At 38.4% G+C, this 288,358-nt stretch overlaps 5 protein-coding genes across 10 annotated transcripts; 4 read left to right on the top strand and 1 right to left on the bottom strand.

The window, feature by feature from the left end:
* Positions 1 to 203: 203 nt before the first annotated feature.
* COX7B (cytochrome c oxidase subunit 7B) lies at positions 204 to 4,820 on the top strand. The gene is made up of 3 exons (XM_019716371.3): positions 204 to 355; positions 3,229 to 3,353; positions 4,619 to 4,820. The coding sequence occupies exons 1-3, from the start codon at positions 316 to 318 to the stop codon at positions 4,694 to 4,696; spliced, it is 243 nt and encodes an 80-aa protein (XP_019571930.1). The 5' UTR covers positions 204 to 315; the 3' UTR covers positions 4,697 to 4,820.
* Positions 4,821 to 8,141: 3,321 nt separating this feature from the next.
* ATP7A (ATPase copper transporting alpha) lies at positions 8,142 to 130,905 on the top strand. 3 transcript variants are annotated; one of them, XM_088795214.1, is made up of 24 exons: positions 8,142 to 8,333; positions 41,097 to 41,175; positions 53,311 to 53,451; positions 68,293 to 68,782; positions 69,315 to 70,040; positions 74,343 to 74,549; positions 78,905 to 79,068; positions 83,951 to 84,112; positions 86,673 to 86,749; positions 86,943 to 87,168; positions 88,589 to 88,822; positions 96,941 to 97,032; positions 98,414 to 98,541; positions 99,540 to 99,694; positions 99,910 to 100,044; positions 101,718 to 101,912; positions 103,468 to 103,650; positions 105,355 to 105,571; positions 116,602 to 116,748; positions 121,233 to 121,375; positions 122,597 to 122,800; positions 123,320 to 123,437; positions 125,130 to 125,232; positions 125,611 to 130,905. In XM_088795214.1, the coding sequence occupies exons 3-24, from the start codon at positions 53,332 to 53,334 to the stop codon at positions 125,885 to 125,887; spliced, it is 4,503 nt and encodes a 1,500-aa protein (XP_088651340.1). In that variant the 5' UTR covers positions 8,142 to 8,333; positions 41,097 to 41,175; positions 53,311 to 53,331; the 3' UTR covers positions 125,888 to 130,905. The 3 variants fall into 3 exon arrangements, with proteins under 3 accessions (XP_088651340.1, XP_019571926.1, XP_088651341.1); XM_019716367.3 differs by lacking the exon at positions 41,097 to 41,175; XM_088795215.1 differs by lacking the exons at positions 41,097 to 41,175; positions 53,311 to 53,451.
* A 29,769-nt stretch (positions 130,906 to 160,674) lies between these two features.
* Positions 160,675 to 189,856, top strand: LOC109435619 (toll-like receptor 13). Of its 3 annotated transcripts, XM_074324186.2 has the most exons (3): positions 160,716 to 160,829; positions 183,414 to 183,523; positions 184,609 to 189,856. In XM_074324186.2, exon 3 carries the CDS (start codon positions 184,706 to 184,708, stop codon positions 187,571 to 187,573), a length of 2,868 nt encoding a protein of 955 aa, XP_074180287.1. In that variant the 5' UTR covers positions 160,716 to 160,829; positions 183,414 to 183,523; positions 184,609 to 184,705; the 3' UTR covers positions 187,574 to 189,856. The 3 variants fall into 3 exon arrangements, with proteins under 3 accessions (XP_074180286.1, XP_074180288.1, XP_074180287.1); XM_074324185.2 differs by lacking the exon at positions 183,414 to 183,523 and having other exon boundaries at positions 160,675 to 160,829; XM_074324187.2 differs by lacking the exon at positions 183,414 to 183,523 and having other exon boundaries at positions 160,702 to 160,829; positions 184,612 to 189,856.
* Positions 189,857 to 230,340: 40,484 nt separating this feature from the next.
* Positions 230,341 to 256,451, top strand: PGK1 (phosphoglycerate kinase 1). Its single transcript, XM_019713594.3, has 11 exons — positions 230,341 to 230,516; positions 241,510 to 241,560; positions 244,739 to 244,894; positions 245,008 to 245,152; positions 249,213 to 249,316; positions 249,988 to 250,107; positions 252,942 to 253,056; positions 253,305 to 253,484; positions 255,048 to 255,225; positions 255,498 to 255,596; positions 255,953 to 256,451. The coding sequence occupies exons 1-11, from the start codon at positions 230,452 to 230,454 to the stop codon at positions 255,991 to 255,993; spliced, it is 1,254 nt and encodes a 417-aa protein (XP_019569153.1). The 5' UTR covers positions 230,341 to 230,451; the 3' UTR covers positions 255,994 to 256,451.
* Positions 256,452 to 259,952: 3,501 nt separating this feature from the next.
* Positions 259,953 to 268,331, bottom strand: TAF9B (TATA-box binding protein associated factor 9b). 2 transcript variants are annotated; one of them, XM_019713597.3, is made up of 7 exons: positions 268,184 to 268,331; positions 267,499 to 267,580; positions 267,038 to 267,174; positions 266,818 to 266,898; positions 265,866 to 265,941; positions 262,884 to 262,994; positions 259,953 to 262,015 (listed from the first exon to the last, which is right to left on the bottom strand). In XM_019713597.3, the coding sequence occupies exons 1-7, from the start codon at positions 268,232 to 268,234 to the stop codon at positions 261,852 to 261,854; spliced, it is 702 nt and encodes a 233-aa protein (XP_019569156.1). In that variant the 5' UTR covers positions 268,235 to 268,331; the 3' UTR covers positions 259,953 to 261,851. The 2 variants fall into 2 exon arrangements, with proteins under 2 accessions (XP_019569156.1, XP_019569154.1); XM_019713595.3 differs by having other exon boundaries at positions 266,818 to 266,952; positions 268,184 to 268,330.
* Between the last annotated feature and the right edge of the window lie 20,027 nt (positions 268,332 to 288,358).

The following is a 288,358-nucleotide window of genomic DNA, read 5'->3' on the forward strand; positions in this document are numbered from 1 at the left end:
GCTTCAAAGTGTGTGTGTGTGTGTGTGTGTGTGTGTGTGTGTGTGTGTGTGTATGATTCTTCAGTAAAATATCATGATACATCATGTATAAAGCTTGAAACTACATTTCCCAAAAAGCCTTATCCTTCCGTGCTGTAAAGAAGGTTACGATTTCTATTGGTTGTTCAGGACTCGCGAGATTTCATTAATCTCATTAAAGAGCCCTGCCCAAAGCCATTTTGTTTTTCAAGGCTGTTTGCAAGGGTATTTGACGCGAAGTTGAACAAACCAGAAGCTGCATCTGCCGCAGTTCTATCTTCAGACTTCGGCTTCGCGATGTTTCCCTTGGCCAAAAATGCATTAAGTCGTCTCCCAGGTGAGCAAAAATTGTGCGCAAATAATTTCCAACTGCCTTTTATACATTTGTCCTCGTGGTCGCTCGTGTCCCTTCTCTCCACTTGCATCCCGACCTTCTAATTCTAAATGCTTAGTCTCCCACCTTGCCCCAAGCAATTGGGAAAATGTCCTTAGCATTAGCTTAATTATCCAGTGTTTCTGTTGCGGCTCACAGCTCTCCGTTACCGGAGTCATAGGCTACTCCTGCTTTTTAAATTCATTAACCTAACGATTTCAGGGAAGAACACGCTTGGTGGACACCTCTTATTAAGTAATTTCGTTAATTTCAGCTTTGGGGATGCATTTACCCAAAATAGAAGAGTCTTCTCTCCAATTCCTGTAATCGTAACGGAAGGAAACTAAATCTAGCTCTTCATCTGGTTTCATCGCTGGGAGACAACCTAAATGGTAGCCCTGCAGCTTTTATGCTATTTGTTGGTTATTAGTTGCCCCGAAAGCAACTGTGGTCACTTTTTTTCTTATCTAAGTTAGGCAGGTACAGGAACATTTTGAGACCAGCATTGAGAATGCACTAGATTGGAAAGAGAAAAATCGTTTCCATGCTTGATTTGCACTCTAGGTGACCTTGAGTAAAGTGAACAGTATTTTTTTTTTTTTTGACAATGAAAGTGACCATAAGCAATTATCATTTAGTTTCTTTAGCTATCTTATTTTTAGTTTACAGAGTAATTGGTGGTATTACTAGATTGTATTCTGAACACTCAAAGCAGCTTTGACAAAAACAAAAAAATACTTGCGTGACTGTTTTTTGACTGTTTTCTTGTAATCCCAAAGCCTCCTCTTTTAACTCTTTAACATAGGAGGAAATTATTTAACCTCTTTGAACCTCATTTTCCTCCTTTTTAAAATAGGAGGTTAGTAAATAAAACCTACCTCATAGATATCTTGAGGATTATATGAGATTACCAATAGGTAGTAACTAAACCATTTCTTGTCACAGAGGAGAGATCTGAAGAAATCTACTTGAGTGACCTGAGTGTTGAGATGTTTCAGAATTGTTTGGTAATCTTAATTTCTTTGTCCTTTGAGCAGGTAGGGCCTTGTTGTAACTCAGAAAAGGTTTTGTTTTTTTCCTGTTTTTGTTTTGTTTTTCAATGGGGAATTCACAAACTCTTTAACTGCTCTAGAGCAGAATATATTATGAAATGTTTGTAAATCTGTTCATCCCAAAGGTGAAAAAAACTTAAGGACTGCCTTAAGAGAAGAAACCATTAATGGGCAAATAACTGTCCTGAAATAGCACATTGTGTCATATAGCACGTTGTATCATAGAGCAATCTCGCCCATTCACTGGCACTTAAGAATGTAATTATATTCTTAAATGCCAGTGAATGGGTGAGATAGCTGTTTCATTAATATGCTTTCCATTAGTACATACTTCAGTACCTTTTTGAGGCCCTAAAACAATAAGGATCTGTTACCTAGATTGGAGGGAAATTAAAAAAACAGCTGGAACGAACAAACGAAACAGAAATAGACTCAGATACGGAGAACAAACTGATAGTTGCCAGATGGGGTGAGTGTTGGGGGGATAGGTGAAGGGATTAAGAAATACAAATTGGCAGTTACAGAATAGTCATGGGGATGTAAAGTGTTGCATAGGGAATATAGTCAATAATATAATAACTATGTATGGTGTCAGGTGGGTTCTAGACTTCTGGAGGAGAATACTTTGTAAATTATATAAATGTCTAACCACTATGCTTTATACCTGAAAATAATATAATATTGAATGTCAACTGTAATTGAAAAATAAAAGATAAAAATAATAAAAATGGAAAATATAAAAGAAAAAACAACAGCTGGAAATACGCATTTTCCAGTCTTTGCTCTTTCCCAAGCCCTCCTAAGTGCCTCCAGAGGCAGTTTGAAAACTCTACTAAAATAATAGTAAAAGCAGTTTTAATGTCATTCTGCTCAAAAACCTTTACCTCTACCAAAAAAAGTGGCCCTTCATGATCCTTTCTAGTTTTACCCCCTATTATCTATACACCCTGTCCTTGAACCAAATGAAATTCGTTTTCTAGTACACTGGGATTTTTCTCTCTGCATTTTTTCAGATTCCCCTTTCTCACATCTACAAAACCAAATCCTACCTGCTATTCAAAGTGCTTAGCTAGCATTCTACTTCCTTGTAGTATAGTGATTTGCCTACATGTCTGATATCCTCTAGACTGGAAGGTACCTGACGACAGGGTCTGTGTCTTACACCTTTTCACATACCCCATTTCTTTTAGCGTTGTGATTAGTAATTTTTTTAAAAGTCAAGATTAGTATTTGGAGGGTTTCTGTTTTGTAATTTTAAGGTCATAAACATTTACTGTGCTTTAATTTGAAGTTTATTTTGAGTTTATTTACCCTTTATGTTGTAAGTTGTTGATCACTGCTAAGTAAATAGTGAAAATTTAGGTCATAAATACTGAAATTAATGAATAGGAGGTTATACAAATACCAATTTGTAGTGAATGTTACTGACATCACCTGTTCTTTACCTCCCCCCAACATTTTATTACGAAAACTTTCAGACATACAGAAAAGTTGGAATAATTGTATGAAAATCTACGTATCCACCACATAGATTCTACAATTAACATTTTGCTATATTTGTTTTATTATGGATCTAACCATCTGTCAATTCATCTAATTTTTGTTGCCTTTCAAAGTATGATACTTTTAGCTACAATATGGTTTTTTTTTTTAACATTTTATTGAACTGCATAGTACTGTAAAAGTTAACTTCGTTGGCTTTCAGGATTGGCAATATCAATTACATATGTTATTTTTTCTGATAATTCTTGAATATGCTTCCATATATATATTTTTTTCTTTAAGCTCGAAGTATTCAGCAAACAATGGCAAGGCAGATTCACCAGAAACGGACACCTGATTTCCATGACAAATATGGTAATGCTGTTTTAGCTAGTGGAGTCACTTTCTGTGTTGCTACATGGACATATGTAAGTACTATTGATTGATAATTTCTGGTTTAGATTTTTTTATTCCCATTTAGCTCATGTATTTAAAATGTTTTTACATGGTGGTGTACATTTCTAGTTAGGAGGGACTTGAGAGATTTTGTAATATAATCACCCACTCAGTGCAGGAATTTCTTTCAGCATTTAGCATTCATCCATCATCTGTTCGTAACATTTCCAATAACAAGTTGTGTACTAGATCACAAGGTAGCCCTTTCCATGTTGTATAGCTGTTTAAAAGGATCATATGTTGTGTTAAAATCTGCCTCTATATTCTACCCATCATTCCATTGCAACACAGAAATTCTGATCCCATTTCCATGTATCAACCATTAGATGTTAGAAAATTGCTATGTATCCTGGATCTTCTCTTTCAGATTAAATAAGCATCCTTAGTTCTGTCAATCATTTGTGTTACATCGTTTCCAGGGTTTTCTCCATTTTGGGTCACTTTCCTTCATTTGATTAGTTTTTCTTCTAAATTCTGTTCTCAGAGCTGAGTACAACAATTCTGAAGGATGAGCTACTTTGTAGCTTCCTTTCAATAATTTAGTGGGTTTTTCTTTGCATCTTGCATTTAATAATCTACTTGTCACTACTTGCTGGTTAAAAGTAGGAGTCTTGATGTTATAATAAATACATAAATTGATTTTAAAAGATATGAATTAACCCTTGCCTTAATAAACAAAGACACTTTATTTTTGGTTCCTGAAATCAGATATACTATTAAAATAAGTGTGTGACTTAATCAGAAGAGTAAACAGATGTTGAACAAATGTATAATCTGGGCACTTTTGGAGGTGAAGTGCTCATTCATGAAGGGGTATTACAAAAGTACTCTTTGGCAGTATTTAGGTAGTTGTGGTTGAGTGAAGCAACATTTTGAGGAGATAGTATAAAAATGTGAAATGTAAACTTGAGTTAATTAAATAAAATGAGAAATTCAGTTCTTCAGTTGTACTAGCTACATTTCTGTTGCCCAATAACCATATGTGGCTAGTGGCTACTGTATTGCCCAGTGCCGGTAGAACATTTCCTTCATCTTGGGAAATTATATTGAACAGCATTGCTCTGAGAATTAGGATAGTAATTAGGTTTGCTGACATGGAGGGCTCTATATCCCAGGTGAGTTTGTGTGTTTTTAACCTATAGAGCAGAATACCTTTGTCGCTTTTAAGAAATAGTCTTTAAGGGAGATCGGACTCTGGTTTAAACATACATAACTGACAGCATTTTAATTCTTACAGACAGCAACACAAATTGGAATAGAATGGAACCTGTCCCCTGTTGGCAGAGTCACCCCAAAGGAATGGCGAGATCAGTAATCATCCCAATTGGCATAATACTGAATTGTTTCAAAACCAACTCATAATTGATGCCAAGTGAAAGCACTATGTAGCCATTAAAATATGGCATGATTGAAGAAATAAAGTGCATTTGAAACCTTCATTGTAGGTTTGTTTCTTTTGTGAATGAAACCAAGCTTGATCACTTTTCATTTATTTAACCTTTGTGTTAATCTTAAAATCTACACACCATAAAACTTTTTAAATAGCTTTTTTTAAAAAAAAAAATTGGGGAATATTGGGGAACAGTGTGTTTTTCCAGGACCCATCAGCTCCAAGTCAAGTCGTCATTTTCAATCTAGTTGTGGAGGGCGCAGCTCACTGGCTCATGTGGGAATTGAACCAGCAACTCTGTTAAGAGCTCACACCCTAACCAACTGAGTCATCCGGCTGCCCCAAATAGCTTTTCAGTATGAGGTAGTGTGAAAAGAGAATTTGGCTCACACCTGGAAGTCGACTTTTTAGTAGGCTGAAATTATAGTTCATGAATAACTGATCACAGTTATTTTAGGTCATCTTTGAGCTAAAATTCAGATCTTGGTTATGCCTACTACTTTCTACCTCCCATTTATTTTTGTATTTGGAATTGACATTATTAAGTCATTTTTACCCCTGCCAAGAGAATTTAGGGTGCCATCAGACCTAAGGTAAGAGTGGTCCTATCAAATATATTCATAGGATGTCTGAAGACTAGCTAGCCCCTTGGTTCCCTTGGCACATTTATCTTAATTAGACCTTTAGATTTTTCAGCATATTTATTTGTGATGTTTATGATGATATTAATGAAAGGACCTGTCAAATACAGTTTTTCACGTATCTATAATCAGTGACCTCTGCTAGTGACTTTCTGTAATTATACCAACTTCCCTTTGGATTTGTGGATTATTCTGATTTCAGTATGACTGACATTGTATTTTATATGTAAGACATTAACTGAAGAAAACGTGATATCTACGCCATATGCTTTATTACTTCCTTGGTCAAAGGCTATAAAGTAAGCCTCATGTAGTAGTTTGTTGATGGAGCTCAAGGAAGCAGAAAATGGAATTTTAGTCGAGTATTTTTTTTTTTTACTCAGCAAATGTTTTTATTTTATTTTATTGCTTACACCGGCAATTTTGTGACCACAACCACAGCATACAGCAGAATTAAAGTAGCTCAGAAATGAAAGAAACTAGAAGCTCATAATCCAATCATCTGTCCAATATAGCTGTCCCCACTTATCAGCACTTTCAGTTACCCAATGGTCCAAAAATATTAAATGGAAAATTCCAGAAATAAACAATGCCGATGTTTTAATGCCATTCTGACTAACAAGATTAAATCGCGTGTTGTCCAGCTCTGTCCAGCCTCAGACATAAATCATCTCTTTGTCCCTGCTGTACCTGCCCGCTTTTCCACTAGTAGCCGTTTTGATTGTAAGATCCCCTGACTTAGTCGAGTATTCTATCTATATTAGCTAAATTAGAGATTTCTAAAATTCATTTATGTGATACTATTAGCAGTTAAGTGGCTCATAGGGATCTCCAAATTTACCTGATGTAGATAAGGATTTATACTTAAAACGTTTGAAATTTTTTTACTTATTACATGAAATACAGGCATACCTTGGAGGTATTGAGTTCCACACCACAATAAAGCTAATATCACAACAAAGATCTCAAGAAACCCCTTTCTTTGCTCATCTGTAAGAAGCAACTCCTCATCCATTAAAATGTTACGAGATTGCAGCAATTCAGGCATATCTTCAGGCTCCACTTTTAATTCTAGTTCTCTTGCTATTTCCACCAAATGTGCACGTACTTCCTCCACTGAAGTCTTGAATCTTCTCAAAATCATCCATGAGGGATGGAATAAACTTTTTCCAAACTCCTGTTATGCTGATATTTTTACCTCTTCTATGAATCACGAATGTTCTTAATGGCATCTAGAATGGTGAATCCTTCCCAGAAGGTTTTCAATTGGCTGCCCAGAACCATCAGAGGAATCACTATCTATGGCAGACAGAGCCTTACAAAATTTGTTTCTTAAATAAGACTTCAAAGTCGAAATTACTCCTTCATCCATGGGCTACAGCAGGCATGAAAACTATTAACCTTGTACATCTCCATTACTAAGCAGTAATATTTTGAAAATCTTTTTGATCTGAGCAACGACATGGGCTTAAGATATTCAGTAAGCCATGTTGTAAACAGGTATGCTGTCCAGGCTTTGTCCCATTCAGAGAGCGCACAGGCCTAGTGGATTTTGTATAATTCTTAAAGGTCCTAAGATTTTCAAATGGTAAATGAGCATTGGTTTCAAGTTAAAGTCACCAGCTGCATTAGCATCTAACAAGAGAGTCATCCTCTCCTTTAAAGGCAAGCATTGACCTCTAGCTATGAAAGTCCTAGATGGCATCTTCCAATATAATGTGTTTTCCTGAAAATAAGGCTCGGTCTTATATTAAGTTTTGCTCCAAAAGACGCATTAGGGCTTATGTTCAGGGGATGTCAGCCTGAAAAATCATGCCAGGGCTTATTTTCCGGTTAGGTCTTATTTTCGGGGAAACACGGTGTATTACAAATGATCACCACTAAAGTTAACATCAAACTATTGCTAGTATTAAAAGCAAAATTTATTAGCTTCAGGTGTACAAAGCAACATAATAGACATTTACACCCCTCACAGTGATAACCTCCCTCTCCCAAGCTACTACCCCTCTGACATCTTATACAGTTGTTACAATTGACTATCTTCCTTATGCTATACTCCACCTTCCGTGAATAAATCTGAATATATATATACACACATATGCCCTAACTCCAACACACTCACATAAAGATTATGAATTTAAAAGCATTAATTAAATACATGTATCATTTATGAATTAAATTTTTTTGGAGATCATTTTTCAGTGGAGGGATGAAGGCAAGCTCGCAGTTCTGGCATTTACATCTGGAGTTAAACGCTATAGTCTAACAGAATTACATTAATTTCACGCTGGGAAAGACAACTATGGCGAAGATGATTTACAAGGAGCTCTGTGGTACTTCTTGGCTGGAGATTAGGAATCTACAGATGACACAGGTTTGGGTGGGGTTTTTGTTTTGTTTCGGTTTTGGTGAGCTAGGGGAAGGCGGCTCTGCAGCACCAAGGGATTTGGTTTTGTTTCGGTTTTGTCGAGTTGAGGGAAGGCGGCTCTGCAGCACCAAAAAGAAAGACTTCCTCCCAAGGCTACGCGTCAGCCAGGGGACACCAAGGGGTGGGAGAAGCTTGACTGCAGTTCTCGCGTTCTCATTCACGTGACTCGTCCCTCTCTCCGCCTCGCCAGCCCTACTTCCGGTCTGGCATCACCCGGAAGTGGAGGGAGGGAGGGAGGGAGGGAGGGAGGGAGGGGTAAAAGCGGCCCGCCCAGGGGCGGTGGGGGGGGGTTGAAGGAAGAGAAGCAGCGGAGGGAGGAGTTGCCGCCGCCGCCGCCTCCGCCACCGCCACCATCACCACCACCCGCGCAGCTACAGCCACCGCCACTTCTATGACCTCTTTCGGTTTGTAAGATTGGAGCCCGCGCGGGTGGATTTGTCGCTGCCACGGGCTGCGTAGCTCCAAAGGTTTAACCGTAGGACAGAAAAACCAGGTAAGTCCTGTATAGGCTTCCCGTCGTCCCCTTCTACTGGAGAGGTGTTCTGTACTGTCAGTCTATACTACCGAGTGTGGCGAGAAGGTCATTCTAATCTGGGGCAGTCTCCAAACTCACTTCTTCACAACTCCAGTATTTACAACACTCATGTTTTACCTCCCTTTACAGAGGTTAGAGATGGGGAGATTAGGTCTGGACCTGTGTCACTTTCTTGTACCCTCCTGGGGAAGTGTCTTGATCATCCATGGCCTATGTTATTGCCTAATTAATTGAAGGTACAGGTCTGTGCCCGGTATTGGAAGTCACGTAGACTGATCACCATTATTAATGAAATAATACAACAAATTATTTTGCTGCTTCTCTCGGTCTGGGAGCATAAGCTAAACCGAGAGAAAGCTCTTGTTTCTATTTCGTTTTGTTTATTCTGCCCCTTTCCTAGTAAAGTTACTCGCCATCCTTGTTGCACCCTGTGGCATCTTTATCTTTGTCACTTTTTGTTGTAGACGGTGAGGTTATATTAAGCACTGACAACTCTTACCGTTTCACAGGTCAATATTTTTCAGCATCTCATCTTTGTTTTAATTACAGCCTCTTCACCTACAGTACTATGGTTTTGTATTGAGACTTAAAATGTGTGCAGAACATTGAATTAGGGGATACTGAGGTATGGGAAGTGGTAGAGGGCACCCACAAGGAATAGGCTAGAGTCCTTGGCATCAAAAGAGTGTGTATTCCAGTTAGTTGAGTTCAGTTATGAATACAGTGGGTTCTAGCAGCCCCACTGATCAAATAACTAGGCTGCTTATCTCATCCTTTTTAAAGGATATTTTGAACTGAGATACTATTTTTTTATCGTTCAAACTTTCTTGTGTCTACAGTCATGAGATGAGAGGGTTTTCTTGTAGAGGAGGGTCTCAATGTATTAGGAAAGACTGATGCACCCTTTTAATCTCACTAATATTGTGTATTAGAAACAGAAAGTGTTATGACTTGCAGGGAAGAGAGCATATGAACTGGGCATTGAAAAATGGATAGGATTTAGCTTTGTAGAGTAGGGCAGTCCAGGTAGAAGAAATAATGTGAGCAAAGGCCTGGGGACTAGAAAGATGCAGGATATCCAACAACACATTGTACGTCACATTCTAACACAGCCACATCTTCCAAGATTTTACTGGTTAAAAGAAAAAATATATATAGAATACAAAACTGATAAGCTTACAACAATATCCAACTACCCTCCAGCCAATAAAAAAACTTATATAGAGAAAAAGTCATGAAATGACAAAAACTACAATTAATGTACGATATTGAATTCTAATGTAAGCTCCTATCTAGAAGAGAAAGATGTAAAGCTTGCTGTATATACTTTAATGCTTATTGAGTGGTGTGTCAAAATATAATTTGGAATCATTATTTAAATTGCTGGGAATGAAGAACAACATTGTCTAAAGCCAGAAGCTTTTCCAGGTTTTCCCCAAGGAATTTTTGCATTTCTTTTTCTCCTTCAAATTGATTTTTCTGCTGGTCTGCTTAACCTGGTAGAAACTATTATTTTCCCATCATAGTCTTAGAAAGCTCTTGATTTGTGGCCTCTAGGTAGTGTTAGATTAAACACTAATCCCTCCAGAAAATAGGTGAACATCTCTTGTCTCTAATGCAGAAGGTTGTTTTTCTTTGAAAAATGCATACAGAAGCAGTAAAATTTGTTTGAAAACGAGAGAGACAGAGAGACGCAAAAATAACCCCCAACTACCACACTACAATCTTTATTTCTGTGAGGGTTCTGAGGCAATACATTCCTTTTTTATAAATCCTTGTTATAAATGATTTTATGTGTATGTATTTAAAAATACTTGGCAAACTTTAATCAAGAGTTTTGACATCCCAATGGGTGAAAATAACTTCATTTGATGGTAAAATAAATTGTGAGGAGGGAGTAGTCTGTGGTGATACAGGCAGTGGCATAGATGAGAAAAATATCTGTGAGTTTTGTCTCAAAATTTTCTCTATTCGTCTTTGTTAAAGGGCAGTACAGCATTTAAATGTTTCACAGAGTTTTGTTTTTAAACAGTGATTTTCTTAGGACATAAATCGAGATGGGGGCAGGGAGCAGGGAGCGGGGAGGCAGACAGGAGAGACAGGCAACAGTCAGACCTATTCAGTTCAATTTACCATCCCAGCAATCATGTTTTTTCACTTACCAATCTGTCTTCAGGTTGATTTAATGTGATATAACATGTTTACTTGCTGAGCTAGAATGACAGGAAAAGTTATCACAAAACTTTTAGAATGTTTTTCGTTAAAGTTAAAGGGTAGGATATTTCTGGTTTCATAAATGTTTCTAGTTTCTCCATCACTGTTAGAAAATTTAAGTGATTTACTCATCTTTGTGGGCTCAAATGTGTGCTATATTGGTAGATTACATCAGTTTTCACAGATACTTTTCTTGAAGGAAACGACTATAAAATATCCCCATATTGAACCAATTGGTTTCATTTTGTCCCATGTTTTCTGTCCACATTTATAATTATACAGCTCAAGTATTTAATTTTTTAACCTGTTTTCACTTTATAATTCTCTAGTGTAGAAGTCCATCTTTCCAGACCTATAATCAGAAGTGCATGTTAACAATTTACTAATTGAAACACGTGGGTTATTTAACATCTTAGGGAAATTGTTTTAACCTGGCCATTTACCTGAGTTGATCTGTGAAAATTAAAGTTTTGTTTTATGCTGTTCTAACTGATGCTGGTCTGGGTTGTGCATTTGATGTCCCAACCAAAGTAGATAGGGAGGCAATAATACTGGGATTACTTCCCTCCCCTACTCCCACCTGAGAGTTTGCAGAGCACTGTATAGTTTTTGGAATAATGAAGAAAATGGTTTCTGCTTCATGAGTGTTCACCTGAAGCACACTACCTGCCACTCTGGATAGGAGAACATTAAGAGTGCTTCTGTTAAGACCTGAAAAACTGTCAACAGAGATATAAGAATAGACAGAAAGAATTCCACAGTGGAGGACCCTCTAAAAAAATTCTCAGGACTATTTAGAATAAATTTGTATCTGACCTCTACTGTCGTGAGGATACTTAAGAGCTGATCCTTGAGCTAACAGAAAAGCTTACAGAGACCTTAGTTATATAGTTCCAAGTATAATCTCCTTTGTTGACTTACACTTACAATGGTAGGAAAAAAGAAGTTTTCTAATTTTCTTGGTGATGATAAAATTATTTGCTCTAAGAATTTAATTGAATTATTAAATTAATTATGATTAACTTAATAGTATTGCATTAATAATATAAAGTATCAAACATTGATTACTAATGTATTAATTATATTATTAAAACACTAATATTAATATTAAATTATTTGTATGCAACTAGTTTCATTTTGTCCAATAAATGCTTTCTCTTATTTTACTGTACCATTTTCACTGTTAATTCTAAATATCACTTTTCAGTTCAGATTTATAGCCACAATATCTTGGTGTTAATTTCTAATCATAACTGTAAGTGCATTTTTTTAATTAGCAATCAGATTGGTGTTATATGTCTTCAGGTATTGTCCATCTAAAGCGGTGTTTTATCTTGCTCATCTTTTTCTAGCTAGGTGATAATAGGATTAATTTTAGTCATGTAAACCTTTGTAGTCTTCAGATAGTTTTAAAGCCTTAAATTCATTGTATGATGTTGGATAAAGGAATAATTTATTTAGTACAGTATATTATTTGACTTTAAGTGTCAGGGTATGATTAGGATTGCCTAAGAGTTTGTCTACTGTATTCTTACAGAAATAACCCACAAATTCCTGTTTCTTAACTTTAGGGCAAGTGGTAAGTCATGGGATCCTGAATCTTTTACTTTTTTTGTTGTCATTGTTGTATAGAAGTGAAAGAAATCAGTACCATTCCTCTGTCTGGCATGAAAAAATAAATCTGGTAATTTGTCTATTATTTGCAATTGGGTAAGAGTTGACATATTCTTTCATAGGGCCAAATTTTATTCCTAGACCTGACAAATGGCTAAACTGAGATTTAAAGAGAGTCAGTCTGGCTTCAGAACCTATGTTCTTACCTAACAAAAAGTAACTATATTTGAAGAACATAGACATTTGAGCAAAATTAGATCTATTGGAATTAAGTTCCTTGTTTGTCCTAAAATGAGAAATGCTCATTTCTCTGCTTTGAAAGTACGAATGAGCAAATTGATTTGATGATTAAAAATTAAAGTTTTGGTAGCTCAAAATTTCCTTGGTAGTTTCAAACTAAATTCAAAAGTAAGAACACATTGTTTTGTTTTTAGTTAATTACATTATTTTAAATATATGCTAAAAGACCTAATGTTTAAAATGGTGTTAGACTTATTTGTAGTCTCAGAATCTCCTGGGAAGAGAAAGGAAATGGTTCATGTGTTTTATCATCTTTACAGTAAGCACATCTTTGAACTTGGCAGATTTTGATATTTATAATCATATGTTTAGAATTTAAATTGTACAAAAAGAATATGCAGTAAAAGTTGATAAGCATAAATTGGAACATTGCTAGTTACATTTTCTGTACTAATGGATATTATTCTCTTGATAATTTTAAGGCATCTTAATTAACTTCACCATTGTATTGTGATGTGCTGTTTTGGGTAGGCAATACTATAACACAGGATTAAGAGTGGGGTCTGTGGCACCAGACTGCCTGGGTTGTAATCCCACCCAGCTCCTTTGTTTACTACTTGCATGACTCTAGGCAGATTTCTTACCTTTTGTGCCTCAGTTCCTTCCTGTTTCTAAAATGGTAGCAATAACAGTACCTACCTCCTAGGATTGTCAGTGAGTTAATACATGTGAAGCCCTAAGAGCAGTGCCTGGTAGGTAGTAAACACACTAAGTGTAGTTACTATTATTATTTTAATCCTTATTGTAAACGTAGTTTTAACAACTTGTATAATAAAAATTTTAATTATAGTTTTGCTGTACTATAGATTTAGTAGACTACAGGAGCAATATACTAATCAATCAGTACCTGCAAGCAATATTTAATTTTTACATTACACCACAGAAAATGGAAAACTAAGACTGGGAGGGTACATTAGCCTATAGTACACCTACAGTATGCTGACATGGCATCTCAAAACTCATTATGACAGCTAGCAACTCATATCACTCTGATGTACTCATTCTACTTCTCTATCAATCTGCTTGTATAATTAGTAAGCTACAGATTCTGGGCCATTGAGATTTTCTAGATTATTTCACTAATTGCCAAATGCTGAACCATACTTGTACTGAATGATTTCTGAAATATAAAATGTAGGCAATGGAAAAGGCTTTATTCATGTCTAACCTACTCTGTAAAATAGTTACATTCTTACAAAGTTATGTAAATTGAATTTTTATAATAAATTACATCAGCACTCCAATTAATAAATGTTTATTGCGTGCTTGTTGTATATCTAGTGTTTATGTAGGCCCTGTGTGATATGCAAAGAAGCATAAGACATATGCTCCAATGTCTAGCCAGAGAAAGATGTCTAATACCAAACAACTACAGAGAAATTAGGTACTAAACTATGATGTATATTCTAAGAGTATTCAAAATTAAAAGAGAAAGTGAGTACGAGTATTTGACATGTTTCATGGAGGAGTGGGAATTGGGTTAATTTACTCACGCAGCAGTTATTTGAGAGTAGCTACCATGTGCAAGGCTCTTTGGATATCATTGTGAACACAACAGATATATGGTCCTGCTTTTTTGGAGTTTACAGATAAGAGTGATATGATAAGATTTAAATATGTGGAAGAAAACATTCTAGGTGAGGGGTCCAGTCTAAATAAAGTCATACAAAGAAATGGCAAGCATGGATTGTATGGCAGTGAGGGCACTTGCCTGATTGTAGTAGAGATTGTTTTGTTGGGGAGGAGTATTGAAAGTAATAGTTGTGGGCCATCTTTGGAGTGCTTTGAACAGCTATTTAAGTCTATGAGAAGTGGGGTGGAACAGTCTTGTGGGACTGAGCCCTTAACCCATGAGATGTGACCTGGAGAGGTAGATAGTGCCAGAATTAAGTTGTAGGACACTCAGCTGGTGTCACAGAGAATTGCTTGGTGGGGGAAAACCCCCATGCATCTGGTGTCAGAAGGGTTGTAAGTGTAGTAGTATGAGAGTAAAGGGGAAGTACGGGAGGGACAATAGGGTTTTTCCAATACTGTCATCTTTTGAATGCTTTGAACAGCTATTAGGTTGATACAAAAGAAATTGTAGTTTAAAAGGTTAAAAGTACTTGCAAAACTGCAATTACTTTTGCACCAGCCTATATTTAATCTGTGTGGAATTCTTTTGGATACCCTTTTTTGGAGAGGGCTAGGAGCATGGACTTTGGAGTGATATTTTGGAGTCATACTGCCTCAGTTTCATTCCATCTCCATTTTAATTTGTTTCCTGAGTTTAGTATTAAGTTTTCTTAGTGACACAACTCTGTAGGCAATAAAATGACATTTATATAGAGCAGCTGGGGTCAGTAACCCTAGTAGCACTAGGTAACATTGGAGAGCAATGTACACATGAAGTGCTAGTGGCAAGTCCAAGGAGAGAAGTCAGGCGAAGTAGGAGGTGTTAGGCAAGGAAAGAAATACATTCTGTAATGGTTGGTAGAATGCCGTCAGAAATGTCTTCAAGCAAAATAATATATTTGCCCTTGTTTCCAGTTGTGTTTCTGTAAGAATAATGTTGTTCTTTTGTCCAAAGATGAGGAAGACAAACTTAACTGCAGTTATTTGACTTGGCCATTTGAGGACTACCAGTGGTCGTTAGTTTAGATTCTGTTCTGTGTTTGAAGCATCTGGTCAGTTTTAGATTATCTTCTATATTTGAAGCATCTGGCTAGACCATTTGTGTCCTAGTTTTATGTAGTACCTAAACACAACTTGGTCAGAAGCTTATGTAGTACCGTGTTTCCCCGAAAATAAGACCTAGCCAGACCATCAGCTCTAATGCATCTTTTGGAGCAAAAAACTGTAGTAAAATAAGACTGGGTCTTATATAAGACTGGGTCTTACATACTATAAGACCAGGTATACTATAATATAATTAAATATAAAATATAATACCAGGTATAATATATAATGTAAGATCAGGTCTTATATTAATTTTTGCTTCAAAAGATGCATTAGAGCTGATGGTCTGGCTAGGTCTTATTTTTAGGGAAACATGGTAAGTTTTGTTTGTAATATGTGTTAGTAGTCTCTCAATTTGGCTTAAGGCATGAGTGGATTGCCAAATGAATGCCTGTTATGACCTGTCTTATTCTCTCTTGTTACATTTGGATTTAATATAAGTACATGTTCTAAGAAGGTTTACCAGTATTATCCCGGCACTTTCTAGATTTTTTTTCCCACCAGACAAGTTAAAATGATCACACAAAACCATTTTTGTCTCCTCCCAATCCTTTATTGTGGTGATCTCCAATCTTATATGGAGGAGCTTTTTTTAATCTGAGTCTTGAGATTAGGGCAGATACAGACATTTTAGTCGCTGAGTAGTTGCTTGCAGTGCTGTTCTCTCCTTTACCCTGGAATGTTAGTGGGGACTCTTGGCAGAAAGGGGCTGTAGCAGAGAGGGGAAGACATCATTGGGAACCAGCTTCAAGCTCCATGAGGTGAGATTTCTAGATCTACCAGTACATCCTGATTTGCAGGTTGGAGACTCCCACTTTATTTCATCCAGGGCTGTTGTCTTACACAACTCCAGGGGGCAATAGTAACATTTTTAGTCTGTAAAAATTATGACATGGAGTTATGCAGTATGGCAACCTGAAATCTACCCAAACCACTTCTGTTTTTAGCTCCAATTTTCCCCTCAATACCTACATGTACTAGCATGGTAGTCCCAAATTCATCACTTGGATTTCACTTCCCACCTTAAGGCTCTCCTGTAATCTAACACAAGAAATTTAGATCTTTGAGGATTTTGAAGAGTTGCATCTATTTTCTTTAAGTGTACTTGCTGGTAAAATGATGATAACTGCTCTAACTCATAGATTGTGGTGAGTATGAAGTGAAATAATGTATGTAAAAGCATTTTGTAAATTATAAAGTGCTATGTAAATATAAGATAATATTCTTTCTTGATGTGTTGTAATAGAAAGAGGACTGAATTTCAATCATGAGTCTGGTGTTTAAGTACCAATTCTCCTGTTAACAAACTGTGATTTTGGACAAATTACTCTGTGTTTTTGAGCCTTTGTTTCTTTATCTATAAAAGGAAACTAATAACGCCACTCCTCTCTACCCAGAAACCTGAGTTATTTTTTTCTCACCTCACATTCAATTAATCACCAAATCTGTTTAGTTTTTGATATTTCTCAGGCGTCCCCCCTCCTTATATGCACACATATGTAAGATAACCTCCTAAACTTATACACACACACACACACACACACATATATATATACATATATATACATATATATACATATACATATATACATATATATATATATATATATATATATATATATATATATATATATATATTCCCCTACCTCAAGATTTTAACTTTAGTTATCTCTCAGTGGTGGACTGATTTGTTGTTTATTTTTTTATTTGCTTATCAGTATATTTTTTTCCAGTTGACATTTTTTCTTACATTTTAAAGGGAAAAAAAGACACAAAGCATCTCTTCTGTGACTTCTTTGCTGAATTTCCTTCATCCTTTAGGTCACTGTAGCATACCATGCATCCCTGAGCTCCTTGAAGGCAGAGCCTTTGTCGTATTCATTCACCTTTGTATCCCCAGCAGGGCCAAGCACAGAACTTAAAAGATACTAGGCACTTAACAATATTAGTAAGGTGAAAAGGAGATGGAATTATGTGCCAAGTACTTTACATATGTTATCTGATATATTCCTCTCAGCAGTCCCATGAGTAAGAGTTACCTGTATTTTTCAGATGACGAAACTGAGCATCGAAGAAATCAAACAATTTGCTGAAAGTCACACAGCTAATAAGTGGCAGAATTTAGATTCAAGTTTAAGTTTGCCTGATGCCAAAAATGTTCTCTTTAATGTTATCGAATTAATGAATTACCTAATGAATATACCTGTTGTCTCCAATGAAATAATTTATGAAATACTCCTTTGTAAACATAAATGTGCTCTATGAATATAAGGATGTGTTTTTGTTATTTCTTTCCTGCTATGTTCCCACCCACACCCTTGATTCTGACTAAGCACACCTGCTTTCCTGCTCCCATGCACAATATTTCCACTTTCTATTCAACTGGCAATTTAGTTTTTCATATGTCTTTTTATATTGCCCAGGTTCTACCCACTCTTTAGGAACTTTGCTCATAATTATGATAATGAAGCTTTTCAGACTAAGCTAGCCATTTCCATCAAATTCACTATTGTGTGTGCATGTTGAGGAGACTGATTTGCAATTATGTGGCCAGATATAATTTGTTTCATGCGAAAGTATGGCATCATCATCTTTGAACATAGATACACTTTCCTAATTTGATCTGGTTATCTATCTCTGTGCTATGTCCTACTTTAATTTCCTACATTTATAGTCATACCTGTCTCAAAATGAGGTGCTGTCAGAATTAGTTTTTAGCTAGAAGATGTTAGTAAGTTCAGTCTTATTTGTGTGTGTGTTTGTGTGTGTGTGTGTGTGTGTGTGTTCGTATGTTCGTGTGCATGAACCCTTCATCAAAAATAGAGGGGAAAAAGGCAGATAATGCAAGAGAAGAGGCACTTAATTTATTTCAGAGAATATACTATATTTAGTATATTTTGTATATTCTCTGAAATAAATTATTTAAAATAATTTATTTTAGAATATACTAAACCAAAATTAAGAATTTAGTTATGGCTTGACTCCCCACAGGTTTTCAGAATTATTAATAGAAAGGCAAACCCCCTTTAAAACAAACTAACTGAAGGGAAGCATCCACTTTGTGAAAACTGCATGTCTAAAATGGGGGGAAAATAGCTCCCTTGTAGGTAAAGCATATTTTTTTTTACTCTACCAGAACCAACTTTCAAAGATTTCAGGCTGTTTTAGAGTCTTAGTTTTGTGAGATGACAAAGTTCATCTTACTGCTTTCTAAGATGATTTTTAAGATTACATGGCCATAGAACTGAGGAATTAATTCTGGGGAAAACAACAACAACAACGAAAAACTCCTTCCTGCAAATTATAATGATTTTGGATTTTGAATTCCAAATATAGTAAATAATGATGGCTCTTTGTCTTGGTTTTTGTTCAACAAATGTGCACTGATTTAAATTCATATTTTTTCCCAGTAATTCAGTGGATTTGATATAACCGTTAGTATTCGGGCTTCTGCTTGTTTGTGATAACAAAGCACTTGAAACTTGCCAGTTTAAAAACCCTTACAGGAACGGAATGATGTAGGCCTTCTCTTAATTCATTCTCATTTACGTGTGTAAAAATACCAGGCTAAACAGTTGTCCTTCACAATTTTGAATTGCTAGTTCCTTTTTTAAAAATTGAGCTCCCACACCTTTCCAGTATGCAATTATTCATCCTTATCTGTTCTGATAGTGATTCAGCTTTGAACAGGACAGAATGTTAATCAGATTTTCACCTTTATTAGCCAGTCTATAAAACAGGACATCAAAGGAACTGAGGGGTTGGATGTAAGTGGGAGTATAGATCTGGACTATATTTATGGAATGTGCTTCATGCTGAAAATTGCTCTTTGGACCTTGGTTTAATAAAAAGAGAAAATTTATGAGCAATACGAGTGTTGGGAAAAGTCAAAGTATTCTGAAAAAACAGATAGGTATATTAAGTTAACTTGAAGATTTCAGTCATACCACATGAATATTTCAACTTTAAAAATTAAGACAAAATAGTTTGTCTACCAATATGTTAACTGCTTTTTTAAAGTACTGGCAAGATTGGTTGTATTCTTACCTGATAGGGGAGAAACCTTTGCATAATCAGCAAGATGGGTCACCAAAGCATACTATGTATGCTCAGTATTATCCAAAACAAGTCAAATGCTAGTGTGTATCGGGTTGGTGGTATAAATCTACCTTGTACCTTTTGGTTTGGCTGATTATAAATAGTGTCATTGAAGCCATAGTCACAGGCTTTATCTCTGTGGAAGGCACTTGTCCTTTGGAGTCATTCGCTACTATACTTGTAACTGCTGCACGATTTTCAGAATTCAATTTGTTAATTAAGAAAGAGGCTAGTCCAGAAAAGATAGCTCAGTGAACCTTCATCAATACCCGTACCTTTGTCTTCATGATTGGGAGGGTATGTAATACCCAGGCTTTCAAACACATATATATTTCCATTATATCACTCATCAGTGGAGGCTGCACTTAGAAACTTATTCCTTTGGACGTCTGGAATATTCTGCTCAGAAAGTGTCTCTGTGGTTTCAACTCTAGATTCCTTTTGCCTTTATCTCCAGACGCTTTAGTCCCAAAACTTTATGGTCTCAGAGAACCATGGAAAAGCCTTGGCTCACTCTAAGCATTTATGGAAAGGAATGGTGCTTTTTTTTATTTCATCTCCATAAACTGATCTCAACAAATGTCTCCAGAGTTACGGATCTATAGTTTTGCAGTTGAAACTAAACAACTTTTGGGTTCAATAGGCTCTTCTATATTGAGTCGAGCAGTTTTAGGTGAGCCCCTGGGAATCCCATGAAATTGAGCCTTCAATGTGGCCCATGGTCTTTTATAATCTACAGTAACTTTTTTGAGCATCTTTAAAGAATGAGATATTTTGCAGAAGTGAATTTTGCAGATAACTAAAGTTTACCCTTTCAGTTTTAGTCTTTCAGAGATTTTAAAGGTAACCTGGACCAATCTCTTACCTAATGCATGCACCCTCCGAAAGTATCCTTGAAATACCTTTACTTTTTCTAAAATAAAAATATTTTTTTTCTTATTAGAAAATTAGTAAATGGTCAATCCTGGCAATATTTAGACATTTCTTTTCACTGAGCTTTGAATTATCTTTATAATATTTATTACTACTTGATTTTGTGTATTTCTTTGCTTGCTTATTCTCTGTCTCCCTCATGAGAATGTAAGCCCCATGAGGGTAGGGATTGTGTCTGCATTCTTCACTGCTGTATCATCAGCACCTGGAATAGTACCGGAAACATAGCAGGACTTTAATAAATATTTGTAAAACTTAGCCTTAATTTCACCATCTGCGGAATAGCCACTGTTAAGGTTATGGTACAAATTCTTCCAAAGTATTTTTCTCTTGGGTGATGTCAGAAACATGGCAGCATTAGGGGAGCTTCATTTCCCCATAAAGAACGGTGCTAAAGTACTATTAATATGTAGTCTAGCTGCATTATTGTCTAAATAAACTTCTGAAGACCAAGTTGTGAACCTAGCCATCATGTATAATGTTTTTTTCCATGAGAAAACATGTTTCATCTTCAAAATCGAGTGAGAAACAGCTGTTCAAGGAACCTATTTTTAAATTGAAGATACTCATTCAATAAATATTAGTTGAGGGCCTATCACACGTGTGCAGAGAAATACGCTAGGCAATCAGTAGATATTTCTTTTCTTGATAATGCAGTGTTAAGGCCACCCCTAAGTCACCACTTGTTTTGGTCAGGGCAGGACAACTAGTTGCAATTGTAAATCTAGAGGAAACATTACTGGAGTATGTCTGTTTATACTAGGCAGGGGACCAGGGGGAGGGGATTCTGTAGAACTTTGGGGGCTATGATAGAAGGAATAGCTGCCCAGAAGAGCTAGAAGAAAAAAGTATCTAGGAAATGGTAAGGAAGTGCGAGATTTGGAAAATTTAATGTGTTTGTTTCAGATTAAGGGGAGAAAAAGGTACTGTTTGCATATCTTCTCAGGATGAGTGAGAATGGACATTCAGGTTGAATTGTCTGTCACCAAAGTGTCATGTGTATGAATATTAATATTTGCATATACCTGTACAAAGCTTATCACCAGTGTTCTGTGCTTAAGAACAGTGGCACTCTGCTGTTGCAGTATGTCTAAAGAATCTCTTGAACCCACCCATTATTCCAACTTTAATGACTGTTATTTTAGTTCAGGCCCTCATCTTTTGCCTGAACTGTTCTTTCCAGACAACACAAAATAGGGGAAAGATCATACTTTTTGGAGTCTACGAGGTGTCAGTTGGAGTCAGACTATACCATTCATTAGCTTTTTGGCATTAGGCAAAGAAGCTCTGATTACGTCTCTGAACTTGAATTTCATCTTCTCTAAAGGAGGATAGTTTCACATGGTTGTTAGGATTAAAGTGTTTTAAAATGCCTGGCATATGATAGGAACTCAATAGCTCTTGATTACTTTTCCCTTTTATTCTCCTCCCCTACACTTCATATTTCTACCCACTACCAGCATCATCTGTTTTTCAAATCTTCATTTGAAAAAAAATGTAAAAGTAGTATATGGGGCTAAACATGGCCACCTGACCACACATGTGTATCTCTTGTTCTTCTCAAACTCTATTGATACAACAGTAAATAAATTTCAAAAGGCTTAAGCCTGCAAGGACAAAGAGAACAGGAGAGGGACATCAGCAGAGAAGCGGTCTGAACACATCACTGGAAGATAGGAAGCAGATAAATAGGGGGAACCTTCCTGCAGAGGGGGATATCAATGAGAACGGGGTTCTTTTGTCTTACATTACCCATGAGAGACTCAGAACTTGAAGGTAAGTGGTTTTTCCTGAAAGGCGAGAAGTCTTGAGACCCAGAGCTGAAAGTAAGGGAAATGTTTTAAAAACTGTCAGAATGGGGTTGGTCCCCTCAGGTCTCTTCCCTTTTCTGCTGCAGTAAGGGCATCCTCCCACCTATCCTCCAACCCCCCGCCACCCTTGGGGGCAGGAGACCAGGAGGAGATTCTCTGGTCTAAGTGAACCTGAAAGGCTTAGAGCTCTCTGATGATGGGCATAGTGGAAGACACTGAAACACAGGGCTGAAAACGGAGATTCAGTGAGAGTAAGCAGACTAAAATGGTCAGCCCCTTCCCCTTACCTTGCTCCAAATATCATAGCCTGGTACATGCTCTCCAGGCTTGAGATTGGAGAATTCTTCTCTTGAAAAAAACAAATGACCCAGAGAAAAGAATTCTGGATACTAAGATCTCAGGATTCCACAGTGAAAAAGACAGTTTAGCTGCTGTTTACCCTGTGTTGAAATGCATAGTGGTTAACAGCATGGACTCTAGAACCAGACTTTTTGCGTTTGAATTCAGACTTAGGTACTTACTGTCTGTGTGTCCTTGGGTAAGTTACTTAACCTGTTTATGCTTCAGCGTTCCCATCTATAAGATGGGGACTATAGTATTTATCTCAAGGTTGTTGTAAGGGTTAACTGAGTTAATACATGTAAAGTACTGCTGTGGCAACTTCTCAATAAATGTTAGCTAAGGAAGGAAGGACGTGGTGTCCTGGGACTTCTGTAGCTGACAGACAGCTCTAGGGTTTAGATCATGCCCTACAGTGACCAGGAGCCTTTTTCAGTTAGGGTGGAAGATGGGGTCTGAACAGAGGCTTTGACCTCAAAAAAGGTTCCTTTCCCCAGTCCCTCTCCCTCTTTCCCAACTCTGTTTTTCTAGGAACATTCTTGAGCTGTAGGACAGAGCTGGAGCACTGAGCTCTTATTATTCATTTATTCAATAAATGTTTATTGGGTGCCTGCTCTGTACTAAAAACTGTTCAAGCTGCTGGAGTGACAGCAGTGAACTAGGTCAATAATAATATTGTGTTAGCATTTATTGAGTGCTTACTGTGTACTAGGTTTTGCTCAGTGCCATATGTATATACATGGATATACATATACATATAGTATATATAGTGCCAAAAAGTGTATACACATTTTAAGAAAGGAAAACTCTATTAAATTTGTAATAATATATACTGATAACAAAAGATGAATGCAAGTCACATTTGACTTCTGCAATTACAAGAGGTGCTCAAAGTGGTTACCATCAGTGTCCAGATACTTCTGATGACGGCGAACTACTGCTTGAACAACGTTGACCAAAGTGTCCACTTGTATACATATTTTTGGCACCTCTGGTATGTATATATGTATGTATGTATCTATATATGTATACACACACGAGATCAGACAATTAAGTTCGCGAACTTAATTGTTGCAATGATGTTGCTAACCTTTTTTGACATCAGAGGGATTATTCGTTATGAATTTGTGCCAACTAGACAAACAGTTCAAGTTTACTATTTGGAAGTGCTGAAAAGGCTGCGTGGAGAAGTTAGACGACCTGAACTTTTCGCCAACAATTCATGGCTCTTGCATCACGATAGTGCACCAGGTACATGATACTGTCTGTGAGGGAGTTTTTAGCCAGTAAACAAATAACTGTATTGGAGCACCCTCCCTACTCACCTGATCTGGCTCCCAATGACTTCTTTGTTTACCTGAAGATAAAGGAAATATTGAAAGGAAGATATTCTGATGACATTGAGGACATCAAGGGTAATACAATGACAGCTCTGATGGCCATTCCAGAAAGAGTTCCAAAATTGCTTTGAAGGGTGCACTAGGTACTGGCATTGGTGCATAGCTTCCCAAGGAGAGTACTTCGAAGGTGACCATAGTGATATTCAGCAATGAGGTATGTAGCACTTTTTCTAGGATGAGTTCTTCAACTTAATTGTCAGACGTCATACACACACACATATATGTATGTATATGTGTGTGTGTATATATACACATGTGTGTGTATATGTATATATATATATATTGTCACTGAATTCTCATAACAACCCTCTGAAATAAGCTGTTATTACCCCTGTTTTACAGACAAGGAAATGGAGGCATGGAGCTTAAGTAACATGCCCAGGTTCAGACAGCTAGTAAGCAGCAGAGATAGAAATCAAACCCAATCAGTCTGGCTCTTGAGTTTGTGTTTTTAACCATAATGCCTCCTTATTCTCATGGAGCCTATGTTATGGAAGGGGAAGACAGACAGCAAATAAGTAAACAAAGAAAATAGATATCAAATAGTGATAAAGTGGTATGATAAATTATGAAACAAGAAGATTGTGATACAAAGGGACTGACATAGGGTATCTTTTGATGGAATGGTCAGTGTTTATAAGGACCAGAGGATGTAAGTTACAGTTCTTTAAGATGTGATTACTTAAAGTATTGCTGTCTCTACAGATTTGCAAAATGCCCTATCTATGATTTGATTCCTAAAGCTACCCACACATTTTAATATTCCTGACAAAAAACAACAGCAATTTATGGGCATTGATGGCTTACTCTGTATGAAGGACTGTACTAAGCAATTTGTATAGATTCCTATTTTAGTCTCACAATATTGCTGTAATTATTATTTTTCACCCATGGAAAAATGAAGCTTAAAGGGTTTAAGTGACAGTCCCAGCCAGGGCTTTAAATTCAGCCAGTGGCAGAGCCCCAAGGATTCAAACCAAGATAGCCTGATTCCAGAGACATTGTTCTTAAATACTTATCATTTTACAGATGAAGTAGTTTGTCCAAGGTAACTTTTTTATAAATAATATTTGCTAACTTTTATTTAGATTCAAAATATTCTAAGCATTACTGGGTCTTCACAATGTCAAGGAAGCTTACCTATGTTTTGGAGTTTCAGATAGGATAAGCAACACATTTTGAGTGAACAACTTTCTTGTGCTATATGATTTTATCACCCAAATTGGAAATTGTATTCACATGAACTAAAATGTGTAAGTTATTTCAGCACACAGCCAGAGCCAGGATGTGACATCAGGCCATTTGACTTCAGATATAGCGCTGTTACCATTCGACTGCAAAGTAAAAGATAACATATAGCGTATCTTTGTTCAGTGCACCTTGGGAAACCAATCTAGTGAAACTGCATATAACAATCTCCAAGGAATGTTTGTTAAATTATTGGTAGTTTCCTAAAACTTTTAAATTTCTCAAAATAAAAGCTGAATGAAGAGTTTTTCTTCACAGATTTGCAGACAGTGCAGGGGAATGATCTAGAGTAAGAGCTCTGGGGTCAGGTTGTCTGGTGCCTTCTTCTCATCTTCACTGCTTGATTTACTGACTCAAGCGTGACTTGAACAGGCAACTTTGCCCTCCAAGTCTCAGTTCCCTTAATTGTGAAAGAAGCATAGTATAGGATCTTCCTCATAAGAGGAGTATGAGGACTAAATGAGACAACCTTTCTACAAAGTGCTAGGCATGGACCCTTTTGGCTGGCTACCTCTCATCTTGGAAATGAACCCTCATTCTTCATCTATGAATCCAAAGTGAAGCTTTCACCACTTGCTTTCATTGCCTTGCTTTCACCACTGCCTGAAGTGTTCTAACAAGTAGTGTGCATGAGTTTTAGAACATAGACTTCCCTGACATATTGTTGCTTGGTGGCATTTTTTTCTTTTTATGGTAAAATTATATAACAAAATTATATATCATTTTAACCATTTTTGAATGTACAGTTCAGTGGCATTAAGTACATTGATATTGTTGTGCAACCATCACCATCCATCTCCAGAACGTTTTCATCTTCCCAAACTGAAACTCTGTACCCAATAAACAGTATTGGTGGCAGTTTTTGTTTAGTTGTTCTCAGCTTTGTGACTGAGGCTGCTAGTGAGGAGAAATGTTACTCTATATGAAGATAGACATGAACAAAAAAAATGTATTTTGAGATCTGTATTATCCCAGAAGCACAATCCGTAAATTAAAAATGCCTACATTGGACTTTATTAAAGTTTAAAATTTATTCTTTGAGAGAAAATGAAAAGACAAGTCACAGACTGGGAGAAAATATTTGCAAATCACATTCTGGCAAAAAGTTGTATCCAGAATAAAATTTAAAAATCCTCAGAATTCCAACAACGAGAAAGTAAGAAACCCAGTAACAAAATGGGCAAAAGCTCTGAACAGACACTTTACCGAGAAGATAAACAAATAGCAAATAAAGGAAATGCAGATTAGGCAGATGCAAATTAAAAACCATTAAAGAAATGCAAATTAAAATCAAAATGATGATTTTTGTTTTTGAAGATTTTATTGGGGAAGGGAAACAGGACTTTATTGGGGAACAGTGTGTACTTCCAGGACTTTTTTCCAAGTCAAGTTGTTGTCCTTTCAATCTTAGTTGTGGAGGGTGCCATTCAGCTTCAAGTTGTTGTCCTTTCAGTCTTAGTTGTGGAGGGCGCAGCTCAGCTCCAGGTCCAGTTGCCGTTGTTAGTTGCAGGGGGCGCAGCCCACCATCCCTTGCGGGAGTCAAACTGGCAACCTTGTAGTTGAGAGGACGCACTCCAACCAACTGAGCCATCGAGGAACTCAGGGGGAACTTAGCGGCAGCTCAGCTCAAGGTGCCGTGTTCAATCTTAGTTGCAGGGGGCGCTGCCCACCATCCCTTGCGGGACTCGAGGAATTGAACTGGCAACCTTGTGGTTGAGAGCCCACTGGCCCATGTGGGAATCGAACCGGCAGCCTTCGGAGTTAGGAGCATGGAGCTCTAACTATATGAGCCACTGGGCCGGCCCCCAAAATGATGGTCTTAAGGAATGTACCAATCTGATTCAGGATGTTGGTAGTGGGCAGGTTGTGTGTGTGGAGGGCAAGGGGTACATGGGAAATCTGTGTCCTTTCTGTTCAGTTTTGCTGTGGTCCTAAAAATGACCTAAAAAATAAAAAAAATCACAATGAGATTCCACTATACACATATTAGAATGTCAAAACAGAACAAAACTGGCAATACCAAGTGTTAGCAAGTCAAAGCAACTGGAAATTTCATAAATTGCTGGTGGTAATGAAAAATGGTACAGCCACTTTGGGAGACAATTTGTTAGTTTCTTATGAAATTAAACATGCATCTGCCATGTGACTCAGCAGTACTTCTAGGTATCTATCCAAGACAAATGAAAACATGTTCACATAAAAACCTGTATGTGAATACTTATCACAGCATTATTCAGCGTTAATTACCAAAACCCGGAAACAACTCAGTTATTTCAACTGATGAATAGATAAACAGATTATCGTATATCTATACCATGGAATAGTTACTACTCTATAGTAGCAAAAAAGGAACTACCTGGTGATTCATGCAATAACATAGGTGAATCTGAAATTCGTTTAGCTAAGTGGAAGAAGCCAGACTTAAAAGTCTACATAATTAATGTATGATTTTATTTATATGGCAATCTGAAAGAGTAAAACTATAGGGAGGAAAACAGTTCAGGGATGCCAGGGTTTGGGGGTCTAGGGAAGTGTTGGTTATAAAAGGGTAGCATGAGGGAATTTTGGAAGTGATAGGATGGTTCTCTGCCCCTCACCTTCTCTCTCCAACCTCTCTTGCCAACTCTTTCCAAATTAATAGGCAGGTAGTTAGTTCATTTAGCTCTCACAGGTAGAAATAAAGACAACTAATTTCCCCCCCAAAACCTGTATTATTACCTTGATAGCATATAAAGTGCAATTTAATTAACGAGTGTAAATGCAACATGATTAACCCGTATGTTATAATGGAAGTCATAGAAACGCATTTTTCACTTAAAAAATGGGGATTCATATTGAACAAAAAAAACTCTTCTCGTTTCACTGGAATTTGCTGGTCATACCAGATAAACTTTTAGCACTGTTTGAGTGTTCAGTAGACCATTTGTGTAAGTTAATGATAAATTTTGTGAGTGTAATACCTACTTGAGCTCCTTGGACTCTGTTACAGAAAAGCATTTATCTTGCAGTCCTGGCAGCCTAGGAGGATGGAAGGTGCTAACACAATGCAAATGCTTTCCTTTTACAAGTATCCTGAAATTTTAAATTCAGAGAACAAGATTTTAACATAAATTTTCAAAAGGCTCATTCAGATTTAATGCCTCATTTCTAGTAAATTTAAATCTCATAAACATCAGGTATCATACGACTCTTGTGCATCAGCCTGCTAGAACTAGACATATCCCAGCATTCTTACAAGATTGGCTTAACCAAAGTGGGATTTGAACTTGTTTGAGGAACATACATGGGCAGCAGGCTGAATTGTCTTAATTCCTTGGATTTATGGGTTTAACTCCACATGTGTTGTCAGTCACTGTATTTCATTAAACAATGAGTATGTTCACTGTAGAAAACTTCATAAAGTACAGCAAAAAAATCATAACAGTATTACCAGAATTTCTAAGATAACTGTTTGTTTAGTTTTCTAGACTTTTCCCTATGCAAACATACACATTTTTGTCTGTCTCCTGTTAAAAACAAAAAGACTTATTATTCAATATATTATTGACTGTCGTTAAATGTCAGATAACTTAAATTTAATAGCTATATAGTTGAATATATGGGCTATCATTAATTTTGCGAGTCCCCTTTTTTTAGGTATTTAACTTGTATCTACTTTTCTTGTGATGAATATTTTTATATTTATATCTTTGAGTATCTCCCCATTAATTTCCTTAGAATATATTCTGAAAGCAATACTGCCAGGTCAGAGAGTGGTAATTTTTCTAAGCTTATTTTTTATATTTTTACATCAGAAGTAATATATATGTTCATAGTAATATAATAGTATTAAAAGTCACATAGTAATAAAAAGTCACAAGGTACAAAAATGCGTATAAGGTAAAAAGTAAAATGCTCTGACTTCCTAGCCTCCTTCTCATAGAAGCTGTTAGCAGTTTCTTATGTATTCTTCCAGAAAATTTCAGTGCCTTTTCAAGTCTATGTAATACCTATCTCCCCTCTCTTTTTTCTCTTTACACGCATGGGATCATTATATATATATATATATATATATATATATATATATATATATATATATATATATACACACACACACACACACACACACACACACACGTACATACATATATATGTATATACATATATATACACATACATACATATATATAATTTTGTATGTTGCATTTTTCATTTAACATATCTTGTACATCTTGTATCAAGAAATATAGATCTACTTTGTTTTATAAAATGGCTATGTGGTATTTTCACTGTGGATATGCTGTATTTTATTAGTTCCTTTTTGATTAATATTTAGGTTGTTTTCAGTTCTGTGCTGTAACAAATGTTTCCATGAATATCATTTTATATGTATATGAGAATGTCTTTTAGATAAAATTCCTAGAAGTGGAATTGCTAGGTCAAAGGGCATGTACATTCTAAATTTTGGTAATTAGTGCCAAACTGCCCTCCAGAAAAATTATACAAATTTATTTTCCCACTAACAGCATATAAAAATGGTTTAGTACTTTTTAAGACTTTTGATGCATACTGCCAAATTGTCCTCCAGAAAGACATCATTTTATACTTCCATTGGCAGTTTAGGAGAGTATCTAACCACATTTTCACCAGATGTTAATAAAATTCTTTTTTAAACCCTGTCAGTCTGTTATGTGAAAAATAATTGTTTACTTTTATTTCCAATGACTAGTGAGACATTTTTGTTTAACTTTTTTTTTTTTTTAATTTATTTTTTAAATTTATTGGGGTGACAATTGTTAGTAAAATTACATAGATTTCAGGTGTACAATTCTGTATTACATCATCTATAAATCCCATTGTGTGTTCACCACACAGAGTCAGTTCTCCTTCCATCACTATATATTTGATCCCCCTTACCCTCATCTCCCACCCCCCCCTTACCCTCTGGTAACCACTAAACTATTGTCTGTGTCTATGAGTTTCTGTTTCTCATTTGTTTGTCTTGTTCTTTTGTTGTTTTTAGTTTATATACCACATATCAGTGAAATCACATGGTTCTCTGCTTTTTCTGTCTGACTTATTTCGCTCAGCATTACACTCTCAAGATCCATCCATGTTGTCACAAATGTTCCTATATCATCTTTTCTTACCGCCGAATAGTATTCCATTGTGTATATATACCACCACTTCTTTATCCATTCATCTATCGAAGGACATTTTGGTTGTTTCCATGTCTTGGCCACCGAAAACAAAGCTGCAATGAACATTGGCACACACATGTCTTTATGTATAAATGTTTTCAGATTTTTTGGGTAGATACCCAGGAGAGGGATTGCTGGGTCATATGGTAATTCTATTCGTAGTTTTTTGAGGAACCTCCACACTGCCTTCCATAACGGCTGCACCAGTCTGCATTCCCAACAACAGTGTATGAGGGTTCCTTTTTCTCCACAGCCTCTCCAACACTTGTTACTATATGTCTTGTTGATGATAGCCATTCTGACTGGGGTGAGGTGATATCTCATTGTGGTTTTGATTTGCATTTCTCTGATGATTAGTGATGTTGAGCATTTTTTCATATCTCTATTTCCCATTTGTATGTCCTCTTTGGAGAAATGTCTCTTCAGGTCGTCTGCCCATTTTTCAATTGGGTTGTTTGTTTTTTTGTTGTTGAGTTTCATGAGTTCCTTGTTTATTCTGGATATTAGCCCCTTATCGGAGGCACTGTTTGCAAAAATCTTCTCCCATTCAGTTGGTGGCCTCTTTATTTTGTCAATGGTTTCTTTTGCTGTGCAGAAACTTTTAAGTTTCATATAGTCCCATTCGTTTATTTTAGCTTTTACTTCCATTGCCTTTGGAGTCAAATTCACAAAATGCTCTTTGAACCCAAGGTCCATAAGTTTAGTACCTATGTTTTCTTCTATGCAGTTTATTGTGTCAGGTCTTATGCTTAAGTCTTTGATCCATTTTGAATTAACTTGGTACATGGTGACAGGTAGCAGTCCAGTTTCATTCTTTTGCACATGGCTATCCAATTCTCCCAGCACCATTTATTGAAGAGGCTGTCTTTCCTCCATTGTATGTTTTCAGATTCTTTGTCAAAAATTGTCTGTAATACAGAATTGTACACCTGAAATCTATGTAATTTTACTAACAATTGTCACCCCAATAAATTTAATAAAAAACAATTTAAAAAAAATTGTCTGTCCATATTTATGTGGTTTTATTTCTGGGTTCTCAATTCTATTCCATTGGTCTATGTGTCTGTTTTTCTGCCAATACCATGCTGTTTTGATTATTGTAGCCCAGCAGTACAAGCTAAAGTCAGGAAGTGTGATACCTCCATTATTATTCTTTTTTCTTAAGATTGCTTTGGCTATTTGGGGTCTTTTGTGGTTCCAAGCAAATCTGATGATTTTTTGTTCTATTTCTTTAAAAAATGCCATTGGGATTTTGATGGGGATTGCATTGACTCTGTATATTGTTTTGGGTAATATGGCCATTTTAACTATGTTGATTCTTCCAATCCATGAGCACGGAATGTCTTTCCATTTCTTTGTGTCTTCTTCAATTTCTTTCAAAAATGTCTCATAGTTTTCAGCATATAGGTCTTTCACATCCTTGGTTAAGTTTATTCCTAGGTATTTTATTCTTTTTGCTGCAATTGCAAAAGCAATTGTTTTTTGTATTTCTTTTTCTGAGATTTCATTGTTAGTATATAGGAAAGCAATGGACTTTTGTACGTTGATTTTGTAGCCAGCAACTTTACTGTATTCGTTGATTGTTTCTAATAGCTTTTTGGTAGAGTCTTTAGGGTTTTCTATATATAGCATCATGTCATCTGCAAAGAGTGATAATTTAACTTCTTCATTCCCAATTTGGATGCCTTTTTTTCTTTCTCTTGCCTGATTGCTCTGGCAAGGATTTCCAACACTATGTTGAAATGCAGAGGTGATAGGGGACAGCCCTGTCATGTTCCTGAACGTAGAGCAAAGGGCTTCAGTTTTTCACCATTAATTATGAGATTAGCAGAGGGCTTGTCATATATGGCCTTTATTATGTTAAGGTATTTTCCTTCTACACCTATTTTATTAAGTGTTTTAATCATAAATGGGTGTTGTATATTGTCAAATGCTTTTTCTGCATCAATTGATATAATCATATGATTTTTGTCCTTTATTTTGTTTATGTGATGTATCACATTGATGGATTTGCGTATGTTGAACCATCCTTGTGCCCCGGGGATGAACCCCTCTTGGTCGTGATGAATAATCTTTTTAATGCATTGTTGTATTTGATTTGCTAGAGTTTTATTTAGGATTTTTGCATCGGTATTCATCAGAGATATTGGTCTGTAGTTTTCTTTTTTTGTGCTGTCCTTACCAGGTTTTGGTATCAGGGTAATGTTGGCCTCATACAATGAGTTAGGGAGTACTGTCTCTTCTTCAGTTTTTTGGAAGAGTTTGAGCAGGATTGGTATTAGATCCTCTTTGAAGGTTTAGTAGAATTCACTAGTGAAGCCATCTGGTCCCGGACTTTTGCTTTTGGGAAGGTTTTGGATGACTGATTCAATTTCGTTGCTGGTGATCGGTCTGTTTAGATTTTCCAGTTCTTCATGGTTCAGCCTTGGAAGGTTATATGTTTCTAAGAACTTGTCCATTTCTTTAGGTTACTGAATTTTGTGGCATATAGTCCTTCATAGTATTCTTGGATGATCCTTTGTATTTCTGTGGTGTTCGTGATAACTTCCCCTTTTTTGTTTCTGATTTTGTTAATTAGCGTCTTCTCTCTTTTTAGCTTAGTCTAGCCAAGGGTTTGTCAATTTTGTTAATCTTTTCAAAGAACCAGCTCTTTGTCACATTAATTTTTTCTATTAACTTTTTTATTGATTTGTGTTTTTCCAGGACCCATCAGCTCCAAGTCAAATAATTGTTTCAATCTAGTTGTGGAGGGCACAGCTCACAGTGGCCCATGTGGGGATCAAACCACGCTCTAACCAACTGAGCTAACCAGTTGTCCTGAGGCTTTTTGACTGTTTGTATTTCTTCATTGTGAGTTGCCTGTTTATTTCCATTGTGCATTTTTCTTTTTGGTGTTCATCTTTTTGATATAGATATCTTTGTATATTAAAGATATTCATTGTTTGCCTGTTATATATATTGCTAGTCCTTTTTTACAGTTTGTTGTTTATCATTTATCTGTTTGTATTTTTTTCCTATGCAGAAGCTTTTAGTTTTCATATACCGTGCCTTTGGTGTCATGCTTAGAAAGGCCTTACCTACCCCAACATTATACTAATTTTTGCTTTTACTTTCCTCTGGTACCTTATGTATTTTACATTTAAATCCTTAATTCATCTAGAATTTAGTTTAAGTATAAAGCATAGGGAACTAATTTTATTATTTTTTTCAAAATGATTAACCGGTTGTCCCAATGCCATTTGTTAAGTGAGCCACAGTTTCCTCAACTACTAGATTGTCACTATTTTTTATATGTACTTAGTTATATAGAGAGAGTCATATATAGAGAGATATCCTCCTTATCACTCTTTCAAAATTTTCCTGTGTTCTTCTCAAATGTTTATTGTTTCGTGTGAATCTTAGAATCATTTGTCAGGTTCTCCCTACCTCTAAATCCCGCCGACTCTCTTAAATTTATATACTGATTTGAGTACCCTTTTATTTTACAATATCTTCCTACATATTTCTATTAAGATTATTACTGAGTATGTAAAATAATTTTTTCAGGGAGATGTGGAGGAATTTTTTACCACTATATTTTAGATGATTGTTGTTAGTGTATAAGCAATTGATTTTGATAAATTTAACTGCCAACCTTATTAATCTCTCTAATACCTTTATATTAATTCAACCTCAGTAAACTCTGTAATTAGAGTGGACATTTAAGGAAAGCAAGCATATCATTTAATACACATAAATTTTCTATAAAATGTATAAATTAGTAAAAATTTGTATCTGTTCATTTTACTTGCTTTTTTCATTAGATCCATATAACAACCCTATGATATAGGTAAAGTAGCTATTCATTCCCATGTTATTTAGGACTATGTCAAATTATAGTTGCTGTCTTTCCTGAGTTAGAATCCTCAGAGGTGTTAAAAATGCAGATTCCTGGACGTCACTTCTCTCCTAATGAATTAAGATCTTTGGGTGTAGGGCCTGGGAATCTGGAGTTATAAAATTCTTCCCTAGATAGTTCTTAAGTACATTGACATTTGGGAACCACTGGAGTGAAAACTGAGGCTCTGAAAACAATTACAGTGTTTCCCGGAAAATAAGACCTAGCCGGACCATCAGCTCTACTGTATCTTTTGGAGCAAAGATTAATATAAGACCCGGTATTATATTATATTATATTATATTATATTATATTATATTATATTATATTATATTATATTATATTATATTATAGATTAGAAAGCACAGTCGGTAACCACAAGATTGCTACGGGGATATGAAAGTCAATTTGGGGAATGAAATCAATAATATTGTAAAGATTGTGTAGGGTATCTGATGGACGCTTGTCCCATTAGGGAGACCACCTCAGGGATGATGTAGATGCCTGATCACCGCACTGTACACCTGAAGCTGAAGCTGAACAATAATGAATGTCAACTACAATTATATGTATATGTATGTATGTATATGTGTGTGTGTATATATATATATATATATATATATATATATATATATATATATATATATGTAGTTACAAGAAGTGGAGTACAGCATTAGGAATAGAGACAGTGGAAATGTAATGGCTGTATGCGATGTCAGAGGGGTACTAGATGGGGGGAGGGGGGTTACCACTGGGTGAGGGATGTAAATGATAAATGTCTATTACATTGTTTCGTACACCTGAAACTAATTTTAAAAAGTATTATATTATATTATATTATATTATATTATATTATATTATACCTGGTCTTACATTATAAGACCTGGTATTATATTATATTGTATTATATTATATTATATTATATTATATTATATTATATTATGTTACATTATATTATATTATATTATATTATATTATATTATATTATATTATATTATAATTATATAAGACCCGATCTTATATTAAAATAAGACTGGGTCTTATATTAATTTTTGCTACAAAAGACGTATTAGAGCTGATGGTCTGGCCAGGTCTTATTTTCGGGGAAACATGGTAAGTGACTTACCCAAATTTACATAGGTAATTTATTTTTAACCTCAGGTTTCCTGACCCCAGGTTAGTACTCACCACATATCTGTCTGTTTCTGTCTCTCTGTATGGTTCCAAAAATAATAACAAAATTTCTATTTGTATCCTTAGAATATAATTTGGGAATAAATTCTTCACTTTTTCCCAGTTGCCTTAAAAGTCCTGTTGAGTGGGTATGAGAACTAATATCACATGCTATATAATCTAAATAGAAAATATATTCATATTAGATGCCTTAAAGGTTATGTGAATAAATTACTATATTCCTTTGCTTATTAGTCAAGTATATTGCAGTAAGGGATTTTGTTTCTCTGGGATAATGTCGACCTATAAGTATCAGGATGGAAATGATGTTAACAGAATAGAGATTCAGGTCTTTTAGCCTTTTGAGTAGAAAGAATGGTCAGAAAAGTAATTTATCAGTTTTACCATTTTTTAGGCAGGTTGTAATGACTGTCACCCTTAACCTTTGCTTGTCTTTAAATATAGGAACTGTCTGTGACTGCTTCCCCTTGTGTTTGGTAAAAAGCAATCTGCAAATGTCTAAATGTCTTGAAAAAAATTAATGTATCTAGGGGCAGCCAGATTGCTCAGTTGGTTAGAGCGCAAGCTCTGAACAACAGGGTTACTGGTTCCATTCCCACATGGGCCAGTGAGCTGCGCCCTCTACAACTAGTAGATTGAAGACAACAAGCTGCTGAGCTTCTGGAGGGGTGGCCAGATGGCCCAGTTGGCTAGAATGTGAGCTCTCAACAACAAAGTTGCCGGTTCAATTCCCACATTGGATGGTGGGCTGTGCCCCCTGCAACTAAAGATTGAAAACGGCGACTGGACTTAGAGCTGAGCTACACCCTCCACAACTAGATTGAAGGACAACTACTTGGAGCTGATGGGCCCTGGAGAAACACACTGTTCCCCAATACCCCCCCCCCAAAAAAAAGGAATTAATGTATCTAATTCAAGCAAAGAAAATATGTTTGGCCAATTTCAGCTTTTTCTTTATTATTTTTTTCCTAAATACTGAAGTAATACATGCTTAATTTAATGAAATTATAATGGTACAGAAGTATATAAAGTAAAAGGACAAAGTCACCCCCTCAATGGGTAATAACTTTTAATAGTTTGTATCTTTCTAGACCTTTTTCTATTCATCGATATGCTTCTATGTCAGTCTATACAGATTTAGCTCATTCTCTTTAACTGCTGTGTAGTCTTCTATAGTATGAATGCATCAGAATTTATTTCCTTATTGATAGATCTTTAGAGAGTCTCCAAGTTTTAACTATTTTAAGTATGTTTAGCCTATAGCCTTGTGCATCTTTGTAAATATTTTTGTAGGTTAGATTCTTTTAAGTAAAATTGCTTGGTCAAGAGTTATGTACATGTCATGTCTTGATAGGAATCACAAAATTGCCCTCCAGAAAAGGTCATAATGACTTACAGTCATTGATAGCATGGTGAAATATTTGTCTGCACCTTTGATGTATTGAATAGATACATTAGTCTTAAATTTTTACCAACATGATAAACAAAAAACAAGATTTCATTGTTTTAGTTTACATCTAATTTGTATTTCCCAATTTGTATCTCTAACTCACTTAAAGATTTAAGCATCTTAGCATTTAACAACTAATTTGTATGTTAAAAAGATTTGTAAGCATAAGAGTATAAGCCTTCAGCAAGAAAAAAATGTGCACCTTAGAAGAAAGTGTGTAATCTTTTTTTTCCTTCTTTTCTTGCTTATGCTTGGAATAAAGTACCATAATGTATAAGTTGCTCATCTTTTCCTGGTGCATATAAAGAAGTCCCAGATGGTAGACTTCAGCATGTATGGGGCTGATAAGCCAAGTTTTTCTTTCCTAGATTGCTCTCTCACCTGTTATCTGCCTGTACCCTGAACAGGCCACCGCTCAAGTGCTCCAGTGAGAGTAACTTAGCTTTGTGGACAATTATGTCATTCCTGTTACTGGGCTAATTATTCTTTACTTTTTAAATCTTATTTAACCTGTATTTTAGAGAACTGATTTAGCTCACTACTGTATAACATCAACTTGCCATGAGAACTCCTTATGTATTTTGTGTTTATAGGCCAGAGTCCCGGTAGGCATATGCACTAAATTGACCAGAATTACAAAATAAAATCACAGAGCTAAATGGTAGCAGAAGTGTTATTTGCCAAATTATTTCAGTAGGTCAACACTGAAATGATAAGTTTGAGTCACTAGGATTTGTTATCTTCAGTGAAACTTCAAAATCTGGGCAGATTCTTCTCTCTCCAGTGATTATGATACAACATTGCCTTCATGTGAGAGATTTTATTTCCTGACCTTTATTAAGACCTGTATTAAGATTCTGTATTGTTATATTTCTAAGGCTACCAATTATATTTTTTCAAAAGTACAGATAAAGATTTCATTCTGACTTTAAATGAAAAAACAAGCATCAAAAGGTGTGATTTAAAATAAATTTACAGATGTAGTAAAATTGACTGGAATTACAGGGATTTTTTCTTTCAGTTTTTTTTTTTTTAACGTTTATTTATATTAAGTGTGTTTTTCCAGGACCCATTAGCTCCAAGTCAAGTAGTTGTTTCAGTCTAGTTGTGGAGGGCGCAGCTCACACTGGCTCATGTGGTGATCGAACTGGCAACCTTGGTGTTATAAGCATCAAACTCTAACCAACTGAGCTAACCGGCTGCCTTCCTTTCAGTTTTATGAGATATAATTGACACACAGCACTGTGTAAGTTTAAGGTATACAGTATAGTGACTTGACTTACATATATTGTGAAATGATAACCACAAGTTTAGTTAACATCCATCACCTCATATATATACCAAGTTTTTTTCCCTGTGATAAGAACTTTAAGGATATACTATCTTAGTAACTTCCAAATATACTATAGATCAGTGTTAATTAAGTCGTCATGTATTATACATCTCCAGTACTTCTTTGTCTTATAACTGGAAGTTTGTACTTTTTGACCATCTTCATCCAATTCCTCCACCCCCCAACCTCCTGCCTCTGGTAACCACAACCCTGATCTCTTTTTCTATGAGGTTTTTTTTTCTAAGACTCCACATACAATGTTTGTCTTTCTCTGTCTAATTTATTTCAGTTAGCATAGTATCCTCAAGGTTCATCCAGTGTTGTTGCAAATGGCAGGATTTCCTTTCTTTTCATGGCTGAATAGTATTCCATTGTGTGTGTGTATGTATATGATTAATATATATGTTAGGTTGGCTATTATATATATATATGTGTGTGTGTATGTGCATATATATGTATATATATACACATATATACATATATATGTGTATATATATATGTATATATGTATGAGAACTCATCCTAAAAAAAGTGCTACATAGCTCATTGCTGAATATCACTATGGTCACCTTCAAAGTACTCCTCTTGGGAAGTTATGCACCGATGCCAACACCTAGTTCACCCTTCAAAGCAATTTTGGAACTCTTTTTTTGGAATGGCCATCAGAGCTGGCATCATATTACCCTTGATGTCCTGAATGTCATCAGAATGTCTTCTTTCAATATTTCCTTTATCTTCGGGTAAAGAATGTCATTGGGGGCCAGTCAGGTGAGTAGGGAGGGTGTTCCAATACAGTTATTTGTTTACTGGCTAAAAACTCGCTCACAGACAGTGCCCTGTGAGCTGGTGCATTGTCGTGATGCAAGAGCCATGAATTATTGGTGAAAAGTTCAGGCTGTCTAACTTTTTCATGCAGATTTTCAGTACTTCCAGATAGTAAACTTGGTTAATTGTCCAGTTGGTACAAATTCATAACAAATAATCCCTCTGGTATCAAAAAAGGTTAGCAACATCGTTGTAACAAGTTTGTGAACTTAATTGTCAGACCTCGTGTGTGTGTGTGTGAGTGTGTGTATTACATTTTCTTCATCCATTTATCTTTTGATGGGCACTTAGATTGTTCCATGTCTTGACTATTGTAACTAATGCTGCAGTGAACATGGTGGTGCAGATACCTCTTTGACATAGTTATTTCATTTTCTTTGTATATACGTATACCCAACAGTGGAATTGCTAGATCATATGGTAGTTTTATTTTTAACTTTTTGGGAACCCTCCAAACTGTTCCCATAGTGGCTGTACCAGTTTACATTCCCACAAGCAGTGCACAAGGATTCCTTTTCCTCCACATCCTTGCCAGCATTTATCATCTCTAATTTTTTTGGTGATGAGTCAAGATCTGATGACAGGTTTTAATGAAGGCTGAAAATGTAAATTACTTGGGCCCTTTTAAAACGAAATGGAATCAGATTTTTTTTCCCTCTTTCCTGTATGGTATATTCCAGAGTCTTCCCTCACAGAAGATGGAAACATGGTAGAAACCTTCCTAACCATCTAGTGGTTGACTAATTGAAGTAAGGAAGCATAAAAACTATGCATATATAGCTTATTCATTTTTTTAAAAACCTAGAACATATTTTTATTCATTTTATAATATTTATATGTAGGGCCAGAGCTCTTGCTTTGCATTTTGCTTTGCATTTGGGTCCTCTGGACTTCTTTCTTGAATAAATCACATTCATATTGCTTCATTCCACATTTCCAGTTCTTGTTTTGTTTTGTTTTTTATTGGGGAATATTGGGAAACAGTGTGTTTTTCCAGGACCCATCTGCTGCAAGTCAAGTCGTTGTCCTTCAGCCTAGTTGTGGAAGGTGCAGCTCAGCTCCAAGTCCAGTCGCTGTTTTCAATCTTTAGTTGCAGGGGGCACAGCCCACCATCCCATTTGAGAATTGAACCGGCGACCTTGTTGTTGAGAGCTCACGCTCTAACAACTGAGCCATCTGGCCGCCCCTCCAGAAGCTCACCAGCAGCTCGTTGTCTTCAGTCTAGTTGTGGAGGGCGTAGCTCACTGGCCCATGTGGGAATGGAACCAGCAGCCCAGTTCAGAGCTCGTGCTCTAACCAACTGAGCCACCTGGCCGCCCATCCACAATACCAGTTTTCAGTTTGGTTTCATGTAAGTAGAGAACAGAATTCTTTTAGATTTTAATGCTTTCCCCCCAGTCTCTTAAAGTTGTTTCATGTACAGCTATTTCAGCAGTTTACCATTCACCTTTATTGTTTGTAAAACACTCACCTTTGTTTTCATAGAAAGAATAAGTGTCTTTTATACTCAACATTCATCAGTTTACATAATATTTAATTAAATCACGTGATTATAGGAAGTTTAGTGGGCATAAACAGGCTTGGGAGCAAACACAGCTGAACCAAATATGCCAACATACTCTTGGTAGGACAAGGAGTACCTATAAGGCTGCTGTGGGCATCTGAATAGTGTAGTGATAGAATTGGAAAAACCGTCAGTTAATCCATTGGAGGTTGGTTAAGAGAACTTTTTTTTTTTTTTTTTTAAGAGAACTTTTTCAAGAGTGAAAATTTGCTTTTTCTTAATGCATGCCGAACATTTTTCCTGTCTGTAAATGAAGGTCTGCATCATTGTTTTTAATGGCCACATGGTATTTGTTATCCATGTATTAGGCCGAGTTCTTGCTTGCAAACAATATAAAGCAGTTCTGACTCATTTAACCAGACAAGGATTTTATTGGTAGGCTAGTAAGATTGCTTGTAGAGTCAACAGGGAAGATGGTCAGCCAGGCTTGGAAAATAGGCAGGAACCCAGTGTAGCTAAAACAGGTCAAGGTCACACCATAGGAACAGTCTGGTGAGGACCTCTCCAATGGCACTGGCTTTCTCAGGACTTTTGCCACCACCACTTTTGGCATTTTAACTCTGCTGCTGCAACTGCTGTGAATTCTCTGTAACTATCCTTGTGTATTTGTGTCCCTCCCTCAGGATTCAAAACTCTGGTCTGGGCAGAAGCATCTACCCAGTCAGGTCTAGAATGACAGCATCTCAGCTTCAAGGATGAAGGGTAAGGGAATATTCCCCAATCCCACTTTGGTTTCAGGGTCCTACTGCCGAGTACCAACACACTCACAGGAGGGGGTTTCCTTAACCTTGGATGTGTGTTTGGATGCTGGGTAGCCGAAAATACAACTATCTGTAATAGTGTGAACATACTAAAGTTTATTTAACTAATACCCTACTGTAGACATTTAGGTTATTTCTTATTTTGTTCTGTTTTAAGCTACATGGTAATAGACACATTTTATTAATGTAGTAGGGGGAAAGTGTTTTATCTTAGTTGTTTTAATTTATAATTTTACATGTGAATTTTCATGTTTTTACTGGTATTTTGAATTTCTTATTTTGTCAACTGCCTGACATATACAGAGGGTACCAAAAAATGTATACACATTTTAAGAAAGGAAACAAAACTGTATAAAAATTGTAATACTCGGGGCAGCTGGTTAGCTCAGTTGGTTAGAACGTGGTGCTCTTACTTACAATAAGGTTGCGGGTTCGAGCCCTACATGGGCCAGTATGAGCTGCGCCCTCCACAACTAGATTGAAACAACTAGTACTTGACTTGGAGCTGATGGGTCTTGGAAAAACACACTTAAAATAAATAAAACATGATTTAAAAAATTGTAATACTCAATATATACCAATAACAAAAGATGAATAGAAGTCGTATGCATACATTTTTCGGTACCTCTGATATATTACTGTATGGGTTTTTGAGATATAATTTACATATCGTAAGATTCACCCTATTGAAACATATAATCTAGTGGTTTTTGTGCAACCATTGCAACTAATTCCAGAACATTTCATCATTCCCAAAAGAAACTCCATGAGTATATGTTTTTACATATTGTATTTTGCCGCATGAAATTTTAAATTTTTATATAATTAAATTTTAAAATATTTTCCTTTATGGTTTCTGCTTTTGGCCTATGTTTAGAAGGGCCTTCCCCACCCCAAGTTTTGTTGTTGCTGTTGGTAATATTCACTTTTATGTCTTTGTAGAATTTTCTATTTTCTTTTTACATTTCAGTCTTTAACTCAGTTGGAATTAATTTTGGTGAAGATGGGATCTAAAAGTGTTCACCTCGAGTAGTTAGCACATTATGCCAACACCACTTACTGATTTCCCCCTGGATTGGAAATGCTGCCCATATTACATACTAAATTCTTATATATACATATCCATGTCTGTTTCTGGCACTTTCTGTTCTGTTGTAAGTATCTGTCTATTCTGACATCAGTACAAGACTTTAATAATTGACACTTTTAAAGACATTTTAATGTGTGATAGAATAATTAGCATTAATATCCTTTGAGTAATTTTAAAAATAAAATTAATGACATACTTGAAAAGTTTAGTCAAACTGAGTTATTTTCATTTTTTATTTTTAAAAGATTTTATTTGGGAAAGGGAACAGGACTTTATTGGGGAACAGTGTGTACTTCTGGGACTTTTTTTCCCAAGTCAAGTTGTTGTCCTTTCAATCTTATTTGTGGAGGGCACAGCTCAGCTCCAGGTCCAATTGCCATTGTTAGTTGTAGCGGGTGCAGCCCACCATCCCTTGTGGGAGTCGAACTGGCAACCTTTTGGTTGAGATGATGCGCTCCAACCAACTGAGCCATCCGGGAGCTCAGCGGTAGCTCAGTTCAAGGTGCCATGTTCAATCTTAGTTGTGGGGGATGGAGCCCACCATCCCTTGTGGGAGTCCAACCACCAACCTTGTGGTTGAGAGCCCGTGTTCCAACCAACTCAGCCATCTGGCCACCCGGGAGCTGAGCAGCAGCTCATTGACTTCATAATAGTTGCGGAGGGCGCAGCTCGCTGGCCCATGTGGGAATCGAACCAGCAGCCCCATTGCCCAGAGCTCACGCTCTAACCAACTGAGCCACCTGTCTGCCCCCTGAGTTGTTATTTTTAGCCTCACCAAACTTTTGTCATTTGTTTTATAGTTTACTTGTTCTTAATCAGTTACAGTAAATATAAAAGAAGTGCGTTTTGAGCTTACTCTGTAATGGTTAAATACTGATAGTTGTTTTTAGTTTTCATGGGTATTTAATGTTTCTTTTCATCAGTGGTTTGGGGCATTATTTTGTCTTAGAACTAAAATTGTAAGATGCATTTTTCTTTATGAAGAAAGCTATAGGATTACAAGCAGTCCATGATTTACCTACAGATTGTACGAGTATCTGACAAGCTTGAATCAGGTTTTGATGGGGGAAAAAAACACGTTCCAACTACCAGATAGTCTTCTTAGAATCTAAGATAGACAACTGTACCAAAACCATATTTAACCTGTAATATGAAAAGTAGCTGACATGTTTTAATGACAAATAGTCGAATCCTACTTCCCTCTAATTTTGAGAGATAAGAACCGCCTTGTTTGAGGCAAAAAAGTTTCATCCATACTAAAAATCATGTTTTTTTCTCTAGTCTATTATTGATGTGGCAGCAGGTGCTCAGCTTCTGGTGGAAAGGCACCTAGTAACTTGAGGACTATTTCTCAGTTTCTGGGGAACTTGACCCTTACCTGTGTTTATTGCAGGGTACCAATAATTTTCAAACATTTTCCCTACCCTACACCCACCTTTTGCTGGTTTTATTTGATGTCTTTTGCAAACATTGCCTTATTAAGTTAATCCCTTTGATGCTATTGTTAGCTCAGGACTCTAGCCTGAATTGGCTGTGTGAGCGTGGGTAAGTCTGAGTGTTAGCTTCCTTAATTTTAAGAGGAGGCTACTATCCTATTTATGTTTCAGGATTGTCATGAAATTCATGTATATGGAAATTTTGTCAACAATGCAATGCTATAGGAATCTAAAATAGCTGTATTGTTATCACAAGGACAACTCTTTTTTAGAAAGGTGGTAATTAGCCCAAAAGTCACAAAAATGGCCAGCAAAACACATTACCTTTTCTTAATTTTAACGTTATGTTCTTTTTGACCTTACTAATATGTCTTAAGTGTTGGCTCCTAATCTTTTAGGAATGATCAAATGAAAAGAACAATTATGTTTTAAAACATACACTGTCTACTCCAGCTATTTCATCTGGAATCTTAGTCTTCTGTTTATATAATGACAGTTGTCTGATGAAAGAGATTACATACTCAGTATTTTGAAAACTGGTACTAGAGTAAGATCAATTTTCATTTTAAAATACAATTTAAATGAAAGAGATGCATCATATAGAATAATAGAGAAGCTAATGCTTTCCCATTTTGTTTTCAATTTAGAAGTGGTAGTGGTTTTAAATAAAAGCAACAGTTAGGAAAAATTAAATTGATTTGAAAATACTATATAGATACTAGTTCAGTGTTGTTTGCATAGCTTGAAATCATCAATTTGCTTAATAAACAGGGTTGTTGTTGTTTTTTAATAGCCCTGGTAAAATTAACTGGGTAGTTTTGACTGCTTATATGTTGGAATTTATCCTTGGTTTCACTTACTGAATTATTTCAGTTTTGGTAACTTTTCTCTTAATTTCAGCACATTTCCTGTATTTTTTCATCATTTTCCCCTGGTTTCTAAAAATCTTTTTCTTCCTTCTTTACTGAGGTACAATTGACAAATCGTGTATACTTAAGGCATACAACGTGACATTTTGATATACGTATGCATTGTGAAATGATTACCACAGTTAAGCTAATTAACATATCAAGCACCTCACAGTTACCTTTTCTTTTTTTGTTGTTTGAGAACTATTAAGAGCTCTCTTAGCAAATTTCAAGTATGTAATACAGTATTATTGATTGTCTTCAAGCATGCTGTACGTTAGATCTCCAAAGTTTGTTCATCCTGCATAACTGAAACTTGGTACCTTTCACCAACATCTCCCCATTTCCCCACCACCCAACCCCTGGTAACCACCATTCTAGCTTCTTTTTGTAAGAGTTCGACATTTTTAGATTCTGCATAAAGTGAGATCATGCAGTTTTTATCTTTTTGTGTCTGGACTATTTCACTTAGCATAATGTCCTTCAAGTTCATTCATTTATTTTCCTTTTAAAATTTTTACAATGAAATAATTTAGGCCAATAAAGAGTATAGGGCACCCTATAACATACATGTGTATCCACTACCCAGCTTAAGAAGGTAAACATTACATATATAGTTGAAGTTCCCTTTTATGCTCCAGTTGCATCCCACCTTCCCCAAACTCCTGAATTTGGGGTTTACCATTCCCATGCATGTTTTTATATTTTGACTAACACTACTATATATGTATGTATACAGAAAATTATGGTATTTTTTTTAGATGTTTGTATCCTTCTGAAACTTTTATTTTCTCAACTATGTTTATGAAATATATCCATGTTGCTACTTGTAGCTCTAGTTCGGAGTTTCTAAACCTTTGTTCTATTGATCTTTAGGGCCAATAATTATTTTTTGTGAGGAGCTTTCTTGTCCATTATAGGATGTTTAGCGGTAGTTATCCCTGACTTATACATTAGAGGCCAGTAGCAGTTCCGCCTCCTCCCCAGTTGTCATAAGCAGAAATGTCCCCAAGGATTGTCATATGTCCCCTTTGGTGATGAAATCTCCCTTTCTCCCAGTGAGAACCACTATTTTAGTTCATTTTAACTACTGTATCGTGCTCCACTGTATATATACTACCACCTATTTTCTTCTGTGTTCTGATTTCCAAAGTTTTAACTATTAGGAACACTGTTGTAATGAGCATTCTTGTTCATGTTTCCTTATACACATGTGTGAGACCTTTCCTAGAGTAATAAATATGCTTAGGAGTGAAAATGTTGAGTTCTAGTGTATGCATGTCTTCAACTCTATCAGATATTGTCAAGCAGGTTGCTTAATGATTGTACCAATTTATACTCTCACTAACTGAATAGGAGAGATCCTGTTGCTCCACATCCTCACCAACACCTGGTATTGTCAGATTTTGAAATTTTTGTCTACCTTATGATGTTCATTGTGGTTTTCATTTGCATTTTCTTGATCATCATAGTGATAAAAATTATCCAGGTAAAATTGTAACAAAAATTAAATTTTACTGTATAATTTATTAAGAATCCAGAAATCTTTCCTAAATTATGAGAACTATTTATTTTGGGGAGATTTTAAAATAATGTTTGAACTTCTGTGATCAACTTTATGAAGTGGATTTGAGCAGTCAGCCTTCATACATGTCATGTTTGTACTCAACTTCTGCAGTTTCTGTTTTCAAACCAGAGATCATCATCTTTCTTCCATAATCTTCCATCTTTCTTCTCTTCTAGCCATAATACTATTCTTCTTCTTAGGAAATACTACTACCGATGGTGATTGCCATCTGTGTTTAGGGAGTGACTCAAAATACTTTAATAACTAGAAATTATTTCCCTCAGTGTTGCTGGATGCTCTTGTTCTCGGAGTCTCCTCATTATTAATAGCTGCACGCTAGATTTGTTCCTTTGACATTGTCATCTCCCAGAAGCCTACGTTTTTTCCTATACTGAGTCAAATTGTTTATGCTTACTTGGTTTTCTGAGTCATTTTGCTAAATGCAATGGGAGGTTAAAAAAATGTTCCTCACTACCTATCTTTGAGACATTTAAAATTCAAAAGATGGACATAACATATATTACAAAATCAATTCGAGACGTGTATGTGTATACACATATATATATAATAGAATAATATAAGGGAGATGGAATTTCTCTGAGGGTTTGCATGTAAAGCCCAATTTAGGTAGAGTTTGGAAGAAAAAAAGCACAGATGAATTATGAAGGCAGAAGGAAATACATATTATTCATAGATGATTTGACATGCTTAATTAGGATGTAGTGGGAAATGTGGCTGTATTAATGTAATTTTAATATGTGCTCAGAAATTATTTCCTTCCCAATACATATTTCCAGGTTGAATTATCCAATTACTTTAAAAATGGCTTTCTGCTTTACTAGTCTCTCTCAGTTCCTCAGTAAGCCTGAGAAATTCTCCAGTACTTTGGTCTGGGGCATACCGTATAATAAAACTGTATTACAATTTTACATTCTTAACTAACCAGATAAACTAGCCTTCATCTGCTGAGTGTATTGTATTCCAAAAGTTTGTTACCAATTCTGCTGTTTGAACTTGACATTTTCCCATAAAGCAATTGAGTCAGTTTTGGTAATGTACCTAGATCAGCCATCAAAAGCCCCATTTGACCCATAATGTATCTGAGCTATGTAGTACTGAGTGTTCTGTCCTGGAGGAAGAAAGAGGAAGAGTCTCCTTTCTTAGGCACAGGACTAACTGTAGGCAAATTTTTTATAGGATTTGTTTGTTTAGACATCATTCTACTTCTTTTTTCATACCCATTACAGCTTCTTAGTGACCCTTTCCCTAGCCCCTAATGCTTCATGCTTCCTGAAGTACCCCACCTTGGACTCTTCACCTGGGTCCCTGAGTTCCCTTCAGCCCAAGTATCTTTTGCTCACAATTACCTGCCTTTCCTGTCCCATCTGAATCTTACATAGGTATTAGGAGGCATAATTCCAAATATCAGCCCCTTAAACTGTCAAAGAGGAATTTGTATTTTAGAAAGAGGGTACAGTGTCTGTTAAGACAACTGACCTGGATTATTCAAAAAGTCACTTCATTGGGGAAAAGGGATATGGGGAGGTGCTGTTCTAGATTAAATGAGACAAAAGAGACACAGCCAAATGGTATGTGTGAACCTTGTCTAGATCTTGATTTTGGAAAAATAAAAGCTGTAAAAGATATTCTTGAGGCATTTGGGATAATTTAAATAGAGAATGTGTATTAGATGATGTACAATCATTAATTTTCTTAGCTGTGATAGTAGTATTGTGGTTATGCAAGAGTCCTTATTGTTTGGAAATGCATGCTGAAGTATTAACATTTCTAAAACTTACTCAAATAGTTTAGAAAAATAGAGCAAATATAGCAAAATGTTAATAATTGTTGAATTCAAGCTGAATATATACAGATAGATGTTCATTGTACTATTTCAGCTTTTATGTGTGGTTGAAATTTGTCATAATAAAAATTTGAAAAAAGGGAAGATATGCATTAATATGATAATCTCTAAATTGTCAAATCTCATGCAGTGGAAAATTTAGCCAGTATGGAGAATTTCTTTTGAGCTAGAGTAACTAGTTCTAGCTCCTCTAAACTAATTCAGTTCTATGATTCTTACCTTATTCCAGTTATTCATTCAAAGATTCAGATTTTGTCCTACTGGTAACTGATGCTCTTGGTTAGAGGAAGGAAGATAGAGTTTCTCAGGGCAGTGACAGCTTATTTTTACTTACAGATTTTAAGTCATATACTACTAGAATGTGAAAATCTTTGGCAGTGCGGTTCATCAGAGATCATGATTTTTTTTTTTTACCTTATTGAATAAAAAGGCTGCTTGAAGTTATTAAAAACAAAATTTGACAAAATTTATTCTTATATACCGTGTTTCCCCAAAAATAAGACCTGGCCAGATAATCAGCTCTAATGCGTCTTTTGGAGCAAAAATTAATAATATAAGACCTGGTCTTATTTTACTATAATATAAGACCGGATCTTATATAATATATAATATAATATAGTATAGTATAGTATAATATAATATAATGTAATATAATATAAAATACCGGGTCTTATATTAATTTTTTGCTCCAAAAGATGCATTAGAGCTGATTGTCCAGCTAGGTCGTATCTTTGGGGTAACATGGTATTGAATCGATATTTTAAGCCTTTATATAAAAATAGTTAATAGTTTAACAGTAATTTCATAAAAAGAATCAGTGGACATAACTGAATTGTTAACTGTTGCATTTGGAATAGCTTTAGCTATAACTTTAAAGTAAATAACACAAATAGATTAATAATTATGAATCTATTTTAGATCATGTCACACTATAAATTACAATTATTCCATAATTATTGCCAGTTGAAATTAAGACTGAGAACGGTGGGCCTAGGGATGATTTTTTCTTTCAGCTTTTCTAAGATTTTTACACTTTAACAATGAATAGATATGGAAAACAGTATGGAGGTTCCTCAAAAATATTAAAACTGGAACTACCATATAATTCAGCAATTCCACTCCTGGGTATGTATTCAAAGGAAATGAAATCAATACTCTAAGACATCGGAGCCCCCATATTCTTTGCAGCATTATTTACAATAGCCAAGACATGGAAATAGCCTAAGAGTCCAAGGATGGATGAATGTCCATTAAAAAAAAGGAAATTCTGCTACTTGCAACATCATGAATGGACCTTGAGGGCATTATTCTGAGTGAGATAAGTCAGAGAAAGACAAATACTATATGAGTTCACCTATATGTGGAATCGAACAAAATTTAACTCATGGACACAGAGAACAGATTTGTGAGTTGCCAGAGGCAGTGGGGTTGGGGTGGGCAAAATGGATGAAGGTGATCAAAGGTATAAACTTCTAGTTATAAGATAAATAAGTCCTGGGGATGTAATGTACAGCATGGTGACTATAGATAACAAGACTGTATTGTACATTTGAAAGTTGCTGTGAGAGTAGATCTTAGTTCTCATCACAAGAAAAAAAAATTGTAACTGTGCATGGTTATGGATGTTAACTAGACTTGTGGTAATCATCTTGCAATATATACATATATCAGATCATTGTGTTGTACACCTAAAATTAATACAGTGTTATATGTCAATTGTATCTCAATTAAAAAGTGAATAAAGGCATCAAAAGCAAAAAATAGATACAATGGACTTCATCAAAATTAAGAACTTGGGCATCAAAGGACTCTATCAAGAGAATAGAAAGATAATCCATAGATGGGAGAAAATATTTGGAAATCATATATCTAATAAGAGATTAATATTCAGAATATGTAAAGAAATCCTATAACTCAACAACAACAAAAAAAACCAAAAGCCCTGTTCAAAAATGAGCAAAGGACTTACATAGACATTTCTCCAAAAAATATCAACAAATAGCCAATAAGCACATGAAAATAATGTTCTGCAATTACAGTCGTTATGGTTGTACATCCTTGTTAATATTATGAAAAACCAACTGACTTGTACACCTTAAAAGGGTGAATTTTGTAGTATGTGAATTATGTCTTAAAAAAGAATATATAATGAAGAAAATATGCTGGACACCAAATGACCATTTGAAAATAAATTATCCCCAAGGGACTTCTATTGTTTTAGATATTTGGAAATTATATTGGTGGAAATTTGGAAATTAATTGTTCAGAGTTCCACAGAAACCAGTTGAAGAAGTGAAACGAGTCCACTAATTACCTTGATTTTAGGAACAGAGGGTGTGATTCAGCAGCAGTTTCTGTTTGTTTCTCTGAGCCTAGCATAGCTTAGATGATACAGTAATTTTTATGCCATTTGGAATAAATTAATTGCAAAGAAATGTTTCAGTTTGCACAGTTTTTTATAAATTTCATTCATTTTGAATTAGTCTTATATTCACATAATTCAAAAGGCAAAAGCTCTCCCCAATACCCACTCACCCACTCTCTGTCTCTCCTACGAGATAACTGATGTTACCAATTTTTTGAGAAATGACTTTTGGAGGAAAATAGAGTCAGTGTAAATCATGGCATTTGTAAAACCACTTTTGAGCTCTGTAGTTGACCATTGTTAATTTTGAAAAATGAGTCTTTAAAAAAGATCTTGGATCGAATATATGGTGATGGAAGGAGAACTGACTCTGGGTGATGAACACACAATGGGATTTATAGATGATGTAATACAGAATTGTACACCTGAAATCTATGTAATTTTACTAACAATTGTCACCCCAATAAATTTAATAAAATAAAATTAAAAAAAAAAGATTTTGTTGTCCTTAATTTTTGATTATGGTCGCACAACAGGATCTTTATCCAAGGGCAGAGAAACCCCCTAATGAATACTGGATATGTATTACTGGACCTAAGACTTGTATTTTTATTTCTACTTCAATTCTAGGTAATAGTGTATTCATAATAATAGGTTGTCTTCTGTTTCTCTTTCTTCATCAGCCATCATCACTGCTCTGGGTGACAGTTTTATTTTGCCTCAGTATTCCTCTTCTTACACAAAACTTGGTATTTTCTATATAATATGCAATCTTTACGAGATTAGTGCAAGTTCTTTGCATTGAGCTAATGTACTCTTCCAAATATAATTTTTGATTAGTGCAAGTTATTTGCATTGCTAATGTATTCTTCCAAATATAATTTTTTCCCACAGAATTAAAAAATTCTAATTAACTCCCTTTAATTTACCTAAACATGAATAATCTGTGGTACTCTAAGAGAGGCACTCAGATATGCATTGGGAAGTCTTTATTTTTTCCTGAATAGTCTCTTAAGCCGTATTCTGGTACTGCTTTTATCATAATCATTTCACACTAGCCTCTAAACCAAAGGGTTTATAGAAGTATAGTCTTAGTTGTTCTTTTCTTGTGATTTTCATTGATCTTCCTTGCCATCTATTGGTTTAAATTTAATTTATTCCCTTTTTCTCTCTACTGTTTTGGAAACTATTCTATTTTCTAGTCTCCTACCAGTTGTCCTTAAGTTTTTAACATGTATTCTTAACAAAATCTAGAGTTTATCTCTTTCTCTCTATGCATTCCAAACAAGACAAAGGATCTTACAATTCCTTAATTACAAGCACTCATATTATTATTTTCTAGTATTTTTTCTAGTATTTCTAGTATGTTCTTTCATGTGTGCCTATGTGTGTGTGTCTGTTTGAAGAGATAATACATTCTCATGTTACAAAATTCAAAAGGTACAAAAGAGACTAGATCTTAATTGTTCTCACCACAAAAAAGAAAGAATTAAGTGATGTGATAGGGGTGTTATTGATGATGGCAGTCATATTGCAATAAAAATGTATCAAACCAACATATTGTACACCTTAAATTACACAATGTTATATGTCAGTTACATCTCAATTTTTTAAAAAACGTTCATACTGTGAAAATTCTTTTTCCCACTCTGGTCCCCTAACCACTCATTCAGTTCCCCTCACCAGAGGAAACCACTGTTTCCCTTTTATATATTAAGTTGATCTATATGAAATTGCCAATATTTGACTATTTTGATACACAATAATGGCAATTTCATGTAGTTCAAACTAACATCAGTGAAAAAAGACACGTGCCTTTGTGGAATTTTCATTTTAATGGGAAGTATATACTTTAATTATTGCAGTATAACAAATTACTCCAAATTTAGTGGCTTAAAACAACAAACATTTATTATCCCAATTTCTGTGGATCATGAATTTGGGAGTGGTTTAGCTGGGTGATTCTGGCTCAAGGTCTCTGATGAGGTTGTAGTCAACATGTTGGCTGGGGCTGCAGGCATCTAAAGGCTTAACTGAGTCTGAAGGATCAGCTTCCAAGACGGTTCACTCAACTGGCTGTTGGCAGGAGGCCTCAGGTCTTTGCTTGTTGTTGTCAGCAAGCCTCAGTTTCTCAGTACATGCACACTCCATAAGGTTACTTGAGTGTCCTCATGACATGGCAGGTGACTTCCCCCAGATCTAGTGATTGAAGCGAGAGGATTAGGAGGAAACCACAATGATGTTTTCCCCCTCCTGCAGTGCCTTTTATCACCTAGTCTTGGAAGTCACATCTCGTTGCTTTCACCATATTCAGTTTGTTGGAAGCAAGTCACCGAGTCTGGGTCACACTCAAGGGGAAACAAGTTAAATTCCCATCTATTGAAGGAAACAATAGCAAAGAATTTGTGAACATAGTTTAAAACCACCACAGAAGACAGATAATAAGCAGTAAACATAAGTAAATTATGGAGTATATTAGAATGTGATAAGTTCTATGAAAAAAAGAAAAAAAATAGAGCAGAGGTAAGGAGAATCAGAGTATGTGCATGTGGAAGGGATGTGGGTTGCAATTTTAAGCGGTGGTCAGTGTAAGACTCCTTAAGAAGATGAGATTTGAGTGAAGACTTGAAAGAGACAAGGAAGTTAATTAAGCAGATACCTGTAAGAAGGAAGTCCCAAACCAAGGGAATAGCTAACGCAAAGGCCCTGAAATGGGAGTAAAATGAGGTGAGAGAAAAGAATGCTTACTGTATTTTATTAGTAGTATATTTTCAGTTGAAGAGGTGGGGGGAAAGTTGAGGAAGGATTATTTCCATGGCTGAAATTGAGTTCATTGTTTCTAATAGGAATGTAAAGAAGAAATCAAAATGGATCCAAGTATGGGTGTGAATTCTATCACCATCTCTGTTGAGGGGATGACGTGTAGTTCCTGTGTTTGGACCATTGAGCAGCAGATTGGAAAACTGAATGGTGTACATCACATTAAAGTAAGTTACTCTTTGGAAATTAGTGAAGTCAAGTACTGTTGACTGGAATTCTTCTAGGAAATTACTTCTAAAACTGAGATAGAGGAAGGCACACTGACACACTTGGCAATAAAGACTATCATACTTCTAACCCTGAAGCTAAATTAGTTTTCTTTGGCCCATTAACTTCTCTTTTTATAAAAATAAGAAATTCTATTATTTTTCCAATTTAAACATCTGAAGATGGAATCTTGACATTATAATGGTTGTATATTTACAGATTTATATTTCGTAAGTATATAAATGCTGATATACTTTTTATTACTCTTATACTGAACTAAAAAGTATGTTCTCAGAGAGACGGTTATGAGGTTTCATTCTCTTATAGCATAACAGTTATTATGTTAAATAATAATGTCTTAAGCATGTGCATACAAATTGTAACTAATTTTCTAAACATTTTCCTTCAATTTTTAATTTCAAAAATACAGTTGACTTTTGTTAGACCATCTTAACACCTTCCTGCTATAAATTGTCTTAGAATCTTAGTGAAAAACAAAGGTTAATCTGTGTATTCTAATTTCTCTGTAATGAACATGAATTATTAATATAACTATTACAAATACATTTAAAAAGATAAATCATTTTCTTTAGCACCTTCTAAACACAAGAACCAAAAGTACCAAAGTCAACACAAGACTACCCCAAAGGAGATAAAATGATACTATTCCACCTCATGTCCTGTAAAAAAAAATTTTTTGAATGTTTCCTGTGCTTAAAGATGAAAGGGGGCTTAGATATGACTTACGGTAGTTGGAAAACATTCAGTCATTCACTATTAAGTATTGTGTTAGTTGTAGGGTTTTTGAGGTTAAGGACATTTCTTTTTATTCCTAGTTTTCTGAGGGTTTTTATTTTTGAGGGTTTTTATGAATGGATGTTGAATTTTTCAAATCCCTTTTCTGTATCTAGATATGGTCATATTATTTTTTTTCTTTAGGCTATTAATATGTGTGAATCACATTGATTGATTTTCAAATGTTGTACTCCTCATTCATTCCCAGGATAAGCCCCACTTGGTCAAAGAGTGCGTACTTTTAATGAAAAATTTCAAAGATACACAAAGTGGAGAGCCTATTACAAGGAACCTCCCTGCACCTATCACTCAAGAGAATCCTTGCTATTGATTTTCATGACATTCTCATCATTTGAATTTTATAATGTGTTTTGCTGATGTTTCTAAGAGTTGATCTAGGTCTTCCTGCCTGTTGTACTTTGTTAATGTCCCTGACTAGTAGATTCGAATTTCCTAGTATATTTCCATGCCATTTCCAAGCCTTTTTGCTGTCCCCCCACCCCCTTCCTTGTCACTCTGAAGGATTCTCATCATTGTTTGAAGTGGAGCTAATTTCACCACTCTTTCCTATGCTTCATTCAGTTTGGTTCCCCACATGTTCTCCCCTATTTCTATTCAACTTGTATATAAGGGGCCAAAGAAATTAACAGTATTGCCTTTTGGCCAAAAGTTTGGGGGTTCCTACTGTAGTAATGGTAATAGATGCATGCTTTTTCTTAAATACTATACTGTGAATTGCTGACTTTTGAGCATGTTTATTTTCAATGTCAAGGCTTAATGGGTTAATCCCCAGATGTGTCATTTTAATTGAGTTGTGTCCTCATTTTAATTGAGTTGTGTCCTTATTTGTGTAGTAATATAGTATTATTTAAATTTTCAGCATTATTAAAGCAACTTTATATTGGTGGTGGTTCTATTTATTGGAAGTGTTCTGTAATTTTGCTTTGATACACTATTGTTACAGTGATGGTGGAAACATCTGAAACCTATCTAACTTTACTAACAATTGTCACCCCAATAAACTTTAATTTAAAAAATCATCATAATAAAATAAAATAAAAACAAAATTAATGTAACTTTGGAATTTGATCAGCTTATATCAATCCTAAAATGATTTTCCTGTGACGAGTTCAGATCCACATGCAAAAGATAAATTTTTAGACATACTATCCACAGTAGATGTTAATATTCTAAGGAGAGCTTTGGCCAACTAGGCATCCGATTTAGCACAAGATTTAAAGTTAGGGATCCAATGGATTCTTTCTTTTTAAAAAATATTTTACTTATTTTTAATTTTTATTAAATATATTGGGGTGACATTGGTTAGTAAAATTATATAAGTTTCAAATGTACATTTCTGTAATACATCATCTATATATTGCATTGTGTGTTCACCACCCAGAGTCAGTTCTCCTTCCATCACCATATATTTGATCCCCTTTTCCCTCTTCTACCATCCCTCCTTCCCTCTTACCCTCTGGTAACACTAAACTGTTGTCTGTGCCTATGAATTTTTTATTCTTTCTAATATCAGAAGCTCATTTTTAAGTGCATGAATCACTAAATTGGAAGTAGGATATTTTGTGTATCTTCACATCAGATATTTATGGGCGCTCTGCCTTTTAATTATTCTTGATCTAAGCATTAATTTTTACCCATTTGTTCTTCAGAGATTTCAAAATGGCTTTGGCTTTTCAGTGAAGTATAGGATTTATACTTGTCTCTACAATATTCTTATCTGTGATTCAGACTTCTCATAAGATCTTGAGCAAATTGGCTTCAGTTTACCTTGTTTTTATTACAAAAAGTTGGCTAAAGGCACATAATGGTTCTTTATGAAGTTTACAAAATATCCTTAATTTAAGAGTCATGTGAAGTGTGGTGCCAGTATATGGACAGTTCTTTTCCATGTGTGAAACTGTAGGTGATTACTTTCCATTTCTTGAGTTTCATAATCATCTTGGTCAGAGAGGGAAATGTAAGCTTTGGATCCATTTTACTATTTGTATGGTGGGAAAACAGTATTTCTCTGATTTGTTGTCTATACTACACAGTCTGGTCAGCTAAGACTGTGTTAATGATTGTGGCTAGGAAAGCTCATACCTGGTATCATATGCCTTCTGCTAAGTTTTCTGTCCTGTCGATACCATGTTTCCCTGAAAATAAAACCTAGCCGGACCATCAGCTCTAATGTGTCTTATGGAGCAAAAATTAACATAAGACCCAGTATTATATTATATTATATTATATTATATTATATTATATTATATTATATTATATTATATTTATTACATTATTAGACCCGGTCTATATTATATTATATTATACCCGGCTTATATTATATTATGTTATATAAGTAAGACCCAGTCTTATATAACATAATATAATATAAGACTGGGTCTTATATTAATTTTTGCTCCAAAAGTTGCATTAGAGCTGATGGTCCGGCTAAGTTGTCGCGGGAGACCCTCTACTCGCTGCGCGCCATTTGTCATGTGTGGAGGCCTTCTCGCCGCGCCATCTTTCAGGTGGGGCGGCCTGCGGGGTCTCTGCTCCCACTACCCACACAAGAACGCAGGATATGGTGAGGCCAAAAAGGAACACCCACGGAGCCATAGGTAGGGGAGTCATACCACTATGGTCTCAGTGGAGGCTGGGCCCACCAGACGCCGACCTGCCGTCCGCTTTTCCGCCAACCGACCGACCGACAACTCTTCTCCACTCTCTCCTCTCTGTTCCTCTCTCTCGGCTCTCCTCTTCCGCTCTCTTCGGCTCTGCTCGGCTCTTCGGCAATCCTCGTAGCCGCAGCAGTTATACCAGCGGCCAATTGGCTAACCGGCCACAGTCGACGGCCAATCGGCCACAGCCGACGGCCATTCACCACCCGAGCCAGTACCCCTTCACGTGAGGCCGAGAGCCTGTAAACTACTCTCTGGGGCTCTGTCCCCACAAAGTCATTGTCGTGCGGGGAAGCCTGCGGGGTCTCTGGTCCCGCTCCCCACATGACGCAGGATATGGTGAGGCCAAAAAGGAACACCCACGGAGCCATAGGTAGGGGAGTCATACCACTATATTCTCTCTGGCGGCACTAGACTCTCACTGGAGGCTGGATCCACACTGTCCGCAAACCACCATCCACGCTTGCCAGCCCAGCCGCCATCTTCTTGCTAGCCCCCATTCTTTCTCTCTCCTCTCTCTCCTTCTCTCTCCTTCTCTCTCCTCCGTAGCCGCAGCAGTTATATTAGCGGCTAATTGGCTAACTGGCTACAGCTGACGGCCAATCAGCCACAGCTGACGGCCATCTACTACCCGAGCCAGCACTCCTCCACGTGAGGCCGAGAGCCTGTAAACTACTTTCTGGGGCTCTGTCCCCACAGTCATATTTTCGGCGAAACACGGTATAAATTTTCCACTTTCATATGCTCCAAAAGTAGGATTTTCTTTTGTATTCACCATCTACCTTCACATAACTCCAGTCTTAGAGGCTCCCCATTTGCCTCTTCCCCACCCCAAGGATGCTGCTGTCTTTAATTTGTTTTGGGAAGGGAGCTAAGTTGGAAAAGCTTAGAAGTGACAGTATTTACTATACTGTAGGTTTTCTCAAATGTGTTAACCTCAAAATATTCAAATTTATAAACACATTTTGTAATTTTTTCATTAATTTGTAACTAAGAATTAGATGGATATTTTGCAGTTTGTTGGTTAGAAAAAAGGATGGCAAAAGTAACTACAGCCTTCAGTCTCAAAGCTTTAAAAATGAGTCATTTAATTTCAGTGAGTAATAAGTATGACACCTGCATTTGATTTATCCTCAAATGAAACCAATTAAACCTCCTCCATTTGATCTAATGTGGCTGGTGCTGGGGGCCAGAATATAACGTGAATCTTACTAATTGTGTTAATTTCAGTAAAACTATTTTAACCACCTTGAAACTAGTTTACATAATTTTTCTCCAAGTGACTTAGGTACTGGCAAATTATTTTAGATTAATATTTGTTTTTGCCAACATATCCATGTGTAGGACTAGATTCTGCTTTGGCATTTGCAAGTACATTCCTGTATAGATTTTCAAAAAAAACCCCGATTGCACCCTACTCATATGTAAGGCTGCTATTTCTACTGCATCTTCCCAGAATTCACCTCTGTTTAATAAGGCCTGTTTAAGATCAGAAAAATGCATTTGAATTGGATTAAGTTGTAAAAGAAAAGTAGCAGCAATATAATGTGAAAGCCCTTTGTGTTATCAGCAGTGATTTATACGCATCCCAGTGACAGATATTTAAGGCTACACTTTGCAGGGCATATTCACAATTTGATTGCTAAAAGTAAAAGGGAACACACTTTTTCTTTTTTTTTTTCCCATCTCTGCCTCTCTTCCTTTGGTGGAAAGCCCATATGCTATAAAGTATATTATTGACCTTTCTTCTTTTAAAAAATATTTTACTGTATGTGGGGTTGGGATGATGAAGAGGGTAAAGGGGGTCAAATATAAGGTGACAAAGGAGACTAGATAGACTTTGGGTAGTGAGCACACAATAGAGAATACAGATGTCATTTTACAAAGTTGTATACCTGTAATTTATATAATGTTAACCAATGTTACCCTAATACATTTAATTAAAAATATTTTACTAAGTGTTAAGTCTTGTAGGCTCAGAGACAGATTTATTGTGAAATTAATGAAGCTTAAGTTTCAGAACTCCTCACTTACATTGACCTCTTCTGAGACCCTGGAAGGAGTCTTAGCAATGTGTTCACATGGTTATGTGTTTTTGCAAAAGTAAAATACTTTGAATGCAATCCTTTAAGTTTATTCACCATTTCCACTTTGATTCCCCCTCTGTTAGACTTCCCCTTTGTGTTTGGGTGGTATTGGATGTGCCGTGGGCATTTTGAGGATCTGACCAAGGGGAGATTGAGTTGGGGATTTGTTTAGTTTGGGGTTGGTAGGATATTTGGCTATATGTGGTTCTTAGTCACTTCTGTGTACAGTGACATTTTTTGCTAAAAATTCTGGTGTAGGGACAGCAATACCCCTACCACCCACCGACTCACACAGTATCATAACATAAAGGTACAGGGCCCAGTATAAAAGTAGTAAATGAGTGTTACCAATTCAAAGAGTATTATTTAAGACCAGTCCCTGCATAAATAAACTTTGCTGAAATGCCCTGAAATTTTATAGCTCATATATGAAAGAAATTCAATAGTTTCCCCAAATTTGACAGCAGCTCTAAAAATTTATCAGTGTCTAGTTGTGACATTGAAAGAAACTTTTCTAAACTTTCATTAATTTTTTGACCTACGGAAAAGACAATTACCTTTCTTTTCTCTGTTGAAAAATATTTTTACAAAATCATTGTCCAGTGAAGCAGCAGAGTGTATAACCAAAAATGTAGGAAAATAAAATATTATAGAGGTGTATCAGGTATTAGTAGTAAATATGTTATTTTATGGATTTTTATGGTATTTAGTAGCTTTTAAAAATTTGTAACTTATAATTTTGTTACTCATTCAGAATACTAACTTTTGTACAGAATTTTGTTGTTTATATAAAGTCTTGTATTATTTTTCTTAAAGAAGGCCCTCCATAATGATTAAGTTTTAGAGGCCACAAAATGTGGGATTCACCTCTTTCTAGGCATCATATAGAAAATTGTCCATGTCCAAACAATTTATAGTCTGAATTTAGCTCAACATATTAATACATAAATATTGGTCACTTTTAAAAGAATGTCAAGGTTTAAAATTTATAGATCATAGTTTCTGAGATTGCATTTATTAAGGCTAAAGTGCAGTCCATTTAGAAATTTGGAGAGGGCATTGTTTTAACTAAGTCAAGGAGCTCTGGTAGTATTGGAATAAAACTCTGATATGAAGTAATGTAATTGTGATGTTAAATTGAGTGGGCTTGCTTTATTGAAAAAATGCTACAGTAGAACAGATTAGAGCTTTAATTAACAAAATTCAAGGAGAGTCAAAAAGTCTCTAATTTTAGAATAAGTAGAATGAATGATTATTTCTCTTTGCAGCTTCAGCATTTAAATACATTTTGGGAATTTTGTCTTAAATTGTGGCGCTTGTAAAGGAGTGTAATGTGCTTTGTTTGTCCTGCCAATGTCAAGACTGCAGACTTTAAAGGGATTAACCTGAAGTTTAATTTAATCACTCCAGTGGTCTGTTGAGAGGGAAAATGAAATGGGCATATAATGTGAAGGTCTTTCTCTCGGATTGTTTGACCTTTTTGAAAGTGGAAATGTAAAAACAAATTTAATTAGATGTAAGTACTCAATGGCTCCAAAGGTTAATGCCTTATTAGCAAGTTACTTACTTTGTCCTTGAAACTTAAACTGCTAACTTTTTGAGTGCTTTTTCCCTTTATTCAGATAAAGGCTACAGTCTATTCTCCTAATACAGACTGTCCTTTATTAAAAATGACCACCTAGATGCTAGCAGTAACTAAATTCATCCTGTGGACCAATACATTCTTTGCTCCCCTTAACTATTTTTTTAATGCTTGAAAAAGTAACACATGTACAGAGTAAAATCCCTCTCCCAAAGGAAACCAGTTATCAGTTTGCTATGTATGTATGTATTCTTCAAATAGACTATGAATATAAAATTATTTATTTGTGTGTATATGTGTGTGTGTATAAAATCTCCTTTTTTATATAAATACATATTGTTGTGCACCTTGCTTTTTTCACTTAGCAAAGATACCTTAGATGTCGTTCCACGTCAACATATAGAGGTTAGTCTTTTTATTCCTATTTGGAACTTTTTTAGTTTCCTGACTTTTGCTATGGCAAGTGATAGTGTACTGAACATTCATTTTTTTCAAACACTTTATTAGAGTAATATAGGCATTTTGCTTAATATAAATTTCTAGGTAGTAGTCATCCATGCATGAAGATACAGAATCAGTTATTCAAAGAGGCTTAGGTTTCTGATTTAGTTGATCTTTATCCCAAGAATGAAAGAAAGGTCAAATCCAAGGTAAAAATCTACAGTGGAGGAATGGAGTGAAGAGGGACTTTTGCTATTTTTTTTATAACTTTGTATTTAAAATTTTTAATGAATAATCATACGTTAGTTGTATAATTTTGAAGTAAAATGAAGACATATTAGCAGTGAAAATTCTGACAAAGCACTAAGTTTATAGATAATTTTAGTTAATGAAAACCAATGCTACAACTTAAAAAACTAACACAATCTCTGCATCTTTTAAATTTTAAAATATTTGGGTTTTGAATTTTTAGATTGGTTTTGGGTTATTGTCCTAGTCTCTAAGAATTCTTTTGCTCGTTAATAAATTGATTTAATAGTTTTAAGTGGTAGCTTTTATTTAAGCTAGTCAAAAAGGGTTTGTTAATCTCAGAGCTTGATGTTCCTCTTTTGATATTTTAATTTTCAGTACCCTACCTTGAAGCATCAAAGTAGAGTGTTAATTGATTAATACACACACATTATTTTTTCAACAAACAATAAAATTTTGTGTTAAAATAGTTTTTAGTGGAGCCAAAAATATATTGTAGGTGGTGAATCAAACATATTAGAAATTCAAGATAATTGATGAATCATTTCACTTCTCTGACTTCAGTTTCTGTAAAATGAAAGACTCTTTTCAAACTCTCAAAAACCTCTGATTACCTTTATGTTGAGTTGTTACGAAAATGTAAGAAAGTGGGATATATATATATATATATATATATATATATATATATATATATATATATATATATATATATATAGTGACCTCCCTGATAAATCTAGCATCTGTCTGACACTATACATAATTTTTATGTTATTGACTATATTCCCCATACTGTATTTCACATCCCTGTGACTATTTTGTAACTACCAATTTGTACTTCATAATCCCTACACTTTTCTCACCAAACCCCACAACCCTTCTTCCATCTAGTAACCATCTGTTCTCTGTATCTCTGAGTCTATTTCTATTTAGTTTGCTCATTTATTCTGTTCTTTAGATTCCACATACAAGTGAGATCATATTTGTCTTTCTCAGTCTGACTTATTTCACTTAGCATAATACCTCTAGGTCAATCCATGTAATACTCAGAAAGGGAATTGCTGGGTCATAAGGTAGTTCTGTTTTTAATTTTTTGAGGAACCACCACACTGTTTTCCATAGTGGCTGTACCAGTCTGAATTCCTAGCAACAGTGCACAAGGGTCCCCTTTACTCCACATCCTCACCAACACTTGTTTGTTGATTTATTGATGGTGGCCATTTTGACAGGTGTGAAGTGGTATCTCATTGTGGTTTTAATTTGCATTTCTCTGATGATTAGTGACCTTATGACCCAGCAGTTCTTCTCCTGGGTATTTATCCAAAGAAATGCAAAACACTAATTCCAAAAGATGCATGCACTCCTATGCTCATTACAGCATTATTCACAGTAGCCAACATATGGAAGCAACCTAACTGCCCATAAATAGACAATTGAATAAGAAAGAGGTGGTACATATATACAATGGAATATTACTCAGCCATCAAAAAGAATGAAATCTTACCATTTGCGACAACCTGGATGGACCTAGAGGATATTATGCTAAGTGAAATACCATGTTTACCCAAAAATAAGACCTAGCCGAACCATCAGCTCTAATGCGTCTTTTGAAGCCAAAATTAACATAAGGCCCGATCTTATTTTAATATAAGACTGGGTCTTATGTAATATCATATAATATAAGACCCAGTCTTATTTTAATGTAATATAAGCCCAGGTCTTATATAATATCATATAAGACCCGGTCTTATTTTAATATAATATAAGCCCAGGTTTTATATAATATGATACAATATAAGACCTGGTCTTATATTAATTTTGGTTCCAAAAGATGCATCAGAGCTGATGGTCTGGCTAGGCCTTATTTTTGGGGAAACATGGTAAGTCAGATTGAGAAAGACAAATATCATATCTCACTTATATGTGGAATCTTAAAGAACAAAATAAATAAACAAGCAAAACAGAAAGAGACTCACAGATACAGAGAACAGACTGATGGTTACTAGATGAGTGGGGGATTTGAGGGGCTGGGTGAGAAAGGTGTAGGGATTAAGAAGTACAAATTGGTAGTTGCAAAATAGTCACAGGGATGTAAAGTACAGTATGGGGACTATAGTCAATAATATTGTAAAAACTATGTATAGTGTCAGGTGGGTATTAGACTTATCAGGGAGATTACTTCATAAACTATCTAAATGTCTAACCACTGTGCTGTATGCCTGAAACTAATATAAAATAATATTGAATGTCAACTATAATTTAAAAAAATAGTCATGGGGATATAAAGTACAGCATAGGGAATATAGTCAATAATATTGTAATAACTATGTACTTATTGGGGTTATCACTTTGTGAGGTATATAAATGTCTAATCACTATGGTGTTTTATACACCTGAAACTAATTTTTTTAAAAAACAGGATAAAAGTGGGCTTTAAGCCATCTGAAGACTCGCACACTGACTGAGTAACATACTAACCTGAATTTATTTTGATGACTTATATAAATTAATTCCCGGAGGGATAAGATAAAAAGGAATTTCAATGTGCTAAAACTTTAGCCAGGGACTTTGTCCAAAGTGACTTTTTTAAATGGGGATAAGTTAGAATGTACTGATTGTCAATCCTGCTAAAAGCCCAATGAAATAATTCTCTAAATCATTTTTAATTTAAACCAGTAGGGGAGAAGATAGGAAATGTAGGGGAGGTGGGGGAGACAAACATAGAACTAAAATTTGGTTCAAACACTTTTCAGGCGTTTGTTTTTTTTCCTTCTTTTATAAGCCACACATTGCTCAAATCCCATGCATAGAATTTTAGTTTTTCAAGGAAATTGAAGATCATTTTGCCTCATAATTTATGGATGGAAAGAACATGGACTTTGGAGTTTTCATTTCCTTGCTGGGTTTCTTTAGCAATATATTCAATCTCCTAGGCTTCATGAAGGAAACTGGATCACCTTTTATTCAAATGAGAAGGAATACAAAAGACAAAAATGTACTAATGACTACCCCAAAAGTGGTAATAACAAGTGTTTAGCTTTCATAGAAAGTTAAGAGTTAAAAAGAATTATCTAGTCCAGTCTCTCAAGAAACTGAAGCCCTTCAAGTTAGGGTGATTTCTCCAAGGTTCTGTCTTTAATCTTGCTTTAGAAGAGCTGATGCAGCTTTGTATATTTATGCAAATTATACAGAAATCACATACAGATAAAGTATCCTACGCCTGAATTTCACATTTTAGACATTTAAGTAGATAAAGAACACCCTACACATTAAAATAATGGATCTTTACAATCCTTGTGGACAGTTAGCACCCTCTGCACCACTATTAGTGCTGTTGGGGCTGCAGAGTATGTTTGATTTCTTCTCTCCCACTCCTGCCTTCATCTAAATATAGTGAGTAGTCCTCCACCTTGAGTCCTTCCTATGAACCACATTCACAATTTGTAGATTGTTGTGTTTATTTTCAGAAGAACTAATGATATAATGGAAAAATAGTTCCTCTGAAAATAAAAATATCAGCTTTGGTTTGTAATGAAAGGCTCTGAGAAAAAGACAAGTTGTTGAGACTTTGGAACAATTGTAGGGAATAGGCAAAGGTGGTTTTTGTTGGTGGGGATTTTGTGAAACGGGAGCTGCACAGGCCCAGAATCAGACTGCTACTAGCAGTTTCCGGCTCTGTGGAGTCTGTGCCTGTTTTTGCTCACCGTTGCATCCCTAGCAGCTAGCACAGTGCCAGGCACGTAATAGGTACTTAGTAAATATTTGTTGAATAAATAAATGCTATTTTAGCTTCCTGCTCAAGGACTTGGCATCCAGAACAGTATTGTGATAATCACTATGTGAATTTCCTCTTGAAAGAAACAAAGGAGCTGCTTGTTTTTGTTTCTTTTGAGACCTTAGGCTTGAAAAGTCTCTTTGATATCTAACATTAAGCGGAAAGTCTGAGTGCTATTACCTTAAAAGGGAACAAGGGGAACATTTTTGTGTGTGCTCTGTGTTTGCCCAATTTTAAAACACACAAATAGAAGTTACTAAATAAGGAAATGTTTTCCAGTCTGCAGCATGAAAACAACATGGGGGTAATACAACATTTTTGTATAGTATTTTATGTACATAGTTTCCTTATTTCCTTATGTCTTTTATAAAGAGAAGATAGGCTAAAGTAGTAGAAAGTATAGCTAACCATTTACTGACAAAGTGGTGTTTGCTTTTAAAATCAGTTTTAAGAATAATTTCTCATTGGGTATGTTGGTAAATTGACATTTTTTTTGGGGGAAATTAGCTCAAGGGGTGGAGAGATGATGAAGAGGGTAAAAGAGGTCACATATATAGTGAGAGAGAGTCTAGACTTTGGGTAGTGAGCACACAGTGGAATATACAGATGATGTATTATAAAGTTGTACACCTGAAACTTGTATAATGTTATTAACCAATGTTACCCTAATAAATTTAGTTTAAAAATAAATAAAAATTTAAAAATTAGCCTAAAAATAGGTCTTATTTAAGAGATACCAGATACAATGTATTTAAACCTAAAGGGAAAAGAATCGCCCTTCCTTTTTTTAAAAGTTTGGTACTAGAGCAGTACTGTCCAGTGGAACTTTCTGCAACAATGACATTATTTTATGTGTACCCTGTCCTGTATGGCAGCCACTAGCTATATTGGCCATTTAACACTTGAAATACGGCTGGCTAATGCAACTGAGGAATTTAATTTTTAATCTTATTTAATTTTTTGTTTTAAAAATTATTCAGTAAAATAGACTATGTTTTGGTGTACAGTTCTGTTTTTTGTTTGTTTTTTTTTCTTTTTTACTTTGGTGAATTTTAACACAAGTATAGATTCATTTAACTACCACCACAACCAAGATAGCACAGTCCCATCACCCTTGTGCTGCCACTTTATAGTCACTTCTTCCCTACTCCTCATCTGTTCTGCATCTTCTCCTTTAGTTTGAATGTTTAAGTTTTTTAAAGTACTTTTCTTAATCACAAAATCATTTGACCTCATCCCTGAGGTTAGCAATTAATGCTTAAAAAAAGAATCTCTCTCTTTAAAGATACAAAGACAAAGCTTTCGTTTTATAGTGGCTATGTTTATATTGCATCTCTTTCAAAAGTGTATGTCCGAACTTTATGTGGTTTGGCTATTCAGTGGCTTTTTCATGGAAAATGTTGTACAGTGCATTCTAAAACAAAACATGAATTATTTTCCTACTTCTGGTTTAGATAATTTATGCTAGTGATCTCTTCCATAACTAGGAACAACCTGACCAACTAGAATTATCAGTCTTAGAAACTTTCCATGCCACGGGCATATGTCATGATTTCATCAAGTACATAGCTGTTGCTTACCAAGCTAAAGGAAGAAATAAAAATATGATATATTAAAATAAGTGAAAGATTTAACTATCTAACTGTTGTAGATGATTTAAAGTGTGATTTCCTACTGTGAATTACTTTTAATTATTTTGGAGTTGTTTTTATTTTAAGGAACAAAGCTTTTCACCAGGAATCAGTAATAATCAATAATAATAATAACAACAACACCCCTACCTAACTGCTTTTAGAACGTTAATACCCTACTGCCTCTCAAAATCAACCAGTTTAAAACTAATTCCTCATCTTTTTTTTTCTCTTCACTACAATCTCTTAACTTCCTCTTTGTGATATCAGTTAATGGCACCACCATCTATCCACTAGCTGATGCCAGAAACCTGTAAGTCATCCTAGTCATCTCCTTTACCCTCTATAATCTCCTTACTAGGTCTTGCCCTCCTATACGTATCTTGGAATTGCTCCTTTTCTCTACCCCCAGTGTCCATGCCTAATTCAGACCTTCTATTGTACCACTGCTGCAATCACAGTAGCTTCCTAGCTGATCTCCCGTTCTCCCATGTCACTTCACTCCACCCCAGCATCATCTTCCACAGTGCCTCCAAAATGATTCTTCTCTAAAATGCAAATATAATCATGCCACCCCCTCTTAACTTTCCATGGCTCAGTGTCACCTATAGGATAAATTACAAACCCTTATTGGCATACAAAAGGCCTCATAATAAAACAGTTGCCCTAATTCTCCAGCCTGTCATCTTTCTCTACTCTTGTGCTTCTGTTTGTCTGGAATTCCATCTTATATATCCTTGCTGGTTTCTGTTTGTCCGTTAACATTCAGGTTTATCTCCACTAAGAAGCCTTTTCTGACCCATGTTCTCAGGAACAAATGGGTGTCCATTTTCTCTGTTCTCTCTTCTAGTGTTGCTTCCTGTGACTGTGTCATGCTTAGCTTGGTATGTTGAGAATCCCAGTTGCTGGCACATATAATAAGTGCTTAACAAATATTAGTTGTTCAGTGTTTACTTTTATATAACTCGCTACTGCAAAGAACTGCTTTCCTATCTGTTTACTCATCTGATCCTTATCACAACCCTGGAAGATAATAGGGCATATTTTCTCATTTTTCATATGGCAGAACTAATGAGTGTAGTTGGCCAATAATTGGAGAATTGACACTGTAACTCAAATCTTCTGACTCCCAAGTGTGTGTGTGTGACTACATCATAAATTCTTGTAAGATGTCAGCCGAAGAGATGCATGCAGTCATGGTAATAATTCTAGGGTGTGTTTGTCTATGAGCATGTTTCAAATGTCTGAACAGTACCTGAGTCACGTATACCTACATATAGCTTTACCATTCCTGTAGGTATACAAGATATTTTGTGTTTCTTTCCAAGGAGAATAGTAGGGATGAGAACTAATAGAGAAACTTCATTAGACTGAAGTGTTTGTTTCTTTGTTTTTTTTACCCACCTCCTTCCTCGCACCTTCACCTGGGCCACCTCCTCACTTGCAAATGTTGCCTAGCCTGCTTGACCTGCCTCGTTCTTCTTGAATGTGGTATGATGATTGCTGTTTTTAGATTCTATGTCATGTAATTTAATTAAACTGACTTCTGAAATTTCCTTCCAAAAGGTTTCACTGGAAGAAAAAAATGCAACTATTATTTATGATCCCAAACTACAGACTCCAAAGACCCTACAGGAAGCTATTGATGACATGGGCTTTGATGCTATTCTCCACAATCCTAACCCTCTCCCTGTTTTAACCAACACCGTGTGTCTGACTGTTATTGCTTCACTGGCTCCGCCATGGGACCATATCCAAAGCACATTGCTCAAGACCAAGGGTGTGACAGACATTAAAATTTCCCCTCAGCAAAGAACTGTGGTGGTGACAATAATCCCTTCTTTAGTGAATGCCAATCAGATAATAGAGCTGGTTCCGGATCTCAGTTTAGATACTAGAGCTCTGGAGAAAAAGTCAGGAACTTGCGAAGATTACAGTATGGCTCAAGCCGGTGAAGTCATGCTGAAGATGAAAGTGGAAGGAATGACCTGCCATTCATGCACTAGCACCATTGAAGGAAAAATTGGGAAACTGCAAGGTGTTCAGCGAATTAAAGGTAGTATATCTGCTGTTATTTGTTTGATTGTTTGGTAAGGCTTAGTTTTCTGTTTGGGTCTTTTAATTTTTTGCTTTCTTCTTAAGCATAGGTTTTGAACGTGTGGTATTAGAATGCTTATTGCTTAATGAAGTCTGAGGTACAGTGTATTCCCAGAATTAATGTCAGTAAAATTAATGATTATAATTAAAAGTTACATGAGTCTTGAACTAGCAGAGACAGCAGCTGGGGTGGCAATTCATGGAGTTCAGGACCTTTAATACAACATGCCTGGTGTCTTCTTTACCTCTACTGTCTTTCTGTTGAGGCATGCGGAAGCTTGGAGACCATAGATATACTGGACATACCTTTTTCTTTTTTCTAGTCTATGTCACTAAGATTTTCTGAAAAGAACAGAAATATTTTTAGAAATGATAATGACAACGATGAGAGAGGAACAATTGTGTGTAGTATTGATTTACTCTACAGAATGTTTTCTAAAGTGGCCCAGGAATAACTGAATTAAATAATTATTTTTCTTTTTATTAATTAGTCTCCCTGGACAACCAAGAAGCTACTATTGTTTATCAGCCTGATCTTATCACAGGAGAGGAAATAAAAAAGCAGATTGAAGCTGTGGGCTTCCCAGCATTCATCAAAAAACAGCCTAAGTATCTCAAATTGGGAGCGATTGATATAGAACGTCTAAAGAACACACCAGTCAAATCCTCAGACGGGTCACAGCAAAGGAGTCCATCATATACCAATGATTCCACAGTCACTTTTATCATAGATGGCATGCATTGTAAATCATGTGTGTCAAATATTGAAAGTGCTTTATCTACACTCCAATATGTAAGCAGCACAGTAGTTTCTTTAGAGAATAAATCTGCTATAGTAAAGTACAATTCAAGCTCAGTCTCTCCAGAAACCCTGAGAAAAGCAATAGAAGCCATATCACTAGGGCAATATAGAGTTAGTATTACAAATGAAGTTGAGAGTACCTCAAACTCTCCTTCTAGCTCATCTCTTCAAAAGATTCCTTTGAACATAGTTAGCCAACCTCTGACTCAAGAAGCCGTAATAAACATCGATGGCATGACTTGTAATTCTTGTGTGCAGTCTATTGAGGGTGTCATATCAAAAAAGCCAGGTGTAAAATCTATACGAGTATCCCTTGCAAATAGTAATGGAACTGTTGAGTTTGATCCTCTGCTAACCTCTCCAGAAACTTTGAGAGAAGCAATAGAAGACATGGGATTTGATGCTACCTTGTCAGGTAATCATCACTTTTTTCTTTGATTCCCGTCATGTTCTTTTATCTCCATTTTGCTGATTCTTTTGGCTTTTATCCATGAGAAATGAGAATAGGCACTGTAATTCTACTTTTTGGAAATATGTCCGAAGGAAGTAGTGATATATACAAAGATGTATAGGGATGTTTGCATAATAATTTGGAAACATTAAATCACGATACATCATGTGATGAAATTGTTATAAAGCCATAAAAATTATGGTATTAAAGATACTTAATGCCACAGGAGTGTGTCTGAAATATTTTATTAAATTAAAAAAATAAGATAAAAAGCTGTAAATTCATTATCATCAAAATTTTATAGACACATGTATAAAGATTTCTACCATGTGTATGTTACTTATGTATATGAATGGATAACATTCTTGGTAGCACATGAACTAAAATTTAAAAGTGGTTATGTGCAAGTGGTAGGATAATGGTGATATTTGTTTCCATTGTGCTTTCCTATGTATTTTAAGTTATTTTGTGACAAGGATGTATGTATGTATATAGTTATGTATATATAAGGAGAGAAGTAAATGTTATTTTAAAAAGAAATAAGCCATAGAATTTTAACTGCAATTTTAAATTTAGGCTATCAAAGTTAAACTAACTCTAGAACTGGCCCAAAGTCTTCCTAATTCCTGACAGCTCTTACCTTGAACTGAAACCAGTAGAATTTGCCTATGCAAACTTGCTGTTTTGAACTGGAATTGAACAAAGTCTTGAATTAAACTGGGAATGCCCTAATGAAATTTCTTGCTGTAAATAACAGTGGGAAAGTAGTTCAACTAATTTCCAGACAATGTCATCATTAACCTTTGTTCTTCTGATTATAATGAAGGATATCAAATAACAATATACTCTATCAAGCTCACTAAAACTGAAAAGCATAAAAATTATATAAACACATGCTGAAATAATTATGGTAGACATTCAATATTATTTTATATTAATTTTGGGTGCATAGCATAGTGGTGAGACATTTATATAATTTAAGAAGTGATCCCCCTGACTAGTCTATAGTTATTACCATAACATTGACTATGTTTTCTATGCTTTACATCCCCATGTCTGTTCTGAAATGACGAATTTGTATTTCTTAATCCCTTTCCCCTTTTCACCCTGCTCACCAACCCCCTCCCATCTATTACCCGAACAACTCTAGTATGCATCTGACACCATACATAGTTATTACAGTATTATTGACTGTAATTCTTATGCTATACCCTATATCCCCTTGACTCCTTTATAACAACCAATTTGTACTTCTTAATCCCTTTACCCTTTTCACCCATCCCCTCAACCCTCTCCCATCTGGCAGCCATCAAAATGTTATTTGTACCTATGAATTTGTTTCTCTTTTGTTTGGTTCTTTATTTTGTGCTTTAGATCCCACATGTAAGCAAAATCACATTTCATCTGTCTTTCTCAGTCTGACATACTCCACTCAGCACAATACCCTCCAGGTTCATCCATGCTGCTGCAGGTGGCAAGAATCTATTCATGTCCACGGCCAAGCAATATTCCATTGTATATATGTATCACCTCCTCTTTATCTATTCACCCATTGATGGACACCCAGGCTGCCTCCACTTCTTGGTTATTGTAAATAATGGCACAGTGACCATATGGATGCATATGTCCCCTTGAAGTAACGTTTTGGGTTTTTTCAGATAAATACCTAGAAGTGGTATTACTGTTTCCTTGTTTGTCTCTTGTTATAGCCTTTGTTTTAAAGTCTATTTGTTAAGTATTGCTACCACTCTGCCTTGCTTCAGCTGGTGGGCACCATCTTTGCACTCTCCCTCTCACATTCTCCATCTGCTACACTCCAGAGTGCCTGTATGTCTAGAAAGGAGCTTTTACAGGCATCTGGTTCCCGAGTTTTTCAGGTTGCTGCCCAAGTGATGCCCCTTGATTGCCTGGCCCTGGTGGTCTGGCGGGCTTACATTCCTGGGTTTGACAGGACCAAGAGATAGTTCTTGGTAGGCTGCCACCCCCAGGACACTGCTCAAACAGTGGACTGGCACACACCCCAGTCTTTCTGGGAAAAATGCCTGTTTGCTTGACCTTGAACTTCAGCCTGAAGAGTGGGCTTTAAGTTTGACACAGACCTAGAGGCCTGGGACGTGCTCTCAGGAAGCACAGGCCAGTACTCCATATCTTTGCCCTCTCCCTCATCTTTCTCTAGCTCGCTGTATCTCTTAAGCCATTTTCTAATTATGTATTTTTCACATTACTTCAGACACTGAATTTATCAGTTTAGAGGATCAGAGTGGAACTATTTCCTTGAAATTTTTGAAATATTTTCTGATTGGTGTCTCAAGTCCAGGAAAGTTTACCTTCTTTTTTAATTCATTTAGATATAAGTAGTGTTGCTACAGCCTATAGAAACACTCATTTAAAGAAACTATATCTGTTTAATTTATTGTGGCATTTTAACACCTGCACTGTCTCTGTGGAAGATGGTAGCTTTTGCTCTTCTGCTTGCCGGGGTAAAGGTCACATTTTTATGGATGTTTGTTGAGACATCATGTCGAGGTAACCAAAAGGGACTACTTCTGTTGCTTAATTTAATACTGTACTTCTAGAATGCGAAAATTACAGATGGTATCCTCGGTTACCTCTGAAATAACTTATTCTGGAAGAAGACCTAAAGTAATTTGCAGTGTAAACTTTTTTTTTTTTCATTGTCCAAATTCAAAATTAACTCTTGATAGTAATTATGAGAGAATGTAGTATGATCTTGGCTAGATTTAAATAGTGGTTTTGTTTTTCAAAGCCAGAGCTATTTCCTTTGGGCAAATGAGCCTGCTTTTTGAGTTCTTTAACATAATGGTACTATTTGGTAAATTTTGACCTTTATGTTTTAAATAATGCTCTCATAATCTGGGTGAATAAGTATAGTTTTCTAAAGTGATTCACTCCAGAGCAGAGACTAATTTCAGAATTGGGTGAATCTAGTCCTTTGCTATTCAGTGGCCTTTGCTATACTCAGACAGGCAGTACTACCATTACCTGGGAGCTCGGTGGAAAAGTAGAATCTCAGGCCTTACCCTACATGTACTGAATCAGTATCTGCATTTTAACAAGATCCCCCAGGTGACTGTATGTGTATTAAAATTTTAGAGCTGTTATTATACTGATTAGAGGAGTGTATATCATTATTAATTAGTGAAATGCCAGGCTGTTGTTAAAGTTTATTCAAAAATGCCTTTCTTCAACATCCTGAAAACCAACTTGGCTATGTAGGGCTTCCTCTGTGGCCTGTCCAAATAGACCTGAATTTTTTTTTTTCTGAAGGGGAAGAAAGAACAAGTTAGATAGGTTAGTGGAAATTCCCACATCACTTCTTTTCCTCCTTGTCTCTACAGGAGAGTAGAAAATCTTCAGCTTTTTTTGCAGGTGCATGGATATGCTAGAGAGAATAATTTGTTCCTTCCTGGGAGGTGACTAATACTGCAGTAAACTAAATACTGGATAAACTAAAACAGAATGGCAGACTTTCTGAGGCTACAAGGGAGCTACTGGGACGATAGGTCCTTCCCACTGTTCCACAGTCCCTAAACATTCTATGGATGGGTTCTCCGAATACGCCTTTGTGCAAAATGATTACTGCTGACTTACTCCTCCTTGCCTCTTCTTCCACTGTCCACAAAAAAATTTTAATTTTAAAAATACTATATACTAGTGTTAAAAATTCAAGTATAATATACAGAAGTGTCTCTAGAGGAAATTTGTTCATTTGTCATTCTGTTCCTGCTCTAACTGCATTCCCTGGAAGTAGCCACCATTCATACTTTGGCTTGTAGCCTCTCAGGCTTTCTTAAGCATGTTTTCATATAGACATACACTCAAATTTTTAAAAAATTCCATCATACTGCAGTGCTGTTTTGTAAATTGCTTTTTGTTTCACTTAACTGTATCATGAATTGCTTTAATGCCAGTATGTAAATTGTTAACATAATGATAAAAATTTGTTATAAAAATAAGAGCTATCCGTTAAGAAACTACTCTCTACCTAGGTTTTGGTGTGGAAATAATGGCTGGAAGAACTTTTGTTTATTCAGTTAGTTCAGATTTTCCTCAGCACTGGGATGGGCAGCATTGAGATTGGAAGTCACTTCCTAGAAAGTGTAAAGATAACATTGCTGAGGGCTCTAGGTCCATGCTGGTTTTAAAGGAATGGATTGTCAGTGCCTGAAGGAGTGGATTGTGATGAATGACAAGGATGCAGCTGGAGAATACCTCAAATGATAAAAATCTTTTCCTGTCCACCAGATACAAATGAACCAATGGTAGTAATAGCTCAGCCCTCATCGGAAATGCCACTTTTGACCTCAACTAATGAATTTCATACTAAAATTTTGACACCAATTGACGAGAAGGAGGAGGCAAGGACTTTATCTAAGTGTTACATACAGGTCACTGGTATGACTTGTGCTTCCTGTGTAGCAAACATTGAACGGAATTTAAGACGAGAAGAAGGTGAGACAATCTTAAAGCCTGTTGTTTTAGGTTCTAGTTTAACGACCCTATCCTTTTTTTGTTCTCCTATGTGCTTTGTTACCACATTTATGATCCTTACCAAGGCCTCATAAAGACTATCAGTGATGTGCAGGACAACCTTGATTTTCTGACAGCCAGGTTTTGGTAGTGTTTTGTTCCCTTAGATATAGTTCCTATCATGTTTGCCTTATGATCACATTTTTTTTACTAAATTTATTAGGGTGACAATTGTTAGTAAAATTACATAGATTTCAGGTGTACAATTTTGTATTACATCATCTATAAATCCCATTGTGTGTTCATCACCCAGAGTCAGTTCTCCTTCCATCACCATATATTTTATGATCACATTTTAATATCAATGAAATTTGTAGGAAAATAGCAGAAGGAAATGCATAAGATTACCATTCTTTATTGACTGTGGCTGCAATGGATTTTAAGAAACATACATTTCCTGATAAAGTTATGTGAAAAACTATTAGAATCCGTAAGTTTTGGAATTACTATACCCAGGCAAAGCATGAGACCAAAAAGTTTGTTTAGAATTATATAGTTTGCTTCAAACAGTTTGATCACTGATCTTTCTTTGCTTGTAGTAAAAATGTTCAAAAGTTACTTAATTTTGTGTGTAAGTTTTAATTTCAGGTTATAAAATCTTATATATTCTACAACATATTTTTTTTTATTCAGTCACACTCTGATGTTTTAGCTTATAAATTTCCAGTCATGTTACTAGACTTCACAGTATCACATAGCAGATTTGTTAACCATAGAGATATGTAATTATGTTTAATGAGACTGAAGTCGTAGGTTTGGTACTTAGGTAGCCCTAGCCCCAGATGCTTTTTTGTTTGTCTGTTTTTGTTTTGTTTTGTTTTTTAAGTGTGTTTGTCCAGGACCCATCAGCTCTAAGTCAAGTAGTTGTTTCAATCCAGTTGTGGAGGGCACAGCTCACAGTGGCCCATGTGGGGGTCGAACCCGCAACATTGGTGTTATGAACATTGCGCTCTAACCAGCTGAGCTAACCGGTTGCCCCTTGTTTTTGTGTTTGTTTGGCTTTCATCACATTGATATTTTTAAATTAAATTTATTGGAGTGACATGGGTTAATAAAATGATATAGGTTTCCAGTGTACGGTTCTATAATACATCATCTATATATTGCATTGTGTGTTCACGTGCTCTTAGTCACAAGGGCCAAATATGTAAGATTAGTATAAGCTTATTCCCACTATTAGGGAAACAACTCAAATAATATATAGTGATAATGCAGGCCTGTGGCCAGTAGAATTGCCTTATATATAAAGGCCAAGACATTATTATAACAAGATGTGTTATGAAGAGCCATCTCCAGTTCAATATTATCTTGTCTATATTCTGTCCCAGCTAGGCTACTGCATTCACTTTTTTTTTTTTAACAAAATAACACTTGTCCCCTCACAGTTGAGACTGCATTATATTTCTTAAAATGAATAGAAAGAGTTCTAATTATAGTTTGAAGTAAGAATTTTAAAAATTATCCATAATTTATAAAAGTATGAGTTGTGATCAAAAGATACGGAGATGTATAAATAAATAAAAATATTACAGTAAAAGGCACATTGCCATTAATCCCCCTAAATTACTCCCTCTCACTTCAAACGCACTTATCCCATCATTCTTGCCACTTTTTGAAGCAGTTCTGGAAGTCCTCTTTTGTGAGTGTCTTTGTTGCGCTAAAGACACTTGGGGCTGCCTCGATGTCCTGAATCAGTTTTACTTTGGGGAATAGCCAGAAGTTGCATCGTGCCAGATCCCGTGAATAAAGTGGATGAGGACACACCATAATGTTTTTATTTGACAGAAATTGCCATACCAGAAGCGATGCGTGACACAGAGTGTTGTGACGATGGAGGGTGATTTATGGCACACTTTAAAACACACCTTCTCTCAACCGTAGCTCACACCCAACTGACTGCACCAAAGAAGTTGAAACTTGTCACACACTGTTACTAAGGTTTGATACACCATGTCTTGTATTGAAGATCCCTGCCTTTCTGTTGGATGGCACTTGGTAGCAGCATTCACCATGTGTGTTTTTTTTGTTTGTTTTTTTTAATCACAATGGAAAGGCTCCATGTCACACATCACTTCTGGTACGGCAATTTCTGTCAAACAAAAACATTACGGTGTTTCCTCATCCACCTTATTCACTGGAACTGATACTGTGCGACTTCTGGCTATTCCTCAAGGTCAAAATGACCATGAAAGGTAAACATTTTGAATCAATTCAGGACATCGAGGCAGCCACAACAGCGCAACTAAAGACACTCACAAAAGAGTACTTCCAGAACTGCTTCAGAAAGTGGCAAGAACAATGGGATAAGTGTGTTCGAAGCAAGGGGCGGTATTTTGAGGGGAACTCATGGTAATGTGTCTTTTACTGTAATAATTTTTAATTTAAACATTCACCGTGTTTGTTGATCACACCTCGTGTGAAACCTGTTTTTGAAACTTAAAAAATCTGTTTTCCTTCTATTTTTGTTTGGTTGTAGACTATGTTCAACTGAAGCAAAATGATTTTTTTTTCCTACTTTATAAAGTTTCTCTTATTACTGATACTTTCCTCTGAAACAATCCTCTGAATTATTTGGTACCCACAAAGCTCTGAGAAGCATTTTATTTAGAAAACTTAGATTACATTAGATTCTTTGTTTTCTTATTAAAAACTATTAGTAAATTAATATTTGATTAATTTTTTATTTTTATCAAACCCCAGAGCTGACCTATGGATTATTGACCCCTATTCCCTATCAGGTAGCTACCAAATGCCACAGATTCCTAGAACGAGATGCTACTTCTGCTATGTGGAATTCATTTTCTTCCTGCCGATAACAGCAATAGCTAGCTAGAGAAGTGGGATGGTTGTTAACACAAAGCACCAGAGAACAGTGTGACTGCCATAAAATGAACTCCTGTTTGGCAATTTTTTATTCTAGGAATAAGAGCATTTTAGATTAGTGTGTACCTGACAGTAAAACTTGAGAGTTTTAAGAAATTACTATTATTTGATAATATTATAATGAATATGTTGGTTACATTCTTGGATTCTTTGCTACAACTGCAGTGATTTCCTAAGTGCAAGAGTTCCTTTCTCTAGGACTCGCATCTTACTAGTTTTTAAAAATGCTTTATATTTACATGATATCGCCTCAACTGATTGCAATTCATGGGCCTTATTTGAATCCCAATTCAAACGAACTGTTAAAGTAATAAACAGTTATAAGACAATTGCGGAATGTGAATATTGCCTGGATATTTGATGATATTGAAGAATTATTTTAGGTACTGTGTTTCCCCGAAAATAAGACCTAGCCAGGCCATCAGCTCTAATGCGTCTTTTGGAGCAAAAATTAATATAAGACCCAGACCGGGTTTTCTATCATATAAGACTGGGTCTTATATTAATTTTTGCTCCAAAAGACGCATTAGAGCTGTTGGTCCGGCTAGGTCTTATTTTCGGGGAAACATGATATTATGTTTTTTTTAAAGACAAGAGTCATTATCTTTTAGACATACATATTTTAATATTTACGTAATGAAATGATGTGGTGCCTGGGATTTGCTTCAAAATAATCAGGGTAGGGCGGTCAGATGGCTCAGTTGGTTAGAGTGCGAACAACAGGGTTGTCGGTTCAATTCCCACATGGCCAGTGAGCTGCTCCCTCCACAACTAGATTGAAGATTGAGCTTCCGGAGGGGCGGCCAGATGGCTCAGTTGGTTAGAGCGTGAGCTCTCAACAATAAGGTTGCCGGTTCAATTCCCGCATGGGATGCTGGGCTGCGCCCCCTGCAACTAAAGATTGAAAACGGTGACTGGACTTGGAGTTGAGCTGTGCCCTCCACAACTAGATTGAAGGACAGCGACTTGGAGCTAGAGGGCCCTGGAGAAACACAGTGTTCCCCAATATTCCCCAATAAAAAAATTTTTTTTAAATAGTAATAATCACGGTAGAGGGCAGGGAGTAAGTGGGTAGGAATATCAGTGAAACAAGATTAGCCTGGTATTATTGATAATTGTTTAAGCTGGGCGATCAGTACAGCAAGTTTATTATGTTCTTCTCTCTTTTGTATATATATCATTGAACATTTCCATAATAAAAAGTTTAAGAACATAAGGCCCCATTTTGAAATAGTTTTGTTTGGTTTGTGTTCAAGACTATAGAAAAATTAAGTAATGAATTTCTCTAGATTCACTGTAATCCTTTCCCAGTTAAATGAAAAAATAGCAAAACTATTATAACATCACTCTTTTTATAATGAGTATTATCTCAATTGTTTTTCTTATTATCCTAGGAATATATTCTGTACTTGTGGCTCTGATGGCTGGCAAGGCAGAAGTAAGATATAATCCTGCTGTTATACAACCCCCGATGATAGCCGAATTCATCCGAGAGCTTGGATTTGGAACCACTATGATAGAAAATGCTGATGAAGGAGATGGTGTTTTGGAACTTGTTGTAAGTAAGAATTTTTGTGTAATTAATAAAATTTCCAGGAAAAACTTAATGAGGATTCAGAAAAGAATTCCAAATATAATTAAAGGTTGAGAAAATAAGGCATAAAGGGAAAATTAAGGAAAATGAAAAATGGAAGGATAAGATATGACTTAATGGTGGCCTTCAAGCATGGAATGTAAAAGATAATCATCATATCTCTATCAAGAATCAAAAAAGAAGAATTAGGTTAGAATGAATAAATGAAAAATCAACTTTTAAAAATTTAATACAATTCCTACCTAGTAGCATGTAAAAGAATAAATTCCAGATGCATTAAAGACTTAAGTTTTATAAATGAAGTCATAAAAACAGATGTAAAGCATATTGGTTTATACTTGATCTTAGTCAAAAGGCCAAGAAGTGATGCAGCATATTCGTTTAAAATGATCATTTTCTCCAACCCAGCAAATCAAATTTTATTTGTATAACTTAAACAATTAAAATGAAAAGCTTAACCCTGTAACAAAATAAATTCCAGCTGAAAAATTTAAATGTGAAAAATGAAACCGTGAATTTACTAGAAGAAATATTTAGAATTTTAAAAAAGTATTTTATTATAAAAATTTCAGACATCAGAAAAGTCAAAAGAATTATACAGTGGACACCCTTATAGACACCACCTAGATTCTACAATTAACATTTTACTGTATTTGTTGTATTGTACATGAGTCTATCAGTCCATTGTGGAAATAATTTTAGACTCACAAATAAGTTGCAAAAACAGTACAGAGAATTTCCATGTAGCCTCTACCCAGCTTTCCCCAATGGTAGCATCTAATCCATTATTTAAAAAATAATATTAAAGTAGGAATGACCTTTCTAAATATCATACAAAACCCAGAAAAGGAAAAGATTGATAAATTCATGTACATAAAATTTCTTCTTGGGAGAAAAGCACCATAAAGTCAAAAGGCAAGTAAAATAATTGCAATTTATATCATAGATGAAAGTTAATTTTCTTAATATATGAAGAACTGTTATAAATCAATAAGAAAAGAGCCAGCTACCCAAAGGAAAGATGGTAAAGTATATGAACCGACAGTTTGCAGAAAAGCCAAAACAGTACCACTTTAAACATATGAAAAGATGTTCAACCTCATTTTGTAATAAGAGTAAAGCAAATTTAAACTCCACTAAAATGCCATTTTTCACCTACCAGATTGGTAAAGATAAAAAAGAATTTTGTTAACACTGTGTTTGCGATCTCTTAAATATTGCTCTTGCAGTGTCAATTGATACAAGATCTGAACAGGGGAATTTGGGAATATCTATCAAAAGTAACATTTTGCATAGCCTTTGCCTCAGAAGTAGGAGCTTATCCAACAGACATATTTGCATATGTATGAAATTGCATGTTCAAAGATGTTCATTATATTATTGTTTATAATAGCAAAAGATAGGGAAAAAAACTAAATGTCAGTCATTAAGGACTTGGTGAATTATGATGCATCCGTACTGTGGGATACTAAGCAGCTATTATAAAGAATGGATAGATTTTTATTTTTTAAAGACTTTTAAAAATTAATAGCTTTATTGAAATATAATTCACACATCATAAAACTACCTCTTTTAAAGGGTACAATTCAATGGTTTTCAGTATAGAGTTTTGCAACTATCACCACTATTTAATTTCAAAACATTTTTATCACCCCCAAAATAAACCCCATACCTATTAGCTAGCAGTCACGCCTCATTCTTGATGTTAATCATTTGAGTCTTCCTACTTTTTTCCCTTGGTCAGTCTAGACAAAAGTTAGTTGATTTTTTTTCTCTATTTGTAAATTATTTTTATTATTTATTGTTTTTATTAGTTTCAGGTGTACAAAACAATGTAATAGTTAAACATTACACCCCTCACAAAGTAATAACCCCCTCCTCCAATCTACTACCCCTCTAATACTGTATATAGCTATTACAATTCCATTTACTATTCCCTATGCTGTACTCCACATCCTGTGACTACACACACAAACACACACACACACACACACACACACATTTATTTATTTATTTATTTATTTATTTATTTATTTATTTTTAAGTTTATTGGGGTGACAATTGTTAGTAAAGTTACATGGATTTCAGGTGTACAGTTCTGTAATACATCATATATATTGCATTATATGTTCACCACCCAGAGTCAGTTCTCTTTCCATCACCATATATTTGATCCCCTTTACCCTCATCTACCACCCCCCTCCTCCCTTACCCTCTGGTAACCACTAAACTATTGTCTATGTCTATGAGTTTTTTTTCCTTCATTTGTTTGTCTTGTTCTTTTGTTGTTTTCAGTTTTATATACTACATATCAATGAAATCATATGGTTCTCGATTTTTCTGTCTGACTTATTTTGCTTCGATAAGGGGCTAATATCCAAAAATACATAAGGAACTCATACAACTCAACAACAAAAAACAATCCAGTTAAAAAATGGGCAGAAGACCTGAACAGACACTTCTCCAAAGAGGACATACAAATGGCCAACAGAGACTCTGCCTACTTCTTCTTCACCACCACTAGAATTGAGACTCACTGCCCTAAATAATCTCCTTGCATTCCAAACAGATATGTATTTAATTATCGTTGTCATTCAGTATTATTCAGCTTCAGGTGAACAGTGCAGTGGTCAGACATCTACAAAAAGTTTGTCAATTTTGTTGATCATTTCAAAGAACCAACTTTTGGTTTTGTTGATTTTCTCTGTTCTCCCTTTTATTGCTTTTCACACTAATCTTTATTATTTCCTTCATTCGACTTGCTTTAGGTTTAGTTTGTTCTTTTTCTAGTGTCTTAATATGGAAGGTTAGATTACTTATTTGAGATCTTTATTATTTTTTAATATTGGCATTTATAACTATAAATTTCCCTCTAGGTACTGCTTTCATTTCAGTTTTTCTGCTTTTCAACTCCAGACTTTCCACTGGGCCTTTTAAATGATATCTATCTCTTTATTGATATCCTTTATTTGGTGAGACATTGTTCTTGTGCTTTTAATATTTTTGACGTGGTTTCTTTTAGTTCATTGAATATATTTAAAATAGTTGACATAACATCTTTGTCTAGTAAGTCCAGTGTCTGGGCTTCCTCAGGGACAGTTTCTATTGATTGCTTTTTTCCTGTGTATGGACCATACTTGTTTCATTGCATGGTCTCACAAGTTTTTTGTTGAAAATATAATGTGACAACTCTGGAAATAAGATACTTCCCCTCTCCTCAGGGTTTGCTGTTGTTGCTGTTTGTCATTGTTATTGTTTGTTTAATGATTTTTCTCAATTAATACCATAATGTCTGTATTCTTTGTTGTGTTTGGTCACTGAAGTCTGCTTCATTAGCTCATTGGTCAGCTAATAGTTGGACATATACATACCTGAAACCAATAAGTCTCCCAGTCTTTGCTGAGGAACTCTGTGTGTATGTTGGAGTATGCCTTCAATACTCAGCAGTTGAAAATTTTGCCTTAGCCTTCACTTCCTGCATCTACAGAGCCTAAAAGTCAGCCTGAGGTGAGAGGTTAGGGCCTTTTCTGGTCTCTTCTGAACATGCACATGGCCGTGAACATGGGCACAATGCTATAAATGTCCATACAACAATTTAAATGTCCATGGCCTTCTAGATTCCTAGGAATATGTTGGAGCTTTTATGGACAGCTCGCTTACCAGCTTTTTCTTTTTTTGATTAGCCTATTGTTTACCCCAACTGTTATCTATTGGCTCAGAGAGCCATAGGTTAAAAAATTGCCTCTAATTGACAAATTCTCCCAGGAAGAAAAAGCTTTTTGCACTCACTGAGCTCCAGCCAGGGCAAACACAGACATCTTTGCAAGTGGAATATTTCAGATAACCATCAGACGGGTCAACTAATAACAGTTCTCTGAGAATGAGGCTTTGAAGGAGCTGCAGCCTTTTTCTGCTCCTTCTGGTGGCTTCCCTGAAGCTGTTTCCGTGATTGTGGGCTGTTGGTCTTCATGGCTACCACAGAGCTGGAGGGGAGTGGATGGAAATAGGCAAATTATAATGTCACATAGCTTACTGCTTTTATTGGGATTCATCTGATTTTCTTGAATAAATGTTTCCTGGATTGCTGCAAGCTTTTAAGTTCCAAATTTCTGGAAAAGTTGATTCTGAAAATTTTTTGCCAGTTTTTCTCATTGCTTTTATGAAGGAGAGAATTTTCAGAGGTCCTTACTCTACCATTACTGACATTTCTACAGTAGATATTCTTGAATAAATGTTTTGTCATTTTTGGTATACTCTTTGGTCATTTCCCAGAGTCTTTCAGTGGTTGATAATTGACATTTTTGCCCAGTTTTATCATTGCTTTTTTGGGAAAGGATTTGCTGAGCTTCTCATACAGTCATTCAAGAAGTCCTTCCTCTCCACTTTGGAATTGAATACCCAACCAAACTATAACCTCACTCAACACATAGGGCAAAATACATTTTTAAACAAAGATAGAACACGTTTATCACCCATTAACTTTCACTAAAAGTAATACTAAAGGCTATATACTTTAGCAGGATGAAAAAAAGTCTAGACGGAAGCAAGGCATTGAATACAAGAAATAATGATTTGTCAAGTCCTCTCTCAATAAGTAGTGACAGGAAGAGGGAGACTTTTAATGAGATCCTCTTTTGTTTAACCTGTTGCAGCTGACCCATCTTTGTTCATTCAATGTGATATAGAAAAAGCATTCTAGTGGTCATATCCAAAGCATATTAATAGTGCAAATAAGATCTTGTGTGTTAATCCCGTGTTATAAGAGTTGTTTTAATTTAAAGTAATGACTCATTTTTAATGGAGGAAAAGGTATATTTCTGAATAACAAAGTCTTTGTCTTTAACAGGTGAGAGGAATGACGTGTGCTTCCTGTGTACATAAAATAGAGTCTACCCTCACAAAACACAGAGGGATCTTCTACTGCTCTGTTGCCCTGGCAACCAACAAAGCACATATTAAATATGATCCAGAAATTATTGGCCCCAGAGATATTATCCATATAATTGAAGTAAGTGCCAACACTTTGCATTTCTGTGTTCTTGCCTGTTCAATCAGCACTCCTTTGAATTGCTTCTGGTTTATATCAGACAGAGACAATGAAAAAAATCAGACCCCTTTGGTTACTCTAGACAACATCTGTCTCAAAATTTAATGTAATGTGTATGACCTTTTAGGGGGTATTTGTCAGGAAGAGTTAGGCAAAGACATACAACTATTACATTATTAATCAGGATCAGACTTAAAGTAGAACCACAGTGTTTAGAAAATGGGAGTAAAATGCAATTTGTTATGAGTAAGATTCATGTTAATCCCTAAGAAAGTGAAGCATCCTGTTAGATGCTTTATTGTTTGTTTGGTCAAAGCAAAAGATGTATTTTTACGTTAAAGTAAGAAATTTAAAGACTAAACTCTTTTCTTTGTGATAAATTCATCCTGTATTCTTTGGTAAATCTGAAGTGGTAGTACATACGGAAGTGCCTTAAAAGTTTCAATGTGCTATACCATTTGTGTTTTAATGATATAAAGCATATTAATAGTTCAGATAACATCCTATTAATATGGATAGTAATACCATTAACATCTTTGTGAAGCTAGCAGTATGGAGTACCTTCTATGTATCAGTTATCAAGATTGCAAAGCTTCAACTCTTAATTTAATTCTTACAACATTGCTGTTATCTTCAGTTTGGAGGTGAGGAAACTCAGGTAAAGAGAAGTTAAGTTAATTTCCCAGAGTCAAATACTGTGTTTCCCCCAAAATAAGACCTAACTGGAAAATAAGCCCTAGCATGATTTTTCAGGATGGTCATAATATTAAAATAAGCCCTACCATATTTCCCCGAAAATAAGAGCAGGTCTTATATTAATTTTCACTCCAAAAGACGTATTAGGGCTTATTTTATATTACAAGCATCCTGAAAAATATCATGCTACAGCTTGTTTTCCAGTTAGGTCTTATTTTCAGAGAAACATGGTAGCTAGTAAGTATAGCTGGAATTTGAGCCTAATCTTTGAGACTCCAAAGCTCAGGCCTACTTTTTCACTGTACTACACTGCCAACAGATGTTAGATGACAGCATTTTCCTTAGCAATTGAAAATATACTGTGTTACTTTCTTTGATTCTATGAGTCTTACTTAGGGTGTGGTTTTATTTTAATACTTTGTTTCATTGAGGAAAATTTTTGTTTGTGTTATTTTTTCTTAATTTCTCCTTCTGAGGGTTCATTAGTGTGTACAAACACAACAGATTTCTGTATTCTAATTTTGTATCCTGCAACTTTACTGAATTCCTTTATTCTAATAGTTCTTGGTGGAGTCTTTAGGGATTTCTACATATGAGGTCAGACAATTAAGTTCACAAACTCATCCTAGAAAAAGTGTTACATACCTCATTGCTGAATGTCACTATGGTCACGTTCGAAGTACTCCCCTTGGGAAGCTATGCACCGACACCAGCGCCTTGTCCACCCTTCAAAGTAATTTTGGAACTCTTTTTCTGGAATGACCATTGGAGCTGTGATCGTATTACCCTTGATGTTCTGAATGTCATCAAAATGTCCTCCTTTCAATATTTCCTTTGTCTTTGGGTAAAGAAAGAAGTCATTGGAGGCCAGATCAGATGAGTAGGGAGGGTGCTCCAATACAGTTGTTTGTATACTAGCTAAACACTCCCTGACACACAGTGCCGTGTGAGCTGATGCATTTTCATGATGCAAGAGCCTTGAATTGTTGGCAAAAAGTTCAGGTCGTCTAACTTTTTCAAGCAGCCTTTTCAGCACTTCCAAATAGTAAACTTAGTGAACTGTTTGTCCAGCTGGTACAAATTCATAATGAATAATCCCTCTGATATAAAAAAAAAGGTTAGCAGCATCATTGCAACAAGTTCGTGAACTTAATTTTCATACCTCGTATAACATCATATCATCTGAAAATAGTGACAGTTTTACTTCTTCCTTTCTAATTTGGGTGCCTTTTATTTCTTTTTCTTGTCTGAGTGCTGTGGCTAGGACTTCCAGTATTGTGTTGAATAAAAGTGGTGAGAGTGGGCATCCTTGTCTTTTTCCTGATCTTAGAAGAAAAGCTTTCAGCTTTTCACTATTGAGTATTGTAGCTGTGGGTTTGTCATATATGTGTATATCCTTTATTATATTGAAGTAAATTTCCTCTATACCCATTTTGCTGAGGGTTTTTATCATAAATGGATGGTGAATTTTCTCAAATGCTTTTTTCTGCATTTATTGATATGATCATATGATTTTTATGCTTGGTATTGTTGATGTGTTGAATCATGTTGATTGATTTGTGCATATAGAACCATCCTTGCTTTCCAGGAATAAATCCCACTTGATCACAGTGTATAATCCTTCTACTGTATTGTTGAGTATGGTTCGCTAATATTTGGTTGAGGATTTTTGCATCTAGGAAGCACATCTTCATCTTTATATTCCCCAGAGTTACTTGCTCTCAGTAATTGAATTGTTCTTAATGACAGTACCATGGCTTAGAATTTCTCTACATAGTATTTATACATTCAGTGAAATAATTGTTCTCTTGTGAATTTCCTTTAGAGCTTGGGTTTTGAAGCTTCTTTGGTCAAGAAGGATCGGTCAGCAAGCCACCTAGACCATAAACGAGAAATAAGACAGTAAGTACTTTTGGAGTGTCAGTGAAAAACAGATTTTGACTCTTCATTACAAATTTAACATCCTCTTATCTTGTCAGTTTTTACAATATCATCATTATACACAGTAGAGTGGTCACAACTTGTATTTTGCTGTAGTACGTAGACTCTTTAACCATTAGTTACTTACTAAAATGATTTTTCTTTTCTACATAAGATGGAAACGGTCCTTCCTTGTGAGCTTGCTTTTCTGTGTTCCTGTAATGGGGCTGATGGTATATATGATGGTCATGGACCACCACCTTGCAACTCTTCACCATAATCAGAACATGAGTCAAGAAGAAATGATCAACATTCATTCTTCTATGTTCCTGGAGCGCCAGATCCTGCCAGGATTGTCCATTATGAATTTGCTATCCCTTTTATTGTGTTTACCTGTACAGGCAAGTAAAATGTTAACAAGTATATTTTTTAATAATTAAAAATAGCCAAAATGTGACAGGCAAAATATTTTCAGGTGCAAAGCAGCTATTAGCCGGAAGTCCAATCATTTTATGCTGGATGTTTTATAAAAATAATCTTAAACTGAGTGGTTAGTTAAAGTAGATAATAAATTCTGCTTAACCCCTATGGATGTTGTTTAATGACAAAGCAGAGAATAAGAATTCAATTTATATTTAGATATGAATTTGGTATTCATATCTGCTTTATATGTAATGTTATTTTTAAAATTATTATAACAATAAAATTTAATATATATTTAATGTTCAGTATTTTAAATTAATTACATTATATTAAATATATTATAAATGTATTTTTATTTGTTTATTATATAAAGTAAAATAATTATAATTATTGCATTATATGTTTTTTTTTACTATTTCTCCCTGGCACCTAAATTCATTACTTTCTGTATATTGTCAACCCTTCTTTTGAGATAAACTTTTACTGTGGATCATTTCCATCTAATAAATCTATTCCTTTTTCTGATCCTTGTAAAAAGCAATAATATTTTTTAATCCTAGTATGTTTCTCTATACTCATGAAAAATAATCTTTCCAGTTACGTTTACCAACGAAAACAGCCAACAGATCTAATAGCTTGTGATATACCACTTAGGTTGAATTTTAGAAATGGGGGATGAGGGTTTTTAAAATTTCTATTATTTTTTAAAATTACATTTGACATTCAATATTATATTAGTTTCAGGTCAGGTGTACGGCATAGTGGTTGGACATTTTTATAATTTACGAAGTGTTTCTCCCCTTTGGTAAATCTAGAACCCACCTGGCACCATACATAGTTATTACATTATTGACTATATTCCCTATGCAGCACTTTACATCCCCATGACTATTTTGTAACTACCATTTTGTACTTCTTAATCCCTTCACCTTTTTCACCCAGCCCCTCAACCCTCCTCCCAGCTAGCAACCATCAGTTTGTACCTATGAGTTTTTCTGTTTTGTTTGCTTGTTTATTTTGGTTTTTAGATTCCATAAATAAGTGAAATTATGTGGTATTTGTCTTTCTCTGTCTGACTTATTTCACTTAGCAAGATGAGTTTTATATAAAAAATCCTTGTCAAAATAACAGTTTTTTTCCCCTGTTTCTTGTTTTTGCTAGCATCAAAGAGAAAAATCTAAGAACCATCTGATTTTATATTATGGACTGTTCATTTAATCATAGAGGACAGCTGCCATGGGCTTATACAGCAATTTGAATCCTTGCACACACATATATGCTAAAATACTAACTATTGTTTAAACTTAAAATCTCTCCTTATTGTTTATGGATTAGATAAAAGCCAAAGGAAGTTTCACCATTTTTAAAAAAGCAATGATTATTATTTCTATATTACAGTTCTTCGGAGGCTGGTACTTCTACATTCAGGCCTACAAAGCACTGATGCATAAAACTGCGAATATGGATGTACTGATTGTGCTGGCTACCACGATTGCATTTGCCTACTCTTTGGTTATTCTTCTAGTTGCAATGTATGAGAGAGCCAAAGTGAACCCTGTTACTTTCTTTGACACGCCTCCTATGCTGTTTGTATTTATTGCTCTAGGCCGGTGGCTGGAACATATAGCAAAGGTAAAGTAAGAAAAGGTGACATTTGTTAAAATCTTGGGTGGATAAATGACCGTAATATTTTCTAGACCAGTTATTGGAAAAATATATTGATTTATGTAGTTAATCATTTACTGAAAGAAGTATTTATTTTTGTTTGGCAATATTTTAAATATTCCTTTAGAAGATTTACCAAATTTATGGAATTAATACTGTAGATAGTACAATATATCCGTATTTCAGAGTGAGGCATTTGAGAAGTTACTTATTTATATCACATTATTAATGGAAAATTTGATGTGACCACAAGATTTAAAATGATGAAAAAATATTCACCCATAATCTCATGCTATAATGAAAATCACTTTCTGATCCTGTTATACATACATTTATATTTTACAGAGTATACATACCACTTACAGAGTACAAGTGATACGTATACTCTAAAGTTTTTTACTCCATTTTTTCAGTCTAGATGTACATAATTACCTGGTATTTCTGAATAACATTCTGTCAAATCAATGTGCTGTAATTTACTAAACCATTCTGGTTTTGTTCTCAGTTCACCAAACTGTTTCTAATTTTTAATTTTAGATAACCCAGCATTAAACATATTCATGTCTAATAGTCATTTCTATTGAATTAATATCTTAGGATAAATTACAAAGCATATGTTTAAAAGGCATAAATCTTTCTGTGGCTCATGCTACAACTTGTAACAATTTTTGCCAGCTAGTATATGTTAGTGAAGTAGTTTTATTACAACTTCATCAGCATTGTACTACATAAATTCTTGCTCGGTCAGTAGCATGAAATGGTATCATAGAACTGCTATAGTTTGCATTCTTTCCATTAATAGCTAGGGTAAACATTTCTCTACATATTGGGTATTACCATATTTTGCTGTATATAATGTGCACTTTTTTGCCCAAATTTGTGAGGGAAAAATAACGATGTGTGTTATACATGGGTAGTGCTAATTCCACATCTGTATAAATGTTATTCTTTCATTTATGCTTATGAGTTAAAAGTATAACTCTAGAAGTCAAGAACAATACCCATATACAAAATGATACCCTGTATTACGATAATTGGTTTTGATGAACTTAACAATGAGTTTGCAGTGACAAGAGTTCTTGGCCTTCTATGATGCATACATATCATAAATTTGTTACTGGTACATAAAATTTCTTGTCCCATAATGTGTTAAAAAATAAATGCTGATCAAAATGGTGGCCTGAGGTGAGCCTCTGTAAAGCTCCCCTGGAATTTACAACTAATCAAACAACAATAACTCTCTACAAAGCACTCCCTGCACAGCAGACAGGCAAGACGAAGAGTCGCACTACTGAATTCATCTAAAGGTTGGCGAATCGCACGAGCAGGGGAGGAGGGAAGGGAGAAGTGCGATGACGGAGCCACGTGGGCACAGGACACAGACATAGCTAAGTGCTCCGAGCTCGCTGCATCCCGGAGCTACCGCAGCTGCGGGAGAGGGAAGAACTCGGACTGCTAGGGCTCCACTTATGGCCCACAGGGCTGAGGGGACAGCAAATGACACGGCTGAACCCAACGCTCACGGCAGAGACCTCGGGGAAAAGACTGAGGGAAGAAGGCTGAAAACGGTGGTTTAAGCCCACACTGCCGCAAAGAACAGAAGCCTTAGGCACTGAGACTAGCCCCCTCCTCCGTGCCCTCCCAGAGCTCACCCCACCCCCAGTGCTCAGTGCTAGAAGTAGAACAGTAGCAGTATCAGATAAAAAGAACAGAATATTTGCTGTTCTGAGAACTGAGGATCGCAGACACAGATTCACAGCCCAACTAGTTCTGGCAAAGGGGAGGGAGCTGTGGAAGCAGGACCGGCTGTGGTAGTGGTCGCTTCCATTGCTCTGGGCCACCTCTTACAATTCACCCCGCTCCTGGCTCCAACTATCTGGGCGGATCCCTGCAGGAGTAAACATAACTGCTGAAACATATGGGCTCTGAATCTGGTGCAGGAAGAGCTTTGGAACTTCAAAAGCTCTCCACACACCCACACAGACACTGTGCCCTGTGACCCAGGTGAACTACTAACAGAGGAGAAGCCCGTCTCCCAGGGAATCCCCCCACTGGGTGAGAAGCTGGAATAATGCAGAGGAAACATAGCACTACCGTGTGAGAGAAAAAAAGGCTGCAGTCAGAGAAGAAATAAAACATTCCACCAACAAGTACCGGAAAACGAAAGACATCTTCCTATCAACCTGTTGCTGAAGCCACTCCTGTAGATGTGTAGGACGAAAAATAATAAACCAGTAATGGCCATGAATAACCAAGGCAACAAGACAGCTCAGAAAGAAAGTGAAAAGTCTCCAGAAAAGGAACTTAAAGATATGATGTCACTATGTGACTTAAATGACAGAGAATTCAAGATTGCAGTTCTGAAAAAACTCAACTAGATGCAAGAAAACACAGAAACGCAGTTTAATGAACTCAGAAACAGAATAAAAGAACAACATGAGCATTTTAAGAAAGAGATTGAAATTTTAAAAAAGAGCCAAATAGAATTTCTGGAAATTAAGAACTCAATACAAGAAATTAAGAATGAAATAGCCAGCTTAGGTAGTAGAGTTGACCAGATAGAGGAAAGAATCAGTGACATCGAAGATAGAAACCTGGAAATGACACGGATGGAAGAAGAAAGAGACGAGACTTAAAAGAAATGAAAGAACTCTACAAGAACTTTCTGACTCCATCAGAAAGAGCAATATAAGAATAATGGGCATACCACAGGGGGAAGAAAGAGAGAAGGGAACAGAATATATTCAAACAAATTGTCGATGAGAACTTCCCAAATTTGTGGACAGAACTGGATTCTAGAATCCAAGAAGGAAATATAAAACCTAATTGCCTCAATCCCAACAGGCCTTCTCCAAGGCACCTTGTATTGAAGCTGTCTAAAATCAACAACAAAGAAAGAATCATCACGGCAGCCAGGGGAAAAAAGACGGTAACCTACAAAGGAAAGCCCATTAGATCATCATCAGTTTCCAGCAGAAACTCTACAAGCCAGGAGGGAGTGGAACCAAATATTCAAACTATTGAAAGAGAGAAATTATGAGTCAAGAATAATATATCCAGCAAAACACTCTTTAAATATGAAGGAGGAATAAAGACCTTTCCAGACATACAGAAGCTCAGGGAATTTTCTAATGCACGACCTGCGCTGCAAGAAATACTAAAGGAGGCTATTCGACCAACATCAACAGGGACAATTTGTGGCAACCCAAACATAAAAAGGGGGAGAGTAAAGGACTGAACCGGAATATGGGAATGGAGAGAGTAAGCATGCTGAAGAAAATGAAATACTCTAAATATCAGACTCTTTTTCATGTACTTAAGGGTAACCACTCAAAAAAAAACTCCAAAACTGAAACATACACTGTAATAAAAGAAGAAACAGAGGGAAACATCATAGAATACCACATCACAGAAATAATAGACAGCAAAAGAAAGGCAAATAAACAGTGGAGACACAGCCTTACTAGAAAACTAAAGATAGAATGACAGGAAATTCTCACATATCAATAATGACCCTAAATGTAAATGGACTCAACTCACCAATAAAAAGGCACAGAGTAGCAGATTGGATCAAAAAACTAAACCCAACCATATGCTGTCTCCAAGAGACACATCTCAGCTACTAGGACAAGCATAGACTCAAAGTGAAAGGGTGGAAATTGACACTCCAAGCAAACGGTATCCAGAGAAAATTAGGTGTAGCCATACTGATATCAATTGAAACAGACTTCAGGGTGAAAAAGGTAACAAGAGACAAAGATGGACATTTCATAATGGTAAAGGTGACTATACAACAAGAAGACATAACAGTCATCGATATTTATGCCCCCAATCAGGGAGTACCAAAATATACCAAGCAACTACTAACAGAACTAAAGGGAGAAATTGACCAAAACACAATTATACTAGGGGACTTAAATACAACATTGACATCTATGGACAGCTCATCCAACAGAAAATAAATAACGAAATAGCAGCCCTAACTGACACATTAGATGAAATGGACATAATTCACATTTATAGAACACTTCATCCTAAAACATCAGACTATACATTCTTTTCTAGTGTACAAGGAACATTTTCAAGGATAGACCATATATTGGGACATAAAATCAGCCTCAGCAAATTTAAGAACATTGAAATCATACCAGGCATATTCTCTGATCACAAGGCTTTGAAATTGGATATCAACTGCAAAAAGAAATCAGGAAAAAACACAAATACATGGAGATTAAACAACATACTTCTAAAGAACGACCGAGTCAAAGAAGAAATTAGAGGAGAGATCGAAAGATACACAGAAACAAATGACAATGAGAATATCCTACCAAAATTTTTGGGATGCAGCGAAAGCAGTTTTAAGAGGGAGATTTATATCATTAGAGGCCTATCTGAAGAAACAAGAGAAATCTCAAATAAGTAACCTCATGTTACACCTTGAAGAACTGAAAAGAAGAATAAATGAAACCCAAGGTCGGCAGAAGAAAGGAAGTAACAAAAATCAGAGCAGAACTAAATGAAATAGAGAACAAAATACAATAGAAAAAATTAATGTGACAAAGAGCTGGTTCTTTGAAAAGATTAACAAAATTCACAAACTCTTGGCTAGACTCACTAAGGTGAAACGAGGGAAGACACTAATTAACAAAATCAGAAATGAAAAACGGGATGTTGTCACAGATGGCACAGAAATACAGTGGATCGTCCAAAAATACTATGAAGGACTATATGCCACCAAATTCAATCACCTAGAAGAAATGCACAAGTTCTTAGACACATATAGCCTTCCTATGCTGAACCATGAAGAACTGGAAAATGTAAACAGACTGATCAGTAGTAACCAAATTGAATCAGTCCTCCAAAACCTTCCTAAAGGCAAAAGTCCAGGACCAGATGGCTTCACTAATGAATTCTACCAAACCTTCAAAGAGGATCTAATACCAATCCTGCTCAAACTCCTCCAAAAAATTGAAGAAGAAGCAGTACTCCCTTACTCATTTTATGAGGCCAACATTACCCTGACACCAAAACCTGGTAAGGACAACACAAAAAAAAACTACAGACCAATATCTCTGATGAAGACAGATGTAAAAATCCTAAACAAAATTCTTATTAATCTAATACAACAATACATGAAAAAGATTATTCATCACAACCAAGTGGGATTAATCTCTGGAGCACAAGGATGGTTCAACATCCGCAAATCCATCAATGTGGTACATCACATATACAATATAAAGGACAAAAAACAAATGATTACATAAATTGATGCAGAAGAAGCAGTGGACAAGATACAAATTCCATTTATGATTAAAACAATAAAATAGGTATAGAAGGGAAATATCTTAACATAATAAAGGCCATATATGACAAACCCTCAGCTAATCTCATAATTAATGGTGAAAAACTGAAGCCCTTTGCTCTCCGTTCAGGAACACGATACGGCTGTCCCCTATCCCCTCTGCTTTTCAAGATAGTGTTGAAAGTCCTTGCCAGAGCAATCAGACAAGAGAAAGAAATAAAGGCATCCAAATTGGGAATGAAGAAGTTGTCACTCTTTGCAGATGATATGATGCTATATATAGAAAACCCTAAAGACTCCAACAAAGAGCTATGAGAAACAATCAACAAATACGGTAAAGTTGCCGGCTACGAAATCAACGTACAAAAGTCCATTAGATTCCTATATACTAACAATGAAATCTCAGAAAAAGAAATGCAAAAAACAATTCCTTTTGCAATTGCAGCAAAAAGAACAAAATACCTAGGAATAAACTTAACCAAGGATGTGAAAGAGCTATATGCTGAAAACTACAAGACATTTTTAAAAGAAATTGAAGACACAAAGAAATGGAAAAACATTCCATGCTTATGGATTGGAAGAATCAACATAGTTAAAATGGCCATATTACCCAAAGCAATATAATATACAGATTTAATGCAATCACCATGAAAATCCCAATGGCATTTTTTTAAAAAGTAGAACAAAAAATCATCAGATTTGTTTGGAACCACAAAAGACCCTGAATAGCCAAAGGAATCTTAAGAAAAAAGAACAATACTCGAGGTGTCACACTCCCTGACTTTTATCTTGTATTACAGGGCTACAATAATCAAAACAACATGGTATTGCCAGAAAAACAGACACATAGACCAATGGAATAGAATTGAGAACCCAGAAATAAAACCACATAAATATGGACAGATAATTTTTGACAAAGAAGCTAAAAACATGCAATGGAGGAAATACAGCCTCTTCAATAAATGGTGCTAGCAGAATAGGATAGCCACATGCAAAAGAATGAAACTATACTGCTATCTTTCACCATGTACTAAAATTAATTCAAAATGGATCAAAGACTTAAGCATAAGACCTGACACAATAAGCTGCATAGAAGAAAACATAGGTACTAAACTTACAGACCTTGGGTTCAAAGAGCATTTTATGAATTTGACTCCAAAGGCAAGGGAAGTAAAAGCTAAAATAAACGAACGGGACTATATGAAACTTAAAAGCTACTGCACAGCAAAAGAAACCATCAACAAAATAAAGAGGCAACCAACTGAATGGGTGAAGATTTTGCAAACAGTGCCTCTGATAGAAGGCTAATATCCAAAGTATACAAGGAACTCATGCAACTCAACAACAAAAAAACAACCCAATTGAAAAATGGGCAGATGACCTGAAGAGACATTTCTCCAAAGAGGACATACAGATGGCAAATACACATTGAAAAAATGCTCATCACTAATCAGCAGAGAAATGCAAATCAAAACCACAATGAGATATCACCTCACCCCTGTCAGAATGGCTACCATGAACAAGACAAATAGTAACAAGTGTTGGAGAGGCTGTGGAGAAAAAGGAACCCTCATACACTGTTGGTGGGAATGCTGACTGGTGCAGCCGCTATGCAAGGCAGTGCGGAGGTTCCTCAGAAAATTACGAATAGAATTTCCATATGACCCAGCAATCCCTCTCCTGGGTATCTACCCAAAAATTCTGAAAACATTTATATATAAAGACAGGTGTACTCCGATGTTCATTGCAGCTTTATTTACGGTGGCCAAGACAAGGAAACAACCAAAATGTCCTTTGATAGATGAATTGATAAAGAAGTGTTGGTATATATACACAATGGAGTACTATTCAGCGGTAAGAAAAGATGAAATAGGACCATTTGTGACAACATGGATGGATCTTGAGAGTATAATGCTAAGCGAAATAAGTCAGACAGAAAAAGCGGAGAACCATGTGATTTCACTGATATGTGGTATATAAACCAAAAACAACAATAGAACAAGACAGACAAATGAGAAACAAAAACTCATAGACACAGACAATAGTTTAGGTGTTACCAGAGGGTAAGGGGGGTGAGGGGTGGGAGATGAGGGTAAGGGGGATCAAATATATGGTGATGGAAGGAAAACTGACTGTGGGTGGTGAACACACAATGGGATTTATAGATGATATAGTAAAGAATTGTACACCTGAAATATATATAATTTTACTAACAAGTTTTCACCCCAATAAATTAAAAAAAAAAAGAATTGTACACCTGAAATCTATGTAATTTTACTAACAATTGTCACCCAAATAAACTTAAAAAAAATAAAAGTAAAAAGTATGTAAATGCTAAAATTCCCTTATAATACAAAAAACAATTACCTAAATGTAAACAAATGTAAATTTGAATTAAAAAATGAAAGCAAAAGATTTTTTTCCCTGAAGTTTGGGTGAAAAACGTGCGTGTGCATTATACACGGGAGCACATTTCACACAGCAAAAGACGGTATATTTCTTCGTAAATCAATTGCCTATTCCTGTCCTTTGCCTGTGTACCTGTTGGGTTCCTAATGTTTTTCTTATTCATTTACATTTTTTATTTACAAATTATACCTAATAATGCATTTCGTATTTTGTGTACTTCATATTTTAAAAGTGAAACATGTTCTGATTTGAACTAGTTAATATTTCTAAAGCTGTTTTTGGGTAAATGTTAAAGATTATATCTTTATTTTAGGTAAGACCCTGAGATTTTTTTTTCCCTTAACGTTGTTAAAAAAATTTTTTTTAATTTATAGGGTAAAACATCAGAGGCTCTAGCCAAGCTAATTTCACTACAAGCTACAGAAGCAACTATTGTAACTCTTGACTCTGATAATATCCTCTTGAGGTATTTATATCTTCATTCTTTCCCCTTTTCTTTTTTAACTCCTTATGAAAATATCAAATATGTGCAGAAGTAGAGAGAAGAGTATAATGGACCCATGTAATCCATCCCCCAGATTTAACAATTATTCACCTTTTGCCGGACTTTACTTCATCTGTACATTGTGTCTTTCTATTGTTGCAGTAGTATTTTAAAGTCTGTTCCAGTCATATCATTTTATTGCTGAATATTCCTGTAACATCGCTAAAAATAAGACATATTCTTATATAAATGTAACACCATATTTCATGTAACAGAGTGAACAATAATGAATCCTTAATATCATCTCATACACAGTCCATATTCACATTTCTCTTGTTGTGTCCAAAACGTTTAAGTTTCATTGTTTGAAATGGAATTTAAGCAAGGTCCATGTGTCATTACATTTGACTGCATGTTTCTTTTTTTACTCTTTTTTAAATTTATTTTTCAATTACAGTTGACATACAGTATTATATTAGTTTCAGGTGTACAATTTAGTGATTATACATTTATGTACTTTATGAAGTTATTACCCTAATAAGTCTAGTACCCATCTGGTACTGTGCATCATTATTCCAATATTACTGACTATTCCCTGTGCTGTACTTTACATACCTATGACTATTTTTTTTCATTAGTTTCAGGTGCACAAAACAATGTAATAGACGTCTATTTATCATTTATATCCCTCACACAGTGACAACCCCCTCCCCCATCCATTATCCCTCTGACATCGCACAGAGCCATTACATTGCATGTGTCTTTTTTTGTGCACGTTTCTTTTAATCTAGAGCAGCTTCTCCCTCTCTTTCTTCCTCTCCTTCCTCCCCCCTCCTCCCTCTCCACACAATTGACTTGTTAAGGAAACATCCATCAGTTGTCCTATAGAATATCCCACAGTCTGAATTGCTGTCTTTGATTCCTTGTGGTATTATTTAATTTGTTCTGTAACTCCTATATTACCTGTAAACTGGAAGTTAAAGCTAAAACTTGATTAGATTTTATTCTTTTGTATTTCTCATTTGTATACTCATAAAATTATTTAGGCAAATTTACACAATAAATAAATTATTTAGTTAAATAAAACCCATTACATTATTTTCTAAAGCTTTCATTTATTTATTCAATGACTATTCCACAAATGTTTAGAGTGCCTACTTTGTGCCAGGCACTGAGCTGTTCCCCAACAGTGAACAGGACTGACATTGTACCATGGTTCCTAGTTTAAATATTAGTTCTAGCTTTCATTGGTAGCAATTATGGAACCACAAGCTTGATATGAACTAAAAATAAAAGCTTGCATGGAAAAAATCAGGGTGAGAAGCATATTGTCATAATGATTTTTATTTTAACTCATGTCCAGTGAAGAACAAGTGGATGTGGAACTTGTACAACGTGGAGACATCATTAAAGTGGTTCCAGGAGGCAAATTTCCAGTGGATGGTCGTGTTATTGAAGGACATTCTATGGTAGATGAGTCCCTCATCACAGGTTTGTTCTTTCAGAGGATCATGACATAAAAGTGAAGTGAATTCAGTGTTAATGAAAAATAGAAATGAAAGGTGAAGGGCTTTTTGTAGAAACTATGGAATGAGTAAATAAGGAACAAAGAAGAATGAGTTCTTTTTAACACTATTAAATAAATTTCTGCAGATATGCTTTATAGTTTTAGTTATGCTAGTGAAGGCTGTTTTCACTGAGGATTGTTAATTACTAGAATGTAGAAAGAACCATAGGAAATGATCTCATTGTACTTTAGAGCCCAATAGACTTTGGCAAATTTACCTGCCAAGTTACCTATTTTGTCTTCCTGCCCTAAAGACTGTTCTCATCAGAGTTGGGGGTAAGACTCCAGGTTTTCCACATCAGCGTCTGCTCTAAGAGAGTAGGTGGAGTAGTTTTAGCGATCTTATATAACTAAGGCCAATCTAGAGCAGAACCAAAATAACAGCTTTCCTACCTCAGCCCTCAGAATAGTGCCAGGAGAGGCTCAGTTTATGGACCATGGGGAAATTAAGACTGTTTCTCAGTAGGGGTGCTATTGCCAGTTGGGATGGGACAGTTCTTAGTTCTGGGGGACTTATACATTATAGTATATGAGGTAGCATCCTTGACCCTGGCCCGCAAAATGGGAGTAGAAGCACCCTGTTCCCCACCGGTAGATATTATAAACAAGAACTCCCTCCCACATTTCTAAGTGCTCCTTGGGAATAGGCTGGGAACCAATAATTTAAGACTGGGGTGGAGCTCCAGAAATAGCTGCCAACAAGAGCTAGCATATTAGGCTTTTCCAGTTTAAGATATGTGTGCTTGTATTTGGCCCAGAGCTGACATAAGGTAAGAGGGAAGACAGCTTTCACCTGGCATTTGTCCAGATTCTAGTTCATGAAGAATCTCCTTTCTAGATATTTTTTGACAATTAGCAAATAATGGTATGTTTCAAATAGTACTTATTTATGCTCCTAAATCTATCTTCACTCCTTACACAGGGGAGGCAATGCCTGTGGCTAAGAAATTGGGCAGCCCAGTGATTGCTGGTTCTATTAACCAGAATGGGTCACTACTTATCCGTGCTACCCACGTAGGAGCTGACACAACCCTTTCTCAAATTGTCAAACTTGTGGAGGAGGCACAAACTTCAAAGGTAACTTAACTCCCTAGGAGAAACAAAGTATTTTCTTTAAATCCTACTCAGTATTAATCTTGATCTAGTTTTTATATTTTCCTTTGATTAATTCTATTTGCATTAATATGGAGTTTATTAAAATAGTTCTGTTTGTGCTCAGTACCAAAATACTCTCTTCATCATCAAAAAAGGAGACTTTGATATACATATTATTATTTTTTTTTAAATTCTAGGCTCCTATCCAGCAGTTTGCAGACAAAATCAGTGGCTACTTTGTTCCTTTTATTGTTATTATTTCCATTGTTACCCTCTTGGTTTGGATTATAATTGGATTTCTGAATTTTCAAGTTGTGGAAACCTACTTTTCTGTAAGTGACTTGTAACAATTCTTTACCCTGTGTAAAATAGTTTGTGAATTTTTTGCATAGGTAATTAATCGGAAAATAACTTTAATAATTACTAGTATCTTTAAGGAACTGGAGTAGGAGGGTGATAAGAACAGCATTTGCATTTCTATAAATATGAAATATTTCCTTTTAGAAAGACTTTTTTCATTATGACTTGTGATTTTCCCAAAGCAAGTACTGAATTTTTACATTTTAAACCTAGTCTCATTCCCAGCATGATTTTGCTTTCACAAAAGACTGTAGATATATTGAGGAAAACCTCATGATCTCAGCCCTGCTGTATACCATCTGTGTGATCTTAGGTCAACTTAATTTCTCTCTGAGCTTCAGTTTACTCCTCTATAAAGTGAAATTTTAATCCCATTCTGCATAACTTGTTGTGAAAGTTAAATAAGGTGATGTGATAGAAATGCTTTGTAATTTATTAAATGCTTTATAAATACAATATTAGTGCCTACGTTTTTCTAGTTCTATGATGGTCTCTAAAGTATGGTGTCATAAGGTGGTAAAGTAGACCTGGACTCTACCTCATTTTAGAGATACAATCTTTAAGTCACTTAACTTCTTTTAGCCTCAGTTTTGTCATCTGTAATATAGTGATAATAATATTTAAATTTCAGGATTGGAACTAGTGTAGGTAAAAACATACACATATGACAGCATAAACTTAGATGTCTGTGAAAGTCCCTTCTAACTCTGTTTCTATATAGATACACAACTCTTAAATGAACACTTAAAGTATTTGAGAACTTAGTAAGAACCTAGCACTGTAAAGCCATTACTAATAAGAAAGTCTTACTTTGTTGGTTTCTTTGTTTTTAAAAATGCTGTTCTGTACACTATTTCATGCTGTTTGTCCCTTCAATTAAATAACAAGTGGAATCATAACAACTATGTATCTATTCCATGATGTGGTCATTAATATAATATTAAAAAGTTTCTTTAAATGATTCATGTTGGTTAAGCACATATTGAACAAGAGGATTACTGGAAGGTATTTTGGAATGTGTATCATGAGTTCAGGGGGTCTTAGGAGATCTATCCTAATAAAATAGTCATATATACCCACACAAGCAAGTATTAAATGTCATGAAGAGCTATAGTACTGCCAGATATACTCAGTTCACATTGTTATATCCAAAAGAATTTTATTGAAATGTGATTAAGATCCCTTTGTACATTGGGTGATTTTTTTTCATTGTCTTGAGAGAATAGTGTGAAAAGCAGAGTTATGGTTTCAGTAAATAGAGTTCAGTATTCTTTTTGTTTAGGATCAGTTTTGTTGAGAATTAGGCCACATGTTTGCAGCTATTCTTAAAAATCTCTAAATCACTTATAGTCTCAATATGGGGCAAAAAATGCTTGTTCCTTACATTCACTCCATAGTTTGTAACTCTGAATCAGTAAAATTGAAGTCTTGACTTTAGGACTGTGACTTGTTTACCAGTTATGTCACAATTTCTTATATTCATTACAAAGTTTTCTTACTAGTAACTAAAACATATATGTTGGTAGCTAAGTAAGATTATGTGTGACTTCAAAATTGAGGTTTTATTTAAACAGGGTTAAGCTTTGTTCCTTTTGTTTTCTACAGCTTTAAATAAATAACCGAAATTCATACCTTTCTTCTAAAGGGCTACAACAGAAGTATCTCCCGAACAGAAACGATAATACGCTTTGCTTTCCAAGCCTCTATCACAGTTCTGTGCATTGCATGTCCCTGTTCCCTGGGGCTGGCCACTCCAACTGCTGTAATGGTGGGTACAGGAGTAGGTGCTCAAAATGGCATACTAATCAAAGGCGGTGAGCCATTGGAGATGGCTCATAAGGTAAGACAGTCCCCAGAACTAAGAATTGTCCCATCCAAACTGGCAGTAGCACCCCTACTGAGAAACAGTCTTAAATTATTTCCCCATGGTCCATAAGCTGAGCCTCTGCTGGCACTATCCTGAAGGCTGAGGTAGGAAAGGTGTTATTTTGGTTCTGCTCCAGATTGGCCTTAGTTATCTAAGATCTCTAAAACTACTCCCCCTACTCTCTTAGGGCAGACTGTGATGTGGAAAACCTGGAGTCCTACCCCAGCAGGACTAGAGAAGTCTTTAGGGCAGGCAGACAGAAGAGGTATTTGCCCAAGTCTTCCAGGCTTCTAACCTATTTGTGTGTGATTCCATGTTTGTGCAACTCACCAAGAGGTACCACTGTGATTACAGTGCAGGTTCTTTGCCTTTCTGTCACTAACTGACAGTTTGCAACTATGACTTCCAGAATATAATCACATCCCTGATCTCTCTCATATTAGGATTTTCACGACAATCTCAATCAAGGCTACTTGACTTTAACTAAAACCATATTTCTTCTAGTATGTTCTTATGAGGATATAAACTATATACAGTAGTAAACACAGAGAGCAGGTTAGGACAGATTTGGGACCTCATCTAGCCAGTGAATACAGGCTATTAGTTTTTATAGTATTTTTTTGAATTTTGATATAATTTCATTTCAAACTTAAAGAAAAGTTGCAAGAATGATATAAAGAACTCCTTTATGTCCTTTACTGCAGATACCAGATTCTTTTCCCAAGAAGGACATTCTCTTACATAACCACAGTCCAAAGACCAAAATCAAGAAATTGATATAGTACTATTATCTATAGTCCATATTCCGTTTTCCTCAGTTGTCTCCATAACATCTTTAATAAGCTATTTTTTCCTCTTGTCCAGAGCCATGGTTTGTATTTAGTTGTCATATCTCTTTTCATCTTGTTTCCTCAAGCTATTTATTCATTTTTCAAGATTCATATTCTGAGTTTACTATGAGGTGGTGGTGTTCTCTAATCCAAACTCTTCCTTTTTCTTTCTGGGCTGCATTTCCCTTATTGATTCCCTCAGCTGTCTCTTCTCAAGCCAGGTTTCTCATCTTGACCCAATAAAGTCAAAGCAACCCAGAAGGTCTTACCTGGTGTTCAGCTTAGTTACGTACTTACCTTTCTCTTAGAATCATCTGCCTAATCCCCGATTTCCCCTACGGATCTATAATTTGTCAGTATTGAAAGCCTTTATCTTTCCCTGAAGGCACTACTAGAGGCATCTCTTAATTGCCTATTAACAGTCAACCCTTAACAGTTAGTTCTAGTTGTTATATCCACCGTAGGTTGAACATTTACAAGGGGGAGCTATTAGGTATAATTAAAAGTATTTCTTCCTTTATTCTCCCTTCTTTTTGTTCTCCCAAAGACAGTTTATTAAGTCAAATTAAGTCAAGGATCAGATTATTAAGAAACAAAATAGTAATGTTTATCAAAATAAACCTTTCTCTCATTTCTGGAAATGTGATAGTAAGGATTACCAAGTCATTTAGGTGCATTTTATTTTAATTTTCTTACAGGTAAAGGTAGTGGTATTTGATAAGACTGGAACCATTACCCATGGAACCCCGGTAGTGAATCAAGTAAAGGTTCTAGTGGAAAGTAACAGAATATCACGCAATAAGATCCTGGCCATTGTGGGAACTGCTGAAAGTAACAGTGAACACCCTCTAGGAGCAGCCATAACCAAATACTGCAAGCAGGTACAATTTTTTCCCTTGTGTATTAATGTAGTCATCTCCTATAGGAATTACTCAGACCAAATCCAAACTGGTGTTTGATTATGGTTTACGTATATAGTTGGTATGAGGCTAGAGAGACTTGTATTTTCTCATTTTGTTTTATATGTCTTAGATTCTTCATACAGAAAAGTATAAAGATGAAAACAGAAATTGATTATAATCCTACACAGATAACCCCTGTTGACTGAAAAAGGCTAAGATAGAAGTAATGCATATTTTGTAGTAGGAAAATTTCAGATACTTCAGTTACATAAGGAAAAAGGAAAGCCTCATTCCCTGCCCTCTTCCATAATTCCTCTATGCAAAGTTTAACAAATGTTAGCCTGTCTTTTTAAATAACAGTTTTATTGAGATAAAATCCACATCTTATAGTTTATCCTTGTAAAGTATACAATTCAGTAATTTTTAGTATATTCACAAGTGTGCATCCTTAACCATTTTTAAGGCATATACCAAAATATATGCATTTATTATCTTTTGAACTTTACATAGAAAGGTCACAGAGTGACCAGTCTTTGGTATCTTGCTTTTTTTGGGTTTGTTTGTTTGTTTTATTAAATGATTTTTTTTCCATATCAGGACATATAGATCTGCCTCATTGTTTTTAATAGCTATATCATATTGTACAATTGTTTTTTAGCTCTTACAATGTACAGTTAACATCCTTGTCAGCTTTTGCAAGTTTATCTCTATGTTAAAAGCCTACCAATGCAAAGGCTAGATCGAAGGATACATGCAGTTAAATTTTGATGAATATTATCAATGCCCACATGTCAAGTAGTACCAACACCCACACGAAAGGTTGTACCAGTGTATAGTTTCACCAGAACTTATGACTGCCCATTTCTCCACATTCTTCCCACTTTATTTTTTCCAATTTAATAAGTGAAAAATATTTACTGATTGATGGTTTGCTTTTCATTTCCTTAATTATGAATAAGGTTAAGCAAATTGTCATATGTGTATTGGCCATTTGAATTTTTTTTTCTGTAACCAGTCTGCTTGTATCCTTTGCCTATATTCCATAGAATTGTTTATCTTTTTTTCATTGATTTGTATAAGGCCTTTGCAAATTATCTCACATAATTTTATAGTTAAAATGCTGTAATTTCTACCATTGATGTTGCCATTTCTTTATTTGTTCTTTCCTTTTTACCTATTAACTATTACTGACCTGGCTTCTTTAAACCCACATGGAACATCAGAGAGGATAAAGACATAAAGGACCAGAATTCATTTGCTTACAAAGGACACAGAATTATACTAGAGAGACACTCTGGTAACTGAAGGCCCTGTTCTTTGTTACTCTTTGTCCTCTACTGAATAGAAAATATGACTTGACAATAGAATTAAATATTTAACTTATAATTCTTTATTGGAAAGGGCAGAGAATATTGATAAACTTTCCAAGTTTTTGTTCTCTATGCTTGGTATACATTTTAGAGAGTAGGACTAAAAGGATTCTGAGGTTCTCCTGTAACTTTGAACACTATACTCAATGCTCTGTTCCTTTATCCTTATTAAAATCCACTGTCAAATAGGCAATGATAAGTGACAGTTTTATTCTAAACATTTATAATTAACTATCAGTAACCTTTGATTTTGCTAATGATGACCTTGGATTATTAAAACAGCAGAAGAAATCCTTCTGTTTCTATTTGTTAGGAGCTGGAAACTGAAACCTTGGGTACCTGCACAGATTTCCAGGTTGTGCCTGGCTGTGGTATTAGCTGTAAAGTCACCAATATTGAAGGTTTGCTACATAAGAATAACTGGAAGATAGAGGAAAATAATATTAAAAATGCATCTCTGGTTCAAATTGATGCAAGTAATGAACAGTCATCAACTTCGTCTTCCATGATTATTGATGCTCAGCTCTCAAGTAAGCTAATAATTTTCTTTGTAGTACGAATTATGGGACAGTAATTAACAGATGTCTAACTGTATAACCCTGAACTGTTATATAAGAAACAAAAATCGGCATCATGGTTTCATTCTCTCAAATCAATTTTACCATAGGCCTCTCAAGAACATTTTCCAACTGTGCTCCTTGATTCCACTATAGGGTGATAAGTCTAGCCTTAGATGACCTTCCATCTTTTTTCCGCTATCTTTTTATTTCTCATCACAGCTACTCCAAATCTTTTATGTCCTTCACAAGATCCTGTGGCCTTCCCCCTAGTTCCCTAAGCAATCTCATTATATAACTTTCTTACTAATACTAACTTTCTTTCTTATTATAGTGGCTTGTAACCTAATTTTGAATCATGAACCTTTGGAGGAATGTGATGAAAGCTATGCTCACCCCTCAGAAAATTTCTTTTTTGAAGGTTTGCATATATCCTAAAGCCCATCCATGGAATTCTGTTAAGGATCCCGACTTTACTGGCTCTCTGTTCCCTGCAGGACAAAGTCCAATCTCTCTGGACTTTGTTCGAGATCTGTTCCCCATGATATTCTGCTGATTCCCTGTACTACCCATCTTGTCTTTTTCCATGGCCCACTGCTTCCTATGCCATGTATTCTATATCCCATCCATATGGAACTACCTAGAGTTCCTCCTTACATCATGTCATTTCATGCTTATTAGATTATTTTATTTACTCTTTTCTCTGGATAATGTCCTTGCCCACAATGACATCTACCTCATGAACTTATTTTCATCTTCTAAGACTCATCGCGCATCTCTCTTCAGTAAAGCCTTCACTGACTAGCATACATAGGCAGATATATTTGCTCTTCTTTTTTAATCATAATGGTACTCTGTTATTGTACTAGGTACACTGCATGAAAACATTAACCTGCCTGATGCTACTAAACTGCAATTTCTTTATTATTTTTCTATAAACTTCTAGTATCAAGCACACTGGCACATAGCAATTTTGTTCATTTGATATTTTTATTAATCACTGTTCAAGACACTAAAAAGTCAGCAGTGAGCAGAAAGTCAAAGAAAGACAAAGTCACTACTCATTGAACTTAAATTCCTAGTGGGAGAACATAAGACAGTGAGCAAATAAATTTTTAAAATATAGTATGTCTTATGGAGTTAGTGCTATGGAGAAAAACAAAGAAGGGTAAGGGGTGTAAGGAATGCTGGGAATAGCCATTCTTATTTTATGTAGGATGATAAGGGTTGGCCTCATTGAGAAGGTGGTGTTTGAGCAAAAACCAGAGGAGAGGGAGGGAGAAAGTTAGGTGAGTATCTGTGATAAGAGCATTCCAGGCAGGGGGAATGTCAAGTACAAGAGATTTGAGCCAGGAGCATGCTTGACTAGTTTGAGGAGCACCAAGGAGAGCAGAGAAAATGAGTGGGAAGAGAATATGAGGTGAGATCGGAGAAGGTATTACAGGACTAGATCAGGTAAGGATGTTGGAAGGACTTTGGTTTTTACCCTGAGATGGGAAGCCACTGGAGAGTTTTGAATAGAGGAGTGACAGAATCTGACTTAATGTTTTAAAAGTATTACTCTGGCTGCTCTGGTAAAAATATACTGTTGGGGGGAGGGCAAGGGCAGAAGCAGGGAGATGAGTTAGTGGACTATTGCCATAATCCAGGTGGAAGATAATGGTTGCTTGGACTAGCATGGTAACAGTAGAGGTCACAGGAAATGGTAAAATTCTGGGTGTGTCTTGAAGCTGGCTGACAGATTTTCTCACAGGTTGGCTATGGAGTATGAGAGAAACAAGAGTTAAGAATTATGCCAAGGTTTGTGATCTAAGCAATTTAGAAGGGTGGGGTTACTATTTAAATAAGATGGGGAAGACCACAGGTGGGACAATATTGAAGAAAACTGATCAGGAGTTCAGTTTTTGATATGTAAAGTTTGAGTGCCTTTTAGATATTCAAGTGGAGATATCACATAAATGGAAATATCAAGTAGACAATTGGCTGCACAAGTCTGGAGTTCAAGGAAACAGATTGGGTTGGAGATACAGAGTTGGGAGCTCCACTTATAGATCTGCGCTATCCAATATGGTAGCTACTAGTTGCATGTGACTTTTTAAATTTAAATTAAGTAAAATTTAATTTAAAATTCAGCCCTTCAACCATACTAGCCACATTTCAGTGCTCAATAGCTACATGTTGTTAGTGGCTACTTTATTAAACAGAGCAGATATAGAACATTTCCATCATCACAGAAAGTTTTGTTGGATGGTGCTGGTATGGATGGTATTTAAAACCACAAGACTGGGTAAGATTGTCAATGAGTGAGAGTAGATAGAGAGGAAAAAGGAGATTTAAGGATCGAGCCATACATTACTACAAATTAAGAGGTCAAGGTGATGAGGAAGAATCAGAGAAGAAGACTGAGAAGAAGGGGTGAGCGAGGAAGTAACTCGTAAGAATGAGGTGTCCTAGAAGCCAAGCAAAGAAAGTATTTCAAGGAGTGAGTGATTAACTGTGTAAAATGTTGCTAATAGGGCAAGTAAAATGTAGACTGAGAATTTGCCGTTAGGTTTTAAAGTAACCTGGTGTACAGTATGAACAATTCTTTTAAGTAGAAGAGAAAAAAGTTTTTTTGGAGTGGATTTATAAGACAACAAGAAGATAAAAATATGACCCAATAGATAGAAATCTTGCAAGAAGTTTTGCTACTTACAGAAGCAGGAAAATGGGATAGTAGCTAGAGAGGTAAGTGAGATCAAGAGCTTTTTTTAAAATTTTACTGGGGTGACAATAGTTAGTAAAATTATATAGATTTCAGGTGTACAATTCTGTGTTACATCATCTATATATCCCATTGTGTGTTCACCACCCAGAGTCAGTTCTCCTTCCATCACCATATATTTGATCCCCCTTACCTGCATCTCCCAACCCCCACCCCCCTTACCCTCTGTTAACCACTAAACTATTGTCTGTGTCTATGAGTTTCTGTTTCTCATTTGTTTGTCTTGTTCTTTTGTTGTTTTTGGTTTATATACCACATATCAGTGAAATCACATGGTTCTCTGCTTTTGCTGTCTGACTTATTTCACTCAGCATTACACTCTCAAGATCCATCCATGTTGTTACAAATGTTCCTATATCATCTTTTCTTACCGCCGAATAGTATTCCATTGTGTATATATACCACAACTTTTTTATCCGTTCATCTATCGAAGGACATTTTGGTTGTTTCCATGTCTTGGCCACCGTAAACAAAGCTGCAATGAACAATGGAGCACACGTGTCTTTATGTATAAATGTTTCCAGATTTTTGGGGTAGATACCCAGGAAAGGGATTGCTGGATCATATGGTAATTCTATTTGTAATTATTTTTCTAATTTTATTTTATTAAATTTATTGGGGTGACAATTGTTACTAAAATTACATAGATTTCCAGTGTACAATTCTGTATTACATCATCTATAAATCCCATTGTGTGTTCATCACCTAGAGTCAGTTCTCCTTCCATCACCATATATTCGATCCCCCTTACCCTCATCTCCCACCCCCCACCCCCCACCCCCCTTACCCTCTGGCAACCACTAAACTATTGTCTGTGTCTATGAGTTTCTCTTTCTCATTTGTTGTCTTGTTCTTTTGTTGTTTTTGGTTTATATACCACATATCAGTGAAATCACATGGTTCTCTGCTTTTTCTGTCTGACTTATTTCGCTCAGCATTACTCTCTCAAGATCCATCCATGTTGTCACAAATGTTCCTTTATCATCTTTTCTTACCGCCGAATAGTATTCCATTGTGTATATATACCACAACTTCTTTTTCCATTCATCTATCGAAGGACATTTTGGTTGTTTCCATGTCTTGGCCACCGTAAACAAAGCTGCAATGAACATTGGAGCACACGTGTCTTTATCTCTAAATGTTTTCAGATTTTTTGGGTAGATACTCAGGAGAGGGATTGCTGGGTCATATGGTAATTCTATTTGTAATTTTTTGAGGAACCGCCACACTGCCGTCCACAGCGGATGCACCAGTCTGCATTCCCAACAACAATGTATGAGGGTTCCTTTTTCTCCACAGCCTCTCCAACACTTGTTACTATTTGTCTTGTTGATGATAGCCATTCTGACTGGGGTGAGGTGATATCTCATTGTGGTTTTTATTTGCATTTCTCTGATGATTAGTGATGTTGAGCATTTTTTCATATGTTTATTTGCCATTTGTATGTCCTCTTTGGAGAAATGTCTCTTCAGGTTGCCTGCCCATTTTTCAATTCGGTTGTTTGTTTTTTTGTTGTTGAGTTTCATGAGTTCCCTGTATATTTTGGATATTAGCCCATATCGGAGGCACTGTTTGCAAAAGTCTTCTCCCATTCAGTTGGATACCACTTGATTTTGTCAATGCTTTCTTTTCTGTGCAGAAGCTTTTCAGTTTCATGTTCCCATTCGTTTATTTTAGCTTTTACTTCCATTACCTTTGGAGTCAAATTCATAAAATGCTCTTTGAACCCAAGGTCCATAAGTTTAGTACCTATGTTTTCTTCTGTGCAGTTTATTATGTCAGGTCTTACGCTTAAGTCTTTGATCCATTTTGAATTAATTTTTTTACATGGTGACAGATAGCAGTCCAGTTTCATTCTTTTGCACATGGCTATCCAATTCTCCCAGCACCATTTATTGAAGAGGCTGTCTTTCCTCCATTGTATGTTTTTAGCTTCTTTGTCAAAAATTAACTGTCCATATTTATGTAGTTTTATTTCTGGGTTCTCAATTCTATTCCATTGGTCTATGTGTCTGTTTTTCTGCGAATACCGGGCTATTTTGATTATTGCAGCCCTGTAGTACAAGCCAAAGTCAGGGTGTGTGATGCCACCAGTATTGTTCTTTTTTCTTAAGATTGCTTTGGCTATCGGGGTCTTTGGTTCCAAAGAAATCTGATGATTTTTTGTTCTGTTTCTTTAAAAAATGCCATTGGGATTTTGATGGGGATTGCATTTAATCTGTGTATTATATTGTTTTGGGTAATATGGCCATTTTAACTATGTTGTTTCTTCCAATCCATGAGCACGGAATGTCTTTCCATTTCTTTGTGTCTTCTTCAATTTCTTTCAAAAATGTCTCATAGTTTTCAGCATATAGGTCTTTCTCATCCTTGGTTAAGTTTATTACTAAGTAGTTTATTCTTTTTGCTGCAATTGCAAAAGGAATTTTTTTGTATTTCTTTTTCTGAGATTTCATTGTTAGTATATAGGAAAGCAATGGACTTTTGTATGTTGATTTTGTAGCCAGCAACTTTACTGTATTCGTTGATTGTTTCTAATAGCTTTTTCGTGGAGTCTTTAGGGTTTTCTATATATAGCATCATGTCATCTGCAAAGAGTGATAATTTAACTTCTTTATTCCCAATTTGGATTCCTTTTATTTCTTTCTCTTGCCTGATTGCTCTGGCAAGGACTTCCAACACTATGTTGAAAAGCAGAGGTGATAGGGAACAGCCCTGTTGTGTTCCTGAACGTAGAGCAAAGGGTTTCAGTTTTTCACCATTAATTATGAGATTAGCAGAGGGCTTGTCATATATCGCCTTTATTATGTTAAGGTATTTTCCTTCTATACCTGTTTGATTAATGTTTTAATCATAAATGGATGTTGTGTCTTGTCAAATGCTTTTTCTGCATCAATTGATATAATCATATGATTTTTGTCCTTTATTTTGTTTATGTGATGTATCACATTGATGGATTTGCGTATGTTGAACCATCCTTGTGCCCCGGGGATGAACCCCTCTTGGTCGTGATGAATAATCTTTTTAATGCATTGTTGTATTCGATTTGCTAGAATTTTATTTAGGATTTTTGCATCGGTATTCATCAGAGATATTGGTCTGTAGCTTTCATTTTTTGTGTTGTCCTTAAAAGGTTTTGGTATCAGGGTAATGTTGGCCTCATACAATGAGTTAGGGAATACTGTCTCTTCTTCAGTTTTTGGGAAGAGTTTGAGAAAGATTGGTATTAGATCCTCTTTGAAGGTTTGGTAGAATTCACTAGTGAAGCCATGTGGTCCAGGACTTTTGCTTTTGGGAAGGTTTTGGAGGACTGATTGAATAACATTACCGGCGATTGGTTTGTTTAGATTTTCCAGTTCTCAGTGGTTCAGCCTTGGTAGGCTATATGTTTCTAAGAACTTGTCCATTTCTTCTAGGTGATTTAATTTGGTGGCATATAGTCCTTCATAGTATTCTTGGATGATCCTTTGTATTTCTGTGTTGTCCGTGATAACTTCCCCTTTTTCATTTCTGATTTTGTTAATTAGTGGCTCTCTCTTTTCATCTTAGTGACTCTAGCCAAGGGTTTGTCAATTTTGTTAATCTTTTCCAAGAACCAGCTCTTTGTCACGTTCATTTTTTCTATTATCTTTTTGTTCTCTATTTCATTTAGTTCTGCTCTGATTTTTGTTATTTCCTTTGCTGCTGACCTTGGGTTTCACTTGTTCTTCTTTTTCTAGTTCTTTAAGGTGTAACATGAGGTTATTTATTTGGGAGTTTTCTTGTTTCTTGAGATAGGCCTGTAATGATATAAATTTCCCTCTTAAAACTGCTTTCTCTGCATCCCCAAGATTTTGGTAGGATATATTTTCATTGTCATTTGTTTCTGTGTATCTTTTGATCTCTCCTCTAATTTCTTCTTTGACCTGGTCGTTCTTTAAAATATGTTGTTTAATCTCCATGTATTTGTGTTTTTTCCTGCTTTCTTTTTGCAGTTGATATCCAATTACAAAGCCTTGTGAACAGAGAATATGCTTGGTATGATTTCCATCTTCTTAAATTTGCTGAGACTGATTTTATGTCCCAATATATGGTCTATCCGTGAGAATGTTCCGTGTACACTAGAAAAGAATGTATAGTCTGATGTTTTAGGATGAAGTGCTCTATAAATGTCGATTATGTCCATTTCATCTAATGTGTCATTTAGGGCTGCTATTTCGTTATTTATTTTCTGTTTGGATGATCTATCTATAGCTGTCCATGATGTATTTAAGTCCCATAATATAATTGTGTTTTGGTCAATTTCTCCCTTTATTTCTGTTAGTAGTTGCTTGGTATATTTCAGTGCTCCTTGATTGGGGGCATAAATATTGATGACTGTTATGTCTTCTTGTTGTACAGTCCCCTTCACCATTATGAAATGTCCATATGTGTCTCTTGTTATCTTTTTCACCTTGAAGTCTGTTTCATCTGATATCATTATGGCTACACCTGATGTTCTCTGTGTACCATTTGCTTGGAGTGTCAATTTCCACCCTTTCACTTTGAGTCTATGCTTGTCCTTGTGGCTGAGATGTGTCTCTTGGAGACAGCATATGTTTGGGTTTAGTTTTTTGATCCAATCTGCTACTCTGTGCCTTTTTATTGGTGAGTTCAGTGCATTTACATTTAGGGTGATTATTGATATGTAAGGATTTCCTGTCATTCTATCTTTAGTTTTCTGGTAAGTCTGTGTCTCCATTGTTTCTTTGCCTTTTTGTTGTTGCCTGTTATTTCTGTGTGGTGGTATTCTATGATGTTTCCCTCTGTTTCTTCTTTTGTTACAGTATATATTTCAGTTCTGGTTTTTTTTTTTTGAGTGGTTACCCTTAAGGTTATGTAAAATGAAGTTTGATATTTAGAGTATTCCGTTTTCTTCAGCATGCTTACTTTCTCCATTCCCATATTCCAGTTCAGGCCTTTACTCTCCCCCTTTTTATGTTTTGGTTGCCACAAATTGTTCCTGTTGATGGTGGTCGAATAGCCTCCTTTAGTATTTCTTGTAGTGCAGGTCGTGTATTAGAAAATTCCCCCAGCTTGTGTATGTCTGGAAAGGTCTTTATTCCCCCTTCATATCTAAAGGATATCTTTGCTGGATAAATTATTCTTGGCTCATAATTTCTCTCTTTCAATAGTTTGAATATTTGGTTCCACTCCCTCCTGGCTTGTAGAGTTTCTGCTGAAAAATATGATGATAATCTGATGGGCTTTCCTTTGTAGGTTACCGTCTTCTTTTCCCTGGCTGCCTTGAGGATTCTTTCTTTGTCGTTGATGTTAGACAGCTTCAATACAAGGTGCCTTGGAGAAGGCCTGTTGGGATTGAGGCAATTAGTGTTCTATTTACTTCTTGGATTCGCGGATCCAGTTCTGACCACAAATTTGGGAAGTTCTCATTAACAATTTGTTTGAATATATTCTCTGTTCCCTTCTCTGTTTCTTCTCCTTCTGGTATGCCCATTATTCTTCTATTGCTCTTTCTGATGGAGTCAGAAAGTTCTTGTAGAGTTCTTTCATTTCTTTTAAATCTCAAGTCTCTTTCTTCTTCCATCTGTGTAATTTCCAGGTTTCTATCTTTGATGTCACTGATTCTTTCCTCCATCTGGTAAACTCTACTACCTAAGCTGGTTATTTCATTCTTAATTTCTTGTATTGAGTTCTTAATCTACAGAAATTCCATTTGGTTCTTTTTAAAATTTCAATCCATTTCGTAAAATGCTCATGTTGTCCTTTGATTGTGTTTCTGAGTTCATTAAACTGCCTTTCCGTGTTTTCTTGCATCTCTTTGAGTTTTTTCAGAACTGCAATCTTGAATTCTCTGTCATTTAAGTCACGTATTTCCATATCTTTAAGTTCCTTTTCTGGAGACTTTTCACTTTCTTTCTTAGCTGTCTTTTTGCCTTGATTATTCATGGCAATTACTGATTTATTATTTCTCTTCCTAGACTTCTACAGGAGTGGCTTCTGCAACAGGTTGATAGGAAGAGGTCTTTCTTTTGTTTTCCAGTACTTGTTGGTAGAGTGTTTTATTTTCTCTCCGACTGCAGTCTTTTTTTTTTTTTTGTCTCACACGGTAGTGCTATGTTTTCTCTGCACTATTGCAGCTTCTCACACAATGTGAGGATTCCCTGGGAGATGGGCTTCTCCTCTGTTAATAGTTCGCCTGGGTCACAGGGCGCAGTGTCCCGGTGGGTATGCAGACAGCTTTTGAAATTCCAAAGCTCTTCCTGCACCAGATTCAGAGCCGGTATGTTTCAGCAGTTCTGTTTACTCCTGCAGCGATCCGTCCAGATAGGTGGGGCCAGGGGAGGGGTTAGTTGTGAGTGGTGGCCCAGAGCAATGGCGGTGACCACCACCACAGGTCATCCTGCTTCCACAGCTCCCTCTCCTTTGCCAGAACTAGTTGGGCTGTGAATCTGTCTCTGCAATCCACAGTTCTCCGAACAGCGAATATTCTGTTCTTTTGATCTGACCATGCTACTGTTCTTCTTCTAGCAGCAGGCAGGTGTGGGCAGGGTGAGCTCTGGGAGGGTAGGGAGGGGTCGGCTAGTCTTAGTGCCTAAGGCTCCCTTTCTCTGCTTGGCAGTGAGTGCTTAAACCACCGTTTTCAGCCTTCTTCCCTCAGTCTTTTCTCCGAGGTCTCTGCCGCGATCGTTGGGTTCAGCCGTGTTATATGCTGCCCCCTCAGCCCTGTGGGCCATAAGCGGAACCCTAGCAGTCCGAGTTCTTCCCTGTCCCACAGCTGAGGTATTTCCGGGATGCAGCAAGCTCGGAACACTGAGCTACGTCTGCGTCCTGCGCCCCCGGGGCTCCATCTCCTCCCTTCTCCCTTACCTCCTTTCCCGCTCATGCGATTCGCCCACCTTAAGGTGAATTCAGTGTTGGGCGTCTTTGTCTTGCCTGTCTGCTCTGCAGGGAGTCCTTTCTGGAGTTATTGTTGTTCGATTATTTGAAAATTCCAGGGGAGCTTTATAGAAGCTCACCTCACGCTGCCATTTTGATGACATCAATGCCTTTTTCTTTTTAAGATAGGACTATCTACAGTAGAGGCAGAAAATTTGATTATGCAGGAATGGGGTGAGAATTGTTGGAGAGATGATCTAGAATCGGCGTTGGAAGGGGAGCTGGTACACAGTTGGAGAGGTTGCCCTTAAATAGAAGCGGGGCAGTTTGTACTAACAGAAGGGAAGCTAGATTAATGTGCATAAAGGCACAGATAGTTGACTAGATCTGATGAGAACTTGTAGAAGTTCTCTTCTTGTTGCTTTTATTTTCTCTCTGAGGTAGGAAGCAGAGTCATCCTCTACCATGAGAACGGGAGAAGAGATCTAGAAGGAATGGGGAATGAATGGACCAAGGAAATGTGGTAGACTTGCCAGACAGCACTAAGGGCCTACTTAAAGTTAGTGGTCACACATTTAAAATGAGACATCAGGATGGTTATATGTTTTTAATCAATCAGATTCAGCTACTGATGTACAATAAAAATGTTTAATTTAATTTAATTGCTATAGAAGGTCAAAGGGAAAAGTCAAAAGGAAAGCTTCACTAAGGAAGTAACATTTTGGGCCAGCCGGGTGGCTCAGTTGGTTAGAGCACAAGCTCTGAACAACAGAGTTGCCGGTTCGATTCCCACATGGGCCAGTATTCTGCGCCCTCCACAACTATATTGAAGATAACAATCTGCCGCTAAGCTGCCAGAGGGGCGGCCAGATGGCTCAGTTGGTTAGAGCGCAAGCTCTCAACAACAAGGTTGCTGGTTCAATTCCCGCACGGGATGGTGGGCTGCGCCTAGTGCAACTAAAGATTGAAAACGGCGACTGTACATGGAGCTGAGGTGTGCCCTCTACAACTAGATTGAAGGACAATGACTTGGAGCTGATGGGCCCTGGAGAAACACGCTGTTCCCAATATTCCCCAATGAAATTTATTTTTAAAAAAGAAAGTAACATTTGAACTGGCTTCTGAAGAATATGATGGAGTTTGGCGTCTTGAGAGTAGGGCTAAAGATATTCCAGTTAGAGGCAGCAACAGATTCAAAGGCCCAGAGGCATGGAAGAACATAGTATGTTTCTTGAAAGCATGGAAATCACTGTTGCAGGTTGTGTGCTACTAAAAATACAGTGTAGTGACTGTGCAGAGTTAGACAGGAAGAACGTGCCTCATGGGTTTGTAATAAATGTTAAATGAGCTCACTAAATGTTATTTCTGTACTTTCTTTCAGATGTTCTGAATGCTCAGCAATACAAAGTCCTCATTGGTAACCGGGAGTGGATGATTCGAAATGGTCTTATGATTAATAATGATGTAGATGATTCCATGACTGAACATGAGAATAAAGGTCGAACTGCTGTATTGGTGGCAGTTGATGGTAAGGTTTTTCATAAGTACACTATGATTCAATGTCATGATCTCAGTTATTGTTTTATGTGTATTATTGAAAGTCTTCTAAGCTATGAGTGTTATTCAAATGCAGCCTGAATGCAAAGTTAATTACAATGTATAAGCTTGATAAATTACGTAGCATTACTAATTTTAAGTGGGCCCTTTGTGCTGTCTGGCAATTCTACCACATTTCCCTAGTTCATTCATTCCCCATTCCTTCTAGATCTCTTCTCCCCTTCTCATGCCAGAGGATGACTCTGTTTCTGACTTCAGAAAAAAAATAAAAGCAATCAGAAGAGAATGTCTACAAGCTCTACATAAATAGCAGTACATAATTGTTACCAATTAATTTAAAATTCTCTTGCATTTGTCTGCCTTTATGTTCCTCCCTAGCCTATGTTTTTAAAAAGCTAATCAAGGATTTTTATAAACCTAATAATAACATAATATTAACTAATAACAAACTATAATAATATCCAAAATCTTATCCCAACACAATGTCAATTTTACTTGCATATATTCCATTTCCTTTTTCTTAATTAAAGTTTATTAGGGTTACAATTGTTAGTAAAGTTACATAGTTTTCAGGTGTACAATTCTGTATTACATCATCTATAAATCCCATTGTGTGTTCACCACACAGAGTCAGTTCTCCTTCCATCACCATATATTTGACCCCCTTTACCCTCATCTACCACCCCCCTCCCTCCTTACCCTCTGGTAACCACTAAACTGTTGTCTGTGTCTATGAGTTTCTGTTTCTCATTTGTTTGTCTTGTTCTTTTGTTGTTTTTGGTATATATACCATATATCAGTGAAATCATATGGTTCTCTGCTTTTTCTGTCTGACTTATTTCACTTAGCATTATAATCTCAAGATCCATCCATGTTGTCACAAATGGTCATATTTCAACTTTTCTTATACCGAACAGTATTCCATTGTGTGTATATACCACAACTTCTTTATACATTCATCTGTCGAAGGACATTTTGGTTGTTTCCATGTTTTGGCCACCGTATATAAAGCTGCAATGAACATTGGAGCACAAGTGTCTTTATGTATAAATGTTTTCAGATTTTTGGGGTAGATACCCAGGAGAGGAATTGCTGGGTCATACGGTAATTCTATTTGTAATTTTTTGAGGAACCTCCACACTGCCTGCCATAGCGGTTGCACCAGTCTGCATTCCCACCAACAGTGTATGAGGGTTCCTTTTTCTCCACAGCCTCTCCAACACTTGTTACTATTTGTCTTGTTGATGATAGCCATTCTGACTGGGGTGAGATGATATCTCATTGAGGTTTTTATTTCTCTGATGATTATTGATGTTGAGCATTTTTTCATATGTCTATTTGGCATTTGTATGTCCTCTTTGGAGAAATGTCTGTTCAGATCGTCTGCCCATTTTTCAATTGGGTTGTTTTTTTTTGTTGTTGTTGAGTTGCATGAGTTGTTTGTATATTGTGCATATTAGCCCCTTGTCAGAGGCACTACTTGCAAAAATCTTCTCCCATTCAGTTGGTGGTTGCCTCTTTATTTTGTTGATGGTTTCTTTTGCTGTGCAGAAGCTTTTAAGTTTGATGTAGTCCCATTCATTTATTTTAGCTTTTACTTCCCTTGCCCTTGGAGTCAAATTCATAAAACGCTCTTTGAACCCAAGGTCAATAAGTTTAGTACGTATGTTTTCTTCTATGCAGTTTATTGTTTCAAGTATTATGCTTAAGTCTTTGATCCATTTTGAATTAATTTTGGTACATGGTGGCAGATAGCAGTCCAGTTTCATTCTTTTACACGTGGCTTTCCAATTCTGCCAGTACCATTTATTTAAGAGGCTGTCTTTTCTCCACTGTATGTTTTGTTTCTTTTTCAAAAATCATCTGTCTATATTTATGTGGTTTTATTTCTGAGTTCTCAGTTCTATTCCATTGGTCTACGTGTCTGTTTTTCTGCCAATACCATGCTGTTTTGATTATTGTTGCCCTGTAGTACAAGCCAAAGTCAGGGAGTGTGATACCTCCAGCATTGTTCTTTTTTAAAATTGCTTTTGTGGTTGCAAACAAATATGATGGTTTTTGTTCTATTTCTTTAAAAAATGCCATTGGGATTTTGATGGGGATTGCATTAAATCTGTATATTGCTTTGGGTAATATGGCCATTTTAATTACTTCGATTCTTCGAATCCATGAGCACGGAATGTATTTCCATTTCTTTGTGGCTTCTTCAGTTTCTTTTAAAAATGTTTTATAGTTTTCAGCATATAGGTCTTTCACATCCTTGGTTAAGTTTATTCCTAGGTATTTTATTCTTTTTGCTGCAATTGCAAAAGCAATTGTTTTTTGTATTTCTTTTTCTGAGATTTCATTGTTAGTATATAGGAATGCAATGGACTTTCATACGTTGATTTTGTAGTCGGCAACTTTACTGTGTTCGTTTATTGTTTCTAATAACCTTTTGGTGGAGCCTTTTGGGTTTTTTTATAAATATAGCATCATGTCCTCTGCAATAAGCGAGAATTTAAATTTTTCATTCCCAACTTGGATGCCTTTTATTTCTTTCTCTTGCCCGATTGCTCTGGTGAGGACTTCCAACACTATGTTGAAAAGCAGAGGTGATAGGGGACAGCCCTGTCGTGTTCCTGAACATAGAGCAAAGGGCTTCAGATTTTCACCATTAATTATGAGATTAGCTGAGGGTTTGTTCATAGTTGGCCTTTATTGTGTTAAGGTATTTTCCCTCTATACCTGTTTGATTATTGTTTTGATCATAAATGGATGTTGTGTCTTGTCAAATGCTTTTTCTGCATCTACTGATAAAATCGTGTGATTTTTGTCCTTTATTTTGTTTATGTGATGTATCACATTGATGGATTTGCGGATGTTGAACCATCCTCGTGCCACTGGGATGAACCCCACTTGGTCGTGATGAATAATAATCTTTTTAATGCGTTGTTGCATTCGATTTGCTAGAATTTTGTTTAGGATTTTTGCATCTGTATTCATCAGAGATATTGGTGTGTAGTTCTCTTTTTTTGTGTTCTTCTTACCAAGTTTTGCTGTCCGGGCAATGTTGGCCTCATAAAATGAGTTAGGGAGTACTGTCTCTTCTTCAGGTTTTTGGAAGAGTTTGAGCAGGATTGGTATTAGATCCTCATTGAAGGTTTGGTAGAATTCACTGTTGAAGCCATCTGGTCCTGGAATTTTGCTTTTGGGAAGGTTTTGGATGACTGATTCAATTTCGTTACCGGTGATTGGTCTGTTTACATTTTCCAGTTCTTCATGGTTCAGCCTAGGAAGGCTATATGTTTCTAAGAACTTGTCCATTTCTTCTAGGTTATTGAATTTGGTGGCATATAGTCCTTCATAGTATTCTTGGATGATCCTTTATATTTCTGAGGTGTCCATGATAACTTCCCCTTTTTTCATTTCTGATTTTGTTAATTAGTGTCTTCTCTCTTTTTATCTTAGTGAGCCTAGCCAAGGGTTTGCCAGTTTTGTTAATCTTTTCAAAGAACCAGCTCTTTGTCACATTAATTTAATCTATTGTCTTTTTGTTCTCTATTTCATTTAGTTCTGCTCTGATTTTTATTATTTCCTTTCTTCTGCTGACCTTGGGTTTCATTTGTTCTTCTTTTTCTAGTTCTTTAAGGTGTAACATGATGTTATTTATTTGGGATTTTTTTTGTTTTTTGAGATGGGCCTGTAATGATATAATATTTTTTTAAATATAATTTTCCAATTTTATTTTAGTGCTACATAATATATCAAACTTATACACTGTAATTAACTTAATCATTCCCCTGTTGCAATTTTAAGCTAGTCCTAATATTTCGTTATTGTAAATAGCCCTACAATAAACATCTTTGTTTTATGTGCTGTCTTTTGTTGAATTATTTCTTAAGGTAAATGTCTAGCTGTGATATTAGTTACTCAACATTTATAATCCTTGCTAAGTATGGAGGTGGTATCTTACTATGGCCTTTTTAGGTCCAGGAGGAAGCAGAAAATATCGTTTGTTTTAAAAATAAAATAACGACTTGCAGTGACTTTTTCCCCCAGTATAAAATGCCAGTTTTATCTCCATCCACCCCTTTCATCTTAAAAAAAAAAAGAAAAAAAAGTATTAGTTTTTCAGTTAATTTGTCATTAAATTAGCTAAAGTGTTGACCAATACTTCTCTAAGAAAAAGAGTCTTTTAGTATCCAGTAAGGTCTCTTCATTTTCCTATTCCTAGCTTCATTAGTAACCCCTACCTCACTCTGTAAAATTTTCGTAACTGAATATGGAGGTTTTTTGCGGGGTTTGTGGGATAAAGTCTTTGTTGGCCTGGAGATATTTTGGTTTAAGCCAAGCCGTGAACAATTTTACTTCACAAAATTCATTTCTTTTTAAATTTTTTTAATTTTAAGTCAGAATGTTATTCTACTTCTACCGCATTCCAAACTCTCTTATTTTCTGGTGCTCCTATATTAGATGAGCTGTGCAGCTTGATAGCTATTGCTGATACAGTGAAGCCTGAAGCAGACCTGGCTGTCCATATTCTGAAATCTATGGGCTTAGAAGTAGTTCTGATGACTGGAGACAACAGCAAAACAGCTAGATCTATTGCTTCTCAGGTAATTGGTTTACTTAGTTGTTGGAGTGGAGTATGTGGTAATTTCTAATTCTTCATATACATTTTCTTTCTTGCCTTCAGATGCTAAAAACTTTGTATTATCTATTATTTTCATTGTCACTGAGTAGCTATATCTGGTTCCTTAAAGAATTAGCATCCTTTGCAGGAAGTACTTTGGGCTTTGTGTGCTATTGTAATAGGTAAAAAGCTATTTGCGTAGTTTATGAAATGCTTAAGTGATAGCATGCAACAGTTTCTGTTGATGCTTCCTTTGAAATGTTGCTTGTATTTTTCACCAGTGCTGCCGGCCTAAGCCAGACTCATCCTCTCATGCCTAAAATACAGCAGTAGCTCCATGCACCAACCTTTCTAGTCCATCCTGAAAACAACTATGGAACCATCTTCCAATGCACCACTTGACATATCATTTTTCTGCTACTAACCCCTGCATTTGCCTTATCTTCAAAACTTTTCTCATATTAGTCTTTTCTACTTTGGAATGCCTTCTCCCCTCTTCTATTAAATAACACAAGTAAAATACAGAAGGTTATAAAGTAAAAAGTTTGTTACCTTCATTTTCCCCAAGTTCCCTGTCCAGTCCTACCCCCTCCCACACACTTTTTCATATGCATGTATGTTCATATACAAATGTATAGTTTGGTATTTTCAACATAAATTGGATCATTTTTGTACACATTGTTTAGCAGTTTGCTTTTTTTTAATATAACAATATGTATGCCTTGGATCTTTGTTCATGTATGAACATAAAAAATTATTTCATCCTTTCTACACTGCTGCATGAAATTCCATGGTATGGATGTATCATAATTTATTTAACCATTCCTCTAATGATGGGCATTTAGGTTGTTTTGAAAACTTTGTTGTTACAAACAGGGCAGTAACGTGCATCCTTGGACATACTTCTTCTTATACATGTACAAGTATGGCCAAATATAGCTAGATATGGAGTTGCTGAACCAAATTATGTGCGCACTTTGATAGATGCCACCAAATACCCTCGAAAAAGACAATACCAATTTACACATTCACCAACAGCGTAGAAGGGAGCTTGTTTCTCTCCATATTCTTACTATCATTGGATAGTATCAGTATTTTAAAATTTGGACATCTGGTGAGTGGACAGTGATGGCTCATTATTGCTGCATTATATTTCAGGTATTCAGTAATATTTCTTGAATTGAGTTTATTTTTCCTCACATAGGTTGGCATCACTAAAGTATTTGCTGAAGTTCTACCTTCCCACAAGGTTGCTAAGGTGAAGCAACTTCAAGAGGAGGGGAAACAGGTAGCAATGGTTGGAGATGGAATCAATGACTCCCCAGCTCTGGCGATGGCTAATGTTGGAATTGCCATTGGCACAGGCACAGATGTAGCTATTGAAGCGGCCGGTGTGGTTTTGATAAAGGTAAGTCCTGTAGCCTGAACTCTGAGGATTCTGAAACTACTCTACATGGTCAGGGGTAGTGTCGTAAAATATACTGAGCTCAACGATTCTGTCTGAATTCCCATGCTACCAGCCATTGAGACTGGGAGAATTTGAGGTGGGAGAATGAGAAGTCTTACTAATTAAATTACTTCCGGAATGTCTCAATCCAGTGAAGCAAGCTTCCAGTGACAAGCTTCTAAAGTGAATAACAAGATTTGGGAACATACTTATAATGAAATTATCTTCAACAAATACTTACTGAGGTTATTTTAATAGGATTTAATCCTCATACCAGCATAAAACCCTAAAAATATTTTCAGAGCCCTGAGAAAAATTCCTGAGAAACATCTTCCAAGGCTGACTCAAATATCTGAGATTTATAGTTAATTCACATATTACCCTAAGGTATACACATTGTCTTCAATGTACACAGTATCAATGTAAAAATTACTAGGTAAGTTAGAGTCTCATTAATATCACAAATATTTCTGTTCTCAGAATGATCTTCTGGATGTAGTGGCAAGTATTGACTTATCAAGGAAGACAGTCAAAAGGATTCGGATAAATTTTGTCTTCGCTCTGATTTATAATCTGGTTGGAATTCCCATAGCTGCTGGTATGTGATTGTTAATTAGTATTGCTTTTTCCTCTGAAGTCATTAGGGATCTATTACTTTGGAAGTTTTAGTCTTCTATTTATTAGTTTTGAGCTCAGTTTTTGTATGTAGCCTTCTGGTGTGCTGCAAGGTAATATTAAATCAACAATTTTAATTTTCAGCAATGTTCATTATAGTCTAGAATGGATAAGCATTCTGATAGGTTTATTTTATTTTATATTTTCCTCGAACTTTACGTTTTAAACAATCTCAAACCTGCATAGACGAGGAAAAAAAGGATGCAATGAAAATCTGTATACCTTTCAACTAAATCGATTATTATTTTTTAAACTTTATTAAAGTTATTGGGGTGACATTGGTTAATAAAATTATATAGGATTCAAGTGTACAATTCTGTAATACATCATCTGTGTATTGCATTGTGTGTTCATCAATTAATATTTTGGTACATTGCTTTAGCTCTTTATATACTCTTACTCACATATATATTTATTTACTTATTCATTTATTTTTTGCTGAAGAGAGCAAATTTACCTTTAATCTCACTACCCAAACACAGCCGCTGTTAGCATTTTAGTATATTTCCTTCTGGTGTTTTTTACCCTGCATCAGTTTTTCTCTTGTTACATAGTTGTAATTATAGCATACGGAGAATTTTCTGCTCTTCACTTAACATTATAATAGTTCACAGACTATTTGTTTTAAAGTTTTGGGACCAGATGAGAGAAAGATATTGAATAAAGGAGTATAACCAAAAAAAAAAAAAAAAAAAGCAATTTGGAATTGTATAATAAGTATTTGATAATCCCCTGTACCTAGGGGCTTGATAGGAGTTACCGTTGTTTCCCCGAAAATAAGACGAAATGGGAAAATAAGCCCTAGCATGATTTTTCAGGATGACATCCCCTGAACATAAGCCCTAATGAGTCTTTTGGAGCAAATCTTAATATAAGACTCGGTCTTATTTTCGGGGAAACACGGTAGTAATAACATAAGAGAAATGGTTGTCACTTTCTTCTTCTTCTCTGTGGTTTGAGAACCAAAGAAACACATAAAAAGACATGAGAGCATTTACAAAGTTGTTGATAAATGCTCAAATGCTGAGAGGACAAAGAGTAAAAGACTAATCAAAGAACAGAGAGATTAATTCACGGAGCAAGTGATTAAAAAATGTGTGTGTGTGTGTGTGTGTGTGTGTATAATATATGATCACTGTAGAAAAAGTAGAAAATAAAGATAAATACATAAAAATTAAAAATATAATAAGTCTGTCTCATCCCTATCATAGGAGCAAATATGAAAATGTCTGTCAAAACCAAGTGTGCATGAGTTTGTAAAACATGAACTCTCATGCCCTCTTGATGGGATTGTGATCTGGTATAGCCACTTTGAAGAGCAACTGAGGAATCTTCACCTAAAGTTGAAGATGTGCCCATGATGTAACATAGCAGCTTCACCTCTAGCTATGTACCCAAGAGTAATTCTCTGACATGTGCCCAGGGAGATAGGCATGGGAATGGTCACAGCAGCACTCTGTTGGTGAAAATTGACAGCCACATAAATCTCCACCAACAGGAGGATAAATTGCTGAATAAATACCCAACGAAGAAATTATTTGTATAAACATATTAGGAACACATTGGTGGCCTATTTCATCCTATCTGCTGTAACTAATCCAAACTTGTTTCCTAGGAGTGTTTATGCCCATTGGTTTGGTTTTGCAGCCCTGGATGGGATCTGCTGCAATGGCCGCTTCATCTGTTTCAGTAGTACTTTCTTCTCTCTTACTTAAACTGTAAGTATGATGGTTTGCTCACGTTTGTATTTTATATTCCTTTTATCATCCACAGTCAGTCTTTGTAGGATTTATTCTTGTACCAATCAATGATAAGCCCAACTGTCTTAATAATAAATGTGAGCTATGTAATTATCACGTTATGCAGTCTATACATAGCAAGCACAAGCACTGAGGGGTAAAATCGAGTTCAGTGGCTTGGAGAGGGTATGATTTTGGATCATGTGACTCCACAACAGTTCCTTTTGAGCTACTTTCCTAGCAGGGGGCCACCTTTGTACATTTCATACCAGGGAAATCGCTTTTCATTTTTGAATGTGACAAGCATCTAGTTCACATTTGGTTATTTCACAGTAGTGTACTTTTGCCTGTGCCCAGTTATAGGAAACCAACTTATGAGAATTACGAACTACTTGCTCGAAGCCAGATGGGACAGAAAAGTCCTTCAGAAATCAGCATTCATGTTGGAATAGATGACACCTCAAGAAATTCTCCTAAACTAGGTTTGCTGGACCGGATTGTTAATTACAGCAGAGCCTCCATAAACTCACTACTGTCTGATAAACGATCCCTAAACAGCGTCGGTACCAGTGAACCTGACAAGCACTCACTCCTGGTGGGAGACTGCAGGGAAGATGACGACACTGCTTTGTAACAAGCCACGGAGAGTGCTGCTAGCTCATGTTGTTATGCATTGACACAGCATTCATGATGTCACCTTAGCTTTTCAAAATAGTGCGGAAGGATTTTGTGTTGGTCTCACGCTCTTATGTTAGGGATTCTATTTGAATTACATTTGCCTAATGGCAAAAATACCTTTTTCAGGGCATAAACTCTGAACCTAGCTTTATTTAAAATGAATTTCCAGTATTTTTGTTTTCACTAGCAATAGATTAAGTAGGCCAGTGAGGTTTCCAACAAGCCCTACAATTGAAGATTGCTTAACAGCTGGTAAAGTGATAGATGATTTTTATTTGACAAAAAAAAAGAAAGAAAAACTCAAGAGAAGGATAATCTAAAATTTGAAGATTTGAGAACATGATCTTGAGATTCTTGAGGCCTTATCCCTGCCAGATTGGGGAACAGTGGCTTTCAAACCACTGTATAAAGCATCTAGTTTTCAAAGGAAAACTATAGAAACTAATGGTTAAAAATAGACGTGCCTTATTTATTAGGGGCTTTCTTCCCCCCTAATTCTCCCTGCATCTTTGTCTTTGCAGTTTTGTTTTCTTTTGTATCTTCTTTTGAGTGAGATAAGTGGTTTTTCATTGATAAAAATAACTGACAGTTTTTCCAATATCTTATTCCTTTCTTTATCTTGTAGTTCAAAAGACCTTAAAAGTCCATAGGGTTCCCTGTCTCCAATCTTTCCATTGTTATAAAAAGTATATCAGATTCTTCCTTCAGGGACTCCCTAGCTTGGTATAAGCTTTCTATTCACTCCTGCTGAGTCCAGCTCTAAGTTGTTCTTAGTGCTGTCTGTTAGCTTCAGTCCAGAAACTGAATATTTTGAGCCTCTTCCACACTTGATATTTTCAAAGATCAAAGATTTTTTGAAAACCGTCTTAAACATATACCAATTATATAAAATTACTTGGATTCACTACATTTGTCCTTTTTTGGAGCAAATATAAGATGTTATCTGGTATATATAATTTAATAGATTTTAATTGTCTTTTAGTGTTTTAGGTAATCTCTCAAAATGACTTTAAAATAATGCTGTTACACAAAGCTGCTTTTACCAAAAATAAAATGAATTGTAATACAGAAATGAGAATATCCCTAGGTTGTGATATGTTTCAGCCAAATCAATACTTTTGTCTAGTTTAAAACGTTTGTATTTGCTAGTTAGTGTGGTTGGCAAATTCAGGGGCTTGTTCTCATTGTCATATAAATTTAGACATTTCCCTCTGTGTGCCTGGGAGGTACACTGGCCAGATATCTGGTACTTGTGTCACTATTTGAGTTTCCTTGTTAATTGTAAGATGGATTTCATATGTAGATATGTAAGTGAAGAGAACTCATAAATGAAATTTCTAATCGTTTGTTCCCATTGCCATACGTAAAGCTGCTAGCACATGCCTAGCACATAGGGTTTGTATTCAGTAAGTGTTAGTTCTTTTCTCTACTTGAGTAATACTAAAAATCATTTTTATAGGGCAGAGTCTACAATCAGGTTGGAGTAGAGGATGGGTTTCTTCCCGTCCTACTTCCTCTGTTATCCTTTCATACACACTCACACAAAAAGTTTACAACGTTATTCCATGCTGTCTTTCCAGATTTGGAAAAGATCTCATTTTTAAGCTCAGCTATTTTAAAGAGAGAATGGAAACTTTTGATGAAGGTGCTATTAATCTAGAAAGGCAAACCCATTTTAATGAAATGTGAATGAGTTTGTATGTCTAGGCTCTTTTTTAGACCAATACCTATACCATGCTTCCAGTTTGAATGTTAATATTTGTTTCTTATTTTAATTCCAGTGGCCCATCATACTATAACTTGTTTCTTCTAGAAGAAACAGCTAATATGACGTGTATAATAGACTTTTGAAAAAAGAATCCTCTGTCTCTCTCTCTCTCCCACTTTTTATGTCTTTCTCTCTTTGAATCACTTGAACGTAGCCAGTTACTACTTTTATTATCATGTGTGTTTCTGAGTTGTCCTTTTGGCCCTCACATGCCAAGGGACCCATATGTCATAGGATAGTGAGAAGAATAGCCTATAGTCTGGGAAAAGTCAAGGATATAACTTCAGCCCTTACTACCATAACAGAAAACATGTTGTTTAGAAAGAATCCTGCTTTAAATATCTGTAGCCATCTTTGAATTCTCCACCACAAGTCTTTTGCAATTCTGAACTCCCATTAGCTTCATAAAAGCACCTGTATTCACAGGAGACATGGAGGGGATCAAAAACATTGCTTTCAGTTAGACACTAACTTTAAGTAACTAATTACTAGTGAGAACAAATTTTGTAAATGTGTGTGTATGTGTGTATGTCTGTTCGTATACATACATAAATACACACATAATTATGAACACACATATTACCATATTGAAGGAGAATAAATTTACAGTAGTCCTCCCTTATCCACAAGGGATACATTTCAAGTTCCCCAGTGGATGTCTGAAACCACGTATATTTCCAAACCCAAAAAATACTATGTTTTTTTCCCCTATACATACATACCTTTTCACTTAATGGAAGCACTTAATGGTTTCTCTTTGGGATAACCAAATTGTCAGCATCATTACTCTTGTGCTTTGGGGCCATTATTAAGTAAAATAAGGATTACTTGAAAACAAGCACTTTGATACCTCAATAGTCAATCTGATAACCAAGATGGCTACTAAGTGACTAATGAGCATATACAGTATGGATACACTGGCCAAAGGGATGATTCATGTCCTGGGTGGGACAGAGCAGGACAGCAGATTACATCATGATACCCAGAATGGCACACAATTTAAAACTTAAGAATTGTCTGTTTCTGGAATTTTCCATGTGATATTTTCGGACCACGGTTGACTATGGGTGACTGAAAGGGCAAAGCAAAACCATAGATAAGTAGGGGACTACTGTATATTTGAATTTGATATTTGAATATTTGAAGTTCTTTATTTGTTGTTTCTTTATCACTCTTCTGTATTCTCTCAGAACCCATGCCCTCAGTCTGAAGATAACAAAGACGTTTTCATATCCAGTGCAGGTTCAGACTCAACTATGGGGCACCTTTTATCTTAAATATCCAAAGATGCCTTCTGAATTTCAAAGGTTGAAACACAACTAGAGTATTTAGTGTTGTAGTCTAATGAAGTATGGATGTCATTTGTGAAAATAGAAATGTTATTTTTCCTAGTTTAGTATCAACATTTTAGAGTGTTATATTTAATGCCTTGTGAACAAATAATTTTATATTGTGCTTTAACTTTTTAAAAGTTATTCTTTTTTCAGATGTATTCTTTGTTCAGAATGCTAAAATAGCACTATAGACGAGACATTTCCAAAAATTTAACTGTGCATATCTTTTATATACACAGCTTAAAATTAAGAATGTATGTTCTTAGAGATTTTTTCCCCATTACTTGTGGATCTTGCTTTAAAATTATTTTTCTTAATATTTATTTTACTCTATTTTATTTTCTTTGGGTGAGGCATCTGGTTACTGGTTATTTTAATAAAAATAAAAACATTCCCAGAATCACTCCCTTTGGATTTTTGTTTGTTTAGTTCTTACTTTTCTATATTTAAAAATACTATTTTACCAATATAAAATATAGATTCATGCCAAATTACTAGCTGTTTTTACACTAATGTTCTCTACTCCCTCTGAAAGTTTATCTGGTATGAGTAACCAGATAAAGCATACAAGCAACAACTCTTATTCTTCAATTAAAAGAGCTTCTGTAATGGCATCAATAATTAATGCCTTTTGTAGCCAAAACCAGGCGTCTCAACCATGTGTTTTCAGTTAAAGAAATGTTTAAACGTTGGTAAGCATCGATTATTTGCTACCCAAAACAGCAGTGGGTGATGTTGTGCAATAATCATCTACTATAGTCAAGATATTCAGTAGTTTGTTTTTCCATAAGCATGTAATTGATCATATTTTGATCTGCCAAGGATGTGCCTTCAACTTTATAATTATAGTATCATAAAAAAAAATGTTGTTTGTCAGTATCTTATTTGTTAAATCATCTAGCTCCTCTATCAGCAGTTACAAACTACCCTGTGATTTCAGTTTTGGGGTTTTGTGTGTGTGTGTGTTTTGTTTTCTTTTGTTTTTGATTGTTAATGATGGGGGAGGATTAGAGGCAGCCCCATGCATTCACTAAGAATGGGAGGAAACATTTCTATTTTCCTTCTTCTTCTACTTTCTGTATCATTTAGTGAGGATGAGAAACAATGAAAGGAATATAATTGTCCTCTTTTCCTTTGTAGTCTCATACATTATTTTTAAAAGATTTTTATTAAGAATATGACTAACATATAATGTTATGTTAGTTTCAGGTGTGCACCATAATTGTTCAACATTTATATACCTAAAGAAGTGATCACCATGATAAGTCCAGCAACCATCTAACACTGTACTATGCTATCACAATATTATTGACTATATTCCCTATGCTGTATATTACATCCCCATGACTTATTTGTTTTACACCTGGAAATTTGAACCACTTATTCTCCTTCACCTTTCCCCCACCTTTTTAATTTTTCAATTACAGTTGATATTCAATATTATTTTATATTAATTTCAGGTATACAGCATAGTGGTTAGATATTTGTATAATTTAACAAGTGATCCCCTGACTGGTACGCACCTGGTACTATACGTAGTTATTACCATATCACTGACTATATTCCCTGTGCTTTATTTTACATCCCCATGATTATTTTGTAATTACCAATATGTACTTATTAATCTCTTCACCTTTTTCATCCTGTCCCCAAATCCCCTCCCATCTATCATGCCAAGAAATCTAGTACCCATCTAACACCATACATAGTTATTACAATATATTGACTATATTCCCTATGTTATACCCATACCCTACGTCCCCTTGAGTACTTTGTAACAACCAATTTGTACTTTTTAATCCCTTCCCCTTTTTAACTCACCCCCACTCCCCTCCCATCTGGCAACCATTAAAATGTTCTCTGTATCTATGACTTTGTTTCTGTTTTGTTTATTTTGTTCTTTAGGTTGCACATATAAGCAAAATCACATCACATCTATCTATCTCTCTCTTATAGTCCACTCAGCACAATACCCTCCAGGTCCATCCATGATGCTGCAGATGGCAAGAACCCCTTCCCTTCCCTGGCCGAGCAATATTCTATTGTATATATGTACCACCTCCTCTTTATCCATTCTTCCATCAATGGACACCCAAGCTGCCTCCACATCTTGGCTAATGCTGTAATGAACATATGGATGCACACGTCCCCTTGAAGTAGCATTTTGGGGTTTCTTTGGATAAATACCCAAAAGCAGGATTACTGGGTCCTTTTCTGTCTCTTGTTATAAAGTTATTTTACCTGGTATAAGTTTTGCTACCCCAGCTTTTTTTGTTTTCATTTCCATTTTCATGATACATCTTTTTCCAGCCCTTTACTTTCCGTCTGTGTGTGTCTTTCAACCTGAAGTGCGTCACTTCTAGGCAGCATATGTAAGGCAGCATATTCTTATCAATTCAGCCCTCCTATGTCTTTTGAATGGAGCGTTTAATAATCCACTTACATTGAAAGTAATTGATAGATATGTAGCTATTGCCATTTTATTCTTCATAATTTTGATCTTTTTTTTTTCTTTTTCCCATTTTAAAGAACTATGTCTAACATTCCTTGTAATACTGGTTTGGTGGTGATGAACTCCTTTAGATTTTTCTTGTCTGGGAAGCTCTTTATCTGTCCTTCAATTCTAAATGATCGCCTTGCTGGGTAGAGTAATGGTTCTATGCTTTTCATCATGTTGGATATTTTATGCCAATCCCTTCTGGCCTGCAAAGTTTCTGTTGATAAATCAGCTGATAATCTTATGGGGCTCCTTTATAAGTTACTAGTTGTCTTTCTCTTGCTGCCTTTAGGATTCTCTCTTTGTCTTTAACCTTTGCCATTTTAATTATTATGTTTCTTGGTATTGGTCTGTTTGGGTTCATCTTGTTTGGGACTCTCTGTGCTTCCTGGGCTTATATGTCTATTTCCTTCACCAGGTTAGGAAAGTTTTCAGTTATTATTTCTTCAAATAGGTTCTCAATCCCTTACTTTCTCTCTTCTCCTTCTGGTACCCCTATGATGTGAATTTATGCTTGATTTTGTCTGGGAGGTCTCTTAAACTATCCTAATTTTGGGGGATTCTTTTTTCCTTTTTGCTGTTCTAGTTTGGTGATTTCTGCTACCTTGTCTTCCAAATCTCTCATTAGATCGTCTGCTTCATCTAGACTGCTGGTGATTCCTTCTAGTGCATTCTTCATTTCAGTTATTCTTCACTTCGGACTGGTCCTTTTTTGTGGTTTCTATGTCCTTTTTTATGCTTGCTATCTCTTTGTTGAAGTACTAAGTTCCTTGAGCATCCTTATAACCATTGTTTTGAACTCTGTCTCTGGTAAGTTGCTTGCCTCCATTTTGTTTAGTTCTTTTTCTGGAGTTTTCTCCTGTTCTTTCATTTGGGACACATTTCTCTGTTTCCTCATTTTGGCTGCCTCTCTGTTTCTTTCTGTGTATGAGGTAGATCTGCTATGTCCCTCAGTCTTGGCCACATGGCCTTATGTAGTAGGAGTCCAATGGCACCCAGTGGCAGAGTCTCCCTGGTCACCTGCAATGGGTGCCCCAGGAGAGTCCCTTGTATGGGTTGTGTGGGCTCCTGTTATAGTTGAGCCTTGGTTGCTATTGGCACATTCGTGGGATTGACTTTCATGCTCATTGGCTGTGGGGTTTGGCCACATCCGCAGCTTACAGACTGCTGTATGGGCAGCTTACCCTACTGCATGGGATTTGCCCCAGCGGGCTCTGGTGCCTGTTGAGACCGCCCTTTGTGTGTGCCACTTGTGGGGCTAATTTGGTGGTGCTCTGCTGTGGTCTGAAGCCAACCTCCAAGTATGTTGGTTGTGGGACTTCTTGGGAGGGGCTCTGATGCAGGCCCAGGTCACCCACTGCCTGTGACCAGCCAGAGAGTACCTGGTAGGAGCTACAAAGCGGTTCATGGCTGTTTGCATGTTTCTTTGCTGCCTGTGCTAACCCTGGAGGAACATGGGAGAGGCCACACTGTGAACCGAGGACATCTGCCACCAATAACAGGCCTGGGGTAGCTCCACAGAAAGCCAGGACACCCTGAGGCCTGCTGCCACCTGCCAGCTCCCTTAAGGTTCAGCCACTGATAAAGCTTCATGTGGTATGTGAGTAGGGTGAGGCAGGGTCTCAGGGAGTTACTACAGTGGGAAGAGTTGTTGTCACCAGATTAATGTAGGCTCAGGTTTGGTGCCAGTGCTGAGCCTAGAGCTATTCAGCAAAAGTCTCAGAGCACACTGAGGCCAGTCACTGCCCACCTGTGGTCTGTTGGTCTCTGATAATTTTCAAAGAAAGTGCAATGTGGGCAGGGCTGGCTGTTGGCAGAGAAAGTCTCTCCCACATTGAGGGAGTTGGGTGTTGTGGGGTTTCAGTGAGTCAGCAGGGTGGAGCTGCGGAGCTCACCAGACCAATCAGATTCAGATTTGGCCATAAGCATAGGGGGCAGGCTCAACACTGGAAAGACAGCAACCACCAGCTGGCTGTGTAGGAAAAAGACCCCTCAAAGGGAAAATGCTGACTGTCTTCTAGCCCTCGTCATGAAGCCACACATCACAGTCTGCCTCCCGTATGTCTCCGACACCCCCCGACTTACTGTTATGTCCCTCTGCTGGAGCCCAAGGTGAGTGCCTGAAAGTGAGAGAGTCTGTGTGGGGACCCTTTAAGAGGATGCCTGGGTTTCCCACGGACTTTCTTGCCACACAGTTGGTCAGAATCCCTACTGTTTTTCACAGCCATAAGTTGTGGGGCTCCTCTTCCCAGTGCCAGTACTCTGGGATGGGGACACTGTTGTGGGGGAACCAAGGTGGCTGGGATATCCTTCCTGATTCTGAACCACCCATGCAGGTGTAGGACACTTTCTGTGTCTTTGCCCTTCCTACCAGTTTCGACGTGGCTTCTTCTTTATATCCTTAATTATAAAACTTCTCTTCAGCTAGACTTCAGATTGTTCTCCAGGTTGATTGTTCTATAATTTAGTTGTAATTTTAATGTGTTCACAGAAGGAAGCAGCACAGCATATATCTACTGTATCATCTTGGATCTCTCATACATTCTTGATAGGTTGTCTACCCCAACCCCAAATGAGCTAAATGGAGCTTTTTTTGCATTTTGGGAGCCCTATACAGTGTATTTGAAGAACTCACCCAAAATACATTCCATAGCAAACACTTTTTTGAGTGAAGGAAGGGGTTTTAAACTTATTTGTAAGGAAAAACTGATTTTCATTTCCCCACAAATACTTGGGATTATTCAGGGTGATGATATAGGATTGGAAATGGAAACATAGCATAAAATCCCCAAGGTGTTCACTTAGCTAGCCAGTATCCCTTTCCTATCAGTGTTTTGACTAACTGCCAAGGCTGTGTAGTGATAGCAACATCCCAGGTGAGGGTTCAAAACCTTTTAAACAAAAACAAAATAAACAAAAAAACAGAAAACCTTCCTGTTGGGGAATATTTGCTAGGTTAAGGTATTGAAGGTCCTGTTGAAATTCAGAGTTGAGAGAGGCAAGCTGTCTCTTTCACAGATTTGACTAGAGCCAGTCAGCCCTACTTGCTTAACAGCTATGGTACCTGTTCATAGATGTGACCACTAGTTGTGGACATAAATTACAAGTGAGGGATGAAAGGCAAGGCTCTTGAGAACAAAGTTTAAGGGAAGTTGCTAGTATAAATAGGATCTCGTGCAATTTAAGAAATATGGGGCTGGCCCAGTGGCTCAGGTGGTTGGAGCGCCACGCTCCTAACGCCAAGGTTAGGCTCATGTCCCCTTCCTCATATCACTTTAATCTCTTGTTTCCATCATCACATTTTCTATTACCTCTGACCCTTCTGACTCCTATGATTATATTGGGTCCACTCAGATAATCCAGAATAAACTTTCCCATCTTGAGATCCTTAATCACATCTGCAAAGTCCCTTTTGCCATGCAAAGTAGCATATTCACAGGTTCTGGGTATTAGGACTTGGGGATCTTTGTGGGGCCATTATTCTGCCTGCCACTGTGACCATGGGTAAATTACTTAACGTAACTGAACCTCAGTTTCTTCAAGTGCAAAATGAAGGTAATAATACCTACCTTGCAGAATTGTGAGACTTAGTAATAATGGAAAAAAGTGTTTCCAAAGCACACACCACACACAAAAAAACAGTGGTAAATGATTGCTGTTATTTCCTTGGTCTGAGCACATAGGGATAGAAAGACAAACTAGCCACAGCCACTTGGACATTGTGGGGACAGATCCAGGAGAGCAGTTTCCAGGCTCTGCGCCTCACGTGTAAAGGTGCTGGCTTGGTTATTAGATGGCCATCAGCTGTAATCAGATGGCCATCCACTGTGGCTGGGTGGCCATTAGCCACTAATATAACTGCAGTGGCTACGCTAGGGAGTTGGTTTGTTGGCAGAGAAGCGGACTGCAGATTGTGGCTAGCAAGTGGGGTTAGCAAGCGCGGATAGCGGATTGTGCATTGTGTGGATCCTACTTCCTGTGTCTCACCCGGCCGCCAGCGAGACTGGGGTGCAGGAAGACCCCTCATGGGGTACTGGTAGTGGTACTGGCAGATGTTGCTTTTGTGTCTCAACTAGCTGCCATTGAGAATATAGTGGTATGATTCCCCTATCTATGGCTCCATTGTTGTTACTTTTTGGCCTCACCATAACCTGCATTCTTGTGCGAAGGCGGGACCAGAGACGCTGCATGACAGACATGTAGGTCAGTTATTGACCTGGAGCTGCCTGAATTGTTAATTTGCTATTTTGATGAGAACTGCTTTTACCTGTAAAAAAGGCCCCATATGGCATGATTTAAGGAGCACCAAAATAACATCCTGCTTGCCCCAAATATTGCCTACACTAATCACATTCCTTTGAGTCCTTAAACTTAGCAAAGTAAGCCTTCCCTTTTCTTCAGTAATTGTTACTCTTCATGTTCGTGCCTGTTCAACTAAAATAACACTACCACATTGAAACACAGCTAAGTGCATTCTTAAATTTAGGCCCATAGCTGTTGGGCAGACCTTGTTTCAAATAGTAACAATGAACTACTGTTACCAGCTGATCACATTTTAGCTATATTACTACTCTGTGTTTCCCAGGTGGCCAGCATCAACATCACCTGGGAGCTTGTGAGAAATGCAGACTCTCAGGCCCCACCCCACACCTGCCAAACCAGAACGTTCAGGTTCACAGGCTCTTCAGGGGATTCCTATGTGCATTAAAATATAAAAACCAGGGCCGGCCCAGTGGCTCAGGTGGTTGGAGCGCCATGCTCCTAACGCAGAGGTCACCGGTTCGATTCCCACATGGGCTAGCGAGCTGCGCCCTCTACAGCTAAGATTGTGAACAACAGCTCTCCCTGGAGCTGGGCTGCCGTGAACAGCTGGAGGTTGGCGTAAGCTACCGTGGGCTACTGTGTGCTGCCATGATGGGCCGGTGGCCAGCGTGAGTGACTGGCAGCCATCGTTAGTGTCTGGCAGCTGGCATGACCTGCTGTGAGTGGCCGACCAACAACTGGTGACCAACTGCCTCAGCCTGAGGGGGAGGGGGGAAATGCAAGGCTCATAATACCAGCATGGGCCAGGGAGCTGTGTCCTACACAACTAGACTGAAAAACAACAGCTTGAACTGGAATAGGGGGTTGTGGGGGCTGAATACAGGGGGAAAATATATATATAAAGCGCTGCCTGAAAGCATTTATTCTTACTCTGCTTTGAAGAGTTGGAAATGCCTACAAATATGTCAAAGACCCATACATACAAGCTATTTGTCTCCCTTCCGCTCTTTCTCCAATAAGCTCTGGGCAGTAGTTACATTTTGACCAGATATGCCTGTTCAAATACAGCTTTGTTCATTCATTCATTCATTCATTCAACAAGTATTTATTGAATGTTACTGTGGCTGAGGCACAATATTAAGTGCTGAGGTATTAAGTGCTAAGGATAACAGTAGTCAACAAACCATGAAGAACAAAAACAAAAAAGCAAAACATTGCCCCCAGAGAGCTTAGATTCTGATGTGGGAAGATAGATGGTAAACAAAATATTTAGTATGTTAGATTGTAACGGTTGCTATAAAAAAAATAGAGAAGGGGAGATTGGTATTAGGGAGGGGCCTGCAGAAAGACTGACTGAAAAGCTGACATTTGAGGAAATACTTGAAGGAAGTGGGAGCTTGCCATATAGAGTGATAAGGAAAGAGCATTACAGCCAGAGGATATGGTATGGCATTTCAGATAAACAAAATTATCTGTTGTTTATCTGAAATTCACATTTAACTGGATGGCCTGTGTTTTATCTAGCAGCCCTGCCGTGCTTCCCCAAAAATAAGACCTAGCCAGAGAATCAGTCCTGATGCATCTTTTGGAGCAAAAAATTAATATAAGACCTGGTATTCGGCTGGCCTGGTGGCTCAGGTGGTTAGAGCTTCGTGCTCCTAACTCTGAAGACTGCCGGTTCAATTCCCACATGGGCCAGTGGGCTCTCAACCACAAGGTAGCCAGTTCAATTCCTCGACTCCTGCAAGGGATGGTGGGCAGCACCCCCTGCAACTAAGATTGAACACAGCACCTTGAGCTGAGCTGCCGCTGAGCTCCCAGATGGCTCGGTTGGCGTGCATCCTCTCAACCACAAGGTTGCCGGTTCGAGTCCCGCAAGGGATGGTGGGCTGTGCCCCCTACAACTAGCAACGGCAAACTGGACCTGGAGCTGAGCTGCACCCTCCACAACTAAGACTGAAAGGAAAACAACTTGAAGCTAAATGGCACCCTCCACAATTAAGATTGAAAGGGGAAAAAAAGAGTCTGGGAAATATACACTGTTCCCCAACAAAGTCCTGTTCCCCTTCCCCCAATAAAATCTTTTTTTTTTTTTTTTTAAAGACCTGGTATTGTATTATATTATATTATATTATATTATATTATATTATATTATATTATATTCTGGTTCTTATAGTAAAGTAAGACTGGGTCTTCTATTAATTTTTGCTCCAAAAGACACATTAGAGCTGATTGTCTGGTTAGGGGAAACACGGCTAGTTAGGAGGGTATGGCAATAATCCAGGTGAGGGACAGTGGTGGTGGCTTAAACCAAGGTGGTAGCAGTGTAGGTTTTTATAGTTTGTTGACAGAAGAGGAGTTCCTGGTTCCTGATAGGTTGTCTATGAGGTACGAGAAAGAAGTCAATGATGACTGCAAGATGTTTGGCCTGAACATTATGAAGGGTGGAATTATCACTTACTAAAATAGGGAAAGAAGTAGATGGAATGGTTTGGTTTGGGAGGCAGGAGAAAGGTCAAAAGTTCAGTTTTAGACAATTTTGATATATCTGTTAGGTGTCCAAGAGGAGATGTCAGGTAAGCAAATGGATATATGAAACTCAAGAGAAAATGTCTAGGCTGAAATTATAAATTTGGGTGTTCCAAAATGCAAGATCTTTCCATTTAAGGGGGTGAGATTTTTATTCCCATATGCCATTATGACATTTCTTGTTATCCTCACAGTAATCCAGGTAATCTGCAGTTTGCAGCTAAAGGAAATGAATTTTCTTGTTTTATAGATGAGGTGGTGACTGTACTGAGTCACTTTTGGTAAACTGGAACTATATTTCACAGAATTCCCTTGCCTGCATAGGTTGGGTTAGGATTAGCTATAAGACACATTTTCCATGAGAATTAGAAAGCAGAAGTGAAGTCTCAGCCATATGTTTTTTACCCTGAGAAAGCCGGTGCAGAGTTCCGGTCATGGTGGTAACTTGCTCACGTTATTCCTATTCTCCTGGCTTACTTTGTTGGAGTGGGGCTGCACACGGACCCTAGGCTCATCGAGCTGCTACCAGACCTCTTTCAGCTTCTTTAAGGCCAGGTCCAAGTGCAAGTGAAGTTCTGTGATACAACTTCTACAACATTGAGATTGGAGATGTGAGAGACACATGTTCTGTTTTTCTGGGTTTCAATTGTCCTTGTGGGTTTCAATTCCTTCTCACAGATTCCAGTTTGTCCTTATTCTTGTTGCACAATCCAAGACCGGAAAGAACCCAAGCAGTACTCAGAGAGTTAGGAGAGTCAGCTTTATTATGCCGGCGGGCTAAGTGGGATTCTTCCCAAAAGACTGAGCCCCTAGCAAGGTTTTGAGCAGGTTTTTATGGGTTGGGGACTTCCTTGAGTTGGGGAAGGGGTAGGTGTCGTCTGGTGATTGGCTCAAGGTGTGGCTTGGAGGGGGTTATGCGGAAGCGGGCTGGGGCTTAGGCTGGGGACTTCTCTCTCCACTCGGGCCACCATTTTAGCTCAGTTCCACGTGACAGGGAACCATTTTAAGGTCAGTTTCCCCATCATGTCCTCCCTGTTGATGATCGTAAGTGGTAACGACTTAGAGATCATCATATTAGCTAAGAGGATGATAACCCCATAGGGCGAGGATCTGGGCCATAGCCCGACGGGTGACGGAGGTCTCTATGAAACGTAAGTATGAGAAGGTTGGGTGGCCAGCAAATTTTTCCTGGCAGCCTGAGGGACAGGAAGGGGAAGTCGTGACTCCTTCCCCAAAAAAGCCAAATCATGGTTGCTGCCTAAAACAGGTTAGGGAGAGGAGGCAAGCAGCCCAGAACAGGAAGTAGAACACTAACAGTCCCTTTTCCAGTGGTGACCAGCTCGGTGGGGAGGAAGCAATGAGACCAGCAAAGGCTAGAAACAATAGGAGTCCAATGACAGCAAAGACGGAGGCTGGGCAGACGACAGAGAGGCTCATCCGGGCTGTTTCTTGAGGGTCAGACGGAGTGGATGGGCCAGGTCAGGCCGGGCGGTCCAGGCGTTGGTCTCTGGCTGGGCTCCTTTAACCCGGGTGTGATGGATCCATGGGACAATGCCTGAAACTTTAAGAGCGATGGGAGTAACGAGTATTACAGCATGAGGGCCTGTCCACCTGTGCCGGAGGGGTTCGCATTTCCAATCTTTGACCCAGACCTGATCTCCCCGGGGTAAAGGGGTGTACCAGGGTACCGAGGGAAATGGGGGCCCTTTCCATAATGTAAGCACGTACATCTGTGAGGACCTTGCCTAGCACGGCCATCTGGTTTTGGAGGCTGGAGAAGAACCCCAGCTGGCGAATGTCGCCAGGGAGGCTGGTCAGCAGGGGAGGGGGCCTCCCGAACATAATTTCGAAGGGAGAGAATCCAGATTTGCCAGGGGTGCAGTGTGCCCAAAGGACTGCTAGCGGTAGGAGGTCCACCCACTCTAGGGAGGTCTCCTGTTGGAGTTTAGCCAATGTCTCCTTGAGGGTACAGTTCATGCGTTCAACTTTCCCTGAGCTTTATGGTCTGTAAGCTGTGTGGAGCCTCCAGTTGATGCCCATGGCTCTGGCTACAGTCTGGAGAACCTCTGCTGTGAAGACTGGCCCATTGTCACTGTGTATGGAAAGTGGAATCCCATAACGGAGGATAATTTCCCTGAGGAGGACCTTAGCTACTTGGCAGCTTTTTTCAGTCCGAGTGGGGAAAGCTTTGACCACCTGGAGTAGGTACAGACCAAGACCAGTAAATACTTAATACCGTGGCAGCTTGTCATGTTGGTGAAGTCGACTTCGAGGTCTTCAAAAGGTGCAGCTCCGCTCCTTTGGATCCCGGGAATGGGGCTGGGGCCGGACTTTGGATTGTTCTTTGCACAAGTGAGGCAGCATTCTCTGATGGACTTGCAAAGAGCTGACAGCCAGCTAATGTAGAAGTTTTTGGCTAGGAGGCCTTCGAGAGCAGTTTTTCCTAAGGGGGTTAACTTGTGGTATTCAGCAGTTACTTGAAGACCCAGCAGGGCCGGGATGAAGAGTTCCGTCGGGTACTTGCCACCACCCTTGTGGCAACCTGATGGCCCCTTTTGATCTTGCCCATCTGAGTTCTTCTTCTGTGTACCGCGGGAGGGATGTGGTGGTAGTGTCAGTGACCAACAGTAGTTCACTAGGGCTTCCCATCGTTGCTGATTTGGCTGTGGTGTCAGCGAGCCTGTTCCTGACTGCTGAGGGCTCGTTGCCCCTCTGGTGGCCCTGACAATGGATAACCACAACCTGCTGGGGACACCAAATGGCTTGTAGGAGCTTAAGGATTTCTTGTTTATTTTTTTTATTTTTATTTATTTATTTATTTTTTAAAGATTTTATTGGGGAAAGGGAACAGGACTTTATTGGGGAACAGTGTGTACATCCAGGACTTTTTTTTTCCCCCAAGTCAAGTTGTTGTCCTTTCAATCTTAGTTGTGGAGGGTGCCATTCAGCTTTAAGTTGTTCTTTCAGTCTTAGTTGTGGAGGGCGCAGCTCAGCTCCATGTCTAGTTGCCGTTTTTCTAGTTGCAGGGGGCACAGCCCACCATCCCTTGCGGGAGTCGAATCGGCAACCTTGTGGTTGAGAGGACGCCTTCCAACCAACTGAACCATCCAGGAACTCAGCAGCAGCTCAGCTCAAGGTGCCGTGTTCAATCTTAGTTGCAGGGGGCGCTGCCCACCATCCCTTGCGGGACTCAAGGAATTGAACTGGCAACCTTGTGGTTGAGAGCCCACTGGCCCATGTGGGAATCGAACCGGCAGCCTTCAGAGTTAGGAGCATGGAGCTCTAACTGCCTGAGCCATCGGGCCGCCCTCTTGTTTATTTTTAATAGTTTTCCCCTCCACAATCAGAAGGCCTCTTTCCTTGCATATAGCCCCATGGATATGGACGGTAGCAAAGGCATACCGAGAGTCAATGTAGATATTGACTTTCCGGCCCTCAGATAGAGTGAGGGCTCTTATTAGTGCCCACAATTCTGATCGTTGGGCTGACCACCCCGACGGGAGTGCCCCTGCCTCAAGTACCTCGTCTGTGGTGGTTACTGCGTACCCCGCGTGACGTTTTCCATCCCTCAGGAAGCTGCTGCTGTCAGTATACAGAGTAAGGTCCAGGTTAGGATGTGGGCTGTCCCAGAGGTCGGGTCTGGTGGCATAGACCTCATTGATAATTTCTGTACAGTCATATTCTGGATCTCAGTCCTCGGTTGGCAGGAAAGTGGCTGGGTTCAGGGTGCTCACAGTTTCTAATGAGATCCGAGGGTTTTCCAGGAGTAGCCCTTGATATGTGCATTCGACAGCCATCGGGGTCCTTGACTGTTCATTAAGGTGGTGACTGAGTGGGGTACTTTAACTATGAGTCTTTGGCCTAAGGTGAGCTTGTCTGCCTCTTTGATGAGAATCACAGAGGCTGCTAGCGCCTGCAGGCATGGTGGCCAACCTGCTGCTACAGGGTCTAATTTCTTTGAGAGGTAGGCAGTGGGATGGAGCCATGGTCCAACTGTTTGGGCCAGCAGTCCTAAGGCTATTTTGTCTCTCTCATGGACGAATAAGTGGAATGGCCTCTCAGCATCAGGTAACCCGAGGGCTGGGGCCTGTCCAAGTGAGCTCTTGAGCTGCTGGAAGGCATTTTCTTGATCTTCTGTCGATAGCATGGGGGCCTTTTCTTGACCAGTTACAGCCTCATATAAGGGCCGGGCTATTGCTGAAAGCTAGGAATCCAGAGCTGGCAGAAGCCGGCGGCCCCGAGGAACTCACGGAGCACCTTCTGATTGGTGGGCTGAGGGAGAGAGGTGATGACTTTCTTCCACTCGGTGCTGAGGGCCCGCTGTCCTTTGGAGATGACAAAGCCCAAGTATTGTACCTGTTTTCTGCAGAGCTGGGCTTTCTTCCAGGAGACTATACCCCATCTCGGCTAAGTGGGACAGGAGTGTCTACGTCGCTGTTTGGCACTCGGTTTCAGTGGCACAGGCTAAGAGCAGATCATCCACATATTGCAACAGAGTGCAGCAGTATTCTTCTCAAGGGAAGGTGGCTAAATCTGAGGCTAGCGCTTCCCCAAAGAGGGTTGGGGAGTTTTTGAAGCCCTGTGGGAGCCGAGTCCATGTCAGCTGGAGCTGCCAGCCGGTATTCAAAGGCAAACAGTGATTGGCTCTGGGGCGCCAACCGAATGCAGAAGAATGCATCTCTCAGGTCCAGGCAGGTGAACCATCCTGCCTCCGGGGGCAGCTGACTGAGGAGAGTATATGGATTTGGGTCTACAGGATGTAGGGGAACGGTAGCTTAGTTCACCGCTCTTAAATCTTGTACTGGCGGTATTCTCCATTAGGCTTCCTTACCGGCAGGAGGGGCGTATTCCATGGCGACTGGCACTCTATGACTATCCCTGCTGCTCTGAGATGGGCAAGGTGTTTTTTGATCCCTGCCCGGGCTTCCTTGGAGATGGGATATTGGAGTAGCCGTTGGGATTGAGCTCTGGGTTTTAGCTCCACCAAAATTGGGGACTTATGTTTTGCCAGCCCGGGCAGATTATCTTCTGCCCAAACTTCCGGGAAATTGGCCCTATAGGCTTCTGGGTTCTGTTCTACACTGCCGGTCCCATAGAGCCTCCATTCTTCTTCCCTCGGGGTGGTGATAGACAGAATAAATCCTTCCGCCGGAGGCTGCAGAGACATGGTGCCTTGGCCTGATGGTTCGAAGGAGATTTGGGCCCCTAATTTGGTAAGGAGGTCGCACCCCAGGAGGGGAATTGGACAGTCCGGTAAGTAGAGAAGCTCATGTGACATGGTGTGTCCTCCTAATTTACAAGTCCTGGCCTGGCAGAACAGCGAGCTCTTAGCTTGATCCCCGGTGACCCCCATTATGGTGACTCTGTGGTCCCTGAGTGGTGCCACCAGCGTGATGGCTACCGAATGTTCTGCTCCCGTATCTACCATGAAAGTCACTGTTTGGCCCCCTACATCTAAGTCGACCGTGGGCTCATAGGGGCTGAGTTCGAACGAGCCCGGTCCCCTTCAGTCCGACTTGATTCCTGCTAACCCTATGAAGTTGGGCTCCTGGCTAGTTGGGTTGGGACCACGGGGAGGTCGAGGCTTCCCTCTCCAGTGGTTGGGACACTCATTTTTCCAGTGGCCCAGTTCTTTACAGTACGCCAGCAGGGTGGTCCTTTCCTTCCAGGGCAGTCCCCTCCCTGTTGGAGCACAGCCGCAAGGAGGGTTACCTTTTCTCTTATCCTCTTATCGGCTTCTCATTTAGCCACAACCTCACGGTTCCAATAGACCTTGTTAGCCACTTCCAAGAGGTGGGTGATGTTCATTCCTGTGAACCCCTCGAGTTTCTGGAGTTTTCAGCGTATGTCAGGGGCTACCTGAGCAATGAAGGCCGCGTTTATGATCCTTTGATTTTCAGGGGCTTCTGGATCGAACGGAGTGTAGAACCTCAGAGATGTTCGTAGAAGTCACCAGGAGTCTCTTCCCTGTTTTGGGTCACATTGGTTGTTTTGGACATGTTGGTTGGTTTTCTGGCTCCTGCCCGCAGCACTGGTAGGAGAGCATCTTTCTTGGTATCGGCGGAGTGCGCCTCTCCCTACATTCGTATTAAAGTCCCAATCAGGCTGTGCATCCGGAGCAGCCTCGGTCGCCCAGGTGGCAGCATCCAGAATTTCCCAGGTGCCACTTCTAGCACTGCCTTGCCCCCTATATGATCCATCAGCTCTCTTCCGTGTTGAAGAGCATTCGGAGGAGCTGCTGAGTTTTCCTAGGTGGGGCGATGCGTGTGGAAGATGGACTCCATAAGGTCTATCATGGCTTGTGGTTTCTCTGAGTACGCTGGGGTATGGTGTTTCCAATTTAACAGGCCAGTGGTGGAGAAGGGCTGGCAGTTGATGATGGGGCGTCCTGGCTGGAGGGTCCCGTTTTCTCCCACTTGGTCTGGCCTCTGGTCTCCCAGAGGGGCAGCTGAAGTGGAGGTGTATCCCTGGACCTAAGTCAGCTAGCAGTTCCTGGTGAGGGTTGGTGTTGAGGATCAGGCACCTCCTGGGGAGGGCTTGGGAGGTCGGGTGTCGGCTCAAGGAGTTCGGGTGGAGGCGGAGTGTCTGGGAGTGCCGAGGACACATTAGCTGTTGGCCGTGGAGCACATGGAAGTGGTATCGGCTCTTCATCAGGGTCTCCCTGGTATATGGTCTTAGTCGCTTCTCTCTGGGCACGGCCTCGCAGGCTCCATGCAACAAAGATCGTGGACTGTCCCTTACTATTGGAGCAGAACCATACCCAAGGAGGAAGGGTTCGGGCTATTTCCAACCATGAGTCAATGTAAGGGAACTGGTCTGGATGTCCTGGGGTCCCGGTGACAACTACGTAGACTCGGCGAATCGTGGGGCAGTCAAGAGTGCCATCTGGGGGCCATCCCACGTCAAAACCTGGCCACTCCTGCTCACATAAAGCGTGGAGACGTCCGGGGGTCATTTTGACCCCATAGTCACCTCCAAAACCTTTCCTGAAGTTCTTTAACATGCAGTCTTGAACCGTGGGCTTCCCGTGACTCCCTCCCATGATATTCGGTGCTGCGCAGACAAGGGAAGGGTTTCAATCAGGCGCCCGCCTGGCCGTTTCCCTCGTGGGAACTTAGGGTACATCTTGGCTAAGGTGTGCCCATATAAACCCTGGGCCAGGTCGCACCCCAAGAGTGCGAATCACTGTTATGCCGTGCGACGCTACCACGGAAACGCAGGTTGGGGCTCAATCGGGTTCTGTAGCCGACAGGCCATGGATCCACACAGAATCCCTTTCAGGACCCAGCACACACACACTCATTCAGGGAGGAAAGATGCCCTCCCTCGGAATGGCCCTAACTGGAGTCCGAAGTGGGACTCAGCAGGAGGTGATCAGGCTCCCCTTCTGCCCTTAGGCAGGCCTAACTGGGTCCGGGCCCCGGGGTCTTACCATGTCCGATGTCCTGGTTGGCTGTCCGTCCTTTCTCCCTACTGGGGTCTGGCAGGGAGCCACGGGCCAGAGCCGGCAGAAGGTTGCCAGTCCTGGGCCTGCCGAAATCAGCAGGGTGTGCCTAGCCCTGTCTCGGCTATCCCACTGCCCTGTAGCCCGCCTCTGCCCAAACCGGTGGCTCAAGGGGCCAGCGCGGTTGGGTTCCCAGTCAAGGAACCAAATGTTGCAGAATCCAAGACCGGAAAGAACCCAAGAGGTACTCAGAGAGTTAGGAGAGTCAGCTTTATTATGCCAGCGGGCTCAGCGGGATTCTTCCCAAAAGACTGAGCCCCTATCAAGGTTTTGAACAGGTTTTTACGGGTTGGGGACTTCCTTGAGTTGGGGAAGGGGTAGGTGTCGTCTGGTGATTGGCTCAAGGTGTGGCTTGGGGGGGGGGTTATGCGGAAGTGGGCTGGGGCTTAGGCTGGGGACATCTCTCTCAACTCGGGCCACCATTTTAGCTCAGTTCCATGTGGCAGGGAACCATTTTAAGGTCAGTTTCCCCATCATTGTCACAAACAACCAGCTTTCCTCCCTGACTGCCATTCCGGCTGACTTATAGCCACTGCGAACTGAACACTAGGTGTAGCGGCAACAACCTGCGTAAACTGCTCCATCAGTTTCCACAGTCATGTAAGGTCTGACCCTATAATAAAATCCTTATTCTGTATCACTCAGAGCAGTTCTACTTCTCTGAATGAACTCTAATTTATACAGATGGAGAAAACACATGAAAAGTTAAATGATGTATGGTGACTCAGTGAGTAAAGCCCAAAACAAATGTGGCACTGCTCAGTGTTTCTATGGGTCTATGAAAAAACTCATGATCTGGTAGTAGGAAATAATAGCAATAATGCTGTTGACAAAAAAAAAAAAAAGCCAGCCTAAGAGAAAGCTTATAAGAGTTTATTTGAGCCAAATTGACAATTGCTGGGAAGTAAAATCTCAACAGATTTGAGAAAATGCTCTGGAAAATGGCAGTTTTGCAATTTATTTTATACATTAGAATCAAAGGTGGAGGGTTATATGAAATCTATTGGTGGTAGGTTAAGGGGGTGGGAGAAAGCAAAGCGAGGAAATCTCTGTAATTGGGTAAAAAGTAAAATGTAGAGACACACACTTCTTTTTCATTGGTGGGTACAGGATAGTTAATAGCATTTTAGGGGCGGCCTGTTGGCTCAGTGGTTAGAGTGCAGTGCTTATAACACCAAAGTCACCGGTTCGATTCCCACATGGGCCAGTGAGCTGCACCTTCCACAACTATATTGAAGGGGAAAAAAAACAAAAAAACGACGACGACTTGACCTGGAGCTGAGCTGTGCCCCCCACAAATAGATTGAAAATGACTTGATGTGGAGCTGATGGATCCTGGAAAAAAACACTGTTTCCCAATATTCCCCAATAAATTTTTTTAAAAAAAATAGCATTTTACAGCACATAGAGATGGTAATTAGGGGACAAGCATAACAATGAGGGATTCTGTAGTTCCCTGCTCTGGTGGGTTGTGCCCTGAGGGGTTGGGAAAAAGGGATTACTCTGACATTCCAAGGGTATGTTATCTTAGATGCAAAAAGACAACATATAAACTCACTTAAGGTAAAGATTGACCTTTGTCAAGGAAGCTTCAGGCCAAGGATGTGACTACTGGCCATGACCTGCTCTTAGTTAGGAATTTTTATGTTTAGACCATCCTATGTAGTTAATTTTGGTCTGAGTTTGTAGAGCCTGCCATGCAGGCCTCTCCTGAGCTTGTCAGGTTTAGCATGTGACCCCTTTTTGTCCACAATGCTAAAGGATGTGTTCACCTAACGCTGCTGATTGCCCCTATCCCACAAGGCCTGAGGGCCATTGCCACCCACACACAGCTCTAGAGCCTGTGTGTAGTCATATATCTAAGCACCCTGAGCTCCATAGCAAATTGGGGGCTGTAGCTTTTCAGCTGTAGATATAGTTTGTAAAAGCTGGAGTTAAGGAAGAAGCTAATCTCTTAATCTCCAAAAGAAGACAGAATCCAGGGTTCATTCTATTAAAGAGGCTATTGGAAGATTTCAGTATTAGTATATAACATTTACTCAAGTACTTAGATGACTTTTTGTTGTTTTTCTTTTGTCAAATGAAGCCACCTGTAATTCACCACTTAGAGATAACCACAGTAACATGGTGAAGCAGGGCCTGGTTGGCACCCCCACAGTATAGGCCTCTCTGAGTCCTCGGCCTCTCTACTTGACCTACCTGTAGCTTAACAATAGCTCAACCCCTGTGGCTTGAGCTTGGAACATCCCTTGTTCCACCCGGTTCCCTGTTTTAGAACCTGAAACTTGTGATTAATACCCACAGGCTTATTGATCACAATCTCTATGGTCTAGCATTCTTTCCAGGCTAATCTCATCATTGTTCCTGGGTTGCTGACTCCACCAGAATATCACAAGTCCAGAAGGAAGGCTCCATGCAGACCCCTGGAACCATCATGTAGCCTTTAGAGGAATGCCCAGATTTTCCTTTAAATATACCAGACCAGACAGAATGTTAAGGCAGTTTTTGGAGGTGTTAACCCGCTGCCTTCTCAGACCATAATCATATAATCTGATAATAAATGCTTATTCTATGATCCAAATCCTGTGTCGATGTATTGGCTGAGTGTACCAGGCAGCATGAACCCAGGACTCGTTTGGACTCCAGTTTCAATGGTGCATGTTCTTTCAGTTTTTTCTATTATATATATGTATATGTAAAGCTAAACAGAGATGGTTTTTAACCTATGGCTGAGTAATGGGGGAGAAGAAAATGGGAAGTACCCAATTTTGCTTCCTTTAAATTTTTTTAAAAACTTTATTTATTTTTGTTATTATTTTTCAAATTAGTTTCAGGTGTACAAAACAATGTAATAGACATTTATCATTTATATCCCTCACCCAATGATAACCCCCCTCCCCCCATCTACTACCCCTCAGACATCGCATACAGCCATTATATTTCCACTGTCTCTATTCCTAATGCTGTACTCCACTTATTTTAAATATATACATCTATATATATCTATATCTATATCTATATCTATATCTATATCTATATCTATCTATCTATATATATATATACATACATGCACATATGTATATACATATAGTTAAAATTGTAGTTGACATTCATTATTGTTCAGCTTCAGGTGTACAATGCAGTGATCAGGCATTTACCTCATTGCTGAGGTGGTCTCCCTAATGGGACAAGTGTCCATCGGATACCCTACAAAATCTTTACAACATTATTGATTACATTCCCCAAATTGACTTTCATATTCCCATGGCAATCTTGTGGTTACCGATTGTACTTTGTAATCCCCTCACCTTCCCCCTTATCCTTACCCACCCTCCCATCTAGCAACCCTCAGTTTTTCTCTATGTCTCTGAGACTGTTTCTGATTAGTTCATTCATTTATTCTTTTCTTTAGATTCCACATATAAGTGGGATCATATGGTATTTGTCTTTCTCTGTCTGACTTATTTCACTTAGCATAATATTCTCTAGGTCCATCCATATTATTGCAAATGGTAAGATTTCATTCTTCTTTATGGCTCCATAGTACTCCATTGTATAAATGTACCAGAGTTCCTTAATCCACTTGTCTATCAATGGGCGTTTCGGTTATTTCCATGTCTTGGCTGTTGTGTATGTTTCCTTCAATTTTTTTTAAAAATGAGAATTGTATACAGTTAAGGTATACGACATGATTTAATACACATATACATAGTGAGATAATTATTATAGTCCAGCTAATTAATGTATCCTCACTTCTCCTCATGATGGCGAAACTGACCTTAAAGTGGTTCCCTGCCACGTGGAACTAACCTAAAATGGTGGCACGAGCGGAGAGAGAGAGAGGTCCCCAGCCTAAGCCCCAGCACCCTTTCGCATACCCCCCCTCCAAGCCACTCCCAGAGCCAATCACCAGACGACAGCTACCCCTTCCCCAACTCTAGGAAGTCCCCAACTCATAAAAACTTGCTCTAAACCTTGATAGGGGCTCAAGTCTTTTGGGAAGGATCCCGGTGAGCCTGCCGGCCTAATAAAGTGGACTCTCCTAACTCTCAGTGCCGCTTGGGTTCTTTCCGGTCTTGGATTCTGCTACATTCACACAGTTACCATTTTTGTATGTACTGAGAGCACCTGAAATCCCTCGGAGCAAATTCCCAGTATTCAATACAATATTAAGTATAGTGTGGACAAATTAGAGGTTCTACAGAAAGTAAACTTCATGGGGTGATCTGATCATAAATTTAGACTAACTGGGCAGGTCATGGTGGGTAGTCACGCATCAGGCATATAAATTCCTTTCTTTTACATTTTTTAAAAATTTATTGGGGTGACAATTGTTAGCAAAATTACATAGATTTCAGGTGTACAATTCTGTATTACATCATCTATAAATCCCATTGTGTGTTCACCACCCAGAGTCAGTTCTCCTTCCATCACCATATATTTGATCCCCCTTACCCTACTCTACCACCCCCCACCCCCCTTACCCTCTGGTAACCACTAAACTATTGTCTGTGCCTATGAGTTTTTGTTTCTCATTTGTTTGTCTTGTTCTTTTGTTGTTTTTGGTTTATATACCACATATCAGTGAAATCATACGGTTCTCTGCTTTTTCTGTCTGACTTATTTCACTCAGCATTACACTCTCAAGATCCATCCATGTTGTCACAAATGTTCCTATATCATCTTTTCTTACCGCCGAATAGTATTCCATTGTGTATATATACCACAACTTCTTTATCCATTCATCTATCGAAGGACATTTTGGTTGTTTCCATATCTTGGCCACCGTAAACAAAGCTGCAATGAACATTGCAGCACACGTGTCTTTATGTATAAATGTTTTCAGATTTTTTGGGTAGATACCCAGGAGAGGGATTGCTGGGTCATATGGTAATTCTACTCGTAATTTTTTGAGGAACCTCCACACTGCCTTCCATAACAACTGCACCAGTTTGTATTCGCACCAACAGTGTATGAGGGTTCCTTTTTCTCCACAGCCTCTCCAACACTTGTTACTATTTGTCTTGTTGATGATAGCCATTCAGACTGGGGTGAGGTGATATCTCATTGTGGTTTTTATTTTCATTTCTCTGATGATTACTGGTGTTGAGCATTTTTTCACATGTCTATTTGCCATTTGTATGTCCTCTTTGGAAAAATGTCTCTTCAGGTCGTCTGCCCATTTTTCAATTGGGTTGTTTGTATTTTTGTTGTTGAGTTGCATGAGTTCCTTGTATATTTTGGATATTAGCACCTTATCAGAGACACTGTTTGCAAAAATCTTCTCCAATTCAATTGGTTGCCTCTTTATTTAGTTGATGGTTTCTTTTGCTGCACAGAAGCTTTTAAGGTTCATATAGTCGCATTCGTTTATTATAGCTTTTACTTCCATTGCCTTTGGAGTCAAATTCATAAAACGCTCTTTGAACCCAAGGTCCATAAGTTTAGTACCTATGTTTTCTTCTATGCAGTTTATTGTGTCAGGTCTCATGCTTAAGTCTTTGATCCTTTTTGAATTAATTTTGGTACATGGTGACAGATAGCAGATCAGTTTCATTCTTTGGCACGTGGCTATCCAATTCTCCCAGCACCATTTATTGAACAGGCTGTCTTTCCTCCATTGTATGTTTTTAGCTTCTTTGTCATAAATTATCTGTCATTTTTGTGTGGTTTTATTTCTGGGTTCTCAATTCTATTCCATTGGTCTATGTGTCTGTATTCCTGCCAATACCATGCTGTTTTGATTATTGCAGCCCTGTAGTACAAGCTAAAGTCAGGGAGTGTGATACCTCCAGTATTGTTCTTTTTTCTTAAGATTGCTTTGGCTATTCGGGGTCTTTTGTGGTTCCAAACAAATCTGATGACTTTTTGTTCTATTTCTTTAAAAAATGCCATTGGGATTTTGATGGGGGATTGCATTAAATCTGTATATTGCTTTGGGTAATATGGCCATTTTAACTATGTTGATTCTTCCAATCCATGAGCACGGAATGTCTTTCCATTGCTTTGTGTCTTCTTCAATTTCTTTCAAAGATGTCTCATAGTTTTCAGCATATAGGTCCTTCACATCCTTGGTTAACTTTATTCCTAGGTATTTTATTCTTTTAGCTGCAATTGCGAAAGGAATTGTTTTTTGTATTTCTTTTTCTGAGATTTCATTGTTAGTATGTAGGAATGTAATGGACTTTTTTGCGTTGATTTTGTAGCCAGCAAATTTACTGTTTTCGTTGATTGTTTCGAATAGCTTTTTCGTGGACTCTTTAGGGTTTTCTATATATAGCATCATGTATCTGCAAAGAGTGATAATTTAACTTCTTCATTCCCAATTTGGATGCCTTTTATTACTTTCTCTTGCCTGATTGCTCTGGCAAGGACTTCCAACACTATGTTGAAAAGCAGATGTGACAGTGGAGAGCCCTGTCGTGTTCCTGAACATAGAGCAAAGGGCTTCAGTTTTTCACCATTAATTATGAGATTAGCTGAGGGCTTGTCATATATGGCCTTTATTACGTTAAAGTATTTTCCTTCTGTACCTATTTTATTCAGTGTTTTAATCATAAATGGATGTTGTATCTTGTCAAATGCTTTTTCTGCATGAATTGATATAATCATATGATTTTTGTCCTTTATTTTGTTTATGTGATATATCACATTGATGGATTTGTGGATGTTGAATCATCCTCCTTCCCCTGGGATGAACCCCACTTTGTCGTGATGAATAATCTTTTTAATGCATTGTTGTATTCGATTTGTTAGAGTTTTGTTTAGGATTTTTGCATCTATATTCATCAGAGATATTGGTCTGTAGTTTTCTTTTTTTGTGCTGTCCTTACCAGGTTTTGGTATCAGGGTAATGTTGGCCTCATAAAATGAGTTAGGAAGTACTGTCTCTTCTTCAATTTTTTGGAAGAGTTTGTGCAGGATTGGTATTAGATCCTCTTTGAAGGTTTGGTAGAATTCACTAGTGAAGCCATCTGGTCCAGGACTTTTGTCTTTGGGAAGGTTTTGGATGACTGATTCAATTTCGTTACCGGTGATCCGTCTGTTTAGATATCCCAGTTCTTCATGGTTCAGCCTTGGAAGGCTATATGTTTCTAAGAAGTTGTCCATTTTTTCTAGATTATTGAATTTGGTAGCTTATAGTCCTCCCTAGTATTTTTGGATGATCCTTTGTATTTCTGTGGTGTCCGTGATAACTTCCCCTTTTTCATTTCTGATTTTGTTTATTAGTGTCTTCTCTCTTTTTATGTTAGTGAGTCTAGCCAAGGGCTTGTCCATTTTGTTAATTTTTTCAAAGAACCAGCTCTTTGTCACATTCATTTTTTCTATTGCCTTTTTGTTTTCTATTTCATTTAGTTCTGCTCTGATTTTTGTTATTTCCTGTCTTCTGCTGACCTTGAGTTTCACTTGTCCTTCATTTCTAGTTCTTTAAGGTGTAACATGAGGTTATTTATTTGGGATATTTCTTGTTTCTTGCTATAGGCCTGTAATGATATAAATTTCCCTCTTAAAACTGCTTTCGCTGCATCCCAAAAATTTTGGTAGGATGTATTTTCATTGTCGTTTGTTTCTATGTATCTTTTGATCTCTCCTCTAATTTCTTCTTTGACCCAGTCGTTGTTTAAAAGTATGTTGTTTAATCTCCATGTATTTGTGTTTTTTCCCACTTTCTTTTTGCAGTTGATATCCAATTTCAAAGCCTTGTGATCATAGAATATGCTAGGTATGATTTCAGTCTTCTTAAATTTGCTGAGTCTGATTTTATGTCCCAATATATGGTCTATGCTTGAGAATGTTCCGTGTACACTAGAAAAGAATGTATAATCTGATGTTTTAGGATGAAGTGCTCTTTATATGTCAATTATGTCCATTTCATCTAATGTGTCATTTAGGGCTGCTATTTCATTATTTATTTTCTGTTTGGATGATCTATTCATAGCTGTCAATGATGTATTTAAGTCCCCTAGTATAATTGTGTTTTGGTCAATTTCTTCCTTTATTTCTGTTAGTAGTTGCTTGGTATATTTCAGTATCCCCTGATTGGGGGCATAAATATTGATGACTGTTATGTCTTCTTGTTGAGTAGTCCCCTTTACCATTATGAAATGTCCATCTTTGTCTCTTGTTATCTTTTTCACCTTGAAGTCTGTTTCATCTGATATCATTATGGCTACACCTGATTTTCTCTGGGTACCATTTGCTTGGAGTGTCAATTTCCACTCTTTCACTTTGAGTGTATGCTTGCCTTTGTACCTGAGATGTGTCTCTTGGAGACAGCATATGTTTGGGTTTAGTTTTTGATCCAATCTGCTACTCTGTGCCTTTTTATTGGTGAGTTCAGTCCATTTACATTCTGGGTGATTATTGATATGTGAGTATTTCCTGTCATTCTATCTTTAGGTTTCTGGTAAGGCTGTTTCTCCATTGTTTCTTTGCCGTTTCGTTGTTGTCTATTATTTCTGTGTGGTGGTATTCTATGATGTTTCCCTCTGTTTCTTCTTTTATTACAGTATATATTTCATTTCTGGATTTTTTTTTAGTGGTTACCCTTAAGTTTATGTAAAAGAAAGTTTGATATTTAGAGTATTCCATTTTCTTCAGCACGCTTACTTTCTCCATTCCCATATTCCAATTCAGGGCTTTAGTCTCCCCCTTCATGTTTTGGTTGCCACAAACTGTCCCTGTTGATGGTGGTCGAATAGCCTCCTTTAATATTTCTTGTAGTGCAGGCCATGTATTAGAAAATTCCCTCAGCTTCTGTATGTCTGGAAAGGTCTTTAGTCCTCCTTCATATCTACAGGATATCTTTGCTGGATATACTATTCTTGACTCATAATTTCTCTCTTTCCATAGTTTGAATATTTGGTTCCACTCCCTCCTGGCTTGTAGAGTTTCTGCTGAAAAATCTGATGATAATCTATTGGGCTTTCCTTTGTAGGTTACCGGCTTCTTTTCCCTGGCTTCCTTGAGGATTCTTTCTTTGTCGTTGATTTTAGACATCTTCAATACAATGTGCCTTGGAGAAGGCCTGTTGGGATTGAGGCAATTAGGTGTTATATTTGCTTCTTGGATTTGAGGATCCAGTTCTGTCCACAAGTTTGGGAAGTTCTCATCAACAATTTGTTTGAATATATTCTCTGTTCCCTTCTCTCTTCTTCTGGTATGCCCATTATTCTTATATTGCTCTTTCTGATGGAGTCAGAAAGTTGTTGTAGAGTTCTTTCATTTCTTTTAAGTCTCAAGTCTCTTTCTTCTTCCATGCATGTAATTTCCAGGTTTCTATCTTCGATGTCACTGATTCTTTCCTCCATCTGGTAAACTCTACTACCTAAGATGGTTATTTCATTCTTAATTTCTTCTATTGAGTTCTTAATCTCCAGTAATTCTATTTGGTTCTTTTTTAAAATTTCAATCTGTTTCATAAAATGCTCATGTTGTCCTTTCATTGTGTTTCTGAGTTTATTAAACTGCCTTTCTGTGTTTTCTTTCATCTCGTTGAGTTTTTTCAGAACTGCAATCTTGAATTCTCTGTCACTTAAGTCACATAGTTCCATGTCTTTAAGTTCCTTTTCTGTAGACTTTTCACTTTCTTTCTGAGCTGTCTTGTTGCCTTGGTTATTCATGGCAATTACTGATTTATTATTTCTCTTCCTAGACATCTACAGGAGTGGCTTCTGCAACAGGTTGATAGGAAGTGGTCTTTCTTTTGTTTTCTAGTACTTGTTGGTAGAATGTTTTATTTTCTCTCAGACTGCAGCCTTTTTTTTTTCTGCCTCACCCGATAGTCCTGTTTTCTCTGCACTATTCCAGGTTCTCACACAATGGGGAGATTCCCTGGGAGACGGGCTACTCCTCTGTTAATAGTTTGCCTGTGTCACAGGGCACTGTGTCCGTGTGGGTATGCGGAGAGCTTTTGAAGTTCCAAAGATCTTCCTGCACCAGATTCAGAGCACCGAGCCAGGTCTGCGTCCTGCGCCCCCGGGGCTCCGTCTGTGCACTTCTCCCTTCCCTCCTCCCCGGCTCGCGCGATTAGCCCACCTTTAGGTGTATTCAGTAGTGGGCTTCTTGGTCTTGCCTGTCTGCTGTGCAGGGAGTCCTTTGTGGAGTTATTGTTGTTCAATTAGTTGTAAATTCCAGGGGAGCTTTACAGAGGCTCACCCTACGCCGCCATTTTGATCCGGATCTCAAAATTTTTTCTTTATATCCTTATTCTACAACATTTTTTTCTAGTTTAAAATTTTTTATTATTTTTTAAAATTTTTTGGTTAAAAACTAGGACACACACACACACACACACACACACACACACACATTAGCCTAGGCCTGCACATGGTCAGGACCATCACTATCACTGGTTTCCATTGCCACATCTTGTCCCACTGGAAGGTCTTCAGGAGGAATAACACACATGGAGCTGTCATCTCCTGTGATAACAATGTTTTCTTCTGGAAGACCTCCTGAAGGACCAGCCAGAGGCGCTTCTTGAGGAGGGGTCATTCTTTTAAAAAAATATGTCAATGGTGGTTTGCTTGGTTTGTTTGTTTATTTCATGATAGATTTGTTTGTAAGCACATAATGCACGATGAACATTTCTCTCTGTTAATGAAAATCTTTCATTGTTGGGGTCCAACTTTTCAAGCATTTTAAGGAGCTTATTTCGGGTGCAAAAGTTTCTACTAAACCCTTTACTATGAATTTTCTTTTGGGGTTCTTATTTTATTTCTCCTGCAATTTCCTTTTATGTTGTCTCTTCTTCAGCTATGTGTTCCTGTCCCAGTTCTGACAACTCCTCATCAGTCAATTCCTCAGGAACCACCCTAGGAGCCCCTCAGTTTCATCCTCACCCACATCCAGGTTCAAGTTGTTTGTCATCTCAATCACAGCCTTGTTGATTTTTGCAACCTCCTCATCCTTGAAAAATCATTTGGAGTCATAGACAAATCTCCTCAGTGTCTTCTTTCAGACGCCATTCGTACACTCCTTGGTGACATCATCCCAAGTCCAAACAAAGTTCTTGATGAAGTCATGGATATTATAATCCTTCCAGAATTGCATCAGTATATTCTCGGTGTCTTCCTCAGTTGTAGCAATAGCCTGGGCAAAAGTTCTCCTCAGGTAACAGGCCTTAAAAGCTGGTATAATTCCTTGATCTATTGGTTGGATCAAAGAGGTGGTGTTTGCAGGGAGAAGCACCACTTTCACACTGGGATGAAGATTACCAATAAAAGGAAGATGTCTGGAAGCATTATCAGCAATAAGAAAAAATTTTAAAGGTATGTTATTCTCCAAACAGTAGTTCTCCATTTCACTGCACAGCAGTTTAGAAGAGCATTTTGGAAGATGAGCTGGGTCATCCATGAAGTCTTCTTTTTATTTTTTTTAATTATTTTTATTGGGGGAATATTGAGGAACAGTATGTTTCTCCAGGGCCCATCAGCTCCAAGTCGTTGTCCTTCAATCCAGTTGTGGAGGGTGCAGCCCAGCTCCAAGTCCAGTTGCCATTTTCAATCTTAGTTGCATTGTAGGGAGCGCAGCTCACCATCCCATGTGGGACTTGAACTGGCAACCTTGTTGCCAAGAACCCACGGTCTAACCAACTGAGCCATCCGGCCACCCCTCCAGAAGCTCAGCGGCATCTCATTGCCTTCAGTCTAGTTGTGGAGGTAGCAGCTCACTGGCCCATGTGGGAATCGAACCCTGATGCTCAGAGCTCGTGCTCTAAACAACTGAACTGTCTGGCTGCCCCACCCATGACTTCTTGTTCCTGTAGTACACTGGCATTGTGTCCTTATCAATATGCTTGAAGGCCCTGGGATTCTCACTGTGCCAGATCACAAAGAGTTTCCATTTGTAGCCTGCAACATGGCCCCCAAGGAAGACTCTTATTCTGTCCTTCAAAGCCTTGAATCCTGGTATTAACTTGGCCTCCTTATGGATGAAAGTCCTCTCAGGCACCCATTTCCAGAATAGGGAAGTTTCATCCATATTGAATATTTGCTCTGGCAAGTAATTTTCCTCCACAACCAGCTTATCTAGTGTTTCTAAAAATTCTTCAGCTGCCTTCAATTCAGCACCCACAGATTCACCACTCACTTTCATATTAAATAATGAATAAGAATTTTTGAATCATTTAAACCACCCAGCAGTAGCAGTAAATTCAACATCCTAATTGGATCCAGCCTCTTCTTTCAACATCACAAACTTTTTGCTTTGGCTGTGATCATCATGGTGCTTAGAAGAATACACTTCTGTGTCTGGTCTTCAATCCAGGTCATTAGAAGTTTCTCAATGTTAGGAATTGGCCACCTCCAATTCTCCTCCTGTTCCTAGGAAGAGTTATCACAGTACCATGAGCAAGTCAGTCCTAAACCTGCCATTTTCCCTTCTCCTTCCTTCTTCCAGGTATTTCTCCAGTAGTGCAGACTTGGAAATTGGAAAGCCTCATGTCAGACTTAGGAGAGGTGGGAAGGAATTGTGCCCTGATTTAAGAAAAGCATCTGACAAAAATAAATTCCCTTTATTAATTTAAGTACATAATAAAGTATATAAACATAAATGTTCTTTCATTGTAGCATCACACTTCATTGGCTTACAGACTGTTTGATTGGAAGAGCTTGAGTAATTTAAAGAGTGTCCAGATCAGCATTCTGGTATATTTGCCCACAAAAATGCACTTACTAGCACCATTTATTTCTCCCATAAATTATTCACATGATGAGCCAGAGTGCAACTTTAACCTTGCCTTTCTTGCAGCTCAGTTGGGGAAACTGATCATAAATGGATTCTGGAAAGAAATGTGTAAAGAAGCCATCTCTGAGTGGCAAAGAAGGGGAGGATGTCTTGATGGTAGGCTTAGAGAGGCCCTTTTATTAAGAAAGATCTCATTTCAGATCTCAAACCAGAAAGGTAAATGAGAGGACTGCTTTAAGAGTGGTGTCACTTAGTGTGACTTTCTATTTTTTTAAAAAATCATGATTTTCTAAATTGTTTCAGTTAAATTGATTTTTTTTTCTTTTTTTTTTTTAAAGATTTTATTGGGGAAGAGGAACAGGACTTTATTGGGGAACAGTGTGTACTTCCAGGACTTTTTCCAAGTCAAGTTGTTGTCCTTTCAATCATAGTTGTGGAGGGCACCATTCAGGCAACCTTGTGGTTGAGAGGACGCGCTTGTGGTTGAGAGGATGCGCTCCAACAAACTGAGCCATCCGGGAACTCAGCAGCAGCTCAGCTCAAGTTGCCATATTCAATCTTAGTTGCAGGGGTCAGAGCCCACCATCCCTTGCGGGAGTTGAGGAGTCAAACAGGCAACCTTGTGGTTGAGAGCCCACTGGCCCATGTGGGAATCAAACTGGCAGCCTTCGGCGTTAGGAGCATGGAGCTCCAACTGCCTGAGCCACTGGGCCGGCCCCTAAAATAAAATTTAAAAAAGGTATAGGCCTCAGAGCACATCCAGAGTGTTCAGAAGTGCTTGTGGTGCTTTGGGCAAGACAGCCCCAGGATCCCAAGGAGGGGGAGGCACTAGCTCAGCCTACCAACAGAAAGTGCATAGGATCAGGAGAAGCTACATGGGTGCCTGGGTGAACAGAGATACCATCACCGCTCTGTTCCTTACTGACTGGGTGAATTTGGCTTATTTATCTAATTATTCTGTGTCTCAATTTCATCATTTAAAAACTGGGAAAGTAATAATATTTATCTCATAGAGTTTTTGTGTGACCAGCATAAATACATGTAAAACACTTATTACAATGCCTGGCACATGATACATACTCCCTAATTTTGCCATTTATTATTATTATTGTTGTTGTTTTACTAGAAAACAAGAGATGGTACATAGCATGAGTGAGAATATTGAAAGGGCCCCCCCAAAAAAGAGGGCATTTCCACAAACCTCAAGGATCCTGCTAGGGGGACGCCCCTCATCCACAACAAAAAAAGACTTTGTCCAGGTATATCCCACCCCCTACTCATTATGATGTTCTTGCAAAATATGTTATTCTGCTTTTATCTATTTTTTTTTAGCTATACCTCTACTGAAACCTTTTGGTTTCAATACTTAAAAGTAAGGAGCACTGGGCTATCAAAGAAGGGTGTATCCCCAAGTTTCTAGAGTGTGACACACATAGTAGAAAGCAATATTGGCCCCTGATACTCTAGAGATATGTGAAGAAAAGAGTACTAAGGTTAAACTACCAAGATCTGGCTAGAAATACCTCAGTTCTGCCAAGGACTGGCCTTATAAATGGGCTTTTGTGGTGCTGCTTCTTCCCACCCTCTCATAAATATTTTGAATTAGTTCTTGATAGAGTGTGGATTTTATCTTCTCAGGATCCAATCTCTTCACAAGCTTCTCTTGCCTGTAATTAGAGATAAGAAACAAATTCTGCACCCCAAACCAAAGAAAATGTAGAACAACATGGGTAATCTCTTTAATAGGCAGCCAAGTTTGTGGTAGAAAGGAAGGAGTCAGAGGGGAAGGAAGCAGGATCAGACAGACTGAACACAAAGCTCAAACACAGCTGAGACCTAGATGAAGAAGCACGCTAGTTCCAGGAAGAAAACAAGGGAAGAGAGGCCTCTCCTTACCAGTTCCCATGTGCAATTCCAGGCATGTTAGCTGGAATTGCTCCCAACGCAGGGCTTGAACCAGCTGCGTAACCTCAGGATCTCCCAGGGAGCAAGAAATCTGGAGGAACTTGTAATGGGCGAAAGATGAAATCTCATTAAAAACCTGTTTTGCAACACACGCCAAGCAGGATTTTGGTACTCTGAGGAAACCCCCTTATTTCCCTGAAAATGAGCAAATCAGCAAAAAAAAAAAAAAAAAAAAAAAAAGGTCAGAGGAGGAAAAAAAATGCTTCTTCCTTTTGGTCACATGTTGTAAGAGCTCAGAGCAATCGTCTTGAAGTTTTGAAACTTCCCAAGAGAGAAGTTTCTTATTTTAGAGAAAATCTGACTACAGAAAGATGAGCAACAGGAACGTGTACCAAGAACTTTTCACAGGTATGCTGGGTTTTTTTTCCTTTACTTTTAATTAGCATGCCAGCAATATACACAGAATTATGGGAAGAAATCCTTTCCCAGCATGTTACTTAGGTATAGATATCATTACTAGGGTCTGAGGGATCAAGAAACTAATTTTTTTTCTTGAAAGTAACTCATTCAGAAATTTCACCATAGATAGTGGTATTACATGGAGGTAGCATAGCCTTTATTATCATATCAGCCAGTAAGCCTTGTTCCCTACTGCTCACACCTTTCCACCTATACCCAGTGACTTAAGCAGCTCTTAAGAATCTGGGATCCGAAGATATATCTGTGCCCCCATGTTCGTTGCACCATTATTCACAACAGCCAAGATGTAGAAACAATCTAAGTGTCTAACAATGGATGAGTGGATAAAGAAAATGTGGTATATATGTACAATAGAATATTTATTCAGCCATAAAATGTAAGGAAATCCTGACATTTGCAATAGTATGGATGGACCTTGAGGACATTATGCTAAGGGAAATAAGTCACACAGAGACAGACAAATACTGTATGATCTTGCTTATATATGGGATCTAAAAAAAAAAAAAAAACATTCAGAAACAGAGATGAAATTTGTGGGGGTGGGGGAATGGGGTAAATGTGGTCAAAAGGTAGAATCTTCCAGTTATAAGTTAAATAAATTCTGGGGATGTAATGTACAACATGATGACTATAGCTAGCAATACTGTTTTGTATATTTGAAAGTTGCTAAGAGAGTAGATCTTAAAAGTTTTCATCACAAGGAAAACAATTTTTGTGTTAACTGAGGTGATGGTGTTAAACTTATTGTGGCAATCATTTAGCAATATATACATATATCAAATCATTGTGTTGCACACCTTAAATTTATACAATTTTATTTGTCAATTTTATCTCAATAAACCTGGAGAAAAAAGAATTTGGGATCCCATATAAATCCTAAATTAGGTGCTGCTTGGTAGAATATGCTGTGCAAATTATCACAGTGCTTTAAAAATATACTTCCACTCTCAGTCTAATAATCTAAGACAGCATATGCAAGTTTAGAGTTAATTTTCATTTTGGCCACTGCAATTGTTCTTGACTGGTTTTCACCACACCTCAGAAGTGCCAGGAGTCAGCAGTTGGAAGGAAGGGGTAGAATTCTAGATAACACTCTGGGCTCATATTACCCACAGTCCGTGCAGCAGACTTGGGGAACAGGCATCAAGGTCTGTGTTTGTACCACTTGTGCTGACTTGGTAAGAGCACTGGATTTGAGGTCAAGAGGCCTAGATTTGAATCTGAATCATACATACTACTTACTGAGGGCCAAGTCATGTTACTTCTCTGGGCCTCCTTTCATCTTCTGAAGAACTACACAGACGTTATGTGGCAGGATTGTAAAATGTAAAGTGCTAAGCAATTTTGAGGTATCTTTTCTGGGCATCGAGTCCCATAGACACCTCAGACTAGAGCACACACTGTGGATCACCTCCTCTCTCATCTCCCTCATCCCTAGCCAAATTTTCAAATAATAACACTATCAAAAAACTTCCAAGAGTAGAAATGGAAGCATCCATGCCTCCCAATTTCACAGAGAAAATAGAGAATATTTAAAAAAAAATAATCTATGTACACTTTTAATTCGTGGCAAGCTTTCAGCTGAGGCTATTTGTTAGAGTGCCTTTTTCGCAAATGGTGTGGCGTGTTACTTGGAGTGTCATACTTTCAGGTTCTGTGTGGGTCATGATGATGTAGAATATTTTCTTTGTGCTGGGATCGTGTCTCATGAAACCGAAGAATGGAAGCACGGACCAAGGAGAGGCGAGGCATTGTAAAAGAGGGTAGTTTTTTTAAAAGTAAAGAGTAAAGAGTTGGAGCTCTGGAAACGAGAGGGGGTCCTGACCAGGTTGCCCAGTGACTGAGGCAAAAGTTCTTACTTTTATACCTTTCCTTGCCTGCTTGAAGAAGGGGGCTGACGCCTTCTAATGAAATTTGTCTATCTCCTTTGTCCTGTTTGCCCACCCTAGAGGGATTAATGAACCTATCCCTATCTATCAGATCTGCTCCTTTGTCTGGCCAAAAGGGATTTATGAGATAATTTATTAACCTCAAGGCACATTCTCATATCTTTCTCCTGGAGTGAAGGAGACATTCCAGAACCTGGAGTTTCAGGATATGGCTGCCTTTTGTTTATTCCACCGTGGACCTCCCTGTTTACCTAACAACATGCTGAGTAATCTGTCTCAATGAAACCCTGTTTTCTAAAAACCCTCACAAAAAGGCCCCTTTCTACAAGTTCAGGAATTCTTTTGAAGGACTGGAGGTGGGGGTGGGTGAGCTGGGGGCAGGGTGGTGAGTGGAGCAATGGAGTCATCAGCCTTGATAAAGAAGTTTCAAGAGTTCTTTTGAGGCATGATAACACTTGTAATGTGACAAGATTATACGTCTGTTCTCAGAGTTAAGCTTATCTACTGCTGGAAAATTGTTTGATTTGGGTGCTGACCTATGTGCATGGAGATCTAATTCCCTCAGTTACGCTTCTGCAGTAGGTTAGGCCCCAGGGAAATGGTGAAGTCAAAGACTGCTGTTCAAGACTACTGTTAGCTGCTGGTCAGCCCTGACCTTCAGGAGCCAGGAGTTGTTGAGAAATTTTACATTATGAAGCAAGTAGCTTGAGGTGTATATGTGTATTTCACTTTCTGCCTAGCGTCGGTGACCTTGGGAGGGTTGTGAGCTGATTGTTTTTTGTAGGGATACACAGAGTAGACTTGATAACCGAGGGTTAGGGCTAGTTCTAATTACCTCAGCAGTTATTTGGTTCACTAGGCAAATTGAGGAAGAGGCCATGGGAATTGTTTGACATCAAGGCCAAACTCAGATAGGCTACGCCAGTTGTTCACAGAGTGGTCCCTAATATCAACATCACCTGGAAAGTTGGGGAAAATTCAAATTCTCAGACCCTTCTTCAGACCAAATGAATCTAAAACTCTGGGGTTGGGACCCAGCAATCAGTGTTTTAAAAAGTCTTCCAGGTGATTCTGATTCATGCTCAAACTTGAGAATTGTTGGATTAAGGACTTCTCATCTCTGGCTGCACACTTGAGGCATTTGTTTAAAACACAGATTCTGGTGCAGAGCCCAGGAAGTCCGTTTTTTGTTATTGTTGTTGTTTGTTTGTTTGTTTGTTTGTTTTTTAAAGAAGTCCTTGTTTTTAATCCCTAGATGATTCTGTTGCTCAGGTAGGATTGACAACCACAAATACATTATCTCCTTATGGACAAGTTACTCAGGACTATGCTGAGATTTTTGTCATGGGCCTTCCATTCCCTTATCTGGAGTACAGATTAGAGTTTTAGGGTTAGATGGCATTTCCTGGCTCAACGCCTGTCTCTGAGGTGAAATCAAGGCCTAGGCAGAGAGTGATGCCTGTGTTTCTTGGTAGGGAAGCTACAGTGTCTCTGGCTATTAGTCTCTCTGTCTCTCTTCCCTTTGTCTTGAAGAAGCAATTAGCTGCTTATAGTATAGAGGCCTGGAAGAAGAGGCTCTGTAGAAAGAGTGAATGGGGATGGTGGTTGCTAAAATACAGCTATTGTTAGTCTCTGAATCTTCTCTGTTTCAAACCAGGCATTTCTAGTTCCCTTAGTTCTTTTGTCATCTCCCAATTACTATCAGCTCCACTAGACACATAATCGGTGACATTGGGCCAGGCACTTCTTTTACTTTCATTTTTCTATTTTAGAAGTGGAACTATGCCTGTCATCACCCAAAGTGTGAAGGGGGCAGGCAGGGCTGAGGAAAGGACCAACGAGGAGAGACGACCCATATTTGCGAATGTATAAAATGCACAAGATAATAAAAATACCTCCGTTACACAGTGAATTTTTTTTTTAAAGATTTCATTGGGGAAGGGGAACAGGACTTTATTGGGGAACAGTGGGTACTTCCAGGACTTTTTTCCAAGTCAAGCTGTTGTCCTTTCAATCTTAGTTGTGGAGGGTGCCATTCAGCTTCAAGTTGTTGTCCTCTCAGTCTTAGTTGTGGAGGGTGCAGCTCAGCTCCAGGTCCAGTTGCCGTTGCTAGTTGCAGGGGGCACAGCCCACCATCCCTTGCAGGAGTCCAACCCACAACCTTGTGATTGAGAGGATGCGCTCCAACCAACTGAGCCATCCGGGAACTCAGCAGCAGCTCAGCTCAAGGTGCCGTGTTCAATTTTAGTTGTAGGGGGCGCTGCCCACCATCCCTTGTGGGACTCAAGGAATTGAACTGGCAACCTTGTGGTTGAGACCCACTGGCCCATGTGGGAATCAAACCGACAGCCTTTGGAGTTAGGAGCATGGAGCTCTAACCGCCTGAGCCACCAGGCTGGCCCCATAGTGAATTTTTTTTTTGGGGGGGTGGATAGAAGTCTGAACTCATCACACTTGTTTTAAAAGTGGTTTATACAGTCGAAAATTTTTCATTAATGCCAATACTGAATACTGGAGCAACAGTGAGATAATGTGAATTTCTGTTTGCAGCTGAGTTGATCCATTTTTTCACATCTCCTTTTCTTGGCTTTCTGTAATAGTGTTGGTATATAGAAACAGGGTAATGTTCATATACATGTGGGGGAATGCATGTTGATCACAGGCAAATATGGTTACATCAATTGAGGGTCTATGTGCTAAACATTTTACTTACATCACTATATTTAATCCTTACAGTAATCTTGTAAGATTCTTACTGCCTTTTACAGAAGACTGAGTTGACATGATCTGATTTACTGAAGGAGACGCAATGTCAAGCAGAGGCAGGATTTGAACTCGGATATGTCCGATTTGAGGGAGATTTTGTTCTTTTACAATCACCAGACTTGCTGTCGGTTCTCTGACCCTCATAGTAAAACTGTTGTTTAAGAAGCCAACCAGGCTGAAGTGAGCTCTTACTGGTAGGTTTTGATACAGGGAAAGTATATAATGTGCTCCAGATGCCTCACTGAACTAAGGCTAAAATGTAGAATTTTTTGATTGTCTGCCAAACCAGAAAGTGCATATTATGGCCGAAAGATGAAGCAGTCCTTCTTTGCTACAGCAATGCCAACACTGACCAAGAAATCAAGAAAGGAGCTAGGATGTCCCTACCACTCTCTGGTTCTGAAATAGGGTCCTAACATTTCAGATTGGCAAAAGAAGATCCGTGGAGAGCCATCCAAAAGGCAAACATGACACTAGTTCACATTATCAGGGACAGTATGTACCTAGGGTTAGGAAGTCAGCTTTCCTTTGGGCTATACTTTGGTCTAGGCTTTTTAAAGCTTCAGCTCTGGACAAAGTAAAGGGGGCAGAAAAGAGCAGTCATAAATATGTTAACCAAAGAAGAGGTTCAGGCTGTATTAAAGAACAAAAGGCATTTATCAGAGCAAAAAGAGTTGCAACCCAGGAGACACAGATTCAGGGAGCAACATAGATTGTGCTCTGGAAAGAACAAAGAAAGGTAGGGTTAATAAAGACAAAACCCACAAAGTGCTCATTCTTTCATGCAAATGAAGGATTGCCAGCTAGGTTAACAGGGATTGGAGAGTTCCAGTATGCAAACGAGGGAGAGAGAACCGCAAGGAGGAAGTAAAGTTTATTTGTGTCCACACAGCAGTTGTTTCAGAAGGAGTGTAGCAACTTAAGGGCAGCTCTGAGAACTGAGGCACAAAATGTGCATAGGTTCCACTTCCTTAATAGCCTCCTGACTCTATTTTAAGGGATTCTCTTAGCAATGCTTATTCTATTTTATTTTCTCCATTATCAAATATATTTATTTTATTTATTTGAAAAGCATTTGTATAATTCTTTCTCTGTGCCTGGTGCTGGTACTTGGATATATTAACACATTTAGTCTTCATGTGGTAGGTATAATTATTATCCCAGTTTTACGGGTGAAGAAATTGAGACTCTGAGAAATTAAATATTTGCCCAAAGCCAGAAAGTCAGTAAGTGGCAGGGTCAGAAGGTAATCCTTGTCCATCTGGCTGCAGTCCCCATACTCTCAGCCACTATACTGTACTGCCTCTCAAGGTTGCCAGCAGAATTCTAAAACCATAGATTCAGAGTTAGAAAGGTCATTTAAAGGACTTTTAGTCCAACCTTCCAACCAATGCAAGAATCCCCTCTACACATTCTCCGCCCTGCTTGAACATTTACAGTGCCTGGAGCTTAGGATCTCAAAGGCAGCCCATTCCAACATGGACCAACTCTGATTATTGAGAAGTTTATTTTTAAAGTGAGCTGAAGAAGAGAATCAATTCAGCTCATGTTTGTTGAGCCCATATTATGCTTAAACCGCTCTATTTGGTATATACAAAGATAAGGAAGATATGGTGCCTGTCCCTTACAGATTCTTAAGACAAACATGCATACGATGGCAGAATGTGGTATATGCTATAATATAAAGATGAGCTAGCTGCAGGAGTACAGAAGAAAGTGAAACTAATTCCAAAGATGGGAGTTAAGGAAGGCATCATAGAGATGGTAATAACTCAGCTCTATATTGAAGTTTGGGTAAGATATCAACAAGCACAGCTGAGGCAGAAATATCAAATAAGCACAAAAATGCTCTCTTGTGGCCACCTTTCAGATAGCTGGCAACAGCCAGGTGATACTCTGAACCTGTTTTCCTCCTGTCCCCTCAGCTGTTTTGCTTTTCATTTAGTGTTTAAGAGCTTGGGCTCTGGGTTTGGATCACACTCTGCCACTTGTTACCAGGGCCACGTTAGGACTTTTGTGGGCCCTAGGTGCTTTTACCTTCCTCCGTTGTGGGCCCCTTCCTCCGTTGAAAAAAAAAAAACCTACGAAAAATTAGACTTTACAACTGTGTTGGTATAAAGACAAATATATTGACATTATACATTAAAACATTTCCTTCAGCTTAAAAGTTCATTTTTCTTCTGATTTAAAAAGAGACAATAAAAAATAAGAAAAAAACGAATAACAACAACAAAAAGACAATAAAGCATTTCTAAAGGCCCCCACAAGTATTGTGGGCCAAATGAATAAATCATCTCTGTTCTTTACCTTTAAACTCTCAAAGACTCAGATTTCTCATCCATAAAGTGGGAATAATGCTATAGCACCTATATCATATGGCTGTGATAAGAATTAAGTGAGATCTTGCATGACATATGAGTACATTAGCACATAATAAATGGCACTAATAAATGTTAGCAACAGGCATAAACTGGGACATAATAGTCACCTTATATATATAAATTGTTTTCCTGATCCTTCACCATGCTAATCACCCTCCTTTAGATACCCAGCCCATTTTGTCAATGGCTCATTTGAAATATGGTGAATAGAAAGATGGCAGGTATGATCTAAACAGAGGAACAATATTTTATTCATTTATTTACTGCTTGAGCAACTCTATAACATGGCTGGCTGGTCCATTGAACAAAATCTTTAGTTCTTTATAATTTCTTTTTATTTATTTATTTATTTATTTATTTATTTATTTATTTATTTATTTTATTAGTTTCAGGTGCACAAGACAAAGTAATACTTAGACGTTTATCCTGTATATCCCTCACATTGTGTGAAACCCCCTTGCCCGATCCATTATCCTTCTGACATCGCACAGAGCCATTATATTTCCACTGTCTCTATTCCTAATGCTGTACTCTGATTCTTGTAAGTATATACACACACACACACACACACACACACACACACACACGCACACGCACACACACACATATGCAAACTTGTAGTTGACATTCATTATTGTTCAGCTTCAGCTTCAGGTGTACAATGCAGTGATCAGGCATCTACATCATCCCTGAGGTGGTCTCCCTAACGAGATAAGTGTCCATCGGATACCCTACAAAATCTTTACATTATTGATTACATTACCCAAATTAATTTTCAAAACCCTGTGGCCATCTTGTGGATACTGACAGTTTTTTTTTTGTGTTTTTTTTTTTTTGGTTCCCACACCGGGAGTCGAACCCGGTGACTGTTTCCTAATCCCCTCACCTTTCCCCTTATCCCCACCCCCCCATCTAGCAACCCTCAGTTTTTCCTCTATGTCTCCAAAACTGTTTCTGATTAGTTCATTCACTTATTCTTTTCTTTAGATTCCACATGTAAGTGAGATCATATGGTATTTGTCTTTCTCTGTCTGACTTATTCACTTAACATAATGTTCTCTAGGTCCATCCATGTTGTTGCAAATGGTAAGATTTCTTTCTTCTTTATGGCTGCGTACTACTCCATTGTATAAATGTACCATGGTCATCTACTGATGGGCATTTCGGTTGTTTCCATGTCTTGGCTATTGTGTATAGTGCTGCTATAAACATAGGAGTGAATAAAGCTTTTTGAATTAGAGTTTTGGATTTCTCCGGATAGATACCTAGGAGTGGAATTGCTGGATCATAAGGTAGTTTCATTTTCAGATTTTTGAGATACCTCCATACTGTTTTCCATAGTGGCTTCACCAATCTGCAATCCCACCAACAGTGCACAGGGTTCCCTTTTCTCCACATCCACGCCAGCACTTGTTGTTTGTTGATTTATTGATGATAGCCATTTTGACTGGGGTGAGGTGGTATCTCATTGTGGTTTTTATTTGCATTTCTCTAATGATTAGTGAGTTTGAGCATTTTTTCATATGTCTGTTTGCCATCTGTATATCCTTTTTAGAAAAATGTCTCTTCATGTCCTCTGCCCATTTTTTAATTGGGTTGTTTGTTTTTTTGTAGTTGAGTTGAGTGAGTTTTTTATAAATTTGTGATATTAACCCCTTATCAGATATATCATTGGCAAATATCTTTTCCCATTCAGTAGGACCCCTTTTTGTTTTATTGATGGTTTCCTTTGCTGTGAAAAAACTTTTTAGTTTGATGTAATCCCACATGTTTATTTTTCCTCTTACTTCCCTCGCGCGAGGGGATATATCAGTAAAAGTCTTACTCCGGGTAATGTCTGTGAAGTTTCTTCCTATATTTTCTTCTAGGATTTTTATGGTTTCAGATCTGACATTTAAGCCTTTAAGCCATTTTGAATTTATTTTTGTATATGGTATAAAGAGGTGGTCCAGCTTCATTTTTTTGCATGTGTCTGTCCAGGTTTCCCAGCACCATTTATTGAATAGACTGTGTTTACCTCACCGTACATTCTTGCTTCCATTGTCGTAGATTAAATGGCCATATAGGCATGGATTTATTTCTGGACTCTATTCTGTTCCTTTGATCTATGTGTCTGTTTTTATGCCAGTACCATGCTGTTTTTATTACTGTAGACTTGTAGTATAATTTGATGTCAGGTATCGTTATACCTCCCACTTTGTTCTTATTTCTCAAGATTGCTGAGGCTATCCAGGGTCTTTTATGGTCGCATATAAATTTTAGGATTATGTATTCTATTTCTGTGAAAAACGCCATTGGTAGTTTGATGGGAATTGCGTTGAATATGCATATCGCCTTAGGCAGTATGGACATTTTAACTATATTAATTCTTCCTATCCATGAACATGGTATGTGTTTCCATCTATTTGTATCTTCTTTCATTTCTTTCTTCAGTGTTTTATAATTATCTGACTACAGATCTTTTACTTCTTTGGTTAAATTTATTCCCAGGTATTTTATAGTCTTTGAAGCAATTGTAAATGGGATTATTTTCTTTAATTTCGCCTTCTGATGTTTTATTATTGGTGTATACAAATGCAACTGATTTCTGAATATTAATTTTGTATCCTGCTACTTTACTAAATTCATCTATCAGCTCTAATAGTTTCTTGGTGGAGTCTTTAGGGTTCTCTCTATATAGTGTCATATCATCTGCATATAATGACAATTTTACTTCCTCCTTACCAATTTGGATGCCTTTTATTTCTTTTTCTTGTCTGATTGCTGTGGCTAGAACTTCCAGCACTATGCTGAATAGAATGGAGAAAGTGGGCAACCTTGCCTTGTTCCTGATCTTAAGGGGAATGGTTTTAGCTTTTCCCCATTGAGTATGATGTTAGCTGTGGGTCTATCATATATGGCCTTTATTATGTTGAGATATGATCCCTCTATTCCCACTTTCTTAAGGGTTTTTATCATAAATGGCTGCTGAATTTTATCAAATGCTTTTTCTGCATCTATTGATATGATCATGTGATTTTTATTTTTCATTTTGTTAATGTGGTGTATCACATTAATTGATTTGCGGATGTTGAACCACCCTTGCATACCAGGGATGAATCCCACTTGATCATGGTATATGATGTTTTTAATGTATTGCTGAATTCTCTTCGCTAATATTTTGTTGAGGATTTTCGCATCTATGTTCATTAGAGATATCGGCCTGCAGTTTTCTTTTTTTTTCAGTGCCTTTGTCTGATTTTGGGATCAGGATGATAGTGGCTTTGTAAAAAGTGTTTGGGAGCATTCCCTCCTTCTGGATTTTTTGGAAGAGCTTGAGGAGAATAGGTGATAATTCTTTTTTGAACGTTTTGTAAAATTCACCTGTAAAGCCATCTGGTCCAGGGCTTTTGTTTGTTGGGAGATTGTTGACTACTGATTCAATTTCCCTGGTGGTAATCAGTCTATTCAGGTTTTCTGTTTCTTCTTGAGTTAGCCTTGGAAGGTTGTATGCCTCTAGAAAATTGTCCATTTCTTCCAGATTGTCAAATTTGTTGGCATATAGTTGCGCATAGTAATTTCTTAAAATTTTTTGTGTTTCTGCGGTGTCTGTTGTCACTTCTCTTTCATTTCTGATTTTATTAATTTGGGTCCTCTCTCTATTTTTGTTAATGAGTCTGGCTAAAGGTTTGTCGATTTTGTTTATCTTCTTTAAGAACCAACTCTTGGATTCATTGATCTTTTGTATTGTTTTTCTGGTTTCTATTTCATTTATTTCCGCTCTGATCTTTATTATCTCCTTCCTTGTACACCCTTTGGGCTTATTTTGCTGTTCTTTTTCCAGATCCCTTAAGTGTAAAGATGAACTGTTGATTAGTGTTTTTTCTTGTTTCTTTAGGTAGGCCTGCAATGCTATGAATTTCCCTCTGAGGACTGCTTTCACTGCATCCCATAGATTTTGGGTCATCATGTTTTCGTTTTCGTTTGTCTCGAGATATCTTTTGATTTCTTCCTTGATCTCCTGCTTGACCCATTTGTTATTTTGTAACATGTTTTTCAGCCGCCATGAATTGGTGTGTCTTCCAGTTTTTTTCCTGTAGTTCATTTCTAATTTGATAGCACTGTGGTCAGAGAAGACAATTGGTAGGATTTCAATTTTCTTAAATTTATCATGACTTGTTTTGTGGCATAACATGTGGTCTATCTTGGAAAATGTTCCATGTGCGCTTGAGAAGAACCTGTATTCTGCAGCTTTGGGGTGAAATGCTCTGAAAATATCTATTAAATCCAAGTGGTCCAATGTGTCATTTAAGGCCATTGTTTCCATATTGATTTTCTGTCTGGAAGACCTATCCCTTGTTGTCAGAGGTGTGTTGAAGTCCCCTACTATGATAGTGTTACTGTTGATCTCTGTCTTTATGTCAATCAATATCTGTTTTATATATTTAGGTGCTCCTATGTTGGGTGCATAGATGTTTACTAGGGTTATGTCCTCTTGTCGGATTGATCCCTTTATTATTATATAGTGCCCATCTTTTTCTTTCAATATGTTCTTCATTTTAGTCTATTTTGTCAGATATAAGTATCGCAACTCCAGCTTTTTTCTCATTTCCATTTGCATGAAATATCTTACTCCAACCCTTCACTTTCAGCCTGTGTGTGTCTTTTGATCTGAGGCGAGTCTCTTGTATACAGCATATACAAGGGTCTTGCTTTCTTATCCACTCAGCCACCCTATGTCTCTTGATTGGAGTATTTAATCCGTTTACATTTAGATTGATTATTGATAGGTACATAGTTATTGCCATTTTTAAATTTGTAGCTAGATTGTTTTCATCTTTCTTCTATTTACAGAAGTCCATTTAGTATTTCTTGCAATGCTGGCCTGGTGGTAATAAATTCCTTTAGCTTATTATTTTCTGGGAATCTCTTTATCTCTCCATCAACCTTAAATGAGAGCCTTGCTGAATAAAGCAATCTAGGTTGTAGGCCTTTGTTTTCCATCACTTTGAGTATCTCCTGCCACTCCCTCCTGGCCTTCAATGTTTCGGTAGATAAGTCATTTGATAGTCTTATGGGAGTTCCCATGTATGTAACCCTCTGTCTTTGTCTTGCTGCTTTTAGGATTCTCTCTTTGTCTTTAACTTTTGCCATTTTAACTATAATGTGTCTTGGTGTGGACCTGTTTGGGTTTATCCTGGTTGGAACTCTCTGCACTTCCTGGGCTTGTATGTTGGTTTCCTTCATCAGGTTAGGGAAGTTTTCGGACATTATTACTTCAAATATGTTCTCAATCCCTTGCTTCCTCTCTTCACCTTCTGGTATTCCTATGATGCGCATATTGTTGTGCTTAATGTTATCCCAGAGGTCTCTTAAACCATCTTCATTGTTTTTTATTCTTTTTTCTTTCTGTTGTTCTGTTTGGGTTATCTCTGCTAACTTGTCTTCTAAGTTGCTGATTCGATCCTCTGCTTCATCTAACCTGCTGTTAATTCCTTCAAGTGAGTTCTTTATTTCAGTAATTGTGTTCTTTAGTTCTAACTGGTTGTTCATTACGATTTCTATATCCTTCTTTATGTCATCTCTAAGCTCCTTAAACATTCTTATCATCAGTGTTCTGAAATCTGTCTCTGATAGGTTGGTTACCTCTGTTTCATTTGGTTCCATTTGTGGAGGTTTCTTCTGTTCTTTCATTTGGGACATGTTTCTTTGTTTCCCCATTCTGGCTGACTCTCTGTGTTTGCTTCGATGTGTTAGGTAGATCCCTTAGAGTTCTTAGTTCTTATGTAGTATATGTCCTTTATATTTGACTTGCACTACTTCGTTCTTCTCCTCTGCGTATGCTCCAAAGGTGACTCTTGTGTTATGTATATTGTCTTGTTAAAGAAGATCTTTAATTGCTTTTCTCTTGTGAGTAGGTGGGGTTAACCCCTAGGCTGACTAGTTGTGAGACTTGGCTCTGCCCACCGCAGGGTGTTCTGCTGTGTGAGGGTTGACCACTTAAATGTGATTTGGACTCTATCGGCTCTTGTGCCTGTAGAGAATTCCCTCTGGGTGTGTCACTTGTAGGTCAAACCCGGTAGCACTCTGGTTTGGTCTGGAGTTGGCCTCTGGGTGTGTTGAATCTTCCGTCTCTTAACCTGGGCCCTGGTAGAGTAATTTCAGAACAAAGCAAATCACCATGCACAACATCAACAACAACAACAAAGAAAAAATCAAGTATGTTCTCATGTAAAAACAACCGACAACCCACACTCAACACAGGCAAAGATATCAAAGATATAAAGACAAAACAAAAGCAGCGCCAGTCTTGGCTTATGCCCACCAAGTAATCTCCAGGTTGTCCTCTGCTGTACAAAAGCGTCCTCCTTGTATTGTGCAGGCAGAGCCGTTCACCTGGTGCCCAGAGTGATGTTGGGACTGCAGATTTAGGTGAGTGGGGCTGAGGGGTCTGGATGGTAGTTTCTACAGTCAGTGCAGTTTCTGCCCTTGCCTGCACATATGTGCACTGAGAGTAGCACCACCAGCCCTGTGCCCAGTTCTCCTGAATCTCAGGGCACTTCTTCCTGTGTGTGTGTGTGTGTGTGTGTGTGTGTGGCGGGTGGGTGATTTCTGAGCTGCTGAAAGCCCAGAGCTTCATCTGCCGCCTACTGCTCATCCCTGGGAGTGCCTCCGCAGTTGTAATTGCCCTGCCCTAGGCAGGCCAGAAAGGGTGGGGGCGGGGATGGAGGGGTCTTCTCTCTCCCAGCCCAGCCGTGACACACTCTTCTCGCAGGCCAGAAAAGGTGGTGGGTGGGGGTGGAGGGGTCCCTTCTCTTCTAGCCCAGCAAAAATCACACTCTTCCCAGGGTCAGAGCTGCACGCTGGTCTTCCCAGAGTCTGAGCACTAAGGCGCCTCTGTAATCCGACACTACTCCTCAGTTCAGGAACCAGTTTAAATCTCTGTCACGGTGGGGGTAGGATTGGAAGGGTGGGGGGCAGGTATGGAGTTTGTGTCCTTTGTCAGACCTATGGCCCAATGGGCGGCCCCCTCGGCGGGAGAGATCAGCTGTTGGATGCAGGGAAAGAGCCCACCTTCTGGCTTTTGTGTTCTATGTTCCGTCCTGGGATCCCCTGCGTCTCTGCAGCTGCGAATGCCGGCTGCGTTTCGACAGCCGCAGATGTGGGCCACGTCTCCACAGCCTCGGATGCGGGGCATGTCTCCACTCCGCTCCCTTCCCTCTTCCCCTGCTCGCCCAATTTGCCCACCTTCAACTAATCCTTGCACAAGTCTCTTAACTGTTCTGTGTGATGAGCAGAGAGTCTTTTGATGGGTTATAGATGTCCTGTTTGTGATAAGATCCTGAGGAGAACTCAAAAAGTGTGACCCACTGCCACCATTCCTATGATGTCACTCCTGTTATTTCTTAAAGATTACCAACAGTATATATTTTCAAAATTATATCTATTAAGTCTTTTAATACCTTAGAATGTTATTGATCTGGGCTCAGAGAGTTCAACTCGTATAAAATTTTGTTTGTTTATTCCTATATTAGAGCATTTACATCCATGTAGCATAACTTACTTGTGTATAAGTATGTGAACCCACCTCTCTGTCAATTATTGTTCAAGAGCAGGGACCATGACCTATACATCTTGTTGATATGAGCATCATCTAGCACAGTATCTGAAACAAAGTATGTACTCAACAAATATTGTAGGAAACAAATTCACATATGAATGCGTTAATTTACAACAGCTATATATTCTCTTACCAATACCTCAACTATCTTGGCCTTCACCACCCTGTTAGCCATATTTGTTCTGTCCCCTCCAAATTGGAAATGTTGATAGTTGTTTTAACTTGGGAGCTATAAATAAAATATAGTTGAGTAGTCTGGGTTTCTCTTTGTTATCTTATGTGCATTATCTTATATCTAGGGTGACCAGATGTTGCAGTCTGCCGCAACTCTATTAACGTTTTTTATGTTCGCTGCCCCTTTCACTCTCAAAAGTGTCGTGATTTGGTTGATAAATTATGTAGGGTCATTCTTCTTATGACAACTTCCTTTTCCTTTTTCTTTAGAATGTAGCCTAAGAAGTCCTTCTTGTTATCTCCAGTATGTCTTATTTTTATAGACATGTACATTTTTACATTTATCCTAGGTAATGTGTGTTACAGTTTCTGTTCCAGAAAAGCCAAATAAAAAGGGATAGGTTTAAATTGCAGAGTGTAAAGCCTGGAAGATCAGGATTTGGAGGAACGACTAAACAAATACTTGTATAAACTACTGAGAGGGTTGTGGACTCTCCTTCTGTGGAGACTGTGACAAACAGGCTCAGCATTCTTTCGTTTCATACTAGGCATAGGCCTGCTTTAAGGTCTTGATGACCTTTGGAAGTCTGTCCCAGCCCTGAGATTCTCTACTTTTTAAGGCTAGATTAGCAATAAAGGTCATTGGGTTACATTTGGGGCTAGGATCAATGGATCCCAGGATGGATAAAGCCACAGGGCAAGAAAGTCTCTGTTAGGAAAGGAGCAGGTAGATGGCAGTCTAGGCACCTCTTAGTGGAATTTCCAGATCCATCATTCTCAAGCTGGGTTTTGCAACCTCATCTACAGAAGTCAAGGGCAGTGGAAGGCTTTGCCTTATCCTGCTCGAGTCACACTTCTACTCCTCACTTTGCCACCTAAGAGCCACTGGTCTAGCTCCTAGGATGGAAAAAGCCAGAGTGTCCAAAGCCCCAGGTGCTCTGAAAGCTCCCTAGTGACTGGGAACTAAGTAAATGACAGTTTTCAGAATAAGCCTGTTGCATAACTTTGTTATTTAAGGTCAAGCCTTTCCAGTATTAGTGAAGTACTGCTCCCACGCCCAACCCTCATGACAGCCCCACCTTCATTTCCAACCCCACGCAGCACTATTTTTTGTTGTGCAAGTAAAACTCTGCCTTGGTGAACTACACAGTAGCTTTCAGTTCCCCTCTTGGGTTTTGCTGAAATAGCTCAGGAATTTAAACATGGTTCAAATCCCCTGGCAGGGTCAAAAGGATCTCTGTAGCTACCTCAGCAATACAGAACATTTCTTTCCCTGCCCCTCTCCATTTGGTTCCATGGCCTCTCAGTTCAGTCGTGCTTTCCTCCAGGAGCACAAGGAACTCCAGCTGGTGGGTAACATACCAGGAGATCGTGGGCTGACCAGGAGCCTGATGGCTCAGTGCCCAGCAACAAACTTTTGGCCTGAGTAGCCAATATCTGTTTGGTAGATAATGGGCCATTAATTGAATTCTAGGTTGCAGATGAGGAAACTGAGGCTGATAACTTGAGCATACCTGGTAAGTGACAGAGCTGGGACCTAAAGCCAGGTTTTGCAGACTTCAAAGCTGAGCCTGCTTCAGGTCCAGTTAGCCCAAGAATGTCCCATCCCTTTTCCTTACTTTCCAGGAATGGATGGTTTGAAAAGACCAGGTGCTCCCTGTAGGATTTTTCACTGGGTTTTAGAGAATGCAAAGGCTTCAGGCTTCTTCGAGTCCAGGCAATGTGCAATCAATCAGTAATCCTGCCTGTTGAGAGATGCAATGGTGAACAACTTATATCAGGCCTGTGTAAACTGTTAAAATTTAGGTCCCCTTGTGGTACAGTCTTGGTGCAGAATCAAAATACAAATCCAATGTGAAAAGCTTTTTCTTAAAGCGAACCTTTTCTGTTGATTTTCTTAAAGGGGCAATGCAGGGTTTTACATAGCATGTCAAACAGTAATTTTTGATAAAATTCCTCTTCTCTTGTCCATCTCCTTAAAAAATCCACAGCCACAGTTCAAATCTCTCTCTTCCCCCCACTCCAACTCCCAGACATTCTTACTCTTTCTTTCTCAATCCATGCTGCTCTCTCTACTTCTTCCTTCTCAACACACCTAAAATTTTTTTTAAAAAAAGATTGTATTGGGGAAGGGGAACAGGACTTTATTGGGGAACAGCATGTAATTCCAGGACTTTTTTTTCCAAGTCAAGTTGTTGTCCTTTCAATCTTCGTTGTGGAGGGTGCCATTCAGCTTCAAGTTGTTGTCCTTTCAGTCTTAGTTGTGGAGGGCGCAGCTCAGCTCCAGGTCCAGTTGCTGTTGCTAGTTGCAGGGGGCTTAGCCCACCATCCCTTGTGGGAGTCCAACCCGCAACCTTGTGATTGAGAGGATGCGCTCCAACCAATTGAGCCATCCAGGAGCTCAGCGGCAGCTCAGCTCAAGGTGCCGTGTTCAATTTTAGTTGTAGGGGGCGCTGCCCACCATCCCTTGTGGGACTCAAGGAATTGAACTGGCAACCTTGTGGTTGAGACCCACTGGGTCATGTGGGAATCGAACCGGCAGCCTTTGGAGTTAGGAGCATGGAGCTCTAACCGCCTGAGCCACCAGGCCGGCCCTCAACACACCTAAAATTTTGTTCTCTTTGCCTTCAGACTTCTGGGACAGTGTAACCCCCTGGGCCATCTAATTTGGTTTCTTGCTCTGGATGTTTTTCTCCTGCAGGAAGGACCCCCACCCCCATGCCCAATTCTGGTGAATTCTAAATTCTGGTCTCCTTCTTATTAAATCTGGATGCTGTAACACCTATTGGAAAAATATTAAAACAAAAATTTTTAATCTTTTTTTCAGTGAAGAATTTGCTATTCAGGCAGTCCACGGCATATAACATTTTGGGGGAAGATGTTCTAGGTTGAAGTGATGTAGTTCAAACTTTATTTTCTTATTAAAACAGGTTTAGAAATAAGGGGTTACATTTTAAACTGAATGCTTGATGCCAATTTTTTTTCATTAAAATGACCATAAATGCCATATTTAATCAAATGCTAAATCCTATGCTTGCAGACTAAATTTTATATTTATGATAAAAATACATTCTGAATTTTTAAAGTTAGTTCCAATGAAAAATGTTCTAATCCTAAGACAAATGTATACTAACATGTTTTGATTTTTTGGTTCAGGAAATATGGACGGCATAGATTATTTTTTCTAAAATGTATATAAATTAAGTAGAGCAACACAGTAACACAATCATAAAATTGTATTAAATAGGACATAGTCTGCTATAAAAAAATTCTTATTTTTTCACAGTCCCTGCCTGATTTTGAATATTATAACCTGACAAGTTTGGCTCTCTGCCCTGTCCCAGCCATTTTAAAGGCTCTGCATCATATTGTTGTGATAGTCCTAAAATCAAGCTGCCGTAAACAGCACTGTATGGGTCTTTGCACAGATTCCTCCCTATTCACTCCTTTGACCATCTCTTGTCTCCTCTCACCTGCCCGGCATGATAAGCCTAGTTCCACACCTGCTCTGGAATCCCTTTATTTTGACCTCCTTTAAGGACTTCTCTCTTCTCTGGCTTACAGTTTTCAGCTTCCTGCTCTGGCATTGCCTCTGAATGCTCCTTTGATTGCAGTCACAATAGCAGCTTCCACTAGCTCTGTCCCCATGGAAATTTTAGCAATAAAGCTTGTCCCTTTCTGTCCTTTGTCAGCGCAGGACATTTGGATGTTTGGACAAGTTTGGATGTTTATACTTTTCCTTCACTTAAAATTTCCTGTAACAAACAGGGATGGATTTTAGGGGTCCTGTTGGTATCCCTTGTCATCTATGAGAGCAGAAAACACATAAGTCTGACAGTGCTGTCTTGTTCTACCCAGTTTCCCCCTTCCACACAACACTTATGCAAGACATATTTACTTATACTACTACTTCTTCTTCCTCTTTTGCTCATCTTCCTTTCCCCTTCTCCTTCTTCTTATATTTACTTTTACAATGAAATCTCTCATCCTTTGATCCATTTTCTTCTTCTTGCCTAACAAAGTCAAAACGCCTTAAAGCATTGGCCTCCTAGTACTAAATCAATCTACTCATCTCAGTCATTATGCCAAGGGGCTGCCTTAAAATTAAAATCGAAGCTATCATTAGAGCATTGCTTTTTGATTTTTTCTGTCATGGACATGAATATAAAGTGTAACCATAAACTTATGACACCTCCTTTTCTGGAATATTCTAGAATGTATACACCAAATTACCATTCTTTTTTTAAAAATAAAATTTATTGGGGAATATTGGGGAACAGTGTTTCTCCAGGGCCCATCAGCTCCAGGTCGTGTCCTTCAATTTAGTTGTGGAGGGTGCAGCTCAGCTCCAAGTCCAGTTGCCGTTTTCAATCTTTAGTTGCAGGGGGCACAGCCCACCATCCCATGCCAGTTCATCAGCAACCCTGTTGTTCAGAGCTCATGCTCTAACCAACTGAGCCACCCGGCCGCCTCACAAATTAGCATTCTTTAAAGCAATCACCAAGATAGAGTAAGATAAGCATCCCTATGATGTAATCATTGCTACAAATGTTTGGGGGCTCCTCTTTTGGAATTGAGGTGTGACAGAATGTAATGGAAAGAACAGGAGGTTCTGAAATGATCTAGTTTTGGTATGAATCACTAATCTGTCACATATTAATTGTGCAATATTCATGCAAGTTCTGCTCTCTGAGCTTACAGTTCCCCATATAAAAAATGAGGTTAAGACTACTTGTCTTGCTGAGTTTTGTAGTGAGTCAGTGATGCCTGTGAAAGTTCCAGGCATATACTAAGTGCTTGATAATTTCATGTTTCCATACTTAGAGCCAGTTTATCATTTGTGCAAGAAAGTCATTGTCTCTGTACACTCTCCCTTAGTTGATGGCTCTGTTTCCCCTTCCATCTTCTGTGTTCTGGTCAAACTCAATTATATGCTTCCTTAAAAGAATCAAGAGTAGGAGGGAACTTTTCTGAATATATATATATATATATATATATATATATATATATATATACAGCAAACAAAATAATTAATGGAGAATCTATAGATGCCATTCCATTAACAAAAAATCTATCATCACTATGATTTAATATAATATTGGAGGTTGTGACCAATATTATAAGACCAACATAAAGGAAAGACATAAGAAATGTATGAATTTGAAAGCGATATATACATTCCATTACTTGCAGAGAATATAATCATTAGCAGACAAACCTAATAGAATAAACAGTCACATTTTCAAAACTAATAAGAGAGTTCAGAAAGCTTTCTACATTTATGATCGATAATAACACAACAAATTCAAAACTTACGGCACTCTTGCTATACCTAATTGGAAAATTAAATGGGGAAAAATAAGATATCCCTTAAAACAATAAGCTCTAAACATTTCTAGGAAACAACCTAACACAGAAAGCACAAAATTTTACAGAGAATATTTAAAAACTCTTTAAAAATATAAAGAAAGTATTGACTAAATGAAGATATACCATGTCCATATTTCGCGTGATTTGACATGATAATTGTACCAGTCCACCTCACATTAACTTCCAAATTCAGTCCCAAATCAAATCCCAGCAAGACTTGGGGGAAAAATTGGTAGACTTACTTACATTTATAATGGAAAAAACTTTCATGAATTGCTAATCACTTTGAAAATCAACTTGAGAAAGAGTGGCAAAGACAAAGGATTCACCTTATTAGATATTAAGATATACTTTAAAGCCATAGTAATAAAATGGCATGGTACCCTTGTAGGAACTGATAAGTAAACAAAGGAGCAGAAAGAGAGCTCTGAAATACATTCAAGTATAGTAGTACCTCGGTTTTCGAACGTTTCCATTGACGAACATTTCAGTTTACTAATGCAGTAAACCTGGGAGTAAATGCTTCGATTTTCGAACATGCCTTGGAAGTTGAATGTGTCACATGGCTTCCTCTGAGTTTAAGATCCTGAGGCCTAGCTGTTGGCTATTTCAAACGTTTCAGAACTCAAATGGTCTTCCAGAACGGATTATGTTTGAAAACTGATGTTATACCACATATACCACTGTATATGTGGTAATTTGATATAGGATGAAGGTGCCCCTAAAAGTATTAGAAAGGCAATAGATTTTTTTTTAGTTTATAGTGAGCTACTTTGCTAGTTGGAGAATATAGCTGGATCAATAGACAAAGGTAGAATTTAGACAGATTAGACATAAGTGGGAGAGGTAAAGTTAAATGTACAGCATCTAATGTAATCTAAGGAGGGAAACAATTTTTTAAAACAGAAATCCAAAAGCAAAAAAAAAAAAAAGGCTTTTACCATATTATGATAAAAACATTCTTGGTCAACAAAAACTACTGGGCTGGCCCGGTGGCTCAGATGGTTGGAGCGCCATGCTCCTAATGCCCAGGTCGCCAGTTTGATTCTCACATGGGCCAGTGAGCTGTGCCCTCTACAACTAAGACTGTGAACAACGGCTCTCCCTGGAGCTGGGCTGCCAGGAGCAGCCAGCAGCCAGCGTGAGCAGCTGTGGGCTGCTGTGTGCTGCCATGAACAGCCGGCAGCCAGCATGAGCTGCCGTAAGCTGCTGTGAGCGTCCGACCCACGATTGGTGAACGACTAGTGCCTCAGCGGGGGCGGGGGGGTAGGGGGAGGGCAAACTCATAATGCCAGCATGGGTCAGGGAGCTGTGTCCTACACAACTAGACTGACAAAGAATGGCTTGAACTGGAGTGTGTGGGGGGAGGCAGAAAAAGGGGGGAAAAAACAAGGAATATCATAGACAATATTAAATGATAGATGACAGATAAATGATATTTAAATCATGACACCAACGATTAATATCTAGGATATAAAAAAATGACAACTAATTATCAAAGAAAAAACAACAACAAGAAGAAACCCAGTAGAAAAATGGAGAAAGGATATAAATAAGCAGGTGACTGAAAGAAAAGTCAAGATGGCTACCAAATATACAGAAAGAGTCTCAAAATCACAAATATTAAAAAGTATGTCAATAAAAAAAACAATGAGATATAACTTTAATACCACAAGAATTGCAAAAATTATAAAAATGTGTAATAACAAGGGTTACTGATGTAAGCAGATGGGTCCTCTTGTATTCTATTCTTGAGAGTAATATTACAGACTTCAGTAAGTGGCTTACTTTACTTATAAAAACTTTTTAAAGTCATATTTTTTTTGTAATTTATTTTTACTGGGGAATATTGGGGAACAGTGTGTTTTTCCAGGACCAATCAGCTCCAAGTCAAGCCATTGTTTTCACTCTCGTTGTGGAGGGCGCAGTTCACTGCCCATGTGGGAATTGAACTGGCGACCTTGGTGTTATGAGCACTGTGCTCTAACCAACTGAGCCAACTGGCGGCCCCTGTGAATATTTTGTGATTCTATTCATTGTAGTTCTGTGGTGATTGTCAATGTACCAATCCAAAAATATTCCCATTTTATTATATATATATAATATTATATATATGATATTATATATATACCTAATATATGTACATTTTATTATACATATACCATATATATAGTCAGTTTCTATAATGGGTGCTTGTTTTGTGATTCTTGGAATTACAAATAGTGCTAGAAAATATCACATATATTTTTGTGTACATGTGAAAGTATATACAAAGGAAAGAAAACAACCCAATGCAACTATACTATTTCCTTTCTTGTTCTGTGACTACCAGTGTGCTTGAGACAAGAGCTAGAAGATCCACACAAAGATGGTGTGCTGGTGTTGACTTGGAGTTAAGGTGAAAGGACGAATAACCCTTTATTGAGCTCCAGAATGTACCAGGTACCAAGCTGGGCACCTTAAGTTGTCTCATTGAATCTGTACAGTGTTATGAGGGATTAGATATTATTATCCCATCGTATGGATAAGGAAAGAGGTTCAGAGGAGTTAAATAAATTAAACAAGATTAGAACCCTGGTCTGTTTGGGCTGGTGCTTTTTCACATTGCCATGAGTGACTGTGGGAACAGATTTAAAGTGACAGACAAAACTGGAGAAAACTTGGTTAGCACACATCAGAAAGTAGACTGACAGAGCTAAGTTTACTGTGCTTGTATTTTTTCTGCTTACCAGGAATGCCTATGCTGATAACGGGTTTAATTGCCTGAGAGATATAAATGCAAATTGTGGTGAAATGAGTGGTTTTGTAGCAAGGACTCTGTCTTTTCTGTATTTATTCACATTAAGAGAGAGGTGACCGGGGTGGCTGGTTAGCTCAGTTGGTTAGAGAGCAGTACTCTGAACAACAAGGTTGCTGGTTCGATCCCCACACGGGCCACTGTGAGCTGTGCCCTCCACAACTAGATTGAAACAGCTACTTGACTTGGAGCTGATGGGTCCTGGAAAAACACACTTAAATAAATAAAAGTTTAAAAAAATAAAACAGGTGACCTGTAAACCTTGGTGGGGTTTGTGTGTGTGTGTGTGTGTGTGTGTGTGTGTGTGTGTGTGTTTTGTGTTTTTTTATTGTTGTTGTTTTGTTTTTGTCTACCATGGATGATTCTTTTAACTGGATTGAGATCTAGAGACCCCAAAATGCATCTCCACTGGTGAAATTTCAGGTATCAGCCCAAACAGCAAGGGAGGTATTTTATTATGCAGACGCGAGAGGAGGGTTGGGGAACTTCTTAATTCTCTAAATTAAATCAAATATGCAATTGTCTTCTCTGCCTCCATGTGCTAACAATTTTGATTAGAGGAGAAATAACACTGGTCTTTGCTGATACACATAGAGATTGCTTTAGAAATGGGTATGCTTTGGAAGTGAACATTGGGACAATTTTTATTTATTTTAGTTTTCTTGAAGCAGCTATGAAATATTTATTAACAGAGATAAATTTAAACTAAACTTTCTCTTTTTCTTTGCAGCAGAATCACATGGAAGGACCATTTCTTCAAAAATGAGCATCACATATGTACAGGGATTTTTTTTCTAATAGTAATTCTGAGGCCTGGAGTGGACAAGATGAGCTTAGAGAAACTCTTGCCTCCTCAGCAGCTCCGGCTCATTGTAATTGTGCTTTCTCTGCTGTCTTTGGCAGAGACATATGGGTTCAGTAAATGTACACAGTATGAATTGGACATTCACCATGTGTTCTGCATTCGGAAGAAGATCACCAACTTGACAGATGCCATTTGTGACATCCCTGGATACACTACTCATCTCAACCTGACACAAAATCAAATTCAGATCCTTCCTCCTTACTGCTTCACTAATTTGTCTGCTCTGGTGGACTTGCGACTGGAGTGGAATTCCATTTGGAAGATTGAGGAGAGGGCCTTTTGGGGACTTGAAAATTTGACCTATTTGAACTTAGTAGAAAATAAGATTCAAAGTGTGAACAACTTCTTTGAAGGCCTGTCCAACTTGGAGACTTTGCTCCTGAGCCATAATCAAATTACCCATATTCAGAAAAATGCCTTTTTCCCTCTTGTCAAATTGAAACATTTAAGCTTATCTAGAAACTCCATTACCAATTTTTCTAATATTCTTGAAGCTGTCCAGCATCTTCATCACCTGGAATACCTTGATCTTACTAACAATAGCATCGTTTCCTTGGACCACAGCCCCAGGTCATTGGTCTCCCTGACCCAGCTGAGCCTGCAGGGGAACAAGCTGAAGGAATTAAATTTCTCTGCTTTGTCACTGCCTAATCTGACCACTCTGGATGTCTCTCAGAATAGCGATGGAATCATCCAGACTAGAGTCATTCAGAATGTGGCTCTGGAAACTCTGCCCCAACTGAGGAGATTGAATTTGAGTGGAACATTGGTGAAACTAGAGATGCTTCCAGCCAAACATCTACAGAATCTAAGGGAAATCGACCTTAGTAACCGAGAGTTTAGAGGCGGTCATCTAAATTTGAACACAGTATGTCACCTCCTCAGAAAATTGCCCTTATTAGAGGTTTTGGTTTTTAGGAAAAAAGGCACTGATGCAGGGGGCATAAAGCACCTTGCCAACTGTACCAAGCTTTTGTCTCTTGACCTGAGCCAAAACAATAATCTGGTTCACCTCAATGACAGTGAGTTTGAGGCTATGCCCAGCCTCCAAAGGCTGAATTTAAATAAGTGCCAACTTTCCTTTGTCAGCAACAGGACCTGGAGTACCCTCCAGAACTTGACAGCCCTAGACCTCAGACACAACAAGTTTAACAGATTTCCAGATTTTGCATTTTCACCCTTGAGGCACCTACAATCTCTCTTTCTCTCTCGAAATCCCATCACAGAACTCAATAATATGTCATTCTATGGGCTGTATTCATTGAAGGAACTCAACTTGGCTGGGTGCTGGATAGTGAAAATTGACAGTTACTCCTTCGCTCAACTTCCAAATTTAGAGAGTTTAGACCTTGGACGCAATAATATTCGAACTCTAAAGACCAGAACTTTTCGGTTTCTGAAGAAACTCCAAGTTCTGATTCTCTCCAACAACCGCCTGAATGTTATAGACAAGAATGCATTTTCTGGCCTTACTTACCTCTGTAAACTTGACCTAGCATACAATATCTTGTCAAGTTTTCGAGCAGGCCTTTTTTTGGGCCTTGAAAATCTAGAAGTTTTGAATCTCAGTTTTAATAAAATTACATATGAAACCACTAGGACCTTGAAATGTCCTCCATTTATGAACCTCAAGTCTTTGAAACAACTCAACCTAGAAGGACAAATACATGGGATTCAGGTTGTTCCAACCAACTTCTTCCAAGGGCTGAATGGCTTGCAGGAGCTACTTTTAGGAAAAAATTCCATGGTATTCTTGGACCATCTCCAATTTGACTCCTTGACTAATCTCACAAAGTTGGATATCTCAGGAACAAAATCTGGAGACCGAAGTCTCTATTTAAATATTTCCTTATTCCAAAAACTCAAAGGACTAAAAATGCTGCGCCTGGAAAACAACAACATAGAGTCACTGACTCCTGGCATGTTTTCTGGCTTAGAAAGTCTTCAGGTCTTCTCTTTAAGATTCAACAACCTAAAAGTTGTTAATCAAAGTCATCTGGAGAATCTGAAGTCTCTGATGTACTTTGATCTCTATGGGAACAAACTTCAGTGCAACTGTGACAATGTGTGGCTCAAGAACTGGTCAATAAACACAGCAAGTGTGCATATTCCTTACCTCCGGAGCTATCCTTGTCAGCAGCCAAATACCCAGAGTTTGTTGATAGATTTTGATGACGCTATGTGTAATTTTGACCTGGGAAAGGTTTACTTCTTCTGTTCCTTCACTCTGGTCCTCACAACCATGGTCTTCTCTTGGTTCAGTGCCAAGATGATTTCATCTTTACGGTATGGGCTCTACATATTTCGAGCCTGGTACATGGCCAAATGGCATAAGACAGAGAAGGAGTTCATCTATGATGCCTTTGTCTCTTTCACTGCCACTGATGAGCAGTGGGTATATGAAGAGCTTGTTCCAGCCCTAGAAGAATGTGGCCAGCCCACCTTTAAGCTCTGTCTTCACCACCGGGACTTTGAACCAGGTACAGACATCTTTGAAAACATTCAGAATGCCATCAACACCAGCCGGAAAACTTTGTGTGTTGTCAGTAACCACTACCTGCACAGTGAATGGTGCCAGCTTGAAGTACAGCTGGCCAGCATCAAGATGTTCTATGAGCATGAGGATGTTATCATCTTGATCTTCCTGGAAGAGATCCCAAACTATATGTTATCCAGTTACCACCGACTCAGGAAACTTGTGAATAGGCAGACATTTATCACCTGGCCAGACAGTGCCCATGAGAGGCCACTCTTCTGGGCTCGTATTAGAAATGCATTGGGCAACAAATCTGTGGAGAGAGACAATACACAACTAATTGTGGTCCAATGACTGGAAGTCTTTTTGACCTCAAATTCAGTGTTGCCCAAGATGTGTATAAGATAAGAGTGTGACTGAACTTACCTGCTTTGCAGGGAAAAGGACGTGAGCTGCTTATGACCATAAGACCCAGGATCACTTGGTTAATATCCGTCAGGCAATTGAAAGAGTGAAAGGGGCTGCTTGATGAAGCTTCAGGAACAGTGTCCCTATTATTAGCAGATTATATATCTGGAAAGTATACCTTTTTTATTAAGGGGAAGACTTGGCAGACAAGTCATCTGAAAAGTCTGGGGATTAGGAGAGCCCTCATATGCACTTGAGAACATTGCTCAGCTTGTTTCTCCAAATCAGTTCCTGTCAAGATAGATTGGACTGTACTCTTTCTAAGAACCTGTAACAACAGAAATACCACATGCAGGACTCAATAAAAACAAAACAAAGCAAAAGTTAGGATTCTGCTATATTCTCCTTAGGGCATAAGATTCCGAAGTTCAGCTTTTTCCTCTAAGTCAGAGCCCAAGTGTTAAGAGAATTCTAGTTTGGATCCATCAATTTACTTAATGGGAAGCTGTCTTGATGAACTAGCAGCTCAGTGATGGCTGCAGAAACTATCACCTGGCTGTGATAAAACAGATTTCATAGACAGAGCAGTTTTTGGTAGGAGTGTAGACTCCAGTGGCTTCATGCTTCATGCTTCAGCACCAGACACACACCAGTGTCCTGTAGCAGGCAATGCCTATTGGAAGCAAGACCCCGCATAAGGGCCATGGCTCTTGTATTAGGCAAACGTGCTATAAATTCATGCAAGAAGGAATTTCCTACAGGAAAAGTGCTACACATTCCTGGAGCAAGACGGACCATAGGGAGCCAAACAAGATCAGCTTATAGTGGTAGTAGCAGGGTACCAACACCTCTTTTCTGGTTGTCTCTCCGCAAGGACTTGGTCTTCTGTTGCTGGCTTCCTTCTCCAGTCTTCCCTTTATCCCTAACACTTCAGGAAGAATTTGTCGAGGAAAAGAAGCTGAGGGGCAGAATTTTTAGCATCAGGGGTAGCTAAATGTTTACTTCAGTGGACTCTAGCCAGGCCTCTTTGTAACATAAATGAAGAGAGGTCACGATATTTTGAATAGGACTTTTGTTAAACCATTATCAAAAAGTCCAAGGGCATTTGGGTGGCAAATTATGAGTCATTAGCTGGATTTTTATGACTTAAATGTTACATTGTACTAAATATTACTTAAATATTATAGCAGGAAATAATTGGCAAAAAATATCGCATTACTTAACTTTCTTTAAATCAATGATATCTGATTTTGAGGCCCTGTTCTGCTAGACTGGTGGAAAATTCAGTATCAAGTCATTATGGTTTTGTCACCCTCACCAACTAACCCCTTGTACTCTTGCATAAAGAAAAAGGTTGGTAGTGAATTTATGTAGAAAAGAAGTGTTCAGGAGTGAAAAATAAAACTGACTTTTTTTTTTTTTGCATCCTCAAAAAAAAAAAAAAAAAAAAAAAGTTGGGGCAGTTTCTCCAGTCTTTGGTTTCCACTGGTTTCCACTTGTATGTCCATTGTCCAAGCTGGATCCCTGGAGTCTAAGGGCTCTTCTGCATCTGGACTATGTTTGGCATTGAATTATTGCTGAAATTGGACACAGCCATTCCCTCGTGGAGATGGAGTGGGTCTTGGAAACAGCAGACCTCTGTTCTTTTCCTTGTCTTGAAACTGGGCCCTAACACTGAATCCAGACCCTAATCGTGTGTTTTTTTCTAGTTTTAAGTGTCTTTCAGGAGTTAACAGCATGCCTCCTCACAATGCTCCAGAGACCACCAGACCAAGCCAGATCAGACTGGTCCCAGAGCATTAAGCAGACATAGTCAGCAGCTAAATAACCCTAAGGTGACTTTGAGAGCACAGCAGAACCAAAATTCATGGATCTCAAGTAGTACACATGCTACTTTTACCTCCCAGAGCACACTAAGATGTGAGCAGTTCGTCAATAAGGAAGATTTGGTGCAGGGACCAAATTTGGACACACATAAGATTGACAAAACAAACTGCCAGACAAATTTCTTTATTCTCTCATCCCCTCCAGATCCCTAGCCTTGGATGGGTTAGTTCCAAGACTACCCAATCAGATCCCTTGAATTAGAATTAATAAATATGTATAACCTCTCTTTACCTTCACCGCTTAAAATTGATCCAAAAACTTTGTTCAGGGAGACTAATTTGAGCTTAGTCTTTGGTCTCATTTGTCTGGCCTGATGAATAAATCTCTTTATCTCCGCGAAAACCTGTCGTCTCAGACTTTTGGTTGCTCTGTGTGACAGGGCATTGAACTCACTGCCTTTGTTGGGTAACAGTCAGGTAATCTTCACCTCTCTGGCTGCTTCAGCCACGACTCTATGTTCTGCTCCCCACCCCCCACATGACTCACTTTTAGTTAGGAATTTTTATGTTTAGATCTTCCTACATGGTTACTTTTGGTCTCTGAGTTTGTAAGGCCTGACATGTCAGGTTTAGTATATGGCCCCCTTTTCGTCCACAAGTGTGTAATGTGAGGGATACAATACCATGAAATGGGTGATGGTTGTAGCCTAGTAGGAAAGTACACAGAGGTACATATGTGTGTAGTCCTCTTTGGCAGGAAAAGTGGATCATTAATAACCTGAACTGGTTTGGTTTTTGAAATGATTGAGGCACTGATGCTGGAACAGAGACTAAATTACATACACATATTCTAGAAAACCCGATGAACATCAGTGTTCATCTGTGTACTCAAGACTGGCTATATGCATTGCAGGGCTCAGTGTAAAATGAAAATGCAGGGCCACTTGTCCAAAAAATATTCACAATTTCAAGATACAGGTGTGTTGCCACGTAGCAGCCTAACCGTTTGTTTCCTTGTACTTGCCCCCAAAGAAAGAAGAGTCTGTAAAATGGATCCTTTCTGGGACTTTGTGTTTTCACCTTATGCCTCCCGGTTTGGTCCCAGAAAGATGGCTGGTCAGCCAATGACAGGTACAACTTTCCACGTGGAAAGCAACCTAAGACAGGCAGAGCCGAGTGGGGACCAACAGGAGAACTCACAGGGTTCATAGAGGTGGGCACAGCCCCCCACCTTCCTCAGGCTAAGGAAAGCCTCTGCATCTGTGGCTGCATTCCCTCCCAAAACCTGCAAGGGAAGTGATTCAGTGATTTGCTCTTCATCTATTCATATGCATATAGGTTTTGTCCCTTGGGGAAGTTGAGACTTAAGGTCCAGTTGCCTGCAGGCAAGGGTGATTGGCTTGAATCAGTTTCCTATTATGATGTATGGAATTCACAGATCTTGAGATTGACAGGCTTTATCTCCTTTACTTCCCCACCTAACTAATAAAAGCTGATGCTAGGCCCAATTAGGTGCCACAGCCCAGACATTGAGGCTGCTGGTCCCTTAGCCCCACTTGCACTCTATTCATGGCTACTGTCTTTTCTTAACCCTGCGCCGCCCTCCTTGCTCCCCACAACCCTCATCGTGCTGGACGCCACAGAGGTGGCAGAGCATTAAACCAGGCAGAGGGAGTGTGGCACCTTGTGTGACTGCTCTGGTCACAAGACCATGAAGCCAACCCTGCTTGTGACCATCAGCCAGAAGAAAAGGCTTTGCCCCTCACAACTTATCTCCAAATAGGAAACCAGTGGGTACTTTGCAGGGAACATACGATACAAGAATCAGGCAACATCCCATCTAGCAACTACAAGGGAACGCACTGGGATAGTACAAAACAGAAGGTTTTTACAGAAGAAGTCTGGGACAAGGTAGTTATTACCAAAAGAAAGGGAAAGATTATTTTAAAGCCAGAATTTCTTCTTTTGGAGGGGAAGGGAAAGGCAAGGGTTTATCATTGCAGATTTCCTCTTCTCCTTTTGTGTGTGGGGGTAATGGAAATGGACCATGTGACAGAACACCTTACTGGTACTTGACCAGAAAGTTTCAGACTGGGTGATTAAGATTATATTTCTGGGGGGATGGCTGAATGGATCACTTGGTTAGAGCCCGAGCTCTTTTTTTTCCAATTTATTTTTTAAATTTATTGGGTTGACAATTGTTAGTAAAATTACATAGATTTCAGGCGTACAATTCTGTATTACATCATCTATAAATCCCATTGTGTGTTCACCACCCAGAGTCAGTTCTCCTTCCATCACCATATATTTGATCCCCTTTACCCTCATCTCCCACCCCCAACCCCCTTTACCCTCTGGTAACCACTAAACTATTGTCTGTGCCTATGAGTTTTTGTTTCTCATTTGTTTGTCTTGTTCTTTTGTTGTTTTTGGTTTATATACCACATATCAGTGAAATCACATGGTTCTCTGCTTTTTCTGTCTGACTTATTTCGCTCAGCATTACTCTCTCAAGATCCATCCATGTTGTCACAAATGTTCCTATATCATCTTTTCTTACCGCCGAATAGTATTCCATTGTGTATATATACCACAACTTCTTTAATCATTCATCTATCGAAGGACATTTTGGTTGTTTCCATGTCTTGGTCACCGTAAACAAAGCTGCAATGAACATTGGAGCACACGTGTCTTTATCTCTAAATGTTTTCAGATTTTTTGGGTAGATACCCAGAAGAGGGATTGCTGGGTCATATGGCAATTCTATTCGTAATTTTTTGAGGAACCTCCACACTGCCTTCCATAATGGCTGCACCAGTCTGCATTCCCACCAACAGTGTATGAGGGTTCCTTTTTCTCCACAGCCTCTCCAACATTTGTTACTATTTGTCTTGTTGATGATAGCCATTCTGACTGGGGTGAGGTGATATCTCATTGTGGTTTTGATTTGCATTTCTCTGATGATTAGTGATGTTGAGCATTTTTTCATATCTCTATTTGCCATTTGTATGTCCTCTTTGGAGAAATGTCTCTTCAAGTCCTCTGCCCATTTTTCAATTGGGTTGTTTGTTTTGCTGTTGTTGAGTTGCATGAGTTCCTTGTATATTCTGGATACTAGCCCCTTATCGGAGGCACTGTTTGCAAAAATCTTCTCCCATTCAGTTGGTGGCCTCTTTATTTTGTCAATGGTTTCTTTTGCTGTGCAGAAGCTTTTAAGTTTCATATAGTCCCATTCGTTTATTTTAGCTTTTACTTCCATTGCCTTTGGAGTCAAATTCATAAAACGCTCTTTGAACCCAATGTCCATAAGTTTAGTACCTAAGTTTTCTTCTATGCAGTTTATTGTGTCAGGTCTCATGCTTAAGTCTTTGATCCATTTTGAATTAACTTTGGTACATGGTGACAAACAGCAGTCCAGTTTCATTCTTTTGCACGTGGCTATCCAATTCTCCCAGCAACATTTATTGAAGAGGCTGTCTTTCCTCCATTGTATGTTTTTAGCTTCTTTGTAAAAAATTGTCCATATTTATCTGGTTTTATTTCTGGGTTCTCAATTCTATTCCATTGGTCTATGTGTCTGTTTTTCTGCCAATACCATGCTGTTTTGATTATTGGAGCCCTGTAGCACAAGCCAAAGTCAGGAAGTGTGATACTTCCATTATTGTTCTTTTTTCTTAAGATTGCTTTGGCTATTCGGGGCCTTTTGTGGGTCCAAACAAATCTGATGATTTTTTGTTCTATTTCTTTAAAATATGCCATTGGGATTTTGATGGGGATTGCATTGAATTTGTATATTTCTTTGGGTAATATGACCATTTTAACTATATTGATTCTTCCAATCCATGAGCACGGAATGTCTTTCCATTTCTATATTGATTCTTCCAATCCATGAGCACGGAATGTCTTTCCATTTCTTTGTGTCTATTTCAATTTCTTTCAAAAAAAAATGTCTTATAGTTTTCAGCATATCGGTCTTTCACATCCTTGGTTAAATTTATTCCTAGGTATTTTATTCTTTTTGCTGCAATTTCAAAAGGAATTGTTTTTTGTATTTCTTTTTCTGAGATTTCATTTTTAGTATATAGGAAAGTAATGGACTTTTGTACGTTGATCTTGTAGCCAGCAACTTTACTGTATTCGTTGATTGTTTCTAATAGCTTTTTGGTGGAGTCTTTAGGGTTTTCTATATATAGTATCATGTCATCTGCAAAGAGTGATAATTTAACTTCTTCATTCCCATTTGGATGCCTTTTATTTCCTTCTCTTGCCTGATTACTCTGGCAAGGACTTCCAACACTATGTTGAAAAGCAGAGGTGATAGGGGACAGCCCTGTCGTGTTCCTGAACATAGAGCAAATGGCTTCAGTTTTTCTCCAATAATTATGAGATTAGCAGAGGGCTTGTCATACATGGCCTTTATTCTGTTAAGGTATTTTCCTTCTGTACCTATTTTATTAAGTGTTTTAATCAAATGGATGTTGTGTCTTGTCAAATGCTTTTTCTGCATCAATTGATATAATCATATGATTTTTGTCCTTTATTTTGTTTATGTGATGTATCACATTGATGGATTTGCGAATGTTGAACCATCCTTGTGCCCCGGGGATGAACCCCACCTGGTCGTGATGAATAATCTTTTTAATGCATTGTTGTATTCGATTTGCTAGAGTTTTATTTAGGATTTTTGCATCGGTATTCATCAGAGATATTGGTCTGTAGTTTTCTTTTTTTGTGCTGTCCTTACCAGGTTTTGGTATCAGGGTAATGTTGGCCTCATAAAATGAGTTAGGGAGTACTGTCTCTTCTTCAATTTTTTGGAAGAGTTTGAGAAAGATTGGTATTAGATCCTCTTTGAAGGTTTGGTAGAATTCACAAGTGAAGCCATCTGGTCCCGGACTTTTGCTTTTGGGAAGGTTTTGGATGACTGATTCCATTTCGTTACTGGTGATCGGTCTGTTTAGATTTTCCAGTTCTTCATGGTTCAGCCTTGGAAGGCTATATGTTTCTAAGAACTTGTCCATGTCTTCTAGGTTGTTTAATTTGATGGCATATAGTCCTTCATAGTATTCTTGGATGATCCTTCGTATTTCTGTGGTGTCCGTGATAACTTCCCCTTTTACGTTTCTGATTTTGTTAATCAGTGTCTTCTCTCTTTTTATCTTAGTGAGTCTAGCCAAGGGTTTGTCAATTTTGTTGATCTTTTCCAAGAACCAGCTCTTTGTCACATTAATTTTTTCTGCTGTCTTTTTGTTCTCTATTTCATTTAGTTCTGCTCTGATTCTTGTTATTTCCTTTTTCTGCTGACCTTGGGTTTTACTTGTTCTTCTTTTTCTAGTTCTTTAAAGTGTCACATGAGGTTATTTATTTGGGAGTTTTCTTGTTTCTTGAGATAGGCCTGTAATGAGATAAATTTCACTCTTAAAACTGCTTTCGCTGCATCCCAACAATTTTGGTAGGATGTATTTTCATTGTCATTTGTTTCTATGTATCTTTTGATCTCTCCTCTAATTTCTTCTTTGACCCAGTCCTTCTTTAAAAGTATGTTGTTTAATCTCCATGTATTTGTGTTTTTCCCCGCTTTCTTTTTACACTTGATATCCAATTTCAAAGCCTTGTGATCAGAGAATGTGCATGGTATGATTTCAATCTTCTTAAATTTGTTGAGACTGATTTTATGTCCCAATATATGGTCTATCCTTGAGAATGTTCCGTGTACACTAGAAAAGAATGTGTAGTCTGATGTTTTAGGATGAAGTGCTCTGTAAATGTCAATTATGTCCATTTCATCTAATGTGTCATTTAGGGCTACTATTTCGTTATTTATTTTCTGTTTGGATGATCTATCCATAGCTGTCAATGATGTACTTAAGTCCCCTAGTATAATTGTGTTTTGGTCAATTTCTCCCTTTAGTTCTGTTAGTAGTTGCTTGGTGTATTTCGGTGCTCCCTGATTGGGGGCATAAATGTTGATGACTGTTATGTCTTCTTGTTGTACAGTCCCCTTCACCATTATGAAATGTCCATCTTTGTCTCTTGTTATCTTTTTCACCTTGAAGTCTGTTTCATCTGATATCATTATGGCTACACCTGATTTTCTCTGGGTACCATTTGCTTGGAGTGTCAATTTCCACCCTTTCACTTTGAGTCTATGCTTGTCCTTGTACCTGAGATGTGTCTCTTGGAGACAGCATATGGTTGGGTTTAGTTTTTTGAGCCAATCTGCTACTCTGTGCCTTTTTATTGGTGAGTTCAGTGCATTTACATTTAGGGTGATTATTGATATGTGAGGATTTCCTGTCATTCTATCTTTAGTTTTCTGGTAAGGCTGTGTCTCCATTGTTTCTTTGCCTTTTTGTTGTTGTCTATTATTTCTGTGTGGTGGTATTCTATGATGTTTCCCTCTGTTTCTTCTTTTATTTCTGTATACATTTCAATTCTGGATTTATTTTGAGTGGTTACCCTTAAGTTTATGTAAAAGAAAGTTTGATATTTAGAGTATTCCATTTTCTTCAGCACGCTTACTTTCTCCATTCCCATATTCCGGTTCAGGCCTTTACTCTCCCCCTTTTTGAGTTTTGGTTGCCACAAATTGTCCGTGTTGATGGTGGTCGAATAGCCTCCTTTAGTATTTCTTGTAGTGCATGTCTTGTATTAGAAAATTCCCTCAGCTTCTGTATGTCTGGAAAGGTCTTTATTCCTCCTTCATATCTAAAGGATATCTTTGCTGGATATATTATTCTTGGCTCATGATTTCTCTCTTTCAATAGCTTGAATATTTGGTTCCACTCCCTCCTGGCTTGTAGAGTTTCTGTGAAAAATATGATGATAATATAATGGGCATTCCTTTGTAAGTTACCGTCTTCTTTTCCCTGGCCTCCTTGAAGATTCTTTCTTTGTCATTGATTTTAGACAGCTTCAATACAATGTGCCTTGGAGAAGGCCTGTTCTGATTGAGGTAATTAGGTGTTCTATTTGCTTCTTGGATTCGAGTGTCCCATTTTGTCCACATGTTTGGGAAGTTCTCATCGACAATTTGTTTGAATATATTCTCTGTTCCCTTCTCTCTTTCTTCTCCTTCTGGTATGCCCATTATTCTTATATTGCTCTTTCTGATGGAGTCAGAAAGGTCTTGTAGAGTTCTTTCATTACTTTGAAGTCTCAAGTCTCTTTCTTCTTCCATCCGTGTAATTTCCAGGTTTCTATCTTCGATGTCATTGATTCTTTCCTCCATCTGCTCAACTCTACTACCTATGCTGGTTATTTCATTCTTAATTTCTTGTATTGAGTTCTTAATCTCCAGAAATTCTATTTGGTTCTTTTTTAAAATTTCAATCTCTTTCGAAAAATGCTCATGCTGTTCTTTGGTTGTGTTTCTGAGTTCATTTAACTGCCTTTCTGTTTTTTCTTGCATCTCGTTGAGTTTTTTCAGAACTGCAATCTTGAATTCTCTGTCATTTAAGTAACATATTTCTGTATCTTTTTTATTTTTTGGATTTGTTTTGTAATTTATTGTGTGCTCCAATGTTCATTGCAGCTTTGTTTACAGTGCCAAGACGTGGAAACAACCAAAATGTCCTTCGATAGAGGAATGGATAAAGAAGTTGTGGTATATATTTCTGTATCTTTAAGTGACTTTTCTGGAGACTTTTCACTTCCTTTCTGAGCTATCTTGTTGCCTTGGTTATTCATGGCAATTACCGGTTTACTGTTTCTCTTCGTAGACATCTACAGAAGTGGCTTCTGCAACAGGTTGATAGGAAGCGATCTTTCTTTTGTTTTCCAGTACTTATTGGTAGAATGTTTTATTTTTTCTCCGACTGCAGCTTATTTTTCTGCTCCCACACGATAGTACTATGTTTTCTCCGCACTATTCCAGCTTCTCAAACAATGGGGGGATTCTCTGGGAGACGGGCTTCTCCTCTGTTAATAGTTCGTCTAGGTCACAGGCTGCAGTGTCCCGGTCAGTATGTGGAGATCTTTTGATGTTCCAAAGCTCTTCCAGCTCCAGATTCAGAGCCCATATGTTTCATCAGTTCTGTTTTCTCCTGCAGTGATCCACCCAGATAGGTGGGGTCAGGGGCGTGGTGAGTTGTGAGACGTGGCCTGGACAAATGACAGGCGACCACCACCACAGCCAGTCCTGCTTCCACAGGTCCCTCCACTTTGCCGGAACTATTTGGGCTGTGAATTTGTGTCTGCGGTCCACAGTTCTCAGAACAGCAAATATTCTGGTCTTTTGATCTGACACTGCTACTGTTCTGCTTCTAGCACCGGGTAGGTGGGGGCCGGGCGAGCTCTGGGAGGGTAGGAGGGGCGGCTCATCTCAGTGCCTAAGGCTTCCGTTCTCTGCTCGGCAGTGAGGGCTTAAACCACCATTTTCAGCCTTCTTCCCTCAGTCTTTTCTCTGAGGTCTCTGCCATAAGCGTTGGGTTCAGCCATGTTATATGCTGCCCCCTGAGCCCTGTGGGCCATGAGCGGAGCCCTAGCAGTCCGAGTTCTTCCCTCTCCCGCAGCTGCAGTAGTTCCGGGAAGCAGCGAGCTCGGAGCACTGATCTAGGTCTGCGTCCTGTGCCCATGCGACTTCTTCTCCGCACTTCTCCCTTTCCTCCTCCCCCCCCCCGCCCGAATCTCCCACCTGTAGGTGATTTCGATAGTGGGCCTCTTCGTCTTGCCTGTCTGCTGTGCAGGGAGTCCTTTGTGGAGTTTTTGTTCTTCAATTCATTGTAAATTCCAGGGGAGCTTTACAGAGACTCACCTCACGCCGCCATTTTTCCTCCCTCTCCCATTTTTTTTTTTTTAATTGGGGAAGAGGAATAGGACTTTATTGGGGAACAGTGTGTACTTCCAGGAATTTTTTTTCCAAGTTGTTCTTTCAATCTTAGTTGTGGAGGGTGCCGTTCAGCTTCAAGTCGTTGTCATTTCAGTCTTAGTTGTGGAGGGCGTAGCACAGCTCCAGGTCCAGTTGCCATTACTAGTTGCAGGGTTGCAGCCACCAGCCCTTGCAGGAGTCGAACCGGCAACCTTGTGGTTGAGAGGACGCGCTCCAACTAACTGATCCATCCGGGAGGCAGCTCAGCTCAAGGTGCCATGTTCAATCTTAGTTGCAGGGGGCAGAGCCTACCATCATTTGAGGGACTTGAGGAATTGAACTGGGAACCTTGTGGTTGAGAGCCCACTGGCCCATGTGGAAATCAAACCGGCATCCTTTGGAGTTAGGAGCATGGAGCTCTAGCCGTCTGAGCCACTGGGCTGTCCCCTACAAGACATTTTAGAAAGAAATTGAAGAAGACACACAGAAATGGAAAGACATTTCATGCTCATGGATTGGAAGAATCAACATAGTTAAAATGGCCATATTACCCAAAGCAACATACAGATTTAATGCAATCCCCATGAAAATCCCAAAGGCATTTTTTAACGAAATAGAACAAAAAATCATCAGATTTGTTTCGAACCATAAAAGACCCCGAATAGCCAAAGCAATCTTAAGAAAAAAGAACAATGCTGGGGGTATCACACTCCCTGACTTTAGTTTCTACTACAGGGCTACAATAATCAAAACAGCATGGTATTGGTAGAAAAACATACACATAGATCAATGGAATTGAATTGAGAACACAGAAATAAAACCATATAAATATGGACAGATAATTTTTGTTAAAGAAGCTAAAAACATACAATGGAGGAAAGACAGCCTCTTCAATAAATGGTGCTGGGAGCATTGGAAAGCCACATGCCAAAGGATGAAACTGGACTGCTATCTGTCACCATGTACCAAAATCAGTTCAAAGTGGATCAAAGACTTAAGCATAAGCCCTGAAACAATAAACTGCATAGAAGAAATCATAGGTACTAAACTAATGGATCTTGGGTTCAAAGAGCGTTTTATGAATTTGACTCCAAAGGCAATGGAAGTAAAAGCTAAAATAAACGAATGGGACTATATGAAACTTAAAACCTTCTGCACAGCAAAAGATACCATCGACAAAATAAAGAGGCAACCAACTGAATGGGAGATTTTTGCAAGCAGTGCCTCCGACAAGGGGCTAATATCCACAATATAAAAGGAACTCATGCAATTCAACAACAGAAAACAAACAACACAATTGAAAAATGGGCAGGGGATCTGAAGAGACATTTCTCCAAAGAGGACATACAAACGGCAAAAAGACATGAAAAAATGCTCAATCATCAGAGAAATGCAAATCAAAACCACAATGAGATACCACCTCACCCCAATTATTATGGCTATCATCAACAAGACAAATAGTAACAAGTGTTGGAGAGGCTGTGGAGAAAAAGGAACCGTCATACACTGTTGGTGTTAATGCAGACTGGTGCAGCCACTATGGAAGGCAGTGTGGGGGTTCCTCAAAAAATTACAAAGAGAGTGACCGTATGACCCAGCAATCCTTCTCCTGGGTATCTACCCAAAAAATCTGAAAACATTTATACATAAAGACACGTGTGCTCCAATGGTCATTGCAGCTTTATTTACGGTGGCCAAGACATGGAAACAACCAAAATGTCCTTCGATAGATGAATAAATAAAGAAGTTGTGGTATATATACACAATGGAATACTATTTGGCAGTAAGAAAAGATGAAATAGGACCATTTGTGACAACATGGATGGATCTTGAGATTATAATGCTAAGTGAAATAGGTTAGACAGAAAAAGCAGAGAGCCATATGATTTCACTGATATGTGGTATATAAACCAAAAACAACAAAAGAACAAGACATACAAAGGAGAAACAAAAACTCATAGAAACAGACAATAGTTTAGTGGTTACCAGAGTGTAAGGGGGAAGGGAGTGGTAGGTGAAGGTAAATGGGATCAAATATGTGGTGATGGAAGGAGAACTGACTCTGGGTGGTGAATACACAATGGGATTTATAGATGATGTAATACAGAATTGTACACCTGAAATCTATGTAACTTTACTAACAATTGTCACCCCAATCAACTTTAATTAAAAAAAAAGATCAGAACAGAAATAAATGAAATAGAGAAAAAAAATACAAAAGATCAATGAAACCAAGAGCTGATTTTTAAAAAAAGATAAAGAAAATCGACAAACCCTCAGCCAGACTCACCAGGAAAAAGAGAGAGAAGATCCAAATTAATAAAATCAGAAATGAAACAGGAGAACGACAACAGATATCACAGAAATATAGAAAATTTTAAGAAAATACTACTAGCAACTATATGACAACAAATTAGACAATCTTGATGAAATGGATAAATTTCTAGAAGCATAGAGTCTTCCAAGAATGAATCAAGAAGAAACAGAAACTCTGAACAGACCGATTACTACCAAAGAAATTGAATCACTAATCAACAAGCTCCCAAGAAACAAAAGTCCTGCACCAGATGGCTTCACAAGTGAATTTTACAAAACACTCAAAAAACAATTAACACCTATTCTCTTCAAACTACTCAAAAAAATCCAGAAGGAGGGAAGGCTCCCAAGCACATTTTGCAAGGCCCCTATTACTCTGATCCTAAAATTAGAAAAAGACATTCCAAAAAAAAGAAAATTACAGGCTGATATCCCTAAAAGAACATAGGTGTAAAAATCCTCAACAAAATACTAGCAAAATGGAATCAGCAATGCACAATCAAGTGGGATTCATTCCTGGTATGCAAGGTTGGTTCAATATCCACAAATCAATTAACATGATACACCACGTGAACAAAATGAAAAAGAAAAACCATATGAGCATATCAATAGATGCAGGAAGTGCAGTTGACAAAACTCAGCAGTGATTTATGATAAAAGCTCTTATCAAAGTGGGAATAGAGGGATCATATCTCAATATAATAATGGCTATATATGATAAACCCACAGCTAACATCATACTCAACAGGGAAAGGCTAAAATCTTTCCCCTTAAGATCAGGAACAAGACAAAGCTGCCCACTTTCACCACTTTTATTCAACATAGTTCTGGAAGTTCTACCCACAGCAGTCAGACAAGAAAAAGAAATAAAAGGCATCCAAATTCGAAACAAAGAAGTAAAATTGTCATTGTATGCAGATGATATGATACTATATATAGAGAACCCCAAAGACTCCACCAAAAAACTATTAGAACTGATAAATGAATTTAGTAAAGTAGTAGGATACAGAATTAATATTCAGAAATCAGTTGCCTTTGTATTCACCAATAATAAACTATCAGAAGGAGAAATCAAGTAAGCAATCCCATTTACAATTGCTTCAAAAACAACAAAATTCTTAGGAATAAATTTAACCAAAGAAGTAAAAGACCTGTACTCAGAAAATTCTAAGACACTGAAAAGAGAAATCAAAGATGATACAAATAAGTGGAAACACATACCATGTTCATGGATTGGAAGAATTAATATAGTTAAAATTTCAATACTACCCGAGGCAATACATAGATTCAACGCAATTCCTATCAAACTACCAATGACATTTTTCTCAGAAATAGAACATATAATCCTAAAATTTATATGGAACCATAAAAGACCCCAAATACCCGTGGGAATCTTGAGAAATAAGAACAAAGTGGGAGGTATCACGCTACCCAACATCAAATCATACTACAAGTCTATAGTAATCAAACAGCATGGTACTGGGATAAAAACAGACACAGAGGGCTGGCCGGGTGGCTGAGGCAGTTGGAGCTCTGTGCTCCTAATGCCGAAGGCTGCCGGTTCGATTCCCACATGGGCCAGTGGACTCTCAACCACAAGGTTGCCTGTTCGATTCCTCTACTCCATCAAGGGATGTTGGGCTGCACCCCTTGCAACTAAGATTGAACTCGGCACCTTGATCTGAGCTGCCACTGAACTTCCGGATGGCTCAGTTGGTTGGAGCACGTCCTCTCAACCACAAGATTGCCAGCTGAACTCCCGTAAGGGATGGTGGGCTGCGCCCCCTGCAACTAACAATGGCAACTGGACCTGGAGCTCTCCACAACTAAGATTGAAAGGACAACAGCTTGACTTGGAAAAAGTCCTGGGAAGTACACACTCTTCCCCAATAAAGTCCTGTTCCCCTTCCCCAATAATAATAATAAAATCTTTAAAAAATAACACACCAAAAAACAAAAGCAGACACATAGATCAATGGAACAGAATAGAGAGCCCAGAAATAAATCCATTCTTATATGGTCATTTAATCTATGACAATGGAAGCAAGAATTTACACTGGGGTATAGACAATCTATCTAATAAATGATGCTGGGAAAACTGGAGTTGCACATGCAAAAAAATAAAACTGGACCATCTCCTTACACCATATATGAGAACAAATCCAAAATGGTTTAAAGGCTTAAATGTGTGACCTGAATACATAAAACTCCTAGAAGAAAACATAGGGGGTAAATTTGTAGACATTACCCTGAGCAACATTTTTACTAATATATCCCCTCAGGCAAGGGAAGTAAAAGAAAAAATAAACATATGGGATTACATCAAACTAAAAAGTTTTTTCACAGCAAAGGAAACCTTCAGTAAAACAAAAAGGCAGCCTACTGAATGGGAGACAATATTTGTCAATAATATATCTGATAGGGGCGGCCAGATGGCTCAGTTGGTTACAGCGCGAGTTCTGAATTACAGGTTTGCCAGTTCGATTCCCACATGGGCCAGTGAGCTGCACCCTCCTCAACTAGATTGAAGACAATGAGCTGCTGCTGAGCTTCCGGAGGGGTGGCCGGATGGCTCAGTTGATTGTAGCGTGAGGCCTCAACAATACCATGGGATGGTGGGCTGCACCCCCTGCAACTAAAGATTGAAAACAGCAACTGTATTTGGAGCTGAACTGTGCCTTCCACAACTAGATTGAAGGACAACAACTTGAAGCTGATGGGCCCTGGAGAAACACAGTGTTCCCCAATATTCCCCAATAAAATGTTTTAAAAGTTTTAAAATAATATATCTGATAAGGGATTAATATTCAAAATTTATAAAACACTCATTCAACTCAACACCAAAAAAGCCAAACAACCCAATTAAAAAATGGGCAGAGGACAAGGAGAGACATTTCTGTAAAGAGGACATACAGATGGCCAACAGACATATGGAAAAAACGCTCAACCTCACTAATCATTAGAGAAATCCAAATAAAAACCACAATTAGATACCACCTCACTCCGCTCAGAATGGCTATCATCAATAAATGAACAAACAACAAGTGCCTGGCAAAGTTGTGAAGAAAAGGGAACCCTCGTGCACTGTTGGTGGGATTGCAGATTGATGCAGCCAATGTGGAAATCAGTGTAGAGGTATCTCAAAAAACTGGAAATGGAACTACCTTGTGCCCCAGCAATTCCACTCTTAGGTATCTATCCAGAGAAATCCAAGATGCTGATGCGAAAAAATATATGCACCCCTAAGTTTATTGCAGCGCTATTCACAATAGCCAAGACTTGGAAACAACTGAAATGCCCATCGGTAGATAATTGGATTAAGAAACTGTGGTACATTTATACAATGGAGTATTACACAGCTATAAAGAAGAACGAAATCTTACCATTTGCAACGATATGGGTGGACCTATGGAACATTATGCTAAGTTAAATAAGTCAGAAGGAGAAAGACAAATACCGTATGATCTCACTTATATGTGGTATATACAAAACTGAATAAATGAGCAAAGTAATTAGAAATGGTCTCAGAGATATAGAGGAAAAACTGATGGTTGTTAGATGGGAGAGGGGTGGGGAGGAGGGAGAAAGGAAGGGGGATAGAAAACACAAGTTGGGGGCCGGCCCGGTGGCTCAGGCGGTTGGAGCTCCATGCTCCTAACTCTGAGGGCTGCCGGTTCGATTCCAACAAGGGCCAGTGGGCTCTCAGCCACAAGGTTGTCAGTTCAATTCCTCAAGTCCCGCAAGGGATGGTGGGCAGCCGTCCCTGAAACTAAGATTGAACACGGCACCTTGAGCTGAGCTGCCTTCTGAATGGCTCAGTTCCAGATGGCTCAGTTGGTTGGAGTGCGTCCTCTCAACTACAAGGTTGCCGGTTCAACTCCCGCAAGGGATGGTGGGCTGCGCCCCCTGCAACTGGTAATGGCAACTGGACCTGGAGCTGGGCTGTGCCCTCCACAACTAAGACTGAAAGGACAACAACTTGAAGCTGAGCGGCACCCTCCACAACTAAGATTAAAGGTCAATAGCTTGACTTGGAAAAGGGCCCTGGAGGTGCACACTGTTCCCCAATAAAGTCCTGTTCCCCTTCCCCAATAAAATTTAAAAAAAAACCAAAAAAACACAAATTGGTAACTACAATATTGCCATGGTATATGAAAGACAGTTTGGGGAATACAATCAGTGTTGTAAAGATTTTGTAGGGTGTCAGATGGGCACATGTCTTATTAGGGAGACCACTTCATGGACGATGTAGATGCCTGACCACTGCACTGTACACCTGAAGCTGAAGCTGAATAATATTGTACATCAACTATAATTTAATTTATATATATATATATATATATATATATATATATATATATATATATATATGTATATGTATATATATAGTCACAGGATATGGAGTACAGCGTAGAGAATAGAGTCAATGGAATTGTATTAGATATGTACATGTCAGAGGCGCAATAGATTGGGAGAGGGGGTGAAATCACTTTGTGAGGGGTGAAATGTCTAACTATTACATTGTTTTGTATACCTGAAACTAATAAAAAATAGGATTACTGATTCTATTTAAAAGGCAGAGCCTAAATTATTCCTTGCCACTCACAGTGTGGTCCACAGACTGGAAGCTTGGGCATCACCTGGGAGCTTGTCAGAAACGCAGACTCTCAGGCCAGGCCCCAGATCTGCTCAACCAGAATCTGCATGTCAACAGGATCCCCAAGGTATTCTTATGCACATGAAAGATTAAGCAGTTGCCTACATTGAGGAAGCTGTGGGAAAGTTCTCCTATCTTCAAATATTAACTCCTCTTAGGTGACACAGTGATCTAAATTTAATCATTAAATAATCTTTGAATTAGTCTTCTTGTGAGATTTCTTAAAAGAACAGTAACAATAACATAATTCTACGTGTGTTAGTTGATTACTATGTCCAAAGCACTTTCATACCTGCAATCTCACTTGATATTTTTATGATGAGTACCCCATGAAATCAATGCACCCTGATCATTTTACCAATAAATGTAAAGTTAGGTCAGTACTGTATTGCTTTGGCCTAAAGGCCATTAAAAACTCCAAGATTATTATGGTGATAATCATTTTGCAATATGTAAGTATATCAAATCAATATTAAAATTTACACAATGTTATATCTCAATAAAGCTGGGCAAAGATTTTTAAAAATATTATATAGGTACAGTGAAATCTAAATAGGTTATGAAGTGTAAACTATACTTAAGATATAAGGGTTTTGAGATAAAAGATAATATAGGAAGGATGTATTTCTAAGCATGAAAATATAGGATGGTACATAGAATCCCAGAAGGAATCTTCATCGTTGGGGAGATTTAATTATTATGCCTAAAATGACATTCATTCTAATTATTGAGATAAAGAAAGGAGACTCTGGAAGATACATATGTATTCGTTTAAAACAGTAGACTACATAACTTGAGTGAGTTATAATTAGCCTAAGAAAATGCAGATACACAATGCAGAAATGAATAGTGTAGAGGCTCTATTGACTCAAGAACTATAAAAACAGGTTCGTAGCTGAGTCTGTACACTGAGAGCTACAAAGCTTTGTCTGAATATCAAGAAGGTGACATTGCCCAATAATGTCATTTACTACAATCATCTGATTTTACCATACAGTACCTCCAGGAGAAATGTAAGTCTATTGCATCCTAAAGCATTTAGGAGGAACTGGGATAAAGCTATTGTGGATTATAGTAGCTTTAAGTCCAGTCCTAACAGCTTTGTCGTTTTTAAAGTTCTCAATGGAATCTTTCTAAATTGAAAATCATTAAATAAAGTGCCATGGACAGGTGTTTTAACTGGGGGAACTGTTTCCCAAGATGAGAGATGTTAACAGGCATTTAGTGAAAAGCTACAATTTTTAGGCTCACACAGGTGCTGTGTGGGCTACAAACATAGTGTTGTGCAGGGCGACCTGTGGTGCCTCTAGTCCTGCTCCCCACATAAGAACACACGATATGGTTAGGCCAAAAAGGAACACCCATAGAGCCATATATAGGGGAGTCATACAACTCTAGTCTCACTGGAGGCTGGATCCACACAACCCGCAACCTGCTGTCCACTTCTCTGCCTGCCAACCAACCAACCCCACTTGCTAGCTGCAACCTGCAGTGCTAACTGCAATCCGCTCTTGCTAGCTCAGCCACAACCTTCTTGCTAGCCCCCATTTTCCACTAGCGTAGCCACGGCAGTTATATTAGTGGCCAATGGCTTACTGGTTACAGCTGACGGCCAACTAGCCACAGCTGATGGCCATCCAATCAGTTGGTGGGCATTTACTATCCGAGTGAGCACCTTTCCACGTGAGGCCGAGAGCCTGGAAACTGCACTCCTGGCTCTGTCCCCACACATAGCTAAGGTATGGTCTTCGCTTAATGGAGTTAGGAGAAGATAATATATTTATGTAAAAGGATGATTAAAATGCTAAGCAATGTGCAATTAAAGTGTCAAATGAGTGATACAGGCAATAAATGCTAAATTAACTAGAGAAGGGAAAGATAGAAGCCAAGTATTAGGTTGGTGCAAAAGTTATTGCGGTTTTTGCAATTATTTTTAACTTTTTAAACTGCAATTACTTTTGCATCAAACTAATAGCATTAATGTATGTCAATTAATACCAGCTGATCAAGGTTTGAAGCTTGGCTCGACCTCTTAGTAACTGTAATCCTGTTTTTTGACCTCTCTAAACCTTAGACTTCCATTCTGTAAAATCAGCATAATTATAATAGCTTTTTCTAGGCTGTTTTAAGGATTAACTGGAATAGTGTGTAGAAGGGTTTAGCAGGATGCCTGGCCCATAGATAAAGATGTTAGCTAAGAAATTCACCTTCTCATAATTGAAGGACCTGGGGAGGAAAGAGCAATGGGTGTCTGAAGATAGGCTTACTGAAGAGAAGCAGGTAGAAATATAGAGACCACCAGCTTTGTCCACTTCACTACAGTAGTACCTCGGTTTTTGAACGTCTCCGTTGACGAACATTTTGGTTTACGAACGCCGTAAACCCAGAAGTAAATGATTTGGTTTTTGAACATGCCTCGGAAATCGAACATGTCACCCGGCTTCTGCTGAGTGCAAGATCCCGAGGCTTAGCTGTTGGCTATTTTCCAACGTTTCAGAACTCGAAGGGTCTTCCGGAATGGGTTATCTTCGAAAACTGAGGTACCATTGTGGGGACAGAGCCCCAGAAAGTAGTTCACAGGCTCTCGGCCTCACGTGGAAAGGTGCTGGCTCGGGTAGTGGATGGCCGTCAGCTGTGGCTGATTGGCCGCGGCTGTGTCTGGTTAGCCAATTGGCCGCTAGTATAATTGCTGCGGCTACCGAGGAGAGTCGAGGATTGCCGAGGAGAGCTGAGGAGAGCGGAAGAGAGTAGAGGAACAGAGTAGAGGAGAGTGGAGGAGAGTCGTCGGTCGGTTGGTGGAAAGGCGGATGGCAGGTCGTGCGTCTGGTGGGCCCAGCCTCCAGTGAGACCATAGTGGTATGAGTCCCCTACCTATGGCTCTGTGGGTGTTCCTTTTTGGCCTCACCATATCCTGCGTTCTTATGTGGGGAGCGGGACCAGAGACACCTGCAGGCCGCCCCGCACGACAAATGGCGCAGCGAGCAGGGTCCCTCGCACGACAACCACTGTATTTTCTAAAGGCCATCCCTAAAAGGAGACCTGGGTTGTTTCCTCCAAAAGTTACAGTTTTGACAGTATCTCAAGCTTTGTAGAGTACTAAAAAACAGATTTTCATTTCATTTCACCATTCCCTGACAATCCCAACCTAATTTCTATCATCTAAACTACCTGTGGATGTCTGAGGCTCATGCCTGCAGCTTTTTAGGGCCACAAACATTTGGGGTTAGTGAATTGGAATGATGAAAGTTGATATGGAAGGGGAGAGGGAGAAAATAACAGAATCGGTTTCTATGTGATACCTGTATAGCACTGCCACCTGCTGGTTGTTCAATAAATCACAATATCTCCCCCACCCCCAGGTCCTGTCCTGACGTGCAGCCTAGTGTTAACCGAGAAAATAGGTGACAGGTTGTATTCGTTTCCTGTGGCTTCTGTAACAAATTACCACAAAATGGTGGCATGAAACAACAGAAACTGATTCTCTCACAGTTCTGGAGGCTAGAAATCCAAAATCAAGGTGTGGGCAGGTTCATGATCTCTCCAGAAGATCTAGGGGAGAATCTGTTTCTTGCCTTTTCCAGTTACTGTTGGCTGCTGGCCACCATTCCAGAGCTTGTTGTAGCATCTCTCCAATCTCTGCCTCTTTACATGCCCCAGTTCTCTTCTGTTTGTCTGATCTTCCTCTGCTTCTCTTTTATAGGGACATTCGTAATGACATTTAGGGCCTATTTTGAAAACCCAGGATTTTCTCCTTCTCTGAAGATGCTTGTTATGCAGGGACTCATGCAGGGTCTCAGCTCCCGCTCCCCACATAAGAATGCAGGACATGGTGAGGCCAAAAAGGAACACCCATGGAGCCATAGATAGGGGAGTCATACCACTATACTCTCGCTGGCGGCTGGGTTGGAGACACAGGAAGCAGGAGCCACACTGTCTGCAACCTGCTGTCCACTTCTCTGCAATCTGCAACCCGCACTCCGCTGTGCTAACTGCAGTCCACGCTTGCCAGCCACCACCTTCTTGCTAGCCCCCATTTTCTGCTAGCGTAGCCACAGCAGTTATATTAGTGGCCAGTGGCTCACTGGTTACAGCTGACAGCCAACTAGCCACAGCGGATGGCCATCCAATCACAGTTGATGACCATTTACTACCTGAGCCAGCACCTTTCCACGTGAGGCCGAGAGCCTGGAAACTGCACTCCTGGCCCTGTCCCCACAATGCTTAATTCAAATGACATCTGCAAAGACTCTTCCGAATAGGGTAACAGTCACAGGTTCCAGGGATTTGATGTGGCTATCTTTTGGGGACCGTGTTTTGGCCTAACGCTCACAGGTATTATTGTCTTTTAATTCCTTGTTGGTAATTAATATATAGATCAATTTGCTGGCTATGGTAGGCTGAGAGAATAGGAGGTAGGATGTTGAGTTTTGAATTTGCGTGTGGGGATGGGCTAGGGAGGGAAAGCTCTAGAATGTCAACTTTTCTAGGGAAGGCAGACTTGGGTGGGGCAGTGCCATGAGACATCCTGGGTGGTCAGAAAGCAGTGCAGACAACTCTGGGCACATGGGGGTGGAGGAGAGAGTATAGAAAGGGAAAGAAAGGGCTGATGAGCCAAGACTAAACTTTTGTTTGTTTTTAATTACTTGAATGTGAGTGGTCCTCACCCTCCAAAAGCTTTGTGTAAATAAGGAAATGAGCACTCTCAAACATTGCTGGTAAGACTGGTAGAGGTGGTAAAATCTTTTTGGAGAGCAATTCTACATATATATCATATACTTCTATCCAGTAATTCTACTACTAAGAATCTATTTTAGGGAAATAATCAGAATACAAGAAGTTTTATGCACAAAGACGTTCCTTACATTCTTCTTCTTCTTTTTTTTTTTGCTCTAAGATTTCTTATTTATTTATTTATTTGTTTATTTTCCAATTACAGTTGACATTCAATGTTATTCTATATTAGTTTCAGGTGTACAGCATAGTGGTTAGGCACTTATATAATTTGTAAAGTGGTCCCCTCAATTATTCTAGTACCCACCTGGCACGATACATAGTTATTGCAATATTATTGACTATATTCCCTATGCTGTACTTTACATCCCTGTGACTATTATGTAACCTACAGATTTTTACTTAATCCCTTCACCTTTTTTACCCAGCCCTCTAGCCCCTCTCCTACCTGGTAAAAATCAGTTTGTTCTCTGTATTTATGAGTCTGTTTCTGTTTTGTTTGTTTGTTTATTTTGTTCTTTGGATTGCGCATACAAGTGAGATCATATGGTACTTGTCTCTCTCTGTGTGACTTATTTAACTTAGCATAATACCCTCTAGGTCCATCCATGTTGTCCCGAATGGTAAGATTTCATTTTTTTAATGGCTGAGTAATATTCCGTTATATATATATGATATATATATATATGATATGATATATATAACATATATATAATGAAATATAAATGATATATAAATATATATCATTTAAAAGGTACTCTTTAGTGTTGGAAATAATTCACATGTCTACCTTTAGATAGTAATATTTGAGTGAATTATGGTTCATCTATATGGCAGCATATTTTATAGTCATGAAAAAGTATGTTTATGAAGTGTGTACCATAACATGAAAAATGCTTTAAGTGTGATGTTAAGTGAAGTAAGTAGGAATTATAAATATAATTTTTATGTAAATATTAATTCTAAATTGATTCAAGATTCGAAAAAATATGTATATATGACCTCTTTATGCCCATAAATATATTGAACTCTCAGAAATTATTTGTGCATAAATATTTAGATGGAATAACTTCTTTTTTAAAAAAATATTTATTTTTTTCAGTTACAGTTGACATTTAATATTATTTTATATTAGTTTCAGGTGTACAGCACAGTGGTTAGAGATTTATATAATTTATGCAGTGATCCCCCTAATTAGTCTAGTATACCCCTGGCACTATACATAGTTGTTGAAACATTATTCACTACGTTCTGTATGCTGTGCTTTACATCCCTGTGACTATTTTGTAATTAGCAATTTGTATTTCTTAATTCCTTTACCCTTTCACCGAGCTCCACAACCTCCCTCCCATCTGGCAACTCTCAAAATGTTCTCCGTATCTATGAGTTTGGTTTATGTTTTTTTGTGTGTTTTTTTTTAATTTTGTTCTTTAGATTCCACATATAAGTGAGATCATATGGTATTTGTCTTTCTCCGTCTGACTTATTTCACTTAGCATAATACCCTCTAGGTCCACCCATGTTGTCGCAAATGGTAAGATTTCCTTCATTTTTATGGCTGAGGAATGTTGCATTGTATATATGTACCTTAATTTTTAATCCAATCATCTATTAATGGGCACTTGGGTTGATTGCATATCTTGGCTATTGTAAATAGCACTGCAGTGAACATAGGTGTCCCTACATCTTTTCAAATTAGTGTTTTAGATTTCTTCGGCTAAATACCCAGAAGTGGAATTGCTGGGTTATAAGATAGTTCTTTGTTTAAATTTTTGAGAAGCCTCCAAACTGTTTTCCATAGTGGCTGCAGCAATTTGCTATCCCAGCAACAGTGCCCAAGAAATCCTTTTTCCACATCCTCACCAATGCTTGTTATTCGTTGATTTATTGATGATAGCCATTCTGACAGGTGTGAGATGATATCTCATAGTGGTTGTAATTTGCATTTCTCTAATGATTAGTGACTTTGAGCATCTTTTCATATGTCTATTGGCCATCTGTATGTCCTTTTCGGAGAAATGCCTATTCAGGTTCTCGGCCTATTTTTTAATTGGATTATTAGGCTTTTTTGGTATTGAGTTGTATGAGTTCTTCATAAATTTGGGGTATTAACCCCTTATTGGTGTATCATTGGTGAATATCTTCTCCCATTCAGTAGTTTGTCATTTTGTTTTGTTGATGTCTTATATGCCACTTTTTAAAATCCTCTTGTCAGTTGACAGACATTTAGATTATTCTTTTTTGGCTATTATGAATAGAGCTGCTATGAAGTCACATGCAAGTCTTTGTGTGAAAGTATGTTTTCATTTATCTTAAGTATGTATCTAAGAGTGGGATTGCTGGGTTCTTATGGTAAGTGTATGCTTAACTTTTTGAGAAACTGCCAAAGTGTTTTCCAGAGTGGATGTATCATTTGGTATTCCTACCAGAAATACATTAGAGTTTCAATTACTCTGCATTTTTAGGAGCTCTTTGTATTGCCAACTTTGAAAAAAGCCATGTAATAGGTGTGTTCATCATCTAGATTTACCAATGGTTAACATTTCATCATGTTAACCATCTATTTGAAGTATTTTAAAGTAAATTATCATGTTAAAAACTTTAAAAACTTCAGTATGTATCTCTAAAATATAAGGGTATTTCCCTATATAACCACAATATCATTATTACACTTAGCAAAGGCTTAATAATTCCTTAATGTCATCTAATATTCCAAATTTCCCCGGTTGTTGCTAAATGTCTTAATGCACTCAGCCTGAAAACATGAACTAGGATATAAAATGTTAGTGTATGTTTCATGTAGAAAGGGTAAGCATTGTTTCTTGTAAATTTGTGTGTGTGTATGTGTGTGCATACTTGATTGCAAAATATATGTATATATTTACTGTGGGATATGGTCAAAAAAGTTGAAAAGCTTTGTTTCAATGTAAAAGTATCAATAAAGTCAAAAACAAAAGAAAGGTGTTCAATAGTACTGATTCTTGTCAACATTTTCCTTGAGTTCACAGTCAATGAAAAAGAGAAAGATAAATGTATAAATATTGTAAAGGAAGAGACGAAACTTTCATTGTTTGCAGACAACATGATTTTCTTCTAGAAAATCTGAGAGAATATATATAGTTAAAAAGATTTGACTTACTGTTGTTGTTTTTTTAAAGATTTTATTTGGGGAGGGGAACAGGACTTTATTGGGGAACAGTGTGTACTTCCAGGCCTTTTTTCCAAGTCAAGTTGTCCTTTCAATCTTAGTTGTGGAGGGTGCTATTCAGCTTCAAGTTGTTGTCCTTTCAGTCTTAGTTGTGGAGGGCGCAGTTCAGCTCCAGGTCCAGTTGCCGTTTTCTAGTTGCAGGGGGCACAGCCCACCATCCCTTGCAGGAGTCAAGGAATCGAACTGGCAACCTTGTGGTTGAGAGCCCGCGCTCCAACCAACTGAGCCATCTGGGAGCTCAGTGGCAGCTCAACTCAAGGTGCTGTGTTCAATCTTAGTTGCAGGGGGCGGAGCCCACCATCCCTTGTGGGACTCGAGGAGTTGAACTGGCAACCTTGTGGTTGAGAGCCCACTGGCCCATGTGGGAATCGAACCAGCAGCCTTCGGCGTTAGGAGCATGGAGCTCTAACCGCCTGAACCACCGGGCCGGCCCTGTCTTACTGTTTTTTTAAAGTAATCACAAAAATTTAATTCAAATTTGTTCAACCATTCACGTCCACATCCAAATCTTCTTCCATGTATAGCTTAGAGTTGTCCATGGATTGATGAGTGGTCAGGGTTGTATGGCTCTGATCAAATTCACAAGAAAATGAGAGACACCATCTGTTAAATTTACAAATAATGCCCTAGCACTGTTTATCTCTTGTTGTATATTTTGTTTGTTTTCCTGGCATACTTTTCCTCACACTTTCATTTTATAACCTTTGAACTGAAGCATACCTACAAAAAAGTGCACATAACATAAGCCTGATGAAATTTCATAAATCAAATACACTCAAGTAATGACCAGCCAATCAGCAAACAGAATGTTGTTATCACTCCAAAGCCCCTTTGTGTCCCTTTCAGTCACTGCTTACCTCTTGCCTCCTAAATAATTAAAACAAATTTAACAACAGATTTAAAGTGCTGCCTATAAGTTGAATTATTATAAACAGAATCATACTCTACCCGCACTTGCTCTGAAGCAAATAAGCTTTTGTAACACAAGTAGTCATTTGTTATTTGTTATTATCTGAACTTTGATGTGTATTTGGTTTTATAAAAGCAGAGCACATTTTTCCCCCTTTCTTCTGCGTCCCCCCACCCCCAACTCCAGTTCAAGCCGCTGTTTTTAAGTCTAGTTGTGTAGGACACAGTTCCCTGGCCCATGCTGGTATTATGAGCCTTGCGCTCCCCTGGCTGAAGCAGTTGGTCGCCAGTCATCTCGGCCGCTCACAGCAGCTCATGGCAGCTCACACCAACCTCCGGCTGCTCACGGCAGCCCAGCTCCAGGGACAGCTGTTGTTCACAATGTTAGCTGTAGAGGGCACAGCTCACTGGCCCATGTGGGAATCGAACCAGTGACCTCAGCGTTAGGAACACGGCACTCCAACCACCTGAGCCACGGGGCCGGCCACGAGCACATTTTAAAATACATTCCACAAAACGGTATGAAGCTATCTCAAAAATCTGAAAATGGAACTACCTTATGACCCAGCAATTCCACTCCCAGGTATCTATCCGGAGAGATCTAAAACTCTAATTCAAACAAATTTTTGCACCCCTATGTTTATTGCAGCACTATACACCATAGTCAAGACATGGAAACAACCGAAATGCCCATTGGTAGACAACTGGATTAAGAAACTGTGGTACATTTATACAATGGCGAATTACACAGCCATAAAGAAGAATGAAATCTTACAATTTGCAACAATATGGATGGACCTAGAGAACATTATACTAAGTGAAATAAATCTGACAGAGAAAGACAAATACCGTATGATCTCACTTATATGTGGAATCTAAAGAAAAGAATAAATTAATGAACTAATCAGAAACAGTTTCAGAGACATTGAGGAAAAACTGAGGGTTGCTAGATGGGAGGGCGGGTGGGGATAAGGGAGAAGGTGAGGGGATTAGAAAGCACAGTCGGTAACCACAAGATGGCCACGGGGATACAAGAGTCAATTTGGGGAATAAAATCAATAATGTTGTAAAGATTTTGTAGGGTATCTGATGAACACTTGTTTTATTAGGGAGACCACCTCAGGGATGATGTAGATGCCTGATCACTGCACTGTACACCTGAAGCTGAAGCTGAACAATAATGAATGTCAGCTACAATTATATATATATATATATATATATATATATATATATATATATATATATATATATATATATATATATATGTATTTAGTTGCAAGAAGTGGAGTACAGCATTAGGAATAGAGACAGTGGAAATGTAATGACTGTATGCGATGTTAGAGGGGTAGTAGATGGGGGGAGGGGGGTTATCACTGTGTGACGGATATAAATGATAAATGTCTATTACATTGTTTTATACACCTAAAACTAAATAATAATAATAAAGTAAAATACATTCCATAGCTAAACTAGTATTACTTTTGAAATATTTAATAGCTTGAATTATCTAGTTCATTGTTCACCTTCATTGATGAAAGTAACTAACTTAATCTGTGTATATATAACGTATTGTCCTTTATGTGTAATGATAACATGGATAATAGAGAAATGTGATTGATGGTTCATTGTATGACCAATCATTATTTTTGTTTGTTTGTTTGTTTTTAATTTATTGGGGTGACACTTGTTAGTAAAATTACAAAGATTTCAGGTGTACAATTCTGTATTACATCATCTATAAATCCCATTGTGTGTTCACCACCCAGAGTCAGTTCTCCTTCCATCACCATATATTTGATCCCCCTTACCCTAATCTACCACCCCCAAACCCCCTTAACCTCTGGTAACCACTAAACTATTGTATGTGTCCATGAGTTTTTGTTTTTCATTTGTTTGTCTTTTTCTTTTGTTGTTTTTGGTTTATATACCACATATCAGTGAAATCACATGGTTCTCTGCTTTTTCTGTCTGACTTATTTCGCTTAGCATTATACTCTCAATATCCATCCATGTTGTCACAAATGTTCCTATATCATCTTTTCTTACTGCCGAATAGTACTCCATTGTGTGTATATACCACAACTTCTTTATCCATTCATCTATCGAAGGGCATTTTGGTTGTGTCCATGTCTTGGCTACCGTAAACAAAGCTGCAATGAACATTGGAGCACACGTGTCTTTATGGATACATGTTTTCAGATTTTTTGGGTAGATATCCAGGAGAGGGATTGCTGGGTCATATGGTAATTCTATTCGTAATGTTTTGAGGAACCTCCCCACTGCCTTCCTTAATGGCTGCACGAGTCTGCATTCCCACCAACAGTGTATGAGGGTTTCTTTTTCTCCACAGCCTCTCCAACGCTTGTTACTATTTGTCTTGCTGATTGACTATAGCCATTCTGAATGGGGTGAGGTGATATCCCATTGTGGTTTTTATTTGCATTTCTCTGATGATTAGTGATGTTGAGCATTTTTTCATATGTTTCTTTGCCATTTGTATGTCCTATTTGGAGAAATGTCTCTGCAGGTTCTCTGCCCATTTTTCAATTGGGTTGTTTGTTTTTTTGTTGTTGAGTTGCATGAGTTCCTTGTATATTTTGGATACCAGCCCCATATCGGAGGCAATGTTTGCAAAAATCTTCTCCCATTCAGTTGGTTGCCTCTTTATTTTGTCGATGGTTCCTTTTGCTGTGCAGAAGCTTTTAAGTTTCATATAGTCCCATTCGTTTATTTTAGCTTTTACTTCCCTTGCCTTTGGAGTCAAATTCATAAAATGCTCTTTGAACCCAAGGTCCATAAGTTTAGTACCTATGTTTTCTTCTATGCAGTTTATTGTTTCAGCTGTTATGCTTAAGTCTTTGATCCATTTTGAATTAATTTTGGTACACGGTGACAGATAGCAGTCCAGTTTCATTCTTTTGCATGTGGCTTTCCAATTCTGCCTGCACCATTTATTGAAGAGGCTGTCTTTTCTCCATTGTATGTTTTTTGCTTCTTTGTCAAAAACATCTGTCCGTATTTACGTGGTTTTATTTCTGGGTTCTCAGTTCTATTCCATTGGTCTATGTGTCTGGTTTTCTGCCAGTACCATGCTGTTTTGATTATTGTAGCTCTGTAGTACAAGCTAAAGTCAGCGAGTGTGATACCTCCATTATTGTTCTTTTTTCTTAAGATTGCTTTGGCTATTCGGGATCTTTTGTGGTTCCAAACAAATCTGATGATTTTTTGTTCTATTTCTTTTAAAAATGCCATTGGGATTTTGATGGAGATTAAATCTGTATATTGCATTGGGTAATATGGCCATTTTAACTATGTTGATTCTTCCATTCTATGAGCATGGAATGTCTTTCAATTTCTTTGTTCCTTCTTCAATTTCTTTTGAAAATGTCTTATAGTTTTCAGCATATAGGTCTTTCACATCCTTGGTTAAGTTTATTCCTAGGTATTTTATTCTTTTTGCTGCAATTGCAAAAGCAATTGTTTTTTGTATTTCTTTTTCTGAGATTTCACTGTTAGTATATGGGAATGCAGTGGACTTTTGTACGTTTATTTTGTAACCGGCAACTTTACTGTATTTGTTTATTGTTCTAATAGCTTTTTGGTGGAGTCTTTAGGGTTATCTATATATAGCATCATGTCAACTGCAAAGAGTGACAGTTTAACTTCTTCATTCCCAATATGGATACCTTTTATTTCTTTATCTTGCCTGATTGCTCTGGCAAGGACTTCCAACACTATGTTGAAAACCAGAAGTGATAGGGGACAGCCCTCCCGAATCCTGAACGTAGAGGAAAGGGTTTCAGTTTTTCACCATTAATTATGAGATTAGCTGAGGGCTTGTCATATATGGCCTTTATTATGTTAAGGTATTTTCCTTCTATACCTATTTTATTAAGTGTTTTAATCATAAATAGATGTTGTATCTTGTCAAATGCTTTTTCTGCATCAGTTGATATAATCGTATGATTTTTGTCCTTTATTTTGTTTATGTGATGTATCACATTGATGGATTTGCGGATGCTGAACCATTCTTGTGTCCCGGGGATGAACCCCACTTCGTCCAGATGAATAATCTTTTAATGCATTGTTGCATTCGATTTGCTAGGATTTTGTTTAGGATTTTTGCATCTGTATTCATCAAAGTTATTGGTCTGTCGTTTTCTTTTTTGTGTTGTCCTTACCAGGTGTTGGTATCAGGGTAATGTTGGCCTCATAAAATGAGTTAGGGAGCACTGTCCCTTCTTTAATTTTTTTGAAGCATTTGAACAGGATTGGTATTAGATCCTCTTTGAAGGTTTAGTAGAATTCACTAGTGACGCCATCTGGTCCAGGACTTTTGCTTTTGGGAAGGTTTTGGATGACTGATTCAATTTCGTTACTGGTGATCGGTCTGTTTACATTTTCCAGTTCTTCATGGTTCAGCCTTGGAAGGCTATATGTTTCTAAGAACTTGTCTATTTCTTCTAGGTTATTGAATTTGGTGGCTTATACTCCTTCATAGTATTCTTGGATGATCCTTTGTATTTCTGTGTTGTCCGTGATAACTTCCCCTTTTTCATTTCTGATTTTGTTAATTAGTGTCTTCTCTCTTTTTATCTTAGTGAGTCTAGCGAAGGGTTTTTCAATTTTGTTAATCTTTTCAAAGACCATCTCTTTGTCACATTCATTTTTTCTATTGTCTTCTTGTTCTCTATTTCATTTAGTTCTGCTCTGATTTTTGTTATTTCCTTTCTTCTGCTGACCTTGGGTTTTACTTGTTCTTCTTTTTCTAGTTCTTTAAGGTGTAACATGAGGTTATTTATTTGGGATTTTTCTTGTTTCTTGCAATAGGCCTGCAATGATATAAATTTCTCTCTTCAAACTGCTTTCGCTGCATCCCCAAAATTTTGGTAGGATGTATTTTCATTGTCATTTGTTTCTCTGTATCTTAGATCACTCCTCTAATTTCTTCTTTGACCTGGTTGTTCTTTAAAAGTATGTTGTTTAATCTCCATGTATTTGTGTTTTTTTCCTGTTTTGTTTTTGCAGTTGATATCCAATTTCAAAGCCTTGTGATCATAGAATATGTTTGGTATGGTTTCAATCTTCTTAAATTTGCTGAGGCTGACTTTATGTCCCAATATATGGTCTATCCTTGAGAATGTTCTGTGTACACTAGAAAAAAATGTATCATCTGATGCTTTAGGATGAAGTGCTCTATATATGTCAATTATGTCCATTTCATCTAATGTGTCAATTAGGGCTGCTCTTTCGTTATTTATTTTCTGTTTGGATGATCTATCCATAGCTGTCAATGATGTAATTAAGTCCCCTAGTATAATTGTGTTTTGGTCAATTTCTCCCTTTAGTTTTGTTAGTAGTTGCTTGGTATATTGTGGTGCTCCCTGATTGGGGGCATAAATATTGATGACTGTTATGTCTTCTTGTTGTATAATCCTCTTTACCATTATGAAATGTCCATATATGTCTCCAGTTACGTTTTTCACCCTGAAGTCTGTTTCATCTGATATAATTATGACTACATCTGATGTTCTCTGGATACCATTTGCTTGGAGTGTCAATTTCCACCCTTTCACTTTGAGTCTAGTCTTGTCCTTGTAGCTGAGCTGTGTCTCTTGGAGACAGCATATGGTTGGGTTTAGTTTTTTCATCCAATCTGCTACTCTGTGCCTTTTTATTGGTGAGTTCAGTCTGTTTACATTTAGGGTGATTATTGATAAGTGAGGATTTCCTGTCTTTCTATCTTTAGTAGTCTGGTCAGGCTTTGTCTCCATTGTTTCTTTGCCTTTTTGTTGTTGTCTATTATTTCTGTGTGGTGGTGTTCTATGATGTTTCCCTCTGTTTCTTCTTTTATTTCAGTACATATTTCAGTTCTGGATTTTTTTGAGTGGTTACCCTTAAGTTTATGTAAAAGAAAGTTTGATATTTAGAGTATTCCATTTTCTTCAGCACGCTTACTCTCTCCATTCCCATATTCCAGTACAGGCCTTTACTCTCCCCCTTGTTGTTTTGGTTGCCACAAATTGTCCGTGTTGATGGTGGTCGAATAGCCTGCTTTAGTATTTCTTGTAGTGCATGTCTTGTATTAGAAAATTCCCTCAGCTTCTGTATGTCTGGAAAGGTCTTTTTTCCTCCTTCATGTCTAAAGGATATCTTTGCTGGATATATTATTCTTGGCTCATAATTTCTCTCTTTCAATAGTTTGAATATTTGGTTCCACTCCCTCCTGGCTTGTAGAATTTCTGCTGAAAAATCTGATGATAATCTAATGGGCTTTCCTTTGTAGGTTACTGTCTTCTTTTCCCTGGCTGCCTTGAGGATTCTTTCTTTGTCGTTGATTTTAGATAGCTTCAATTAAATGTGCCTTGGAGAAGGCCTGTTGGGATTGAGGTGTTCTATTTGCTACTTGGCTTTAAGGATCCAGTTCTGTCCACAAGTTTGGGAAGTTCTCATCAACAATTTGTTTGAATATATTCTCTGTTCCCTTCTCTCTTTCTTCTCCTCCCGGTATGCCCATTATTCTTATATTGCTCTTTCTGATGGAGTCAGAATGTTCTTGTAGAGTTCTCTCATTTCTTTTAAGTCTCAAGTCTCTTTCTTCTTCCATCTGTGTAATTTCCAGGTTTCTTTCTTTGATGTCACTGATTATTTCCTCCATCTGGTCAACTCTATTACCTAAACTGGTTATTTCATTCTTAATTTCTTGTATTGAGTTCTTAGTCTCCAGAAATTCTCTTTGGTTCTTTTTTAAAATTTCAATCTCTTTCGTAAAATGCTCATGTTGTTCTTTGATTGTGTTTCTGAGTTCGTTAAACTGCCTTTCTGTGTTTTCTTGCATCTCGTTGGGTTTTTTCAGAACTGCAATCCTGAATTATCTATCATTCAAGTCACATATTTCCCTGTCTTTAAGTTCCTTTTCTGGAGAATTTCCACTTTCTTTCTGAGCTGTCTTGTTGCCTTGGTTATTCATGGCAATTACTGATTTATTATTTCTCTTCCTAGACATCTACAAGAGTGGATTCTGCAACAGGTTGATAGGAAGAGGTCTTTCTTTTGTTTTCCAGTCCTTATTGGTAGAATGTTTTATTTTCTTTCCGGCTGCAGCCTTTTATTTTCTCTATCACACGGTATTGCTATGTTTTCTCTGCACTATTCCAGCTTCTCACACCATGGGGGGATTTCCTGGGAGACGGGCTTCTCCTCTGTAATTTTTTGCCTGGGTCATAGGGCGCAGTGTCAGCGTGGGTATGTGGAGAGCTTTTGAAGTGCCAAAGCTCTTCCTGCACCAGATTCAGAGCCTGTATGTTTCAGCAGTTCTGTTTACTCCTGTAGGGCTCCGCCCAGATAGTTGGGGCCAGGCGCGGGTGAGATGTGAGATGTGGCCCAGAGCAATGGCAGCAACCACCACCACAGCCTGTCCTGCTTCCACAGCTCCCTCCCCTTTGCCGGAACTGGTTGAGCTGCGAATCTGTGTCTGCGGTCCACAGTTCTCAGAACAGCAAATATTCTGTTCTTTTGATCTGACACTGCTACTGTTCAGTTTCTAGCACCGGGCAGGTGGGGGCAGGGCGAGCTCTGGGAGGGTAGGGAGGGGGCGGCTAGTCTCAGTGCCCAAGGCTTCCGCTTTCTGCTCAGCAGTGAGGGCTCAAACCACCGTTTTCAGCCTTCTTCCCTCAGTTCTCTCCAAGGTCTCTACTGTGAGCGTTGGGTTCAGCTGTGTTATATGCTGCCCCCTCAGCCCTGTGGGCCATAAGCGGAGCCCTAGCAATCTGAGTTCTTCCCTCTCCCTTAGCTGTGGTAGTTCCGGGAAGCAGTGAGCTCGGAGCACCGAGCCAGGTCTGTGTCCTGTGCCCGCGGGGCTCCGTCTCCACACTTCTACGCTCTCTCCTCCCCCCCGCTCACCTGATTCGCCCACCTTTAGGTGAATTCAGTAGTGGGCCACTTCGTCTTGCCTGTCTGCTGTGCAGGGAGTCCTTTGTGGAGTTTTTGTTGTTCGATTAGTTGTAAATTCCAGGGGAGCTTTATAGAGGCTCACTCCTGCCGCCATTTTGATGACCAAAATTTTTTTTAAATAAACTTTTTTTTTAAAGATTTTATTTTGGAAGTGGAACTGGACTTTATTGGGAAGCAGTGTGTACTTCCGGGATTTTCCATGTCAAGTTGTTGTCCTTTCAATCTTAGTTGTGGAAGGCACAGCTCATATCCAAATCCAGTTGCCGTTGTTAGTTGAACGGGGTGCAGCCCACCATCCTTTGTGGGAGTCCAGGAGTCCAACCAGCAACCTTGTGGTTGAGAGCCTGCGCTCCAACCAACTGAGCCATCTAGCACTGACCCAAGTGGGAATCGAACAGGCAGCCTTTGGCATTAGGAGCAAGGAGCTCCAACCGCCTTAGCCACCAGGTTGGTGCCTTTAAAATTTTCAAGGCTTTTCCAAGCATATGCAAAAGTAGATAAAGTAGTATAATGAAACCCACATGTCCACCACCCTGCTTCAGCAATGACAGACACATAACCAATCTTGTTCTATGCATACCCCCACCAACTCCGTCTTATCCCTGTTATCCTAGACATCATGTAATTTTTCTCTAAATATTTCAGAATCTCTGTTTGCTGAAAAGGCCTAGATACAGTGACGTGTTCAGTGGCAATGAGCTCACCTACCACCCATATTTTGATTTTTAAATACCATTCGTCGCTTAAAGAAATAAGAACTTCTTAGGGAAAATGGGTGTTTCAGGACTAGGGCAGATAATATACAAGACATGCCAAAAGTAAGGAAGTGCTTTAAAATGATGGAGACTTGTCAAAAGGACCCGTGAGGGTCAAATTTAGAGCATCAAAATAGAGATAGTAGTGGTTTGTAAATAGTGGAATAAAATAAAAATCCGTAAGTACATACTAATAATAAGGAAATAAAGGAAGTAAGGGATTCTCTCTCACAGTAGTATGCCAACTCGTAAATGTAGAGGAAGGATGGAGTCAGGAAATAAATTTCCAGTTATCATAGCAATATTAAACTCCGGTAAGATTCATCAATGGATGCTAAAACTAGTGCGAAATAAGATGTTTATATAGGCTCAAAATATCTTCCCACAAATTGCTTATTGGTTACAATAAGGGGGAAAGAGTAACCTTATGATCGTGAAACCTGTCAGACACTTCCTTTACCAAATTATCACAGTTAACATCACTAATAATAATACCAGCCAACATCATGTGTCTCCTTATATGATTGCAATGAGGACACAACATTACTTACACAGTATTCCCACCAAACCCATAGCCGGAATTGAATCATGAGGAAACATCAGACAAACTCAAGTTGAGGGAGAGTCTACAAAACAATTGGTCTCTACTATAAAAAAAAAAAAAAGTAAATGACACGAAAGACAAATAAAGGCTGAGGAACTGTTCCAGATTACAGAAGATTTAAGAAAAACAAAACTAAATGTAGTGTACAATCCTGGGTTGGCTCTGAGACCAAAATATTTGCTATAAAGAACATTATTAACATAATTTGGAAAATTTGAATGTCTATCTATTAGATAATAGCATTGTATTGAGGTTAAATTTCTTTTTTTTTTTTAAAGATTTTTTATTGGGGAAGGGGAACAGGACTTTATTGGGGAACAGTGGGTACTTCCAGGACTTTTTTCCAAGTCAAGTTGTTGTCATTTCAATCTTAGTTGTGGAGGGTGCCATTCAGTTTCAAGTTGTTGTCCTTTCAGTCTTAGTTGTGGAGGGTGCAGCTCAGTTCCAGGACCAGTTGCCGTTGCTAGTTGCAGGGGGCACAGCCCACCATCCCTTGTGGGAGTCGAAACCAGCAACCTTGTGGTTGAGAGGATGCGCTCCAACCAACTGAGCCATCAGGGAGGTAGCTCAGCTCAAGGTGCCGTGTTCAATCTTAGTTGCAGGGGGCGGAGCCCACCATCCCTTGCGGGAGTCGAGGAATTGAACTGGCAACCTTGTGGTTGAGAGCCCACTGGCCCATTTGGGAATTGAACCGGCAGCCTTCGGAGTTAGGAGCATGGAGCTCTAACTGCCTGAGCCACCGGGCCGGCCTGAGGTTAAATTTCTTGATTTTCATAATTGTATTGTGGTTATGTAAGTGAATGTCTTGGTTTTTCAGAAATATTTACTAAAGTATTTATGGGTAAAGGAGTATGGTATTCTATATATGTAATATATATAATATGTATAGTATATAAGCAATGTTATATAATATATAGAGAATATATATGTAAGAGAGAGAATATAATAAAATAAATTTATCAAAACCTGGACAAAGGATATATGGGAGTTCTTTGTATAATACTATTTTTGCAACGTTTTTCTTAATTTGAAAATATTTCCAAAAGAAAGTTAAAAATATTTCAGTATGTATGATAAGTTTTCTTTAAAAAATCCTAACAATGATACCATCATCATACCTAAATTTTTTAATCAAATACCTTTAGTATTCCAGCCAGTGTTCAAATTTTGTAGGTTGTCCCATGAGTGTACGTGTGTGTGTGTTTACAGTTGGTTTGTTTGAAATAGGATCCTAACAGGGAGCACACATTGTGCTTGTTTGATATGCCTCATGTTTCTTTTTTTATATATTAAGAATTCCCTGTGTTTCTTTTAATCTATAGATTCTCCCACCCTCTTAATTTTTTTGCAAATTATTTTGCTGATTGCATCCTGGATCGTAGTTCAATACAAAGATGTCCTACATAATATATCTATCCATTAATGTACCTGTGCCCTTTAATGCAGAAAGTGATCCATCATTGAATATTCAAATAGAAGCTAGATGCTTTAAAAGGCATTTTTATAATATAGAAGGCAGAAATTTAGACCTGTGGGACCTTCAAGATTGCTACCAACTGTCAAATTTTTATTACATGAAAATATCAACACAGGCAAGACATGAGTAGAAGTCTAGGCAGTGACCAAAGTGGCTGAAATCTATTGTCTTTAATATTCCTCAAAGTTGTTATGGTCATCTCTTCATGAGCTAAGGAATGTATGTTGTAGGATATCATCAGGTCTAGGCCTTAGCAAAATTAGGACTCAGGCAAAGTGTGTGTGGTGGTTTTAATATATGTCCACGGATTCCTCTATATTTCTCCCTTCAGGAGGTGAAACCCAATTCTCCTTCCACCAAGTGTGGGCTGGACTTAGTGTTTACTTCTAATGAATAGAATATGGCTGAAAAGATGGTGTGTGACTTCTGAAACTAGGTCATAAAGGGCACTGTGACTCCCTCCTTATCCTCTCTCGTGAATCATTTATTCTAAGGGAAGCTAGTTACCATGTCATGAGGATATTCAAACAACGTTATGGAAAGGCCTATGTGGTGAGGAATTGAGGCCTCCTGCCACCAATCATGTGAGTGCACCATTTTGGAAGTAGATCCTCCAGTACCAGTTAAGCCTTCAGATAACTGCAACATCATAAATGACCCTGAGCTACAATTACCTAGCTAAGCTGTTTTTGAATGCATGACCCACAGAAACTGAGATTGTTTTCATTTTTTTTTATTTATTTAGATTTTTAAATTAAAATACAGCTAACATATAATATTGTATTTGTTTCAGGTGTACATCATAGTTATTCAACAGTACCCACCTGAGATGGTTTTTGTTTTAAGGTGCTGAATTTTGTGGTAAACATCAATAGATAAGCAATATACTTTGTCATTTTTGATTGAATACTAGACAATGTATATGAAAAATGTAGTAATAATTTGAGGCTCTTGATAATATTATCTTCCTCCAGAAAGGCTTAACATTTGTTTCTTGTCAGTGGGCTGCTAGGCTAGAAGTATTAGAAATTCCAGATCATTTTATTCAATTATGGATTAAGGTAAGAAGCTGGGCTTCTTTCCTTGTGAGGGCTGATTTATTTCCTATTCACTTCTATTTCTAAGTGTTACCCTTCAGGGTTGCAACCTAAGCCTATGGGGTTTATCAAGTCTTCTTCTCCCTAGTGGACTTAGGGAAGTCCAATTTTTCCCCCTCTACCTCTATGAATCTAACCAAAGTTAGGCTCAGTCTCTCTGCTGCTTCTTCTGAAATTGGCAGATATCCTTGGGGGAAAATAGCCCCAAATATGGTTTTCCTTTTCCTCTTGAATTTTGGCTTCATAATGCTTCACTGCCCTTGGTAGTTCTCTAATACCTCAATCAGATGTTTGTTTGTTTGTTTGTTTGTTTGTAATTTCGTCCAGCTTTTCTACTATTCTCAATGGGATAATTAGTTCAAATTGTGTAGTCCAAGATTACCTCATTAGCAGAGGTGACACTCTCCTAAGAATGAATTTTTAAAAATGTAAATTTGATCATACTACTCTTGCTTAAATCCCTTCAAAAGTGTAGAAAGATGTTTTCAGCTGCAAGCAACAGTATAGAGTAGCGCATCCCCCCCCCCCACCATTTTACTTTCTGTGGTTTTAGTTACCTGCAGCCAATCACAGTCTGAAAAAAATAAATGGAAAATTCCAGAAACAGACAATTCATTAAGTTTTTAGTTGTGCACCATTCTGAGTATCATGGTGAAAACTCATGCTGTCCTGCTACATCCCACCCAAGACAGGAATCATCTATTTGTCCAGGTTATCCATGCTGTACATTCTCCTTGCCCATTAGTAATTTAACAGTTGCCTCAGTTATCAGATTGACTGTCATGGTATCACAGTGCTTGTGTTTAAGCAATCCTTATTTTACTTAATAATGGCCCTGAAAAGCAAGAGAAGTGATTCTGGCAATTCGGATATCCCAAAGAGAAGCCATAAAGTGCTTCCTTTAAGTGCAAAGGTAAAAGTTCTCAACTTAATAAAAAAAGAAAATATATATATATATATATACTGAGGTTGCTAAGATCTATGGTAATAATGAATCTTGTATTTGTGAAATTGTGAGGAAGGAAAAGAAAATTCATGCTAGTTAGCTGAGACAGAGAGAGAGAGACAGAGACAGAGACAGAGAGAGAGAGAGAGAGAGAGAGAGAGAGAGAGAGACCACATTCACATCACTTTTATTACAGTATATTGTTATAATTGTTCTATTTTATTATTAGTTATTGTTGTTAATCTCTTACTGTGCTTAATTTATAAATTAAATATTATCATAGGTATGTATATGTAGGGTTTCAGGCATTCACTGGGGGTCTGGAACATAATGGGCGACTATTATATTCAATGAAATGTGGTTTAAATTATAGGCTTTATTAATTTCAATGACAAGAAATTGGATAGTGGGGCAGTGCCATGGTTGGTTAATTCAGTAGGTAATTGATGTCATCATGGACCCAGACTTATTCTATAGCTCTGCCTCACCATACTCTCTACATGTTGGTGATAATTTACCCTAATGGTGGCAAAATCATTGCTGGAACTCTGTATTAGTTATCTTTTGCTGAATAACAAAAACCCCTCAGAATCTGGCGCCTTAAAACAACAAACATTTACTATCTCACGGTTTCTGTGGGTCAAGAATTTGGGAAAGCTAAGTTGGGTAATTCTGGTTCAAGGTCTCTCATTTGATTGCAGTCAGGATGTTGGCCAGGCCTGTTGGCATCTGACCATTTGAATGGGCCTGGAGGATCCATTTCCAAGATGGCTCACTCACATGGCTATTGGCAGGAGGCCTCAGCTCTTCCTTCGATGGCTGTTCCTTACTATGTGGTCCTCTCCATCAGGCTGTTTGAGTGTTCTCATGACATGGCAGCTGTATTCCCCAGAGTCAGTATTGAGAGAGAGAGAGGGGGGGGGGAGAGAGAGAGAGAGAGAGAGAGAGAGAATCCACAGTGTTTTTTTATGAGCTAGTCTTGGAAGTTATGCATAGCGTTTCTACCACATTCTATTCATCAGAAGTGAATCAGTAAGTACAGCCCACACTCAAGGGGAGGGAATTAGGCTCCACTTTTTGAAAGCATGAGTCTCAAACAATTTGTGGACATATTTTAAAACTACCATAAATCGCAAACATAATGTTCTCATAGGACAGCATCCCAAGCAAGAAGGTCTGGAGTAGGGGCAAAAACAAAAAGACCTTGGTCCTCTAGCTGCTCTGTCTTTTATTAGAGAGCAAATTCCTTCCCAGAAAGTGTCAGTGGACTTCTCCTTATATATCATTGACTTAAATTGAGTTAATGCCCATTCCCAGACCAATTCATGACAAAGGGGAATGGGATTACCATGCTTAATTTAGGTCAATTATGATTCTTTTGGGACTATGAGATAAGTCTGCCTTCTCTGAGTACTTGTCACAGGCCCAATAATCAAATCAGGTTTCTGTTAGCAAAGAAGATGGTAGCTGGGGAATGGCTGTTGGGTAGGCAACAGACTGCAACAAATCGGCTTCTTATTGCTCTTAGGATAAAAACCATCTGTTTCTCATGCTTTTAAGGCCCAAAGGTTCTGGTCCCTGCTTACCTTGCCTCGTCAGTATAACTTTAAACATCTCTTCCTCCCTATTTCCCAGCAACAATGGACTTTTTGTGTTGTCTCAGACTCCTTCCCCAGTGTAGGATCTTTGTCTCTTTGATGGTATTTCAAATCTGTAGTGGATAAAACTTCCTGATCATTTTTTAAATTTTATTTGGGAAGGGGAACAGGACTTCATTGGGGAACAGTGTGTATTTCCAGGACCCATCAGCTTCAAATCAAGTGTTGTCCTTTCAATCTTAGCTGTGGAGGACACAGCTCAGCTCCAAGTCCAGTCGCCATTTTCAATCTAGTTGCGGGGGGCGCAGCCCACCACCTCTTGTGGGAGTCAAACAGGCAACCTTGTTGTTGAGAGCACACACTCTACCCATCTGAGCCATGCGGCCTCCCCCAAAGCTCCTGATCTTTATAAGCTTCAGTGTTCTCATCTGTAAAACAGATAATAATAGTGCCTAATTAAAAAAACTATTGTGAGGAGTGAGTCATGTATGTTCAGCCCTTAGGAGTGTCTGGCATACAGTAAGTGCTCAATAATTGGGAAATATTGTTAAGTTCATGCTGTCAGATTGTCTGCTTGTTTTGCTCTCCCTGCTGACACCTTTGGTTGCTAGTCTATCTTATCCAAAAGGAATTACTTCCCACTACCAAAATAACCTTAGGTGGAATGAAATAAGTGCTAAATGTATGCAAAGCTGATCAAGGGGAGGCCAAGAGGCCTATGTGGGACTCAAATGTAGTCATTTGGAAGTAACTCCATGGAGGCTTCCCAAATACACTGACAAGATTGAAAGAAACTAATGTGTCTTACAACTTTAAACTTATATCTCATCCTCAGGCAGACACACTTTTGTCTTAATACCAATGTACTATGAATTAGTATTTCCTACATCTTACTTGGACATTGAGTGCCGTATGTGGGACATTTTTATGTTTGTGACTCAAATTACTTCATTCCAGCAAACTCTGTAAGTATGTTAGTCACTCGCATACCTAGCTCCTAGCAATGGTGAATGTATTACATAGTAAAGTGAGTGGACTCTACATCTCGACTGCCTGGGTTTGAATCCACCACTTCCAAGATCTGAAACCCTAAGCAAGTCACTAAACCTCTTTGTGCATCGGTTATTCCATTTGTAAAATGAGGATGACAGTATCTACTTCAGAGTTTTGTGAGCATTAGTTGATGTATGAAAAATGCTTTATGTGTTTGCCATTAGCAGTGTCGTAACTAGAACAATTACATTGCACTTTTTATTATTAAAAAAAAGTGGTGGTGGTGGGGGGAGAAAGGACCTGGGCCTTTTCTGACTTTTAAGAGGCCTCGATTATTAAAGCCACTTAGCCTTGCATAGAATTCCATTTTGGGGAGCTGGGAAACCAGAGAAATTTTCCAAAAGGAGTTGCCATTTGCATCGATCCTGGTAGGGATGCACGGAATTCCCTGGGGTGCGGGTGGGGCCGCTTTTCCCCAGGCTGTCGTGGTTTTGCGGGGCGCTGCAGCTGCCAAGCGCGTGGGACCTAGGCGGCAACCTTCGCCTCTCACTCTCTCCGTGTCGCTCCGTGGCGCCATCCGGCTCCCTTCTCCTCCACCAGGGGGCCCCGTGGTGCCACCTCCCGCTCCAGCCCTGAGTCACGAAGACTCCCAGCGGCTCGCTGCGTGCCGGACGTGACAAATGCTAGCCGCACGTCCCACTAGTTCCCTCTTGACGGACAGCGCCTCGAAGCAATGGCAGCGCACCGGGGCCTTTGGGATGCCTCCAATAGCGGCTGCTGTGCACGGCGCCCTGGGAGAAGCGGCCGGGAAGGGGCGGGGCTGGGGGCGGGGCGGCGGGGCCCGCGCGCAACTCGGCATTCTGCACGCTACCACCAGCGCAAGACAGTCGCCGTCTCCGCCGCTGTCTAGACCCTCCGGCCTCTCGCCGCTGCTATATTGTCAAGATGTCGCTCTCTAACAAGCTGACTCTGGACAAGCTGAACGTGAAGGGAAAGCGGGTCATTATGAGGTAATTCTGCACATCTGCCCGCACGCCCTCGGGGCTCTGCCGCAGCCTCTCCGGCCAGGGCCGACTTGCTTCCCCGCCTGCCCAAAGTTGTTTTTAGCCCTTGGCTCGGCCCTTTGGGTCCTGGCCAACCTAGGCAAGGCTGCCCACAATTGTGGCTGAGGCTTTGCCCGGGTTTGACAATTTCTAACCTCATTTTCCCCAGCCCAGGAAGCGAGCCGTAATTTCCCTTTCGGCGTAGACCCACCGAGAAAAGGCTCAGATTGCAGGGACCCAATTTGCCCTCTTTCCTATTCCTACCTTGCGGTTCCGTCGCCTCCAGCTCCCAGTCGGCGATGTGGGACCTGAGGCTTAGCCTGCAAATCCCTAGGCCCCAAGGCAGGGACCTTGAAAGGTCATTTGTTAGTTTCCCTTCCCTACCGTCTTCTACCATCCTAGGCAAATGATAAACGACCTGCATTTCAAAGGTCCCTGCACAAGAGGAAATTTTTCCCAGAGGGTGTTGATTTAGATGTTAAGGGGTAGACCACCCGTAAAGCATTTGGGGTAGGAGAGTGAAGTGGGGCGGGGCGCACCGGAGGCGGCCCTGCAGAACTTATGTAACAGGCCTCTGCTGCCCTACCGTGTGGTTGGACTCCAGGCGGTGGGGTTTGTACCGGCTGGGTTGTGACACATGCTGGGTAATGGTAGAGCAGGGTGTGGCTACTCATTCTTGCTGTTCTCCACCCTCACCCTCAGGGGTGGCTAGAGAAGCCGGATATTAGAAATGGGGAGGGCTCCCCATGCACTTTCGAGTCTTTTACTCTGCACGTGTGGATCCCTGGTCACGTAACCAACATGATTTCTCCCTTATCTGTCCAAATTACTAGTATGGTGTATGGAGCTTTTACATTTATTCTTTTTGTAATGTGTGATACATTTGTGCGTGCCAGGAGCAAAGTGCAGAAGGATAGTTAGGTATGTAACTGATGCACTTGATTGTTATACGCCTTGAGAGGATCCAAGGGTGGTGCTTTTAGGGGGGCCATAAAGGCTTGCTTTGATAGCATTGTGCATTCTTGTCCTTTTTGGGAAGTGATTGATGGATGGGGAGGCATGTGAATGGTGATTCAGCCCCTTTCCCGATATGGGCTGATTCAAGTGAGGACACCTTTTGGGTATCAACAGACTCTTAAGGCATTAAGGGATCTCCCTTTACCCTAGGCTTAAACATATGAAGGCATTATTAATTAGAGGACTGTATGAGCACCCTAAGAATTCATGTAGCTCTCCCTTCCCTCTAAGTTCATTATGGCCACTGTTAGTTTGCAAGTGACCTTCTGTGCCTTGCTATAGGAATAGTCAGAAGAACTCAATAGTTTATGGCCATGAGAAACACCTGGTGTCCACATTTTCCCAAATGATCTAGGCTTTTGCTATCTGGGCAAAGTAGGAATTACAGCCATACTAGTATTGACAAGGGCCCTTTTTACCCCTCAGATAATGTTAAGGAAAGGGGATATATCCAGTGACAAACAGGACAAGTAAACAGACGTTGGAATGCAACTAGATCATAGGTTTTAATTATTTCCTCCCATCTCCTCTACTGACCTTACCAGGTACATGGACTGTCTGAAAGACAAAAGGTGGGGCATCAGGCTGGTGGCCTTCCTACAATTGCAGTTTGGGGCTTTATAACTCTCTCCCCTGGGAAACTGGCTTGAGGAGTTACTGTATTTTGTCATGTATAATGCACACTTTTTGGCCCAAATTTGTGAGGGAAAAATAAGGATGCACATTATATATGGGTAGTACTAATTCCAAATTCCAAAGTACTAATTCCAAACATTATGTAAATGTTGTTATTTATGTTAATGAGTTAAAAGTGTAACTCTAGAAATCAACAATATCCATATGCAAAATAATACCCTGGAATACGATAATTGGTTTTGTTGAACTTAAGACGAGCTTGCAATGATGAAGAGTTATTGGCCTTCTATGATGTGTAAATATCATAAACTTGTTACTGGTACATAAAATTTCTAGTACCATAATATGTTAAAAAAAAAAGCTAACATTTCTTTATAATACAAAAATCAGGTAGCTAAATGTAAACAAATAAAAATTTGAATTAAAAAATTAAAACGAAACATTTTTTCCCCTGAAAGTTTGGGCCAAAAATGTGGGTGCACATTATGCATGGGAGTGCATTATACACAGCAAAATATGGTTACTGGGCTGGCTGGGAGTAGGACTGTAGGAGGTGCTTATCTTTTCTCCCTCTGGACCTAATATGAAATATCTTGCTGCCCAAGAGTTCAAAGTTTCATTCAACACGGATTAACCTCGAGCCCTGGAATGATTGGCTAGTCCTGTTTTGCTGATGGAAAATGACCTGTCCAAGGTCAGTGAACTAGCAAATTGGTGGCACAGCCAGGACTAGAATTGGGTCTCTTTGGCTACTGGCCAGATCCCCTGAATACTGGGACATAGTGAACAAGGACAGGTTAAAACAGACCTTTTGTCTGCTGAAGGTTGTAGTCAATAATCCGTCCCCACCCCCCAATCTGGATGAATTCTATTTATTTGACTTGAGGACAGGAAGTTACTTTGTTCCCTGATTACTAACTGTCTCTTTGAACAGAGTAACATTGTAGCATTACTTTTTGGCAAGCCTAGGCAGCCATGCCTTGTCAGCTTAGATTTCTTTTTGTTTCAGTGCTGTTGTGTGGTGGTTCTGACAGTGTTTCACAATTGGGGCCTCTTGAGTAGTGGCTGCTTCACTTGCCTCCTCTCAGATGCCCTGTTAGTTGAATCTTCTGGCCCCGGCTTTTGATTGCCAAGGGAAATTGATTTGTTGAGGGAACTTTAGATAGTCAGAAACCTCTGACTGAATAATTACCAGATTCCACCTCAGTTTTTTAGGACACCAGTTGACCTTACCTTTGAGTAAGTTTCCTGCTTGCTTTTGCGATGTCATTTCCTTTCTTCCTCTCAGAGGTTATCAGTCAGACTGCTTTGCTGACTGTGAAGCACTCCCCTTTTGCTTGTCCGCTCCCCCACCCCATTTTTTTAAACCTCACTGCTTTTTTTTCTAACATGTTGTAGCTTGTTAAGCAGCAGACTTGATGCGGAAAAGAAATGGAAAGGAAAAACTGAGAGCAGAGGGAAAAAAAAACTCTCTACAACTGCCGTAATACTTCAGTTTTCCAGTCAGGGACAAAGACTCAAGGATGTACATGGTTCCTTTGAGAGTTTTTAATGGCACTGGCGAGGACTCTTGAGATTTCAGGTGATCGAGACTTGACATTCCAACTAAATCAATATTTTTAACATTTTATTTTTTTTATTTTTTATTTTTGTATTTTTTTAAATATTTTTTTATTGGGGAAGGGGAACAGGATTTTATTGGGGAACAGTGTGTTCCAGGACTTTTTTCCAAGTCAATTTGTTGTCCTTTCAGTCTTAGTTGTGGAGGGTGCAGCTCAGCTCCAAGTCCAGGTGCCGTTGTTAGATGCTGGGGGCGCAGCCCACCATCGCTTGTGGGAGTCGAACCGGCAACCTTGTGGTTGAGAGGACGCACTCCAACCAACTGAGCCATCCAGGAGGCAGCTCAGCTCAAGGTGTCGTGTTCAATCTTAGTTGCAGGGGGCGGAGCCCACCATCCCTTGTGGGACTTGAGTTGAACCGGCAACCTTGTGGTTGAGAGCCCACAGGCCCATGTGGGAATCGAACCGGCAGCCTTCGGAGTTAGGAGCACAGAGCTCCAACTGCCTGAGCCACCGGACCGGCCCTTAACATTTTATTTTGAAGTAATAGATTCACAGGAGGTTGCAAAGATAGTAAGAGGTCCTGTGTTTACCCAGTTTTATCCATTGGCTACATCTTACATCATTATAATATAATATCAGAAGTAGGAAGTTGACTTTAGAATAAAATATAGTCCTGTGCTGTTTTATTACATGTGTAGAATTGTGTAACTCCCATCACAATCAAAATACAAAATAACTTTTGTTTGATCACCACCAAGATCTCCCTCATACTACCCTTCAGTCATGGCCCTTCTCTCTCCATTCCTTACCTCTGGCCACTACTCATCTGTCCTCTGTTTTTAAAATTTTGTCATTTCAAAACTGTTATATAAGTGGAATCACACAGTGTGTTACCTTTTGCGATTGGCTTTTTTTCACTCAGCATAATGCCCTCAAATTTATTCAAGTTGTGGAATGCATCAGTAGTTCATTCCTTATATTGCTGAATAGTATTCTATGGTATGGATTTTCCACCATTTGTTTAGCCATTCACCCACTGAAAGACACCTGGGTTTCCAGTTTGGGGCTATTACCAATAAAGCTGATGTGAACATTGAACATTTGTGCACAAGTCTTGATATGGACATATGCTGTCATTTCTCTTGGGTAAACACCTGGGAGTAGAATCGTTGGGTCATATGCTTGATCTTTTGAGGAATTCTCAGACTGTTTTCCAAAGCAGTCACACAATTTTACATTCCCACCAGCAGTGTATGAGTGATCAGTCTCTGCATCCTTGCCAGCATTTGGTGTTATTATGTTTTTATTTCAGCCGTTCTGATAGGTGTGTAGTGATATCTGACTTCATGCCTATGGTTAAGCTTGGGAGTATTTCAGGGAGGGAAAGGAAATGGTGCAGATCTTATGTAGAATGGAACAAGTGGAATGGGTAGGCAAGAGCAGTTTCTATGGTAGAGTCCACAGAGGGGAGGGGCTAAAAGCAGAGCTGTCGTTGAGAGTCTAGGAGATGATAAGGGGAGGTAATCCACAGGCAATGAGGGGAGAGTACAAGTCCAATTCTCATCAGTATGCTATGCCATGGCAGTTTGGTTAGGTAGATGAGACAGTCTTGAGTGTTTCTGCCCTTAGAATTTCCTCCCTGTAAGGGCTTGGGGGTAGGGAGCAGCACTGTGAGGGGTGGCTTATGCTCAGCCTCATGCCCTTAGCCCTTTTGACCACAGGCCTTCTGGGAGGCTGTAGGGGAGAGAAAATAACCTGTGGTAAATGGATACTAGAGCCTCTTTGGAATGTACTTTAAGGCTGGCGAGGGCCTTGTTCAGGATATTTAAAGAAAATGGTTAGAATCAGAATCGAGTAACCTGAAACTAAGGAGAGTGAATTTCTTCAGAAGTTTATGTATACCACCTTTACTTTTGAAGACTTTCTTTAATTAAAATATTTGAATATAGAATTATTCCCTCAAACCACCTTTGGAAAGGCTGCTCTTCAGTGAGGTAGATTGGAGTATAGGCATACCTCGCTTTATTACACTTTATCACACGGGTATTGCGTTTTTGTTACAAATTGAAGGTTTATGCAATCCTGCATTGAGAAAGTCTGCAGGTGTCATGTTCCAACATTTGCTCACTTCGTGTCTCTGTATCACATTTTGGAATTTCTTGCAATCTTTCAAAGTTTTTCATTAACATTGTATTTGTTATGGTGATCTATGATCAGTGATCTTTGATGTTACTGTTGTAATTGTTTTGGGGTGCCACGAATTATACCCATATAGGACAGCAAACTTACTAGTATTGTGTGGGTTCTGACTTGCTCAGCCAACTAGCCGTCCCCCCATCTCTCTCCCTCTCCTTGGGCATCCCTATTCCTTGAGACACAACAATATTGAAATTAGGCCAGTTAATAACTCTACAAATGGCCTCTAAGTGTTCAAGTGAAAGGAAGAGTTGCACATCTCTCACTTTACCTCAAAAGCTAGAAATGATTAAGCTTAGTGAGGAATGCATATCAAAAACAGATAGGTCGAAAGCTAGGTTTCTTGTGCCAAACACTTAGCCAAGTTGTAAATGCAAGTACTTGAAGGAGATTAAAAGTGCCATTCTGGTGAACATGTGAATAATAAGAAAGCAAAACAGCTTTATTGCTGATACGGAGAAAGTTGTGGTCTGGATAGAAGATCAGGCCAGCCACAACACAACGTTTCATTAAGCCAAAGCCTAATCCAGAGCAAGGGCCTAACTCTCTTCAATTCTTTGAAGGCTGAAAGAGGTGAGGAAGCTGCAGAAGAAAAGTTTGGAACTAGCAAAGGTTGGTTCAGAGGCTTAAGGAAAGAAGTAACAGAACATATAGTGCAAGGTGAAGCAGCAAGTGCTGATGTAGAAGTTGCAACAAGTTATCTAGGATATCTAGCTAAGATCATTAATGAAGGCGGCTACATTGAACAACAGTTTTGCAAATGAAGACAGAACAGCCTTATATTGGAAGAAGACGCCATCTAGGACTTTCTTTAATAGCTAGAGAGGAGTGGTCAGTGCCAGGCTTCAAAGCCTCAAAGGGGGCCGGCCTGGTTGCTCGGGCGGTTGGAGCTCCATGCTCCTAACTCCGAAGGCTGCCGGTTCGATTCCTACATGGGCCAGTGGGCTCTCAACCACAAGGTTGCCAGTTCAGTTCCTCGAGTCCCGCAAGGGATGGTGGGCTCCGCCCCCTGCAACTAAGATTGAACACGGCACCTTAAGCTGAGCTGCTTCCCTGATGGCTCAGTTGGTTGGAGTGCATCCTATCAACTGCAAGGTTGCCAGTTGGATTCCTCGACTCCCGCAAGGGATGGTGGGCAGCGCCCCCTGCAGCGAAGATTGAACACGGCACCTTGAGCTGAGCTGCTTCCCTGATGGCTCAGTTGGTTGGAGCGCATCCTCTCAACCACAAGGTTGCCAGTTGGACTCCCGCAAGGGATGGTGGGCTGTGCCCCCTGCAACTAGCGATGGCAACTGGACCTGGAACTGAGCTGCACCCTCCACAACTAAGACTGAAAGGACAACATGAAGCTAAACGGCACCCTCCACAACTTAGATTGAAAGGACAACAACTTGACTTGGAAAAAAGTCCTGGAAGTACACACTGTTCCCCCAGTAAAGTCCTGTTAAAAAAAAATCTAAAACTAAATTTAAAAAAAAAAAGCCTCAAAGGACGGGCTGACTCTCTTGTTAGGGGCTAATGTAGCTGGTGACTTGAAGTTGAAGCCAGTGCTCATTTACCATTCAGAAAATCCTAGGATCCTTAAGAATTATGCTAAATCTGCTGTGCCTATGCTCTATAAATGGAACAAAGCCTGGAGGACAGCACACTTGTTTACAACATGGTTTACTGAATATTTTAAGCCCACTGTTGTTGCTCAGGGAAAAAAAAGGATTCCTTTCAAAATGTTACTACTCATTGACAATGTACCTGGTCACCCAAGAGCTCTGATGGAGATGAGATAAATGTTGTTTTCATGCCTGCTAACACAAAGTTCATTCTGCAGCCCATGGATCAAGGAGTAATATTGACTTTAAAGTTTTATTATTTAAGAAACACATTTTGTAAGGCTATGGCTGCCATAGATAATTATTCCTCTGCTGGATCTGGGCAGAGTCATTTGAAAACCTGGAAAGTTTTCGTCATTCCAGATACTATTAAGAACATTCGTGATTCATGGGAAGAAGTCAAAATATCAACATTAACAGGCGTTAGGAAGAAGTTGATTCCAATCCTCGTGAATGACTGTGAGGGGTTCAAGACTTCAGTGGAGGAAGTAACTACAGATGGAAACTGTTGTAGAAATAGCAAGAGAATTAGAAGTGAAGCCTGAAGTTGTGACACTGAATTGCTGTGATATCATGATAAAACTTTAATGAATGAGGAGTTGCTTCTTATGGATGAGCAAAGAAAGGGATTTCTTTAGCTGGAATCTACTGGTGAAGATGCTGTGAAGATTGTTGAAATGACAGCAAATAATTTAAAATGTTATATAAACTTAGTTGATGAAGTAGCATCAGGATTTGAAAGGGTTGACTCCAATTTTGAAAGGAGTTCTGTGGGTAAAATGCTACCAAACAGCATTGCGTGCTACAGAGAAATTGTTCATGAAAAGAAGAGTCAATCAATGTGGCAAACTTCATTGTTGTCTTATTTTAAGAAATTGCCACAGGCACCTCAGTCTTGAGCAATCACCACCCGGATCAGTCAGCAGCTATCAACATTGAGGGAACACCCTCCACCAGCAAAAAGATTACAATTTGCTGAAGGCTTGGATTATGGTTAGCATTTTTCAGCAATAAAGTATTTTTTAATTAAGGTATATATACATTGTTTTTTAGACATAATGCTGTTGTGCATTTAATAGACTACAGTATTATGTAAAAGTAACTTTTATATGTACTGCAAAGCCAATAAAATCATGAGACTCACTTTATTGTTGATATTTGCTTTATTGCATTGATCTGGAACCAAACCCGCAATATATCTGAGGTATGCCTGTACTCACAGTAGGCAAGATATGGATACCACTTAAGTGTCCATCTATGGATGAATGGCTAAAGAAGATTTGGTATATATGTAAAGTGGAATATTATTCTTCCACGAGAAAAAAGGAAATCCTGCCCTATGCAACAACATGGATGGACCTTGAGGATGATATCCTAAGTTAAATCAATCAGAAGTATTTTTAATTAAGGTTTATATGCCTTTTAAGATATAATGCTATTGCACACTTAATAAACTACAGTATAGTGTAAACATACTTTTGTATGCAATAGGAAACAAAAAAAATGTGTGAGACTCTTTATTGCAATATTCACTTTATTGTGGTGGTCTGGAATTGAACTTGAACTATCTCTGATGTATGCCCATATAGGCCTAGGGGATTTAGAATATTGATGGTCTTCTTAGTAGGCTTAGGATCTTGTAACCGTCTGCCAGGCCTCAGCCTTTGAGAGGAAGGACTAGGAATGGAGCTTTATGATCAAGCATGGCAGCAGTCTTCTTGACTAGCTCGTACCTTTCCCTGTAGTCCCGTAGCACATGCTGCTAGCTGTTTTTAGTGTAAACAGCAGTATAAATGAAGCCAGAGGTGCCATGCCAGAGGAACTGCCTTTCATGTTTTATGCCTCAAATCTTTGAAATGTTAAAACGGCAGAATAACCCTTGGACTGGGCCTACACAATATTTTGTTCCAAAAAACTGTTTGCAAAGATAACAAGAAATCAGTTATTATGATTGGTGACTACTGGAAAGAAAGTTAGAAACATTGTTTAGAATTAACATCACTATGTTATATTATCTGCACGGGTAGAAATGCCTTCCTTCTATTGATGTACTTGGTCCCCTTCCCTTTCTCATAAATGCCCATTGCTTTTTGTCTCCTAATTGGAATACTATTTGGACTTCTGCCTTACTCAGTGAGTCCCAAATAGCTATTTTTATTGATCTCTATAAATGCTTATTGCCTCTCACTTTGAAAAGTCTCTTATTTGTAGGTTAACATTAGTAATGGTTGATCTGCCTTTTTTGCTCTTGTGATTGGCTTCTTTTTTTATTTATTAAATTTATTGGGGGTGGCCTTTTTTAGTAAAATTATATAGGTTTCAAGTGTACATTTCTATAATACATCACCATATATTTGACCCCCTTTTCCCTCTTCTAGCACCCCTCCCCCGCTTACCCTCTGGTAACCACTAAACTGTTGTCTGTGTCTTTGAGTTTTTGTTTCTTTGTTTGTTTGTCTTGTTCCTTTGTTGCTTTCAGTAGATACGGTACATATACACAATGGAATACTACCTGGCCATAAGAAAAGATGAAATACTGCCATTTGTGACAACATGGATGGATCTTGAGATTATCATGCTAAGTGAAATAAATCAGAAAAAGTGGAGAATCATATGACTTCCTTTATAAATGGGATATAAAACAGATCTGCCTTTTAAATCACAGAATTATATTTTGGAGAAACATTAACATAATAATAGTTACCACTTTCATGGTATTAACTGTGGCCCAGATACTCTTCTAAGAACTTTACAAATTGCTAACTCATTTAATTCTCACAGTAACTGTGAAGTAGATACTATTATCCACATTCTACAGATTTAGAAAGAAATCACTTAAAAAGGATCTTAGCAGACAAAACTTAGACCTTACAAAAAGCTACCACACGTTGTTTTCAGTCAGATTGAAGTAGGCTGAGGTTCCAAGGAGTTTAGAAGAAGGGGGAAGAAATTACCGTTCTTAAAAATGGTAAAGCAGTAAACTGCTGGTTAAGAAAGGAGAGACTGCAGTAAATTATTGCTTGTACCATCCTGATCACTTCCTTTCTAATTACCTGTTTGTCTGGTGGGCAAGGTCATGTGTTCCACTCACTCCTCTCAGGCTCTTTTGAAAGAGGCCATCTTATTTTTGCTGTTTTGCTTGAAAGATACTGTATAAACTTGGTCTTGGACACTGGGTTTCTGTCTGGTCTCGAGGCCTCAGGCTTTCTCCAAAAAGTGTGTTCTCTTGATGTGTTTTATTTTTCTAGTTATTATTTTTTTTCTTTTGAGTGATGTTAGCTTCATAAGGACCGAGAAATAATATCAAAGGACTCAGAATCAAGATGTGTTCGTTATTACCCCTCATACCTCCAGCTGCCACTATTATTAGATACTGTCATGCTAGGCCCACATAGAAATCTTTTTAGATGGAACAGGGTTTAACTTCTTAGTTCTTTAGGGCTAGTTCCTATTATTTAAATTAGATTTTATTTTTTATTTTATTATTTATTTTTTTAAGGAGGGCACAGCTCACAGTGGCCCATGTGGGGATCGAACTGGCAGCCTTGGTGTTATCAGCACCACGCTCTAACCAACTGAGCTAACCATCACCCCTTATTTAAAAAAAAATTATCTTGTAAAGTACGAGATACATACTGAAAAGGGCACAAATCATAAGCTAAAAGAATTATCACAAAATGAGCATATTTGTGCAATCACCCAGGTTAAGAAATAGAACATTACCAGAACCCCAGAAGTCCCCTCTGGTGTCCTATCCTAGTCACCACTCTCACCCTCCTCCCCATAACTAACCACTATCTTGTCTTCTAATACCGCTTACTGTTTTTAAGGTGAGTTTTGAACTTCCAATTTTTTTAACTGGTTTACTAAAAGTGCTTCTAATCTTTGAGAGAACAATACATTGGTCATGGCTCTGAACCTGAAACTGTGTTTCTTTCTTAGAGTGGACTTCAATGTTCCTATGAAGAACAACCAGATAACGAACAACCAGAGGTAAGGTCCCTGCTTAGCCTTGAGCTAGGTTTATGTGCATGGATGTGGGTATAAAGGATGAAATGGTTTTCCTTTCTTACTGTGGAACTGTGGTAACTTATGCCGTATGATCTTGGCTTTCCACCAACCCACCATCTGTTCTGTTTTCTTATGAGAATGTAGAAATTGAAAAAAAAAATTAAAGTGATGTTTTTTCTGCCCCCATTTTTTGAAAATTTGAAGAATTTGGGGTTATGCATGTTTTTTTTTTTTCTTTTTTAATTAAATTTATTGGGGTGACAATTGTTAGTAAAATTACATAGATTTCATATTGCATGTTTTAAAAAATGTCAGAATTTAAAGTTACTAGACTTCCCTTGCAAAATGAAGAACTCTGCAAAAGAAGGATTTTTTTAATACCAATAATTATTAAGCTTACATGTAGTGTTCCAGATGGCCCAGATAAAATCAGTTTTTGAGAACTTTGATTTAAGGGAAAGGACTTCAGAAGTAGTATTTTCGGTCTGCTTAGGCTGCTTCCAATGTCTTGGCTCCTAGATTCAGAAGCAGAAATTTTAGATGGTAGTACTGCTTTTGCTTTTGACTAGATTGTTGTTTTTTAAAAAACTTTTATTTATTTAAGTTTGTTCTTCTAGGACCCATCCTCTAGTTGTTTCAATCTAGTTGTGGAGGGAGCAGCTCAGAGTGGCCTATGTGGGGATCGAACCTGCAACCTTGTTGTTAAGAGCACTGCCCTCTAACCAACTGAGCTGACCGGCTGCCCCTTGACTAGATTGTAAAAGAATGTTTTGATTTAACTTTTTTTTCATTTACAGTTGACATTAAACATTATTTTGTAATAGTTTCGGGTGTACAGTATAGTGGTTAGACATTTATATAATTTATGAAGTGATCCCCTGACTAGTCTAGTACCCACCTGGCACCATACACAGTTATGACAATATTATTGACTGTATTCTCTATGCTTTACTTTACATCCCCTTGACTGTTTCATAACTATCAATTTGTACTTCTTAGTCCCTTCAACTATTTTGAATTTTAAGTGAAGGGTTTGACCTGGAAAGATGCTTTCCAGACCAATGCTGGCTAATGTAAATATAATATGAGCTGCATGTAATTTAAAATTTTCTAGTTGTCACATTAAAAAAGTAAAAAGAAATGGGTTAACTTAATTTTAGAAATATATTGTATTTAATCCAGTAAGTCCAAAATAATGATTTTAATATGTAATCAATAAACCACTCAAAGGGCGTTTAACTTTTTTTCTATTAAGTCTCTGAGATCCAGCATGTATTTTACACTTACAGCACATCTCAGTCTGGGCTAGTCACATTTCTAGTATTAAAGAGGTACATGTGGCTGACAGCTACCATATTGGGCAGTACAGGTCTAGACCCAGAGCATGTTCAGATATGGGCCCCAGAGTAGAGCCTGACAATCTGCCAAGCACATTTCTGCTGTACAGGGGTACAAGGCAGCTCTGACTTTTCTTGATTTTCATTATTCTCTGTAGCACACAGAAAAGATCGGAAATATGCCTATCAAGGTATTTTATGAATAAAAAGCAGAGAAACATGTCTGAGTAGATCTTTTCATTTTCAGAAATCCATGGAGTTGATTAACAAAATGAAGCATTAGAAATAATAAAACTTGCCAGTCAGGGATACCCCGTGGCTTCATTGGGCAGACTTTGGACCTGATAAATGTTTTCTCTTTATTTGGTATAAATGAGTTTTTATATCTGCCAAATAGCATACGCTATTTTAGAAACATAACTAGGTTTTTTATTACTCCATATTCTGCTGAAATGTCACCTTAGCAGAGAGACTTTCTCTGGCCACCCTATCTAAAATCCCTTCCACCACTCTTCCCCAATCATTCTTGTCCCCCTATCTTGCTTTCTGTTCTCCATAGCTCTTATAACCATCTGAGATAGATATGCTTTGGTTGTTTATTGTTTGTTATCTCTCCCATCATTAGAATTATGCTTCCATGCAAGCAGAGACTGTTTTATTTACTGTTGTATTCTCAGAATCTGGAACAGTATCTGGCACAAAAGAAGCCTTCAATAAATATTTGTTCAATAAATAAATGATTTTCTTTGTTATCAATTTTTTTTCTTAAAGACTGGCAAAAATGGAAAGTTAGTATCAGGCTTGTAACAAAAATTTGAAATAATGTTTAAAGGAAGTTTAATAATTTTTTGGTTATACTGTAATGTAGTAAATGTGATGCATCATGTAAACCATATTCTCTATAATGCATATATATTTTTTCCTACATAAAAAAGTGACTTAGGATCTGTAATGAGTGCAGAAAAGTTACTACAACTCTCTCCAAATTTCCTTTAATGGTTTTAAGATTTAGAGATTTTATATTTTTTCCAGTCACATAAGAGGGGTGTTTCAGGGTCCTCAAGACCATCTACATGTTTAGTGATTTGCTAGGACTTGCAGGACTCAGCATATAGTTCTCACTGTTAAGTTTATTACAGTGAAAAGATGCATATGACAGGATGAGCAATAGGAAAAGACACAGGCAGAGTCTGGAGAAATCCATGCGTGGGCTTCTGATGCCCTCTACCTCCTGCGAGAAGATACACTGAGTGTGCTCCTTTCTCCAGCAACGAAAAATGCAGTAATTTTGTACCATGTTTTTGCCCAGAAAAGCCCATTAGAGACTCGGTCCCCAAGGTTTCTATTGGGAGCTGGTCCTGTAGGTGCCCTCTACCTATGCAACTACCAAAATTCCAGATACCCAGAGGGAAGTAGGTGTTCAGCATAAATGGCCTTGTTTGTGGTCTGGGAACAGTGAGTGGCCCTTGTCAGTTAAAGAACTGAGGGACCCCTTCAAAAGTCAAGTTGTAGACACCAGCCAAGAGTCAACCTTGCAAGCAGGTCCTTCAAAAGATAGCAGCTTCAGGCCTGCTAGCTATGTTACCTCTTTCCTGCACAAAGGGCAGAACATGAGAATGTACAATCCTAGTTGGTGGTTTGGCATCGTAATTAACTTCTTGCCCTGAACATGAGCCTGAGGATCATCATTGAGTTGCCGAAAGTAGATCTGAAGGAATTTGGAGAAGAAAAGGCCCTTATGTTTTATGAGGTCATGAATAAAATATTTCCCACTAATTCCTAGGAATAACCTTGCTGTACCTGCTGTCTCTTTTTGGTTGCAGGATCAAGGCTGCCATTCCAAGCATCAAATTCTGCTTGGACAATGGAGCCAAGTCAGTTGTTCTTATGAGTCACCTAGGCCGGCCTGATGGCGTCCCCATGCCTGACAAGTACTCCTTGGAGCCAGTTGCTGTAGAACTGAAATCTCTGCTGGGCAGGTGAGTGCCAGGCTCTCGTGCTCGTGGACTGTGTGACAGATGTTGTTAAGCATGTTGTTACTGGTTCTTACCTTTCAGACTGCTCAAGTGTCTCTATCTTGTGCTCTCCCCAGGGATGTTTTGTTCTTGAAGGACTGTGTGGGCCCTGAAGTGGAGAAAGCTTGTGCTGACCCAGCTGCTGGGTCTGTCATCCTGCTGGAGAACCTTCGCTTTCATGTGGAGGAAGAAGGGAAGGGAAAAGATGCTTCTGGGAACAAGGTTAGGATCTGTGATTTTTGACATTAGTGGGGATGAGGAGGGATGAGTCTATAAAGGGCTGTGATTGAAGAATAGAGGAAGCTCATGTTTATTTTTCCTTAGATATCTATTCTGGAAGTATACATATAAAATACACAGCTTGATGAATCATCAAAGTAAACACCTGTGTAGCCATCACCTAGGTCAAGCAATAGAATATTGCCAGCATCTCAGAAGCCCTCTTTATGTTCAAGGGGTTAGGAAATACCTTTGAAAAATATGTGAACGTTTGGGTATAAGAATATTCAGAGAACATGCTACTTATAATTGTTCCTTTGTTCCACACCTAGCCTATAATACATGAGAATTTTTTCTGACAGTATGTGATAATTCTATTGAAGCGTAAGCTGTGATTCCCAAGTACTGACAGCAGACATTCACAGGTAGTTGTGCGGGTGAGTGTCCACACTACACAAGGTATTCCTCAAGCAGAGTCAGTGGTAGATTTTTTGTTTGTCAAGGCTGGAACAATTTTTCTAAGCGACAGGCCCTAGTGTGTTAATGGAAGGACAATCTGTATTATTTAGAAGGGAAATTAAAGCTTGAGCTTGGTATTTTGAAACTAATTAAATTTCATATGATTGGGATTTTCTTATAAAATAATTGTGTGAGCAGAAAAAGTACTTTCCTAAAGTCAAGTGGAAATGGACTATTTGGGACAATTGATTGTAGTTGGTAAATGATGGTTATAATAATAATTGCCTTGGATTTAAGGCATTTTTCTTAAGTGTAAAGCATTTTTTTTCAAATTTTTCTTTAAGATAAGGAAGTACAAGTATCATAATTTCATAAAGAAACTAAGTCTCAGAAAGGCAGTCATTTGACTAAAGTTAGAGGCAGTGGTTCTGTTGCTGGGCTTTCTCTATAGCTCAGTCCATTAGATAAGCAAAGTTTTTCTGTAAAAGGCCACACAGTAAATATTTTAGGCTTTGTGGGCCATACAGTCAGTCCCAACCATATATGGTCTCTGTTGGAACTGCTCAACTTTGCTGTTGTGCAGAAGCAACCATAGGAACACACACACACACACACACACACACACACACCCTAAAAAAGAACCAAAAAAAATTTTCAAAAAGCAGCCATAGAGAACCTACAAAACATTACTGTGACCTGACCACCAGAATTCAAATATTGACTACTAAAGCTGACTCTTTGAGGATGATTTGGAATTTGCCTTATTAGAAGAAAGGAAGCTGAAGGCACTATTTTAGTACTTTTCGAATCTTAAGGTCTTTAGTGTCTTGGGGAATAAGATGATCTGAGGCTAGTGTCTCAGTCGCTTGTTGTACTTCTGACATTTCTTAAGGTTATCCGAGTGCCTGCTTTCAAGCAGTTTCTTTTCTTAGCACTGCAAGCCCTGGTCTTGCCTTACCCTGCCTTTGGCATGGTCTTACTATAATAGTAGGAGTCACATGCTGGCCTAAAATTTGGTGCCCTTTTAGACGGAAACTCAAGCTGCACAGACTCTAAGGTTTAGAAGTGACAGGCGGCAACCTGCAAATTGAGGCGAAACCTTTTATTCAGGAAGTGGTGAACCAACAATGCTAGTCTGTGACTTTTTAGTTAGTTAACTTTACATTTAGTCTCCAGTGGCTTTCAATGCTTAAAATTTCAGGATCCAGTCATGAGTTTAAAATGGATAAAAAAACCCAATGTAAGGACATAAAATGTTTCCTTTATTCAGTGTACCTGCATTGGTCTTTTGGGAGCATGATCTTCCTTCTAGTTATTGGCAGATCAAAAATGAGAAATGCGTTCTCATTATTATTAATTTCTATAGCACTTTTTAAATTAAATTTATTGGGGTGACATTGGTTAGTAAAATTATATAGGTTTCAAGTGTACATTTATATAAAACATCATCTATATATTGCAATATGTGTTCATCACCCAGAGTCAGTTCTCCTTCTATCACCATATATTTGACCCCCTCTTCTAGCATCCCCACTCCCGCTTTCCCCTCTGGTAACCATTAAGCTGTTGTCTGTGTCTATGAGTTTTTGTTTCTTTGTTTGTCTTGTTCCTTGTTGCTTTCAGTTTTATATCCCACATATCAGTGAAGTCATGGTTCTCGACTTTTTCTGTCTGAATTATTTTGCTTAGCACGATAATCTCAAGATCCATCCATCTTGTCACAAATGGCAGTATTTTATCTTTTCTTATGGCTGAGTAATACTCCATTGTATATATGTACCACATCTTTATCCAATCATCTATCAGAGGACACTTTTGTTGTTTCCATGTCTTGGCCACCATGAATGATGCTGCAATGAACATAGGGGTACATATGTCTTTACAGATAAATGTTTTTAGACTTTTTGGGTAGATACCCAGGAGAGGGATTGGTGGGTCATATGGTAATTCTATTTTTAATTTTTTGAGGAACCTCCATACTGTTTCCCACAGTGGCTGTACCAATTTACATTCCCAGCAACAGTGTATGAGGGTTCCTTTGTCACCACAGCCTCTCCAACATTTGCTATTATTTGTCTTGTTGATGATAGCCATTCTAACAGGTGTGAGATGATATCTCATTGTGGTTTTGATTTTATAGCCCCTTATTTCATGAAGAGCTTTCAATTTGCCATTTTTCCTCAAACAGTTCTTAAACAGAGGGATTATTATGCCTTTTTTTATCATGCCTTTTCAATATATGAGAATATTTCAAGGATAGAGCGAGACTTGCCAAAGGTTACACAATAGCAGAGAAGCAATAGTTACAGAGGCTAAGCAAAAACCCAGGAATCAGACCGCCTGGGTTTGAATCTTGGCCCTGCCACTTACTAGCTGTGTGACTTCGGCAAGCCACCTGAACTCTGTGGGGTTGATAATATACTTGCCTCTGAAGGACTTCTGAGGATTAAATGACATGACAAATATAAAATATTTAACACCTGCAAAGATTGCATGGTGAATTAGTGTCAGAGCTGGGCATAGTACCCAGGTCTCGTGCCATTTGGGCAATGTTTTCATTACTACATTAATCTTCCAGTCCCCAGTGGCAGATGCTATTCCATTCTATAGAGATTATGGGGGCTCTACAGTCTTTAGTTTCAGCATTAATGACCCTGCATTCTTTGGGTCATTGGAGGAAAGCCCCTGTTCTTTGTGGCAGCTTCCTTCATCTTGGTACATAGGAGGATGCGAGTGGGCAGTGACTAAAATGAACGTCTGCTCCATACTGTGTCTTCTTCTGTGCCCTGTCTCCCTTCATCTGGCTTTCTGTGCATCTTCGCTTAGTCTCCTTCTGGAGCCTCTGTTCATCCTGCCATTCTCCTTTCTCTCCCTTTCGCTCTGGGTCCCTGGGTAGGGAGCTGACATTTCAAAGCCCTGTTTTCTTTCTCTCTCTCTCTCTCTCTCTCTCTCTCTCTCTCTCTCTCTCTCTCTCTCTCTCTCGTAAAGTTCTATTTCTTGTTTTATCAGATGCCTAACTTCGGAAAAGACCATATCAAATACCTCCTTTTAATAAATATAAAATGCTTCTGGGGTCGTTTTCTCTTGTCTTGTTTCCATCTGCCTTCTCTGTCCCAGCCTGCCCTTGTTGCTTTCATGAGGAATGTGTGTGAGGGCCTCTTTCCCTTTGCAGAAAGGCCTTGATAGCCAGCATTTTGAATCAAGTGTAATCCTAACTTATAAGGAGAATGTGTTAAAATTAGGAAATGAGTCAAGATAAGGAGAGGGAAGAATCATCAGAATCTTTTCCTAGGAGTTGGGGAGAGGCCAATGGGATGTTGTTAGTTTCATATGATTAGAGGTTAAGCCATGGTTTGGGAATCTTAGGACTGCAATTTGAGGAAAGGCGAAGGAGAGCAGAAACATGCAGAAATGACCAAAAGACCTAGAATATTTGGAAGAAAGAATAGATCCCGTTGCTAATTGTAAAAATTGATGTTCTACCAACTCAGGGTCTTTAGAGGTATTCAAAGAGGACTCTTGCTATGAAATCCTTTTACAGTTGTCTTTGCAGCCATCAACATTTCCTGTTGTTGGTTTTCCCATGTTTTGTCTTTCTCTGCAGGTTAAAGCCGAGCCAGCTAAAATAGAAGCCTTCCGAACTTCACTTTCCAAGCTAGGGGATGTATATGTCAATGATGCTTTTGGCACTGCTCACCGGGCCCACAGGTACTAAGAGTCATGTTTGATGATGAGCTGGGGCACTGTAGTCCTCTATTTCCTCAAGCAGCCCGAGCTTTTGTAGATTTCTGTATTTTACTGGGATCCTATTGGCTTCAATCTCTTTTTTTTATTTTTATTAAATTTATTGGGGTGACAATTGTTAGTAAAATTACATAATATATGGCTTCAATCTCTAATTGGAGCTACCTGTTAGACTGTGGCTCTTGTTTAGTATCCCTGATCCAAAGAGGAAATAAAAAATGTTGAGAATTGTGGAGCCATTTGTCAAACTTCATTAAGTGGTTGCTCTTTCTCAGTTTGGATATTTCATGTAAAGCTCTCCCTTTGTGAACATTTAGTATCAGGATTTTTTGCTGTTAGTAGGAAGCAAATTGTGGAATCCTCTTTTGTTGTCATCAACTGGCTGATTATTTATCGGGGTTAAACCCTTAGCCTGAAGACTAATAATTGGGTACATTAAATTATATTTAAAGTCATTGCTTTTTACTTGTTCCCCTTGACCCTGCACTATTAGTGAAAAATCTTTCCTTGTACCTGTTTTTGTTGCAGTTTAGGGATCTCTGAAGTGAAAGTATTTCAGCAATAGGAGATGGCCTCTGGAACTGGGGGAATTAGTAGGGATGGACTAAAATGTGACTGTTTCTGGTCTTTTCTAGCTCCATGGTGGGAGTCAATCTGCCACAGAAAGCTGGAGGTTTTTTGATGAAGAAGGAGCTGAACTACTTTGCCAAGGCCTTGGAGAGCCCTGAGCGACCCTTCCTGGCCATCCTGGGCGGGTATGAAGGTCATGCTTTCAGTAGTGTGTTGGCCTGGTAGTCGGCCATAAGTTGGGAGGTTTATTGTCAGCACAATCAAACTGGGTATCTGAGGAGAATTTAATAAAACGACTGTCTACACCGTAGCTTTTAGGGACACTCACAAGGGATAGTATAGTAATCTGGGGCTGGCAACAGCCATCACCATCTCTAGGCCTAAAGGAACAAAGGGAGGGAATGGTTAGCAGAATCCAGAGACAGTAGTTGCGTGGACAGGACCCTCTGATAGGAACTGTAGCTTTTGGTCAAGAGACGTAGGGATACTCATCTAGCAGGGAGTGAGCCAGGGAAATAACTATTCTAATCTCCCTTCAATCTCCTACTGATGCACCCCTCCCACCCCCTGTTGGCTGCAAGCCAGAGGGCAGGGGAACCCCTTGATACAGTCTATTTAGGTCAGCTTCCTCGGACAGAACAGGGCCAAAAAAGATAGAAGATGGTTCTGGAGGGAAGAATGGGAAAGATCCCACATAGATGCTCATCTAACAAATTTTGAGGCATTTGAGCCTTTTACATACATACAGTCTGGCACGGAAAAACTATGAAAATCTTTTCATATGTATTTAATATACCTTTCAGAACTCATTTTTCACATACCATTTATTATTTTCTCCTATGGGGAAAAGTACCATATGGATAATTATATTCTAATGGTTTAGTTAAAAATAGAAATTTCAGAATTGTGGGTCAAGAGGCTAGGAGGATAAATTTTAGATGGTAGAGACAGGGACCTGCTTGGGTCCCTAACTGCTTGGGTCAGATAGCTTCCTGTCCCTTGGCATGATTATCTAGGTAGCAGCCTCTTTATGGCTGGATGCCCCTGACCCTTACTTATTTCCATAGGACTGAACACACTCAGCATTTCCCTAGGAAAGCTGACTCTGGAGTTGGGTATCAATTTCAGGGAGCATAGTTTCTCCCCAGACTTCATGAGCCCAGTTTCAGGATCCTAAAAATAATTCAGGTGGATACAGGTTATCTGTGTCCTGGAAGCATTGCCCCTCTTGCGCACTGGGTTATAAAGGTCAGACTCTGATCTTTGCTTCACTGGAGGTTAGTATTTGAGCTGACTTTGTTCTCTAATCTTCTGTAGACCTGGAATATGGGAGTGAGTGTCACCTACTGGTTATGATTAAGTTTTACACTCAGCCTGAAAGAGCTGTTCTGGGGAAGGAAGTTGATGTGGAGGGTTGTTTTTGCCACCTTTCTTGCAGTGTAGTCTCCTTAGACCATTAACAACTTTGGGGGAAATTTTACATTTTATTAAAAAAATGTTATTATGGAAACTCAAACATGCACTGAAGTTGAGAGAAGAGTATAATAAACTCCCAGGTACCTATCACCCTGCTTCAACAATTTTTGACATTTTTGCCAATCTTGTTTCATCTCTCCTCTGATCCTTTTTTTATCAGGAATATTTTAAAGCAAGACTTAGATATCATAATTTCACTTAAAATACTTCTGTATGCACCTCATAACTGATGTGGAGATTTCTTTTAAATAACAACCCTGTTATACCTAACAAAATGTAACAGTTTCATCTATTAATACTTAGTCTGTATTCAGAAGTTTTGATAATTTCAGAAATGTCTTTTTACAGTTGGTTAGTGTGAATAAGGATCCAAACGAAGTCCATTCTTTGCATTTGGTTTTTAGGTATCTTTTATTCAATACTAGTCCCCTCTTATTATTTTCATTACATCAATTTATTGAAGAAGTAGGGAATTTGAGCTATAGAATATCCACATTTTTTAGAAGAGGTGGAGTCTGTTTTCTCCTTACTTATTTCTTCCCTCTCTCTCGTATAACAGTCAATCCGTTCTTACCCTTCGTGATGACCAGTCTTTACAAGTGAGATAAACAGTCTCTTATCATCCATTCCCCCACATCACTATTATTTTGAACCTCCATTTCACAAATCCTAGCATAGGGTCTCTCACAGGTTAGCCATCATCTTATCTTGTTTATTGAATGAAGAGGGAAACGGGCCCAAGACGATTTGTTCATTTAAGTGGGATTTAGGTAACATAGGAATGTGTATAGAAAGTAAGCTATTACTCATATGAGGGATTTTAGAGGTTGTGTTTTAAATAAATTACTTTTTCTTTAGTTTAGATCCTTTTCCTCTCATAGGGAGGTGAAAGGATGCCTGTATTTATTGTCTTAATTCCCTCTACTAGATTATAAGCTCCAAAGGGGTAGGGATCTTTGTTTTTGCCAACTGATGTTTCTCAGAGACCTAGAACAGTTTTGGCACAGAGTAAGTGCTCATTAAATGTGTTGAATCAAGTGGTCCAATAGAATAATGAATGCCGTAAAGCCAATGTCTCAGCCATTGAGCATAGACTTAAGAGTGTCAATATCTGTGTTTTTGCTCAGTATATATTAATTTGGTATATAATCTGATCCCTACTGTAGGGTTAAGACAGTTCTGAGTGGGCTCAGGGAATCCCACAGTTAGCAATCTTCCTTAGGTATAAGTAGCAATCTTAACCCTCTAATTTTATGGGGGGAGAAAGGGCAAAATAGACCCACTTGGAATTCATGGTTCCTTTAGACAATAGTGGGTCTTCTTAGCCCTTCTTGGTCTAGAGCCACACCGTAACAGGATTTCTTAGAAATGGATTAGCCTTTTGGGTTGGAGAAACATAGGGCAAAGTTGGCCAATGCTTTTGTCACTTTGTGGGATATTTCTCTGTTCCTGTGCCTTGAAATAAAAACTCAGGCTCTGTGTACTGTCACTTCCTTAGTCCATTGTTTGTTCATTTGGTGATGATTCTTGCTTTCCCTTCTAGAGCTAAAGTTGCAGACAAGATTCAACTGATCAATAATATGCTAGACAAAGTCAATGAGATGATTATTGGTGGTGGAATGGCTTTTACCTTCCTTAAGGTGCTCAACAACATGGAGGTAGGAAACCAGTGCCAACTGGATATGGAATAGCTCTCTGAGAAATAGCAATTTATGTAAATTTAAAAAAGGAAAACCGGCTTCTGACATGAGCTCTGAAAACTCCCATTTTTATTTTGACAAGTTGTTTTTCTTTTGTCTTGGAATTGTTCCTTTATATCGTATTGTATCTGGTTCCTGTCTGCTTTGTGAGGTTATCATGTTCTTAGCATAGAGGCTGATGTTCACCATCTTGGTCCCCTGTGTAGATTGGCACTTCTCTGTTTGATGAAGAGGGAGCCAAGATTGTCAAAGACCTGATGTCCAAAGCTGAGAAGAATGGTGTGAAAATTACCTTGCCTGTAGACTTTGTCACTGCTGACAAGTTTGATGAGAATGCCAAGACTGGCCAAGCCACTGTGGCCTCAGGCATACCTGCTGGCTGGATGGTGAGTCATTTGGGTGGTTGGTAGTATGAGTGAACAAAAACATTTGGTATCATTCATTCAACCAACCAACAAGCATTTTCCCCCTTCTTCCGCCTCCCCCGCAAACTCCTGTTCAAGCTGTTGTTTCTCAGTCTTGTTGTGTAGGACACAGCTCCCTGGCCCATGCTGGTATTAGGAGCCTTGCACTCCCCCCAGCTGAGGCAGTTGGTCACCAGTCATCTGGTCAGCTCACAGCAGCTCTCGCCAGCTGCCGGCCACTCACGCTGGTCTCCAATCGCTCATGGCAGCACATGGTAGCCCAAGCCAACTTCTGTCTGCTTACAGCAGCCCAGCTCCAGGGAGAGCTGTTCTTTACAATCTTAGCTGTAGGGCGCAGCTCACTGGCCCATGTGAGAATCGAACCAGTGACCCCGGTGTTAGGAGCATGGCGCTCCAACTACCTGAGCCACCAGACTGGCCCAACAAGCATTTTTAAAAGCACCTCTACAGATCTCTGTGAAAGAGGGCTCTAAATGTTGCAGTGAGCCCTCGAGCCCTCCTTGGGGAGAATCCATGGGGGAAAGCAATGGTATCAGATTGCTGCTGTCTTCATCAGTAATGTGGGGACAAAACCATTGTTTTTTTCTTTATTTATTGTTTATTAAGTACTTAACTGTTTGCTGGGGACGGTGCCATGTACTTTCATGGTTTGGGCTGTTCTGGATTGTGTTGCTACCTAGAAACCTGTGTAAGAAAAATTTCTATGAAAGCATTAAGATAGTAAAAATATACTGATTATAAATGGGGAAATGTATGTATATTAAAGACTTAATTTCAATAGTTGATTGTAGTGTTCTTCACATATTACCATTTTAATAGCTGTATAAAATTGTATCATGTTGACATACTAGTTTGCTTACTCATTTTCCTTTTGATAGTCATGTGGGTTTTATTTAGTTCAGTGTTTCTCAAAGTGTGGTCCCAAGAACAGCAGCATTAGCATCATTTTGATATTTGTTAAAAAAAATGCAAGTTCCTGGGGGCGGAGCGCAACAGTCTGTGCTCAGACAAGGCCTCCTGGTGATTGTGATGTACACCAAAGTCTGAGCAGCACTGATCTAGTTCAGTGTTTCTCACCCTTGGCACTATTGACGTCTCAGGTAGGTTTTATTTTGTTGTGGAGGGCTGTTGTTGCACTGTAAGATGTTTAAGGCATCTTTGGCTACTAGGTGCCAGTAGCACCCTCCTCACCCCCCTGCAAGTTGTGACAACCAAAAATATCTCCAGACATTGCCATGTGCTCCCTGGGGAAGGGCAGAATTGACCCTGGCTGGAAAACACTGATCTAGTTCTTCACAATCATCATAGTGTGGCTAATAATGTTTTTATCAAATAACTTTTGAGATTTTCCCTTAGACTTGATCTTCCATAAAGGGCGTGAACAGGTTTTTAAAGGACTGAAGGGTATCTTGGTTCTAGAAGAAACTTTGGTGTTCAGACTTGAGTTCTGGTCTTGGTGGAGGTGGTATTTGCCTAACTAGCTTTTTTTGGTAGCTCATCCTCTCCCTTGACTCTACCCCACAGGGCTTGGACTGTGGTCCTGAGAGCAGCAAGAAGTACGCTGAGGCTGTTGCCAGGGCTAAGCAGATTGTGTGGAATGGACCTGTGGGCGTCTTTGAATGGGAAGCTTTTGCCCGAGGGACCAAAGCCCTCATGGACGAAGTGGTGAAAGCCACTTCCAGGGGCTGCATCACCATCATAGGTAAGGGGTCCTGTATGAAGCTAATGCCAGTGGAAGTGGCAGAATTCTGATCAGAGGAAAGTAGAAGGGACATGATAACTTTTCCTAGGTTTCTTGGCACTGTTTAAATCTTGAGAGCTAAACAGGTATATAATTCATGGAGGAGCCTCTTAATGAAATGGAGTTGGGGGTTCGTCAGCTACCATTTGGGCTTGTAGAGCACACTATCCTACAGTTTTGGTGCCAATCATTTTTTTTTTCTTTCCCCTTTTTACTTTGCTTTCATTCATTAGGTGGTGGAGACACAGCCACTTGCTGTGCCAAATGGAACACGGAGGATAAAGTAAGCCATGTGAGCACTGGTGGTGGTGCCAGTTTAGAGCTCCTGGAAGGTGAGGTTCTTCCCTGGTTTTTGGCTTGTTTGGGAGAAGGATAGGGGTTATGCTGTGAGAGGTGGGTAAAATGGAGTGGAGATAGTGTATTAGCAGTCATTTTCAGCTGGGTAGTACAAGTGAAGGAACTTCAAATAAAGCTCCTGGCATCCATGTGAGGTGGGGAGGGGAGTTAGAAAGACTTACTCTCAAAGAGGTTACAGTCTAGTTGACCTGTGACCCAATATGTTAGTTACCTAACTCCTGGCCATATGTCCTCAAAAAGAGCTGACATGTTACTGAGAAGACAGAACGTGGCAGGTCTGGCTTGGTGGATCCTATACTAATACTGTCTCTGTGTGCTTTCTCAAAAACAGGTAAAGTCCTTCCTGGGGTGGACGCGCTCAGCAATGTTTAGTACTTTCCTGCCTTTTGGTTCCTGTGCACATCCCCTAAGTCAATTTAGTGCTTTCCGCATCTCTATTTGGTATTAGCTAAAATCTCCCCCCATGTCAAGATTCAGCTAGTGGCCAAGAGGTGCAGCACCAGGAACCTTAAATCAGCTGCACAGCATCTCAGCTCATCTTTACCACACCCTGGATTTGCCTACATTCTCCAAGATCCCATTTGAATTTCTTAGTGACTAAAACATTGTGCATTCTAGAGTGCACATATTTATATTTGCCTGTTGAAAGAAAGTAAGCTGTTGGCTTAGTTCTGTTTTTGGAGTAGCTTATTCTGATTAGCTTTGTCATTGTTTCGCTACTCAGCATGGAAATAAGATGAAATTACAATTGTAGGAGGGAGGGAGGGAAGGAGGGAGATGAAGTTGGTGATCTATGAAATAAATAATAAAAGTATCCATCGAAACTGGGATTTTTTTTCCTGTCATGCTTTGTTAGTTAGGGTGAGAACAGACTCTTGAAGGGATCAAGTTGTCTACATTTCTGCATGCAAGAAATGGGACAGCAGTCATGGGAAGTGGGGGGATTAGGTAAATGTCTACTCTTTTATCATGGTCCCACTTTATGACAGACATTGTGATAGGTACTTTGTTTAAAATTTTATTTTTATCTGTTACACATGATAATTTAAAAAGACAAGGCTTAGAACAAAAACAGCCATCATCCCATTTCTCCCATTTGTGATTCCCACTCCCCAGAGGTGACCACTTTCAACTCAGCTTTTTTCTGATATTTACATTCATGTTTCTAAGTAGCATGCGTATGCTGTTAACATCCTGATTTAAATATATATATCTTACCAATTTCATACATGGGAAAACTTAAGCTCTCTGATAGCCTCTGTTCCACAGTATTCCCCTATTTCATTCTCCCAATATTGTTTTGTCATAATTCTAGATTAGATTACACCATGATTGTAAATACTATTCACAGCTGAGCTGTATCGTATGCTATGATTACATTTACTTATGTATTTTTTATTTTCTTTGGAGTTACTGATAGTTTAAAAAATTTAGTTTTTCTGTGTGCCTAGCACTGATTCATTCCTAATATATTCAAACATGTGAGATAGTCTGTTCATTTTTATTAGAGACGTCCCTGCTGGAGTCCTCTGTGCTCCCGTTCCAGTTCGTCCTGGCTGCCCTCTAGGTTTGCTGTACAGTTGTTGCTCTGGGGTAATGCTCTTGAGGATTCTTTTCATCTCCTGTGTTGGACCTCCCCTTTCCTGGATCCCACCCCACCTTTCTTGGTTTACTCTCCTTTTTATGAAACAAGAAGTCACTTGCTTTTCTGAGAAAGAATGACTGGAGAGCAAAATTTTTAAGACCTATGTCTGAAAATATCTTTATTCAACCCGTATACTAGCCTGCTTGGCTATTTATAGAATGTCAGCTTATATATCAGTTTCTCAGACTTGAAGGATTTGCTTCATTGTCATTGCTGAAAATCTAATGACATTCTGCAGTTGATCTTAGCCCAAAGACCAAGAAATGATTCTGATTCTTTTATTGTCTTTGTAATTTTCCCTTCCTTTCCCTTTCCTGTCATTTTAATGGGGTTTCGGGAGTGAGCAGAGGTAAACATGTGATTTCAAAAGGCCATGTTTAACCAGAATTTCTCTATTGGGCATTTTACATATTAGATTTGTATTTCACCTTTATGGATAAAGAAAAGAAATAGTTGGACTCTTGGACAGGATCACAGACCTAGTGAGTAACAGCAGTGATTCAAGTCCAGGTTTGTTTGACTCCAAAGCCTGGTGCTTTTTCATTGTGCCTCACTCCCTGAAGTGGTACTTCTAGAGTAGGACTTTTTGCTTAACCCTAAAGAAAACAGCAAAAGAAAATTTTGGCTGCTTTAAACAAAACAAAATTTTGGGGCTCACATTTTTTCTTTAAAAATCATTTGTATTTTAATTCTGTCCCCATAATTGTAGTTAATTTTAAAATGCATCATGTTTCTGCACACCTCTAATGGTATGCTATACCCTGGTTTGGGAATCAAATTCTAGTCCAATCTTTTTGTAGATGACACCCAGAGATGCTACCCATAAATCCAGCAAATGAATGTCACAGTTGGGCCAGAACTTTAGCATACTGATGACTTTCCCCACCTTCTGATAACCTTTCCCCATACTTTATTATTTCAAATGTATAGAGGAACCGAAAAAAATTGTAAACACCCATAAACCTAGCACTTAGACTCTACAACTGCCAATTCATCCATCCGTCAATCCCTGATTGTACCTTTTAAATACTTCCTACTAGACTCTGCTTCTCGAGTCTTTACCATTTATTTGGGTCATTAATCCAGAGAATGAATGGGGAGATGCAAAGAGCCAAATATTTGAGTAACTGCTATATGCTTAGGACATAATGGAGGGTATGTAAGATAGCACTGATGTACTAAAGGAATCTACAACCTAGTTGAGAGGAATAATATGTAATAGTTTATGAGTATATAAACTGGAATAGTACAAGGATGTGCTTCCTGACTTAATACAGAATTATGAATTATTGATAAAACATTGCAAAGGTTTAGGCTTAAGTGTAGCACATTCACTTTTAACCCCCCGACAATATATGCCTACATATAGGGAAAAAAAATCATGTCATAAACTAAATCTCTTTAGCTCGGGTTTCTGCTTCCCTTTTCCTTTTTATGTCCAAAACTCGCAGTTAGCACATAATAAAGTCAGTAAGATTCCTTACACAATGAGAAGATTCCTTCCTACCGCAGTCCCCTAGCTGCCAGGATCCCTCCTTAGAAGAAACACTCTAAGGCCGGTTTCCTTCACTGTGGAGCTACTTAATGCATATGAAAAGCATAGCCACGTGTGTGTATATATACATATATTAAAATATGTATGGTGGTGTATTGCACACTGCTTTGTACCTGCTGTTCTGATTAGTGTTTTCTTCCCTACCTCCTATTTCCCTTCACTCTGGACTCCTTAGACCACAGTGTGCATTACATCTTCCATTCTCCTGCATGCTGACTATATTCCTATATTCAAAGATACTTGTTTCCTCCTTGTTAAAGGAAGAACTTGGGACAACAATGTCCTCACCCCAATTACCACCCGTATGTCTTTTTAAAAATTTCTCTGGGAAGCTGGAGGACAACAGCTGCCTTAAGTCATTTTTTTTTCTTTTTAAGATTTTATTGGGGAAGGGGAACAGGACTTTATTGGGGAACAGTGTGTACTTCCAGGACTTTTCCCAAGTCAAGTTGTCCTATCAATCTTAGTTGTGGAGGGTACATTACAGCTCAACTCCAGGTCCAGGTCGAGTTGCTGTTGTTAGTTGCAGAGGGAACAGCCCACCACCCCTTGTGGGAGTCGAACTGGCAACCTTGTGGTTGAGAGCCCGTGCGTGCTCCAACCAACTGAGCCATCTGGCCACCAGGGAGCTGGGTGGCAGCTCATTGACTTTATTCTAGTCGCAGAGGGTGCAGCTTGCTGGCCCATGTAGGAATCAAGCTGGCAGCCCCGTTGCCCAGAGCTCGTGGTCTAACCAACTGAGCCACCTGTCCGCCCCCCAACCTTAAATCATTCTTGAAGTTAGATTAGGTGGACATAGTTAGGGAAGGGAAGTTGGCAAGGTAAAGCAATCTTCATCTGAAAGAGCAAACCACTCACTGGCTGACTTAGTAAGTGAACACTCAGATTATAATCTCAGTATCTACAGATTCTCACTAAAGACAGAGCATGTTATGTTTTTAATAGATTTAAACCCATATTTCATTTTTTATTTTGTTTCACTATGATGAGTCAAAAGCTGATTCTAAACAAAAGTAAGCAAGTCCCTGATTTACAAATAATTCATTAAAAAATCTTAGTTGCTTTTTGGACCTCAGAATTACTGGGCCTTGTTTATCTTCTTGAATCTCAAGTGAAAAATGAAAGATAAACTATAAGTTCAATTTTTTTTATTAATCTCGGAACAAATACGTTAACAATTTCTTAGTTATATAGCATTTTACAATTTTGAAAGAACTTTCACATACACCAATTAAACCCTCACAACATCCCTGTGAGGTAGGCAGGGTCGGTGTTATTTTCCTATTACTAGTGAGGAGAACAAGGCTCAGAGGTGAAGTAAGGTCACACAGTTGGTAAATGATAAGAGCCAGGACTAGAACCTAGGCCTTAGACATGCTGCCTCCCTGAGAACATTCAAGTAATGATATCCTATGCTATATATAATGAACATTTCTCTCCTATGACATCGATCAGATCTGTTTTTATCAGTTTGATACCACCTTTTCCTAACATCCAAAAACAAACTGTGATGAGACTTTTCTTCCATTACTGGACAATTTCTGTTGGATGTATCAAGCACCATCCTAAGGTGAAACTTAACTTGTATTTTAAGTTTTGAGGATCCTTGGCTATAAGTTCTAAATTATGATATGAATATTCATTTTAGAAAATTTTGCAAGTATTCCTATGTTGAATATGTCAAACTTACTTAAAAACTGCACAAGCCTATTTATATTTTTGAAATCTTTGCAATCTTCACAGTAAGATGTTTAGATGTGCATAAATGGAAAAAAGAGAAAAGTGTGTAGTAACATTACAACATTAGTGGTAAACCTAGGCAGAGTACACGTAAGTGCAAGTCACATCACACTAATTTGTTTTTGTTGTTGGCGTTCTAGAGGAAGGAAAACCATTAGAAAACTTTCAGGTTTGATCCTATCTTCAGTGTGACATCCTCAGAAACTAGCCAGAAAAATGATCTGAATTGTACCAATAGGAGGAGGGTTCAAGCAGTAGTGATCAAAGCATATATGCATGTGGTAGAAAGGAAGAAAACACTTGCTCTTCAGTGGTTTTGCCTAGGTCCAGTGTAAATATAATTATCACTTATCAAGTCAGATTTTAAGCTATAGCATCATCTATGTTAAATTTAGAAATGTGAAGTCTGGTAGCATTGTCAACTTGGAATATAAGACTGAAACTGAATGTTAACAGACCCAAAACTACTTCTCAAAAGCAGAGTAAAGCTTGCTGGACATAAAAGGGAAGGGATAAAACTCAACTGCTCTGGTATGGAGGGGAAAAACAAATGCAAATCTTCAGGTTAAAGTGAACTGAAAAATATCAGACATGTAAAGCAAGTTTTAAAAATACGAAAATGACACTAAGCTGTATTATCAGGAATGATATTTTAAAAATTCCAGTTTTGGCCTTTTAAATTTAAGAGCAAGGGAGAGAAACTTAGACCTATGGGGAAGAGATGCTATAGAAAACAAATGGGATCTAGAAATGGGATTGAGGAGGTAGGTTAGCGAATACCAAGAAACCAGTTAAATACATTCAAAATGGATTTAGAATTCTTCTAAATCCATCCTCTCCAAAAATGTTTCCTAAATTGAGAAATTTGGTCAAAAAGTTGGTGACAATAAACGTGAGTATTACCTTACAAAAGAAAGTATTTAAATGTAGATTAGAAACTATGCTGTTAAAGATTAGTTCCACTGATCAGGCTGTAGAAACTGAAAATTAAGTGCTGCTGTCAGTGATACATGGCAGAAAACTGCTTCCAAAAATAGAATTGCCACAGTAGGACTCAACATTAGTGAAACTATTAAGTAACAAGAGCTTCACTTTTTATCTTGAAGCCTAATGAAAAAACATTGGCACCCTTACTTATGAAATCTAAGAGTTTAAACTAATGTGAAAAATATTTCAACTACATTTAAGTTTTCTAAGATAAAACTTGAGAAGATCTAGAATGTTCTAGTTCAGTATACCGGGCTCAAAACCACTACACATTTGAAATGCATCTAGACTAGACTATATTCCTTACATAGTATCATTGTCATCATCATCTTCATGTTTTCTCTTCAATGGGTTTGATTCACTGGCTGTGTTCTGTGATGAAACCATGTTGGTGGTAATAAGAATATTTTTGGGCCCAATCATTGAAGGATTAATCAGAACATTTTGAACTGCAGTTGTTGCGGGTACTGTAAACAGAGAAGAAAACACCCCCAAACTATGAATTACCCAGAATTAGAAACATGGTAAAAAGTATTCAACAAAGCTGAATGTAATTCTAATAATTTCAATAGCATGAAGTGCAACTACATCATAGAAGAAACTCAGGTAATTATACTGCATTAAAAGTTGAATTAAATTTTTTAATACTTAAATTAGTATCTAGTACAAGGTTACAGTTCTGTTTTTTGTTTTTGAACTTTACCTAAAATTTCACACTTAGTACTTAGTCATGGGAAGCAGTGAACTGGATTCATCATGGCATATACTAATGTTCAAGGTCAGAAATCATGCTTCCCTTATAGGCCTGTATTTCATGTAAGTAGTTTACTGTGAGTGGTTAAGTTTCAGATGTGAAATCTAAACATATACATTAATAAACTATGCTATAACAGAATTCTACTTATATCATTCCAACTTTATATGTCTCTTTCCATGAAGTGACTAAAGGTACAATTTTCATTTGATGTACACTAAGTTGTATTATTTTCTTGAGCTTTAACCCTAAGTGCTTTTCTCTGAAGATGTCTTAGATTTGTGGACCCTAACTTATTTTGGTTCACAGTGTTTTTCAAGAATCTGATGATCACACTGAATGTTCTCCACCCCCAAACATTACATGTATGTAAAATTTCATATAATTTTAGTGGAGCCATAGACCCACCCCCCTGAAGATTTGCAGCATCACTTCCTGTTATGATATTAAAGCAATTTAACTCTTGCTATAGGAACACAAACTTCTATAATCACAAATTATTCACAAATTGTAAATCAGAAAAAATATTTTAAAAGAACCGCTTACAACATCCCCCACCCCCTGCCTGCCCATCACATTACCTGGTTTAACAGGTGTGGACTGAGAAGGTGGAATCTGCACCGTAAATCTTTGGCTTGTCACTGACGCTGGAGGTGCAACTTTATTTGGGACAGACACTGTTTGTGGGGTTGCTGTAGTTGTAATTAACAGATCATATTAGTTAGATGACTTATTATCCAGGTTCATTTTCTGCCCTTCTTAGCTTACCAAAAACTACCTTCAAAGCACAGGGAACTAATGAAAGGTGAGAAAAAATCATTTGCAATAAAAGCAAACTTAAAAAATGTTTACAAGTTTAATAGTTTAGATGCTAAAACTTCAGGATAGTATAATGGTTAAGAATGTAGGCTCTGGAGCCTACCTGCTTGTGTCTGAATGCAAATTTTATCACGTACTACCTGAGTGTCCTTGGGAAAGTTATTTAATTTTTGTACCTCAGTTTTCTCATCTGTCAAATGGGGACAACAGTATCTACTTCATAGAATTCTTGTAAAGCTCTTCAAACAGCGACTGGCACTGAATTTTAGCTAAATGACGTCATGAAGTTGAGCGTTTAAATAATCTAGCAGAGTAAAGACCCAAGTTTTCTATTCCCTTAGGTGGCACTTTTAATCTCTCACTTGCTGAGAATAAGAAAATGTCTACTAGGTCCATGAAGCTAAATCAACATGCATCTAACAAAAGACTATCAAATACACCCTTTGGGGTCCCTAGTTGGACACAAAAATCATATTCCTTTTCTATATTGAAATTTTATTAAGCAGGAAAGGATCTTGGAGATAATTTAGTCCATCCCCCGCCCCCTTAATTCCACACATTATTCCAAGGTACAACTCAAAATACCACCCCATTTTGTAAAATTTTTTATTTATTTAGAAGGGATTGCCTGCCTCTGAAACTCCTTTAATACATTATAGGAGCCTTATTATTAGTGTCTTATCTCGTTTGATAAATTACAAGCCTCAGCTAACCTTTTTTCATCCTTGAGCACATGGCTTTTGTGCTTTGCTCCTAACAGGCACTCAAATGTTTGCTTGATGAATGAATTTTGCAAGACTCAGACTCAGTATGTATACTAACGTCTTTGCAGCTCTCAAAAATGCATTTATGGAAATGTGTCTGTTCCTAGTTTTTCCTTTGGGGATTCAGGCTTTCCATAGATCCCTTCCCCCTGGAACCAGCAGTCTTCCCAGGGGAGAGAGTTACTGAAAGAAACTACAACTATCATCATCTCCAAGGACAAAGGAGAAGAAAGCCTACATGGGGAAAGAAAGACCAAAGGTATACAGGAATCTGGGTTCTAGTGCTTTTTCTTACAAAGGTATATCTTTGTATATCTCCATCCCTAGGCAAGGTTTTCCTGTATTAAGAAATGGTCCAAAGAATTTGGTGAAGGTTAATGAAGCAAATATAAGTATTTTATTTTGTCAAGAAAATTCATAGTAGGTAGATGTTTTCTTGGCCATTACCCTAAGGTATTGTTAACATTTAAGTAAGTATGGAGTTTAGGTTTTAAAATTGAACAGAATAGATGCTTAGGTCTTATGCTTTATAAAACTCATTGAATTTTTTTGAAGTTAAAAACTTTTATGTTTAATAGTAGTGTTCAGCAGCTCCCTCAACTCTAGATTTTAAAAATCTCTAAAACATGTATAATAAATATCTAACTATAAATAAAAATCACAATTGATAACTAAAATTGGTTAACTTGCCAACATGTGTAACTGATTACCATAGCCTAGAGTTTAAAAAAAATTGGTATTCACTTAAGTAATATGAATCCACAGATAAACAGTATATGATCAAAAGTTACACAAATCATATATGCAAATTTCTGTCCACAAATGTCACATGCAGGTAATTAGAAGTATACAAGTAATACTATACCAGGCTGGTTTAAAAATGCTGGAATGTAAATTCACATCCTAAGAATATGAAGAGATTATCTACACACCTCAAAAATCAAATGCTTACACTAGGCCTACATGACATCTACAGGATTCAAGTTATAAGCAACAAGAGCCAAAAAACAATACTGGTCAAAGAGAAGGGTTTTGTTTTTGTTTTTGTTTTTCTGAAAATACTTTGACTATAAAAGACATCCAGCAGGAATATAGGATAAAAAATCAGGAAATCTAAATCCATTATTTATGTTCTCCTTATTAACCTAAACAATGACATTAAAAAGACACAAATAATGGTTTCTAAATACCATTCTCCACTAAAAGGAACCAGGGCTCTTTGGAGAAATGGCTGATTCTGGGACTGGGGTGAAAATATAAGTTACCAGAGGGTAAGGGGGGATGGTAGAAGGAAAAGGGGGTCAAACATATGGTGATATAAAAATGTACACTTGAAACCTGTATAATTTTACTAACCAATGTCACCCCAATAAATTTAATAAGAAAAAAATATGTAAGGTAAATTTGGAATACCTTGTTCCAGAAAGTAAGAAATGCTCAAAGAATGATGGAGACAGGGGCACAGATGAAGGCACAGATGAAGGGGCTCCCACTGATCAACATAGGGTAATGAATACTACTTTTGAAAAGGTTAATATTAAAAAAGAACAGGTTTTTTTTCTTTGATATCCTTAAGCTTTTTGTACATTTTAAACTTTCTTCTGACTGCATTCTCTTGCCAATTTATTCAGAAATTTCTTTAATTTCTGGTAAATTGGCTACTGCCATGAGTGTGTTTTGCAACTTCATTTGCATAGAAGGCAGAAAGAACAGAGCTTAAACTCCTGTTTTTGGTATCATGCTTTATACCAGCAACAATGCTGGGTAATGTCCAAATCTATACTCCTTGTAGCTTTCTCATTTTTAAATCTGATAAAATACTATGTGTCTATAGCTTTACTATAGGATGAATAATATATCAATGTCAACACACATATGGGAATTTCTGACTCACCTTTTGACTTGGATTATAGTTCAAAATCAAGTGCTGAGGCACTTCTTCTTTACCAGCCAGAAAAGGCATTTCCCTCTCTCACTTACCTATAGTAGGAGTGGTAGGTCTGCTACTAACAGCACCAACACTTAACCGTGGAACTAGTCTTCCTTGGTTAGGTCCCTATGGGATTTAACAAACAAATTAGTTTTAACGTTGTTCAGATTTGACACCTAAAGTTAATAGGAATGAAATTAGGATTGTTGATGTTAATTATTAATGGATAACCCATGGCAAGAATGTCCTGTTTTTGTTCTATTAGTGTTCCGAATCCAACATTTAAACTAGGGTTTTCACAGACATATATATAAACAGATGAGTGTGTGCGCGCGTGCACACACACACAGAATTCTGTATAGTACTTAGGTTACGGTAGAATCTTATTTGGAGATAACAGCTAACTTCCTTATCATTTTCAATCTTAACTAGTCAACATCTTAACCCAAGAAGAAATAAATTCTCTTATAGTGGAACTTCAGACTACAAAGGGAGCCCAATATGGGGAGCACTTTTTCAGTGGTGGGAGAGCCTTGGGTCATATTTCAGAAAGCAAGTCTAATTTCTGATGGTATATAATTTACTCTGTTATTGAGCTTCACTAAAAAACTATGTTCAAGTGGAAAGATTGGGAGTTATGAAACCTGGGAATCAGCCCTAGCTTTGCTACGAACTCCATGGATGAGTTTAGGCTCACTTTCCTGATGTGAAAAATAAGCATTGGGTTACATGAACACTAAAGTTCCTTTTAGCTCTAAAAATTTTAGGTCTTATATTTTGTATTTTAACATAGCAGCTAACTGCAGACACAGTATTTTCGAGGTAGTAAATTAAAAAAAAAAAAAAATATATATATATATATATATATATATATATATATATATATCCTAGTAAATTATCTTAGCCTTTAATCTACTGCACTATCTACAGGCGTTTGTTCTTTACAAATTTATCTAACACATCTCACCTTTTTAAAAAGCTAAATTGACTAACAATTCTTACCTTTTTAATTAAGGACTTCAGCCTATAGTTTGGAGCTGTTAAGCAGTATCTGTCAGGAGGCAGTCTGGGTCCTGCATATGGCTTAATCAGAGGTAAAGGGGTTTGATTTTTCTGCCTTGCAATATCCAGTAAAAACTTAAAACAAGACAAAACAAAAAACTGATAAGAACTACAATGAAAAATTATAAATAAAATGAACTTTAAATAAATGTTTGCTCACATCTCTCGGGGGAGGAGATGTAAAGGACTGGTCAGCGCGGCACTGGATTGCCAGTCTCACATCGTCTGCATCTACATTGGGTTTCTTAGCATGGCTCGAATAAATTTTTGCATCATCCAGGATTGTAGTCACATATCCTTTAAGAACAAAACATTATTTTCTTAAACATATGGAAACAGCTTAATATTTATGGCCACTTTTCTTAATGGAAGGTTCCATTAATTTCTAGAAAGTTTATGAGTTTTGGTTCTAATACCTAATTGTCCTATGTATATGATCAATTTTTAAAAAATACCACAGTATAAATACTGTTGTCCCTTAGCTTGAGCTCCATTTTACTGCTTTAGGCTGAATTCTAAGATATTAACTGTTAAAGTAATTTAGTTGAAAATATTCTTAGAATAAAAGGATCTTTTCAAATTCACAAGTTAGGGAAAAATTTTTTGGTGTTATCAACTTACGGAAAGCAAATTCCAACATTTGATTTATAACCCTTGGCTCATACTCAGTGATTCCCATATCCTTCAGGATCTGCGCCATCACCTGTGGATTCAAATAAAAAGGCCAGATGCATAATCTAGGTACTGGAAATCAAGATTGGACCGAAGGTAGTATTTATATTTATGATACAGGGTCCCCCTTCTACAAGCTCCAAACTTGTACTCAGCCTTTTCCTCCCAAGTGAGTGTCAGGATCACACCAAATGCCTTCGTACCCTCTTTCCTGAAAACTTTTTTTTTCCGCGGGGGATGGGGGCGGGGACGAAGAGGCCCGGGTTGGCTTTCCCAGCAGAGGTAGGGGTGGCTACAGCTGGTTGTCATTTTTGGATGTGGCGATGGGGAAAGCTAGCATCAGAATCCTGGACGCGAGAGTCAGGGTTCGCAGACCAGGCGACACGACGAGGCGGCCGCGACCCGAGGCCCAGGAGACAAACCCGGGCGGTTGGCCTGCGCACTCCGGCGGGGCTGCCGGGATGGCGGGAGAGCGCCCCGGAGCCAGGGCACCCCAATCTCACACTTCTTCCTGCCGCCTCGGTTGGGCTGAAGCCAGCACGCGAGCCCATCCTCAGGCCCTAGGCCTGGGCCTGCCTCCCAGGTCTCTGGCTGCGCCGAGCTTCACGACCCACCGCTCATCCTTCGCACTTACCAAGGCATCTCTCGGAGCGTTCTTGGGAGGCGCCATCTTGCCCGACTCCATGTTCTCCTGCCACTACTCATCCGGGGAGAGAAGGCTGCTCGCAGGCTCCTCGCTCAGGCTCCACCCCTGCGGGGTGCGGAAGGCGGGGTTAACGCGCCACCCCTCAGGCCGCCTCTTCCCAGCCGCTACCGGGCCCCGGGGAGGCTGAAGGGGAGTTGGCCGGCTCCGGAGGACTAGAAGGTACGGGTAAATGCTTCCCAGAGAAGCCCTCGGCCAACACCTGGAAGAGCTGAGAAGCTCGTGTGTTCCAGAGCTGTTCTCTGGAAAAGGGCATCAAAGGGACCACCCTTGTCTTCTCTGGGGCCTCTCCTCACACCTCCCCTCCTGCCACTCTGGCCCTTTCGGTCTCCGTGGAATGCCTGCAGGGGCCCAGCCTCCACCTGCCCCTATGGTTGGGTTGCCTGGTTAAAAGCAGAACACACAGTTAAATTTGAATATCAGATCAACACCGAATACATTTTTAGCATAAGTATATCCCAAGCAGTACACAGGGTATACTTAACACTACAAAATGATTTGTTTATCTGATGTTCAAGTTTAACAGGGCATTCTGTATTTTTATTGGCTAAATCTGGCAACTCCACCCTATATCCTACTCTCCACACAGCAAGCCTTTGGTCTGCTATGGTCACACTTGAAGCCCTGTCGTGGTTGCCCATTTCATACCGATGAAAAGCTGAAGCCTTTGACCACCTACCTGCAAGATTCTCTGCTGGAGCCCCTTCAGCCTTGTCCTTTGACCCTGTGTAGTTTCCTCTCTGTCCCTGCTGAGGCCCGCCCAGGGCCCTCACTTGCCTCCCAGATGCCCTCCGATCCCCACTCTCCACAGAACAGCCTGAATGACTTAAGAAAAACGTGCATCAGTTAACTGTCTCTGGCTTAAAGTGTCCCAAAGAGAACTCTTTCTTACTCCCCCTCAATCTACCATAGTGCTAGAATTCTCCATACCAGGAAAGACACCCTAGCAGTCAGCCGTACTGTGCTCTTTCTCCTACAATCCACATTCAGTCTAGCAGCAAGTTCTGTCAGGACGACCTCCCAAAGTCTGTGTCTTTGCATCTCCATCCAGTGCTACAATGCTAACAGTCCAAGCCAACAGCCTTACTCACCAAGACTACAAAAATAGGTCCCCAAAATTGTGCTCCCCCACATTCTTCACAGACCAGAGGGATCTCTTAGTCATCAATTATATTCCTTTCCTAAAAACCCTATAATGGCTTCCTTCACATATGCAAAAATTCATACTGGTTTCTGGAGCTTAGCGGGCCCTTCAGTTTTTGACACAAGCATACCTCATCGGACTCATCTAAATCCGTAATCCGTCAGGCACCCATCTTGAACTTTGGGTAGGTTCCCCAAGAACCTCCTGTTCTTAACATACTGTTTCCAGTGGGAACCTGTGCTTTGTAAACACATTTCCCAACTCACCATGGACAACCTCTGTGTAAGACTAATAATGATTTTCTCCCTTTTGAATAGGTAGTACATGCACAAGGTACTCATTTTAAAAATATATTTAAAAAACAAAAGAAAACCTCTGGCTTGTTCCAGCCACTTATTTCTCTTTTCACAGAAGGCACCACTGTTTACCAGTTTGTCTGTGTAATTTACAAATATTATTATATCTTGTTCTCCCACCTGAATGGTATTACACCATTGGGGTGACCATTTTTTAGAGAGCAACCTGGGACATAGCTGTATCAGATGAAAAGACTCATAATATATAATAAATAATTGTTCATGTGTGTATTATTGCTTTAATATAAAAATAGATGTTCATTTTATTTATTATTATTCATTTTAAATTATGTGTTTTTCTTTATTATTTACTTTTGTTACACACATGCTGTTATTTAAACCAAACAATAGAACTAGTGAACAGTGGCAATTAGTAATAAAAGTAAGACTAATTAAATATTATGTGTGAGAAAATATAACTATGTTTTTCATATTTCTGTCCTCTGTCACAACAATTTATTTTAACTCTTGGATATTTAAATTTTGTAGGTCATATTGTGTATTTTTTTTTTTTTTTTAAGATTTTATTGGGGAAGGGGAACAGGACTTTATTGGGGAACAATGGTCAAATTGTTGTCCTTTCAATCTTAGTTGTGGGGGGTTATGTTCAGCTTCAAGTTGTTGTTCTTTCAGTCTTAGTTGTGGAGGGCACAGCTCAGCTCCAGGTCCAGTTGCCGTTGCTAGTTGCCGGGGGCACAGCCCACCATCCCTTGCGGGAGTCAAACCGGCAACCTTGTGGTTGAGAGGACAGGCTCCAACCAACTCAGCGGCAGCTCAGCTCAAGGTGCCGTGTTCAATTTTAGTTGCAGGGGGCGCTGCCCACCATCTCTTGCGGGAGTCGAGGAATTGAATTGGCAACCTTGTGGTTGAGAGCCCGCGCTCCAACCAACTGAGCCATCCGGGAGGCAGCTCAGCTCAAGGTGCCATGTTCAATCTTAGTTGCAGGGGGCGGAGCCCACCATCCCTTGCGGGACTCGAGGAATTGAACTGGCAACCTTGTGGTTGAGAGCCCACAGGCCCATGTGGGAATCGAACCGGCAGCCTTCGGAGTTAGGAGCACGGAGCTCTAACCGCCTGAGCCACCGGGCCGGCCCCTGTGTATTCTTAATATACATAAATTTAAGACTTTAAAAAAGGAAAATGTAAATACAATAAGACAAACAGCTATCATCTATTGCCTATATTTAATAAAAAAATCACCATGAAATATTTCTTTTGGCCCATGGTACAGTAGGATACTTTTACTCTTTTTGTTTCTTTTTCAATAATACTTCTCTGAACTGCCTGCAGCCTTTAGAACATCCATATCAATACCTATAGAACACCTCATTATTATTTTAAAATAACAGCTTTATTTATATATAACTCACATGCTGTACAGTTTGCCAACTTAAGGGTTTACAATTTAGGGATGGTTTTAGTCTATTCACAGAGTTGTGCAACCATTACATCATACATTTTAGAATATTTTCATCCCCCCGCAAAGAAACCCCACTTGGACATAAAATTAACTCACTCCTGTTGCAATAAATGATACTTATACATCCAACATAATCTGTGCTTCACTAGGATACTACTTGTTATGTAGACATTAGGCTTATCCCTGTCTATTGCACACTAACTTATTCTGTGTATTTGGAGAAATTGTTAGAGATTTTCAGATATTGACAACTACCATCTGTCTAGCAGATCATCTGTGATCTACAGTAATAATTTTAAAAACTGGTATAATTCATTATCTAGAGTTATCATGGACAGTCATATAGTCCTTGATTTCCTCTTGGATAGCCAAAGGAAAATTTGCTAGCAAATAGTTATTGTTGTACCTATATAAATATTACAGGACAAGTAGAATAGCCTGTCACTTGCCTAAAATAAAAAGCTAGGTCTAAAAGAGACCCAGCTGGGTTCTGGGATGTTTTAATTGCCTGGGTTTTAGAATTTTGGCCTATGGCTTTGAGATTTGTTACAAGGACCAATAGTCATTTTACTTCTGATAATTATCTGTGTTACAATTTGACTGGTGTATCCTGTCCAGAGTCTTAAATGCTATTGCACAGCCATTGTTATGTCAGGTGGTTCAATAACATCCTGCAACAAAAGGAGAAAAAAGGATTAACTCTTGTTCAACTATAGACTATGTTTAATCGATACTCTTCTGATCCTGATCAGTAAAATCTGGTGAAAATCCAGGATTTTTATGGACAAAAGGGGGAACTAGAACAATGACAACAACAACATAAAAGCATCCTTTGACATCTAGGAACTGGTCTAATACAGTTAGGCCTCAGTGTTGTTAGAAGCTTGCCTGGTGCTCCTAGCTAGGCTATATTATTCTCCTGTTGGACATAAACAATCTCAAAGAACACAAACATTAGACAGTTACTCTAGGACCATGATAAAGTAAGACAGAGAGGCCACTTCATAGCTTTATCTAAGCACACAAAACACTGTGACCCATAGAATACCAAACATCCCCTTTACTCAGATTATCATGAGTAACTGCTACTACTTTTTTACCAATTACAGCTTTATCCTTGTTGTAAGTCTGCCTTCCCTATAGATAAGATTTATTGTGATACCCAATCATAGAGGTGCCTCAACTTTCTGACAGCACCCAATCTAGACTGCCTTCTTCCTTAGACCCTCTAATATTCACTTACTGAGACTGCCTGTAGTTCCCCATGGTATACGTTCTCCATTGCTATAAGAAGTAATACACTTGTTCAACTACAGGTACATTCCTGGTACTCTGGTCTGGAAGGCATTGACATTTGCTATCCATATATCCTCTTTGGTGAAGTGTCTCTACTTCGTCTCTTTAGCTCATTGTTGAATTGGATTGTTTGTTTTCTTATTATACAGTTTTTAGAGTTCTTTATATATTCTGGATGTAAGTCCTTTAGAAGATTTGCAAATGTTATCTCCCAGTCTATGGCTTATGTTTTCATTTTTCATAATGGTGTCTAGTGAAGTTCAAAAATATTTTTTATTTTGAGAAATCTAACTTACTAATTTTTAAAGTAGATTGTGTATTTGGTGACATGTAAAGAGGATTTTCTTAATCTATGGTCTTGAAGATTTTTCTCCTATGGTTTTTAAATAAAATTTTAATAGTTTCAGCTCATATTTAAGTCTGTTTTTTATATGTATTGTGAGGCAAGTGTCTGAATTCATCTTGTTGCATGAATTGGATAGCCAGTTGTCCCATTTGTTGAAAAATAATATTTTCCTTATTGATTTGCCTTGGTGTCTTTGTTAAAAATCAATTGTCCATAAAGTTAAGGGTCTATTTTTGGACTGTCTATTTTGTTCCATTCATCTATATGTCTATCCTTATGCCAGTACCATGCTGTCTTGGTTATTGTAGCTTGTAGTCAGTTTTGAAACTGGAAAGTGTGAGTCCTCTAATTTTATTCTTTTTCAAAATCATTTTGTCTATTTTTGGTCTTCTGCATTTCCATAAAAATTTTAGGAACAGATTGTCATTGTTTACAAAAAATTCTTCTGAGATTTTGATAGGGATTGCATTGATTTTTTTTTAAAATTGGGGAATATTGGGGAAGAGTGTGGTTTTCCAAGATCCATTAGCTCCAAGTCAAGTTGTTGTCCTTCAATCTAGTTGTGGAGGGCGCAACTCAGTTTCCAAGTCCAGTTGCTGTTTTCAATCTAGTTGCAGGGGGTGCAGCCCACCATCCCATTCTGGAATTGAAGCGGCAACCTTGTTGTTAAGACCTCGCACTCCATCCGGCTGCCCACAAGCAGCTTGTTGTCTTCAATCTAGTTGTGGAGGGTGCAGCTCACTGGCCCACGTGGGAATCGAACCGGCAACCCTGTTGTTAAGAGCTTGCGCTCTAACCAAATGGGCCATCTGGCCACCCCAATTGCATCGATATTTTTACCCATGTGTTATTTAGAGGTATGTTTGATCTGCAAGTATTTTGGGATTTTCCAGCTATCTTTCTGTTACTGATTTCTAGTTTCACTCCATTATGGTCTGAGAGAATACTTTGTATGATTTCTATTCTTTTAAATTTGTTAAGGTGTATTTTATGGTCTAGAATGTGGTCTATCTTGGTGAATGTTCCATGTGAGCTTGAGAAGAATGTGTATGATGCTGCTGTTGGATGAAGTATCTAGAATACATAAAGGCCTCTAACATCCCAATGATGAAAACACAAATAAGCCATATCTTGCTCCTCTGCAAACCTCAGCTGAAAGTGAGACTTATTTAGTACTTAAAATATACAGTATAGTGATCATAGGAACAATTTATGACCTGATAGTGTTGAGAAATTATTGGGCATACACTATAATGTTATAATTAAAAAACTGATTTTTCAATTCAGAACATTTTAACAGATTCTTTATAATTATTATGAAGTTAAATTGAATCACCTAGGGTCACTAAATCATTTTGTCTTACATTAATGCTTTATGCCACATATGTAACACTTTACCAAAAGACATTCATTAAAATTTTTTTTCCCCTTTCTTCCACATCCCCCCTCCACTCCGGTTCAAGCTGTTGTTTCTCAGTCTAGTTGTGTAGGACACAGCTCCCTGGCCCATGCTGGTATTATGAGCCTTGCGTTCCTCCCCCCGACCAGGCAGTTGGTTGCCAGTCATCAGTTGGCCGCTCACAGACAGCCGCTCATGCTGGCTGCCAGCTGCTCATGGCAGCACACAGTAGCCCCCAACAGCACACAGCAGCCTGCGGCAGCTCACGCCAACCTCTGGCTGCTCACGGCAGCCCAGCTCCAGGGAGAGCTGTTGTTCACAAGTTTAGCTGTAGAGGGCGCAGCTCACTGGCCCATGTGGGAGTCAAACCTGCGACCTCAGCGTTAACAGCATGGTACTCCAATGACCTGAGCCACCAGGCCTGCCTAAAAATTTTAAATTACAAAATTTTAACAATGATTTGATATTTTTTGTTAGAATTTCAGATATATAATAATTTCTCAATATTTCATTTTATGATGAGGATATTCAACTTTGGCTAAATACTGACTTTTAATACTCAGCTATTTTATGTTTGGTCAAAATATTCAGTGCACCTCTAATACATACCTAGAAGTAGAATGGCTGGGCCAAAGGGTTTGCACATCTTCATATTTCCTAAATATTTCAAATTGTTCTCCAAATTAGATGTATCAATTTATAGTACTACTAGCAGCATGATAGTTCCTTTTGGTAAATGTCCTTGACAATATATATTATTATCAGACTTAAAAAATTTTGACATTATGATGAGAGTGAGATGGTAATTTTGTTTGTATTATTTGCAATTGCATTAAGAAATGGGCTGTACATCTTTTCATTTGTTTTATGGTCTGTTTCCTCATCTGTGAATTGCTGGTTTGTGGTAAGTTGAATAAAGGCCCCATGAAAGATATATCCCTTATAAACCCTAGAACCTGTGAATGTTACCTTATATGGCAAAAGGGACTTTGCAGACCTGATTAATTTAAGGATGGTGAGATAGGGAGATTATCCTGGATTACCACGTGGGACCTAAATGCAATCACAAGTGTCTTTATGAGAGGGAAGTAGAGGAAGATTTGACTATAAGGAGAGAAGAAGGATATGCGATGATGGAAGCAAGAGGTTGGAGTAATGCAAGGGAAGGGTCACGAGCCAAGGAATGCAGGTGGCTTCTAGAAGATACAAATGATTTCTTCCCTAGAACCTCCAGAAGGAATCAGTCTGCTAACATCTTGACTTCAGCTCACTAAAACTGTTTTTTTTTTAAGACTTTTATTGAAAAAATATAGCTAATATACAACATTATATAAGTTTCAGGTGTACACCATAGTCATTCAACATTTATAAACCTAAACAAGTGATCACCATGATAAATCCAGCAACCATCTGACACCGTACCATGCTATCACAATATTATTGACTATATTCCCCATTCTATACAGTACATCTCCGTGAGTTATTTGTTTTATACCTGGAAATTTGAACCTCTTATTTCCCTTCAGCTTCCCCCCCCCCTTTTAAATGTTTCAATTGCAGTTAATATTCAATATTGTTTTGTACTAATTTCAGGTGGATAGCATAGTAGTTAGACATTTGTATAATTTAAGACGTTATCCCCCCGACTAGTCAGTCTAGTACTCAACTGGCATTTTACATAGCTATTACCATATTATTGACTATAATTTCCTATGCTTTGCTTTACATCCCCATGACTATTTTGTAGCTATCTATTTGTACTTCTTAATCCATTCACCTTTTTCACCCTGTCCTCCAACCCACTCCCATCTATTACCCTGATAAATATAGTACCCATCTGCACCATACGTAGTTATTACTATATTATTGACTATATTGACTATTATTGACTACTCTTCTTATGCTATAACTCACATCCCCATGACTACTTTGTAACAACCAATTTGTACTTCTTAATCACTTCCTGTTTTTCATCCCCCCCTCCAACCCCCCTCCCAACTGGCAACCATCAAATTGTTCTCTGTATTTATGAGTGTGTTTCTGTTTTGTTTGTTTATTTTGTCCTTTAGATTCCACCTGTAAGTGAAATCACATTGCATCTGTCTTGCTCTGTCTGACATACTTCACTCAGCACAATACCCTGCTGCTGGTTGCCAGATACAGAAAGGTTCAGCCATGGATAAAACCGATAAAGCCTTTGTGGTACAGAATTGAGTGTGGCGGGTTCTCAGTGAGTTGGCAGGGTGGAGATGTGGAACAGAGCTGCGGAGCTCACTAGGCCAATCAGATTCAGATTCCTTTTGGCCATAAGCATAAGGGGAGGGCTCCACACGGGAAAGATGGTGCCTGCCTGCTAGCTGCGTAGGAAGAGGACCCCACACAGGGAAAATAGCGACTGTTCTCCAGCCCTCATGCCAAGGCAGCACACTTCAGTCTGCCTCCTGTATGTCTCTGATGTACCCCCAAGTTACTGTCCCTCTGTTGGAGCCCAGGGTAAGTGCCTGTTAGTGAGCAAATCTGTGAGCAGGCCCTTTAAGAGAATGTCTGGGTTTCCTGCCGCCTTCCATCCCACCCAGATGGTTGGAATCCCCACTGTTTTTCACAGGCAGATATTGAGGGAGCTCCTTTTCCCGACACCAGTACTCTACTCTGGTGTGTGTGTGTGTGTGTGTGTGTGTGTGTGTGTGTGTGTGTGTGTGCTGTGGGGGAAGGGGGCTTGGGGTCTCTTGCTCCTTCCTGGGGAACCTTTGTGGCCAAGATATGCCTTTCAGTTTTTATCTGCCACACGGAGGTGTGGGGCTAGCTCATTATGCGTCTCCTCCCCTCCTACGAGTCTTGATGTGACTTCTTTATATGCTTAGCTATAAAACTTATGTTCAGCTACACTTCAGATGGTTTTCCAGATTGATTGTCCAATAATTTAGTTGTAATTTTGCTGTATTCATGGGATGAGGCAAGCACAGTGTTTATCTGTTCTGCCATCTTGGATCCTCCTAGCTAATCTCTAAAACTGGTTTTGGATTTATGGACTCCAGAACTATAAGATTATACCTTTGTCTTGTTTTAAGCTATTAAGTTTGTGGTAATTTGGTATCATAGCAACAGGAAACTGCTCATATCCTTTACCTGTTTTGCTACTTGTTTTTTGTTTTAGATGATTTTCAGTCCTTAACTTTTGTGTATACCAATACTTTAACTGTATTATATTACAATTGTTTTCTCTAAATCTGTGACTTATTGTTTCAAAGTTTGGTGTCTTTGGTTGAACAGAAATTTAGAATTTTTTTTTTTTGATTAAATTTATTGGGGTGACAATTGTTAGTAAAATTACATAGATTTCAGGTGTACAATTCTGTATTACATCATCTATAAATCCCGTTGTGTGTTCATCACCCAGAGTCAGTTCTCCTTCCATCACCATATACTCGATCCCCCTTATCCTCATCTCCCACCCCCCACCCCCCGCCCCCCTTACCCTCTGGCAACCACTAAACTATTGTCTGTGTCTATGAGTTTCTGTTTTTCATTTGTTTGTCTTGTTCTTTTGTTGTTTTGGGTTTATATACCACATATCAGTGAAATCACATGGTTCTCTGCTTTTTCTGTCTGACTTGTTTCGCTCAGCATTACTCTCTCAAGATCCATCCATGTTGTCACAAATGTTCCTATATCATCTTTTCTTACTGCCGAATAGTATTCCATTGTGTATATATACCACAACTTCTTTATCCATTCATCTATCGAAGGACATTTTGGTTGTTTCCATGTCTTGGCCACTGTAAACAAAGCTGCAATGAACATTGGAGCACACGTGTCTTTATCTCTAAATGTTTTCAGATTTTTTGGGTAGATACCCAGGAGAGGGATTGCTGGGTCATACGGCAATTCTATTCGTAATTTTTTGAGGAACCTCCACACTGCCTTCCATAACGGCTGCACCAGTCTGCATTCCCACCAACAGTGTATGAGGGTTCCTTTTTCTCCACAGCCTCTCCAACACTTGTTACTATTTGTCTTGTTGATGATAGCCATTCTGACTGGGGTGAGGTGATATCTCATTGTGGTTTTGATTTGCATTTCTCTGATGATTAGTGATGTTGAGCATTTTTTCATATCTCTATTTGCCATTTGTATGTCCTCTTTGGAGAAATGTCTCTTCAAGTCCTCTGCCCATTTTTCAATTGGGTTGTTTGTTTTTTTGTTGTTGAGTTGCATGAGTTCCTTGTATATTCTGGATACTAGCCCCTTATCGGAGGCACTGTTTGCAAAAATGTTCTCCCATTCAGTTGGTGGCCTCTTTATTTTGTCAATGGTTTCTTTTGCTGTGCAGAAGCTTTTAAGTTTCATATAGTCCCATTCGTTTATTTTAGCTTTTACTTCCATTGCCTTTGGAGTCAAGTTCATAAAATGCTCTTTGAACCCAAGGTCCATAAGTTTAGTACCTATGTTTTCTTCTATGCAGTTTATTGTGTCAGGTCTTATGCTTAAGTCTTCGATCCATTTTGAATTAACTTTGGTACATGGTGACAAATAGCAGTCCAGTTTCATTCTTTTGCACGTGGCTATCCAATTCTCCCAGCACCATTTATTGAAGAGGCTGTCTTTGCTCCATTGTATGTTTTTAGCTTCTTTGTCAAAAATTATCTGTCCATATTTATGTGGTTTTATTTCTGGGTTCTCAATTCTATTCCATTGGTCTATGTGTCTGCTTTTCTGTCAATACCATGCTGTTTTGATTATTGTACCACTGTAGTACAAGCCAAAGTCAGGAAGTGTGATACCTCCATTATTGTTCTTTTTTCTTAAGATTGCTTTGGCTATTCGGGGTCTTTTGTGGTTCCAAACAAATCTGATGATTTTTTGTTCTATTTCTTTAAAATATGCCATTGGGATTTTGATGGGGATTGCATTGAATCTGTATATTGCTTTGGGTAATATGGCCATTTTAACTATGTTGATTCTTCCCATGCATGAGCACGGAATGTCCTTCCATTTCTTTGTGTCTTCTTCAATTTCTTTCAAAAATGTCTTATAGTTTTCAGCATATAGGTCTTTCACATCCTTGGTTAAGTTTATTCCTAGGTATTTTATTCTTTTTGCTGCAATTGCAAAAGGAATTGTTTTTTGTATTTCTTTTTCTGAGATTTCATTGTTGGTATATAGGAAGGCAATGGACTTTTGTGCGTTGATTTGGTAGCCGGCAACTTTACTGTATTCGTTGATTGTTTCTAATAGCTTTTTGGTGGAGTCTTTAGGGATTTCTATATATAGCATCATGTCATCTGCAAAGAGTGATAATTTAACTTCTTCATTCCCAATTTGGATGCCTTTCATTTCTTTCTCTTGCCTGATTGGTCTGGCAAGGACTTCCAACACTATGTTGAAAAGCAGAGGTGATAGGGGCAGCCTGTCGTGTTCCTGAATGTAGAGCAAATGGCTTCAGTTTTTCACCATTCATTATGAGATTAGCAGAGGGCTTGTCGTATATGGCCTTTATTATGTTAAGGTATTTTCCTTCTATACCTATTTTATTAAGTGTTTTAATCATAAATGGATGTTGTATCTTGTCAAATGCTTTTTCTACATCAATTGATATAATCACATGATTATTGTCCTTTATTTTGTTTATGTGATGTATCACATTGATGGATTTGCGGATGTTGAACCATCCTTGTGCCCCGGTGATGAATCCCACTTGGTCGTGATGAATAATCTTTTTAATGCATTGTTGTATTCGATTTGCTAGAATTTTATTTAGGATTTTTGCATCGGTATTCATCAGAGACATTGGTCTGTAGTTTTCTTTGTTTGTACTGTCATTACCAGGTTTTGGTATCAGGGTAATGTTGGCCTCATAAAATGAGTTAGAGAGTACTGTCTCTTCTTCAGTTTTTTGGAAGATTGTGAGCAGGATTGGTATTAGATCCTCTTTGAAGGTTTGGTAGAATTCACTAGTGAAGCCATCTGGTCCCGGACTTTTGCTTTTGGGAAGGTTTTGGATGACTGATTCAATTTCGTTACTGGTGATCGGTCTGTTTACATTTTCCAGTTCTTCATGGTTCAGCCTTGGAAGGCTATATGTTTCTAAGAATTTGTCCATTTCTTCTGGGTTGTTGAATTTGCTGGCATATAGTCCTTCATAGTATTCTTGGATGATCCTTTGTATTTCTGTGGTGTCCGTGATAACTTCCCCTTTTTCGTTTCTGATTTTGTTAATTAGCGTCTTCTCTCTTTTTATCTTAGTAAGTCTAGCCAAGGGTTTGTCAATTTTGTTAATCTTTTCAGAGAACCAGCTCTTTGTCATATTAATTTTTTCTTCTGTCTTTTTGTTCTCTATTTCATTTAGTTCTGCTGTAATTTTTGTTATTTCCTTTCTTCTGCTGTCCTTGGGTTTTACTTGTTCTTCTTTTTCTAGTTCTTTAAGGTGTAACATGAGGTTATTTATTTGGGAGTTTTCTTGTTTCTTGAGATAGGCCTGTAATGATATAAATTTCCCTCTTAAAACCGCTTTTGCTGCATCCCAAAAATTTTGATAGGATGTATTTTCATTGTCATTTGTTTCTATGTATCTTTTGATCTCTCCTCTAACTTCTTCTTTGACCCAGTCGTTCTTTAAAAGTATGTTGTTTAATCTCCATGAATTTGTGTTTTTTCCCGCTTTCTTTTTGCAGTTGATATCCAATTTCAAAGCCTTGTGATCAGAGAATATGCTTGGTATGATTTCAATCTTCTTATATTTGTTGAGACTGATTTTATGTCCCAATATATGGTCTATCCTTGAGAATGTTCCATGTACACTAGAAAAGAATGCATAGTGTGATGTTTTAAGGTGAAGTGCTCTATAAATGTCAATTATGTCCATTTCATCTAATGTGTCATTTAGGGCTGCTATTTCGTTGTTTATTTTCTGTTTGGATGATCTATCCACAGCTGTAAATGATGTATTTAAGTCCCCTAGTATAATTGTGGTTTGGTCAATTTCTCCCTTTATTTCTGTTAGTAGTTGCTTGGTATATTTCGGTGCTCCCTGATTGGGGGCATAAATATTGATGACTCTTATGTCTTCTTGTTGCACAGTCCCCTTCACCATTATGAAATGTCCATCTTTGTCTCTTGTTATCTTTTTCACCTTGAAGTCTGTTTCATCTGATATCATCTGATTTTCTCTGGGTACCATTTGCTTGGAGTGTCAATTTCTACTCTTTCACTTTGAGTCTATGCTTGTCCTTGTAGCTGAGATGTGTCTCTTGGAGACAGCATATGGTTGGGTTTAGTTTTTTGGTCCAATCTGCTACTCTGTGCCTTTTTATTGGTGAGTTCAGTCCATTTACATTTAGGGTGATTATTGATATGTGAGGATTTCCTGTCATTCTATCTTTAGTTTTCTGGTAAGGCTGTGTCTCCATTGTTTCTTTGCGTTTTTGTTGTTGTCTATTATTTCTGTGTGGTGGTATTCTATGTTGTTTCTCTCTGTTTCTTCTTTTCTTACAGTATATATTTCAGTTCTGGATTTTTTTTTGAGTGGTTACCCTTAAGTTTATGTAAAAGAAAGTTTGATATTTAGAGTATTCCATTTTCTTCATCACGCTTACTTTCTCCATTCCCGTATTCCGGTTCAGGCCTTTTCTCTCCCCCTTTTTGAGTTTTGGTTGCCACAAATTGTCCCTGTTGATGGTGGTCGAATAGCCTCCTTTAGTATTTCTTGTAGTGCAGGTCGTGTATTAGAAAATTCCCTCAGCTTCTGTATGTCTTGAAAGGTCTTTTTTCCTCCTTCATATCTAAAGGATATCTTTGCTGGATATATTATTCTTGGCTCATGATTTCTCTCTTTCAATAGTTTGAATATTTGGTTCCACTCCCTCCTGGCTTGTAGAGTTTCTGCTGAAAAATATGATGATAATCTAATGGTCTTTCCTTTGTGAGTTACCCTATTCTTTTCCCTAGCTGCCTTGAGGATTCTTTCTTTGTCGTTGATTTTAGAGAGCTTCAATACAATGTGCCTTGGAGAAGGCCTGTTGGGATTGACGTAATTAGGTGTTCTATTTGCTTCTTGGATTTGAGGGTCCAGTTCTGTCCACAAGTTTGGGGAGTTCCCATTAACAATTTGTTTGAATATATTCTGTGTTCCCTTCTCTCTTTCTTCTCCTTCTGGTATGCCCATTATTCTATATTGCTCTTTCTGATGGAGTCAGAAAGTTCTTGTAGAGTTCTTTCATTTCTTTGAAGTCTCAAGTCTCTTTCTTCTTCCATCTGTGTAATTTCCAGGTTTCTATCTTCGATGTCACTGATTCTTTCCTCCATCTGGTCAACTCTACTACCTAAGCTGGTTGTTTTATTCTTAATTTCTTCTATTGATTTCTTAATCTCCAGAAATTCTATTTGGTTCTTTTTTAAAATTTCAATCTCGTTCGTGGAATGCTCATGCTGTTCTTTGATTGTGTTTCTGAGTTCATTTAACTGCCTATCTGTGTTTTCTTGCATCTCGTTGAGTTTTTTTCAGAACTGCAATCTTGAATTCTCTGTCATTTAAGTCACATATTTCTGTATCTTTAACTGCCTTCTAGAGATTTTTCACTTTCTTTCTGAGCTGTCTTGTTGCCTTGGTTATTCATGGCAATTACTGATTTATTATTTCTCTTCCTAGACATCTACAGGAGTGGCTTCTGCAACAGGTTGATAGGAAGCGGTCTTTCTTTTGTTTTCCAGTACTTGTTGGTAGAATGTTTTATTTTTTCTCCGACTGCAGCTTATTTTTCTTCTCCCACATGGTATTGCTATGTTTTCTCTGCACTATTCCAGCTTCTCACACCATGGGGGGATTTCCTGGGAGACGGGCTTCTCCTCTGTTAATACTTCGTCTAGGTCACAGGACGCAGTGTCCCGGTGGGTATGCCGAGAGCTTTTGATGTGCCAAAGCTCTTCCTGCACCAGATTCAGAGCCTGTATGTTTCAGCGGTTCTGTTTACTCCTGCAGGGATCCGCCCAGATAGGTGGGTTCAGGGGCGGGGTGAGTTGTGAGAGGTTTCCCAGAGCAATGGTGGCGACTACCACCCCAGCCGGTCCTGCTTCCACAGCTCCCCTTTACCGGAACTAGTTGGGCTGCGAATTTGTGTCTGCGGTCCACAGTTCTCAGAACAGCAAATATTCTATTTTTTTGATCTGACACCACTACTGTTCTGTATCTAGCACCGGGCAGGTGGGGTCTGGGTGAGCTCTGGGAGGGTAGGGAGGGGGCGGCTAGTCTCAGTGCCTAAGGCTTCCGTTCTCTGCTCAGCAGTGAGGGCTTAAACCACCGTTTTCAGCCTTCTTCCCTCAGTCTTTTCTCCGAGGTCTCTGCCATGAGCGTTGGATTCAGCCGTGTTATATGCTGCCCCCTCAGCCCTGTGGGCCATAAGCGGAGCCCTAGCAGTCCGAGTTCTTCCCTCTCCCGCAGCTGCGGTAGTTCCAGGATGCAGTGAGCTCGGAGCACTGAGCTAGGTCTGCGTCCTGTGCCCGTGCAGGTCCGTCTCGGCACTTCTCCCTTTCCTCCTCCCCCCGCTCGCACGAATCTCCCACCTGTAAGTGTTTTCGGTAGTCGGCCTCTTCGTCTTGCCTGTCTGCTTTGCAAGGAGTTATTTGTGGAGGTTTTGTTGTTCGATTCGTTGTAAATTCCAGGGGAGCTTTACAGAGGCTTGCCTCACGCCACCATTTTTCCTCCGGACCCCAACATTCATTTGATTTCTATCTTTTAAAATTTATTGAGGCTCGTTTTGTCACCTGTGATCTATCCTGGAAAATGTTCCATATGCACTTGAAAATAATATATGTTCTGCTGCTTTTTAGTGAAATGTTTTAAAATTATCTGTTAAATCTATCTGCTCTAATGTGTCATTTCAGGGTGCTACTTTGTTGATTTTCTGCCTGCTGTATCTATCCATTGATATCAGTGGGGTGTTAAATTCCCCTACTAATATTGTATTTCCACCAGTCTTTCCCTTCATGTCTGTCAATATTTGCTTTACATATTTATGTGCTCCTATGTTACATGCATAGATGTTTTAAGACTCATATCTTCTTGTTGGATTGATTTCTTTATCATTATAAAATGCCCTTCTTTGTCTCTTATTACAGTCTTTGTTTTAAAGTTTCTTTAGTCTAAGTATTGCTATCCCAGCTTTTTTTTTTTAATTTCCATTTGCATGAAATGTCTTTTGTTTTCATCCCTTTACTTTCAGTCTGTGAGTTTCTTTTATAAGCAGCACATGTATAGGTTTTGTATTTTTATTCATTCTACCATCCTATGTCTTTTGATTGGAGAATTTAGTGTATTTACATTTAATTATGATAGGTGTCTAGTTATTCCCATTTTATTTATTGTTTTTCTGGATGTTTTTGTACTTTCTCTTTGTTCCTTTCTTCTTTTATTCTTTTCTCTTGTACATTGATGACTTTCTATAGTAATTTGTTTGGATTAGTTTCTCTCTCTCTCTCTCTCTCTCTCTCTCTCTCTCTCTCTCTCTGTATCTATTATAGGTTTTTGTTCGGTAGTTAGCATGAGATTCATATAGAACAAGCTATGTTTATAGCAGGCTGTTTTAGTTGATGGTCGCTTAAATTTCAATGCATTCTAAAAGCATTGTATTTTTTACACACCTCTCCATGTTTATTTTTTGTGATTATATTTTACATCTTTTGTGTGTGTATCCCTTAATTCATTATTGTATTTACACATAGTCTTACTATGTTTGTCTTTTAACCTTCATACTAGCTTTAAAATTCTCTGATCTACTACTTTTACTAAATGTTTGCCTTTATCAGTGAGATTTTTTCCTATATTTTCATATTCACTTTTGGCTTTTTCTTTTCCACTTAAAGAAGTCTCTGACATTTCTTGTAGTGCCAGCTAGTGGTGATGAACTCCTTTAGCTTTTGCTTATCTGAGAAACTCTTCATCTTTCCTTCAATTCTGAATAACCTTGCTGAGTAGAGTATTTTTGGCTATAGGTTTTCTCCTTTCATCACTTGTTTGCTGACAATTTGACTTATAGTTTAATGGGCTAATCCCTTGTACATGACAAGCTGCCTTTTCCTTGGTGCTTTTAAGGTTCTTTTTAACTTTTGCCATTTTAATTATGATGTGTCTTGGTGTGGGCCTCTTTGTTTTGTTTGGGACTGTCTGTTCTTCCTGGATTTGGATGTCTATTATTTCCTTCACCAGGTTAAGGACGTTTTCTGTCATTACTTCTTCAAGTGGGTTTTTTGTCCCTTTATCTCTTCTCCTTGTGGAACCCCTATGTTGTGAATGTTGGTATGCTTGATGTTGTCCCAGAGACCCCTTAAACTATCCTCATTTTTAAAAATTATTTTGTTGTTGTTTTTCTTATTGGGTCATTTCCAGTACCTTGTTTTCCAGATCACTGAGTTATTCCTCTGCATCATGTCCTCTGCCGTTAATTTCCTCTCGTTTTTTTTTTTTTTTTTAATTTCAATTGTTGTATTCTATTCTTGTTGGTTCATTTTATATTTTCTATCCTTTTGTTAAAGTTCTCACTGAGTTCATTGATTCTTCTTCCAAGTTCATTGAACATCTTTGTAAAACCATTGTTTTGAACTTTTTATCTGCTATGTTGCTTGTCTCCATTTCGTTTTTTTCCCCCTGTAGTATTGTCCTGTTGTTTTGTTTAGAACATATTCCTCTGTCCCCTCATGTTGGCTGTCTCTCTTGCTTGTTTCTATGTATTAGGTAGATTCACTACGTCTGTTGGTCTTTAAAGAGCGGCCTTATGTGTAAGGTATCCTATGAGGCGTAGTAGCACCAATCCTTCCTGGTCACCAGAACCAGGTGCTGCAGGTGTGGCTCCTGTGTGGTTGTGTGTGCCCTCCTGTTGTAGTTGGGCTGATTGCTGTGGGCACATCTGTGGGTTGGTTGACCCTCAGGATGGCTGTGTGTACTGACCATGACTACTGCTGACAAGCTGATCTGAGTGATGGACCCAGAGAGTGAGAGTAGATTTGGCAGTGCCCCAGTGCCACCTCAGGCCACCTATTACATGTGTTGTTTGTGGAGCTGCTTGGGTGGGGCTCTGGTGTGGGCCAAGGCTAGCTTCTAGAAGTCTTGGGTCTGGAGCCTCTTAGGGGTGTTGGGACTCCAGTGTGGGCCACGGATGGCTGCTGCTTACGCAAGGCTTGGGACCACTTGGTTTGAACCATGATGCAAACTGATGTATGTTTTCTTTGGTAGGTAAATCCCTTCACTAGTCACTCCATCTAGATTCTGTGTGGGCCTTCTGATGGTTTCCATGTGAGCTTGCTGCTGGGATTCTTAGGCAGGTAGATCTTGTGCCTGGGTCAGCAGGTGGGCAGACCTGGTGCTTGGGTTCACAGGGTCCTTCCTCGTGCCTGAGACTGTGGTGGTGGGTTGCAGTCCTGGATCCATGTGAGCAGGCCTGGTTCCTGCGTTTACAGGGATTGTTCAGGCACTGGGGCCACTAGGGTTGGGCTGGTAACTTAGTGTGGAGAGTCCTGACATCCGAGGACAAACTTGCAGCCTCGGAATGTGGGACTTGACCTGGTACTGTGATAGACCAGGAGCCTGGGTCCATGGAAGCCAGCTTGGTGCTAGAGGAAACTTTGGACCACAGGAATTGGCCAGTATCATGGAGCCATGGGAGCTGGCCTGAAGGTTGGTTTTGTGGGCACCCTCCTGCATTGGCGTGGGCTAGGAGGTTGGACCTGTGGGAATTCCCCTGAATCCTAGGGATGTGAGGGCCAGCCTGGTGTTATAGAAAGGTTTTTATAAACAATTTTTTGAGGTATAATTTACATACTATAAAATTTACTCATTTTATGTGTGCAGTTCAATGATTTCAAATAAACTTACTAAGTTATGCAACTATCACCTCAATCCAATTTTAGAACATTTCCATCACCCCAGTAAGATCTCTTGTGCCTATTTACACCTAATCCAGAAAGGGTTTTTTAATCTCAACTAGGCACATATATTAAAGGGGAAGCAGTATACATCTGTGAGACAAATGTGTCAAAATGGGAACTCTCCTCAAGGCGCATGAAACTATGCATATTGGTCATTGACATCATCTCATGTCCACCAAGAGTTCCTTTTTATGAGCTTTTCTCTGCTCAAATCTTGGGTGAGTATGTTTTAAGAAGGGAGGCCATTCACTGATAGGACCTTTTCACCTTCATAATTTCTCATGTAGATAGCAGTAAATAATTATTAGACAATCACAAAGCAGTTATGGGCTTGCTATATGGATAAGACAGTAGCTGAGATGTTATGGAGATTTTTGTTTTCCAATGTTCTAGGGGAAAAAAAGCCACCAGTGGTAGCATTGGAGAAGGAAAAAGGCAAGGCAAATCTGGGGTCCGAGCACAGGAACTCCAGTGAATTGGACCCAAGGTGGTACCTAAAGTCTAGCTCTTCATAACTGTGCCTGAGTGCTAATTGTCCAGTGCTATGTAGAATTATGACTTTAACCTGCCTGAGTTTAGTATGCCTATAGTATAGTTGATGTATCAGGATAGACTCTTGTATGTGAAAGGAATTCTAAATATCATCTATTTTGTCAGATTTATTTATTATTTTATACAACTGATGCCTATAGAAGGGAATAGATTTGCTTAAGGTCACACAACCTGTTAATAGCAGAGATGGGACTAGAACATTAGTCTTCTGATACACAGCCCACTATATCAAATATAAAATGGACTAGAATTAGAAGTCATGAAACAATGTCTAAAAAGGCAATTAAAAGGGCAGCTGGATGGCTCAGTTGGTTAGAGCGTGAGCTCTGAGCTACAAGGTTGACGGTTCAATTCCCACATGGGCCAGGGAGCTGTGCCCTCTACAACTACATTGAAGACAACGAGCTGCCACTGAACCCCCCCGGAGGGGCGGCCAGATGGCTGAGTTGGTTAGAGCATGTGTTCTTAACAAGGTTGCTGGTTTGACCCCTACATGGGATGGTGAGCTGCACCACCCGCAACGAGATTTAAAATGGTAACTGGACTTGGTGCTGAGCTGTGCCTTCCACAACTAAGACTGAAGGACAACTCGACTTGGAGCTGATGGGTCCTGGGAAAAACACACTGTTCCTCAATAAAGTCCTGGAAATACACTGTTCCCCTTCCCCAATAAAAAAATCT

This window comes from Rhinolophus sinicus, chromosome 18 (genome assembly GCF_057876585.1).
Source record: "Rhinolophus sinicus isolate RSI-liver-muscle chromosome 18, RSI-T2T, whole genome shotgun sequence".
NCBI classification, from domain to species: domain Eukaryota; kingdom Metazoa; phylum Chordata; class Mammalia; order Chiroptera; family Rhinolophidae; genus Rhinolophus; species Rhinolophus sinicus.

Bases quoted from the DNA above. Each gene is read 5' to 3' on its own strand.
- LOC109435619 (XM_074324185.2), top strand. From the start codon at position 184,706: ATGAGCTTAGAGAAACTCTTGCCTCCTCAGCAGCTCCGGCTCATTGTA.
- COX7B (XM_019716371.3), top strand. From the start codon at position 316: ATGTTTCCCTTGGCCAAAAATGCATTAAGTCGTCTCCCAG. The intron at 356-3,228 runs GTGAGCAAAAAT...TTTTTCTTTAAG, and splicing joins TGCATTAAGTCGTCTCCCAG to CTCGAAGTATTCAGCAAACA. The intron at 3,354-4,618 runs GTAAGTACTATT...TAATTCTTACAG, and splicing joins GTGTTGCTACATGGACATAT to ACAGCAACACAAATTGGAAT.
- PGK1 (XM_019713594.3), top strand. From the start codon at position 230,452: ATGTCGCTCTCTAACAAGCTGACTCTGGACAAGCTGAACGTGAAGGGA. The intron at 230,517-241,509 runs GTAATTCTGCAC...TTTCTTTCTTAG, and splicing joins GGAAAGCGGGTCATTATGAG to AGTGGACTTCAATGTTCCTA. The intron at 253,485-255,047 runs GTGAGTCATTTG...TCTACCCCACAG, and splicing joins GCATACCTGCTGGCTGGATG to GGCTTGGACTGTGGTCCTGA.
- TAF9B (XM_019713595.3), bottom strand. From the start codon at position 268,234: ATGGAGTCGGGCAAGATGGCGCCTCCCAAGAACGCTCCGAGAGATGCC. The intron at 266,953-267,037 runs GTGAGCAAACAT...TCTTGTTTTAAG, and splicing joins CATCTCCTCCCCCGAGAGAT to TTTTTACTGGATATTGCAAG. The intron at 262,995-265,865 runs GTAAGTGAGAGA...TTACAACTACAG, and splicing joins ACCTACCACTCCTACTATAG to CAACCCCACAAACAGTGTCT.
- ATP7A (XM_088795214.1), top strand. From the start codon at position 53,332: ATGGATCCAAGTATGGGTGTGAATTCTATCACCATCTCTGTTGAGGGG. The intron at 68,783-69,314 runs GTAGTATATCTG...TTTATTAATTAG, and splicing joins AGGTGTTCAGCGAATTAAAG to TCTCCCTGGACAACCAAGAA. The intron at 97,033-98,413 runs GTATTTATATCT...ACTCATGTCCAG, and splicing joins TCTGATAATATCCTCTTGAG to TGAAGAACAAGTGGATGTGG.